A 202,674-nucleotide genomic window follows, 5' to 3' on the forward strand; every position below is an offset into this window, starting at 1 on the left:
AATCTGTGCTTGAAGGACTTTTAATGATCATAGATAGGGTTTTGTCTTCCCTTCGATTCTTCCTGACTCCTTAGACATACTGTCTGTCTTGGTAGGCAAAATGCCATTTTTATCTCTAGGCTTAAATTGTTTCACTGTTTTTAGCAACAATGGCAAGTTATAACTAACCAACAATGCTAGTCTGTCCAGTTCTGAACCTCCCACTGATCTCTGCTAGCAAGAGTGAGTCTGCTCTGCTTGTGAAGCATCAGAGAGCACAACACCTTGCTCCCAATATTCCACTTCAGGCAGTGGGGCTCATAGAAGCTGTTCCAAGTTTTCTTGGAATCTTATTTTTGAGATTTTTTTTGAAATAAAGGAACTGCCATAGTAGCTTATTATTAAGTCATTATTAAGCTATTAAATTAGCTTCAAAAAGCAATTTCCCTCTCACTTGAGTTTAAGTGGATTTTCTTGTCTTGCCAATTTGGTTTTAATAATGATACTTATCACGAATTTGTCACCTTTTATCCAAGAGTTTTTTCCCTCTGTAGCTATCCAAGCTTTTTGAGAGCATTTGTTGAAATGTGAAACTGAAATTCAAATTACTTCAATGTGTTTTATAGCCCCTATAAGTATTAATTATGTTTCTTAATAGTCTTTTTCAGTACTTAGGCATTTCACAGATTGGGAAAGAGATATTTCAAAAAGTGTGTCTTGTTTGTACCAGACACTTTGTTGAGGGATGAAAAAGTTTCTTTCCTCGTGGGAACTTAATTTTTATTGAAGTCATTAAAAACATTATTTTTTAATTAAAAAAGCTCCACCTAGACATTCTGCTTCTGAAATTCTGTCACCATGTCTCATGGGAATTCTCATTTGCCTGTTCTCCCACAGGGACTGGCTGCCCCTTGGTACCAGGAGACACTGTCATGATGCAATCCCAGTGCCCTTTCTGTCTATAAACACTGCTCATATCCACTAACAATTCCTCTTACTTCAGCCTCTTTCTCTACATGACTGAAGTTACACTGTCAAAATGCTCTGACATCTATTTCCATGGCAGCTGCCATGCTCTGGCTTTCTTATTTACATATTACTTGTAGACAAGCGTGGTGCAGCTGAACAAATACTTTCCAAGTTCAACTTCTCCCATCAGACTGGCAACATTTTCTTGCTGCAGACTGTGGTTTGTGGATTCAACATTGTTCTACAAACTGACTGTATTGATTCCAAGGAGAACTCGTTTCTCCCAGTAAATCTCGTGCTTTCCAACTGAAAGAATGCACAGACATTTTGGTCTCAGCAGGGAAATTCTCTTGCTTTCTAGGTTTTCATTTCCATGAAGAGCTGTGCCAGTAAATAAGGCTGTTCATTCACACTCAAGGAGTCTAGTAGCATGATTTCAAAGATCCTGCTGTTGTTTGGGTATTCTACATTATAAAGTAGCAAGTTTATTTTTTATTGAAAAGAAATGGTAGCAAGGATGTGAGAATATCACTAGCACGAAGATTTGGTTCTGTTTGTCTCAAAATGATAAATGTCAAATGAAACCTGCTGGATTGTGAGGAACCAGTTAGAGCTTTAGATTTAGTACCTCAGAAACTCCTGGGAGTACGAAGGAATACTGACTGTAGCACTGATATTAATTTGACAAGAACAATGCTATGCAGAATGTATTTATATCCACAGCTAAAGAGAAGTCAGATTTTAAAACAGCATATTGTAATTATTCCTTTTTAACCCTTTGTGTTCCCCATCCTTCTTCAATCCTAATGTCTCTTGCTGCCTACTTTCTCTTGGAAAAGCAGTGGCAGGCACAGGTTGAGGCATTTCAGAGCACTGGTTCTCTTGACCTGAGCTCAGAAGGGTTGAGCATTCAAGCCTTCCTTTGTACTTCTTGGGAGAAGCGGATCTTTAGAAAAGTGGTGCCTTACAAGAACTCATCAGCTGAACTCCTGCCAAAGTGAAGGGAAGGGAAAGTGAGATGTCACAAATCCGACTTTCATCTGCAATGTTTCAGCATAGAAACCACCCAACCTAGTGTGAGTTCACACCAGAGTCTTAAACCCAATGTGTCCACACCCCATCCAAGCACTCTAACCCTACACATGCAGCTCTCCAGTGAGTATCTGTCTTGCACCACAGGAATTCAGACAAATGTTCATTGTGGAAACATCCACAATTTTCACTGGAGCAGAGGGACTTAGATCAAATTAAAGTTGAATTTTTTTATTTAAAAGGAATTACAGAAATTCCATAACATTCCTTGGGAATCCCCCCTTTCCCTCCCACCCCATTCAACATGAATAATATTGAAGTCTGAGCTTCATCCTGTTGTGAAGAAGGAAAATGTTTCAGATTAGGAGAAAAGTCATGGATTTGGAGCCAGGGTAGAGGGACATTTGCCATCAGGTCAACATGGAATTCAGGTAGAAATTGCTTAAGTAAAAAGTTTAAGTGAACTTTTGGGAAAGCCAAGACCAGCAATCAGTGATCAGGGCAGCAGGAGCAGTACCACAGAGCTGGTATGTTTTCAAAATTCCTAATCATGTCTTTATCCAAATAGTTTTATGTGGAGCCCCCCAAAGACAGCTGTCCAGGAACATCAGATTTATGTCTCAGGGAGCATGACACAGTTTGGCACGAAAGCATCCATGGAGACATCATGAAGACTTAACCTGATGATCTCTATTTAGCTGTAACTTCCATGTCTCCAAGTGTCCCACTCCAGAAAGGAAATAACAATTTCCTTCATGTACTCATCATTCAGGAAGATGTGGGGACTTGAACCCAAGGACCCTGAGTCTCAGAACATCCTTCCCCCCCAGATAATGCAGTTCAAATGTGGTGCCAAAACAGGGAAGAAAGCAAAATTCCATCTTCTTCTTTAAAAAACAGGAAAAGTGGGCTTCCCTATGTCATAGTGTGTGTTCCTGGTCTTGTGGAGTGTGAATTAGTTTCTCTGTGTTGGCTTTAGTTTGCCTCTTCAGATTACAACTGGAAATCCTGGAAAGCTGACCTGAATCTATAGAGAAAGAAGTGATAAACATGTGGTTTTACTTTTCACAGATATAAGCAGTTTCACTGTTTCATGGGATCCTGCTATCCTGTCAGTGGAAAACGTGTGCTTTGACAGTCTGGATATGATTTATCTTCAAATGAGACTTGGCATGAATTTCCAAAACACTTTCAGTTTATGATAACACATTTTTTTATTTTACTTCCTTCCATTGTTACATAGCAAACATCACCTGATGAGTGGCTACTAAACTCATCAGTGGCCACAGCATTAAAGGTTTTCAAAAATAACTTTCACTATGCAGAAGTGACAAAAAAGTTTTACGAATTGTCCCATGTTTGAAATGTTACATGTGTTCATGATACAAACTGCAGTGAAACCACCAACTATGTATTGTTCCCTCTGGCCATGGAGTGCACATTTATCAGTGCGTTATCAGAAACCACCAAGTGCTCTTCCAGGTTCTTGCTTTGACAGCTGAAGAGTTTTAGGCAAGACAATAGTACAAGTTGAAGAATTCATTAATTCAGCTTTAATTAGAGAACATTACTATATTTTTAAGCCCCCAAACAACCAGCTATCTGCATTCTCACCGTTTTAATTGGCACAGGGATGATCCTGATGACCCAGAAGCTTCTGAGGACAGAGCAGTACACTGTTCTCAGACACAGAATCACAGAATCACAGAATGGTTTAGGTTGGAAGGGACCTTAAAAGATCATCTAGTTCCAATCCTCCTGCATGGGCAGGGACACCTCCCACTAGACCAGGTTGCTTAAAGCTCCATCCAGTCTTCCCTTGAAGACTTCCAGGGAGGGGGCATCCAAAAATACCCTGGGCAACCCGTGCCAGTGTCTCACCACCCTCACATGAAATATTTTATTCCTAATTCCTAACCTTAATCTTCCCTCTTCCCATTTAAAGCCATTGCCCCTTGTCCTATCACTACATGATCCTGGAAAAAGACCCTAGCCAGATTTATTCCAGGCCCCCTCAGGTATTGGAAGGCTGCTCTAAGGTCTCCCTGGAGCCTTCTCTTCTCCAGGCTGAACAACCCTAACTCTCTCCATCTGTCTTCACAGGAGAGGTGCTCCTGCCCTCTGATCATTTTCATGGCCCTCCTCTGGACTCTCTCCAACAGGCCTATGTCCTTCTTGTGTTGGTGGCTCCAGAACTGGACATGGTACTCCAGGTAGGGGGGGTCTACACTTCCCATTTGCTGTGTGGTGGTAGTTGCAGAAGAAAGTCCTCAGAAAACAAACACAACGAACAAGAAAAGAATATCAATGGATATGTCTAAATGGCTTCCTAATGAAAAGAAATTACATAATGCCTCATCCACCCTGAGTTCTTGGGTGCAAGGGAAATATTTTCCCACCTTTGCAGAGCTCACAACTTTTTTCATCTCACTTTTTTCAGCCAAGGATAAAAGAAACAAGACACAAGAAAATAAACTGTACAAGCAATCTGGAAGGCAGGCATTTTCTGTGCTAACATTGTAAACATCTTGACTGGAAGGGACTGCAGAACCAGAGTATGTCACTATGTCAGCAAAGGAAGCAAGTTTGGCAGCAGCCCCCTAACTCTGTGGAGGCTGATAATCATATTTGCTCTTGAAGAGGAAAAAACATACAGGATCATTAGGTCAAGTTGCCATATTTCTGCTAAAAGGAAGATTATAGAAATATTCCTGTTACAGCATTTCCACTGGACACCTCTGAAATAAGGAAACAAAATAGGTTTACAGTTAATAGATAAAAAGAGCTGAGAAAGCAAGAGCAGCTCTAACATCTGACTGTGATAAATTAGGAGAAATATAAAGGCCAATCCCTGAGTCCTATCTCAAGCAATATTCCTTTTGAAGCCATGGACACTGGTGTTTGGTAAAAATGGATAATTATAATGCCAGGTCCAATAGCACTTGTTATATTCTCTACTACATTAGATCTCTGACAAATATTTAATGGGATTAAATCTGTCTTCTGCTCTAGATTTATGTAGCACTGTGAGGGCATAAACTTTATTAAAGCTCCATGTAATAGATACTTGAATCCTGACTAGAAAATCTCATTTTAAAAGATCACACCAGTTTTACATTCTCTGTTTTATTCCCATTTGATCATCGTTTCCCCCCAAAATGATCTCATTTATTTAATATTTTTATTTGCTTCCCTTAGCTTCAGCCACTCCTAAGGTGCTCCTTTCAGCAGCTCCACACTCACATTCAAATCACATGCTTTACACAGATTTTTACAGAAACTCTTCAATGCCTAGCAAGGACCTGAAGTTCTCAAGAACTGTCACAACCCATAATGAGACTTGACATAATCAGTGCAAAAAAACTGTTTCTTACAGACTTATATTCATATAACATATAACTCCTCTTTCTGTGTATGAATTTCTCTCTGGGTAAGTGCTCAGACAGATTTTCCTATAAAAATCAGAAATAGGAAGGAAAGTTTATCTTCACTGGTAAAGTATTCATGTATAAAAATACACACATTTCCCTTCTCTGTATTTTGTTCTACAAGATGCATCTATTATGATTCTTGTCTAATTGCAACCAGGCAAGGCATCTTCTCTCCCTCAGGCCACTCTGTAACCAAATGTACTTTGCAGGGTACAATATGATTGCATGGCCTTTTGCAAACAGATGTTGACTTCTCTGCCCATGCTTCAAGCCAGAAAAACCCAAATGAGTTTGTATTCAGAAGCCAGATGTAAATATTCAACAGATGCTTTAGAACTTGGGGGCCAAACTCACAGTTGTGCACTATTTGAGCAAACATGCATGGTAAAAGCAGTGTTTAATTAGGCCATTTACTGACTCAAAACTGATCTGGACAGCCCACAGTTATGTAGATTTTTTTGCTACCAGCTGTGGCTGTAAATGAAATTAGTTTGGCACATATTAATATATGTTATTTAGGACCAGGTCAGGTGCTGCACTGTGAATTTGTTGTCTGTAAAGCACTAATAACTGCTTTCCCTTCTGAGCTAAGAGAGTGAAGTCTTTCTTTCACACAGCCCTCTCAGTCTTGTCACACTTCCCTGTAGATAAATCCTTGCTGGCACTCTTTTGGTGGATGGAACTTGTGCTGGACCTGTAGATGGTACAAAATTTGTAGAAAACTTCAGTGATTATACTGAAGCATGGCCACAGAGGAAAGCACCAGATATCACTACATAATTGCTGTAACAACATCAAGAGATGACTGTGATGGTGCCATCTTTTCCATGGCTCACAGCACCTTTCTTTCCTTTTTTCTTTTCTTTTCTTTTCTTTTCTTTTCTTTTCTTTTCTTTTCTTTTCTTTTCTTTTCTTTTCTTTTCTTTTCTTTTCTTTTCTTTTCTTTTCTTTTCTTTTCTTTTCTTTTTTCACTTTTCTTTTCTTTTCTTTTCTTTTCTTTTCTTTCCTTTCCTTTCCTTTCCTTTCCTTTCCTTTCCTTTCCTTTCCTTTCCTTTCCTTTCCTTTCCTTTCCTTTCCTTTCCTTTCCTTTCCTTTCCTTTCCTTTCCTTTCCTTTCCTTTCCTTTCCTTTCCTTTCCTTTCCTTTCCTTTCCTTTCCTTTCCTTTCCTTTCCTTTCCTTTCCTTTCCTTTCCTTTCCTTTTCTCCTTTCCTTTCCTTTCCTTTCCTTTCCTTTCCTTTCCTTTCCTTTCCTTTCCTTTCCTTTCCTTTCCTTTCCTTTCCTTTCCTTTCCTTTCCTTTCCTTTCCTTTCCTTTCCTTTCCTTTCCTTTCCTTTCCTTTCCTCCTTTCCTTTCCTTTCCTCCTTTCCTTTCTTTTCTTTTCTTTTCTTTTCTTTTCTTTTCTTTTCTTTTCTTTTCTTTTCTTTTCTTTTCTTTTCTTTTCTTTTCTTTTCTTTTCTTTTCTTTTCTTTTCTTTTCTTTTCTTTTCTTTCTTTCCTTTCCTTTCCTTTCCTTTCCTTTCCTTTCCTTTCCTTTCCTCTTTCCTTTCCTTTCCTTTCCTTTCCCTTCCTTTCCTTTCCTTTTTTAATTTAATTGCAGAGCATGAGCTTCCAACACACTGGGCTTCACAACATTTGTAGTAATGCTGTCAAACCACCCTCTAAACTATTTGATGAAGCACGAGAGCATTTTAACCTGTTGGCATTTGGTTCCCTCAGGCAGTGTTACTGCTGCCTGAAGCAGAGGTGTTACACCAGCTGAGAATCTTTGCCATGTGTGAGTTCTGGCATCTGCCTTGTAAATAGAAGTTTGCATTATGCATTGATGAATGAACTTGTGTGCGTTTAATTTAAATGGATGATCATAATTAAAATAAAATAAAATGAAATACCTGCTCTTACAGGAAATACCCATTATGTTAAATTACATTGCATAAAGCACACGAGATGAGTGGTGTCAGTGTGTATCGCTTCATAAAATTAGCATTTCCTGTCACAATGAGCCCTTGAAAACATCAACTGAACAAACATTTTGTTTAAGATTTACTGCTTTATTGAAATTCTAAGTAAGGCTGGTTAGGTGGAAATATTTTTTACCTTACTGTATCAAACTGCACAATGCAACAAATTCTTTTGCTGTGATTGTACATGCCAGTGGTGAGACAGACCCAATTACTCAGACATGTCACACATACAAAATGTAATGGCTTTCAGAACCAAGCATTTTTTCCCTACTAACACACAGAAACAGTCCATATCCCACACTGTTTCTAGCAGGTGGAAGAACTATTCTGCAGAAAGTCAAGGTTTCATGCTTTTAAAAAGGTGCTCTTATACAGATGGTTTGCAACTAGGGTTTGAAAGCTAATTTGAAATGCACTTGCAATTGCTATGGACAGAGCAATTCACCCACACAGCACATACTGAGGGTGGGGTTAGGTCAGCTTTTAAACTGTTTCTAGCAGAGCTGAGAAACTGCTTTGGCCTGTTGGTTGGAAGGCAGCTTATAAAGGCAGTCGCTGCCTACAGAGCAACAACTGCAGCCTGGAGTCAAGCAAAAAGACTGATGGTACATCGTTTTAATACTGAGATAAGTGTATCTTTGTCTTGAAGCAACTACTGGCATGACGAGGTCAGTGACTCTTTTGGGGATGAAAAGCTTCAGGGGCTGAAGTTACATGACCACAATGTCAGGTTAAGAACTCGCTCTGTTTCATGACAGTAAAGATCAGACAGTAAAGTTTTGTGAGGGTTTGAAGATTTTAAGATGCTGAAGATAAACAGAGGCAGCAGAAGGGAAAATAACTCAGATCCTTAGATTTTTAATCAGTTTTAAATGTGCACTGGAGGTACCTAAACAGTTGTGGTTGTTAAGCCTTCTGAATCAACAGTTCTGCTCAGTAGCTAAAATACTCCCAGGGAACTACTTCATTGTTAATTGATGCAGTGTCCCTCCTAACGGAAGACAAGAGCTGGGAACCAATAGCAAGTGTGAGTTCTTAGTGCTGGAAGGAGAGGGCTCCTCAGCTCCCTGCTCTCAGGCCTCAGGAGGGGGTTTGGGCAGCCAGGTTTGCTCAAGCTCTAGCCCAGGCTCTGTGGTGCAGGCAGCCTTGGGCTCTTGGCACGCTCACCAAAAACCTCCTGAGTGCTTCACTGGTTACTGCTAAAGAAACACAGGTTGGTTGTCTCTAACAAGCTCCAGAGCACAGTGTGTAGACACCAGAACCCTAACTGTGTGCTTGTGTCTGAATGGGAAATGCAGGAGGATGGTGCAGCCAGTGAACTCTTTCCCAGAGGACTGGGTCCTGCCTCCCTGAGCTGGCAGGACTTCAGATCTGCATCTCCTCATTCTTATTTGGGGAAAAACTCTCAAAACTTTCAAGTTTCTGGAGAAACCTTAGCGGACTATGCTAAAAATTCCTCATGTTGACCTAACACTTGTATCTTACTGTTTTCTCTGGCCTGAGGATTTCACCCCTTCCTGCTCCCATCCCTCAGCGTTGCTGCTGCTGCTCACTGTCCCTAGGCTTCTCATCAGTGCAGTGCAACGACAGCATTTCCTCTCTGCACTGCAGCTCTTTGACCTCCTTAGCTGTAATGCAAAGAAACTATTGCTTTAGCTCATTATTACTAAATTAGAAAACCAAAACAGTGGATAAATGGGAGAACTAGATTAAGAAATTGTTCCCTCCGGTTTTGTTGTGGGGTTTTTTTTGTTGTTGTTTTCATTTTTTCTTATATTCTTCATTTAACTTTTGAATCTAGAGTTCGTTTGGTGAAGTATTTTGTTGAATGCTACTGACTGTAGTTTTATTTTATTGCTATCCTGCATGGAAAACATGTTCATTACTTTGACAGCCAGGGAGACATTTTTGCAGCTATGCCATTACAAGCCCTCCCTCAGCTTCCTGGTCCATGATCCTGTTTTCCTTTCACAGCACAAGAGACTTCTCTACTAAGACTCATACCATATAAATACAGATAGCAATGGGAGTCTGTGGCTGTTTCCTCATCCTGTCAAAGTAATTAGTGCAACAGTGCTTTTCCATCTTTTTAATGCTTCACTTTCCAATCCTTGCCCCTTCAAGTATCATTTTGTTCAGTGGCCAAAGGGAAAAGGGTCCATGTGCCACTGGTGGCTCCTGGGTGGCAGATTCAGAGCTACGGGTGCACACAGCCAGTTTTGCCACCCCAAACCTGCTTCCATGCTACTCTCCTCAGCCTCGTGCCCCACATGAATGATTGCAGATGGTAAAGTGACATGGCTGGAGGAAGTGTGGCCTTAGGATTCGAGTGGGTGAAGCTGCAGGCAGGCACCAAGACTGTTAGAGCTTTGCAGGTGCAGCAGTGAGTGTGTGCTGGACTCCAGAGCCACATGCCTCCTCTCTGCACCCTCCTGGACCTGGACTACATTTTTAGCAGTCAGGTGGTGGCCTCTGGGCAGATGGTTTGCCAGCTTGGCTGCTCTCTAACAGTTTGCCCTGTCTGACTAAGGCAGCAGTGCCAAGTGGCAGTGAGTTGAGCTGGGAAGGCTGCTGGGTGTTTTCTGTACTGGTATTCTAGAAGACCTTCCTCAAAAACAACCCTGATATATGGTTTACTCATGTTCTTTTTGCTTGACAGTACCTGTTGACACTTACACATGTGAATGATTCAATAAACGTGCTCTCCTCCCTCTCACTTATCACTGCATTGAAATTGGACACTCTGCATATGAAAATTACAGGTTACTGTGAGCTGTGTTCAAAAGGGTGATTCACAGAACAGCATAACAGGCAATTGTTGCTGGCATCTAGTGATGACTTCATCCCTTGCTGTTGTTTCTGCAACAGAAAGAAGCTTTATCTAAAACAGGTTTCTGACCCTTCATATAGATTTTTTTTTATCCTTTACTTTATACTTGTCCATGATCAATCCTTTATTTTGTTGTTTTGAAACCTTAAAGGCATGAGGGTAAGAAACATTTTGGCACCTTTAGTTTTGCACCAAATGCTGGAGGTCACTTTTCACTTACATTCTTTGATGTCCTTGGGCCAGACATCAGGGCACTGAGCCCATTTTGCAGCCCATTTTGTCTGCTGTGGAAAGATAATATCACCTAGGAATGGGGTCAGCCACACAGCTAAGAGACAGTGTATAGAAGCTGCAGATTGTCCTAAGCAGTCAGCAACCAGAGAGGTGAACAGCACGGAGAGATCGATGGGGTGGGATGATTCTCTCTGTGGTGGCACAACAGCAGAAAAGGTTGTGCATGTTGAGTCAGCACTGGATGCAGATGGTTTAAAAGGACCAGGCACTTGGCTTTCACCCATACTCAGTGCAGGGGCAGAAAAATGATAGGCACACAGAGCTGGGTGCGACCACCGCTTTTCCTGAAAAATATGCTTAATGGTGATTCTTCAGACTGACATGTTTCCAACCAGAGTAGGGCTTTTTCAATTCAAAATCAGGTTATCTTCCTAGCGGGGCATTAGTGACCTGAATTTACACACTTTGCAGGGATTATACGTATGCATGTTTATGTATCAGCTGAGTTTTCACAGGCATTCAAGCAGCTCCTTCTGAGAACTGTAACCCAGCACCAAACACTGTTTCTTAGTCAGCAACTCTGCTTCCAGAACTGACATCCAGACACAAGGATAGAAAGCAAATCCACCTTATTATTCAGTTCTCTTCTCAAAAGGATTTCATAACAGATGTAACACTGCCACACAGCATATGTCTTCTCAAGTCTGAATATTTTCTTGCATCCTAAGGAAAGAACATAGAACCCGTGTTAAGATCCATATGGGTGATACTGGCCAAAATATACATCACTGCAGAAAACTGTATTTCCAGATATGCACATATTTAGAACAGAGGCCAAAGTACCAGGAGGAAAACCTTCCCATGAAAAGGGTGCCTTCGTTTACCCTGAGAGGATGAATCTCAAAGAGTTTTCAATAAATGTCACAGCACTAATAGTTCAAGCACAAAATCTATTAAAAGTCTTGGCTACAGAACCTAGAGGTTTGGGGTATCTGCAATAAGTCACGTATACCAAAATAGACTGTAGAGAGAAGTGAGGAGGTGCACTGCAGTGCTGTGTATCTCCCCTTTAGGACGGAAAAAATGAGTTTACCTAGAAGGAAGTGTTGAGAAATCCAGCAGCAAAAATTCCTGAATGGGGGTGGCTGAGCCACATGGACAGGAAGCAAAACGAGCTTAATGTTTGTGTATGTGGGGGTTTTGGGGTATTTTGAGTTGGGTTTTTTGGTTGTTGTTTTTTTTTTCCTTTTTTTTTAAGATGGAATCAGGAATTTTTACACTCTAATATCTGTACCAAGATGGCATCTTAGAATGACAATACTTATTTTGGTATGACAATCAGTCATGCACCAAGTGACATTGTCACTCCAGGTTGTCCTGTCTTTGTGGGGATTTTTCCAGCCTAGAGCAATCCAATAGTTATGACACAAACTCAGTAGCACGTGTCTCCTCATGGGAACTGCATGGTTAAATCCTTTTGCATTCGGAGGGAAATTTACCCCTTAATAACTCCACAAAACATTTTTTGCAAATTCAGTTTATTTCTGCCACCAGATGGCACTTGTAGCGGGTTTATGTTGAGAAAGGAACTGCATAAGCTCTCCAACACAAAGCATTAAAATCAATTTAAAGGCAGAACGTTGTTTACAAACAAGGATTTTGCAAAGCAAGGGGCTGCTTTCTTTGCCAGTTGGGTTCTGTAGGAACTGATAGGCAGTCTTTCATCAAGCAGCATACTCACTTTCCTCTTTTTAGAAGGAATTATATGTATGTGAAGACCTTGTTGAGAATTCTTCGTCATTTTGCACTAAAATGGTGGAAGACGAAGAGCAGTGTCAGAATCAGAGTTTTGCTGACCTTGAATTCACAATGTGATGCTCTCACTGCTCTGAAGTGGAATCTGGTTGATGAATAATGTCATCAGCACATTTCTGATTAAAAATAGAAAGGAAAATGAGAAATTAAAAAAAGGGAAGGAGAAGGGAAGGGAAAGATGGGGGGAAAAAAGGAAGGAAAAAGAAAAAAACAGGAAAAAAAAGAAGAAAAAAAATCCCTTGTCAGATTACAGCTGTGGTGGCAGCAAGAAGAAGGGCTTTGTCTACTTCCCTTTTTGAAGATATTACAAAGATAATCCCTTTGTGTCAGGCATTCTCTGAAATGATAACAAATAACAAAGCACAGGCCTGGATGGCTTCATAAGCTGTGCTTCTGTCTGGGGTGGGACCTCGCCTCAAGAAGAACATTTGTATTAGGTAAAAGCTCCACACGTACCCTTAGAGCATCCATGGCAGATGCAGTGGCAGAAGTTCTGGGAGTTGAAAGGGGGAAAAACCTAACAGACAATAATAGAACTGAAGCCAAAGAGTAATCAATTGAAACCTGCTTGCAGTTGTAGCTACACCTCTTTGAAATTTTCTTTTTCGTTCCCAAGGACTGAATTTATTTAATTCTACATCAGGAATTCCTGGAGATCTATTTTAAATGTCAGTTCATTGCTAGCACTAAACAAAGAAATGACACAACTGTGACTTTCTGAACAACCAGGTTTTGAAAAACCTGAGCTGGGAAGGGCATTTTTTGTAATGAGAAAGAGAAAGGTAGGTCTTCCCAGGCCATACATTAAAGTAACACAAGAACTATGCTCCTCTACAGATCTAAGTAATACAAATACAACTATATTTCCTTTATGTTGCTTTCAGGAAAATACCTTTTCCAGGTGGAAGGCAGACCCAAACATTTATAATGCAACTTTTCCTGTAGTAACTGAGCAACTCAATGAAGGAAGAGACTTTTAAGTGCCTGGATCACCGACAGGCAAAACAAAGCTCACAGTTAACAGTCCTGTCACAGTATTCCTCAAAGACAGGTTTCAAGATCACTCACCCCAAAGCATTTGATTAGTGCCACTTTTTGCACTTCAGTAAGGAGCTACTCACATGCATTAATTCGAGACACAGAGCACAGTCCTTGATTACTTGTGGCTGTGAAATATAAAGCTCAGGGCAATAAAAAGCTTTATACAGAGGTCAGGATTAGCTTCACTGTGTGGGAAATCAATCAGATCATCACATAATTTAAACTGTAGCTTCTCTACTAAGAAGGCAGCTGCACTTCCTAAGGTAGAAAGGCACTCAGTTGTCAATACAGATGAAAGTCTCCTGAACATAATGAGGCTCAAAACACTTAGGAAGAAAACTGACTTCATTCCTGTGCCCATTGCAGAAGAGTGGGGAAGACACTGAGAAAGCAAACACACTTCTCCTGTCCAAGTTCTCTGTTTGTGACTGAGCCCCAAAGAGTACACAAACACTGAGGCCCCCAAACATGAAAGGAAGGATCTACCACGTGTCAGATCCTACAAATTATGTGGGGGTTTGGACCTGGATTCGCTATTATTTTCTTCTTTCCTGTTACTTGGGTCTTCATAAACCTTTGCACCTATGTTAGCTGCCTTGGATTTTGTAAACAAACCTTTTCATTTGTGCACAGCTTTGCCTGACTTGAATGGAGGACAATTTCAAGGAGACTCCCTAAAACCCAGCCATTGCATTTCTGTGTATTCTTCTCACTGTGTGGCACCTCAGTAACTCTCCAGGGTCACTGAAGGAGGCACCTGCACTGTCCACACAAGCCTGGCAGCACCTGGCAGCTGAGGAGCCTGAGCACCAGAACTCACCTTTGGGTGATTGCTGCTCTTTAGGACATCTCATTAAACAAGTTACTTCAGAAAGTTCCTGAGCTCAGAAGAACCCACAGGAGTTCATTACAAGCTCCCAATTAGTCTATTCCATACTTTTAAAAGTCTAAGATCTCCATTCACATTGAGGACTGGAAATAAACTAAAATTGTGATTTGTACTAAGAACTTGTCTTGATACAGTGTTTCTCCTTCTGTTACAAGAGCCCAGCCAAGGGAAAACCTCTAAACATCTGATTAACACTTTGCTGGAGATCTCAGAGATTATTCAGATCAATATTATCCGCTGGGTAAAACTACTTATTTTGATCTTGACAAAGTAATATGCACAAAGCAGAGTTATGAAAAAACTGTATTGCATTTCCAGAATCTACATCTCCATCTCTTCTTTGTTCCTGCAGCACATTCCTTTGTTACTTTTCCTTTTGAATAGAATTCCAATTAATCTTTAGAGTGAATCAAGTCACTTTTGCCTTCAGACACTCATTGACAGGGTAAGTTCTGGAAGTTCCTTTGAAAAACTGTTCCCTCTGCCAGTCTGTAATCCCCCACATAAGTGTTCAGTGAACATTTTGCTGCCACAATATTTTGTCATTCCCTATGACAGATTTTCAGTCTGTGCTAGAGCCTCCTCTTGAGAGATGGTTCAGTTATGGAAAAAAAAAAAAAATCCCTTCTAAAAGCAGGCATATTGATATTTTTTTTTTAAATTTCAACCAGAAAGAACCCAGCTGGAAAAGCATCCAGGAATTGCTGCATTTTTCTCCTACAATGAGAGCAGGATCAATGCTTTTTAGGAGTACTGATCCAGGCAAAGCCTTGACTCTGATCGTTTGTACTCACTAGCACATGAGAGCCCTGTTTGGACAACCAGCTCCAAAGAGGCTGGGGATGCTCTGTGTTCATGTGAACCATTTTAATTGGGAGTTTTTAATCGAAACAGGAAACTTGCAACAAAAGCCACATGCTCCATAAGGACAACATACCCTCAAGACTGGAGTGCCCCAAGTATTCCCAACATTCTGTAGCCCTTGCTTGTGCAAGTCTAGGTTCCAAGTGGCAGAGCAGAAAAAAGGAAAGAATTTTTTTAAATGTCCTGTTGCCAGTATTTGGCAATTACGAAGGAGCTTTTTTCTTTTTATTTTTTTTCATGTTAGCTTTGACAGAAATAACTCCCTTATCTTTAAACCTTCATGGAGTTCAATAGAGCTCAAGCTCATTGCTCTAGGGCTTCTGGATGCAGTGGCAGCACAAATGCTCAGCAATGGAGGGAGGCTGTTGAGTTCCAAATACTAGTTTGAAGATCAAGTGATAAAGTCCTTTCCAAGGCTTCTAGGCTGGAACTGTAAATAACAGACTGCAACTAATGACACAGTCCAGCAGCAACCCATTTCCTCCCCTCCTATATACTTCTCAACAGTATGAAAGAGAAGGGATAAGAGGAGGTTGATCCCCTCTGACCTCAGCATTTTCTTTTCCAGTTTTTCATTTCCTGATTTTGAATCTTTACCTAAGACATCTTCAGGTTTATAACTGCTTGTTTGCACAAGAAGCAATTGAAATTGATTTGTCCATATTGTGATGTATTTTCTCATTTGTAAAAGGATAGAAGAGTTTCCAGTCTGAATCTGCAAATCTATTTTTAAGTATTGCTGCAAGTGAAAGAAATTAAATTTCCCTCAGCTGTTGTCAGTGGTAAAACTGGGGTGTGATTTTTACTCCTTGTTTACAAACGAAAGGTTATTTCTCCTTCTCTTCATATATATATATATGTGTGTGTCTATAAACACACACAGTCTTAGACAGTGATCTGTTGGTAGTTTATCCCTGGGAAAAAGTAAACAGTACAAAACCATGAATAACTGCAGACCAATAAAAGTGAAAATATGGTGAGTCAGAGCAAAGACAGACTCTTCTAATTGCTAATGTACAAATGAATCTTAATGACCACAGGATCAAAAAATTTACTCATTTGCTCAGTAGCATAAAACCAACTGAAAGGCAAATACAGTGTCTCATTTTCACCTTTTTACATGTTTTGCCACAGATCTCTAGGTCCTTTTTTCATTCAGGGTGAATGACATCCATTTTGCAGATACAAAGGTGGAAGGCTGTTGCCTGTTATGACAGAGCTAGGAGATGGATTTGTGATTAGTGGTTCTCAGTAGCAACCTAGAATTATTTGCTAGTGACCTGTTTGAGTTAATGGCTGCCTGAATTAACATTGCCCCTTTCTGCCTGCTAACATAAATAACATTTTACACTTAAATGTATGTTAGTCTTGATGGTGTAGCTGTCCTAGGGATGCTGTACAATTAGCAAAATCAGGTGAAATGGTCCAGATGGCCATGAACACTGGTCAGATCTACATAACAGCACACTCCAGTGAAGGGTGGTCTGGACTGGAAAGTCAAGCCTTCATGAGTTGGATGTTGTTGCTGTTCGTAAGAAATGAGTTTTGCTTCCTCCAAGTTTTGCTGATGACATTTGCTGATAAACCATACAAACAAAACCAGCATTATAGATGGCAATAACAGATTGAGCCTCTGTCAGAATCTTCATGTTCAGTCACGTAAGTGCTTCCTGATGGATCTGTACATTTTACTCTGAATCTTAGCTTTTTAAAACCATTTATGGGATAAAAGATTTCAAATGAGAGCACAGAATGGCTAGGAGGTATAGAAATGTTTGGTCACAAGAAATGGTGCTGAAACACTGAACTGGCTATTTTAGCATTTGATAGTTCTCCTTGCTTTCAGGCAATTTATGAAGTTGTAATTTTGGGAGGGTTTTATTTGTTTACTTTCCCCTTTTCAATATTCAGCTTCCTAATCTGGTGTCTAAGGTTTATTGCCCCTGCCAATATGTATGTGCTGTTTGTCTTTATCTGATGTGAATTATTTTCTTCTGGCATTTATCTGCTCTTGACTCTAGGTATTTGATATCGTAGCATATCTTTTTCTCCTTCAGTCTCAGTTCATTCTACAACTTAAAATATTAAAGAAAACTGTCCATCATTCCAGTTTGGATTTTACTTCAATCTCAGATATAATCTCAGTTATAAAATAGCCTGTTTAATTCACAGAGGAACAATTACAGCTGTACTCAAAAATTCACTATATGTATTGCTAAATTAGAATAAGTTTCATTTAGGCCCCTTTAAAAAAAAAAAAAATACCACTTTCACTGCAAAATTCTTTCTGGATTGAAATTGTCTTGTTTGGTTTCACTCTAAAAGATTAATTTGAGTAGAAAAATGAGTTGCATTTCTATTCCAGAGCTGTTCTTAAGCTCCGCTCTCAATATGAATGATCAGAAACAGGATTTCAAACAATCCTTTTTTGAGCTTGTTTGTTCTTATAACTGGTTGTGAAAACCCCTGTGGTCACCATAACCAGGAAGCTTAACTGGCTCAAGGTACATACCTTGTCTGTATACCCTCAGGAAAGGGAACACAGTCAGAAACCATGTCTGGCCACACATCAGAAGTCAAGCTGTAAGTCCCAATCTCTCCCAGCTTCACTGATGGCCAGAGCACAGCCAGGGCCAGGGCAGCCCCTGGCACAGACACTGAGCAGCCTGCATGCTTGCTTCCTGGGGCACAGCATTCCCCAGAGCCCTGGCACTGCTGATACCCAAGGGCCTTTGAAGGGGTTTGCAGCTCCTCTGCAGATCACCCCAGCTGCTGCATTTGCAAATGCTGCACAGGTCTTTGTTCCCCTTCCTCCCCCTCAGCCAGAACGCAGCATCTGTCCCACAGCCCAGCAGCAGCACACAGCCCTGCAGTGCCACTGCCACACTGGCATGTCACACTCTCCCCAAAAAACCCTCAGCCATCTCTTCAAGCAGCAAACACTCTCCTCTATAACCCCATCACTGATTTTCACTCTTTCTCCAAAGAGCAAAATATTCCTTGCTAATTTATCCCACACTTTTATATTAGAGTTGCTTCATAGCTTGCACTACCCGTGCCTTATTTTACATGTCACAGAGACAGACAAGGGCTCTGTCCCAAGGGTTTGCACAAGTAACATTCCCTATTATTGCTTACCAAAACAAGGTATATAGAGAGAATTCACAGCAACTAACAAAAATACAAAGACTCGTTAAAGACTTGGTCAAAGTTAGGTAATTAGATGGATTAGCTCTGGACCAAACTCTGCAAGCAAACATCCAGATTATGCTACAGAACCTGGAAAAGCCAATTTATCATTTCTTCCATAAATCAAAAGGCAGTTCATACTAACAGTAATGACTGGTACACTCAGAATTGGAACTTGTAAAATTAAAATAGAACTTTCTGCTGCCTTGTGTATATGCCTTAAAATACAGTCTGCAATATTGTCATACTTAGCTTGTGATCTTTCAAATAGTTTATAAGCTGGTCAGGGTAAAAACACAGCCTGATTGTTCAAGTGCCATAAGAGCTCTACAGGCACCACGTGGTGATGCAAGCAGAATAAAGTGCAGAAAACTCCAGGGTTGATCTTACAGCTGGTCAAGTATTCTCCCTTTTTAGAAGAGAGGCTGAAGTGGATAGAACAAGTCTCAACACATTCCATTTATCTAAAAAAAGTTACGTGGTATTATGATATTTTACAAGATATTTTTGCAAAAAAGAATCGTGGTGGGAAAAGGCAAAGGGAAGTTTCATGCTTCTAAGTAGAAATCAGATATACTGGTAAGAGAAATAAGATGTCAGGTTTTAAAAGTGGATTATACATGACCAGGAGATGGGAAAGAGCAAGCCAGAAACTCAACAGTTTCTAAAAGAGAGTCAGGGATCCCTCCCCTGGGCAGTACAGGGCCCACTGGGCCAATGGCTCAAGCCAGCAGTGTGCTTTCTGTTGCCTTCTTTCTCCAGGGAATCTCACCAGTGTGCAGCAAATGGGCTACCAAGAACATTGAATGTTCTGCTCTTAACTCATCGGATCCTCCACCATCAGCCTGCTGGAGATGAAGCAGCACTGCTGGTGCATGGTGAGTACACAGCTGGGAGATAGGGAACGTGCATGGCATGGAGTAGGGCATGGGAAAGAGGGTGTACACGCGTGTTAAGCATGTGGAGTAAGAGGTTGGTGCCTACATATAAACTCTAACAGCATAAACTCCTTAGTGTCTAAACACAACACAGCAAATCAAAGGAGAGAGGGAGAGAATGAAAGGAGGGGGAAAGTAAGAGAGAAGTGCAAGCAAGAAAGAAGTGGCTTCCAAGAGGAGTTTTTAAGAGAGAGATGGAGGGCTCATTGAGCACAAATTGAGCACAAATCACTGCATGACTTCCGGGTCCTTGTTTTTTAAATTACACTGACCTAATTAATTTACATGGAAAAAAAATGTATCAGAGGCTTTTTCTTGTTCTTATCTTACTTTAAAAAAATTACTTCATCTGTTTGGTCACCCGTGGCATTATTAGCCACACCAAACCCCTTCTGAAATAGTAACATTTTTAAGCTTCATGTTTAGGCAATAGTGCTACAAACTTAGAGCTGACACAACATCCAAGTTAGACAGGCACGTAGAAGTACCAGAGCCAGGTTTTTGGAACTGGACAGACAAACATGCCTGATCTCCATGGGGCAGCTCACAGCATATGGAGTCCAAGAAGGAAGAGAGTCTTCGAACCCTGTCCAGAATTTGCACCAGACATCAGAACAAATACCCCTGCCCTCACAAATGGTACTCTGCAGAGCACTGATTTGCCAGAAAATACACCAAGGCTTGAGACAGTCTAAAATTAAGGCCATCCTGTGTTTTTTTTTCTAAAGAGTCATGGGATGTATTGCTAATAATAAATTAGTAAAAGAATTCTACTTACTGAATGTGCAACATTTCCTTTCATATTTAAATCTTCTTGGCACGGTCCCAGGCAAGAATTAACCATGTGCTTCTTGGCTTATAAAAATGGACAGTCTGAGGTAAGATGCTAGCAAGAAATAAGAATGCTATTTTGGTAATTTTCATCTTTTAAAAGGTTAGGCTTGATGTCACTTAATTTTCTAACTGAGCAAATCTGAACAAGCTGGATCTGCTTTTACAATCTGCCTTACACAGAGATAGAGATTGAATGTATTATTGATTCCATGAATATGCTTATCTTCTAAGTTTACCTCTTCTTGTTAATTTATGGAGGGTGATGAAGCATCCAGGCCTTGGGAGGCTCACAGAAGCAATCCCCTCAGGCACTGAGTACTCCTTTCTGTTCCTAACTGTTGAGTGCCAGCCACATAAAAACCACACCAGTACCATAGGCTGGGAAGCCAGGTGCCAACCCCAGGCCATTACTGAGGGTTTGCTGTATTTTTCAGTCTTTATGGTTTCTTGGGAAAAGTGTTTCCAGTAGGTTTGACTTTCTCCATCATCTATGGGAAAGCACAAGCAGCCAAGCTTCTGACTGGAATGTCAAGTTCATAGTCTTGGTATCCTCTCAAAAATACCCTCCAAATCAGCCAGACAAAAAAAAATGAGAAAAAAAAAAGAGAGAAGCTAAGGTAACCCTTCCCAAGCTCTTACTCCTCTGATGGCTTATCTGACAAGACTGTGAGCCATTGAACAAGAACTGAGCATTTTCTTGAAATCTGCAAAAGAAAAAGTCATCACGCTTAAAATGCCTCTTGAGTAGTGTTGCTTAAACTCAGTAATATCCATCTAAAAAGGTGTCTTTCAAACAGATACTAGTTGTACTAACTGCTGCTGCTCCACTTCAGCTCTCCTTTCTGTAAAATGCTTAATAACCTTTTATTGTCTGCAGATACATTAACGAGTTTGGAGTGTCTAACTTGGCATTTTATTTTGCATATAAGAAGCAAGTTCACTTGCTTTATTTATAATTTAATGCCTGACAAACACCTGCCTGCCTCAAATACCACTGTGCAGGTTGCCTCAGTGAGACATTGTGATAAGCATTTATATCCACAAAGAGCAAACTGCTCTTCAGCAAATATGTTCTGAACAAATAGTATTTTGAAATACATACATAAATATTTTCAACAATTCTAATTAAAAATACTGATCAAGTTATTGTAAGAGAAGCTTGACCTCTTTAAAGAGCAGCTGAAGGCTTTTCTGTGAACTCGATTCCCACTAGGACTGGAAACCAGGCTTTCATGCTTCAGTCACTTTGATAGCCACAACAGCTCTTTGTTGCACCCACGTCCAGAGCAAAGTAACAGAGCTGCCAACAACTTATTTCTGCCTAAAATACATGACATGTGCCAGGTGGCTGAATCTCTGCATTTCTAGGCTTTCCCCTCCCCTCATGTCCCTGTCCTCCATACCGACAGTAAGAGGCAGAGGGGGAGAAGTTGGGTCACCCACCCTCTGCTCCAGAGCTCCCTCCCAAAAGCTCCCTCATGCCAAGGACAGAGCCCAGGGAGTCCAACCTCTCCAGCAGCCGTGGCTGCCTTGCTCCCACCTGGTCGCCCCGCTGCATCAGGCACACTCCAGAAGCAGGGCATCCCGGCAACTGCCAGGAAGAGCTGACCCCAGAAGAAAGGCTTTGTGCTTGCCCTGGCTGCTCTAAGAACATTTTACTAATTGGAAAGTTGAAAGGTGGAGAGAAGAGGTGGACGAATGAGAGCAAAATTAAGGAGACACCGAGAGGAAGGGAGGAGAAAAGCCTGTCTTCAGTTTCCTATCGTCTTCCTGCAATATCTCCCTCTATTTCCCTTTCCCATTCCCGGTCTCCTCAAGCATTCCCAACCCGCGTTCCCAGGGACGATACAGGAGCCAAACCTCAGCAACTTTTCCCGGCTCGATGCAGCCTTAACGGGAAGCAGCGTTTCGCCAAGGGAGGTTGGAAATGTCAGGGCTGCTGCCGGGCAAGGCGGGGAGGTCTGTGCTGGCCCCGCGAGCCTGACGCGGGGCAGACGGCTTGGGGACCCCGCACCTCCGAGGGAGCCGGCACCCCGCTGCCCTTCAGCGAGAAAGAACCGCTCCCCAGATGTGCCAGGGAAACGCTCTGCTCCCCTCCCAGGTCTGGCGGAGCGCTGCCCGCATGGCTGCCCTACCCGCACCGCCGGGCAGCCGCTCCCCGGGGCTCTCCCCGCACCTCCCCCGGGGGCTCTCCCCGCACCTCCCCCGGGGGCTCTCCCCGCACCTCCCCCGGGGGCTCTCCCCGCACCTCCCCCGGGGGCTCTCCCCGCACCGAGGGGACGGGCCGGGGGAGCCCCCCGCGCCCGCGGAAGGGCGGCCGGGGACCGCCGAGCCCCTCCACCGCCAGCCCCCGCAGGAGGGAGGCAGCCCCCGCCGCTGAAAGCGCATCCCCGGCAGCGGCAGCAGCCCGGGGCGGGCAGCGGGAGCAGGCAGGGCCGCGGGTGGGACCCCCACGCCCGCCTGCCCGGCCAGGGGCGAGCCCGGCGGCGGCTCCGGCGGGGCGGGACGGCGGGACCGTGCGGGACCGTGCGCCAGCGCGGAGCGGCCCCGGGCGGCTCCGGCTGTGTCCGGGGGGTGGGCACCCACCGTCCCCTCCAGCCCTGCCCTCCTCGCTCGGCAGCCAGAAGCCGAGCGGCAGCAATGGCGGCCCGGAGTAGGGGCGGCTGCGCGCAGCTCCTGCGCTGGCCTGGGCAGCCGCTGCTCTAGGAGGGGAAGAGCGGAGCTGGCAGGGGGGCTGGTTTCCGGCGGGTTATTTATTTCTTCCCTCTCGCTTAAGTTCCCAGCGGAGCGGGCTGGCCGGCACCTGCGCCCCCCACCTGCCTCCCGGAGGGCGAAAGGTGTTGGGGAGGCCATGGAGAGCCCCGCGGAGAACCCCAACAAAGCGGCGGAGTACCTGAAGGAGCTGAACAAGATTATTGAGACGCAGCAGGAGCTGCTGGAGAAGCAGAAGCGGAGGATAGACGAGCTAGAGCAGCAAGTGGCTAAGTTGTACCACGAAAATGCCTGCCTGCAGGACGAGCATCACCGGCACCTGGCCGCATGCAGGCTCCAGCAGAGCGTCCCCCCCGCCTACCCGGGGGTGCTGAGCGCCATCCAGGAAAACGCCAAGCACGAAAAGTAAGCGCTGCCCGGGTTCGTGCTGCCCGTTTTCGAGGAGGGTGTTTCTGTGGCGGGGCTTGCCTTCTCTTTCCTCTCCTGCCCTAGGTTTCCTACAGCCGCCCCGCGCTGGGAAGACGCGGAACTCCGGGCAGCCGGTGCCCGGGAGCTGGCTCTGCTCGGTGGGCAGCGCGCCGCGAAGGCGGGGACCCTGGCTGAGCAGCGCCGAGGGGGTGGTCTTAGGCTTTACGCCCCTAACCTGCCTGGGCGCTGGTGCCTCCTCCGGTTCTCCAGCCGGGATCCCGCGGAGAGCGGGTCCTGGGGAGTCCGGGCAGCGGCTGGGGGCTCCCCTGGGCAGGCTCCTCCGCCCTCCCCCTGTGCCGATGGCTTTTTCTGCGGCCCCCCCCTGCGCTCGGGGGATGCCCCGGGCCCGCCGCCCTCCCCGCAGAGCAGCAATAACGGGGTGCTGGGAGGAGCGGGACCAGCTCTGCCCTCCTCCCCGCCTTGGGTACCCGGGAAGCCGCTGGCCCCTCGGGGGGCGGTGGGGTGAGGTCCCCGCGGGGCGGTGGGTGCCCCTCGTGCCCGGGGACCCGCCGCGTTTCGGGGCCCCCGCAGCTCCCGCCGCTGTCGGGAGTGACCCGAGGAGGGGTCAGTAAACATTGGCCGCTGGCCACGGCGCGGGCTGGCCCGTGCCAGGCTGAGCTCGCCCATTTCGGACACGCGTTCGCTCCCAGCCTTTGCATCTATTTCCAGCCTCCGTAAATTCATCGTGGCCGTCTTTGCGGCGTAGGGAAAGCTGCTTCATTGCGCGCGATCCTTCAGCAGGAATTCAAGAACAGCAGTGGCTGGAGTCGTGGCGGGTACCCGACGTGTTTCTACTTAGGGAAAAGTATTTCAGACCTAGTTTTACTTGAGGGGCGTGGGAAAAGCATGCATCATATTAAGAGCCCGCTGTGTTGCTGTAATACAACGCTGTGTTGTTTGTGATCCGCTGCACTCAAGTCCCTGTTATTTGGGAATCGGTACCCAGCTGCCGGGGCGGGTTTCCTCTGCCGTCGAGCAGAGCCCGGCTCCGGGACCGCCCGCCCCGCCGGGCTGGGCCTCCCGGGCGTCCCTGCCCCGTCCCCGGGGAAGGCATCTCCGCTTTAGGGTCCTCCGGTTCCCGCCACCGCGGGAGTTACGGGGCGCTGCCCGTGTCCCGCCGCAGGGTTGGGCTCCCTGCCTGCTCCCTGCCTGCTCCCTGCCGGCTCCGCTGGTCGCTTGCGGTCTTCACCCCGTCTTCCTTCTTACAGCCCTCACTGAAGCAGGGGCGATGGCTGCGGGGAGGGCTGGCCCCGGAGGAGCTGCCTGGGATCCCTGGGTGGCTGCCTGTGTGCCCTCAGCAGGATGGGAAGGGTGGGAGAGGGTAGGAAGTGCTGCTGCTTTAGGGAGTCCTAGAATTGTGGTTCTCTGGAACAGTGTTCTCTTGTGGAGGTTGAAGGAGACCTGGCGGGGATAGTTGGTCACTCAGTGTCTCCATTGCCTGTTGCTGTTCCCAAACGCCTTGCACCTCTCTGGTGTAGCAGAGTGGAAAGGGAAGCAACTCTTCCTCCCCAGCTCCCTTCTTTCTTCACAGTGGGTTGTTTTTTGGTTGTTGGTTTTTTGGGTTTTTTTGATGATGATGCTCGGGTGTTGATTTTAAGGCTTTTTTCTAAACAGAGATGCCTCTATGAAAACTAAGCAAATAGCTCCTTAAACAGCCCAGAGAGCATACACTGTCATTTAGCAATAAACACAATGTGGATAAAAGAGGTATTTCCAGAAGGTGTGGAATATTTACACAAATCCTACCCTGTGCATCTATGTCCAGTACCTGAGGATTTTTTTGTGGCTGTGCTTCTAGTACAAGATGTCAACTCAGCTATCTTGTCCCATTTGTCTCTTGTAAACGACATTACTAAAAATTGTACAAATGGCTTGCCTTGTTTGATAATATTTCTCTTCTCCAGCCCAAGACTCATTTGCAGAGCCCTCTTTGGGCAGGCAGCTCTGGGGACTTGGAGGCTTTTAAGTCTCTTAAGTGGATTTGATGCTGGAATCAGAATTAATCTGGGATATTTATGGCAGAGTTGTATTGCTGTGAGGCATAGCCTGCAGGGCTTAGTGGGGAAGCAGGGAGACAACCCTCTTTGGGGGTCTGGTTCTGGGCTGGGTGCTTTGCTGCAGGTCTGTGGGGGAGGCAGATTTTCAGGGACACCTTCATCTGAGGAATACTGTTCCCCAAACCATGCTGTGTATGTCTGTCACCCCCCCCCTCTCTTTGAAGGAAGCAAGCCTGTTCCCTTCTCCATGAGACCCTGGTGGGTGGATCTCACCCATGGGCTCCTGGGCTGCCTGGGGTGGGGGCTGTGGCAGTAGCTGCCCAGGCTCTGGCTGCCTGAGGGCAGGGACAAGCCAGCCACAGGATCTGCTTTTCTCTGCATACAAAATATGGAGGAATTCTCCACCTTGGAAAATAGAAAACAACCTTGTTTTAAAGTCTTCTTCCAGTCCTGAAGATATCTTGGCTTTCTGCAGACCTAGCCTGCAGGTTCTGGGTGTCTGTGCCTTCCCATTCAGAAGCTCAATCTTGGCTTCCCCAGAACTACGTGTCCTGAGCACCCTGAGTGTTTGGCTGGGAAATAAGGATCCCTTGGTTGCTGAAGTTTGGTGCCAGGTGTCAGTGATGCTTGCTCATGGATCTCAGGTGCTAGGAGAGAGGCAGCCTGTGAGTTGGCATGTCCAGGTTGTCCCCTCCTGTCTTCCCCCTCCCAGAGGCAGCAGAACTGCTTTGTGCCCAAATACCAGCCCTGATCACTGCTCTGCCTTACCCTGCAGTACAAAGTTAACATGACTGGAATCCTTTTTAAAGGAAACCAGGCATCTCTTCATCAAATGCTTAAAGTTACCAGCACTTTTAGGAAGTCCTCTATAGTGCTTGAATAGTTGTGTCTAAATTGCTTGGACTCCTGTCCCCACAGGGGCTCAGCCTGAGTGGACATGGATCACTGACACTGATGTTAAGACAGCTGTTTCATATTACCAGATGGTGGTTAAATTGTGTGATACAAAAGGAAGCATGGAAATGTTATACAAGATAATATGCTTATGATTAGTTCTTATGTTAATTAAAGATTAAAAAAAACCCCAAACCCCAAACAAAAATTCACAAGTCTTTAAACTTTTCAGTTCTTACAATGTGTGAATACACAGCTGAAGGCTGCTTAAATACCTTGGAAAAGCTGGCATGTTTGTTGAAATTCTTTAACTTGATCTGCTGTGCAGTGAGGAACTGTTAATGAGCCCTGTAACAGACTTCTGAAAGGAAAAAGCCACCAGTCCAGTAAAGTCAAAATAACTTGGTTTGTGTCCTTCCAAAAAAGGACCAGAGCAGAAAGGAAGTTTTATTCGTGTTGGTTGCTGCCTGAGGGAGGGAAGAGCAGAGGGATGGATTAGCAGGTGCAGATGTGCTCCTTATCTTGTAAGGAGAATACACCAAAAAAGGTTTGGGTGCTGTTTCACTTAATGTTGTAGTAATTGCTGAGTGCAAATCAGCCTTAAAATCCCCAAGTGGAATAATTAGTTGATTACAAGGCTTTGTTAGATGTAATGAATCGGAGTGTTAAAGATAACAATAGGTATTTAACTCATTAAGTTGTATAAGACTAATTTTCAGTTGATCCATTTCATTTAATGTTTGAGAAAACAGCAAGAACTTTTAAAACTCAGCTCCTTGGTGTAAGGCAGGCACATCCACTTTGGTAATGCACATTTTAGTGTAAATACATTAAAACAAACATACTGGATCTTCTCAAATCTATACAAGTACAGTTTTTCCAGCTCTGAAAATTCAACACTGGCAGGTTACCAGCTTAGGGAGTGATATTTGTACTTAACCTAATCAAATTAAAAACTGTGCTGCTTTTCCACTGAGAAAGTGCCTGGTAAGAGTTTGAGTAGGAGGTAGAGAATGCTTGTCTGCAAAGACAGAGCAATCTTAGAGGGCTCTCATTTGCTACTCAGTCTAAACTCTGCACCTGGCCAGACTGATTTGTTTTTAAATTAATCTAGGACTGGCTTTGTTCTCCAGGGAAAAACAGAGCTTTAAGAAATCCTGGCTGTGTTTAGAAGAGACTCTTAGTCTCAGCTGAGGTGTACTGAGTGCCATCCAGTAAGTGGAAGTTGTTGCTCTGCTGATAGTCACATGTGAAAGCTGCTTTGTGGCCTACATAAAATGAGCTTGTGGCTTTGCATGTCACTGTTGGCACTGAATGCTCCTCTTGCACAGTCTCAGCAGGAAGCCAAAGATTGCATTAGTGTAGAGACCAGCCTGGCTGTTGTGGTTTTTTTTTCCCCCTCCAGTGATGTCCTTTACTGAGACAGACTGTTCATCTGACATAAATAATATTTCATTGCTTGTGCTGCACTTGAACAGCAGCTTATTTTTGTTTGCTTTGGTGCAGCAGAGGTATTCAGCATCTGTTAAAAGTACTCTCATGTTTGGGTGAGATTTTTCTTTCTCTGCCTTCTTGTCAGCAAGGATGTAGATGAAGTGCTTTTGTTAGGTCCTTTCTACATGATCTGTGTAGGAAAGTGGGATTTGTGAGGGACAGTCTTGCTGGAAGAAGTCTGCAGTAGAAGTGCAGTTATTACTAAAAGATGCACCTCTGCCTAGTGAGCTTATTTTGCTTATAAAGAACATCTTGACATGGCAAGCACAGTTTATGTGCAAAATGAGCACTGTCATATTCTGTCAGTCCTATAGCAGATGGGGATGGTGTGATTCTGAGGCTGGGCACGATGTAAACTGGCATCTTCAAGTAACTTAAACCAATTCTGCTCATTTTATTTTCAAAACGCAACTGGAACAGTATGACTGCTGAGCTATGAGAGTAAGGATTTGACCCTGAAGGAATTGCTTTTGAAGCACTGATTTCAGCATCATTAGTGTGATTTGTACATCAGCAGATGAGTGAGCATCTCTTGGAAGAGGCATTTGTTGCTCTGGCAGACTGTAGGAAATCAATAGTGGGAAGATGTGTAATAAGACATGAACTTGCTAACTGAACTCAACTAAATAACTTTGGCTCTCTGTTGAAATATTGGCAAATTCTTGTACTTAACATCTGCTAAATGGTAACATGTTAAGACAAATTAATTAAAAAATTGATTTGTACTGTATAACTAACAAAACAAGTATTTTAAAAGAGGGCTGCAAAAAACCACAGCGATGACAAAATAATATGCTGGTATCAAGAAAGGTCCTGGAAATCAGAGAAGGGAGAATAAATATGGTCCATGAAGATAACAGCAAAAATACATTCTGTTTTGGGAGAGGAGAACAAATGCTACAGAAAGCAACCCATCCTATGACATGATGAGTTTAAAGATGGTTTCAGACTTGGAATGAAGTAAAGCTGTCTGATTTAAAGCAGAGCAGACCTGAAGAGTTGTAAGTACTGGGTGGATCTGGAATCCTACTCCAGTGAAGCCTTTTATTCTGCTGACACAGAACACAAATTTTGAGCTTCCTAACTTTGGAGTTCTGTGTTCTGAACTTTAAGAACAAAGTACATTTTCAGCCTAGCTAGTGCTTTGATGTTACTCCTTATGAATTCATCGTCAAGGAAATTGAAATGCCCTTCCAACGATCTTCTTGTGGAAAATATTTGTCAGAGTTCATGGATCTGAGGTCCTGAGTGAGCAGATGAGAGCTGCTGTAATTACTGTGAGTCAAGTGTCTGTCTGAAGATCCCCCTTCCCTCTCCTCCAAAAACCTTCCTCCCAGACAAGCCTGTATCTGCTGCTCTATATGCACGATGTGCGTGGAGTTCCCCACCAGCACGTTGCTCGCTCCTCATTTCTCATGTCAGGCATGTCATGGAAGACCCAAGTCTCGCTCTGCTGATTATTACCAGCAAACACAGCTGTGAGTTCAGCGTGGTGGCCTGGGTGAAGAGGAGGTGCTCAAACTCAAGCAACTGTGTCCTTCTCCTGAGCAGTCAGTGAGTTTGGAGCAGTGTGCTGTTGTCGTAAGAAGGCAAGGGCTCTTGGGTGACAACTAAAAATTAGTGTAGTCACCAATGTAGTTATTCCTACTTGTCAACAAAGTACATTTTAACATTTAAAAATTATGTTAGAGAGATGGCACTGAACACAACTACATATAAGCATGGGGTCAGAGGGAGCAGGAACAGACCTCTTCCCAAATGTTCCCAGCACAGTGCTTTTGAGGAGCTTAGCTTCCTTTTGAGTGAGGGATGCCAAACTTTCTCCTTATCTGCTTAAAGTAGCAAACTTTTGGGAGAATATGAAGTATAGACATACAAATTTTGAATATGATTTGCAGTCTTGTTGGCCTGCCTCTTTGCATACGAAGACAACTCTTCATCAGTCCTTAGGGAAGGTGTTTTCTGACAAAAAATGAGTTGCAGCTTTTTTGAAAACCTGAAGCAAAATGCATCATGTTCAAAGAAATATCTGTAGGAAGAGCTTATTCAATGGCAGATCACAGAAGCCATGAGGAAAAAAGAACAAGGTATTTCAAGATGTTTTTTTACAGCATACAGATAGGGGGAGTAAATTATTAAAATTAAAATAGTAAATTATTAAATGCTTCCTGTGAGTGGCATCTCAAAAAGCTTGATTTTATTTTTTTTATACCCAGTAAAACCTTTATTCGCGTGCTGGTCAGTGATGATGAAGTGGAACTGCTGTGCTGGATCCAGGGTGGCAGCCCATGGCCTTTGGATGCAGAGTTTCCTTGCGGAGTGGCTGCAGGAGCACATGGTTCCTCTAGGACTGTCTGAGGGGTATGGGGCTGGTTGGGAACAGCCACAGTTGCTTCCTCTGCACTTTCAGTTTTGATCCTGTTTAATTTTGTGGACTTGTGTGTGCTACAGCTGTGCAGACCTGTCAAGCATCTCAATACACTGAATTTCCCTTGATTTTATGTCTTATTTTGAATTACAATCCCTGACATGGGAAAAGTTGCCTATAAGGTAGGCAACCAGATGAGTTAAGTGCTTGTTATTTAGAGCCTTGTTCTGTCTGAGGGCTCCTGCCTTCTGCATGCAGGTGGCAAGGAGGTCATCTCGTGCTGCTCGCCGAGGGGGTGTGTGGGAAGCTTCTTAACTAAGTGGATTTTGCAGGCCAGAAGTGCTTCCTAATATGTAGCCCACACTTGTGGTGTTCTAACTTGCTCTTATCGTTCCTACTCGTTCCCCCTCTATTATGTTAATGCCACCTTTCTGTGTTTTGCAGCCTGCGGGCTCTTCTTGCCAGCACTCCCAGCTTTCATCTCTACCTCGGTGGGCCTGTGAAGGAGGTTGTCATCATCTCATTCTGCCCCTATCCTTGCCTAGTTGTACTAGTTTTCTCAGCAGAATTGTTGAAATAGAAATCTGGACAATCCGAGCAGGCTGCTGACAGCAGGGCAGTGTGATCGGAAGGGACAGTAGATGCTTGGATGTTCTGCTGGATTTTAGGCTTTTGGGGGCTGTCTCTGATGAGGACTGCTTTTTCTTTCCACCCTCTTTGCTAGGGGCTCCTCTGCAGATTCTTTGCAGAATTTCTTTGCAATACTAGAATTCTCAGCTGCTGGAGCTTGCTGTGGTAGGGTGGAAGAAATGCTGGTTGGTGCTAGATACAAATCTGAATGAAGATTAGTTACCTTTTTACAGTGGGGTTGCAATTAAGGACACAAGCAGGACCAAAAAACTTTTGTCCCATCTCATGACCTGCTGTTTGCCTGTGGCAAAACTAACCACTGGTAATGGTTGCTCTTTTACAGATGGGCAAATGTTGAAGTTAACTGTCATCTCTTAATGGTTGCTCAGAGATTTGGGTGAAAAATGTGGGCATTGAATATCACACTTTTTGAAATCCTAGCTTTCTTCGTGGGTAGGTACCTACTTGTTGGGTTTCAATGATGTTGTTTGTAGAGTTAGGATAGGGAAAAACTAATACGGTTGCTGTGAACTGGCCAAAATATGTCCTGTAAAACAGGACAGGTTTGTGAGAAATGTGTCACGCCAGTGAGCAGCCCCACACGGATCCTGCAGCCAAGCAGTTCATTGACACTCTTGCCAGAACGGGTGACCTAAACAAGGAGGCACACCCAGAGTCAGGTGAATAAGGGTTTCTATTCCCTATTCCCAAAGCTCCCTCCCCTGTTTCCCCCCTGGCTGGGCACTCCAGGGTTTCCAGCCTCTCTGACGTTTCCTGCCCGTTCACACATTCCATTCTAGCAGGTACTTTTTACCTTTTAAGGTAACATTTTGACCTTTCTTGCCCCCTTGGCTGCCTTCCCAATTAACACCATCTATACCCACTGGTGCCATCCTGCCCCGAGGAGCAAGATAGAAGTGGCTTTGTTGGGTCTGATCTTGGCCATAAATCCTGCTCCATGTTCAGATCCCCCAGGTGGAGCCCAATTCAGTCCCTCAGTTTCTTGGGCCATAAACCACTCTTGGTGTCCTTGGAATGTGCAGACATCTCACTTATCTCAAGCAAACTATATATTCCTAACACTAGAGTATATATGTGTGTGTATATATATATATATATGAACCAAACCCGACACTGTGTTTCTAACACTAGAATGCAAAATCAACACTACATTTCATTTCTAACAGGTTTCACAAGAAAATCTGAAAGCCTGAGTCTTAGTTCTTCAGACAGCTCGGTATAGAAAGGTACTGATCCCAAACTCCATCCTTCTGGATGAGCCCCGTCTCAGGGACGTTTGCCCCCTCTGCCGGCTCCTTCTCAAACTGCTGACCGGTTTCCTGCGGCTCTGTATTTCTATATATCCCTACCTATAGAATTAGCTTTTGAACGGCAGCCTCTCTACTGCTTTTGCATCGTTTCCAAGCGTTAGAAGGACAGCTAAGAATGTGGCTGAAGATTTCTCGTGAGTTGAGTATTTTTTTATTCTAGTGTCTTGAAGTGCTGAGGTAAACTTTATCCTTTCAAACAGTACAATTAAAAATGGACTTGGAAAATGAACCACTCTGCTGTAGGGCATCTGTGTAGGCTGAGTGAGTCTAACTGCTGTGGTAGGTGAGAAAAATACTGCTATGGAGTAGCTCTCTGCAGCAGCTGATTGAAACATAATATACTTTATTTGCATGTTAATAAGATTTCTAGTCAGGCTTCCCTGACAAACATGAGTAGAGACAAAGATACACATATAGTACATCTTCTACTGCAGCACAGTAATTCAGATTTACTAAGTATAAGCAGCACTTTATCCTGAATAATTGAACAAATAAAGCAGAGGAAGGAAGGTGGGGAAACAGTCCTGTCCTTTATCAAAAGTTAAGATGCAGCTGGGAGCTGATGTTTGTCAGGGCTCCTCCATCTTTGCTGCATTTCTACTAGCTGAAACAACTGCAGCAGATGTGAACCACTCACAGTTAGGAGCTTTTTGATTACTCTTTTTGGGCATTGGAGCTATACAGTGAACAGACTGAGGTTTTGTTAACAAGCCAGGCTTGCCTAACGGTGAGCACTTTGCCCAGACTGTGGGCCCTGGTTGTGCTCATCTCTGCAAACTGATTTCTGCTGCAAGTCTGTTTTAATTGACAAATTGCACAGTCAAATGATACTTGATAATCATGCTAGAAGGGACAGGCTCTGAGTTGTGCAGGGTCTTGGCCTGGAAGACCTAGGAAGAACTTCAGGCTAATAAAGCTCCTCCCCTTCTCTCCAGAATGTGAACCCCTGTCTTGTGGGTATAGTTTTACAAGTATGTTTTCAAGGAAGAGAAGAACGTGACCATTTAATGTGGGTTTTTTTGTTTTTCTTAGCCCCTTCCACTGGAACAACAGCTTTCTCTACTGTGAAGATGGCTTATTAATTTGCAACTTAGTTTCTACAACTGTGCCTCTTTTTGCATTCTTTTTATTGAGTATATCTAGAATTTAGGTGTAAACGTGAGTAGCATAAGGTCCATGTGTGTTGAAATGACTGTTGGTCAAGGTGAGATAATGACCCACTTCTTGAACTTTGTACTACTGTGCATTTGCACTAGCACTTAAAACAATCCTTTCAGGATAATATCTGGAGTTTCTAAAATATAGTTTGATCTAGGCAGCCTCTGTTTGAAACGTGCTGTACTATTTTTGCTTCTTGGATGGAGTTGTGTAGCATTTCTAACAGTCATCAACAGGTTCTCCCAAAGTAATGTTGCTACAGTAAACAAATCCCTACCAAATTTCCAGGCTGCTGTTGTTGAACCAGTGGGCACCAAGCTGTGCAGTTGAAGAAATCTGAATTACTGGTGGACTGAGTTGTTTTAATATCCTTTCTGTTTATTGAGAATGGTTCTAAACCTACTGTTTGTGTCCCCCTCCTTCAATGTCTGTTACCTCTAGTTTTCAAGCAGTTGGAGTTTTGTGAAATAGATCTGTCATTTTGCTGGTTCATTTTTCTCTGCTGCCTTATGACCAAGTTCCAAGTCCTGGGAGGGCTTTGGTTTTCTCCTGTATTTTTCCTTTGGGGAGTACTGAACAGATGGATCTGAGCAGTGAGGGAGTTCTGCAATGGGGCTCTTAAGGGAGGCCCTGTCAAAAGGGGAGCCCAAGGGGCACCATCTGAAGGGCTCTGTGTTCACCTAGGTGTGTTACAGAGTGCCATGGGAGGGTCCAGGCTGTGTAAAAGCTCTTTCATGGGGTTAATTACACCTGACAATTAGTTTGGCCATCGCTCGATTAGTTAAAAGCTGAATTTGGGAACTGAACAGTGTCTGCTGCCTTTGTCTGATCCACTGGTGCCCTGAGGAGCCCCAAGTGCTGCCTTTCCTCAAAGGCTTGTCTGGCTCTTGTGTGCTCTCTAAAAGTTGGGAAAGCAGGAGGAGGAATCCAGCTTGGGTCTCCTGTGTAGTACAGAAGATTTTTTTTAGTCCTTAGGATTATTAGTTCAGTCAATTAACTGTTGAAATAGTCTTGAAAACTGCCAGCCAGCAAATTTCATCAGCCTTCAGTGAGTACTGTAAGGATTCCTGTGTAACAACACTGAGTTGTTTTGGAACTTGGCTTCTGCTACAGTGAAAATAGTCTTCAGGTCAGAGTTAGGCCAAGATGATTATTTGTCATGCCTAGGAAGCACTGTTGTGACCAAGGAAGGATCTCTTTGAAGTTCTGACTGCATTTAAATGTGGAGAGGAGGACTGATTATTAAGAAGTGACAAGACAAGGCACATTGGAGTGGTAACTTCTTTATGAAGGAGTGAAGGGAGAGTATCAGCCTGAATGCCTGCAATTCTTCTGTCCCAATGGTCTCCATCAGTCTCGGGGAGAAGCTGATGGGGAATCCTTGTCCTCTGCCAGGTGTGACCTGCTGCTTAGAAGCAACACTGAGGTGTGACAGTTCTTAGCATGGAGTGCAGTCCTGGATCAATAGACCTCTACCTCTAGTTGGGGCTGGTTGCAGATCAGCCGTGGGATACTTTAAAAAGATGAGGTGAACATGACATCTGTTCACTTGACTAGTCTAAATCACTCGTATTTCAGATATTCACTGCAGCAACACTTTGTTTTTCATTGCCTTTCCACAGATGTAATGGTTTCCTGCTCATGCTTGGGCAATATAAAATCTTCTGTTTGATTGTCTTCTGAGTTGTATTAATGATCCTGGCAATATAGCAAATGTCAAGGATGTGTAGGATATTCTAAACAAATTATTGTCTTCCAGTGTAGGTTCAGCCATGTCACATTCTGCAGTTTTGATCTCTTGGTATGGATTTTCTGAATTTAGAAACTTACACTTGATAAGGCTGAAGAATTTTTGACAAACGGAAGCAAGTAAAATCACTTCTGGTGTATTGTAATTTTGTAGCAGTACTCTTTCCACACAGACTCTTGAACCTTAAGGGCTTCTAGGAATGTCCTGCACTCAAGCCTATTGTAGAGGTGACTTATGTCTGTCTGTGATCACACTCTTTGGTACAGTGTTAGCAGCTAAACTGTGTAAGTCCTGCTTGTGCTGTCTGCCAATACCTGGAAGTAAAAGGTCTGAGTCTTTGGTGCTTGTGACTGTCTCAGGTTGTGTCCAGTTGCCATGCATGGTGTGTCCAGAGAAGGCTGCAAACAGGCTTGAATCTCCTGCCCTGCAGTGCAGCTGGGATGTAGTAATTGTGCTAAATTCAGGGGGGGACTTCTTAGCAATTCTGCTCACAATGGCTGCAGTGGAGGGATTGCAGAGAGCTGAGCTATCATTCTTCTTCAGTCTTGCTGCTTACCTTGCTACATTCACTTCCTTTCACCAATGATTTCCAAGTAGAAACTGGTTCAGATGACATTTGGCTTGATAGCATTTTGTTCCCCTAACAGTTTCCTTAGCAAGGCAGATGTGTGTTCCTCCAGAAATGAAATTCAAACATTGTTATTCAAATCCAAAACGCCTTGATACATTGTCACTTCAGATTTTTGGCCCGTCAGGATGCACTGGCACTAAGGACCCCAAGGTGCACGTGGGGTGTGTGCTGTATGTATGCACTGCATGTTAGACTGGGTTTCTTTATCTTTCCTATCTATTCTATCTGCCTTTAGGTGATACAGTGGTGTCCTTTGCTCATGAGTAGGTGGGACTATTTATGTTCAAGGTTCTCATGGTGACAGAAAAGCAAGAATTCACTGTGGTAGGAATATCCCTTTGAGTTTTAACTTGCTACTAGGACTTACAATTAAGGGTTCCTTCCTGTGGTGAATAGGTGTATTTTGACTTTTTTTCTTGTATTCCATCTGTATATACAGACCCATGGCAGAAGTGTTTGATTAATCCTGTTTTCAAGTTGGAGAAAGTGTGTATGCTTCAAAGAACATTTGTTTTCTTCCTACACAAGCCTTCTGCTTGACATGGTGGATGGTGATTCTTAAGCCCTAAGTGTAACTTTGTTAGTAAAATTGACTGCTAGAACCACTTTCAATGTTTGTCTTGATGTTTAAAATGATAAAAATGGCCAATATAGTCTTCTCTCTTAATTTGTGCCCTTGACTTAGGTAACTGTGTAGTGCCATGGAAGTCGTCAGGCTGTAGTTGCAGGGAAGTAAAATGGCAATGTCTGCCCCTTCCTGTTTCTGGCATATTTACCTTCATGAAAGAAATAGTTGGGAGGATTTCCTACTTCATATAGCACAGTTGTTTTTTGTGTTGGTGTCCCTGATATAGAGACCTGAAGAGTGAGGTATTTATATGCAGATGGGGCTGTGATCTGATGCAAATGCTCTAGCTAGATCAGAATAAGGCAAAATCTATATTCAGTTTTCGGGCTTGATTCTATTTTAAGCTTTTAATTGAGTCCACCACTTCTTGAGTGCTAGGTTGTCGTGTGTTGAGAGAATGACTTTGTCTTGAAGAAAAGGAGAAAACTAAGTTTTTTCTAGTTGGACTGAGGTTGTAACACTAGTGGGAGTGCAGAGCTGCCACTGCCTTTTGTGCTTCCGTTTGTGGGATCAGTGGCTGTGCTAACCAAGTGTTCAGAGATGTGAGTACTGGTGGGGGAAGGGAGGGGAGTTAGCACCACAGAATGATAATCTGGGTGCAAGAATTTAGCTGTGAACTTTTTCCCAGATGGGAAGAAAAGTTTCAAGGCTGTGATCCGAGATTCCTCTGAGACTGCAGGGGTAATTCAGGAGCTACTCCTTTCTTGCATTTCAAAGAGAATTCTAAAAGGGTAGTAAAAACTACCTCACAGTAGGTATGTGAGGCTTCTTAAATATAAGCAACTAGTGACCTTTGATTTAATTCCAGTGATGTGAAATTTGATGGGCCAGTGCTGGGCTCCAGATAAAACCTTCTCCACCGTATCTTTAGATGGAGCACACCTCCGGGTGCTTGCTCAGTATTTAATCAGAGGGTTATGTTATGCAGCTGAGAAAGGGGAGGCAAGGAAATAGCTGCTGCTCCTGCTCTCCCCAGTGGCTGATGATGTGGTCTGTAAATTTCCTGGTCTTTGCTGCTTAAAACAAGAATAGTTGGACTTGAGTCTGGGTTCTGTTAGGCAGCACAGGCTGCTTTAATCCTAAAAAGGTGATTTCCAAGATGAACTCTCCTCACAGCAGTATGATTAAAGGGGTTTCTGGTTGTGCACAAATGTTCAAGCAGCACAGTCTTCTGTAAAGTATTAACTTGGGTGGTAGATGAAATCTTATGCTAACGTGAAACATTTCATAATCGTTAGCTGTAGTCTGCAATTAAGTTGCACAGTACTCTGTGTTTTCCCCTTTGACACAGGCCTGGGACAGATGTATTTTTCTCTGAGTTGAGATTTAGATTGTATGAAGTCAGATAGCAGTCCAAATGTGTGTGAACATGATTTTTTTTTAGTTCAATTTGCTGTATTGAAATCTGATTTAGGCAGTAGACTGTGTAAGAGGCTAAATGACCGATATTTTCAGTGCTTCAGTTGGACCTCACACCTTAAAAGAAAACAGGAATCTTTATAAAAGGAGAAAAAAAGGTCATGTTTTTCAACCCCCTCTGCTCTCATTCTCTATACAGTGACAATTTCTTTTAAGATAGTGCAAATTTGCCTGTCTCAGAACTTATCACTGAGAGACTGGTGCTCAAAAACAGATATTAGGCTTTTATCTTCAAGGGTTTTATGTGCTGGGTAGTGACTTTCCCCACCTGTGTTTTTTCAACTGTTTTATAGCTTCCAACAGCAATCTTAGGTTGGACATTAGGAAAAGGTTCTTTCCTCTGAGGGTGGTGAGATGCTGGAACAGGTTGCCCAGAGAGGCTGTGAATGCCCCATCCCTGGCAGTGTTGAAGGGCAGGTTGGATGGGGCTTGGAGCAACCTGGGCTGGTGGGAGGTGTCCCTGCCCATGCAGGGGGTTGGATCTAGATGATCTTGAAGGTCCCTTCCAACCCAAACCCTTCTATGATTCTATTCTATGATCTTACCTCTGTCCACAGGTATCTGCAGGAGACTGCAGGTTGTCTGTCCTCCTGCCTGCTCCCTCCAGAAGAAAGTGTAATTTTACTTTTTTTTTTTTCTTTTAAAACACCACTGTGGAGTTCTGGTCCTTTTCTTCAGGGAGGTGCTTTCTAGTGATGAGCTTTAGTTATTGTCACATGAAATATCAGCAGAACTTGCTAACATTAGCCATGATCTTCACCTCTAGTTGCTCATGGAAACGTATTATTTCCTTGACCTGACCTGGAAGGGCTACATGCAATATTAGGGACTTGTCTGTGTATTTTATTCTAGAGGAAGGAAAAGTGTTTTGTTTACCGAGTGATTAGTGCATAATCTGGGTCTCCCACCTTAACTCTGTTGGTTTTTTAACTACCTTCTTGCTATGCAAACATGTTTAAAAATTAGATGTTTCCCAGACTTTGAAGAAAGGATCAGAAGTGGGTTTTTGTTAAGTGTGGCCTGGTATGACCCTCTTAAGCTGCTTCGTGAGTTATCTTGCTGTGAGGGAAGGGAATGATTAAATCTCTTTTAAACTAAATGAAGAGTTCTTTTTAGAGAATGTTATTTAATTGAGAATATACTTAGTTTATGATAACGCATTGGTATTGCCAACACATGTAACTAACTTTACAAAGGTAACTAATTTTGACAAAGGTCACTGGAGCTGTGTTTAATATTATGCCTTGTCCAAGCTTCATCATGCATTAAGCCAATGCATGCTCTTGTACTCTGGCTAAACAAATACATTGGGTAGAGGTGACTGTTTAGCAGCCCACTGTTGTAATGATAAATCTGAAATAAAACTGATGTGATATGCTTTGTAATGTTGGGGGTGACTTGAGGATCTGTAGGAGACTGGCCAGTAATCACAACTGCAGTGCAGGTTCTTTTATCTCTTTCCTCTGAGGACAGTCATGAACTCTAAGCTGCTTAAAGCTCAATAATTTTCAAACCCAGCCCTTGAAGTATATTGCTGGATTGTTTGGCTTATAATTGCATTTAGAATTCAGAAAACTCTGAGATTGTTCACTGGTGTTTTCATGGATCTGGTTGCCATGCTGAATGCAAAATGTGCAAGTTACTGGCTGTCCCTTTGCTTCATGAAAGGAACTAAAAAGCCCATTTAGAGACAAATAGCCAATTTGAAAATTACTGTGCTCCTTGGTAGCTGGAATGCCAACAAAATCCCTCAAATCTATGTCACCTGCTCAGCTGAGCACAGGAGTTTCACTTTTGTCCTGTTGGTGGAGAGTTGACTGGAGGAATTCCTCGTTACAGCAGAAGTGATTGCTAGCAGGGATTCCTTCACTATTATAGATCTGCTCCTTTTCCAAATAATTATATTATTTCAAGAAGTCTGCCCTAGTAATTGATGTCCAATACATTATTTTCACCAATTAAAATCCTTTATTTTAAGAGAGAGAAAGTAACAGGAAAGACTGAAGTGTGCTGCCTGTGGCTTTATGCCAACTCATCAGATGGTGGCTTTAGTTGAATTTGAACAGTCAGCAACAAGAACTTCTCTTTTCTTTAACTTAAGCAGGTTGCTTCTGTGTCCAAAGAGTAATGACAGTGTAGGGTAGCTTGATCTCCACATATTAGGTAGATTCCTGGGAGATGGAAAAACTTAAATCTCTAATTAGAAGTCTGACTTAATTGAAACAGAAAGCTAAGCTGCAATAAGTGGTAATGCCTGGGATGTGGTGATAATAGTGAAAATAAGCTGCAATGCCTTGAGGACTGGGAAGCTTGTGATGCTGTCAAAGCAGATAAGTTGTTCTCTTCTCCCTTGGCTAATTTTGTATTTAATATAAAGTGCAGAGGTACTATTGCTGTGCCCAACACACTTGAGAATGTAGTGAATGGTTGTTCTTTGAATTGAAAATCTTCCTTTCAAGTTGATAAATTCCATTGTTATTTGCCAGAGACAGATGAGTGAATTGAGCTTAAGTATCTTTGTGAAGGTGTGTGCAATGTCAGAGGTCCTGGCTCCTAGTCCAGACTAAGTGTATCTGAAAAGCAGCATCCTTCTCTGAAACTGGGGAACACAGCAGCAGGATGACCTTGTGTCAGTGTGGGCTGGGATCCTGGTTAGTGTACAGCAACTGGGCAGGGAGACTTCATGGAAAGGGTTTGAAACCAACAAAAGAGAAGGAGGTGAGATACAGGAGGACTAGAGCTAGAACAATCACTCAGATGTACCTTTGTTACAAGTTCTGATCCCAGAACAGGACTATCCAAGTAGATGCAGTGTTGAAGAGTTTCAGTGACTCTGCTAAAATAAAAAGCTCTAGTTGACTCAAGCATGCAAACAAAGGGACAGCAACCCCAGGGTCACTCCAAATGCACATGTGTCTGGCTCTTACACAGCTTGCATGCTAGAAAAGGGAAGCTGAAAAGAGGTAGGGGCTTTTACTGGGGATGGTTGTGTTTTATCACATTATCTAGCACTGTCTTTATCTAGACTCCCAGGTGTGGATTCTGTCCATATGAAGTATATGAACCCCTGCACACCAGATAGGGTTTCTTATGCTTGAGGACTTAATGAGTGCTGGTCTTGTTGTCTGGGTGACTGTGAAAAGGAAGAAAAAGCTTCCCCTTTCCAGCTGAGCATGGGGCCAGTTTTGGGGTTTGCTGCTTGATCCTTCCCAGTTCTACTGAGGCTATTCTTTAGTATGTTAGTGAGGAGGACTTTGTGTGTTTGATGCAGTCCTAGTAAACAGTTGACTGCTAATCAAGTCCTGTAACTGTGTTTGTAATATTCTTGTTGGAATGGGATGGAGTGGGCAAGCAAGCTGGCTTTTGTGATGCCAGTTACCTGCCACACGTGTGCCTGTATTTTACAAGAGGGATGAGTTAGGTACTCGTGTAGCAATTGAACATCTTCAGCTCATGTATATGGAGGAAAAAAGATGTTCTGATATTCCTCAGTGTGTAAAAAAAATCCACAAAACTGTCTGAAAATATCATGACCCCAAACAGTGCAGGTAGAAGACTAAATTATTGATCAGCTTAATTTATAATCTCCCCTGTGACTTCTATATTTAGACATCTAATGACTTTTTTATTTTGCATTTTTCTTTCCACTGGCCATTCTTTTTCTGTGTTTGAAAGGTGAAGGTTCCTTCTGTAGGTCCTGGTGTGTTTGAGACTTGCTGCCTCATTGAGGAGGAGAGCTCATTTTTCCTGTTCTGTTGTAGTTGAAAAGCAGTGCTTCTAGGAAGCTTGCTTCTGTGCTTCCCCTGCTTAGTTCTTCTAAAATACTACTGATACTCCCTCCTGGTTTTAACTTTGTGCATTTGCTGAGCTTTTCTACACTCTCAGCAGTTTGTCTGGGATCCACCTGTTATCTTGGCCTCACATGACAATTTCATGTGGGCTTGTTTCTTCTCACTTGGTGATGTGAGTTGTTTGGATTGATTTTTCAGACTTAACCCTAATATCTAATTCTTACATGTGCTACCCACAGAGCTGCAGATACTTTTATTTGGATATGGCCAGTAATCCACTGTTAAGCATCAAAGTCAGTGTTGAAGACTTCCTGTTGGTAAAACTGGATTATAAACATCAAAAGGTAGCTACACAGCACAAACTTATTAACTATTAATTGTGTTATTTTTGTGTACAGTAGTTGTTTTTGGATTTGCTCCTGTAGTAGCCCTGGGAAAAAGGCTGTGACTGAGGTGGCTGGTTTATCTTCTGCACTTGTGACAGTGTGATTCTTCATAATGGAGACTTGGAGCTGAATTTTTACCTGACTGCAGTAAGATTGAAAAACCTACCTGTGCTCACCAACTTGCTTTGATAGCAAGAAGAAAAAAAAAAATCATCTTTCCTCCATAAAAATAATGTGGCCAATATTAGACTGTAGAAAACTTCCTTTCTATTTACCTTCTAGCTTTTCTTAATAAAAAAAGCCCAACAACCCCAAAACACCCTCAAGCTCTCTCCAATTCCAGAGGTTTTCACGTGTGCTTTATTTTACCTTAGTCAACCAAACATGGCAAAACAGCCACAGATGCCCTTCTGTCCTTCACCATCCACCAGAATATTCGTGGTGGTTGCACAGCTGGACTAAGTACTAAATATAGCACAGCTATTATTGAAGGAAAAAACAAGGTTATCTGTGTTAAACACCTCTCCCTCCTCCCTATTTGCAGAGAACATTACTTTTCCCCATCTTATCACTCTGTGCACTTATTGCTAACGTAACCTATCTGCTTGCTGAGGAGAGAGCTCATCCACACAGATTGTTGGGTGGCTAAGAAGATGTTGAGAAATGAGTCTTAGTCTTTTTACTGCATCTTAAAATGACTCTAGGATGCCTCATTATTGTAATTCTTGATGTTTCTCACTATGCAGAAGAGAGAGATGTCGTTTCTATCCTGCCTTCATGTGCTATGAAATGTAGACTGACTTGATAGGCAGTGCTGGTGGAGCTGTTGCTAAGTATAGCAGCCATAGGGGGTGGAGAGAGACTGACTTTCCTGTCTGCTGTTTGAAATGGCAGTAATTTTTCCCTCCTTGAAAAGATATTTTTATAGAGCTTTACAAATAAGAGTGATGTGGCACGACTTGCAACTGGGAGTGCTGAAAAAGAGGCACAGAGAGATTTTATGTTAAGATCTGTATTTTTATTTTTTAAAATATTTTTTAATGTAATATCTACAGCACTTTGACTAAGCAATCTATAGTACCTTGTTTTTTTCAGTAGTTGTTACTGTTGCATGAAACATCCAAATACAGTTTCAACCTTAGAAAGCCCTTAAATTGTCCTTTTGTACAGTAGCCAGATCCTCTTTATGTGGGAGATTTCCTTCTGGCTTTTGGCTTGAAAGTATTTGAAGTCGAAGGCAGATTTTTTCTGCTTTCTTGGGGAGCACTCTTCTACAACTGGCATTTGTAATGATTTCAGGTACACCAGCACTATTCTAGTATGAATTCTTAGAATAGGGTGTTTTTTTTCGTGTATGTAATTTAATTTTTTTTACATGTGGTATGAAATGACAAGGGGACAGTCTTCTTAAGTTGAAGGTACTTACAGTTGTGGGGTGGGTAACCATGAAACAATGTCCTAGTTCAGAAGTGTTTTGCCACTATACAAAACTTCAAGCAGGTAATGAACTTTAAAAATTCACACCTACATGATGCAGAAGAAATCTTGGCACTGGAGTGGGAAAGGGCAGAAGGAATCATGACATAGCAGTAGAAAAGGGCACAGTAAGAGCTTAGCTGTTACTTGGACTTAATCATTAAAAGAACCCCACAAAGCCCGAGTTCCAAAGCAAAATGAATTGCTGTTGGATCTTTTGTTTATAAATTAAGTGAATGGATCAAGGAGAAGTGCTAACAAGTGTGGCAGTTTTACCCTGGGAGTCTCGGTAGCTTGTATTGCTGGCAAAGCACCAGGTTATTTATTACAGCTGTGGAGTCTATTTTGCTGATTGCTTGAGCTGCCAATGGAAGGGGATTACTGAGTAGCCAAGAGCAGCATCCAACAACAGGCTTATTTGACTTGCTGCTTTCTATGCTGTACACTCTTCACCATCATTTGTAAGTGTGTGTTGGAGATCTGGGCATCAGGTGGCAAGGGATTAAATCCTGAAGGCAGGTACATGCAGGTACAGGGACTGATACACTTTCAGATGGAGATTTGCCATTAACGTGTCAGGAGTGTTGGCAAAATTCAAGTGTCACAGAAGTAGGTGTAGAAAGCCTAGTTATAGAGCTGGTGCTTTCTACATAAACCATCTGGTGTTGGATCTTTGGCATTAATGAAAAGCTCGTTCTTTATGTAAGACAAGAAAAAAAAATAATCCTTCCAGAACAGTCAACCTAGAAAATGCAAGACTTCCCCCTCTTTCCTCTCTTCCTTCTCTGCAGAAAAAGAATTCAGAGAACCTAGCTACAGATACTATGTGAAATGCAATTAAAAGGTATCTGACTAAATGTCTTATCTTTCTTAGAAAACATTAACTGCTATTTTAACTCCAAAGTGATAAGTTACTAGTGTGTTCCTGTTCTCAACACAGCAAAATGTGTTTCAGGAAGAGGATCTGCAGATCAGACTGTCTGCCTGCAGCTCTTTAAGGAGTAGGCTGCCAGCCTTTACAGATTCTGAGAGCTGCAGGTCTTTCTTGCTTTGTGTCCACCTCAGTAAAAGCTCAGGGTGTTGAAAAAACAGCTGAATTTTAGGAGGGTATTGGCTTGTCTGAAAGTGCTTTTACTTCCTGGGCAGCTGGTATAGCAAGCTTAACCTTCCTGGTAATGGTCTGTCAGTACAAAGTGTAACTGAAGAGTCTAGAGATAAATATTTGTAAGTACTAGACTTTTTTTAACTGTAAATTGAAAGGATAGGCGTAGTAGGTAAGAAAATTTAAGACTTGTTTCTCAAATTAATTAGAAGTTCACATATTGAAGTATTGGGAGGGAAGCTGAGGCCAAAAATCATGATCATAAGAGACAAGCCTTGCAGAGCAAGGAGCAGCCTGCAGAGCAAGGCACTTGTAGCTCCATTATGGACACCTTCAGTGAAAGAAAATGGGTACAGAAGACTTTAGTGAACATCAGTGTTGTGTCTCAAAACTTTGGAGAAGGTGGAGTTCTTGCTCCTTACTGACATCCCTTTCCTAGGTTGTTATTTCAGAGTCTGCTGGGTGCTCCGTTGGCTCTGAGCAATGCGTGGAACTCCAGTCTCCCAAAGAGCGAGGGAGATAATTTAAACCTGCTGCAGAGGATTTAGCTTCTCAACTCAAAGATTCTTCAGCAGCAGGCTGAATTCACCTGTTCATGGAGCATGAACTTTCCTTTGTAGAAGTATAAGGTGAAACAGTACCTGAAAGATAAAGAATAACTTGCAATTTGGTCAGATTTAGTGGCTTTCCAAATGCAATTATGTTATTTTTATAATCTCCTGCTGAGTTTGGAGCTAGGTAGTAGTTATCTGAAGTCTTCAGAATCCCTAAGTACATATATATATATATTTTTTCTTCTCTTCCTGCTCACATGAGGGCTGGGAAACCAAACATACTTTAAAACAAGTATTGTCAATACTAGAGCAGTTTTCTGGTGTATTAATACACACTTTACAACTTCTAGAGCACTCTTTGTTTCCTGAGGATATGTCCTGTGTGTCTGCCTCCCAAGCCCATAGTTTGGAGTTTTTGTTGTAAGTTTATTGTGATTTTTCTTCTCTAGGGGGTAATCCTTTCTCCAGCACTTCCAGCTTACCCATCTCTAATATCTCAGCTTATTTGTTCCTTCTACTGATTGCAGTCAAATTAACAAGAATCTAGCCAAGCATGCATGGTTTGGGGCAAAAAGGAAATTATGTACATATGTACACATATAGAAGAATTAACAGTGACAGGCTGGCAAGTGAGAATTTGAAACTTTTATTTGCTTTAAGTAGAGAGAGCAGGGACAAGTTCCATCTTCCTGCCCCTTACCACTCTCAGTATGGAGCCCTCTTGTGTTTGGCTTCATTTTGCTTTAAGAGCAAGCAAAATAAGCTGCTTCCAAATGCTTTGATCGAATAAAGGATGAAGCTGTGAAGGTATTAGACAACTCTAATCTTTAGCTAACTGATGGCTTTAAATGCCAATAATTTGCCAATGTTCTTTCACTTTTGTTTTCTTTTGCTATGCCTTCATTCAAAACCTTAGGGCATGCAGCAGGCATGTGGGTTTTTTTAGCTGTTAGAAAGTGATCACCTTTCTTATGGAAATTTTGGGCTTGTTTCTAGACTCTCAGTTACTCTAATACAAGTACTGGGCCAAATAACATCTGCTTGTCAAGCCAAACAAAGTGAAGACATTTTGGTCTAATTTTTAATGTCTTCTGATAGTACTGGATGTGAACTGATGACTTGGTTTTGAAAGGTTACTAGTGCATTCTTTGTGTAATCTTTCCTTCATCTCTCTGACATTGTAATATGTTCCTGCATTCCATCAGGTTTGGTTGTGCTCCTAAAAGTGTTCCATCTTATAAAAGCCTGGTAGAGTAGATTATCACTGTGCAGAAATTTGATGTAGTGTCCTTGTTATTGTTTTTACTCATTTTTAAGATTATCCATTATATGGGTGACTTAGTCTGATATTTTGCAGTTGTTTTGATGCATGTAAGTAGCATAATCTTGCTGGAACACAACTATTAATAAAGATACAGAACTGTAGCAACTCTGTCAGTAACTGTAGAATAAATGTAGTAGTTTTTGTGGATGTTAACTTAGTTTTATTTGGAAGAGATTACAGTTAGTTTACCCCAGGAAACTTGAAATACAGTTTTGATATTAAACTAATGATTATTTTGTCATCTTCTGTGTGTTCAAGTAGATTATGAACTCATGCTTTTATGTGCCTTTTTATAGATAAGCTTCCTGTTCCCAGATCATGTGTTTCAGGGCCAGGCAGTGTAACATGTCTTGGTAAATCAGCTTAGCTGTAGTCCAGCTTGCACAACATAGAATGAGAATAGATTTCAAATTTAATAATGTTAAATGACATAAAATCCTGGCGAGCATCTAACCATTGTCCCTTGCACATGATTTTATTAGACTCGTAATTGATGTTTGAGGTAATTAGTAGGGTAGTGCGTGATTTGAATTTTCTGGATAGATCAACAAGCTGAACGTTAGCAGCATAAAATGGTGATTTGAGGGTTCAGAAGCATGATAAGGACATCTTGGAGCTCAGCAGTAACATGTTCTTAACACAAACCAGCAATGCATATTTTTGCTTGGAGGGGAATTTTAGGAGCAGTGTTGTGGTTTATTATTTTGTCACTTATAGCAAGGACTGCAGATGGGGAACGGGAGAGCTGTTTGTTAATAATACAGCAGACATTTATCTTTGATGTAGAAGAACATGTAGCTGTGTTAGAATCTCACAATAGGTGTTTAAGAATAATCCAGTATTAACACTTGGATATGAAATGTATTTAGGAACCCTCTTTTTCTTTGAAGCTGGGATGGTATTTGAATAATTTAATACACACTGATATAGATAATTGAGGGCTGTTCTGCCCTACTGGAGATGGTTTAATGTGGAGTAAAATGCTAAAAAGGTGTGGAGGACCTTGCAGCTCTTCTCCATTCGTTTTAAATTTGGGGGTAAAACTGCTTTTGGCTTTTAAGGAGCCGAGACTGTATGAGTTACCGTCTGTGAGTTCAGGTGTGGGTTGTTAGGAATAAATGCTTCTGTGCAGTTACTTTAACAGTTTGATTCTTAATAGTGTTCAGTTTCTTTCATCAAATTCAGTTGAAGCTTAGCATCAAGCAGGTCTAAGCTTTGCTAATCCTTCAAAAATGTGTTAACTTTAAGCACTCTAGTTAATGCAATCAGTGGGGCTGCAGGTAGCAAAGCACCTACGGATTCTGCTGAATTTTTCCAAGAAAAGCTGGTACTGTCCCTGTTCAGCTGGGTGCAGGGAGGTCTATGTGAAGACCCCTCTGCACCATTATTTTCCTTCCTGTGTAGAGCATTAGCATACATGAGGCATGCTGGTGTCACCCGAAGTGTGTGCTCTTGGGCCAAAGGGAAAAAGAATAAAGCCATTGTAAAGAGCTTCAAATATCTCCATTCTGTTCCAGATGAATCTCTTTCCAGCCTCTGGCTGAAACTTGGTTAGCTGTGGAGAGGAGCCAGCCTGTGGCCAGGAGGAAAGCCAAAGCCAGCTGTCAAGAGGAAAAGCTGGCAGCTGGGTGAAGTGTTTTAAAATAATTGTGTGGGAACCATTAGGTAAAAGCTCTTGCAGATATTTCTAGCTCTCCTTGTCACTTCAGTGTATCATTGGTTTGAAGAAGCAAAAAGAAAAATCTACAGTGTAGTCATATTGAAGTGTGGGAATTCAGACACCTTCCCAGGTATGGGTTAAAGATTGAGGCTGAGTATGGTGTAATGGTGTAAAAAGAAGGTAAAGTAGTGCTCTTATGTAGAGGGGGTAATCTCTCCAATCTCACACCTTTTAGTATTTGAACTCCCACCTGCTATAGTAATGTTTTGTAATGGTAGTTTTTCTTTAAAGAGATAATGATGTTTTTAGGCTGCCTTTTTGATACATTTTGCTCTGGCACAGGCTAGCCTTTAGTGCTCTGTGGGGAAAAGGATTGGCTTGCAGTAAAGTGCCAGAAGTGATAGACTGACCCATATTTTTATTTGCAAAGGAGAATATTTTGCTGAAGCCTTTGCCAAAAAACCTGACACTTCAGGGGCAGGAGTGTGAGGAAAGGGGCTCAGTAAAATCAATTTGTCTCTACTGATTTTTCTCACTGCAAGCTTCAGATGTAAACAAATAGTGCTTTTTAAATTTAGGCACAGTAGAGATGTTCTGCAGAAGCCTTGTTGTTAGTGCAGTTTATAGAAATCAGTAAATCTTTACCAGCAGCACAAGCAACTACAGCATTTATAAATGAAATATATAAATAAGTCCTTAATGTTACAGTGTTGAATATTCATTTTTATTTGCTGTGATGGAATTTTATGAGGTAAACAGCTACTGATCTTTATCAGATGCAAATGTTGAGTTTGTAACCTCTTTTCTTCCTGTCCCTTTCCTCAACACCCCTTCCCCACCCCTGGGATCTGAAGCACCCAGTAAAACTGACTAGGCTTTGGAGGAGACCTGGAGTGCCCTGGTGGTCAAGGATCTCCAAGCAGTTTATCAACTGGGCATTAGCCAGGTTACATAAATCAAGGTTTCTCAGCACTCCCAGATGAAGCGAAGTGATGAGCTACTTCTGTTATGTCACCACTGTGACCCATTTCTAATGTTCTCCATTTTGTTTACCAGCAAGACCCAAGACACCAAGTGTACAGTTATTTAAGGTTATTTGATTTAAACTTGTGCAAAACAGAGTGACTGCTTCACATCGGGTGCGAATAATTAAATTGCTATAACTCTGTTTCAAGTAAAACCAGGGCAATTTAAAATTGATGATTGTTGTTAAAAGTGAACTTAATGTGATGCTTTGGGCATTAATATTGTAATTACACTTGTGCTGGTTGGGTTTGGCAGGTTTTTGGTAGGAGGAAGGGGCCCAGGGATGGCTCTGGTAAGAAGCTGAGAAGCTGCCCCTGCTCCAAACAGCTGAGGAGCCTTTAGAGGGACAATAGATTCACCTCTGCCATTAGCATAGGAAAGAACTGAGGGAAGAGCTGAGCAGAGGGAGCACTTAGAGAAGAGCTGGGCTGGAGAGGCAGAGGGTGCTGGTGGTTGGTGAGGAGGAAGGGGCAGAAGGTGCCCGAGCAGCAGTTTCCCTGCAGCCCATGGCGGGATGGCAGCTGTGCCCCTGCACTCGTGGAGGAACGTGGTGGAACATGCCCTGGAGGTGCCAGGAGGGGGGAACTTGGCCGGTGGACTTGGATGTTGTGGCCAGTGGGCTGGGATTGCTGCCCGTGGGCTGGGATGGTGCAGCTGTGGAAGCCCCCGGGCAGGGGAGGTGCCTGTTCCCGAACATCCCGTGACTCTGCGGGCAGCGCTGGAGCAGCTCCGGGGCTGGTGGGAAGGGCTGATGGAGCAGAGGTTGGTGGAGGACTCTGCCATGGGAGGGACCCGTGGGGAAGCAGGGCAGGACTGTGAGGAATCTTCTTCCTGAGGAGGAAGGAGCAGCAGGAACCACCAGCCTGTGCAGTGACTCTAAACCCCATCCCCCTGTGCCTGGGGGGAAGATCCCTCCTTGCCTCTTGTCTTGACCCATGAGCTTCTAGTTGGGTTTGTCCTCCCCATCCCAGAGGGTGTGAGGGGGGATCTGAGTGAGGCCCTGGGGCTGGGTCTTTGTTGTCCTGTTGGGCCCAAACCACAACAATACTTTGAAGTGTGTGTGTGTGTGTGTACAAACCCATTCCTTTGTCACAGCGTTATGTCTGGTTGAAGTGTGATCTCCTTGGCTGGGGCTCTGTGTCTTGCACAGCCATGGGAGCTCTGCAGGGGCTGTTGAGAGGTGAGCACTGAGGGAGCCTGGAAAACACGGGGCTGGTAGGAGCCCTCCCAGCAGCAGGTTGACTGGATACCACATTTGCCCTCTTTTTCCAAGAACCTTAGGTGTTTTTTTTTGTGATGTGATTTTGTGTTGTGCGGTGGTTTGGGTTTGGTTTGGTTTGTTTTGTTGTGGAAGTAGAAGAACAGATAAATTGAAGAGGGAAAACTAAAAGCAGCGCTGGCAAACTTTCAGAAACAATTGCTTTCCTTGCATTGAACTTGATTCTCATTTCTGAGCTTGCAGAATAGCTGTGTCAGCTTTTGAATTGTCCTCACGAAAACAGTGGCTTTGGCTGTGTTTATAATCCTAACCTGTCCAAAATTTAGGAAACATTAGGAGGGGAGCCTTCTGAGTAAGATGACACAAGCTGTGGCCCTGGGTCTCTCTGGCAGTGGCTCTGGGACACCTGCCCTTGCCTCTGGGGCAGAGCTGTGTTTCGGCCTATTCTTTCCCACCCCTACCTACTAAAATAAATTAAAAAAACACAACACCATAACACAGCACACTCTCAATGTGAAGTTCTCTTTAATCTCATGCACGAATTGTTTTTATTTGTGAGCAATCCCTGTTAATACCAAATCAGCAGTGCTGTCTCCTTGCATCATTTCATGGTAGATCGTGGTATTTCCAGCAGATCCAAGTTTCCTGTTAAACCAAGCAAAATTAACTTCACAATATGGATTCTTAAGCTGATGTGGAGGAAGGAGAATTATTTTTGTGCTTTAAATTACTGTTATTTTTCTATATTGCCTGTATAATTATAACCTAACTCATTGTATAAACTAGGATTTGATTTCTAAACTTGTATTTGGATGCATTTGGAAGCAACTTGAATTTACTCAATGTAATCTAATTACATTAATACAGGTATAATTTAAATGGCTTGTGGAGACAAAATGGCACTTAAAATAACAGTAGGTGTGCAAAAACTCCATTAGACTGTCATAGTAGGAAAAAATATCCTCACTGAGGCCTCATGGATGAACAACTGGAAAAGCTCTGGGTCCAGAATGGGCTCATATCCCTTTCAGTTTTGATCCTGTGTGTTATTCTCTTAGGCAGTGGTTGATTTTCCTCATCTAGGTAGGACCCCATCACCATAGGAACAGAGCGCTCTTGGAATACTTTTCTGAAAGGAAGAGACGTTTTACAGCAATTTCTCCTCTGCCTTAGCATGTGGGAGAAATACCTTGACTTGTTTGTGTTTAATTGGGAGTGAATAAATGTCTGTGTGGCAGGAGACATGGAAAAAACAATTTGGAAGACAGCTAAAGATGAGTTTAGTGTTAATTTCTAAACATTGCTGGTTCAGTGGCTTGCTTGTATTCTTCTCAAGTGAATTTTGTGCCTCGGTTCAGTTGGTCTGAGGACTGTGTTCTGGATGACAGCTGAGCTGCTGCCATGCAGCTATAGTGTGTGTGCCTGGGGTTTCCTGCAGAAAGGCTGGGCTTCAACAGGCCTGTGGTGATGGTGGGATCCTTCCCTACCTCTGACTTCTGTTTCCTGTGAGAGAACAGAGGTTACCCTGCCAAATCCCAGAGCTTGTCTGAGAGATGTGAGCATGCCTACCCAGCCAGCCCACGTGTTGGGGTGAACCTCTCTTTTGTTCACTGTCACAGTAAAAGCAGTTGTGCCCCTCTCCCCAGATTACTGGTCCTGGGTGGCTGAGGAGACCCCAGTCTGCAAGCTCAACTTGGTGCTGTGCAGCACTTTTAAGAGGACAAGCTGTTGGGAGCAATCCCAACTAGTCCTTTATTCACATGCTCCTTCTAACTGAGCTATAGGAGGCCATGGGCAGCCTGGCTGCCTCTTCAGCATATGGATCTAGAACTTCAGCTTCATGTCCATTTTGACTCATCTATTGGATTGATAAGCAAGGACTCTAATTGTGGATGAGTTCTGCATGCCTGAGAGTTTTCAGTTCTGATGTCCTAGGTGGGTAAGGACAACTGTACCTAAAGATGCTGTATGTCTGGAATGATGTGCAGGGTTAGCTCCATTCCTCTTCAGCAGTACTTCCCAAAGTTCAGTGGGTTTTCTTGAAGCTGGAAGTGAAATGCATTTGTAGAATTATGGCTATGAAACTCATGGGAAATCAAGTATGTGTATATTTGTTTGGCACAAAAAAAGGAGTAGGTTAGCATCCTGTTTTAACTTCCATTTAGACGTGTACTCAGGGTTCACCTTCCCTCTCTGTCATCCTTTTCCTCCTGTGCTCCAGGATGCACAGGGCATGATATGCCAGTGGACTACCTGTCTCAGAATAGGCTTTTACTTAAAAATCCAGCCTGTTTATGTGGTATGTGAGGCTATCTGTTGTAGCATGTACTTTGTCTCCTTAAAACTAGAAGAACACTTAATTTGCTTCATCCCTACTTTGAGTAATCTTCATTTGCCAGCTGGAGGCAGCTCACTGCTACACCAGGTCATTTTGCAAATTCTCTGTAGGTGAGCACAAAATCATTTGTTCCTTTCACTGTATTTTTTATAAGGTTTGCCTGTATCTTTAGCCCTATACACTCTTTCTGCCTTTAGCCAGCCCCTTATACCACTTGTCCAGGTAGTTTTATTTGATGTATAAGCATCAGTGTCAAACTAAAGGATACATGCCTCTAAAGCAGTGCTCTTCATTGGGAGTGAAATTTAGGGGAGAAAAACTGCAAGATTTGTAATACAGAAGATGTCCACCTCAATTTGTAAGCTCTTGGGGAGAGTAGGATGCTCCTGGTGAGCTGGGCACTTGTCCACATTTATATTGGGGTAGGAATGTAAGCAATTAAGCAATCTTGCTTGTTAAAAATGTGATTTTGATTTTTTTTTCATAATAACCACATAGAATTCTTGCTGCAGCAGACTGGCCAGAGTGCCTGTGCTGGGGCTGAGGGGATGTATCTGTGTGAAAGAGCAGCTCAGAGCTGGATTAACTTCAAGCCTCTAAAAATAGCTTGCAAGCCATCAAAAGCAAAACGCTTTTCCCTCTAGTGAATCATGTATTCTGAAGGGAGGGCATATGAAAATTAATCTCTCCTTTCTTCTCTGTGGAGTCTTGCAGAAAAGTGGCTAAACAATAGAGCACAATGCTACTGTACACTTTGAATTGGTGGAATTTCAGCAGCATAATACATGACAAATGAGGTTTTAAGTCTGATTATATTAAAATGAAATACTACATGAAATTCTGCTGCTTCTAAATACTTTTTCCCCAGGCTTCTAAGGTTGCATTTGAGAGACAGTTATGTCCTTATGTTTCACCCTTTGGATGATTATGAATAGCTTGAATTAATTAATTATTTTTTTTCCCTGCAATCCTTCTATTAGACTTCAGCATTTGTGGTAACACCTCTTGTGTAGCTGGTCATTAGTGATCTCTGCTATTGATTAGGTGAAGTTCACTATCCTCTGGAGCTGAGAAGGCTCTTCTGAGTCTGGTCTTACTGACATGTAGTAGGAAGGACTGTTAATTTTATCTAATGCTGCTTATTGGATTTTTCTCTTTTTTTTTTTTTTAATTCCCAAATGTGATAAAGCAAGACTAGCTTTTTTTTGACATACCACAATTTTCAGCAGTACTACTTCTGTTGAGGGTTACCTGTGGAAAGACAATCTTGAGTTCTTTTTAGGCAGTGTTAGGTTTTGTGCTTTTGTCTGAAGAGTACTAATGGCACACAGGTAGTCAGTCCCTCTTTCTTATCCAAGTGTTGTTTACAGTCTCCTATTAGGTGATACTATAATCCATGAATGGGATTAACCTGCAATTTACACTTAAGTTCTGGTTTACCTACAAAGGATATAGAGAAATAAACTAGAGAAGCAAAGTGAGAGTAAACTGGGCTCTCAAAAATATAAATGTGCAGCTGTAGTCTGAATTCTGCTTTGCTGGCTTGAGGGACCAGTTCTTGTCAGACTACAGGAAGTGGAATTGCTGTCTAAGGCTGCTGGTAGTAGATGAAGAACAGCAGAGATGTTTGAGCATGTAAAGCACATGTAGTATTTACAGGAAGTGTAGTTCTGGAACATTTTTTAGACAAGGACAGTGTTTTGCTATGCTTATTTTTTACTTATATGAGGAAGTAAAAATTCTAATAACAATTTTTAAGGATTGACTGCAAAGCTTCATTAAGCATTGGTCAGAACCACTGTGTGGTGTCCCCAAAATTTTAGCACTTCACGTGTGTGTGTGTCTCATTAGCACCAAGCTTGGTTGTCGGTGCCAATTGAATCTGTCTGTGCCTTCAAAAGTGATGGGGATGGAAGAGGAATTCTCTTCTGTCTTAGCATAAGTGGATAGATTTGTTAAGCCAGCAATCTTGGTTTTGTATTGAATTTAATCCAATAAAGCCTTCTGTTCTAGACATGGAGTTTTTCTGGTTGATTTTTCTAAGGGCCTGCGTTTCTGTCTTGTCTATGCATGGTTCTCTGCCTCCTTGAAGTTTTAATTCTCTTTACTTGAGAGACATTGCAAGCAGAAGAGGATGCTACTACACTTTTTACCTATCTGAAGATGGAAAGATTAATGACTTAAAGCAAGGTTAAATGATACTTACATTTTTCAGCTTCACTTGCTGGTTGAAATTCATTGTTTCTGGTTTGTTGTTGTTGTTTGGTTGTTGTTGTTTGGTTGTGTTTTTTTAAGAGTAATACACTTCATGCATTGATGTTGCTGTGAAAAGCCTGTTGTTCCCATTCTTTTATAGAGGATATTTAACTTGAGGCAAATGGTTAAGCACTGCAGGTGACAGGGAAGGGTCTGTGCAGCATGTGGGAGGGATGAGCAGACGATCCAGAGTAAAATGCAAGAAGCTGTAAAACTAACTGCAACATCTGTGCATGTGTGGCTTTTAAACCTTCTGTTGAGAAGCTCTGTAAGGACCACTGAGTGCTGGGTCTGTCTTTGGAGGATGTTGATCGACTTGCTACGTTTTCTAGTCTTCCTCCTATAAGCTTTCAAAGCTTGAGTGTTGACCATTTCAAAACACATACATTTATTTCCTTTGACTTTCAAAATTTCAGTGTTTTCTTAGAACTTAATTTAAAAGCCCATTTTTTAATGCCACGAAGAAATCTGTTATCTATTGAAGCTGTGATTCATGTACTAGTCTTTTGCTGAAGAGCACCAGACATTATTCACTATTTCAATTCAAAGCTTGATTTTCCAAACTGCTGCTTTTTAGCAAATGCTGCTGCTTGTCAGTGTAAGAGCAGTTAGTGTCTGTAGAGGGAACTTACGCCTTATAATTATTCTCATCCCACTTGTGCACTGACTTTATTTTCCTAACCCTTTAGCTGACCTTGTCCATCTTGAAGAAATGTGTCAACAGAAGTGACACTGGGTAGCAAACTCAGTGACACTGCCATGTCAGAAGCAAGAAACCAACCAGTCATTGCTGATACTGAACCAACTGTTAGCTCCTGCCCTGGCTCTTTAAGGTAGTGTACACATTGTTGTGTACGAGTCACAAGGAGAACTTGTATATTGCAGTTGCACTGGATCATGGCAAATACCACTTTGAGCCAGTTTGGAGGCATGAGGCATGTAACCAAGGTCTGCAGTGTATTGGGATCCTGTGGGATCCTATCTGCATCTTCAACCTTTGGACTCTCAGCTGAGTGGCAGTTCCTGGTTCTTAGCCTACCCCTTTCTTGCTAAACTAAGGGAACCCTCACAGGAGGCTCCCTGAAGGCATCTGCATGGTTCCTCAGTCAGTTTAAACAGACACTGCCAGGTTTGGAACCATGTTTGGAGCTGCCCTGTCCTCATTAGGGGGACAGCTATTACACACTAAGTGAGCAGGGAGTCTATAATTAAAGACTTGACGTCATTTGAAGTGTCTGCTGAGCTGTTGACCAGTGTTCCCAGAGCAGCTTCTGTGGAGTCTTTGCTTCTGATGGTGTGTGTTCCCTCTGTGTATGGAGGCAGGTAAACAGAAGACATCTCTTGATCATCCTTTCTTGATAAAACAACAGTAACTTTGGAGGAAGGGGAGTAGGAAGGGAACCTAAGTTGGATGGGACTATTAAAGGCCATGTGGAGGTAGGAGGAAAATAGGTCTCTCTCTTAACCATGATCACTAACTCAAGACTAAATTTAACCATTGGTAAAAGTGAAATAGCAAGTCTTAAACAACTGCTTTTTGAATCATCCCTCTGGGGGCAGCCATCTGATGGCAATGACATATGGAGATAAATCCTACTTGATGTAATTGGTAATAATTTACACTAGACTAGTAAATGATATTATATAATTTATGTAGTAATTTTATAATTAGTATCAATTTGTGTAATTAATAAAAATGTTAGTATGAAATTGAGAGGGTAAAAATTAGATGCTTAATAACACATTGATAATAAGCACTGTAAATAAAATCCCACAGAATTATCCTCTAGGAATTGGTAGAATATGTCTGAAGTCTGACTATGGAAACACCCCACAGACAAGCTAGAAAATTGAGGTTTCCAGGTTTTCTTGGAAAGTCTTGTTCCTTGAGCCTCATTTGTTTACCTAGTTAAACATCACCAGTTTGAGGTATTTGGACTCTCTGGAATGACTTATTTGTTCTTGTTTTTATTGTGATGAATAAAGATGTGTAAAATTGAAAACAAATCAAACAAAACCCCAAACATATTTGAGGGATATGAGATGCATGCATGGATGCTCCGTTACTAAGCAATAGCAGGATCGTGGTAGTAATTTAACAAGTATCTATAAAATGTCTCAAACTCAGCAAGAGTTTTATATGTTTATGGTTGCAGAATCCAACTGTTAATACTTTGTGTACCATAGTCTGACTGAATAATTTTTTTTTTTTTAATAATTGAACAGTGACACCAAGAGCCACTGTGAACTGTTCTGTAAAAGCTGAGAATGCTGAATGAAATGGCCTTTGCCATAACTGTGTTCAGATTCCCAGACAGCAGAGTCGAAGACATGGAAAACAATGTAAAGGGAATTCAAATTATTGTTACACAAATTGTGAAGGAAATAATGAAACAGCAGTCCTTCCAAGGTATTTTAAGGAGGACTTTATATATAAAGACTTAGTTGAATGCTATATGTACATCTTAGTTGAGAAAGGGAAAAATCAAGTTAATGAGTCCAGAATATGTTATTTGTTTGTATTGTTTCAAGGTGTTTCAGTAAAACAGGTTGAAGTAGGAGTTCTCACTTGAAAGAAAGGCCATGATGTTCTGTGAATCTTGAATAAATAGAGAGAAGAAAGGTCAAACAAATGGACTGGAGAATTAAGTCTTTACTATGCATTATGATATTGATTAGCAGAACTATATTTTAGCCTGGAACTGTTTTGAGCCTCAGAACTAGCAAATAGATCCAATTTCCATGCATGCATGTGAATATCATTATCCCTCTTCAATGTGGGAATGTTCCTGTAGGAATTCTAGGGTTCCTCCCTACCCCAGCATGATGAAGTCCTGCAGAAGGGTGTTCCAGCAGGCAAAGTAGCCTTCCGGAGTGCCAGTAAGTGGAAAATACTTCACTAAAAATGTGTTTTTCTTTAGAGAATCTCAGTGTGTTCCTAATGGCTCCCCTGAGCCTCAGTCAGCTGCTGTAAGCTTAGATTGCAACCACAAAGTGGGATGAAGGAAATGGCAGCAGCTTGTCCAGGAAAGCAGCGTGCCAGTGGCAGCTCAGGGAATGTTTTGTTCTGTCCTGTGCCTTCTGTGGTTTGCAGTTAGTAACAGAGCCATAAAATGGTTGGGATTGGAAGGGACCTTAAAGATAATCCGGTCCCAACCCCCCTGCATGGGCAGGGACACCTCCAAGCCCCATCCAACCTGGCCTAGTCCTACCTGATGCTTTCAAAGACTGGTGGCCTTCAATGGGACTCTGCTAGACGGGCACAGATGTGAGTTCCCTTGGCCAGTGAGTGCCCTAGAATGGCTTTTTGAGTGTTTCCTTTGACTCCATGTTGAGTTGACCAGTATCATGCTATACAACAGGAGTTCTGTCATGCACACTTTCTGAAGGCTAAGTAGATATTAGGAGTCTGACTTCTGAAGTCTGTTTCTTTTTTGGCTTTTAGGGAGCATACCCCTTTATAGGTAGCAGCAAAATTTCTCTCCGTAGATCACAATCTAAGTATGTTCCAAGTTTTGTCACCAAGTATTTGGACATTTAGTGGTGTCACCTACTCAAAGTTACGCCAAACCAAACTTTGTTTTCCTAACTCGAAAATTGGACTGTTGGGGATTTTTGTAGCAAGTTTGGGGTTCTTAAAGGAATTTACCTAATGCTACTTGTTGCTAGAAGTAAAGGATGTAGTTTGGGGTTTTTAGAGTATTACTTAAAGTAGTTTATTTGGGCTCTGCGATGGGCTTCACAGGTGCCTTATGGCTGGCTGAATCTCTTAGCTATGACCTACTAGGAGTTCTGTTGTAGGACAGATACCTGAGTGTTCAGAGTGACAATCACTGTGATTGTGTGACCACTGGTTGTGGTCAGGACTTTTTTTTGTTAAATTCTAGCTAAAACAGGCACTGGGTGTCACAAAACTTCTGATATTTTAGTGCATAAATATATTGCCACTATTGCACTACAGATGAAAAGAAGGGGAGAGAGAAATGGTCTTAGCAGGGTAAGAGATGGGGACACTGGAAAGCTTTTTCTGAGAAACCTTTTTTCAGGCTATTCAGTGCCTGTGACCTTGGTCTGTCACTGCTGGGTAAATATTAATCTTTCTTTCAATACAGCAGCTTGTGTGCTGCATATGTGGGGTCTGAGGATTCTCAGGGCTGGTAATTTTCTTCAGCTCGATTTAAGCTCCACCAACTTGTTCATAATTAGTGTCTCTTGGAAACACAAAGGTGGTATTATCTGGGAGAGAAATTTACCTTCTGGCCCTGTGGCTGAAATCTGTCATGTTTGATATTGGGTGGAAAACTTTTAATCTCTTCTGTAACTTTTAGCAATAGCTGATTTTGATCCATATGTGATACTCTCTGAAAATAATTTCATAACTGGAGCAGATTTTTTGTAATTAAATCATTCCTGAAATACATTTCTCTTGAGTTTTTGCTCAGAGGAGATGCACATCTTGAATAGACAGATGTTATTTCAATATTTTTATTTTTACCTCAGACATGACTATTTGTTGCAAGTCTGTCTTGGATAGAACAAGTTATGAGCACATGTAGTGGATGGCTAGCTAAATGGCAGAGGGGCTCTTCTGATGTGACAGGAACAGCTTTAGTTCTTGTTCTTGATGTTAATTTACCTCTTTGCCTCTACAAATGACTGTCATTCAGAGGGCTGACTTGGTAAAGACCAAGTAATATGGTGATCATTCTTCTCCACAAGATCAGGGACTATGTTCTTTCTAGAGGTATTGATTTAGCTCTTGGTGCCCTGATCTGTTTTTTTCACAAGGATACTTTTTTCCTGGGTTTTAAAAAGGAGATTAAAGCATTGATTGGGGGTTTTGAAATTAATATCATAGTATTTGTTGTCTGCTTGAAAAATTAATTTACTGCTCATTTAAAGTAATACCTCTATCAGGGTAATTCACTGTTTTGATGGGAAAATAAGGGAATTTACTAATATTCTTCTTTCCTCACCCTTCTTGAGCAGAGAGAGACATGTTTGTTGTTCAGTTTTCTTGGAATAACAGAATAAATCACTGAAACTCAGCTTTGGACTGTAGAGGAATGTTTGGCTTTTTGACTTGGGGCCATTTAAAAATGGACCATGAAGACTTGGAGTAATTAACTATAATTTGAAAAAAACCTGGGAATTCAAAAGAGAATCTTTCTGTTTTGTTGTAAAAGCAGAACATACAACATACAGAAACTCAAAAGGTAAAATGGCACTACATCTTCCTCTCACTTCTGAGATAGATTGGTGTTTTACAGGAGCCAAGGGCTCCTGACACTGAGGGAAGCTGGATCAGGCCCTGTTCTGCATATTTCTGAAAGCTTGAATTTTGCATCCATCTTTCTGCCATCTCAGTTGTTGTTGCCTTCCCACAGATAAATCATTGCTGTGGTGACTAAGGTGTGGGAAGCTGCTTTCTATTTATAGCTGTGCTTGTTTAATGCGGCGTTTCAGCAGTGCACAGGGTGGTGAGTCCAGGTTTTCTGCTTCTGTTGTGATCGATCCTGCTCCTCATTAACTCTGCCATCTCATTCTGTGGGCCTTGAGAGCGCCTGCCAGCTGTGGGGACCATCTGCATTGGGCACCTGCTCATATTTTTCCTTTTAGTGCTACTAGAATAGGCTGAGCAGCTCAGTGGCTCTGCAATACTGACCAGAAATAATTAGCTTTGAGTATTGAAAACTGTTGAGAGGGGAAAAAAACCCCAGTTGATTCAATTTGACAATTTTCAGAAGAATCCCCAGCTGGTTTGGATTGGAAAGGACCTAAATACCATCCAGTTCAAACCCCTCTGCCTGGTCAGGGACACCTCCCACCACCCCAGGTTGCTCCAAGCCCCATCCAACCTGCCCTTCAACACTGCCAGGGATGGGGCAGCCACAGCTTCCCGGGGCAGCCACAGCTTCCCTGGGCAGCCTGAGCCTGGGTCTCACCACCCTCACAGTGAAGAATTTCTTCTTAATGTCTAACCTAAATCTCCCCTCTTCCAGAAAACTGCTCTCCTTTTGCTTACACTTTTGGGATTTATTCTGTTTCTGATGGATACTGGATCACAGCTAATGAGTGTTTTGTAACCCCACACAGCACAATAAACCTTATGGACCCTTGTGAGGTTTAGGAAGAGAATCTCTTCAGCAGTGACCTGAGCAAAGCTCTTGTGGGTGCTGTTATTGCATCTCGTTAACAGCACACCAGACAGTGGCCTGGCTGAGGAGGAAACATTTGGACTCCCAGTTGCTGCTTCCTTGCATGAACTGAATTCCTGATGCTGCCACAGCAGCTCCATCTGCAGAACTGGGCAGAGCAAGGTGACCCCTCTGAGTAGGTGGTGCTCCCTAGGGCCTGGAGCTTACCCCTCCTGGGGCTGGGTAAGGCTTGGCTCTTGCATCCTGTTCAGGCCTGTGTTTAGCTGCTAAGTAACTTGAACGTTAAATGGGGAGATTATGGTATTTATTTATTCCTCCTGAACATGTATCAGGCAGTCAGTGTGCTGTTCCAAATGTCTTGTGCTTATCTGCTGGGTCTTTGTGCAAGTCACTGTTTGTGTGAAGGTGTGTGGCTGCCAGTGCAGCTCTTGAGGCAAGGCTTCATCTTTCCTTTTTCCTGGGGACAAACTGGGTAACAAGTGTGAGAACTTGCATGTCTTTGCTGTACAAAGAAATGAGGTGTAATTTTTGGTGTTGCAGAGAAAGCATTTTGTAGAAACAATGGTTAGTGATAACCTAATCAAACTGCAGAGCTGGCATGCAAATCAGAATGTACCTTTGTATTAATAAGTACTAATTATGCAGGTAAGCAATGCAAGGCCTGTTTACTGCCCATGTTGTGTGAAATGTGCTTGCTGGAAAGCTGATTCCCTTAGCAGCTCAGAATGATTAATACTTGATCATAGGACAAGTACTGCTTTTGTAATCTGAATCGTTTGAAAAACAGAATGAGAAGTCTAGATGGGGTCAGTGGTTTCTATAGGCCTGTGCCTTGTATGTACTGATCACTTTCTGTGATAGCAATTAATGAAGTGTTTAAGTTATGGAAGACATTCATATTATTGACACTGATGTATGTATGAGCTGAATTTTTAATTGAGTAGATGTGCTGACTGTGGTAGTACTGCTGGAGGAATTAGATTTCAATTTCATGCTTTCAGTTTGTACTTAGAACTATATAGGTATTTTTAGAAACCTAAGATGATTTCCATACTCATTAAAAAATGTCCCTTTTAATACATACAACTAGTGTTTGTATACACATACTGCACTTACCTGCTTCCCCTTTCACTGCAGGCACACAAATCCTCTCTTCCATCAAACGCTGGAAAGAATGTGGGAGATGAAAATGCAAACAAGCAGCCAGAGGCAAAAGCTAACAAGATGGCCTGGCAAGTTTCTGGGCTGTTGTGGTGCTGTACAAACCCTCTGTCAGGAGATCAGAATGTGCAGTGTGTTGTGGCTGTTGGTCCATCTTCTCTGTTACTCACCAAATAAAGATCCCCCTTTTCTCTGGAGAGAAAACTTGTTTTATAGTTCTCTGCTGCTGGAGAAACATGAAAAAACAATAAAACCTGAATTATCTCTCAAAAAAAAAATCTCTTTTGGCATTTCAAGTGAAAATTGTTTAAGCTTCGAGCATAAATCTAAACTGATGTTTTATTTGAAGTGTTCTATGCTGTGATAAATAATTACTGTACTACTCCTTTATTGCTGGGTTTTGTTACGATATTGAGATAAAAGCAAACAGAACACTGGTCTGCTCTAAAAGTTGAGAGAGCATTACTCAGCTGTAGCAAAACTTTCTTAAGTACTTGCCAAAAATCTCCTCCAACCTTCAATTGCTCTAAATCTAGATGTCTGGAAGCTCTGAATTATATAGACAGGACACACAGATTACAAGTGAAAAATCACATGCGAATATGCTAATGCTGTGGAAATAATGACTCTGTGTGCAGGCTGTTTGAGTAAGAAATAGATCACCCTGAAGGTGCTGCATTTTATTTCTTAATCACATCAAGTGATAGAGGATTAAAAGACAAAATGGCCAGTGAAAGACTTTTTTCTTCTTTTTTTTTTTCCTCCCCAGCTGATGGATTTAGTTCTGTGCTACATTGTGACTCTATTCTAAGGTCTTTATCCCTGTTAATAAAGGTGGGTGATTAAATCAGGTTTGAGCAGTTAGATGTGGGAACATTTTGCTTACAATTTCAGGTAGAAATTTGCTGTTTGACTTTTTGTTGTGATTTTTGTGTCTAGATACGAGAAGTTGCTCTCTAGGTGTATATGCACATACACACAAGAAATGACATATAATCATTTTTGTGGAGTCATAGGACACAAGCATGGTCAGATTGGGTTTTAAGGCACAGTCACCTACTGAAAGTTTTGGGTGTGAGTGGTCCAAAATTGTGATTAAATTCATCTGAACCTCATGCTAAATGGATTCAGAAACACTGAGAGGAACTTGAAGAGTTCCTCTTCAAGCAGGAACAAGAGAGAACCCCTGTTACAGGTTAATGGCAAATTGGTAGCTGATAGGACCCTACTAGGAGCAGAGCAATTTCTGTCAGGTAGCAAGAAGTTCACTTCATCAGTGTAACTCTAGTTCTAGGCACACTAGACTAGAACTTAAATGAACATTGTGTAAACTGCAGTGTTACCCAGTGTGTCTGATCTGCTTCCAGTGAGTCAAACATGCTAGAAGATTGCAGCACTTGACACCAGGAAGTAAATCTAAGAGTTTCCAGTTGAGATGTGAATTTCTGTAAACTAAATCTGACTTTCAAGCTCAGTGTTCAAACCTCACCTGACCCACAAACAGCAAGAGGTGAAGCTAACCTGTTCTTACCAATAACTTTGTTTTAAAGGGGCAAATTGGTATTTGTACCAGTTTGAGTCCTCTTTCAAGTGGCTGATACAGCCCAATCTTGAGAAGACTAGAAGTTCTCTATTGTTCAGCTGCCCCACAGAAGGTGGTATGTGCATCCCCTCCATATTTCCTCTCTAGAACTGCCCCTGCTTGGTCACCAGCTACATGACCAGAAATGGAGAGGGGAAAAACCCAATAAACCAAACCAATGTTTTCATGAATGTATCTCTCGCTGATGTTAGTTGATGCCACTGACTTGAGAGTAAAACCAAAATAACTTGATTTACCTCAGGCTGTGCCAGTTCAACTATCATGCATGAAATGACTGTGCTGAACTACAGAGTGAAAAGCTTTTCTGCTTGTGCCTCTGAGGGCTGTTGCTGGGCCAGGGGGTACTAGGAGCTTCTAAGATCTCTGGGACATTAATGTCAATAATTTCTAATGGAAGAGATCATTACGTCAAAATACTTTTGTAACATAAATGGAACACTGCTCTTGCTTCCTCTTTGTAGGGGAAATCAGTGCTTCTATTTTTTTAACTTGTCATGAAACTAGGAATGCTTCCTGTTTTAATTTAGTATCTTGACTGGACTACTGTCAATAAAACTAATTGTTCATCTTCATGCTTTAAAAATACAGAAGTCTCTGCAGTGGCAGACATCTGGTTGTTTGGAATGAGTTAGTTTTACATCTGTCACCTAGCTCTAAGTTGTTGTTTTTTTTCCTGTGTTTTGCCAGTTAGACTAAGACTTGACTTTGATTGAACCTGACTTTTTTCTTGTGGGTGTGAAGGAAGCTACTGTAACTTATCAGTTTTATCACTTCTTTATCAGGTTTTTTTAACCAGTTATCCTGGGCTGGTAAGCCAGATGGGAACATGGTTGTACCATGTTCCACCTTCTAGGTCTGTAAAATGTAGCAGGTCTGGAGTATTATACAGCTAAAGAGAACTTCCTGAATTTTATGCTACCCAGAACATGCAGTGCATGGTTCTTTTACACTGTTTTGGAGAGAAACTCTTCAGGTATAAAGCCCCCAGCAGGAAAGGTCTTAGAATAATTCTGGAGAATGAAACTACAGGGAACATCCTTGGATGTTATTTGATATTAAAACATGTTTTTAATTAAAAGCACACAAACACAAAACAGCAACAAACTTATTCTGTGGACACAATAAGAAAAATGAATAAACTTTTTCAGACTTGACATCTTCCTGTTGCTTCAGTTGACATCTTGGCTAAAGGGATGTGATGAAGGACATGTTTACTTTCTTGGTGCTGCCATACAATCAATCTAGTGGTTCTGGGCAACTTCCTTCACCTCCTTTCCCCAAGAAACCCAGCTGCAAAAGGGACAATAACTACTTGCTGTAAGGGGTGGGAAGCACTTTGTTTTATAGATGAAGAGTTCTGGATCACAGAACTGCATAATGATCTCCATCACCAGTATCACTACTGACAGCAGTTGCAGTGTTAATTGGAGGTGAAGGAGGATTTTATACTGCACGGGATATTTTATGCTGCCCCATCCCTGGCAGTGTTGAAGGGCAGGTTGGATGGGGCTTGGAGCAACCTGATCTAGTGGGAGGTGTCCCTGCCCATGCAGGAAGATTGGAACTAGATGATGTTTAAGACCCCTTCCAACACAAACCATTCCATGATCCTATGAAAAATACATCCGTTGTCTGTGGTTCCTGTTCAGAGTGCCTGGCTCCTGCTCTCTACTAGAGCTGTTTGTTCTGGTTGGTATTTGAGTGAAGAACTTGGGAACGGGCTGTACACCAAAAGCTGCTGTACTAGAGGAGCTGGGCAGCCTGCAAGGTGCAGCCTTCACACCCTTCTCCAAACCTGTATCACGAGGCTGAGTCTCTTCTCCCTACAGATGGTCAGTTCTGCAGAGTGTTCCCTCCTGAGCTGAGCAGCTGAGGAACAGTTTACATTCTGTAGAGGCTGCACTTGTGGGCATAATGCTGCTGGAGCAGGTGTACACCCACTGAAGAGTGAGTTTCAAATGCAAAGATATACATGTTGTTTTCAAATATCAAAGGATTTTAGCCCTTCATGAAGACTAGTTCATTCTAAAAACAGCAATGCAATAGCATTTTGTGTGAAACCTGCCTTAAATGTCCAAAAATAAGGCCGTTTTCCTGATGTATAGTTTACACAATGCGATGGAAAATTTGGCTATTGTGTTTCAGTCTGTGACTCATCCTGGGAAATGGTTGAGACCTATAATAAATCCTACTGCAATGATTGTTCTCATAAGCTTGCTTTGAGCTGGAATTTCCCTAGTTTTTCCTAGTAGTTAAATTTTCTTTGCTGCTGGGAGAATAGAGTCTGATTCAGTGAGGTACTTACTTTAGCATCTGTCCTCATCTTCAGTCCCGTGGGACGTGGAGCTGGAAGGAATGCCTCTGGGTGGCTCTGGGCAGCACAGAGGGTAAATTGCCCTTCAAACAAGGGAGACCGTAGGGGGAAGAATGCTGGGCTTTGCTGTGGCTCTTTATCAAATCTGTGCTTAAGATGGAATTACTGAGGGCACTGAGTTTTGGTTTTGTTTTCTTCAGGTTTGCAAAATCGTACTTCAGTTATTTCACTTGAGTGAAAAGTTTATTATGAAATAGAGAAATACTTGTGTATTTGACATAAACTGCTGAAGTTCTGGCAGTGCTGTCACTGTTATTATTGCTTAAACATTTGTGCACTATTTTTCATCCCATAGACCTAAAAAGAGGTCTTGCTAAGCCATCTAAGAGAGGTGTGTGTGTGTGTGGGCAGGTTCTGATGTTCCTGTTCTTAATTTCTGTTTCAGCAGGGGAATTATCTAAACTCGGGCAAGAATTGTGGCTGGCTGCCTTGGGAAGCCTAATCACGTGGAACCTTCTTGTAAGGCTTGGGTAGCAGTGGGTTCAATTTGACTTGCTGAAATTTTTTACTGTGGAAAACCAAAACATACCATAGTACTCAGTGTGTTTTCCATTTGTGTTAGCTGAAGGTCAAAGCACGAGATCCTTAGGTATCTTAGTATTTTGAGCTGTAGCTGTTAAGCTAAAGGCCTGGAGGATTCCCTTTCCTGGGAGAAGTTGCCTTTTTCTTTCAAAGGTCTCATTTGGCAGCTCTGTTGAAGCTGCCTGTGCTGTTGTTTTGTTTGTTTGTTTTGGTATTTTCAATTTTTCAGGTTGTTTTTTAGATGAATAGTATGTTCTAAGATTTTGCAGCTTGAGAGATGTGTTCACCCTAAGGTAATCTTCAGTGTTAAAAACTGACTGTAAGTTGGTCAGAAACAACCTATGAGGTGGGTGCTGCTGGCCGTTTCATTGCCTTTAATATTCAATGTGGGGTTTTAGAAAAAGAGTTCAACAAGTTAAAAAAAAAATTTGATGTAGTCTTTGGAGAAATACAGCTTTTTCTGGCCACAAATCTGCATGCAGAAGAGGTTAGATTAGTGGCTTTTTTAGGTTTGTTTTGGTTTGAGTTTTTTGTTGCTTTTGTTTGTTGGGTTTTTTCCAATCCTGAGTCTATGCAAAGTGGTGATTTTTTGCAATGTCTTAATTTTTTATGCTACAGGGAAACACAGGTTAATATACGGGGAACAATGAGCCACTAGAAAAGGCTACAGAAAACAAAGATTGATCTGACAGTGAGGAGAGGGGCTTGTAATTTTCCAAGGAGAGCTGCTGCAAACAGAAGATGCTTTGGAAATTGCTGAAGCATTAGGCTTAGGCTGAAGCAGCAGAACTTAGTTTAAACAACTCTTGGAGTGCCCTGTTTGAGCCCTGGAGCAGTGTTACACCACTAGAATAGGGAAGTGTAATAAAATGTGTTTTTAACCTTTTCAAATAAAATTAGCACCCCTGATTTGGGAGGGGGTGTGTGTATATCCTGCCTCTCACTCTAGTCTTGAACTAAATTGTCTGTAAGAGTAATAAAATATTCTAAACACAATCAATAATTTTTACTTCTCCAGCAGGCAGCCTGTTCAGACTGTTTTCCCTCTAACATAGTGTTCGAATTGGCAGCTGTGTATGTCAGTATGAAGTGTATACACTACATCACTCAGCTGATGTATTAATTTTGCTGATCTTTAAAGCTTCATCCTCTCAAGGCTTCCATTCAGTTTCTTGCTCTTTGGCACCCAAAACCAGACTGTTGTGGTTGGCCTGTCTGCAGAAGCATCAAGTATAAATGCTCTTTTTAATGCTGTGAAATCAGACTGAGTTAATTGATGCAATGCAAGACAGTTTCTTTTCAGCAGCAGAAGCCTCTGGTACTTCTCAGCTCCTAGATGTGCAGTCCTGTCCCTTCACTGTGAAGGGTAAATAGGCCAGTGAGAGGTCACCTGTGAAGCAGGTGCCTGTTAAAGTCATTCCAAGATTTTTCTAATACACCCTTTCCTCTGCTGGACATGCAGAAGTGTCTTTAGGTCTGCATTGCTCATCAGTTTCATATGCTGATCTACTTGTTATATCTCTTCCATGAATTAGACATGGAGCAGGTTAGGGAGCATTAGGTGTATTTCAGGTATTAATTATTGCAGCAATAGCATTGTGAAGTACAAGGTTCTGATGTTAAAACTAGTCATTATTTGACACCAGTAGATAATACAAGTGGAGGCTTTACATGTGAATTTGGAGTGAATGCTCTTGAAAAACACAAACACTGTCTCATGCACCCCTAGGCTGCACCAGTTACTGCTCCAGTAGTAGCAGACTCTTTCTCAATGTTAGAGTCTCTTCCCAGCAATAAGATATTCTATGTTTTCTTTATAAGTGACGCATGAAAATGTTAGACCAAAGTATACAAAGCTCCCTTGTCACAGACAACATTTAAGATTATGTATCCCAGCATGGTTCTTAAAAGATATGTTTAAATATATATTAAAAATTTACAGTGTGTTGGAAATATTTTTTTTCAGTACACTGGGAATTCTTTAGGAAAAGTCCACTAAAAAAAAATATCTTTGAATCCAAATGGCCTGAAGATTTGTTACATTAAAACTTGTTCTAGAGAATTTTTTTTTTCACACACTAAAGTGTGTTAGGTTAACTTAAGCAAGTTAATTCTCTAAAAGCAACAGGTGTGTGAGCACCCAGTGGACTGCAGCAGGAAAGCCAGAGCAGTGCTGGATGTGGCAAAGACCTTGGATTCCCTGACAGCTCTTGACCCTGCCTGCAGCTGTCACCTCTGAAGGTGCCTGCCTGTGCTTGTAGCAGTGGTGGGAACACAGCGAGGGATCTTTGTTATTTTGAACCTGGGCTTGCTAAAGTATAGCAATATATTCTAGGTCAGTACAAAAGGAGAAGCATTTTGTGTATTTGGTGCTGCTCAGAGCCAGCTGTGTCAGAGGTGCTGAGCCCCTGCAGCTGCTGAGCCCCTCATGATTCAGGTTGTTTGCATATGTGGAATCAGACTTGGTGCCACTTCTGAGAACACAAGCATTCAACAGTGTTTTGGAAAACCTCACCCTAAGTCTTTCTCTGGCATTCCTGCAGAAGAGTTGTGTGCTTTTGCACTGAAAGCCTTCCCAGAGGGACTCAGGTGGCATCTTTACCAGGGTTATTCTAAATCCTTGTAACTAAGGTTCAGGCTGTACATGGACTTGGGACAAACCCAGGCTCTGACCTTTCCTGAACTTGTAAATTTGAGTTTGAATCCTTGTCTTTGGTCTGCTCATAGACAGGAATGACAGCTGAATGACAATACTTATTTCTTTCAGTGTAGCTTTGATAAAGAATAATGGAACATGAGGAAATTTGTATGAAACTATCAGTAATAAGGTTCTTGTCTGAGATGTCCCCTCTAAAGTAAGCTTCCTTCAAGACGCTAGTGGTAATATATTCAGATATATGCTGAGCTCTTGTTCAAGTGGTGATTTTAGCTGTAAGAGCCCAGAACAGGTTTCCTTTCCTCGTGAAGGAAAGGGCTTTAATTCACGTTCTGCTGCCAGAACTGATAGTCCTGCCACACAAGTCCCTTACATGTTGTTTTATTTCAACTGGATGTGTTTTGCTCTCTAAAATAATACTTGATTAGCACCTAAAATTATTTTACTGCCTGATTATTTTACTGAGCTAAATAATTTGAATAAATAACTATTTTTTTGTGTGTAAAAAGAACCATGTCAGTACAATTGAAACATGCATTTTTGGCAGAGATGAGCAGGATGCAGTGTCTCACAGAGCATATCTGAAGCATATGGATACCTGGCTGGTGTACAACATACCTGAGTGGCATAAGTTGTATTTTGCTCCATTAACTGTTTCCAGAACATAGAGAGATACATAGAAACTTGCAGAAGGGGTTTATAGATGTGATGATATCCTTTGGGCAGCCTGGGGAATACATTGAGCAAGAAATCTTTTGCAGAATTTCTCAAGCCTTTTGTGTCAGATTTCCAGTGAGCAGTTGGTAGAGTTATCCTCTGGTTTACTGCCTGGTCTGCTGCCATGGGAACTAAAACACATACAATGGAATGGTCATGATGGTTTGTCAACAGTGCATAGATTAGTCCCAAACTAGCCTTTAAAAAATGAGATTTAACTGGCTGGCTTCCAAATGTGGTTTCAAACTGCACAGTAGGTCTTGTATCTGCAGTTCCTGGGAGTGGAAGAAGTAAACCTGGTGAGCAAGGAGTAGGAATGAGTTTACAAGATAGTATTTGCTGTAGTGGTGGAGGGTGTCATTTCTGTAACAGGATAATGAGAATGAACAGATTTTTGCTGTTAGCATTACTCTTATACACATAGTTCAGCTTCTTTTAAAGTTACAGTGTGCTGCAGCAGAGTCAGCTTTTTGCATTGGTGAATGAAAAAGTGGTGCTTCAGTGTAACTTGTATAAAATCAGTGTATAGCAGATTTATTCTAATGTCTGCAAATGAGCAGCCTGCATGCTGGATTGAAAAAGGACAGTAGCTATAGTGGAGACAAACAATGTGGCAGTGACTGGTTAGTTCCTGGGTAGCTGAGTAGTTCCTGTAATTGAATGAAGTAATTCATGTAGGGAAGAAGAGTTACAGTAACATTTCTGCATGGCAAAAATTCAAATACTAAAAATAAGCAAGAGCTTTAGAAACTAACCTGCTGTGGCTTAACTGGGCATGTATGTAGGTTAAAATGTACTCACATTTCACATACTTTCTGGTCATTACTAATAACACTTTACAGTTGAAAAGACTAATACATTGATTTTTAGTTACCTTATAGTCCACAGAGAAGCCACAGCAGGGCTGTGACATAGAAGCACTTGACAGAACACCTGCTTCTTGGAACCATTCTCAAAACTAACCTTGTTGTGGGGAAAAAAGATTGTGTCCCAAAAGACTTCTGGACTTGTTCACATTTTTATCATACCAATTACAAAAGACATGTCCTGTGGAAATTAGGACTGATGCACGAGGAGCCAAATTAAATGTGAACCTGAAGAATATTCTGGTTTCCTTCTTATTCCCTTTTGAAAAAGCCAACTGGATGTAGAAACTGTTTCCACATTTTAAAGGCATTGCTCTCACCCTCCCAGCAATCAGTGCTGCTTTCATCTAGTGTAATTCTGAGAGCATGAAAATAGAGTTCTGAGCAGATGTGTGCTAGAGTTTGTGGCTGTCTGTAATACTTCCATAATGAGGTAATATGAAAGTGCTCCCCATAATTGTGGACTGAAACACTCAGCTTATTTTAATCAATCTGTAACTAATATTAATTCGTATTTATGTAATATTACAACTTGATTTGCAAATAACTTATTGCAAATGATAAAATAATTTTTAAATTCTTTAAATCAGTCTGCCACAGAAGTAAAATTGGACATTTTTTTTTAGCTTTTGTACATCTTTTTAGGGTATAGGATTGACAGAATTTTATCCCAAGCTACTGAGAAATTGTTTGGGTAGAAGAGCTTCCAGACTGAACTCTAGGAGGTTTTTGCAGGGCTATAAACGATGATTTTTGCATTATGACTTTCTGATTTAATGAAAACACCCCAATAGCATGTTTTAGAGCTGGGATATCTCTGTATGGAGAAGTTATTTTAGCCCTGAGATTTGAATGGATCATTGTCACTTTATGCATTTGCTCTTGGGATAATGGTATTGCCAAGCCAGTCCAAGGAAATGATTTGAAACTTCTAACACCAGTCAGAAAATACCATTTTCTGGAACTCACTGTGCCATCCAGAACACATAATGCTTGGAATAGACTCACTGGCCAAATCAAAAGATGTGCAAAAGAGGGAATAGCTGTGGGATTTTAACTTCTCCCCCAAAAATAGCCTCTTACCAAGAGTCCTGATCAAGTGCATTGTACTCCTGTATGAATTCTTGAATGCACTGGCCTGAAGAGGCACTGTAACTGAAGCACTGCAGGTCTTTTAGGCTTCAGAACAAGAATTTAGCATCAGCTCAGTGTAACTAGAGCTGGAAGTTTCCTTTATTAGAGGCATGTGTGTGGGATCTCACCTGATTTGTGGACTGTAGCAACAGCTGGGATGGCCACGTGTGTGAGATTGGTTTCCACTGAACCAAGTGATGTGTTTTGTTCTTATTCCTAGCATTAGAAACATTCCACATTTACAGAAACTGTTTGTCTTGCCATTAGAAAATGCTGCAGTAGCAATTGGGTGAAAAATTCAGAAGTGGTAAGTTAGGAATAAGATGTAGAAAGTATTTCCCTTACCAAATGATGGATTTTGATGCAAGTATCTTTACTGATTTTATCTTCTACCTAACGCCATAATTGGAGTTATCCTCCAAGTACTAATACATCTTCAGGGTTTTCACTTTGCAGCTTTATCTGCATAAAAGCACTATTGACTGAGTTATCTCTGGAAACATCTTGAGCAACAATCTTGTTTTTCCCCATCTCTTGGAAGTATCCTTTCTGAAACAGTATGGTTGAATCTTCAGTGTTGTCTGTGCAAGCTGATGGGATCCTGAGCTGGGATCCAGGCAGTTTGTCTGGCTCTGTCTTGACAGCAATCTCCTTACACTAATTTTCACAGAGAAAATACATTCAAGCTCAGTCAGATGTTTTGACAATAAAAATAGTATTTGTGACTTTTTATTTAGAAGTTGGAGAAATGCAAGACAGAAAATGACTTAACCCCTTCCATCCACACTCCTTGCAGTTCTACCCTAGTTTTGGACTTGCAGGCACCATGAAATCTGCATCCTCCTCTGTCTCTAGGCCATTCATCCTGTGCCTTTCTTTCCCCTGAATAGTCTGTAGTTTTTTTGGTATGGCAGCTGAACAGGAAATAAATATAAGAAGGTGTGATAAGAGGGATGTAATCCACTAGCTAGGTATTCATTTATTCATATTACTGCTTGCATGAATGCAAAAATGAATCTTTAAATACTGTGAATTGAAGTTCATCACTTAAAATACTGCAATATCTTCTCTTTTTAAATTGAATTCTGCACTATTACAACTACATGACAAATCGTGATTAATGCAATCCTCTTGCTGCTTTCTCTGCAGGGTAAAAGCAATTAAGAACTATTGCAAATATCAGAATTCAACAAGACCTTGGTATATGTTGAGATTCATTTGTGCACATTTAATTGAATGCAGAAATGATCAGCAAACATCAGTGTAATGACCTGTACTAACCTTGATATGGTTGACTAACAAAATTATGCCTTGTCACTAGTGGTGTGTGTTATTTTCATTGAGTTAGTTGCCTCTGAATAATCTTGCTCAGAAGATCTGAAGCAGCACCATTCTTAGCCATCACATGCAACTCAGAATTAACTTATCAGAAACAAACAGAAGTGCTTCTGGATGTTTGAAGAAGGATGTTTGAATGTCAGGAATGAAATCATCCAACTTAATAACTCCGTAGGTGTGCATCACAAGACTGTCTTTCATAAAGGGTACAGAAAATAAGCACTCAAACCATTGCATTCACATTCTGTGGAAGTGACAAAAAGTATGCATCATGTTTTTTCATCTGCCTGCAGGAATCTACCACATCCTTTCCTTTCTGTTTACTGTAAAAAATTGTAACAAGTGTGGAAGCAGGTGAAAAAAATCAGCCTGTGGATTCTTGGAACTGAATTTGAGTTGGAATGACTTGGGAGTTGTTTTCCAAGTGCTATATGGTAAAACTTTGTAAAGGGGGCAGAACAAAATAATGAAATCTATATTTTGAAGTCATTGAAACATATTTGAAAGCTACACAGTATCTTTCCATAAGCATCTGTTTAAGTATTCTCATCTCTTCGTACAAAGCTGAATCATAACCCCATTTTGATAACCACTTTCTCAAGGCTCTGTCAGTTAATTTAAACCCCATTCTAATAAATGCTTGTGAGTTTCTTCTGCTACTGAGGACTGACCTGGGTTGCTAAACCTGACCTGCAGGATGGTGCAGACCTGAATTTTTTCCTGTCATGAGATCTTACTGTAATACTTGCTGGTGAAAGCAGCAATAAGCAAAGAGCAAGACTCCCTTAAAGGGTTTATCTCAGGTGTGTGAATGGCCAATTAAAAAAACCCCACGATATTAAAATATGCTCTCAGCTGTGGTTCTTGGTACTAGTTTTCAGTGCTGGAGCTGCTGCTTCTGTAGCCTTCTATAGGTGATAGAGAACACGAGGAGGCAAGTGGCTTGGTTGCTTCTTGTATTCTCCGTGCCTCTTCAAATTACTGTCACTGCTTGAGAAACAGGATCAAAATATTGTAGTGCTTCCGTGTTTGTGTAACTTTTCTCAAGCAGTTAAAGGTAATGCTTGTGTGATTTTCTCCATTTATATTTACATTCAGTAAACTATAAAGCCAACATTGTTTTAGGCTGCTTGGTTGTGAGCAACCTGGTCTGGTGGGAGTTGTCCCTGCCTGTGTAGGGTCACTGGGACTAGATGATCTTTCAGGTCCCTTCCAACCCAAACCAGTCTGTGATTTGTGATCATCTTCCACGTTGTGCATACCCTTACTCACAGGCTCTTGCCACAGGGCTGAGCAGTGCTTACAGAGGATCTTGGACTTCCCAGAATTCTGGTGACCTGCTGAATAACCACACTGTGTGACCAGCATTGTAGAGGTGTTTTTCTGTAGGTAACTCCTTCTGCAAGACACAGCTAATATGTATAGAAGCAAAGACTTGCTATGTAGGAAAATACACTGGACTCTCCAGCTTTTGCTGTACATACTTCACCTATTTGCCTGGCATTAATGTCTCATTTGCCATACTGTCCCACATGTTCACTTCATTTTTCAAGATCTGTTTAGGACAGATCTAGATAAATTGGACGTATTGTTATTTCAGTTAATCTATGAGTAAAAGTGGTTGTGTCTCTGGTGCAGCCAGCTCGTCTAACTGCTCTGATCTCTAGTGCTCTTCAGGACTGAATGCTTTCAGGCTGTCAGCTTTCAAGTGACAGTTAAAGTGGAGGCAAAGCTTCCCACTCTGTGCACTATTGACATTTTTATACTATATTACTACTTTGGGCATAAAATTCTTACTGGAGTCTCCTCTTTGTGTGTCTTGGTCTGCATTACCTAAAAGTGATTTGAGAAATGGAATTTCTTTAATGACATTTAATATATTGCAATTTTAAAATTCTCTGTAAATTGAGTATTCTCTTAGAACTTGGAACTAATTATGTTCTGTAATTGCCTTTTAACCTTCCACTGACTACTAAGAGATAAGGTGAAAAGGTTCAACCCTTCCACATGGAAATCTCCATGCATAATGGCCCAGAGAGCAAAGTAATCCTTAGTAAGTGATAGAACAAGTAGTATGTTATACCACTTAAAAAATTTGTCATGTTAACTTGTTTGAACCAGATGAGTTAAATGTTGAGTTTTTAAATGATAATGTTCTTCCTCTTTGTGCCTCTAGTACATCTGACCTGTGGAAATGAGTGAAAATGAGTGAATGCATGAATCTCTACCTTAGAGATGCCTTAAATCTGCAGGGGTAGGACAGACCAGTTAGAGCTACAGACAGGTAAACCAAACTGACTGAGCTATTGAAGACAAAAATATGAGCTGTGCCTGACAGGGGAAAAAATAATTTGGGTCAAAGTTAATATCTATCATCTAATTAAATTTTGTCAAACCTTAATTACATTTTCTAAATAAAATTCATCATGTTCAAAGTCTGTATACTTGACATTTATAACATAAGCTCCTCTTAGCTCTTTCCAGGGCTTTCTATGTCCAGTGAAATATTAAGTAATGACAGGAACCTTCTTTGCTGTCTAAAGCTTTTCAGCCTGCAGAAGGAAACTGCCACACTAATGGAAGTAGGAAGACTTCCATTGTGCTGGAAAGAGGCCTGCATTTCCCATGGTCTCTCCACATCAAAAACAAAAGTCTGAAAATACATATCATTGCCATTGAGAGGTATGGAAAACTAATTATTTGGGACTGATAGGTAACTGAGATTACTGATATCACGGTTACGTATTATTGATAGGTAACATGTATTTTTAGGTACTAAAATAAGGCTTTTTTGCAGGAGTTTCTTTTCTTTGGAATTACTGCTAAAGATAGAACTTTCCCATTTAAAGTTTTAGGGTTGGTTACACTTCTTCCAGGAGTGTCTTTGACTGATGTGGCCAGTGTGAGCAGGACAGTGTTGTATGGTCAGGGCTCTTCTGATTTTTCCGTTCTAAAAACTTGTGTAGTATTGTAAACAAGTTGAAGAACTAGTAGATCTTGCTGTAGTGTGGAGCTTGAGCTAAGCTTGTTGTATAAAAGAAACAATTGGTCTAGTTCACATGATCTAATAGCAAAGCTCCTGTGGTAGCCAAGCTCTCATAATGAAGCCTACTTAAGAGGAGGGCTCAGAATCCTTAATACTTGCCTGATGTTCAGAGACAGGGAATTCATAAGACTATTCCTTCAATAATGACAGTTTATTTTGGGGGGTTTTCTTAAAGAATTTTAATAATTAGAAGTTTTGGTGACAACAGTGTGGAATAGGGTGATTTGTAGTTATGTTGCATTAATATGGGCTTTGGACAAACTCGCTGCTGAATTTGCAAGTGCATTTTTACTTTAACTATGTAGTTCACCCTGAGGATATTGAAACCCAAACTGTAGGCTGGATAAAAGTACCATATGGCTAATGAGGGGGGAAAAAAAAATTCAGTGTAACTTAATAGGCAAATGAGCACAATGCATAGGACATTCAGCCCTGTGAAGCTTGGTGCAAAGAGTTGTAATAAAAATAGCCCATGACAAATCGTATGGATTGCTGCTTTTTTCTCAGGCAGGATGACTTGACTGCTGGCTCACAGCTGCAGCCCAGCTCCTTCCTCAAAGCAACTGCTGCATGGCAGGATAAACATTGCAGTGGAGATATCTCTATCCCTTTTGCCTTCCCAGGGAGCATGTTGCAACACGTGCTGGAGGGTGTTTGTGGGAAGGGAAAACTCTCTGCAGTTGGAGGCACATTCACAGATAATTCTGACTGGAGGACCTGGTGTGGCACATGCAGCCATCCTGGTATTGAGTTCAAAAAACTGCTGCTGGGGGCTAGGAATGCAACTCTCTGAGCTTCAGCCTTCTCACCAGCAGTGAATAATGTTCACAAGGTGAAAGATGGTCCTAATAGGTGTTAATATGTACAGTCTGCCACTTAGTGTACCAAGTAACAAGAGCCAGATGTCCTCTAAATCCTGTGTCATGGGAATTATTCATAGCCTGGTTATTCACCCTGGTTTGGGTTGGAAGGGACCTTAAAGATCATCTAGATCCAACCCCCTTGCATGGGCAGGGACACCTCCCACCAGCCTAGTTTGCTCCAAGCCCCAGGCCAGGACTCTGGAACCATGCTCCAGAAGAGCTGGGAGATCAGTTTGGGAGCTTGTTGTGCCAGGTAGCAGTGATCCATCAAAATTATTTCAAAAACCAAAGTGACTATTCAGAGGGGGACAGTTGATTTATTGTTAAAGAAAAGGCATCTGAAATTTCAATATGTATGTAAAGAAGCCTCTGGAGTATCATCAATGTTTGATCTTGGAGCTTAGCTATTTCCATGAGTGGAATGTTATTGCTTTTGTAATGCCAGAGTACTATAGAAATGGGCTGGTGATGGATGAGCATCTGAAAGGATGCTCTTCCTCCAGTGCTATGCCTGTTGCATATCAACTTCTGTTGGTTTACAAATGTGAAGATATTTTATTTCTTACACACTGAGTGTTGACCCCCTAGGAGGCCAACCCTGGTTAAGTGATTAATGTGTCAGGTGCCAGACCAATATTACCATGATTTTATTTGCTTGTGCCAGAACCACTCATTGGGAATCATTTAAGTTTTGCTAGCAGCTTGAGCACAGTTAAAAATAAATTCATTTGTTTATAGACTTCTCGGACAACAGCCAAATGAAATCACATTATCATGTTTTGAACAGAAGGGACAAAGCCAAATAAAAGCAGTCTTTGAACTTGGCTAAAACTTGCTGTTGTATAGCTGAGAGTGGCTATACACCTGCTCTTTTCCCCCTCCCACCCCTTTGCTTCCTGTGAAAACTTGGTCACACCAGTGTGCTTTTACCTAAATGTGGTGTCTTAGTTTGCTGAGTAAACAGCAGGTCCTGTTTTGCATTAATGATGCACATTGCAGAGCAAAAAGAGACTATAAAGTGGAAGCAGTGGAACTGTTAAAGACAGTATTTTGGGACTGGAAATACAAGGCAGAGGCCTTGAATGTGTGTCCCCAAATCTAAGGAGCTGAGCATGATGTAGGCATGGGCTGGCTTTGGTGCAGTCAGCTGCTTAAGTAACATCCAGAGGTCACCTGGACTTCCCAGCAGTGGGGAGGAGGGAGAACCTTCATGTTATTTTGGCACAGCAAGCAAGGGCAAGAGGAGGTGAGGAAGGATAGTGAGGAGGACAGATGATACCTCTTCTGATGTCTTCAGTTGTGTAATATGAAGGTTTAAACATCCTGGAGCTGCAGAGCTCTGCAATGAACACTGCTTTTAAGAAGTGAAAATGCTGAGGTGGAATGTATTGGCAGTAGAAATAATACTGAGAGTGTCACTGTGGGGATAGTCTTACTGGCTGCATAAACTGAGCTTCTGTCCCCCTCTAAAGAACAGAGAGGAAAGATGCACAGTTACTGCAGGAGCAAGCAGTGACTGTGTCAGCTCCTCCATCCTGCCATCTGCTCACTGTGCCAAGGGAGCAAGTGGGACTGTGGGTCGTGGTCCTGCTGAATCTGGGGCCTCTGAGCTGAAGTGCTGTCATGGGTGCGTGGACCCGTGTCTCTGGGCTTTCACTTGGTAACTTACTGCTTAAAGAAGTCCTGCTGTCCCCAGGCTCTTTAAAAGGCTGCTGGGTTTGCTTTTGCTTTTGCTTTTTTTTTTTTTTTCTTTTTGTGGCGGTTACAAAATGTTTTTGAGCAGGAAGAGCCAACCTCAAAGATACAGAGCCCTGAACTCTTACTACAGGCAACTGATCTGCTTTCACTGAAGGTCGTGTGCTCCCAAAAGTCAGGATTGAAGTATCCTACTGTGAGCAATGGCACCTCATGTGATTTGGTTTTACAGTGCTGTAGGGTTTAAAAAGAAGACCAACCAAAAAATCCCCAAACCCCTAACAACCACCAAAAGCCTTCTAAAGACTCACTGGTTGTGTCTAGGTCAGTGTAAGCTCTTGGAAGAGGCTTTTTGCTACAGGAAAAATAAAAAATGTATCAATGTCAAGGGGCAATTGAAAATATTAAAGAGTGAACAGAGGGAAATGATGGAAAGCTGATAGGACAGGGGTTGCTCTGGGAGCTGAGTAACACTTCCAGGGGATAAAAAGGTATTTGAAGCAGTGCTTCTACAAGCTGAATGGATTAGTTGTTAAAGCACTCCCTGAAAGTTGTAATCATACTGAAGCTTGCATGTAAGGGGGGACTCAGTGTAAGAAGAAGGAAAAAAAAGGAAACAAAAAAGAAACAAAGCCACAAACCAATCTAAAAACCACTATGACAAAAAACCCCAACCAAGAACCAAAATAAAAAAAAACCCGAACAAAACAAACAAACAAAAAACACCCCCCCAAAAAAAGACTTGTAAGGCATTTTTCAGCAGATAGGAACTGGGACATGTTGCTTCATCTAGTGCCAAAATGATGTTTAGAAATCGTAACCTCAAGATTCTCTCAGGAAGGGCATTTTTCACTGAGGAGGGCTCAGTCAGTAACCACTGCAGGGTTAGGACAGATGGCATCTGACTAATAGCAAGAAAACCATTAACTGGAAGTACTGCCGGGATAATTGAAGTGGAAGCCTCCAGGCATCTAAAGAGAAGCCAAGAATCCAGTCTGTGGGATTGTCTGATAAGGCATTTGGAAATTTCTGCATGCAAAGACTGAACAGTTACAAATTACAGTGCTTCTAAGAAGGTGAGATCAAACAAGTTTAAGATAAATTCCATTCTTTATTACTTCTGTCTAATGATTTATAGCACTTGTCATCATCTTTTCAGGTTTTCTAGTTTAATCTTAATTGGAGAGAAGGTTTATATCAATGGCAACAAAACTTGGGGTTCAATGGTTTTACTCATGTGGCCACTGAAATCAGGTTGGCTTTAGGGACAAATTAATACAGTTGGTTCGTAAAGAATGACTGGGACTTAAACTTCTATAAAATATTATATGGAAAGTCAAACAGCTCCTGTTGTGAGTGGTGACTTGTCTCTTGTCAGTGGAAGTCTAATCGAGTCCATTGGGATAAAGCTGTATGTGTCCAGATGCTTCAGGTTGTCTCCACGTCTGGCATCACCCCAAATGCTGACACTGTAGGCTCTGAGGTTAATCCACAGGTTGAGTGTGTTTCACGTTTCTTACTGTCCTTGCATCTCAGTGTGAGATATGGCTGGTGCTCTAAAAACACCATTTTATATTTTGAAAAACATAACTTTGCCATTTTAGTGACATATCACTCAGACTTCCAATAACCTGCTTGTGGAACTTAATGTACAGATGTCTGTTCTGCAAGAAGACTTAAGATTAATTTAGATTGAAAATTTTATCTGTAAAGTACTTGCTTTGGTTTAAATTGCATAGAGAGGCTTCAGATGCTGGATTTTAATTTGTTGTTATTGTTGGATCAATGACTGAATTAATTCTTGGGACAGAAGGTTGACACCAATTGTGTCCCCAGAAGTTTTATTGTTTCTTCTTTTCCCTTATAGAATAAATGTAGTGAGATCTTGTCTGACATGAAAGATAAGGGCAGAGATGTAATGGCCTCCCAGGCCTGAGGATTGAGACATAAATTCTGTGTGTAGAAAATGGCTCATTCTTCTTGAAGGCTTCTTGGCTGCTCTAAATCTAACTGATCCACATCTGTATCTAAAATATATTTTGACAACAACCCTCTGCAGACAGATAATTTTATTTAGGATAATCCAAATACTTGATACAAATGAAAGATGGAGATTGATTTGATCATTGTCTAAATGTTTATAGCTGATGATTGCATGTTTAGAGGCTAAATTAATGATAAAGTGTTCTGCTGTAGATACCTTCCTATTCTGAAAAGCATTTGGCTGCTACTGGATGCAAGGAGCTTTATAAAGGAGTATTTCAGTGGAGCCATGGCTGTTGAAAAGCCATACTTGCATCTTCACTGTTCCTTTAAATACAAGATGAAAGGATGCACTCTTAGCTAAACTCCAATTTAAAAGAGATTTTTCTTTCTTTGTAAGGCCTTAGCTGTAGATGGAAAGGCAGTCAGAAATAATCCTGTCTAGTCGTTTGCCACTTACAATCACTCTTAAATTAAGCTAGAATAATGGCTTCTATAGATCTATTACTACACCACATGCTAATGCTTCTTGGTGCTACTTTTTAATTTTGCAGAAAAGTTTGTCTTCCACTTGCTCATAAAGCAAAAGCAGTCACAGGATTATTGAACTTGCTTAGAGATTTTTGATGTGCAGTTATAGATTAAGATTTACTATGCAGTTCTTCACTACTTCTGTGGTTAAGCAGCATTGTCACTTCCTCAGCTATTAAAAAAAAAATAATAATCTTACTCTGAGCTGTAAAGAAACACTTAAATGAGTTTTGATTGTGAAGTTACAGGTTCCTGAGCTGTGCCAGGAGTGAACAGTAAGTGGTTTGAAAAGTTTCAGCTGTAAGGGGAAAAAATGGAATTAGCTCACTTGTAAAATGCTTAATGTAGGAAGAATGAGATGTTTTTCAAGTAGAATTCAAGCAGATGCACCATTTCAAGTTCTTTAATATTACTTCCTTATAAGCAATTACAACAAACTTAACAGTAAGGGGGCCTGGACAAACCCCACTGGTAAAATGGTCTCAAGAGATCATAGACTCCAGATATTTTAACCAGTTATCTCTTCAGATCCAAGTCATCATTCTGATGCTGACTTTAAGAGCACCCCCTGCTTATATCAAAGCCAAATATTGACTTCCCTTCCATATGGCTCTCTGGCAGTGTTCTTGCTTAGATCATAAATTGGCTTCACTGCAGTTTCTAATTGCTTGATCTCGTGAGGTGGGTGTTGGTGCTGGGCTTCATGGGAAGCCAGTGGGAACTGCAGAGCCCTTTGAGCTCAGGGACACATTGCTCTGGACGCATTAATTTCATGAAACCCTCACTGCTACCTGCTGCAGGGAAGGATAATGGAAAAACTTTTCTAATCAAAGCTTCCCTGTGCTCTCCCTGTGTTCTGCTTGGCTGTATTTTCTATTCCAGGGATCATTTTCTGTCCTGCTCTGTAGTACTTATGAAGGGTTGTGTTTGGAAGGAGCTTGTCTGCCAGGAGCCTGACAGGCTGGAGGTGCTGCTGGTTCTGTGGCATATGCCAGGCTTCCCAGGGCACAGCACAGAGGCTGCTTTTTAATTTATCCTTCAGTCTAATTGCTTCCCCTTCCAGAGATAGACAGCAAACACTTTGAACAGAAACATAAAAACATTTCTCAGGTTCTTTGTGTTTAGACTCCTGCTCCTTCAGTATTAACGTGTTCCTTGAAAAGAATTGCACCTCTCTACTTTCCTGCATGGAGATTGACAATATTTCTCCCGTTAGGCAAAAGTGCCTAGATGTAGTTGCATCTGTATGCTGGGTTTTCTGGGGATATCCTGCTGTGCTCTGGGGCATGGTGCAGCCTCTGCATGTTCCTCACCGAGCGCACAGATGGGACCTGGATCCCTGCTGTAAAGCACACAGCATGGCCTGGGGAGGGGAGGCTGCTTGTGGTGAAAACCTGGGGCTTTCTTGTCCTGCCTGATGCTTCAAACTGTTTTCAGATACCAAGGGAAAAAGAGAATCTGGGGTACTAAAAAAAATGCATCCCAGGTCCTGGAGCTCAGTGCCACGGGGTGATGGCCGAGCCATGAAGTCGAGCTGATGTTTTCACCAGTCTCTCATCAGGGATTGCTGAGAGTTTAGAATAGGCCTTTCTCGAGTGGTAGTGGCTGTAGACAGTCCAGGAATAGATAGTGCAAAGGTGCCCAGAGAACTGCTGTGTGAGGCTGTTCTGGTTGGGTTTGGCAGGTTTTTGGTAGGAGGAAGGGCCCCAGGGATGGCTCCGGTAAGAAGCTGAGAAGCTGCCCCTGCTCCAAACAGCTGAGGAGCCTTTAGAGGGACAATAGATTCACCTCTGCCATTAGCATAGGAAAGAACTGAGGGAAGAGCTGAGCAGAGGGAGCACTTAGAGAAGAGCTGGGCTGGAGAGGCAGAGGGTGCTGGTGGTTGGTGAGGAAGAGGGGGCAGAAGGTGCCCGAGCAGCAGTTTCCCTGCAGCCCCTGGCGGGATGGCAGCTGTGCCCCTGCACTCGTGGAGGAACGTGGTGGAACATGCCCTGGAGGTGCCAGGAGGGGGGAACTTGGCCGGTGGACTTGGATGTTGTGGCCAGTGGGCTGGGATTGCTGCCCGTGGGCTGGGATGGTGCAGCTGTGGAAGCCCCCGGGCAGGGGAGGTGCCTGTTCCCGAACATCCCGTGACTCTGCGGGCAGCGCTGGAGCAGCTCCGGGGCTGGTGGGAAGGGCTGATGGAGCAGAGGTTGGTGGAGGACTCTGCCATGGGAGGGACCCGTGGGGAAGCAGGGCAGGACTGTGAGGAATCTTCTTCCTGAGGAGGAAGGAGCAGCAGGAACCACCAGCCTGTGCAGTGACTCTAAACCCCATCCCCCTGTGCCTGGGGGGAAGATCCCTCCTTGCCTCTTGTCTTGGCCCCTGAGCTTCTAGTTGGGTTTGTCCTCCCCATCCCAGGGTGTGTGGGGGGGACTAGGAGTGAGCAACCACAGGGCTGTTTCTTTCTTGTCATATTAGGCTCAAACCATGACAGAAGCCATGAGGAATAATGAAGCATAAAGATTTCTATACATTCAACTTAACATGAACCAGTGTTTAAATACATGCAATACTACCAAAGAATACTTTTTTCCTGTGTTTTAAAGTGACAAAGGTTGGTACCATCATTGCTCACATGGGATTTCTTGGAAGGCCATGTGTCCTGTGATGGGTTGGGTTTAGTGATGTCGACGAAAGGTGTCTCCTCACTTTGTCATTAGCAGCAATGTAATAATACAAGAAATAATGAACTGTATTGTAAAAAAGCTCCCCGTGTTCTAGAGGCAATACAAAGCTGCTGTACATCTAGTAATAATATCATGAATAGGATTTAAACTGACATTATGAAAGTGCCAATAAAAGTGCACTTGTGACCTTCTGAGATAGTTACATCAAATAACATGGGGGTATGAGCTCTTACTGATACTTCTGTTTTGTTCCTTTTCTGCAGCAAAACACCTGTCCTACTGTAGGTACTGGACTGGTGTAAGTATAAACCAGTGCAACTGATGGTTAGTAATCAGGGGTATAGCTCTGCAGCCTACTGGAATTCCAGGTTCATATCTCACGTGGAGAAGGAGGAGAACTCATCCTTACTGGAAACTATATCACCTATATTATAATAAACAAAGTACAGATTTCTGGTACTAGAAACTGGAGAAGGCATTTTGGAAAACTGCTTCTACCAAGTATTGAGTCTTGGTTAAGAGCAAGAAGAGAAAAGTGAAACAGCTAATCTGATTTTCATTTACCATGTTTGCTACAGAATATGGGAGAAGTGCACTCATTTTTATTTTCAGTTATGGACAATTAAAATTGTATGTTAAAAAATGCTTCAGGAGTACACACCTCTGGAACTCTCTCATCTTTCAGCTAGGAGCATCCTGTGGCTTAAGGACAAAGGCTTTTCCTAAGGCCCCTCCTGACCTTGCCGTGCCAGTGCTTTCCTGGGGGGTTCCATGGTGTGGTTTTTAACTGATGGCATTGGGAAGACATGCACATGCAGTTAACTTTCCAGTGGAAGAAATGGGCGTAGACCTAAGTGACCTAGGACAGCATCCCAGAGACCCTCTCCTGCCTGGTAGGTTGTGTGATCCTTACTGTCAAAGAGTGGATGGAACCAGACTTCAAACCTTCTACCAAAGTGAATGACTTGCATTTTACTCTAGTGCAGTTTTGTTCCATTACCCGTTTTATTTTCACTTAAAAGGATTTATCAGACATGCTTGCTAGGGGGGTAGCAGCATTAGTCTGAAGGATTTCAGGCAGCAATTGTGAAGACTATCTAAAATACTTGAGGGGTAGTGATACAGCTCTTAGTCCTGTAATTGAAAACAGCGAAGCATCTCATAAACATTGACCCTGTGCTATCTTTCAAAGTGACTGGGGTGCAGGAGTCTCAATTATAGACACCATCCAGTGTGACTGAGGTCATGGCTTGCCAGGCAGGTGTGGGCCAGGCAGGTTAGTTGGCAGCATCCCTAGAACTTCCAGAGGCACAAGCTGTTCAGGAGCTGGCGTGGCAGGGGCTGGTGGCCTCTTGTCAACAGGATATGCATCCAAAACAGTATCTCCTTCACACAGGCTATAGGACAGAGATGAATAAATGCTAATTCCTGTCGTTACACCAAGTCTGAGTCAGCTTTCAATTGGTGACTTGGGCTCCTGCTTTGGCATGACCAGTTTGGTTTCCTGGGCTCAGGGAAGTTGGAGTGTACAAGAATTGCTGGGTTAGCTTTATGTAGCTTCCCTAGCTGAACTCCCCAATGGACACAGTCCTCTTTGTAAGAGGTCCAGCTCTCCCCTCTCCCCTCATGTAAGCTCTCTGTGTGCTTCAAGGAGTTGCTGTGGTAGCCAGAGCCTTCAGAAATGAAGGATGCTGCAGACTAGGAACCTACTGCAGTTGGGCTGCAGTGCTGTATTGCCAAAGGTGTGCAGCAAAAACATCCCAAGGATTACTGGCCCCATCATTTCAGTGCAATTAAAGCAGCTGTGACATTAGTTGGCTGCTGGGCCTTTGCAGAACCAGATATTACTGCCTTACACATGTCCCTGGGTTAGTGTTACCCACGTGTTGCAGCAGCAGGCAGAAGAGGTTTGTGAGCTCATTACTCCATGGTTTCCTGCTGAGTAAACTGTTGGATCAAAGCAAGACTGGGCTGATGCACGTAGAGAGGGAGAGGGAGATGAGTAAGGTGGGCAGCTCCTTGCCTCTGGCTGAACCACACCATCTTGGGACAAGGCCTTTGAGGCTTTCTGGTCAGGTGGGAGAAAGTGGAGAGGAAAGACTTCAGTAGGAGCCACTGAAGTCCTGGTGCCAGTGGTACCAGAGCATTGCTGCTCATGATCAGCAGCAATCATGAAAAGCAGATCTACTTTTAGTGATGGTTTTTGGATGGGGCTAATGACTCTGTCCATCTCCTGGTCAATTCCTGTCAGCTTTAGGGTGGGAGAGATGGATGTGGAGATGCTGTAACAACTTCTGTCTCTTCGTATTAAGAGACTTCTCTGGCAAAATGTGTAGTCATTATTTGGGAGGTGAAGTAATGATGGCAGACAAAGATGTGGTGCCAGGTCTGAGGGCTAGTTGTTACATGCCAGTCGTTAGGTTTCCTGAATTATCTCTGGGTCAAATATGTTACATTCACTAAAATAAAAATTCACATCTTTCTGTTGGGTATTTGTTCTGGTTTGTGACAATGGAACACTTCTAGCAGTTTAAATTAAAAAAAAAACACATCAGTGACATGTGGGTCTCTTTCTGTTACTCCTTTTTTCAAGGAAAATGTTGTCATGTCTTTTCCTGTGTTCCATATGCAGATAAGTTAATAAGCATAGCTCTGAGGGATGAAATAGTGGAAAAAACCTTGCTTGGCATTGCAGTAGGGAAGCTCAGTTTACAGTGTTTTTTTCTTTCAATATCTTTGAGTGCACCTTTATTCTGACCTCATACATCTCTCTCTAAAGATTGCTCATTACTTGCAGCATCTTATCTCTTCCTAACCCTGATGTGCATCCTGTGTGACCTGTCAGATGTAACCTGCTGAAATAAACTTGTTTTGTAGGCAGTTGTTACAGATCCTGTCCAGTACAGTGCTGAATCAAAGGGCATAAATGGAAACTTCATTAGACTTTTTTGTTCTTGTCCATATAATATGAGACTATTGGGCCATTACTGTTCTCAAATAATACATGAAAACAGCAGTTTTCCTGCTGTGAAAGACAGGGGGTTTGTCTCAGGATTAAATCAAAAAGCAATGCAGTAATTGTACTTCTGTAATTGATCTGTTCTTCCTATTACTACAGTGATGGGCAGACCCAAGAGCATGTTTTTCACTGTGTGCTCATTCCTTCATTCTGTTGTGCATAATGATACAATCCTGCTGCAAGGGCTATAATCAGTGGTGAAATGAATCATTTTTCTCATCCTGAATCTTGTCTTGTTAAAATGCTACTAACTGGTCTTACTATACTTAATGTTTCATCACTTCTTTTAAAAGTCTTCACCCTGGTAGGATTTTTCTGACCCTGTCTAATATACCAAGTTCAGCAAGCTAACCCAAATTTGGGAAAGAAAACCTGTGTTCTGGGGCTGATCTAGCCCTGCTCAGGGCATGGCAGCCTCTGGGCTCAGGCAGCTTTTCCATACCCATACCACTCCACGTGCAGCAAGCAAAGTCACTCTCTTCAGACACCTACAATTAGGAGTGTTTCTTTACTTAACAGGGTATTGCACATCTGTTGTAGTCCACAGGGGCATGTAACATCATTCAGACACAGCAGACTGAAATAAAAATCCTAGGAAGCTCTAGCTCTGGAATTTTCCTACCTGGTTTTGAATAGCTGCTCAGAACAGGCACCCATAGAAACTTTATCCTGAAACATGCCAATGCCTACTCCTGATATAAGCAGTATTGTTTATAGGGCCATTAGTGAATTCTCCCTCAAGCTTTTTTCCTTGATAGTAATGTGTTCATCTGCATTACAAATGCTGGAAAATTTATTATGCTGCAAAAGAACAACCTGTAGCAGGTGCAGTTTTCTGTCTTCAGGCAAGTTCTGTGCTCAAAGGAAGGCTTAATCAAATGCATTGATTCTAGTATTGCTCTGTAAAGGGTTGGTTCAATCTTTTACTTTGTTAAAAATGCCATTAGAGTGCTCTTTAATATGTGCTTTACTCTATGCTTGTGCCTGTAGTAGGTCTCCTAATATAAAATTAGTTCTTGTGGCTTGCCAGAAGATGTATTTCAGATGGAGTATGATTACTCAGCATGGATGTTTGAGATGTGGTTATAAACCTTGGCTTTTACCCAGTTCTTTGTATTCTGATGGAAGTGAAATCTCTAAATAGGTAGGAGATCTGACTTGGCTTAATACCACATGGCTGAGTGTGGGGCTGGAAACTCTAGGAATATATGAAGTCCTCTCCACTTGTGGGCTTTCACAGTGGGGTTTCACTTCTGCTCTTGGCTGTAGTTCTACCCTGCCACATGAAGCAACATTTTTCATCCTGAGTAAGAGTTTTAAAACTGTTGTTTCTACAATCTCTGTCATCTGTTTTTGTGGAACATTGTCTTAGCTCTTCTCATTGCCCAAATAAAGTCTCTGCTAAGCTTGAAATTGTTGCAGGGGTAGTTGTGTACATCATCTGTGTAATACACCTTAATGATTATGAACAATATTTTGAACATGATTACTTCCATGAGTCAGATGAAATGCTGGTCCTGAAGCTGCTTATGGAAGCAGCTTTACATTGTGCTGCTTCACTTCTAAATATAGCTTTCAGTGTAAACAGCAAAAGAGAGGACAAGACTTTAATCTTTGTTGTTGTTACTCTAAGAGAGGGAATAATGGAGAGAATGGCAAGTTTCCTGCTGGAATGAGCCGAAGACTTGCTGGAATCCTTTGAGTGAGGAAAAGCTGTTCCCTGAACTGTGCCTCTGAAGTTCTGCTGCTGCTTTCAGACCCTCCTCTCACCTCCAGACTTGCTGACTGGGAACAGGAGTCTCTCACATTCCCCATCTCTTCTGTCTCCTGCTTTTCTCAGAAATTTCTTCACAACTGTGATATTGTTGTAAATGGCTTTCAGTTTTTAGGAGCTGACAACATCCCACCAAGAATGTTGTGTTGAAAAATTGCCAAGCAACTCAGCATTGGGAAGCCAAGATGGTTTTCTTGTCCTTTTCCTGCTTGGTGTATTTGTAGGAGGATGTTGGTGACTGTCTCTTGGTGTGCAAAGCAAAAGGCAGTAGAGCAGTGGAGTGATGGAGAGGTCTTCTGAAATCTGGTTCTCACGGATCTGGACTGATGGAGGGGGATGGCAGCACTTCATTGAAACTTAAACAAAAATAATGCAAGATTTTAATAGTCACTGATTTGCTGTCCCTTGCAAGCCTTAAGTACTGGGGTTTTATTGCCTTTGTGTTTGGTTTTTGGTTCAAGGTTTGTTACGATGGTACCTGTTCCTCCTCACCTCTGCTTGCAATGGAATTACAGTAAACACTGCTGTTAGCATAGTAATTTCTGCTTCTATTGACTATAGCAATCTTAAAGACAATGTGTTTTGCCATATTTCCTACTGAGAATGAAGTTCCTGGGGTCAGGAATAAGACAAACTTGTCCTTCCATGGGGTCTGCGGGTTGAAATTTAGTTGTACTCAGAATGAAGTGTTAGAAGCCAGCCAGAGATAAGAGAAGTCCTAGACAAAGCTGCATCACACTTAGCACATCACTGATGTAACTTAGATGCATAAATGGAATTTATTCCATTTAAAATAAAATACTGTAGCACAAAAGAAATTATATGTATTGTAGCCTTTTCTTTTTTTAAGCTGTATCTTAAATATTGTATATTGCCAGCAATTTTTGAATCTTGTTCCTTGTTTCAGCAGTGATGGTATCATTTCTTTTGCCTGGGTCAAAAGGAAAAAAACGATACAGAGCTTGGTACATGGTTACAGTGTAAGCAGAAACATTAAATATTGATCCAAAATCCTGGCTTTTAAAGAATGCTTGAAGAAAAACCTTGCTGTATTTCAAACTTCAAGTAGTGGTTTGCTTCAGCAGTGTGTTTATTCAGCCCTGTAACCAAGTGCTCATTCCCTGACTAAAACTGACCAGCTCTGAAAAACTCTTCCAAATTCACTGGAGTAAATCTTAGCCTTGAAAATGCATATTTGGCAGTTGCAGAATTTAGCAGCTTTTAACCTTTGGGGATCCTAAAAATAAAGAAGGACTGATGGTCGTCCTTCTCCCCTGGTTAGTGTTGCTGGGTGTAGCAGGATGCTCCCTCTCTGTGTGCCTGCCTCAGTTTCCCTTCATGCTTCAATTGCTTTGCCTCTCCATTTGTGCTCAGACATCTCTGCTGTCTCACCCCTTTGGGACAACGAGCTGTTGGCAGCAGCCTGGGAGCAGCAAAGAGCAGCTTGACAAGGCCTTTGCTTCCTGAGTCGATGGAGGGATGCTCTAGGATGGCTGGTTGCTGCTTCTAGTGACCCCAGCTGCTCTGGGCCCTCAGAGACATTTTCCCAGTTCAGATGATTTTGTTATTCTAGTCAAGAGGAAAGGCAGAAAATTAAGGTATTAAAAATCCAGTTGTCTCAGTTATGTTGAAAACTCGATAGTACAAGCAATTACTAGCAACATGTTTTTCAATTGTAAGGGTTATGTTCTGCAAGATGTAATTTGCTGAAAGCTGATTGTGGGAAGGTGTCAGTTAAACACTTGATTCATTAGTTTTTTCATTACTCTTGGGGAGTTCATTTTTTTTTCCCTTGTGTTCCTTCAGGGATAAGGTAATCATGCAGAAAAAGCTGCTTGAAAGTTACCTTTTGTCTAGCAGAATAGGTAAGTGTATCTAAAACCCTAATAACTTAAGGCAACGAGACAGGCTTTAAAAAATGAGGAGGGAAGTACAGGAGACTCATGAATTGGTGCTGTGTCAGCATTCAGTTTGATGCAGGGATTTAGCCCTGTGCCAGTCCCTTCCCCACCCCTGCTCTGCTTTGCCTTGTATGTGTTCAAAGCTATGTCTGAAGATGGATGTCAAGACCATTTGTGTCACCACGGCAGGGTGCCAGGGTGGAAATGCAGACCATTTAAATCCTGTGCACGTTTGTATGTTTGTTTTGCATCAAATAAAGTACAGAGCTGGAAGTAAAGCTGTTTCCTATCAGGTTCTGTCTTCATAAACAAGTACTGACAGTGTTATCTCATAAATTGATATATGAGAGCTCCTTTGGGTGTGAATTTGGGGGATTGTTTTTCCATTCTATGTTGGTTTATAAAATCTTTTTAATAAGTAGTAAAATACACCTTGTGGTAACAGATAATGATGCCAGTAAGAGCTTGGTGTGCTCTTTTATATGGGTAGGTAAGGCCTTGGGTACGTGATGCTGCAGGAAGTTGTTGTGGTGAGGGATACTGTTTAATGAAAATCATCATTCTCCCTGAAGTGAAGGGAATGATGATGCTTCATCACCTCAAGTAAAAAGGTAATTGTAGCAATTTCAGAAAAGGGATTTCTCAAACCCAGGTAGGCTCAAGAGCAAACCCAGAGAGCTCTGGTGTCTGCTGGGGGCTCCAGCTGGAGGGTCCACGGGGGACTGCACCTGCTGCCTCCCTCTCTCCAGGCACAACCTGAGTCACTTTGGTCTGGGCAGCAGGATTTTGCACTCTGCTGACTTCTCTTCTGTTTGGAAGCATTCTGTGGTGCGAGCTGTCAGGAACATCACCTGACATCCCAACTTGCAGGCACACCTGGCTGCCTCTGGAGCCCTGCTCAGTGCCCAACAGCACTGCCCTGGGGCACGGGGACAGGAGACTCAGGCATTTGTCCTTTCCTCTCAGCTGGTGCTTTTAAAATCTTCGAGATTGCTTTGAGCTTGAAGAAAGTTAAGATAATATTAGAGCACGTAATGAAGCGGGGGAATAAAACCTGTCAGTTTTGGGTACCTATTTCTACACTAGATTCTGACAATTAGATGTTAGTACTGTTTGCTTTCTAGCACTGGCCTTACAAAACTTTTCCTAGCCATAATTTTTTGCTGCCTCAAGCATAATAGCAGGTTGCCACTGGAAGTTATTGTAGTAAGATATAGGTTTGGGTTTCTTAAACCAAACTAGGGAAGATTCTTTTGTCCTAAAGAAAACCCCTGGTCTTTGATTTTGAGGAAGCAACTTTGGTGCCAGCTCATTGTCACTAAGTGCTCAAGTTCACAAGTTCATACTGGTCACCTTTTTGTTTGGGTCCCTGGTTAGATGATGACACAAAAAGGGTGTTCTGGGGCTGTTTTTCTCTGAAATCTGCTTTGCTTTGTACGTTTTGGTTCCTGTTTCTGTGGAGCCTTCTACTGTATTTAAGGTTTCTGTAACACTGAGGCTGGATTGTTTTGGAGTGGGGAAGGGAAAGAATTGGGCAAATGGTTGTGTGTTTTCTTCTGGATTTTGTTCATGAAATGCTGGGAGTGTTGTTTCTGTTTCTCTTCTGAGGAGGAAACCTTGTCAGTGTGAATGACATGAAATTTGCTTACCTAAAAATGTGGGAGGGAGGGGGGAGAGGCTTTGTTCCAATTTTGATTGATAAAATTCTTTCCTTGAGAAAAATATGCCCTTTAAAGAGCTTCTGTAACTTAATACAGTTTATCCCTGATTTTTGCAGAATTATGAAATTCAGACAAGTGTGGGGTTTAAAATATATAATATTACTTCTGTTTGCAAGCTCTAGCCCTTTGTGATTAGTGCCCAAAAAGCCTGGGGGTTACATTCCTAAACTGATTTGCTTATGACATTTTAAATGAAAGAGTGAAGCAAGGCTTAAAAAAAAAAGGTACAAGTTTATCTGCTTCTAGAATAATGTCAGAAGCTGGTGATTTTAACTTGCAAATATGGAACATAAATCTTTTGTTATTGCATGTTTATAGAAGGTCTTTAATGAGGGTTCAGAGAGTGTCAGCATGTATTTTAATACTGCAATTATTGATTTCAACAGTTAACTGTTTTTAAACTTAGTAGATTTATTCTAAAGCTGAGTAGACTGGTTTCTTTTTTTAGTTGTCTCACTAGAAGAGAAGGCACAAGGAACTTTAGGAAAACTGAGATGCAAATGGAGAGAATGCACAAAAAGATCTACTAATTTTAGATTATCTGGCTTATAAAAGTTACAACAGTAATTATGTCCTAATTATTTGTGTATTATTTTACAGGTCTGAAGGTGAAAACTCAAGAAGCCTCAGGTATGTGCACATGGTGTTCTTTCTGTCCTGATGTCTTTATTCTGAGAAAATACTTTGTTTTGAAAGCATAACTTTATTTAAAAGCATTAAGTAGAAACAGATGTTTTTTTAATGCTTTTTAAAATTGGTTCTACTTAGCATGCCATTTGCACTTTAAATGAAGGATCTTCTACCTTGGATAAGTTCAGTAATAGATAACATCACATATCCTGGACACTTCTACCTCCAGTATGTTTAAAGACTCATTTATTTGTTCTGAGAATTGCAAAAAATTATTTTTAGGTAGTTTCCAGCAAAGTGCATACCAAGTGGTCACTTGTGTTGGCAGAGCTGTGAGCTGCCTGCCAGTTTTTGTGGGCAGTGTTTGTGTTGGGGACAAATCCATGTGGTTGTTCAGCCTTCCTTTGTAGTCTCTTTACATGACAGTGAGACTCTTCATTGGCTCATTATTGCAATACTCATTATGCACTTGAAGACTCAGATAATTTAGAGAATTTAATATAATTGTCACTTATTTTACTTGCTCGTTTAGTATTTTATACTTGCTACCTCAAGGGTAGTTTTTCTGAAACCTGCCTCTTTGAAAATGTGGCTGCACGAGTCAAACTTGTCAAGCTTCTAAAAGTGCTCTAAAAGGGCCTGGAACTTTAAATGACACACAGGGATGTTTCACTTTCACTAGACAATTGCAATTAAGCAGATGTCTTGATTCTCAAGGAGTGTGGCCATTGATCAATGATAACAAGGACCAAAACACTGGCTGTGAGTTCACCATAATACCCTGCAACTTGTTTTGAGGATTGTCAGGACTTTGCAACTAAAGACCTTGTGTTTTATTTCTTTTAAAAATAAATACATTTTAAAATGGCATTGACCTGATCTCCAGGCTGTGCTGGGGTTGTTGGTGGCATGTTTTAATATACAGCTGCTATAGTTAAGATTGCAGTAAGGTGCCTGTGTTTCATTCCTTGAGTTTTTTAACTCCTAGGAGGGTTGCCAGTGTGCTGGCAAGCTGTGGAAGGACTGATGCTGATCAGCTGTTGCAAACTAAAAGTCAGCTCATGGGCATGTGTATTTACAGCACTATGACTGAGGTGACATTTCAGCCTATAATGGTCCTTCTTGGCTGGACCTGCTGAGCCTCCTGTGGGACTGGGTTGCTTAGGTGGGGAGGTGTATTGCTGCTGCAGTCTGGGGAGAGTTAAGCTCACCTGTTAGAGTCCCTGGTTTAGATCATTTAAGTAGTGTGTAGGCACAGCTGACAGCTAGTTACTTCCAGCTAGTTACTTAAGATCTGATTTGGGTGCTAGTGAAATGCTTAATGTTAATAGGACTCCAGCCCGTGCTCCTAGGATGGATCTTTAACCTGGGATGATTTAATTGCAGGGGTGGGTGTTTGGCTGGAGCAATGATGTTAATATGTCTTGCCAGATAATTTCCCCACCTGAAGGGAGGGGTCTGTTTGGAGCTGGTGTGTCAATAGGAACGGGCAATCCAGCATGGGGCATCTTTCTGCTCTGTGCAGGCTGCAGGGTGGGGATGGTGGAAATCAACACCATGTGTTCTCTGCAGAAACCTGCAGGCAATCAGCATGGGTCTTGGAGTGCTGATATAATCTTCTGTTTGGAGGCTGTTCACTGAATTAATTCTGTTATTCAGCATGAACTGGAGTTGCTCCAAGACAGTTCCAGACTTTTATGATAGCCTAAAATTAGGCTAACAGATGAATGCAGTAGCAGGCAGTGCAAGCAGGAGACAGAGCCATGCTCCTCCTGAAATGCTCCTTCAGTCAAACTCTTCCATCCTACCTCTTAAACTCTGTTTCTGCAGAGCAGAAGTGGAGTGTCACAGAAGACGGGCTTTTATGTTTCTCCCTGCCTAAAATCCTGGTCAGTTTTTGTCTTGGACAAAAGCTCACTTTGCTCTTATCTATGTCTAGATCGCTTTACATTGTGGTCAATTTGCTTCATGTTCTTTTCCTATATTTCTGGCAAATTAAGATGAAATGCAATCATCTCAAATGAAATGATGAGATCAGTCTAGGGGACAGTGCTTAAACTCCAAAGAGAGGAAATAATCATTCCTGCTCACAAAGTATCAGCAAAGTACCCCCAATCAATATGCTGAGCATCTTGTGCCAATGACTTCTGCCAGATTGTTCAGTTGAATTCATGGAATAAAGTCTAGCAAGGAGCTGCAAGCAGGTGAGAAGCCAGGAATAAAATGCACTGTCTCAGCATTATCTGGACAGATATTATCTTGAGTGAGATTAGTTAAGGGCTTATGCTTTTGGTTAATAAGCAAAAGTATCCGTCAGGACTGTAGTGTTGGAATGTCACTAGCATTATCACTCAAGATGAAAGGATAATTCTAAGTAACTTGAGATGCAACCATTTGGTTTTTACCTTCTTACTGCCAGCAGATTGTTTTGAAACCAGATGGGTGATAGTTTGGCATGTATTTCTCAGTCTCTAGAGACCTGGATGCTGAATTATCTCTGCCATGAGAAACCTGGATGACAGCTCAGTGGCTTGTTACACTAAAGCATGTCCAGTGCCATGTGGGTATGAGATAAGCCAGTGCAGTAATTCACTTTTCTCTCTGAATTTCTAGTAGGTGCTGAGAGAGAGAACAGATCAGTCTCTTGAATTCACTGTGGGTTGGAGCTGGTACATGGGCATGGCTGTGGAGAGCAGAGCAGGGCTGCTCCAAAGCAGGCTCATCCTGCCCTTTTCCTTCCCTGCATCCTGTCAAACCATTGTCATCCTGGCTAACCTTCTAAATTCTTCCAGGAGGGTCTTCCCAGCGGTTTTCTCTGAGCAGTAAAGAGAGAGATTAGGATTCAAGTAGGCAGGCAAATATCTATAACTTGGGTTGTTGTTTTTCTCTTTTGCTTGCTTTGTCCCTGGCTTCCTCCCACCCCAGACCTGTGGTCCACAGCTGGGGCCACCAGAGCCTGGTGCCAGCCTGGCCACTGGGCATGGGTCTGGGGAAGCCTGGGGTCAGCTTAGGCTGGAGCAGGTGAGCGAGTGCAGTCAGACACTGGCTGAGACTTGCTCAGGAAGAGCTGGCTCTTCTCATTCTGGAATGGAACATCCAGTACAAGTGATGCCCTAAAACTTTATACTGTTGCTCTCAGTTGCAAAAGTTATTTCCTTGGTGGATTTGTTTTCAGTAGCTTTACAGCTTGCCATAAGGATGAAGATTTATCCCAAAGATGTTTTGAAGTGCTCTGAAATGCAGTAAGTGCTGAATCTGACTCTGCAGAGACAAAAAAGCAATATGATCCTAGATATCATCCTGAAACAATTTAAAAATAATATTGATATTATTTTTCCTTGGCTTTCTCATTGTGACAAAAAATAACAAATTATCCTGTTGTTTGTGCGAGCCCTTAAAATTCTTTCTGCTTATGGTGTTGCTGTATTATGATAAACTTGCATTGGTTTCCTTTTGGTGAATGCCATGTGATTTTCAGGCCTAGGTATTTAAAAAATCTATTAAAATTGATAAATTGCTGTGAAGATTTTGCATTCCTGGGTGTATTGAGCACATGCATAGCATGAGCTATGAAGTTGTCAGTGTGATGGTCCTTTTTAATTAGCTGTCTTTGTTCACATATTTTCAGTAGAAAATGCAATTTGTTTCACAAGCAATTTTAATATTTAGTGGTATGACCTGACAGTTACAGATAAGAATGTATAAATGTAGTATAATCTATCACATCAAAGTTTGCAATAATAGGATGTCTCAAGGTTTAGTAAGGTTTAGTAAGGAGATGATGTTCCTCTTACCTCTACTCTGGACCTTGGGTCCTTGATGAACACAAGGGTGGAGGGTTTGAGGGGTGTGTCAGAGGGACTCAGGAGATCAGTAAGCATCTCTGACTAGCAAACCTCTCAGCCCTGCCCAGAAACACCACCTCTCTTCTGTTCCTCCTGTTCTCATTGCTCTTCTTATCAGAGATTAATAGTAGGACGAGTGGCTTGAAGACATGGAATTAAGTTTCCCCAGGTGTTCCTTTGTGGCCTTTCTGCCTGTAAAGTACGTGAGATGAAACACACTTGAGTTAAGCTGCCCATCACCACTGTTCATGATGCCCCCAGCACTTTAGGAGCTGTTGTTCCTTCCCAGCTGGCTGCTTTTTAGAGGAGAACTGAAGTACAAACCCGGGGTAAGCTGTAAGTAGCAATACTGCATGAAAGCATGGAGTTCTTGGGACTCTGAACTGAGGGGCCAAGGCTACTGCCAAAGAAGCGTGGTGTCCTGTGAATACTCACAGGATTGAAGAGATATGCAAAGGAAGAGGGAAGAGCTTGGAGAACAGTTAAAAAAAGGAAAAAAACAAGGGCAGTTGAAGTACTAGCTATGGAGAAAACAACAGCTAAATTATTTAGCTGAACCAGAAAACAAGTCTGAGATTGTAATTCTCAGTATGCAAATAGATGGAGGGCAGGGAAAGCTTTCTGTCTGTTGAGGATGATGCAAACAGATTCATTTCTTGTAAAGATGTACATTAGATTAAGTGGAAAAGTAATTGTCTAATTTACTTTAGAGCAGGAAGGAATTGTAGGGTATCAGCCTGCTTCTGGGCTGGGGGGGCTGTGAACTGACTTCTGCAAACTGGAGGCATCGAGCCAGAGGGAACAGCTAGCAGGGAGCAACATTGTGGTGCTCTCCTTCCTGTTTTACCTCAGTACATCTGTTGTGTGACTCAGCCTCCTCTCTGATAACCTGCAGAGTACAGGTTTGGGGATATTAAAGACAGACTTCTACAGCTGATTTTCCAGTTGAGATGTATTGCTTTGCAATCTGACTATAGGTAAGAAGGGCCTTTTCTGGCTTGTTTTAATGAGTCCATAAAGGCTTTTCTACAGTTCTTAACCACTCCTTAAATGTGTAAAATTACTATTTGATACTAATTAAAAAGAAAAAAATAATCCCCCAATAGTTTTCTATGTAAATGTCAGGCTGACCTTCTACAGTAGAGTGGAATATTATGAGTTTCTTGATGTTAATTTAAATCAGTTTTATTAATGCCAACAGATATAAAATGCATGGAAACATGTAGCTGAGATGGCTGTGGAGTTGCTAATGGCTTTAGAAGTACATAACTTTAGTATAAATTTCAGAATTCAAGGACAGCAATGCATTCATCAAGTTGTCCAAACTGTATCTGGGTCAGCCTTAATAGTTAACTCCACACATGTGGCATGAATAAAGGTATATTTTTCATAAAAATAAAACATCTACTTTTACAGAACAAGTGAGTGAAAATTAAAATAATAGTGAAATAAGATTGGGAGTACATAGTCCTATTTCTTAAAGATCTATTATCCTGTGCAATTTAGAATTGCATGGAAAGTGTGTGTAACAAATCTGTAACGCGTGTAACGTTTGTTTTTCCAGGAGCAGGGGGGGGCATTGACAGAACAGTCTCAGTACAGAGTGCTCAGAGCAGCACTCCATTCCTGCTCTCAGTTCTTGGTCATCTCCATGAATAATGAGCAACTCAACCTTTTTACCACACACCATCTGCTCTGTGTACATCCACTGAACAAGTGTTTTGGAATTGACTGACTTCACAGGGATAACTACTTTCCTTCATAGAATCACCAGCTGGGCTGGGTTGGAGGGGACCTTAAAGATCATCCAGTCCCAACCCCCTGCATGGGCAGGGACACCTCCCACCAGCCCAGGCTGCTCCAAGCCCCATCCAACCTGCCCTTCAACACTGCCAGGGATGGGGCAGCCACAGCTTCCCTGGGCAACCTGGGCCAGGCTCTCACCACCCTCACAGGAAAATAATTTCTTCCTAATATCTCATCTCAATCTCCCCTTTTACAATTTGAAACCATCTCTCCTTGTCCTGTCACTCCCTGTCCTTGTCAAAAGTCCCTCCCCAGCTTTCCTGGAAGGTGCTCTCAGGTCTCCCTGGAGCCTTCTCTTCTCCAGGCTGAACACCCCAACTCTCCCAGCCTGTCTCTTTGTGCTTCACTTTTGGACTGTGTGTTATTGTGAGTTAACTCCTCCTCTTAATCCAAGGCTACTAAGGAAGAGAATCTGCCACATCAGTCTTCTTGGAGAGATGACTGAACAGAGCAACACAGCATTGCCAGCTGGATCCTGTGCCTGGGCCCAAGTCCCAGGAGCTGTGTCCAGGCAGCAGAGCCTTGTGCTGAGATGAAAGGAGGGTGAGGGACCTGCCCCACTGGGGCAGCCACACAGCACTGAGCAGATCTTCTCAGTTCAGTCCCAGTGGCTTGCCCAGGAGACTTCAGCTGCATCCCTGCATTTCATTGTGCACTTTAGCCACACTTTGGGAACTTGATGATATTTGAAACAGCGGAATCTCAATTCTGGCTGTAGATAAAATGATACAAGTAGTGAAGGCTGAGAGATGCAAGCACTAGTGTATGTCTTCAGTAACACATTTCTTGAATAACAAGGTTCTTGAATTAGATTAAGCTGCTATTAATAGACAACTGTAATTGTTTTTTTCCAGCTATTGTAGGAGCTGATGTAAACAAATTAGCCCTGTATTATCTGTTTCTGAAATGCTGTGCCAACATTCCTGTTTATACACAACTAGAATATCTGCTCTGCCCTTTGACTGCAAGAGAAATACACACTTATAAGAATTAGTACCAGACTGGATTTATTTCCCCCCCCCATACTTTGTGTTTGGGTTATACCTTAGAAATTGTCTTAAATGATACAAGAAGGATTAGCAAGACTTACTAAAATTAATAATTGGCAGAATTGACAGTGCCAGGCAGGTTTCTCATAACTGTTTCTGTTGCTTTAGGGTTGCTTAGAACCTGCCTGTAAAAGGCTCTTCAGGCTTTTGTTAATAGCTACATTTTTTGACTAATTATAAATCTGGTAGGTAACTGAAAGACCTTCCTCAGATACATTGTGCCATCAGTGTTGTCTTGTACTGTTATCTGTGTGACCACTTAGAACTTAATTTGTGGTTTGGAAGGGAACTGGAATGAAAGGAAAAAAAAAAAATCAAAAAAAGCTTCTAAAAGCAATATATTCCACTGCCAAAGAGAGTGGATGCTTGAATTACAGTAAAATGGGTAAGCTCTCTGAATTACTCGTATGGAACACCATTCACCACTGGTGAAAGTTGTATTGAAATGAATGGATAGTAAAATTAACTGTGTTGTGTGACAGGAATGGGACAGGAATGCCATTAGGATGCAAAGGGAATGTAAAATACATTAGTGGTGAAAGGCTTCATGATTCAACAGGGAGATTTGCTCTCTTCTCTGTTGTTTCAGCAAGGCTTGTCTCTGAGACGTGGTAAACAGGCAACACCTTGTGTGTCAAGCAGAGTAATTCCCCTGGATGTTGCTCTGTCTCTGCACGGACACTAATGCCCATGAGGTGGGCTGGTGCTTGGTGGTGGTCTTGCCCCATCAGTCTTCTGAGCAATATCACTAGTTTCCTTCTCAAGGGCAATGGACAAATGAAGGTTTGGATGGTGGAAAGCATCTTGCCAAGCTTCTGGCTTGCTGGAAGAGCAGCTGGAAGAGCTTCATCAGCCAGGTTAGCAAGAGTTTTGCACCACTGCTCTCAGTGCACTAATATATCTGAGAGCACTGTGTGGCCTTCACCCTCTGCCCTGCTCCTCTAATATATCTGAATATATCTCCTCTAATAATATCTGAATATATCTCCTCTAATAATATCTGAATATATCTTTTGATATATCTGAAAGCACCATATGGCCTTCACCCTCTGCCCTGCTCCTCTTGGTATGCTGTGAGATGGATCTCATCAGAGATTTCAAGTGGCTTCAGAGAGCAGAACATGACCATGTGTGTGCTTTAGCTGACAGGGAGTTTATTATTTGAGCTCTGTAATACAGCTTTCACCACTTTTTCACTTGATGTTCTTTTTACCCTTAAGTGGAATGAACTCACAGTAGCGAAGCTTTTTCCTCAAGTGTAATTGCATTTGGTATAACAACAGAAGGTGGCAGTGGCAGGAGTGGCATTTCAGGCACTCGATTTTCAGGAAGGGGATTATGGAAATGGATTGTAAACTACAACTAGACTGTCAGGATATTCAGGTGATACTGAGTGCCTTAACTTTTTTAAGTACCCAATTTGAGGTGCTTTAAAACTTTTCTGATTTTCCAAAAAGGTTGAGTGTGTACCTCAACAATTGGTCTAAGTGTTTCAAATTACATCTCTGACTTGCCAAGCAGAATTACTAATGCATTTCCAAAAACCCTTGCCAGGCCATTATTAATAGTTAATCAGACTGACATTTTAGCACGGAGCAGCTAAAATGATAGAGGTTTTATCTAGTAAAATTTCAGGAACTGAACAGGGAGAAGCATACACATTATTGCTTAAACCTTTTATTGTTCCATCCTTCCAACATCCTATGTTGGCAGAAGAAAAACAAGAGAGTAATACTGTGGGGTTTGGAGGCTGTTTAGTCAAGAAGTGAGTTAATTGAGTTCTAGTTCTCAGGCAATGCAGCCAAAATCATGTTGTTGCCTCAAAGTATGTATAACTGCCTGCTAGTGCTAGCTAGCAGGAGGAAGATGGTTGAGGGGACCTCTAACCTGACAGTCTTCCAAAGAAGTCCATGTTTGTGTACTTCATGTGGTAAGCTTTTTATTTTTCTGGGTTGCTCTTCAGCATGTTGAAGAATTGTTAGGCATGTCACTATTTCATGACTCAAAAACTTCAGGTTCTGCAAATGATTCCAAGCATCCCACCCGTGACACCCTCTTCTTCTGTAGACAAAATGTTCTGCATGGACTAATCCAACTGCTTTTCTACCCCACAATATTGTTTCCATAGGCTCAAGTAACAAGGAAATCCAGTAGCACTGCACTGGTAGGTGAATTAAAGGGAAAGGGCTGAATTTCTTACAGTAGTTCTGTAAACACAGGCAGGTGTGTGTTTGCAATTTAATGACATTTTTTGCTTCAGCTAATGTATTCTACTAATGTTTTGACTTCTGAATTGCTGAGATTCTGATTATTCTGCTGAAAAGTGGAATCAAGTCTTGCTAAAAACCAGATACCATCCAGACAGACAAACTCCTGGATGCAAGCATTTTGTCTGAAGTGGTTTCTGCTGGAAATAGCCAGCTGTAATTTCTGTGAGTTTTGAAGTGCAGATTGTGCTCAACAGAGTTCTCCTGACAGGCCAGTGGCTGGTGAATTTGCAATCTTAAAAAGACAAAGCTTTGTTAAGTTATTTCACATTAATTCACTGCAGCTCATTTTTATACCCAATTCTTGAAGGAGTTTTTCACACACAGTCTCACTGGTTACTCTGTGAGATAAACCTTGTTTAATGAGCAAGTGTGCACAACTTAACTCAGTACATCGAGAACTTCTAGTGCCAGAGGATTTCTCTTTTGTGCTGATAAAATAGGTTGAATTTCCTTCATGATTTTGCCATTCTATGGTAATTCTGAGTTGCTTTTATTTTCTTTTAGAATTCCCATGAAAAGCTGGCTAAATCTAGGGTATAGACTATGAGTATAAAGAAGAAAAAAACATAGAATATCTGTGTGCTTCATAATGCTCTTCAAGAGCTTTGGTTAAAGTTGGTTCTGTAGCATCTGCTGAACAGCTTGTAATTACCTGCTTGAATTCTGGTTTCAATGCCCTGGCTCTAGTCAAGCCAAGCAGGGTATTCAAGCCAAGCCTGCAGTCAGGGTAGAATTCAGCACATTTACTCCCGTTCGGTGGGACAAGGAGAATCATCTCTAAATAAACTAGTGTTTTAGCAAGATTCTGCCCTGCAGCTTTTGCCAAATGAAGCTGCTTTCTGGCTTCTCTTTACATTTCCTTTTCAGAAGAGCTCAGAGCATGCTGTACCCTTGAGACACCGCTGCATTGCAGGCTGAGATGGACACTTATTCATTGCACATTCCACCAGATCTGAGGGATTTTATCTCTAGAAACCAGCACTGGGGCACACAGCACAACATCCCTGCTGCTGCAGCTCTTGCAGGAGCTCCAGAGGAGCATGGGGTCTGACCTGATGTTGGCTTATATTTAAATTAAACGAGTGGCAGTGGGTTGGTTGTTTTCTCAATGGAGACATGATTATTTTCAGATAACCTTGTGAGGACCAGAATAAAATCTGACTTCAGGAACAGAATTAACTGGCACACATTTCTGTCCAGAACACTGAAAACAGTCTACACTAACTATTGGAAATCCATGTGTGTGTACAAACTGATAGGATCATGAGTGGGAGGCAATGTGTTCTGGTAATGATTTGCCTCTGTGCACTGGTGAAAAAAATACCAGCTTTCTTCCATGGAATCTTTCTTTCAAAAGAATTAATATATTAGACACTTCTAGAGAGGATTTAAAGCCAGAGGAACCCTTGGTTTGGATGTAATGCAGCAACTTTTAGGTAGGAGTCTTCTAACTGACAACTTAAAACCAAATAAAAGAGAACTTCCATGGTTCTTCTTTCTGATCCCATTGCTTTGTGCAAGTAGTCATGGTTAGACTATTCAACTATTCTATCCAACTGGAAAATACATAGTGAAAAATAGCTGTGTAAAAATCCATTGGTAACTTCAAAGGTCCTTTTTTTTTGCTTTTTAAATCTGTGTTCTAGGAGGTTCTATGCCTCAGTGTAATTCAAGAATGATCCTTGAACTAGGACTTAATTTGGATTAGGATTTAGATATCTGGTTCCTCATCTGAGCTGGTTTTTTTATGCCTTTGGAAGTATTCCAGTAAGTGCAATTGTGAGTAAATGGAAGATGGAGCAAGCAAACCATGTATTGGAGAAACTGAGAACAGAATAGTATGTTAGTAAAAACATAAAGACAAAAAGAACATTTTAAGTTATCACAGTAAAGAAGAAAAGCAAATACCCTAAAATCTGCATTACAAATAATTGGAATCAAGGCTAAAGCTTCATTTGTGATGTATGTGCTTCCTAGGAACTTCTATAAGTAAGTTGGAGTGGTTGACAAGGTGTTTATGGGCCTAGGTGGTGATTGGTGGTGGTTGTTTCCTGCTCTGCTTTCTGAAGAAAGGGAAAAGTCAATTTTTGCTGTGATTTTATGTGACTCTCAATAGTTTTTTCCTTATTCAGAGAATTCTGAGGCTCCCGACTTGTGGTGGCAGTGCACTCCCCTTCAGAGGCATGGAAATACACCCCTCACAGCTCCCTGGTGTGGGTGTTGCTACACCACTTCTGCTCATGGAACTCAGATAGGACACGTGCTCCTACCAAGACTTTGCTGGTGTGATGTAGGTGGAGGAGTGGAAGGAGAACAGGAGGAACAGACGTCAGGGGAAATCAGGAAGTGCTGCTTGGGTGGCTAGTGCTTACAGCATCTTCCCATCCTTAAACCCCCAGGCAGGGACTCCTGCTTCCTTGGAAAATAGGAAACCATTCCTGACAGTTTGGTATAAACTCCTCAGGGCTACTTGACAGAAGACTTGGGGGGGCTCTATGCATCAGTGGAGAATTCCTTCCCTACAACAGCTAAAAACTGTATGTGAAATGTTATCCTACCTGGAATGGCTTCTGAATGATGAGTTTCCTGCAGAAAAGAGGAGGGCAGAAAAGAAGAGCAGTAGCAGTGATGTGCTCCCCTCTCCTTTTCAGGCCACTGAAGGCAGGTGTGTGAACTGCTGAACAAAAACTGCCTTAGGGAAGGGGAACTGCTGGGTGTAGCAGAATGATCCACCTCAGTGGGCCTGCCTCAGTTTCCCTTTGTGATTCAGTTGCTCTCAGTCTCAGTTTCACAGCCCATGGCCTGGAGTGGAAAGATTCCCATAGGAAAGGAAAGGGCTTAGCAAGCTCCCAGCTGGTAACAGCCTTGAAAGTACAAAGAGAAGGTCAAGCTGATGTAACACCAGCTGCTCTCTGGTGTTGAAGAACAGAGCCCAGCCCAGCCACAACTAGGCCGAAAATAGAGACAAAACAAGAACAAACAGATAAACAAAAGAGTTTGCTTGGTGAGAAAAGGGCCTTTGTGGGTTTTTCCGCTGTTTTCCTTTTATGAGAGATTTTGGAGGTACAGCTAAATAGTGAAATGACAGCAGTCAGTCACTTTATTCTATAAAAGCCTGATCCCATCTTAGATCAGAGAAACTCCTGGACACTTTCCTTAGGAGACTTCTGGACCTTCTCCCCTCCAGCAGGGATACCTGCTCGAGGGGTCACTCCTCAGAGGGTAAGGGGTGAGACAGGGGAAATGCAGCTGTAGCCATAAAGGGGGAGAGAGATTAACTCTCTGTATGACTTCATCAGCTGGCTTTAAACATTAAGAAAGCTTTCACTGTTAAGTTTTAGAACTTTAAGGCCTTAACATCCTTTAGATAATTACAACTCTTGTTTTATCACCTTGGTTAGGTATTATTCTAATTATTGTTTTAGATCCAGTATAAGACCTACTGATACATAAGTTGCTAACATTCAAATAGGTAACCTTTGTCAACTATTATTTGTGTATTTTATTGTTAAGATACCTCCTTCCATTATTGCTTTAACATCCTCTTTTGCTACCCCAATATCCCAACACTCATACGATCCGACTTGTGCCTTTTCAGTTCAAATGTTAAGACCTTGGTACTGTTTGCAATAAATCTTATTTTGTGCAGGTACATCTCATCTGTTGTCTCACCCTGTTTGGGACACTGAGCTTGGATGAATAGTGGAATGTGAGTGTAGACATCCATGTATTCCACATATGGAAGCAGAGGCCAAGGAGTCTTCTGTTTTTTTGTAAATCTATGACTTGTTTTTTTAGTTTATCTTCAGCCTCCTGTGGTCACCAATATCATACAGAGGTAGAGCATGAAAACAAGATAAATCACTAGGTTTTTGTATTGTATTGGTTTTTTGTGTGATAATTGTAGCAACCAAATTTTGTATCAAACTATTTCAAATTATACTTATGTTGTTCTAGCTTTTTTTGTAAATGAAGCCTTACATTTTGCCTTCATTTCAACACTGAACAGAAGGCAGTAAGAAAGCCTTCCATGCATGCTTTGTATAATTAAAGCAGAGTGAAGGCTATGAAGGCTTCTGTGACATCTTCAGTAGAAATTACTAGCTGAAAGCTTTAACCTTTTGTGCCCCTCTGCTTTGCCCTATTATTAGCTGTCTTCTGCTGAGAGGATAAGAGGAGAAAGTAATGCACTGTAACTTGTCTCCAGAACTGCTGCCCTCACTTGCTGAAATCCCATATTGATCCCACAGCCTTATCTGCTGAACAGATCTGTAAGTACCTGTCAGGTACCTGTCAGGTAGTCGTGCCTAATTTCTGCCATCTATTTGGCCTCATTAACTTTTTGTTGATTAAATCGAGCACATTACTTGGGATACCTCTGTAATTTATTTGTAATAGTTAACTCTATCAGGAGAATAAGATTCCTCGTCTGAATTTTAATGCAAGAAACAGTATCTGTCTACAAAATTAGAGATTGAAGCCAGAATCACTAGAACTCCACTAAATGCTAGATACACTTAAAGGACTTGCTTCTTGTTTTGGTCAAGTTTTATTCTAGCCTGTGTTGTGAATGGTGCAAAAGTGACAAGTCATATGCTCCAGAGTTGTGTTTTGAAGGGTTAAAAGAGTACAGTTAGAGATCTCTGGTTATCTTGGTTTTCAGTTTCTTCATGTACTTTTGTTTAATATGCAGTCAAACTTAATTTGATATTCAAAACTTTAGAAGTGGTAAAGACTGGAGCGTGTCACTCATGCTACAATGAACCTTGAACATAAATCATATTCTTCCTTTCTAAACACCCTAAACCAATCCTATGCATGAATTAAGATGACTTGCCACTCTTCAGCTCAGAGAATAAAAATGTCCTTTGTGCTCAAGCAAGTATCAAAAATCCAGCAAGAAGTCATTTCAGTCACTAACTTTCTAATAAGCCACTCAGCTTAGATGCATACATTGAGGCAGGTTTCTACTCAGCAATGAAGCTGAGTCTTCCAGCTTGCACATTGTCATTTAATATGTTCTCAGAATATACTGAGATAAGCTTGGCTTGCCTGAGATGTCACAGCTCTTTTTTCATAATCCCTTTCTGCTGCCTTTGGTTTTGCAATGAACTGCTTTGAAAAGCCCTGTGAGTAACCTCCTGACCAGTGCGCGTCTCTGCAAAAATGACAATGGACTTTCCAGAAACACAGATACAGAGAGTTGAATGAGATGACATGAGCAAGGTATTGGAGCATTGCTTTGATTGTCTATTGTAAAGGAGTATTTGACTTGGAAGGAGCGGGTCTGCTGTGACAATGAACTAGTCTGTTATTTGTAATCCTGTGGCGCTAAAATGTGCTGCGCTTCCTGCAGGTGTTGTGACTTAATTGGTGTTGTTCCTCTGCATACAGCAGGTGTAACGTAGTTCCTTAGAGAATGCTTTCCACAACGTCCTTCACAACTTAGGCATCCGATTCATTTAACAGCCTTCCTTGCAGACCTTGGAGAAATGCATAAGTTTATCTGGGAAAAGGTGTCATCAGCGAGTGATGTGCATGCTGAAGGGGAAGGGGGGAACACACTATTGTTTTGGGATGCTGAGGAGCACCTGCTCCAACACCACTCAAAATGACAGGATGAAGCAGCCTGCCTTTAAACTAACCTAGACCTGCTTTGTGAGATTAGTCTTTCTTTGAAACTCAAAGCCAAAGTAGTTTTTCCAAATCTGGATTCTTAAGAAATAGTTGGCTTCTGGTGGCTTTTTTAGACCTTCTTAGGAAGAAGTAGCATCACTCTCCTCTAAGGCTTGGCTTAGTAGACAGATCACATAAGAAGGAAGTTAGACCAAGAGCAGAGCTACTAAATGAACCAACAGTTGGTAGCTCCTGGTGTTCTGTTGTAGCTACCTACATTTTTAAGAAAAAAAATAATATCTGAGGAAGCTGAACAAACAAATCAAGGACACTCATTGTTAAATGATGGACTTTGGAAATATGACTGAGGAGTCCAGGAAACCATTGCCAGCTTTCTTCATTATTCTTGCATTCTGTTTGAAGAAATTGAGTGGTCTGCCTAAGTATTTTGGCTGAATGCAAAGATGACTGGGTTTAAAATTTCAAGGCTAAGTGATACACAGACTGGGACATTTCAGTAATTTCTAACTTCACTGCTTGGCTGAATTTCTGTATAAACCTTGTTCTGTGGAGTGGGAGCGAGTTTTCTTGCACGTGCTCATGAAGTGATTAAAAGGAGGAGATATGAAGGGGCTGTGCTGATGCTGTAAAGAGTACAGAACTTTTGCTGGATTATATTGTAAATTTAAAAAGTAGAGAGATCATTTAAGGGAGAGCAAAGGTAATAACCTGCTTCCTGGACGGCCATTACATTTTTACTCTTGTGTCTGCCAAGATGCCCAGGTTCTCACTAGCAGGTTTAGCAGAGCAGAGGGGTTCTGTGAAGCAGCCCTGTCCATGGAAACACTTGCTGTTTGTGTGCTGGATGGTGGGGACAGAGCAGTCTGCAGGGAGGGAGTTGCTCTTTGCTCAGTCCATTATTTAAACACCTGATTCTGTCTTGGATGTAGCTCCAGCCCTAACGTGATCAGAATCACTTCTGCCTCTTCCTGCCCTTGCTGTATAAGACCCTTACTTTGTGGCAATCCATCTCTTTCTCCAAAGACTGGGCATGTGTGAGGTAGTTCTTTCCAGTCTTGGCTTCAGAAGATGAGTCATTTCTCAATGCTTCGGGGTAGTGAATGTACCTGCTTGCTTGCAATATAATTCTTGCAGTGCCTAAATGTTATTAACGTGATGGATGTGCCATTTAAATCTGTTTCTTTAACTGCAGTCTTGTTGAGAAGAAATGGTGGGCAAATTTTTGGAAATCTGAGATTTCATAAGAAGAAAGGGGTGCTACTTGGACAGCATAAACCAAAATAGCTACATGTGCTCAGGATCTGCACTCTGTAGTGCTGCTTCATTAGTTTAAGGGGTTTGTGTAATCATGGCTTGTGTCCTTGTTCTGTCCTAGGATAATAGCTACAAATTTTCCTTTAAAATCGTAAAGTAAATCACAACAACATTAAGGTTTCCTCTGTAGAACACATGGTTTCTACTCCATGAAGACCAAACCCTTCTTGGGTCTTGTGGAACTACGTTCCAATAACAGAGATGTTCTAAGGCAACATAATATATGATGTTGGTCTAAGTTTGAAATAGTCACAATTTAAACTGAATTGAAAAAAAGGAATAATAACTTATGTATCTATGGATGCAGACCCAATATAGCCTGTGAGCAGCAGTCCTTTTCTGTAACTATTAAATATGTTATGTCTTAAGCACTTAAAGGACTCCAAGAAGTCTTTGAAAGTGCTCAAAATACTATCTAAATACATTTTATTCCATTTATCTTAATCACACCAAAAAGCATAACCTCTTAATTTCCTGTTCCAGCTCCACAGTAGATGTTAACATCTATGTGTTTCAGCTGGTGGAATTGTGTAGGCACAAAGAGTGGGGGCTTAAAATATTTTTCCTTTATATTTCAATTAATTTTGTAGTAAAAGCAGTGTGAACACGTGCTGAGCAAGCTTGGAAAGCTGAAGAAGCCAGAGGTCAAATTCAAGGATAACTCCTCACTTCAACCCACTGTGTCTAGATTTTGGGGCAATCTGGTTGATTATGGAAGGGACTTAGAGATTAATGCAAGAGGTGCAGTACTATCCTCCCAACCTTCCTCCTGGTGCATATCAGTTCTGGAATACATATGTGTTCTAGACCTGTGCTTGCAGTTCAGTGCTCATGAATCTTGAACACCTCTCTCAGGCCACGCTCAGTCAGTAGTTTATCTTACACTTTGCTAGGGGTGACCCCCAGTTCTAAATTACATTAGGCCATGGAAACCACAGCATAAAAACCAAAACACCCCACCCCCTTGTGTCATGTTGAGTGGTCTGAACTTCCTTGTTTGGAACAATAAGCAGGGGATGCTTCCACCCCTGCCCCACTGGTATGAAGAGCAGCTGGTTTGTCCTTCTTCTGCTAACACTGTACATCTTTGACCACTCCTGCCTAACCCAACCATTATCAGTCTGAGGCTTTTATGGAGGTCTTTCATGTGCTTCAGTAATGAGCATTTTAATTATCACTTTGAGGATGAAGATCCTGCTGCTGTTCTGTAGCCAAAATAGGGCAATACTGAAGGTTTAGGATTAGAAGAGAATAATAAAAGCTGATTTTTAATTTTTTGTCTGTGTGAGTGCTTAGCTAGTGGCAAAATTTCTACCTGCTCCCTGAAAGGAAGGTAGTAGGCAACAGATAATTAACAGTAGAGGAAGGATGGGAAGGTACACTCAGACTTTTATGCAAACAAATGAATTGTTAGTTCATTATTCAGAAAGGATGATGTGACTCTTAAAGCTTGTATGTTCTCAGTTCCAATGCAAGTGAAAAGTATTGACTAATAAAATGATACAAGCAGGGCAGTTTGCCCTGAACCAAACCTCCAAAGAGGGGTTTTAATTTCTGTTCTGGCTTCCACAAGTTTAAACCTTTTCTTATAGTTTCTCCTAACAATATTGAAAAGTAACATATAGGAAATCAGGGAATTTCTTCTTAAATTTCAGAACTAAGGAAATGGACAGTCTGCACTAATCTCCAGGGGCTATTTCTAAGTAAAGTCATTCTTCTCCCATAAATTCTCCAAGTGACATTAGATCTCTGCCTCGAGCATATTCCTGTTTTGCTGTGTGGTTGGAGTAGTAAATGAACTATCCTGCCTATATGATGGAGGGTACAGACAAACATCTGCCAAAGCTGCATGAATTCCATGCAGCTGTAAACAATTCTCATTAGAAAACATAAGCTTGTCTTTTATGCTCGTTTTGGGGGAAACTTAAGGTTACTAGTTTTCAAAATTAAAGAGTTGAGTTGTAGCTGTTACCTTGCCATTGCTTTGCAGCAGATGGAGCTTGCACACAGTGCCTTTCCACATTAAAACTTAATGTGCGCTTAAGTGACTCTGGAGTGAACTCTTGGTGAAAATCCAGATTGAAATTGGTATTTTGAAATATGGTGCAGAGTGGATTTGCTTTTCGGAAGCCCAGGAAATGGAGGCAGGAGCGTTTGAACAGTTACACTTTTTTATAAGAGAAAAATGTGTGTAGGCTTCCAGGATTAGACTGTTTCTTTAAGGTGGGATTGTACCACTTTATTCAGTGCTTTCTACTATAAACAATAGCTTTTCTCTTGGACTTTGTTCACTTGGTTGTCTTGCATGCAAACCCTTCTAAACGTGCTTATTGTCAGTCAGAGGAAAGAACTGACAGTAACTGTATAGCCAACCATCAAAAATATGGCAGTGAAACAACTAATATGCAGATCAAGCCGAATGCTTTTACCAGCTAGGTTTTCCTTGAGAGGAAATGTTTATAAGAGAAGTTGTAAAAATGGAAAGAACAAAACCCTAGATTAATATCCTGTGTCTGTATTTGTTGCAAAAAGGAAGAACTTGTAATATTGGTAATGGAGTCAGAATTATCTGCTTGGCATAGCAGGGGCTGTGGGGTTGGTTCATGTAGGTAGGTGGTTGGTTAAAAATGGCTTTCACCACCTTGAGGTAAGACAAGAAGGGGAAAGAAAAAAAAAAGGGGGTGGGAAGGAAGTGTTGTCTTGCATATCCAGAAGTGTGCCCTTCTGAAGTTCAGAGTATGGAATCAGACATGTCCTGGAAGGTAAAAAAGCAGCAGTAATACCCAGGGAGTGCTTCATAGGTTTCAAAACCAGAGATGCCAGTTTTTAAGTTTCATTTATCGTCTTTCAGCTTACCTGCAGCCAAGAGCACTGTCTCAGGGGAACTCTTTCTTTCCCTGGAGATGTCTGCATAGCTTGGTATCAGGGCACAGGAGTGCTTTGGGTTTGTTGGTTGGGGTTTTTTTCTTTGTTTTTTTTTTTGTTTGTTTGTTTGTTTGTTTTTTGTTGTTGTTGTTTTTGTTTGTTTTGGGGGTTGTGTGTTTTTGTTTTGTTTTTTGTTTTGGTTTTTTGTTGTTGTGTTGTGTTTTTTTAATATATATAAAGCTCCAAAAATGTAGTTGGAATTATGTCTTGCTCTCAAAACTAAAATATCTTGAGGATGCTTAACTTGTTATTGGCGATCAGGGATGAACTGACTGTGTGTGAAGGTTGGAGGTGATTTTTAGGACAGTGCTTTTGAAAGAAGAGGTGTTTGTAGTCCTCCCTGCCTCCTGCAAAGAAGAACTGTTTCAAAGCAACAGAATCACATGTAATCTGAACACATTTTCCCATATCCCCTGGGGTTTGGTAGGTAAGACAATGTCGTGTTGCAAATCTAGGGCAAAGAAGTGGTGGCAACGTAGTGTTGAAGACAGGGACACAAGCTGTTCCACACCTTCACTAGAACAGGAACAGGAGCAAGAATTCCTGTACTCTTTCCAATTTTTTTCTTCTTTGTCCCTGAACTTGTGGATGAATCCAAACAGGAAGCTCTTAATAAATTACTTGAAGATTGTTCTGCCGTGTGGTGCTAGAACTATCCCGTTCTACAGTCCTGTGCTGTGAAATCTTTGTGATTCATCTGAGATTTGATTGATGACTTAATCTAACCAAGTGCAGAAATTAAGGCCATAGTAAGCAGAAAAGCTGATTGGACAAAAGAAAAAAGACTGTGAATTATGAAGAAAAGGTGAACACTCATTATTTTTGTGTGTGTGTGTGTGCACTAAATGAATTCAAATCCAAAACTATGTATCCAAGTTAGGTATTTTGCTCTACTAGTATTTGGAAAGAAGATAATGCAGAATATTAACATTCTGTTACCTCTGTCTCTAATAACGAGAGATACCTTTACTTAAAATAAGGAATAAAAGTGTCCACGGTGAGAAGTTAGAAAAGTGTTTAGAAAAAAAGCAAACTTACAGAAAATTACAAACTTGGTGTTGATAGATCTTGGCCAACCAGATGGTATCGAGTAACTTCTACATCATCTTGCTCACACTGAATATGACAGAATTTTTACAAGGGCTTGTAGTGAAGAGGACAAGAGGGAATGGATTAAAACTGGCAGAGGGGAGATCTAGGTGAGACATTAGGAGGAAATTCTTCACTGTGAGGGTGGTGAGACCCTGGCCCAGGGTGCCCAGGGAAGCTGTGGCTGCCCCATCCCTGGCAGTGTTGAAGGGCAGGTTGGATGGGGCTTGGAGCAACCTGGGCTGGTGGGAGGTGTCCCTGCCCATGCAGGGGGTTGGATCTAGATGATCTTTAAGGTCCCTTCCAACCCAAACCAACCTATGATTCTATGAATAAATTGTGGTGAGCTGTTTTTAACTAAGCTTACCTAATTTCAACTAGGATTTCTTTACAAGGATTCCGGAGAGCTTTCCCTGTGCTTACAAAGGTGCTAGCCCAAAGGCACCACAGGTGTGAACTGGGAATGAGGAGAGCTCTGTGCTCACTTCAGGTGAGGAGGACACTGTTCCCGGAGCTGCGCCAGCTGGTGTGTGTCCCCATGGCAGCACAGCAGGTTTCTGTGCAGAGACTAACCCCTTCTGCCTGCCTGCCATCCCTTTCCCACAGCTTCCCCTCTCCAGTTTCTCACTGCTTCTCTTCCCTCCGCGTGCAGAGATGGCTTTTGGAACCCCAGGCCACCATGACTCTGGGTAAGGCTGTGCAGAGGGACAGCCACATCTGTGACCCAGCCTGGGGAACATCCGTGGCCCAAACATCACACGGGGGGCTGGAGGCCAGCCAAGTGTGAGGAGAGGGGGAGAGAAAGTGGCGCTGAACCTATTAGTCTTCTGGGAGGACCTGTGAGCTAACAAAGCTGTAGTTCAGCTCCAGCCTCCTCTTTCATTTTCTCCCACAGAGCTTGCTAGGAGCCTATTAATTGCAAACAGTAATTAAAAAGAAGCAACAGCAACTTCAAATAGCTATTTTCTGTACATATTAACGACAAATACCTTGAGATGAGAGAAGGCTTAGTGCATTTTAATATATTTATAATTAATAAATAATTTCCTTTGTAAGGTTAATGAGAGCAGGTAGATGCAAAAGATTAAAATCTGGTCTCTATTTAGGAATCTCTTTCTCAAGTGTGTCCCTCGATAGACTTGACCAAATAGTCTCAGAGGAGCTTTGCTGTGGATTTATGATGTTTAATGCATCTAGCAATCTAATAAAACCAGTCTGTCTCCAAATGTTCACTAGACTGTATCCAAAGTCACATCTGTATATCTGGCCTTTCCTCTCACTGTACGTGACTGTTGGTCTGCAGTGTCATAAATACTGAAAAACACCATGTAATTAAGAATCTTTTCTATTGGTAAGACTTGTCATTGAAATAAGGGCACGTATTCCACACAGAGCAAAATTCTGCTTTTGTAGACACTTTTGTCTGTTATGCTGACACTAAGTGGGTATTTTGATATGTCAAGTGACAAGATAAACACAACAGTTTGCTATTGCTGCTTTTTATAGTTTCATAATGGATGTTCTTCACTCTTCAAAAGGCACTATGCAGCAAAAATTCATTTATTGCAACTTCTTCATTTAGCCTAAACTGGCATATAAACAACTTCAAAAATGGTCTAACCCATTTAGAGGTTAAAAAAAAAAAACAAAAAAACCAGCCAGAATTTATTTCTTTGAAGTACCTTATTCCTCTATGTTCTTTTCCTGATTGCTTGTTAGATGTGCACGGAAGCAAAAATGAAGCATCTTCAGAATGTCTGCAGTGCCCTGCTCGGGTGGGCAGTGCCACATGGGGAGGCAGAGGCAGTGCTGGGTGTCTGTGCCTGCATTGCAACCCAGAGGTTGACCCTGCAGAACAGAGGCAGGGCAGTCATCTTAGGGACCCTACAAACTGTACCCTAGGATCATTGAATAAATCCCTGGAAGTCTGCAGTTTTAGCTGGGGAAATGGTTAAATACACTTCAAATGTAGATACTGTTGTCGTACAGAATTCTAATAGCTGCTTTTTAACATTTTCCATCCATCCCCTTCTTAGAATCCCAGAATGGTTTTTGTTGGAAGGGACCTTAAAGATCATCTAGATCCAACCCCCTGCATGGGCAGGGACACCTCCCACCAGCCCAGGTTGCTCCAAGCCCCATCCAACCTGCCCTTCAACACTGCCAGGGATGGGGCAGCCACAGCTTCCCTGGGCAACCTGAGCCTGGGTCTCACCACCCTCACAGTGAAGAATTTCCTCCTCATGTCTCACCTAAATCCTCCTTCTGACCATTAAAAGCCATCACCCCTCGTCCTATCACTCCCTGCCCCTCCTCAGCTTTACTGTAGTCTCTTCAGGCACTGGAAGGTGCTCTAAGGTCTCTCTGGAGCCTTCTCTTCTCCAGGTTGACATTTATTATCTCTTTGCAGTTCAAGCAGGCTGCTGTTCCTGTGATTAGTTGCAAGCTGTCATCCAGGTCTACAGCCTGAAAATTCTTCTTGACTGGGTCTCACTGCATTGGAAATCGTCTCTAATTTTTCTGATGGTTTGTTATTAAAAAAACTCCACCCCACCACCCAAGTTGTGTCAGAAGTCCAGCTTGTTCTGGGGAGAGAGCTTTAGTTAATTGGGTTTTGTTATGTTTTGCTCTTTGAGTTTCTTAACTTTAAAAATGCTTTTGGCTGCTTGAATGTGTGTGACTGTAGTTACCTTGGCTTGTTTGTTATGAAACGATTTTATAAAACAGCAGTGCTTCTGAGGTATGGCAGAATGAGTTATCCATATCAATTTTAAGCATTTTTTAAATTTTTGAGCTACAAGCTAGAGTACAACATAAGTCCACTTTCTTCTGTGACTTGTCTTGAGTGAACATGTGAATATTGCTGTGAGGATTTTAGAAACCTGTCTGAGGTCTGTGCCTCGAGTGGTACTGACAAAGACAAGATCTTTCCTGTCCCCTGCCTGATTTCCTTCTGCTCTGAACGCTGGGGATGGTTCTCGTCTCTCTTTCTCAAGCTATCAGTGTCACCTTTGTTTAGGGAGCAATGTCTCTGGGGTGCCTTCAGTGCCTGGTGCCTAGTGGGCACTGCAGAATGCTGCCATGATACATGGAGTGGCAGCTCAGCTCCACTTCCCTAGTCCTACTGGAATACCTGCAGCAGTTAATGCAGTCTCTCTCCATGTGCCAGTTCCCATTTTGAAAATGCTGCTTGAGAAGAGGTTCATCCCAGGTTATCAAGTGCCTGTGTTAAATGATTGAGATGTAATCATGGCTGTAAGAGTTCATTCTGATTTTGAACTACTGTCCTGTGTTGGTTATCTCCTTTTGCTGGGAATGGGCCGTCTAGGGCCCATAAACTAGAGCAAGGGAGAACTTTGGCAAGTTTTGTGCATGGACAGGGCCACCTCCCACCAGACCAGGTTGCTCCAAGCCCCATCCAACCTGCCCTTGAACACTTCCAGGGAGGGGCATCCACAGCTTCCCTGGGCACCCTGGGCCAGGGTCTCACCACCCTCACATTAAAGAGTTTCTTCCTGATCTCAAACTTAAATACCCCCTCTTCCAGCTTAAAGCCATTATCTGTTGTCCCATCCCTCCCTGCCCTTGTCCCAAGCCCCTCCCCAGCTTTCCTGGAGCCCCTTCAGGCACTGGAAGGTGCTCTAAGGTCTCCCTGGAGCCTTCTCTTCTCCAGGCTGAACACCCCAGCTCTCCCAGCCTGGCTCCAGAGCAGAGCTGCTCCAGCCCTCAGCTGATCATTGTGGCTTCCTCTGGACTCATTCCAGGAGCTCCATGTCACTTTGTTTTTTCCCTAAGGGGTGTGTTGTCTGAATGAAGGGGTTTCCCCTTCCCCCCCTCTATTTAAGGTTGTGGTATTTCTGCAAACTAGATGAATGAAATATGATTGCTCTAACCTTTTTAGTATCTGTTGGCATATTTGTGTCGCTGGCTGATGGCTTGTGCTGCAGCTTGCCACGCAATTGGTTTCTGCAAAGGAAGAAGTAGAAACATGCTCCCAAGAAATGGAACTGCAGATATTTTTAGAAAACCTACTGCTTGCAGGCCCTGATCAAATAACCATGTTCTTTCAGCACCTTCTGATGAATAATGAAATAATGCTGGCTCTCTGAACTGCAGAAAGAGGGACTTACCCAGGCCCTTGAATCTTGCATGTCTCTGCATCCTTTATTTTATTAAATTGTTGCTAATTAATAATAACAACATATGAAGCCAGCAGTCATGAGACACTGGAGATTTAGAACAAGTATTAACCAGAAACATCACAAAGTAAGCATTGCTGGCTGGCGAGCTATTTCCTGAAGCAAAAAGCTGCATTTAAGATATTTGTAAACAATTTTTACCATAGAGAGCTTGTCTGTTCTGATTTTTCCCTGTCTGAGAAATTCTTGTTGTGGAAGGGCTTTTTCAGGCCTTTGTGGGGTCTGTTTTGGAAAATCTGCATTATGATGTATCCTGCCAGGGGCTGTTTGGTTTCAATGTGGTGGGCTCTAGGAGCTCCAAGGTATCCTGGAGTGAATTTCCATTTCTCCTGGTTATGCTCCTTATTAAATTGCAGTTCTCTAGTGTAGGTATGTAGCAATGGTTTTATTTAGCAAGGCCTTGTTTGTGAATAATTTCTCCTCGTCTCAAAATCCCAAAGATCTCTGTATTAAGTCAGCAGGGCTACTCCTAGTTGGTGGTGCTGGCTTTGGGAGGGGAAAATGTATTTATGCCTGCCTTGATAAAACAAGTTAAACATAGTGTGAGTGCAAGCTCCTGCTTGTAAAAATAGTGTTCTGTTCCTTTGAAAAAATGCATCCTAAAAATGTCAAACCAGAACGTTTCCTACTTTGAGGTGCTGAATAGACAGTGGAAGGCACTGATACTGAAGTTGAAACATGTTAAATGAATTTTTAGTGTAATTTTGTATCAGTGCTGTGGTAGTTGTTAGCCATGACTGTTCCATTTTCTGAAAAGCCAGTAGGTTGGTTGTGCAGCCAGGGGAGGTGGGCTGGACTCCAGCAGGGAGCTGTGCCCAGGGGAAGGCATCTGGATGTGATCTTGGTCCTGCACCAACCAGAAGGACAAATGGTTTGGGAGCTTTAGGTACCTGCTGAATGGACTGAGTTACTTACAGAATTGTGGTGTATAAAATGAAATTATTACGTCAACTCATGGAAGTTAACCAGTCTGTCTTGAGTTCTTTCTTCTTGAAGATTCAACCAGTGTGAATATTGGTGCCTTTTTTTTGGAGCAACGTTTATTGTATTTTCACAGAATTACCAAGGCTGGAAAAGACCTTTAAGATCAAGTCCAGCCTATGACCTGACACCACCACATCAGCCAGACCATGGCACTAAGAGCCACATCAGGGATGGTGCCTCCACCACTTCCCTAGGCAGTCCATTCCATTTTTCTTTCCAAGAAATCATGTCCATGATACTGACGCGGAGTAATTTCTTGAAATGCACAGAAGTTACTCTGCTTTATGGAGAAAATACAATAGAAAGCTAATAGCCATACCCAACAGCTGGTAACTAGAACAAAAATTTAACATCTTAATGCTATCAGTTTAGTTATTAGTAAATTAATGCTATCAATGATGATTTGATTTACATCTGGAGATCCTGTTTTTGAAGTGAAGTAACAGCTATAATTCCACAGGAATAGCTGCTCTCTGAAAAGAATTTTAATAAACTAGATTAAGAAAATGCAAGTATGCTAGAAATTATGCAAGAAACCTAATATTTAACAGTCAGATGTCTTCAATGACCTTTCAGATTTCTGTGTGGCTTTTAAGTCATATTTTTAAGCAATGGAAATGATCTCCAGTGCAAACACGTCAGACATGGTTTGCATGAATCTTTCCACAATGTCCAACAGTACAAAATGTGGCCAATGCCTCTTCACTAAAGCACAGCCTCTTGGAGTAGGAATTTCTAGCACAGGCCCTGCTCTGTGGTGCCTGCTGCTTTCTACAGACCTGCTCAAAGTGTGCAGCAAACCTGGTATGAATTTACAGCAAGGCTTACTTCTCATGCAGACCTGCTGCATGCAAATGGGCTGCAGGTGACTGCCCCATGTCCTTGCAGGCATGGCAGGAGAACATTTCTACAGGTTTCTTTTCAGCATAGAGAAGCTCTCATGGCTTGGAAGAGCTGACTCAACTGTTTTAAAATCTAGGCATCTAACAGTCCTGGCTGTGATAAGGTATCTCCTGCAGGAAGGGACCTGTAATCTGCACATTTGAGGAACCTTTCTGGGAGTGCAGAGATACGAGGCAGCTGCATGGTTCCGTTTTTTAATACAGTGTGAAAGAGCCTCATAACACTGATGTACTTGAAGTGCATTTATCTGTAAAAACACTGTCATCATAAAAGTGAGCCAGATGTGATATCTATGCCTTTAGCTGGATTTGTGAGGCTAAAGTCCTATCTGCTGAGAGATGCCGAGAGATGATGGGGTAAGACTTGTTGCTCATTTTGGTAACAAGGGTGTAGGTAACTGAGAACACCTTCATAGCCTTCAGCCAAGGCCTGTAAATACAATGAGGCAAAAAGAGCTTGGTCTTCCAGAAGTAAAAAATAATATGTGAAATCTTGGATAGCTTTTTTGATTATTTTTTTTTTAATCACTTGCATAAATGAGATGTGGGATAGAAAGATGTAAAAAGTGGTATTAGGCCAAGCCTCTCCTCCTGCTTCATGTGTGCTGAAGGAGCCAGAGCTGAAGTGTTAGGTTTTATTTCCTTAGGCCTCTGAGAAATGAAAATCCAAGAATGTATTGAAATAATTGGAGGGATTTCAGGGCTGATTTGCTGGAGCAAGTGTGGAGTCTCACTGCGACTACTCCACAGACAGAGCTGAGGTGGCCCTTTTTATAGATGTCCCAAAAGCAAGTGTTGTGAAGAGCCTCTGCAAGTGGAATGGGGCTGGTGTACCCCCTCAAGGGTATGCAGAAGTGGCCCAAGCTTTTCTACTCTAAAAATATGTTATCAAAGCTGTCAGCTCTGCAGGAAGTCTGGGCTGTAGAACTGGCTGAATCCTGGCAAGTGTTGGAGCTGAAGGTGCAGATCTGAAAGGCAAAGGGCAGTGCTGAGTAGCTGGACAGTGTAGCAGGGGAACGGACGGTCCGGCGGCAGAAAACACCCACTTCACAGTTCTGCTGCACTAATTTAACACAAAAGGGAGAGTAAACTTAAAATTAAATGCTGACTAAATGTTTAGAAAGCATTATTTGATTTTGTAGCACATGTTTGTAATGGCAGGAGAGCACACTGAGGTGAAAACATGAAGGAATTAATTAAGATTAATGGAACAGACAGCAGAAGTACTGTTAGCCCTACCTGAACTGTAACTAGAAAAAGCAACCAAAACCCTGATGGCTAAAGCTGTATTTGGTGAGTGATCAGGGTGGCATAAGCAGATTCCTTGGAGAAGCTCAGTCCTGTGCTGAGCAGCATCCCTGCACAGAGCACCTCTGCCCAGCCCTGCCAAACTTCTCTCCTCCAGAAGCCCTACTATGTCGTACCAAGCACCTCAGTGCCTTGAAACATGAAGCTTTGAAGTGATTTTTCTGCTTGCTCTATAGAATGATTAGCTTTGCTTTTGTTTTTCGGCTTTTGCCTTGAATTCATGTTTTATTTGAGCACAGAGCAAAAATGGAGGAAAACCAAGTAGCTGAGCTTACTTTGCCAAGTTAATCCTGTGCAAAGCACTGGCCTAAGAGCGAGGAGTTGTGTGGTTCAGTCCCGGTGGCACCATTCAGTTGACATTAAGCTTTGTAAGAGATTTTTCATTGACTTGGTGGAAAGTAGATGAGGCTTTTAAATTATGCATAAGCAGTCTGCTGCCTGCCTTGGTGTGAGTGATTTTTCACCTAGTGAAGATAGGAGGAATGTTTCTAAGACTATTGCAGTGTGTAGCTAGACACAAATGGCTCCTGCTTTTGTTCAACTTTGCACACTTTATTCAGTCCATTAAAATTTGATATGCACAAAGTGCAGCCCTGATCTGAGATTTACACAGGGCTGAGGGCTGGGCACTCAATCACCATGGCCAGTGAAGAACACTTTCTGACAGCACTCCAGTAAAGACCTCTGCTGAAGTGGAAATTGTAGTTCAGTTGCACAGATCTCTGCTCCTGTCTTGTACTGGCTGACACTTGTACTGAATGCTCCACTCCTTCTGTAATACTTGAAGGTAAATAAGGCAAATGAGTGAGCTTTGGGGAGGGAGTTGGTCTCTTATGGTTTGTATCCAAGGCAGGCACCTTGGAGATGTGAGCAAGGCTTTCTTTCCCTGACCCCAGGCACCAGGAGCAGGCAGCTGCTCCGTGGGCTGAAGGGGAGGTCAGGACCTCTCTGCACATGCTGCTCCATCCCTTGCTGCAACCCCACTCTGAAAGGTCTCTCTTCTGCACAGGGTGGTCTCACTCCTTCTAAGGATAACACAACAGATCCTGAAACACATTTTGAGTTGCCCTGGGATTTATCCCTGGCTGTTGTGGTGACACCAAAGGCAGCGTTCCCCAGATGAAAGCCGTAGGAGTGAGGGCTGCTGGCCTGCAGCTCCAGAACTGTGGTAGGATTTTCTCACAGCAGGGCATGTCTCTGAGAAGAAGGAGCAGGGCGGAAGGAAGAATTTTTCTGACACGGTGCTAGTAGTAAAAGTAACCATTAACATGGTTTCTCTCAAATTTGGACTGTGCTTAACTAGCAGGAAACATGTAGATGTAGGAGCTGAATGGCAGTGTAGCCTACATGGTTTGAGATCCAGCAGTAAAAGTAGTAATAAAATATGTATTTTTTCAAATAAGCAGCATGATTTTAAAATATGTCAGCTATATGAAGCTGCAGAATGTCTGTAAAGAAACAGAAGCTGATTGCAGCCACTGTTGGGTTTGTACCCCTGCTGCTTTTACCACTGTTCCCTGCTCTGCTCCAAATGATGATTATAACATGCAGCTCTTGAAATTACACCATTTTGTTCTGTTAGTCATCATTTTTCATACTGAATACCATTCAAATATTTGCTCTCTTCAGCTGATACTTTCATCTGAAAAATTCAATTGTCTAGAAAACAGCCTAAGTACATATTTAAGGAAAACAGTCTATATTTATGCGTTAACATTTAAGCTGCTGCAGCTCTATTTCTTACGTTTAGATGTGTTAGGAGGAAAACAGGAACTAGCAGAAGAAAAAAAGCAACACTGAAATTTAACACGGTGGTGTTGAATTTTGGTACCAGTGCAATTTATTTCTTAAATGTATACTGAGATCTCTTCATGTACAATTTGTGGGTTAGGCACCATTTCAAATACACTGTTAGGGCTTCAGGCTTTTCCGTAACCACAGGGCTAAGTGGTGGCAAGGTGTGTTGTGATCTGCTGTGCATGGAACAGAATGTGGACCTTATAATGAGGCTTAACCCTTACTATAATGTAGATTTTAACGGCATAACTCTGAAAGCGATTCTTTGGAGAACTGTGTCACTTCCTGAGATGCAGCTTCAAGATGCTTCAGACTCCAGGGAGAGAGAAACTTTGCAAACAAATAATTTTAGAATCATAGAACAATGGAATGGTTTCAGTCGGAAGGGACCTTGAAGATCATCTAGATCCAAGCCCCCTGCAAAGGCAGGGACATGTCTCACTAGACCAGGTGAGACCAAGCCCCATCCAACCTGCCCTTGAACACTTCCAGTGAAGGAGCATCCACAACCTCCCTGGGCAACCTGTTCCAGTGTCTGACCACCCTAACAGTAAAGAATTTCTTCCTAATGTCTCACCTAAATCTCCCCTCTTCCAGTTTAAAACCATCACCCCTTGTCCTATCACTGCCCTCTCTGGTGAAAAACCCCTCCCCAGCTTTCCTGGAGCCCCTTCAGGCACTGGAAGGTGCTCTGAGGTCTCCCTGGAGCCTTCTTTTCTCCAGGCTGAACACTCCAACTCTCCCAGCCTGGCTCCAGAGCAGAGTTGCTCCAGCCCTTGGATTTTCCTGTATTGCATCCAGGAACAGGGAAAGGACAGAATTCAGTTGTACGGAGGAGCCCTGTGCTACCTTTAGAGCTGCTGCAAGATAAAGAACACCCCTCTTGTACAGCTAAGAACGTAACAGTTGTTAGTGAAGGAAGCTGTAAAAGCAGCTATGCACTAGAGGAAAACCAAGTTGAAGTTTTATTCAGGTGGTATTTATATGTGGACAGGGGGAGACCACATTTAGGGTTCAGTAAGACATGGGTTTTTTGGTTCTCTTGTACAAAGGTAGATTTTATTTCTGAGTAACTGGGTGTTAATGCATAAAAACAATGTTGCTATAACTACATAAAATGGGTAACACTTGGGAATCAATGTAGAAATTATGAAAAAATATATTTTTGTCTTCTACATTAAATATAACTGATCCTAGTCTTTGAAAATGCCATGTTGTTCTTCACGGAAGATGAGAAATGAAATTGACTATTGATTTTTTGCAACTGTGCCTTCTCAACTACCTGGATAGTTCTTGAATTAAATATAGAAATGTCTTTAATTCTTTTAAATTGTTCTGTGCTGCTACTCTTAGGTGTTAAGTAGTTCCTAGATTTCTTACGATGGTGAATAAATGGCCTTGATATTGAGGAGCAAAGTGTTACAAATCCCATGGTCATAAATCTTCCAGCTTAACAGAAAAGGAGCTGCAGTGCTCAATGCCATGAGGAGTCGAGCTCAGTGATTCTGAAGGATTTTGAGAAGCTCTGGGAGTGCATCATTTTAAGATTACAGATGTCTGGAGCTAGGTAGTCCTTTTGTACTACTGGCTTCCTTTAGCTCTCTTCCTTTAGCTCTCTGGGTACTATTGCCCAGATTTAATAACCTGAAATATTACTTTTGAAGCTGGCAAGCAGGGTGGACAAAAAACCTAGCCATTGAAACTCTCATGACTTGTTATGTCACATTATACATAAAACCTTAATATGGGGTAGGGTGATTGTAGGATGAAGAAAAACATTTAGACACCAAGCTCCTGCCAGATAGAAGAAGCATTTTTTACTCAGTTATTGACTGATTGCAAGTCTATTGAAGATGCTTCATTTCTATATAGATTTTTCTGCAGGGCAACTGTAGACATGTCTAGCTCTTGTCCAGCAACATGTCAGCTTATCTACCTACTTGTCACAATGGGATTAGCTTTGCAATAAACTGAAGTATTGCTAGGAGGGATTCCCATTCTTCCCAAAGGCAAAACAAACAAACAAAAAACCCTTAATCTTTTAAAGTTTGTTGCTGTTATGACATGTGGATTAAGAAAAAAAAAAAATATATATATAAAGCAAATTAGTTATATTTTCCTAAGCTTGTTTTTTGTTCCATATTCACACAGACTTGAAATATAAGAGAAGGGAAAGTTCAAGTTTTGCTTGTGAGAAATGATCTGGGTGGTGCTGGTGAAGACTGTGTTTCTCATGTCTGTCATTTTTTCTCCCAGCCACCTGATCACTGTGAGCCTGGTTTTGTAGATAGTCTATTGCTGCAGTAATAAACATTCCTCCCTCTCAATTCAGCATTCTGTAGTGCTGTGAAGTTTAATCCTTCCAGTGGAGAAATGGTTCTGTAACAAGCCAGGATATTTTTCTTAGTGAAAAGGGAGTGTTTTGTTCAGTCACTGTACCCTGGAGTGAGTATATTAAATAAAATTATGTTAATTGGTAATTTTGCCACTCAGATAGGGATGGATTCTGTGAAATTGCATGCACATTGTCATATATATCTAAATAAGGTGTTGGGCTTGAATGCCATGGCCAAATTAAATAGTTCTGCTTTCACTGGAACGATTCCTGAGCCCCTACAAACAGACTGTGGCCAACTACAGTAAAGCAACCTTGCAGTTCAGCTACAGCTGTTTTAGACGGATTTGCCTAAACCAGGGTTTGAGATTGCTGCCAGCTGAGTGAGATCTGTTTAGGTGTTCTGATAGTGCAAGAAGGAGGGTTCCCTGCACTGTGTGGGTCCTGTCTCAGGGGTGCTCCTGGCTGATTAGTCTGTGAGGCAGGGCTGCCCTTCCCTTCCCTCCGTGCTCTGAGGGGAAAAGGCACCTCATGTGAAGTCAGTGGTAAGCCTTGACTCCTTCTACCAACTTAGAAGCTGTAGATTACAAATTAAGTTGTACATTACAAATTTAGAGTTTGTAAATGGTAATAAGAGCTCATGTTTAAGGACAGCGGAGCCCTGCTTGTGTGTGAGCTGTTGATGAAAATCCTTAATTAAGCTTCTGGGACAAAAAGACTTCTGATGCTGTGGGATATAAATGAAGCCCTGGTGGGAAAGGGACTGAATAAGACAACATGTTTTCCACTGAGCCCTTCCCCCCTGCCAGCCTGCTGCTTCCCAGCGAGGGGATGTGCAGAGGGGAGAGCCCAGTGTTCTGCTCCTTGGCAGGGCCGTGGGGTTTCCTGGGGAAACTGGGATCAAGGTGTGGTATTTCACAGGGTGAAAAGGGGGTTGAATCAGCAGCGTTCTGTTGAACTAAATACTGCCAGGGGTAGGGTAGAGGTACCCTGGCACTGGCAAACTTCAGTGTAGCTGGGGCTTTTAGGGCTTTTGCAGCCACTTTCTTTTCTATGCCAAGATTGGATGAGGCTTGATTTGGGCACTGGATGCTGTCAGCACAGTGACTGCTGTCAATGGATGATTAAATCTCAAAACCTGCTGCCTTCTCAGTTAAAAGGGGCTTCATACTTCCCCTCTCCAGTTTTCTGTCAGAGGATGATGCACCTCTTTCACATTTTGACTGGATTAAAAACAGAAGACATGGCTCCCTTTCACAGGCTGCTTGTTCTTGTAAATGTCTCATTAGCACTTTCAGCTTGAGAATAAAATTGACTGCTGGAAATGCCTTGAAATTTTAATTGCCTTTGCTTTATTGGCAGAGAGCTACCTGGGCACCTTTAGAGCCTGTATTCTCTTCCAATCCTGTTAAAAGGCCTTTTTCTGAGGCGCCTCTTCAGCACTGATGCTTTTTAATAAAAGCTGCAAGCCTTTCAGTGGGCTGTCTTCCTTGCAGCTTGGCTTTCTAGTTGCAGTCCTCTCTCCAAACCAGAATGACTTTATTAAACCCATCAGGAGTCTTTACTGTTCCTGAGCTGGAAAAGCTTGGTCTGGTTTGGCTGAGCTGCTGTTCAAAACCAAGGCACAGCAGTGCTGCCCGTGCCTGGCCAGGGGACAGCCTGGCTGCCCTGCTCTCTGCTCAGACCTTGGGTAATTCTTCCCAAGCCTCACTCTCATACCAGTTGTACTAGGAATTTAGGGAATCCTGTCGGCAAAACTGGGCAGATTCTTCAGTTTCAAACATTAAAAATTCTGTGCTTGCAGGTGGGTCGGTGTGATGATGGGTTAAAGCTGATCCTTCTGTGGGCCTGAGCCATGGCTGTCACTGCCAGCCAGAGCCTGTGGGCTTGCTCCCTGCTGCTGTAGGAATGGGTTTGTGTTACTCTCTACTGAATGCTATGTGCCAACAAAATTTGAAATGATGTGGTGAATGACCTGACTCTGCTCACTGGGTGGAATGGTCAGAGGACTAAGTTGGATTTGCATCTGTTAACAGCTGCTCTGGGAAGTGCCAGCAGAAGCAAGCATGTGTGTTATTAGGTTGAAAAAGGATAGGGAGAAGGGACACAATAGTCACTCTGACCTGTACTTGCTGCTTTTAAAGGAAAAATTCGTGTTGCCTTATGAATAAAGGATAAATTAATCTAATTTAGTCTCTGAATTTCACTTATTGCATATCTTCCAGTACTTACAGGCTGAAGTAGCACTGGAGTGGAGATTCCTGCTCGATGAAGTTTTATAGCCTTAGTTTAAAACTGCAGGGTGCATACAAACTGCAAAACTTGGACTCAGTCTTCAAAAATACAAAAGCTTTTTTTTTTTTTTTTTAACTGTTTTCTTACTCCTGAGTGGTTAAATCCCAAGAGGCTGAAGATGTAGCTGGGGGTTAGATGGGCAGTGAGCTGAGCAGCCCCTAAGCCAGCGCTGTGTTTCCTCCTCTGGAGCCAAATGCCTTTGAGTCCTTGTTACTTTTTTGTGCTGTAAGCAAGTGTATGGTTTTAGAGATGGGAGATGAGATCAAGGATCAAACTTTATAATCAGCTTGTCCTTGCCAAATGGGAAAGGGCGTCACTCCCTTTCTTCAGTGACTGTAGCTGATAGGAGTTTGATAAGGCTTTTGGCTTTACAACTCTGCTCCTAAAAAAGGAGTGAGCTAGTTGGCAACAATGTGACTATTCTGTATTGATTTGGTTTTTTACCCCCTTTGATTTAAGGCAAAAAAAAAAAAAAAAAAAAGAAGACAGTTGAAGAAAATTAAATGGTGATACAAACTCCTTGTGCAAGTCTTGGTTATGGAAATGTTTCTGGTGCACTTTATGCAAAGGGACAACTAAATCACCTGGGCTTAAAGCTTCCAGGCCCTAGGGCTTCCTAAAAGGATGGACATGTGTTTCAGAGGAATGTTATTTGGTGGTATTTGTCGTAGGAGGCCCCTGCACTGTCAGTTGTTCAGCTGCTCTGTTTTAGCTCTTGTCAAGCTGCAATTTTTCCACAAGCTGCACTTGAATTAAGTCTGCATTGGTATAAGCAAAATCTCTGGCCAGAAAATACTGTTGGCCTCTTCTCAAACCACAAAATTAAAGAACGGCTTTACAGCAAACAGCATTTACTCTTAGTTTTTCTGTGGGGCTGTGAAATAGCCATTTTCTCGTGAGAGTACAGGCCAAGTTTCAATTTGTTGAATCCTTGGAGCTGGTAAAGAAAGGAGGACTCTTCAATGCGGACGAGAAGAGGAAGGAGCTGTTTCAGGTGCTCATATTGCACTTGAGTAAAGTTTGAGTAGTCCTATACTAATTCTGTGGCACCTTTCCTGTGTTGCCATATACTTCAGATTCTCATTGAAATTATAATTTTCCTTCATTAAAGCAAAACAGTGGATGCAAACTATGGAATGTAGCATGATCAGTAGACATTTAATGAAGAGAATGTCATGTACAGTTTTATAGCTCTCCTGAATTCATTAACATTTTAAAGTGTTTTTTTTCAGATTGGACTAAAATCTAAGTCTGGAAATGTGAGCTTGTTTACAGTTACCACCTACCTGCTAGATACCACTAAAAATTAATTCACTAATGGTTTAAAGTGCTTTGAGGAGTAATACTAAGTGCTAGGTGTTATTTGTCTAACTGCAAATCTGAGAATCATGTCCTTTGTGTAGGGAGGAATGATTAAGACCACCTTCTGTGTGTCTGATGGACTGCCAAACAAAACCTTACAGATTGTTTATCCTTCCCTACAGCCTGTGTTATAAGATGCTCTGAAAAATCCAGAATGCCTCCCAAATTCTTCGCTTTAACAAACCTTTTTGTATTTTACCTTTCCAAGGCCTGAATTATAAGACACAAAACGGGAAAGCTGAGTAAAACACATCACCCATGTTTTTTTCCCAAGAAATTAGCCTTTTTTCATTTGTCAATGACTGTTTTTTGGTTCTTGAGAAATTATGACTGATCCTCACATGGGTGCTGGTGAGTTTCCCTCATCCATGAGACAGCATTCCTACCACACAACTATTACCTTCCTTCCTACTTGCCAGGAAAGCATGGCTGCAGAAGGAAGGCACCAAAGTGTGTTCCAGAACTCTCCTATTTCTCAGATTTCTGAATAAGCTGCTGGAGGTTTGTGCACCCAGGATGTGCTCCTGGATGTGAATAATGCTGTGATGGTGGCAGAGGTTTCAGTTCATTAATTTACAGCTTTAGTAATGAAAGGGACAAGATCAAGAAAAGTCATTAGACTCCAAGCACGTACTTGTGGGGATCTTAATGGATTAAGTGTGCACAGAAAAAGCTCAGAAAACTGAATGCAGAAAGATTCATTCTGTCCTCATAGAAACAGAAGGGTTTGGGTTGGTAGGAACTTAAAGATCATCCAGTTCCAACCCCCTGCATGAGCAGGAACACCTCCCACCAGACCAGGTTGCTCCAAGCCCCATCCAACCTGCTCTTCAACACTCAGGAAAAGGAATGAAAAGTAGCACTGTGGGGCTTGGGACCTGGTGATGGGTATTGCTTCTCCTTCAGCTCTGTGCCCTGCTGGGCCCCAGGGCTGGTTGGTGTAGTCTGAGTCAGCAGCAGCTGTTACTAGTGATCCTGCTTCTCTGGTGGGGTTGGTCCTGGTGTAATCTTGATGTCAAACTACATCAGACACTTTAATGAAGCTTGCTCATATTCTTCACTGTTGATAATTCTTCACTGGACATAGTATGTGTAATATGTTCCTTTGCTAATATAACATTCTACCTAGATGCTGATAGCTAAGAAGCAGCCTCAAACCATTTCTTCCTCTGTTTTGTTCTGGTGTCACTGCTGTTCTGCTGTCTCAGGGCCTGCTGCTAGTCAGGCATGACAAAGTAATCACTTCTCTGAATTCTGACTTTAAAAGTGGAGGGTTTCATGTTGGAAGATTTGTTTCATTTTCACCCCTGTCATGCCTACACTGGTCATTGGTAGCAGCATGTTTAACTCTTTTCTTTTTCCATGTATAACTTATTCTTCCCCTTGCCATTCTTCTGAGGGCTTCTTATAAACAGATACTGATGTCTCTCATGACCCTGGGAGGATTTTTTTTTGTCATTTTGCTGTTGAAAGTTATCATAGAAATCAAGAATTACATTTTGTCTGCATCCCTAAGAATACATTCCTGTCTGTGCTGCCCTTCGTTGCTAAAGAACCATTCCTCAGGGTGACATAGAGGATCCAAGTGAGACAGAAAAGCCTGTAGAAAGATTGGGGGTAAGGGTTTAGAAGGGTGTATTGGTTTTGTATATAGTGAAAAGTTATTTCCACCCTTACAGGGTACAGAGTTGATACAAACCACTGGAAATTCTCCCTTGATTTTGAAGGAGTTGAACTGAATTCCTTTGTGGGTCTGTCCCTGGTGTGGTTTTCACATTGCAGCTTCAGCTCATTGGCTTGGGAACCTCACACTGCTGCAAGTCAAATGACCTTGATGTGATCTAGCACTGATGATTCTTTCTGAGCTCCTGGGTTTTCCATTTCTGGCATTACTCTACACGGAAAGAGAAGTGTATCAGTGCTGTGTGGTGGCTCAAGATCCCTGGCCCCCAGCTGGTGTCAGAGCCCAGTTTGGTGCTGACCACCATGGATACTCCTGAGCTTTTCTGCTGTAATTGCAAGTCCCCTAAAGCTGTGTGCTGTGTCATGCTGTGGGCTATTCTGGGCTCTGCAGTGGTCTGTGGTGGGAGCACTGGGCTCAATGGTCCCTTTGAAGCCCAGCTTCCTAATACTGCCTTTAACTCTGCCATTGTGCCAATGGCCACTTGGTACACTGCTCTCAGGGGTGTCTTTCAGCCCACACTCTCTCCTGTTGTTTTCAGGTGTTTTAATAGGGTCACTCTGTTTCTTTGCTGCAAGACATGGCTGCAGACATTTCTGCCTCTTTGCCAGGCAGTTTTAGCTTTAAAGGTCTGAAAATGGGTCAGCTCACAGTTGTAATAACTATCTAAAAGCTCTAGTATTACAACATGGTCACAATATTTACTTTTCAGCAATGCTGGCAAAATTACTAGTATTTTCTTGAAAATCAGGTGCATGATGTTTTATTGCAAAAATGTAATTTCTATGTGTGTTTAAGTAGCCTGGGGCACTGGAATCCTCTCCCCAGCTCCCTCTTGCCTGCTCTGTGGTCCTGCTGTGGGCCACGTGCCATGCCAGGGAGCTCCATGGTCCAAAATCCTGCAGCTGTCTTCAGGACTAGGGTGGATTTAGTGCAGTGGAGTAAGGCATTCCTTGTCCACATGCTCTACTTCATAAACCAGGCCTTAGAGGAGGTTCCAGTAAAATCCAAGATCCAGTGGACTGAAGTGGTCTGAGAATTTCCATCCAGAGAACCGAGAATATCCGTAAAATTGGTTTCTTGAAGACAACACAGGCATGCCTGACATGATCCCTCTGCTGTCAACTTCTCTGATAATAGCACCACAGTGTATGTGGCACTAAAAACCATCCCCATCTCAATGGAGGAGAGCTCAGGGGCTGCCTTTGTGATCTTTGGAGAGTGTGAAGCAAAGCTGAGATTGGTTCTGTTCAGGATGCCTGAGTTACTATCTGGGAAAAATGTGCCTGGCTCAAACCAGGACACTTCTGTAAACTCTCTCTTTCCTCACTAATTTTCTCTTCTAAACCCATATTTGATTTTTTAATTATTTTTTTTTTGCAAGAACTGTGCCAGATGGACAGAAAGTGTCCTCCTGCAGGTAATGATTAGGAGTGCAGGTTTTACTACATTCTGTGGTTTATACTATATATTGCAGTTATATCTAAAAAGCAGCATAAATTGAAATGCTTTTCTCATTTAAATTTTTGAAACTGTGGCCCAGCATCTTAGTTCTCCTTCAATTGACTTGCAGAATTAAGGCTGTAAAGAAGGAGAACTGGAGCATTGCTGGACAAATCTTGTTTGAAACAGACTATTTCAAATACAGCTGCTGACCTGATTCAGAAGGATCAGATCTGTCTTGATAGAGGCAAAAACATGGTCCTGATTCTTTTTATTACATCATCCATGTCTTTTTTTAGCCCTGAGCATCTCCTTCTTTCTCATGGCAAAATATGTTGTTAGTTCTCAGAAAAGACTTATGAGAGGGTGAATTCCCTTCAGTTCACAAGAAGAGGCTGCAAACAAGTTCAAAGAAAATGCCTTGCCTGGTGTTCTGAGAGGAAGGATTTTATCCAAGAAATAGCTAAATTGGAGGAGGAGGTTTCAGTGGTGGCACCTTGGAGATGAATGTTCAATTTCCACTTCAGTGAGGCCTCTCTGGACAACCTCCCATAAGAGGAAAGCTTATGCATACCCTGTTTTAAAGGCATATTAATCCAAGCATTTAGTAATGTGCAGGTGTTCCAATTTTGGTTACAATTTTAAAACAAAAAAAGGCAGGATTCTCATTAAAATACTGAAGGCAATATTCTCCTTATGCTGATACAGGAATACAATGTGTGTGAATTTGCCCGTGTATCTGCCTGTATAAAGAAGAAAAACAATCACCTTTTTTCTAGGTAGAATTCAGCAAATTTGTACATGTTTGAGCCTTAAAAATAATACATTAAGCAGAAATAATTAAGGCAAAGAAAATTAAGGTGGCTTTCAGCTGTCTGAGAAACAGGAGTATGTAAACAGCAACCTAATGTTGGAAGTAGAGGCAAGAAACACCAATCTGGGCTTTGATGTGGACATGACAGAGTAAAAATATATGTATTGGATCTCTTTAAAAAAATAAAAACAAACAAAAAAGTCCCAAAAAAATCCACAAAAAAACCCCCACAAAAGCCAAACCTTTATATAGGCTCTAAAAGACTGAAGAGTCTTTCAGGAATATTTCTGTAGCAGCCCTAATGCTTGAGTATTGATGCTGGAAGTTAAATATCTTAAGCTATTTCTGTTCATATATTCAGTAAGTAGCATTGGTGTCTTAGAGGATGTATTCTTATTTCTTATATATTGTTAAATTGTGTTATGATCATGAGGTGCATGTTAAAGTTTTATGTATCCTTTCTTTTTTAAAAAATCTGTAATGATTTTTAAATGGGCAGGACAGCATGCTCCACAGTAAAATACAGACTCTGAGAATGGTTTGTGGCATTTAGGTAAATATTTCAGCAAGTGTTCTGTGGCAGTGTTAAAAAAAAAAAGGGTAAAATAAATCAGCCTCTGAAAAATATGTGGATATTTTCACCTCTACATTTGAAATGTTCTCACTACATCATGGTTTGCTTGTATTAGGCTAATATCTTGCTCACTGGAGTGTGTTTTCTTTAGAAGCTAAATGAAATTGTTTAATACCAGAAAATTGCAATAATTGTATGCCCCTGTAAGCACTTGAAGATGGTTTCAGCCAAAATTTCAGCCAGATAAACTTATGGTCTGTTGCAGCATGAGGGCTCAGCCTGAGGTTACTGCAAGATGCAGAGCTGCAGCACCTTTCAAGCCTCACCAGGACTCAGGTAGCTGCATAGGTAAACATCAATACCAAATGGTGCTTTTTGCAGTTGAAACTTGTTGCTGTTTTTCAGTTGTCAAAATCTTACTCTTCTGACTTTTCAAATCCGAATTGGAACACAAACAATGATCAGAACACTAGGATTTCCAGTGGAAACCAGTATATCCCAGTAACAATCTCGTTATTGATAACATTTCTGGGCATACTCAGATCTAAAATAATCTCTTCTGCATAGAGTGGAAACTGTGACACTTCTAAATCTTGTTTGCATGGAAAAGTTGTGCAGATATTCCTGGGAATTGTATCTATACTGTATCTTTTGTGAGTGAGGCCAGTGAAGGCTTTTTGTAGTGGTGGTTGTCAAAGCCAAACCAAAGCAAAACCCACCCCCAGTGGAAAATTTACTAGCAATTTAGATTCATCATAGAGCTGTTGATAAAAAAGGTAAAAGGGAACAAACTTGTTACAGATAAGTCATGAATATCCCAATACATTGGATAGACACAGAAAAGTATTGTTGTGTTTCAATATGTGTGTCTGTGTTGATTATATTATGAAAGTTAATTGGAAGCAGAAGCTGCCTCAGAACCTGCTTTGCTCCCTCGTGTAACTTTTCCCCTTTTACTGTTTGGGTGGGTAGCTTGGCTAGCGAGGGTTTTCATTGCCTTTCTTTTATTTTCTGCAGCTCTTTTTAAACTATTCTAGTCTACAGAAGAATCAGCTTCTAGTTTTAATGATGAATGGAGATTTAATTCTGTCAGATGGTTTGGGTTTTCATTTACCAGAATTCTGTTTAATAATGATTGTTAGGTTGGAGATGTTTGTAAGCGGGACAAGTACCATGCACTAAGACTAAAGTTTTAATATAATTATGTTTTTACTGTTCTCTGTATTTCTTGGGCTCCTTTGCTGTTAAGATGCCCAATACCATCCTTCCCCTAGACTTGGGAACTCCAGCTGAACCAGAGGAATACATTCCAGCTGGGATCCTCCTGCTCCCCCTGAAAGCAGGAGCCTGCACTCTGCAGCCAGTAGCTCCCTTAGCATAGCAAGTGCTGTGAGTGGGCTGGTCTCCCTCTTCTCCCATTCCCTCAGACCCTGGTTATTTACGGTTGTGTATTTCAAGTCAGTGGAATTCTTCTCTGTTTGACTGTAATTTGAAGGTGCCTGAGGGTAGGAAATGTACCAGGGTGCTGAAACAGTGTCATGTTGGTCTGACACCAGCTGTAACACCTAATTTTCACAGTAATAAACCCAAGTAAAAGCACTGCCTACCATGCAAGCAGCAGAGAGCAGCTGTCATCACAGAAGGATTTAGAGAAAGACGCAGTTTTAAATACAAAGATCTGTTACTTGAATTAATTTATTATTTTTTTTGGCAGCTCCTTGAGATACGTTTAATTCATAAAGTATCTGAGGTATAGTTGGACAATAGCCATAAGACTAATAAAAACATCCCTCTGCAATTACTTACTGTCTAAAAGGCTCCCTAAAGAGGCAAAGAAAGCCTGTATTTTTCTTTTAGAATTAAAATTTTGTCTTGATATAAAAGCTAAATAAGAGGACAGCAAAGAATTTTTAGAGAACGTGATCTGATGCAGAATTGCCATTTCTAGTAGCTGATCCCTTGGAAGAACTTGAGCACGTTTTAATGACAAACAGATCATGCTCTTTCTGCAAAGCCAACCATTTCCATCCCACGTGTCAGGGCCAGGCTGTGTTGCCTGCAGTTCCAGCAATGATCTTGTTGATATTATCATCCCACAGGCTTTGCTTGACCCTAAGGCAGCGACGTGTATTTTTCCCTGTGCCAAATGTATTGAGGTTACTGACAAATGGGTAGGTACACAAGTGGTTTTGAAATGCCAAATTCTGTAATGCTGGAACATATCCCAGTTCTGGTTTACAAAGCAGCATGGATTTATTGGTGGTCAAAAAGAGGTGGAACTAAAATTAGAATTAATTAACATGGATGTTGCTCAATACTGAGCTTTGGCGTCAGAGGCTGGAGCTGTTACTGGGTGAAGTTACTCCTGGTGATGTTAACTGGACACATACCTCTGTGAAACGTGATCAAAGGCTGGTCACACACAGATTGCCAAGGGAAGAGAGTGTGACCTGTCACGTTCATTTACAAACCCAATTTCATAAAAGTGAGGAGGGAAATATGTAAGAAAACAGTGTGTAAAAATGTACGTGAAAAGAAAATGAAAGCTAAAAAACACTGCTCTAGTTATGTGGTGGGGCTTCCCTGAACAAAATAAGCCATCCCAGGAAGCTTGAATCTAGGCTTTCAAATCCAGACCATTTCATCTTTCCTAGCAACATTCCTCTGATGAAAACTCTTTTCCTACCATTAGACTAATTTTCAGCTGCTGGTCAGCCTGTGCTTTATCCCAGCCAGAAAGTAATGGGCTCCTGTTACTTCCAACACTGAGGTTTAGGCCCGTCCTGCCTAAGACTAATCTGGTTTGGGAAACTACTCATGAACTGTAACTTTCCAATAGAGAGATAAACTTGCAGAGCAGGAGGCATGAATCTGTTGTAGCTCATAATCTGATATAAAAGGCATACTCAAACAGAAGCATCACACTGATCTGTGTGTGTGTGTAAGTCATCTGTGCCATGGGATCCTTCCTGTGCAGAACATTGTCCTGCATTGACCTGGCCACAGTCTAATGGGCTAAGTGGTCGTGCCACCAGACCTTCTCCAAAAAAACATACAACCACCTTTGATTCTGCCACACATTTGCTTAGTATCTGAGCAGTTGCTTTATCCCAGGGTTTATAGCCTGGTGATCCAATGCTTTGAGAGTTTTCTGCTGATGGGAGGAGAGATCTGTCTGTGCAAAGAGCAGGAAATGTAATATCCAAACAGTCTTCTTTGTGCTGCCAGGACTCACAGGGCAGGGAGCAGAGCTGCAGCTGAAACTATAATACAAGATGCTGTAGAGCAAGTTCCCCAGGAACACTTCCAAGTGAGGGAGTAGGCTGTTCCACCTGGTCATCTGAAGAAAACTAAACAAAAAATGAAAGCTGCTGAGAGAGAGCAAAGTTAGTGTGTCGGTGACTTTCCAGTCTTGAACAACAGTGCTCTAGCAAATACAAGTCTGACCACATTCTGGATCTGAGCAGTGTCTCTGGGTTTGGGATGTGATGCTTCTGCTGTTAGGTTTTGCTCTCACTCATGCTTCAAGAGGGTACTGTTGGATTGAATTCTGCTCTCTTGTGATGAACCTTCACTGCTTCCCCTTCCTCATATCTGTTTGAGAATTGGGTGCTTCACCTTTAAAGATCTTTATCTTTATCTTTGTCTCTTGTCCCAGGTGTTCCTCAGCCTGGGCCTGAGGCTGGTACCAGCACTGCTGCACAGCACCCAGTGATGCTTTCCAGAAGGCATATCAGATCTTTGCTTCGCAAACCAAGGGACCTAAGCTGTAGTTTTGTTGTTGGTTGTTTTTTTTCCTTCCGTTTTTGAGTATCCAATTAAGAATTGTCTTAGTGTGGTCTGATTTTCGTGTAGTGGCAGTGCTGGTGACAGTGTGTGTAGTGGGTCAGATGTTGCAAGGAGGAAAAGGTCTGTGCTATTAACAATAGTCAAAGCTCTGCCATGGGGGTTTGGAGACCCCCTGGAGGTTATACACAGGTGAGACTGTGATCATTGGTAGCTGTGAAGGTGGCAAAGGGTCCTTCCATTTACCAGTATTCCCTGGGTTTACTGAAGTGTGTGTATCCTCCTCATGGTGTGTTCCTGGAAAGGCTGAGTTTAGACGAAACCTGCCACAATGACACATTGCTGAACATTTCCTCTTGACACAAAATTACTTCCCCTTCATTCATAGAAGCTTATTTTCCAGAGAATATTTCTATTCATCTCTTTTCCTCTTCTTAAGGCTGCTGTAGTCAGTGATTTTATTCTGAAGCTTGAATTAGTTCTGAGAGTAGCTCAGTAATAGTGTGATTCATATATTGAATATATAAAGGCTGGAAGCCTCTGCTACTGTGGGTAAGATGACAAATAGAAGTTATGGAAACTAAAAGGATCTGGCATGCTGTGAATTTTGCTTTAGTGTCATCAGTGTAATGCTTTAAACATGCAGTACTTTTTTGCATTACTGTTGATGCGATGGTGAACGTGGAGCTGCCAAAGATAACAGACTCTTTATAGCTACAGAGGAGCAACACAAAACCTGATCACAATCTGCATGACTGGTAGGTAGTCTGATGTTGCCTACCAGGCAGACTGGTTTGGGTTTGTACCCTACTGGGAGGCAGCATGAGACCCTGTTTGTTTCAACAGTGACATAAGGCTAAGCCAGCAGTGTGGCAGTGACCAGATTTCCCTCTCTGACCTGCTTTGCCTGCCCTAGATTTGGCAAAGTGGCTGAACCAAAGGTTCCAAATCAGCTGGCTAATCCCTTGCTGGCACCAGTGAACGTATCATTTGCATCTTGTGAATGTCACTCAGTGTGACAAAGCAGTGGTGGCAGCTGAGACCCATCCTGTGTGACCCATCCCAAGTAAAACTCTGCTTTCACTCTGAGCAAACATGGAATACTCTAAAATACATTTAATATATGTAAACATAACATTTTAGGAAATAATAATAGTTTTTAATTTTATAAAAAAGACGGGGAAAAGTCAGTCTAGTTTGACCTGGACCATCACTTAAAATTTCCTTGAATATTTCCAGATTTCTGAGTGTCTCTGTTAGTTTCTGAAGCCTTCTAGTAATTCAACCCCTGCTAAGCTGATATGCCTCTAATTTCTTGTCTGTAATGGAACAAGCACTTTTGACTTTTTTTCCCTCTTTAGAAACACATAATTCTGTTTTTCTTCTCTAATGCATGAACAGACACATGCTATTTTTATCTTGCTGGGGTGTTCTCACCATGGCTTCCCCCTTGCAGAGCTTTCCTTTCTTATTCATCTCCAAGCTTCATTTTTGTCTGTTCTGAAGACAGGATAAGGTATCATTCATCACTTAACACTTCTCCTGCCCTTTCCTGTCCTGACTGACATCTGACTATTTAACTGATTTTGCATAAAGTTTAGGCAAAGATGACTTCAGTTAAACTTGTCTTGGATCTGAAGATCAGTGTGACCTCATGATGTATGTGTTTGAGTGCAAATCAATGAAAAGTAAAACCAGACCACTGTTACCCTTTTTTTTTTTTTCTTCTTTCCTCAAGAATGCAGCTTTCTGAGCCATGTGGTTAATACTTTAAATGAGGAATAAACCTCATGTGCAAAATTGTGCATGTATTCAATAAATAAGGCTGTGGTCAAAAGTATCTACAACTTGTCAATGAACATAGGATTGCTTTGCTGTTTTCTGCAAAGCATTCACCATTAAAAACTGTTCTAAGCTGGAAATGGAAAGGTACTGGGGGAGATGGAGTGTTTGCATGTTTTCAGCCTTAAATGTTCTTAGGCTCTTCAGCAGTGGGCCATATTATAGTTTTGAAAACACCACCCTGGTCTTGTTCACCTGGCTGCAATTATCAGTGTCAACAAGACACTGCTAACAACACGATTGAAGTTCTAGTGCTTTCCAGTGATTATCTCCTGTTTCAAGTCTTCCTGCCATGTGCTCTTCAGTCAATTTTCAGTGTAACACCAAGATAAACATTAAGAATGTTGTTTCATCTGAGCATGTGAAAATGGAAGGAATTGTTGCACTGTTTCCAAGCACTTCTGAGGCCTCTGGAAGATCAGTTAATGGAAGAAAAAAAGAATTGACTGGAGGAAGTTATAGATCCCCTTAATGGAGAGCTGGTGGCATTGGTGAAAAGCAGAGAGGTTGGGTATTCCTAGGGAGGTAGGAAAGAGTTATGGGGGCAGGGAGACTTTTGTTCAGAAAAGGTAATTTGTACACTTCAGGGAGAGTTCATTACAGTTAAATTATTCAATTGCAACAGAGTTGGTTGAATAAACTGCTTTTAAAAGTGCACATAACACCTTTGTTTTACATGGAGTGTAAGTTCAACAGCATTAGTATTTACAGTGAATCTTGTAGCCTGAACGAAACTGGCTGACTTCTTCAAAATTAGAAAGAGGCAACTCACACCCCTTCAAAAGGAAAAGAAGTTATCTGGGCAAATGAAGTCACCTCATTTAGGGTCAATGCTCTGTGGTTGGAGCCAGTTTCACCTGCCTTCTGTTTTGGGGTGGTTGTAATGCTGGCTGGGTAGTACTGCTGCCTATATCTGGCTGTTAACTAATGGACAGCCTTGTTGACACTGATCAGTTCAGTGACTGAATGTTGTAGCTTAGAAGAGGAGCAAGTTTTTATTAAAATTTTTTGGAGTGGGAGAATTTAGAGTGAATCCATTATGGTAATCAGGAAGTCTTGATCAACATAAAAAAGTCACACTGAGTGCCATTATTTGTTTTCATTGCAAGATCTGTTTTGAAATGAAGAATCTTAGAAGTTGAGTTACCCTTGCTTGCTTTTCAGTTCCTTTTGTATTTTTAAGAGGAATTTTACTTTATAGGCTACAAGTGTCTGTCTAATCTGTTATTAATTATTTTTAAAGGTATCTAGACACAAGTTCTTTCTGAGCAGAAGTGTGCAGTGCTTTGGATGCTGACACAGGTCAGCTTTAATGTGTCCGAATTGTCACAGTGTGGAATATTGGACTCGGAGGCTTCCAGTCCACTTAAAGTTGACTTACTGTCCCCTCCAGCTCCACACCTGGGCAATGGTCTCCAATGCTGACAGGGCCCAAGCATTGCCTTCAAGCTCAGCACCCACCAGGTTTGCTCAGCTAATGCACAGTCATCCTGTGTTTGCTTTCCTGCAGTCACCCATTCCAGCCGCTGCTGGGCCTTCCATGGATGCTTTCCTCTGCCATGTATCAAGGTAGGATTAAGAGCTAAGGAAACATGCTAATTACTTAGTGGGATCAGCATCTTGCTAATGAGATGGGGTGCTGCAGTCAAACACTGGTCTGTAACAAATCTGCCTTCAGATAATTTGCTCAGAGCAGATTTTTGTCTCAGTGAACTAGATAGGTTTGACTTGGAACTGTCACGTTATTAACGGCATTAAGAGGGAGGGGCTCCCGTTGTGTTATCAGGCAAAACCCTCAGGGACAGGCTCCTAATCCAATGACGTACAACAATGAGCGGTATCCATGTGTGGCACGAGTCTTTCAAGAGTGTTTGTTTCATTTGGAGAGAGAGGCAAATCCACAGGTAGTGATCTGAAGGAGAGGGTGCAAATATTTCTGTTCGTACCTTGTTGTGCTGCCGTCAGGTGGAGGACGGGTCAAGAAATTATGGCTCCAGGCCTTGATCACAGCAATAGTTATTAAGGAATGAATCTGAGAAAATGTTTATCTCAAGCTAATTTTGAGAAATGGCTTGTAACTTCAAAACATAATTATAAGCTTCTCCATGGTTTGACAGAGACAGATGGGGATGGGGGGTCATTGTCCTCCGCACTTCCAAAAGATTGCTGGATTCCCAGTATACCTGGGTTATGGAAACTGGGCTAAAAGAAGAGGAGGAGGCCCACATGTTGCCAAAGTGTTAAGAGAGTTGTTACCCAACTAGCTCAGTAACATCCATTTCCAGAGAGAAGGCAGGAAAGAATCCTACTTATAAGCAATATTCCTGTAGAAAAGTCTAGTTGGTAACACTGCCTGAGAGAATGAAAATCCCAGCAATACAGGAAGACTTTGCTGAAGAAAAGCAGCATTAAATAGCTTAACACTTGGAATTTGGTACATATGGGTAGTGAGTTATACACCACAGAATGGTCTGTGCTGGTGATCTTCAGGTACTGGGGGTTTCTGTCCCATGAGGAAGCATATAATAAAGGAACATAGCAGTAAACTCGTGGCTCTTTCCTGAATCTGAATGACAGTGTCAATGCTTTCTTAAATGGTGGTGGTGGGGGGGTTCACATGGTAACAAATCATAGTCCTGGAGGCTAATAGTGCCTTTGGGTTTTATGCTTTGGAGTGCAGAGGTGCTGTTGTGATGGGACAGAGGGTTGCAGTATGGAACAAGTATCAGAGCTGTTTTAGTGGTTGCTTAGTATTTTTAGCAAAGAAAACAATTACAGCAAGTTTTCTTTCCAAACACCTGCCTTTTCAGGATTGATACCATTTTTGTGTAACACTTCCATGTGTAAAGGAATTTAAAGAAACATCCAGACTGTATGCTTTGCTTTTAGAGCTTCCTTCCAGCTTTAAGATAGCTGTGTGACTTAATATTTTGCAGAATGCTTGGTTCTCAGCTACCAAGTTATTTATTTCTGTGGCAATGGTCAACATTCTCATCAAAGGAGTGGGTAACCTCAGCTAATATAAGAAGGCAGCAGTATTTTCTAGTGGGTGTTCTCCCATGGGAATGTCCTTGCATTGAGGTGATAAGTCAGAAGAGGAGCTCCCCCAGATAACAGTGGCTTCTCCTTTACCACATGAAGACAAGCAAATGTGGGTTTTCTGGGCACAAAATGTTCCCTGAGAGAAGAAACACAAACTTGTGGAGCAAGGAGTGGGAAGCAAAATGAGCAGAGAACGTGACTTAGCAGACACGAGGTGTAGGGTTGGAAACAAAATATGAAGGGAAGTCAGCAAGGATTAAAGAACAACCCCAGTATTAATGAGGACTGAGAGGTAATTGCTGCCAAGAATACGATTTCTGCTGCACTCAGGAGGAGACAAGTACCCCATGAGTGATCAACCTGAAAGGTGGTGGTTGATAGGTGTATTAATGATGATGCCTGGAAGGGAAGACAATCATCCACACTGAGAATGGCAGCTTCCATCAAGCACGGAGGAAAAAGTAATAACAAGGTGTGTGCCATTTATTGGAGGAGTTGTCCCTTTAATTATCTTTTTGTACCCTGATATAGAAGAGTGCCAGTGCTTGATATTCTAATGCATGAAGCTTGTCCTAGAGGCTGCAGAAAACTAGTAGCAGAATTACTTGGGATTATCTCAATGTACGTGTGTTCAAGTTGCGTTGATGCATCACAACTGATATGTAATCTCATATGGAGAATTCATATATGGTGAAAGAGTCTCCCCCACCCTCCAGACTGCTGCTGAGGTGCAAGGTAAGAGAACCAAGGCCTGCAAGTCACAGCAGAGCAGAGCCACGAGTGGCTGGTAGTGTCCCCCAGCAGTGGTGGAACAGTTCCTCATGCTGTTGAGACCAGGGGTCTCACAGAAGAAGTCTCTTTTTAAAAACAAACCAACCTAAAACCCTCACAGAAACCAACTTACAGAAGCTGGGAAGTGGAAGCAAAGCAAAAGTGTTGCTGTGGGAGGGAATTGGCCTCTCCTTAAGACATAGGAGAGTTTCTGAATAATGTATTTTGCAAATAGAGTGCTCCTTCAAATTTGATATTTTATTTCTTGTTTATATTATTTATAATCTATTTTATTCATTTATTATCATTTTATTTATTCACATGCAAATGAAACTTGAGGCAGGTCATTAAGATGTTTAAGTGCTGTCGTACCAGTGCCAAGGTGTTTGAAAAACTCTTGGGTGTCTCACGGGGCTTTTGAGGATCAGCTCTGTAATGTATGAAAGGATGCTTCCTTTTCATTACTTAAGTGTGGTGTCCTTCTGTTCTGATTTTGCAAATCCTGCATATTGTAATATTTTAGTTAGATTTTTCAGCATTTATTTGTTGTGGTTTTTTTTAAAAAAAAAAGGTACCAAAGCTCTGTGTCCATCAGGAAGTGGATCAATAGGTAACTGTTCTCAACACAAGGTGAATTACACCTACTAAACCTACCTATTAGCCTAGAAAGTCTCACTACTGGGATTGAGGAATGGGTTGTGCAGGACTGAAAGTTTTGGGTAATTCATGTATGTCCTCATTAATACTGGAAACTCATAGCATGATCATTCATTCCATATGGAGAAACCTTTTGCAGGCTTCCCCAAGGAGCATACTTTTGTGTTCCTTTGTGTGTTTATCTGTGCACATACATAGATGTTTACAGTTATTTGTGAGAATTGTGGTGTGTTTTTTTTCCATGTAGGACTGCATACTCTGCTCTGCACAGCAGGGAACCCTGACATCTAGTGTCCTGGAGCCCTTTACCTGCTGTAGTGAGAGCTGGGGTGCCCGGATGACTGTCACACCTCTGCAGAGCTGAACGTGTTGATAGACTATTTGGGTATGAGATTGAGTCTCGTGTTACTCCTGAAAGCTGTTTCCTTGCTTTGTGTTTACAAATCTGCCCAAACATGCTTTAGAAACACCCAGAGTGGAGGTGAGCTGGCTTAGGGATGGCACGTAGCCAAGCAGCCTAATGCTGCTCAAAAAGTTGGTGCTTCCTCTTGTTCCTGTAGAATTCCAGTCCTATATCAAAGCATCAAAACATCACAAAGCATCCTCTCTCTTACCTGCATCGGATGCCTTTAGCAAAATTGCCTTTCTTGCAATGGAAAATTTCAATTTCTCATACATACTGGAGCTTCAAAGAGAGCACAAGAGAATGTGTCTAACCAGAACTGTATAGAAGTTTCCTTGAACTTTAAAAATGTTTGTAGGTACAGCTTAAAAATGGATGTTCATCATAATCAGTCATAGACTATATGAGAGTACATCTGCAGGTATGTCTCTGCATCCCATGGACAAACTCTTCCCAGAGATGGCCTGTTTGTTTTTAAAGTTTAGGAAATCATTATGTGTTTGATAATTGGGAATGTGGAACCTCCACATACTAGAAAAAAATACAGCTCTGTGGCTGTGCTTTGAAGCTGTGCCCTTCCTTCTCAGCATCAGGGCACCTTTTTTACATCCAGAGTTCCATGCTTTGGTCTCCCAGTAACGATGTTCTAGTTACAGTTTTTCATATTCAAGTAGGTAGTAGGCAGCCAGAATGTCCAGAGAATTATAAAGTACTTGTGTTTATCTTCATAAAAAGAATTCCAGTGGATTCATAGGTGTATTTGTATGACTAAGATCTGTTAATAAGAATTTAGTTCCTCCCCTGCTAGAACTGAAGAATCATTCTGGGTAATAGAAAAATAAGAGGAGGTGGGAGAATTCAGTTCAAAAGCAATTCAGTTTGCCTTTTTCCCCCCCTTCCCTGGGTCTGTTGATAGGTTTGGTTATTTCCAAATGCGAAGTGTCAATCTCATCAAGTTGTTTTTGCCCTGAGTAAAGATGGTTGCCTGGGGAAAGTCAGTGTATTCTGTTTCACATCTGTTTTGTAAGAGGTTGTTGGTTTACTTTCAGGATGGATAAAAAAGGCAGCATTGTTTGGCTGGTGGTGGGTGCTCCCTCACATAGGATCTGACCATAGCTGCCTGGTTTTCTCAGAGCTCAGTGCTGTGGGGTTTTCTTATACTTTGTGTGATTTTGTATTAAGCTGGAGGGGTGACCAGGGCAGGGGCACACACCTTTTAAGTGATCTCTGAACTGCAGCTGTGATCTCAATCTTAGCTGGGTTTCAAACCCTGCAGACTTCCCCAGCACTGTCATTTGTGTCTTCAACCATTAGACAGGGAATAAATGAGAAGAGGGTGGCAAGACACTGGAATAGGCTGCCCAGAAATGTTGTGGCTGCCCCATCCCTGGCAGTGTTGAAGGGCAGGTTGGATGGGGCTCTGAGCAGCCTGTTCTAGTGGGAGGTGTCCCTGCCCGTGCAGGGGGTTGGAACTGGATGATCTTTAAGGTCCCTTCCAACTCCAAAATTTCTGTGATTCTGAGTTGCCTTTAGAAAGGCAAAAATACTGCTCTAACACTGTCAGACTTGGTCCTATTTTGCACAGACACAAAATGCTCAAACTTCCAAAGATTTGTGTTTTCATTATATCTTTGAGGAGGAAATTAAGCCCAAGCTTTTTCTCTTCCTTCTGCATGTATATTTCCTCAATTTCCTGCCATACACCTAACTCTTCCCCCCATTTTGCTCTTGGTGGATTTATTCCAGTTTTCTTCATCATCTTTTAAGTCATAAACCCCAGTGGATTTTGCTTGATTCCTGATGCCTTTTTTATGCTGCTTAAACATTGTGTTATGGCAAATGCAACAGCTGATTGCACATTTTCCACATCTGTAATTTTTATGCCGATTGCCTATATAAAAAAGCTGCCATCTAGACTCCATAAAGATAAATGTTAAATTGAAAAGATGTTTGGATCTTAAAGTTTGATTGCAGTAACAAACGTAGAATGCAATGCAAACACTTGTGAAGCGAGCAAAAATTAGCACACATGAAAGGAATGTAATGTAAATAATTATAACATAAAATGAAATGTCCCTGGTGCTATTTTATTTTGTCTGGTTAGGGTGAGCTTTTCATAACCTCCAAGAAGAATTTAGATTTCAAAATCCATGTGGTTGCTTGCCAGATATTTGTACAACAACTATATTTAATATAGTCACATTTATACAAAGTAAATGCTGAGTTAGTTGCTGCATCATTTAGTGTAACAAATACAAGGTACAAGAGGTGAGTAATTAGCAGCTCAGTATATACTTTTCTTACTCATGGAAATGAGTAGATGCTAGAGGCAATGTGAATATTTCAAGTCAATCACCAGGTCCAGCAGCACATCTGGAGAGCTGAGACTGCACCAAGTTGTGCTCTTGTGTGTCTCAGTGCAGAGGGGTGGCCATACTCAGAAGGAGTTGGCAGGAAAGCAGCAAAATAAAAAAGCTTTTGCCTACATTGTAATTTTTTTTCTCAAAGGACCATGTCCAGCATGGCTTGGAAAAAGCTTAAAATTTGAAAAAAATATTGCAATATCAGCCATACTTCTCACACTGCTTTACAGTGCATGATATAAAACCATGAAGGTCAGCATTCCCACACCCCTGAAATCTTTTCCAAGCCATGTGTAATCACCTACACAAAGTGTATCTATTTGAAGGTTGAGTTACTTCTTGGAGACTTCACACTCCTTTTGAAAGGGTCTGTAGAAACAATGACTGTGTCTTCCTTACACTCTGATACTTATTCCTTCCATTGTGTATCTGTAAGATGAAATTCCGAGTTACTAGAGATGAATAAAAATACTACAGGCATCCTAATAGGATGGTAAGTGGTTTTGAGGCACTGCAGTGCAGCATTGGTGCTCGTGTTACAAGATGCTGTCAAGTAGGTTTCTTTTTGAGGTAAGCATGTTCTTTGTCTTTTGATGTCTAGTTGTGATGGGTGTTGAGCGAGGTCTAAAGTTCAGACTTCCAACAGCTGTACTCAACACAGTGGTGATGTTATCTATTTAATGAAATTAATTCTTCTTTACCTTTTTGTTTATGAAAATGTTGTTTCAGGAAGCTTTCTTTGTATTTGAGCCATGTCCAGAACACATCAGAGAGGTTTGCATTCACTCATGTGCACCATAGGCCAGTTCTTGTTCAGTTTGCTCTCAGCCTTTTATCTTCTTTCACAGAAACCCTGGTAGAGGAATATTCCTATTGTCTAACTTTGCATTTAAGTAAATACTTTAGCTTCATTGCTTTCATTTGGTTGATTTAAATACTTGAAGATACGTTCAGTTAAATTGAAGCAGTAAGCTTAGCTACTAAGATCTTGTAGGACTGGAGTTTAAGGCCATGGCACTAAGTGAAGCTATTCATTTTTATTAAAGAAAATGGTCTTATGTAAAACATCAGCTATAACAAGGAAGTAGTATCTTTTAGATCAGCAGGCAGCTTTGGCTGGCTGCCCTGAGTTGCTGTGCCTGTACTAAAAGGAAGGCTATTCTTCGTGGGTTTGGTTGCCAGTCTAGGCATCCATGTTCTGAGCCTCAAGCCCAGGCACAGAGGCACCTTGAAGCAGTTCACAGGCTTTGGTTCCGTTGCCCTTTTGTGCTGGACTTCACGTTTCCAGGTAATCCCTTCAGCTGTGCAAACAGCAGCTGAAGTGAGCTGTGCTGCTGTCTGGTTTTTGTGGCCCTGTGTCTGCTCAGGAGTCCTGCCCACACTCTGCCCCTCTCCTGCCTGTGCCCCAGGGCTGGCTGCTGGCAGGCAAGTCCTGTCATGTAATCCAGCTGTGTCTGGCTGATCTTGCAGTGCTGGGGGGACAAGGAGTTGCTGCAAATGTTTGCTTGAGTTGTGGTTATTTTCTGTCTGCGACCATGAAGAAGCTTATTTGACTTGTTGCATTGAAGGCCTGTGCATCCTGTTAGAGCTGGTAATGTGAAAGGCCACCCAGCACATCTGCAGGAATCCTGTTGGAGCTCAGTATCTCCAGTCAATAAGGTACATGGATCCACATGAGTCAATGGGGAAAAAAACCAGCAACCCAACCAGCCCCCGAAATGCAGAGCTAGGGTCTCAATAGCCTCACTTAGCCAAGGTGATGGGAAGGCTGCACCTTCAGTGCTGTTGCCACATTGGCTGAACACCTCAGGGACCTGATGGACCATCGTGGGTTCTGTGGGGCCATTACTGTGACATTACTGCCTGAGCCCTTACCTGCTTGTTGGACTGGGACATGGTACCCAGAGCTGTCCCTCTACAGCCTGTCACTGCCTGTGCAACACCTACACAGGCTTGTGTGCACACTTGTATTTATAAATGCCACATCCAGCTGTGATGTTACTGTTCAAGCTTTGTTTCTAAGAAGCTGTAGGGAGTTAAGAAAATCCTGGCATCGTGCAGCTTTATATTATGTGAACTCATACAAAAGGAAGGCTGTTCTCACCGTGCTGCTGTAGCTCTGCTGCAGCCTGGACCTGTGCGTTAGCTTCACATGCTGTAAGACACACAGACCTTGTGTGCCAGGCAGGAGGAGGTGAGTGCAAGCTGCTGCCTGCCTGAGTTCTGGACGTTGAATCCTGACCAGCCTCGCTGTGCAGGCTCTGCTGAAGGCAGCGTTCAGGGTAGGATCAGATCTCCCCCAGCCTCCTCGCTGCAGTCAGCAGAGCAATTGCAAGCGGCTGTTCATGTCGCTCCCTGGCAGTGCTGAGAGGCGGCTTAATTGGGACTTCGGGCTGTAGGAGGAACAGCACTTCGTTTTCCTTTACTTGGGTAGAAATGCTGATCAGTACAGGCACAAGAATATGGTAAGAACCCAGCAAAATCGCAGTATAACTTAAAACCTGACTTTTGACACTCATATTCATATGGCAGAAAAGTGGGAGCTCCTACTGCCTGAACTTCAGTGAATGCTCCTTGGAAATTTCAGTGAATAAGTGTGTTTGCTGGCATGTGGGACAGGGCTCCTGCCCACAGCTGCAGCATTCTGTAGGGAATATTGAGATTGGTCTTGGATTAACAGGCTGTTTCCAAAGGAAGGAAACAAGGTGTGGCTTGCTCAGATTGTTTCATATCCATTAAATGAAAGTAAGGATTAATCATGAAGTTAATTTCCCTGTTCTGTTAGTTGTTGTGTCAGCTCTTTCCTAAGCCTGGTTAGAGCTTATGAAGCATCTTGCCTGTGCCAGGACTATCTTAGAACTTAAAGCTTTCCCTGTGCCAATTCATACCTCTTTCTTTAATGCTGATGATGCTTTTCAGCTACAATAGCCTCTCCTCTATCCTGGGAAACAATTTTTTCAAGAAAAAGAGTGAAATATTTTTACTGTTGTAAATAAATGAATGATGATGAAGATGGATACTTCATATGTGTAGTTTAAATATTTGAAACACGAAGTTTTGCTGCGCTTTAGGACACAGTGGCTTTATTCAACAAGTTATTGCCTCAAGGAACTGAGGTTCATCACTCTTTATAACACTTTTTTCAGCCTTTGAAATGCACCAGAGGCACCACGGTGGTGGTTTATTGTGCTGTGAAGAGTGATCGATTTTTATCATTCACTTACAGCAATCGTGATGTCTCAAGGCAGCTTTCAGCACTGTTTATTGCAGTCACATCTTTGAGAATTTTGGTTTCTGATGCCTTTTTTTTTTTTTTTTAATAAACTCCCAACAAACCACCAACAAAAACACGAAACAACAACCCAACTCTAAACCAAACAAAATCCCCAAATAAACCATCCTGGCTGTCAAAATCAGGTAGTCTCCATGTCTGGACTGTTCTGCCCATAAGAAAACACAACATTAATGTTGATTTGCAGAGGTGAACCATGTACTGGCCCAACACCACAGGTCACATCAGTTGCTTCAGGTCATAACTGGGTCTGCTGCAATAGCTTCTTTTACTAAACGTTTAGCCAGTTTCCATTGGTTCTCACACTGCTTGTTCTGATTTAAAGGAGGAGTTTTTTCATTGGTTTTTGGGTTTCTTCATTTCAATCTGAGGCTTAGATTTACTGATGGAATTGATGGTATGAAGTTCATACTAATGGTATGAAAGTTTGAAAATATTTTCATCTTGAAACCTTAAAACACCCCCTACATTTCTAAATGTCTTCATAAAATGCTAGAGTAGATTTCCTTAATTGCCTCAGTATTTTTCTCATATCATTTTCAAGTGGAAGCTTCCAAATCGACTAAAAATTTTTCCAACCAAAGGTAATAAAAAAAGCATCAGTCGGATCTTACTGTTGCTAAAACAAATGTTTTCACTTGCTCCCTTCTGCCATGCTGCAAACGTCCCCGGGTGCCTGAAAAGGCCCAAGGTGCTCCTGAAAACTGGTGAGATGAATGAATGGGCCTAATTCAACTAGTTCATTTTCTGTTGGCTTTCCAGGCCTGTTCCACCTAACCAAGAGGAGCTTAGATGACTCCTTGCTCTGTTTTTAAAAGATGTGTTAAAGCAGCTACTGCTGATCATTCCCTGTTAGTATCTAGAGAAAAGGAAGAGCAGTTTACCTGTGCATTGGTGAGAGCCTCCAGCCATCAGAAGGGCACGATGAGGTGCTGGGATAGTGCCAGTGCTGACCTGCCATAACAGCACGCCCAGAACATTTGCATTGGGTCAATTAATAGTTGGATTTGGAAGCTCTTGGTAGATCATTTTCTGGTCATCTGGTTGGAAGAAACAGTGAAGTATTTCCTTGCTTGGGTGCATGTTGTCAGTTTGCCTCATGTAGTGGGAAGTTAAAATGTTGTTATTCTGGATAGCTCTAATACTGGCTGGAAATGAGCAAAATTAGACTGACTCATGCTCTCTGAGCTTCCTTTCAGAATATTTGCTTGTGATTTTCCTAATAGCACTACTATTTATTCCTGCTTGCATACAGTTTCTTTTGCTGTGTATCTGAGCAGAGGGAATGGAGTTTGAAATCTTTTCCAAAGCCAGACATTGCCCTCTTCTGGATACTGTGTGAATAATTACATTGTCAGAAGCCCCCAGCCCCCCTTGGAGCATCAGGGCCATCCCTCTGGCATGGTGAGCATCAGCCTTCGTAAATCTAATTCCATTACATCAAGTGACTGAGTCACTTCTAAGCTTCGATTAAATATGAAAAAGTGAATGGAAAATGCACAGTGAGAGAATAATTTTGGGGGTGACAAAATTATTTAATTCAAAGCATTGTCTTATCAAAGCTTCTACATGCAAGGGGCTCATCTGCTGATTCATCAGAAGGGTCATATATAATGGAGCAGTGCTTCATGTAACATTGTTTTGAGCATAAAACAATCTGTTCATTTGCCTCCTTTCAGCAGATGCTTCAAGTAAGAGAATAGTCAACTTATAAAAGGTTTAAGATACTTTAGAACATGAAACAAGTACACTATAAATAACCTTGAATTAATCAGATTGGGTTTTAAATCTTCATATTTGAACATTTTGCTGAATAACTAGCTTTCTTTTTTAGAATGACCTTTAACTTGTGGACTAATATTTGACTCAGACTGTGTTAAGAAGATCCGTTTCTGCAGGGAAAAAAATGTTGCTTTACTTAATAGCAGTGCTTAGAAGATGATGGAAATATTTCTCTGAACCATCTACTATTGAAACCTGCCAGGTTGTTTAACTTCTGAAGAGCATGGTCTTGATAGAGTAGTCTTCAATAATCAGCTGAAATAAATAACTGCTTTAACAGCATCTTTTTATACTGAAAAAAGGGGGGAAAAAACCCCAACACTTCAGCAATTCCTTCAGTCCTGAGAAACTGCATCTATTTTGGTCACTATCTCCAGTACCACTCACAGAAGTTTCTTCTGCTATATTGTAATTTTGCTGCTTTGCTTCATTTTGATTTGAAAATATCTGGCATTTTCAGACTTCTTGTTAAGTAGTGAAAAGTATGTACTTGTAAAAACCCCCAAGGGCACTTAGGTATATGAATTGATTCTGTTAGAACAAAATGCTTCCACATCTGATCCTATTCAAAGCAGCAGGAGGAATGAGGGTGGGAATCAAGTAGAAGAAACAAATAAAAACCCCCTCATAAGCACATTTCTGATTTTGTGACCACAAAAATTATCCACATTTCTTCTTTTCTCCTGGAAGCAGGCAGCACTGCAGGTATTGCAAGGCAGTTTCTGTACTGGGCATCTCTAAAGATACTCTTTAAAAAACAAACCCAAACACAAAACTGGATTCCACCATCTTCTTGTGCTTCAGTTTTACACATTGAGTGGGTCAGTATCTGGGGAGAATATTCTGCTGCTGTGACTGCTGATGCTTGGTACAAGTTTTTTTTCCTTCACTGATTAGCAGGAAAAGGTATGTTTAATTTTGCTTCTAGACAGTATGAACTATTATAATAGGAAAGCTTTTACGTGCATTTTATTTGTTGCAGAACTCTCTCCTTGCAACATCCATCTGCAGGGACTGCGCTTCTTGTAGCTGATCAACCAGTTGCAATTTCACACTAAATTTCTCTATATCTCTCAGTTCACCTCTTCTACTTGTTGTTGTTGTTATTATAATTATTTTATTTATAGCAACTCTTTCTGCAAATGGAATAATAGGTTTTCATGAACCTCTTCTAACGAGCATCACGTCATGAATGGATGCCCACTTCATTTTATGAGCTGAGTAAGTTAGTGCCAGTGAAAACTTTGACATCTTGCCCTTCAATCTTGTCTTCAGCTTGATGTGTTAAAATTATCTAATAAATTAGATCAGTGCTTAGGATGTAGACAGACAAGGATGTTTAGTGAATAATTTTTATTTAGAAGCAACTTTTAAAACTGCATGTGTTGTTTTATAACTTATGTGTGTTATTTTAATCCAGAAAGTGATCCTGAGTAAGTGGTGCAGGTTCCACTTCTTTTTCGTTTGGCAAAACCCCTTGGTAACACTATGCAGGGAAATACAGTGTCACTGTCAGTGTTACATCAGCCTGGGCTGTGGTAGTTCAGGATGGAAAGCTGTGAAGGAAGCATGAGCTTGTGTCTCAGGTTCATTTCTTATTCTTTTCTCTCTGTTTATAAACCCTGACCTTGTTTCTTGTGCACCTTTCCTGCCTCTGAGACATTAGGAGAGAGATTGATCCTAAAATGCGTATGGTGTTGAGTATATTCCCACAATAAGGTTTCTGTGCAGTAGCTGGGTGCCTGTGTGGTTGAAGAGTAATGAAAAACAATGAAAACTTAAGTTTTATCTGAAGGCACGTTTCTGAAGTCCTCTAAATAGACATTGAGTTATGGCCTTGAGGAAGGAGAACTACATACTTATTAATAAGAAGTGCTGAATAAGTTATATATTGAGTGTGGGTTCGGATGAGACTAGTGAAATCCTCATAGTGTCTCTGGTGTATGTCTGAGCTAGAATTTTGTGCACTGACTTCCCAACTAACGTTTCATCTCAAAAAGGCAGCTTTCATTAGTCAGTGACTCAAGCTTCTATAAATATGCCTTCAATAAGGCAGACTAGTGCCATATTGTATCAGTGTCTGAATAACAGGAGCGGGTGAGAACTGAGTCATTTCAGTGACTCATCTCACGTTAGAGAGACCTGGTGGTACACTCTACAGCATAACTTCTCCTTATAATTGTGTTTTGGAAGACAGCTTGTGTGAGAAGCGTTGCACTGATCAGAAAAGCAAAAGATACTTGGCCTTGTGCATAGCAGAGACCAGGTCTAAGCTAATTCTTCTCTTCAGTGGTGAGTAGCCTGTATTTCACAGCCATCTGGCCTTGCCCGAGGCAGTGAGCTTATTGATTCACCTGCTAAGGAACAAAATTAACATGGAAATTGATCATCATGAGAGGGGAAACTTTTGCTTCATTTGGCTACTGAAGTGCCTCTAATGCCACAATGAGTAGCCTGCCATACAATGCAAGAGCCAGCTTGCATGAAGGAGCCACCAGCAGTTGTGTTTTCCTACGTGGGCAATTCAGGTTGTTATAGCAAAGAGGTAGTTCCTGCCCTGATTGTGTACAAAGCTAAACTATTTCACTTTGAATCATTTTGCAATTTAGTGCAGACCTGCTCACTCATCGTATATTGAATGCACCTTAATTTATGGTATTGCCACATGGGGGTTGGTGGAATGTCAGCCTGGAGAAGAAAAGCAGCCTTCTGGTTTGCTCGTGTTACTGGCATGGAATAACAATAGCACTTGAGGCAGAGCTGAGATATGTTTTCTTACATGGACCAGCCTTCAGTTCAAATTAAAGACTACATTCTGAACTACCTACATTAATAACTTGTCATCCTTTTTTTTATTTTTAAAGCCTCTCTTGTAGCCAAGCCTCTAGCTTGTTACAGACTAGTAACAGAGTGTTCACCATACGTTGAGAAGGTAGAGACCAACCCAGCACGTCTGTGTGTGTTGTATTCTTCTTACTATGGATGACTCACTCTTGGCATTTAAGTTCCTTCATTTGCCAAAAGCATTCCTGTCTCAGCTAAAGCAGGTAGAACACACCAGCTGTGTCAAGTTTGATACCTGATGCCTTTATTTTTCCATGTGCCTTTCTCCCCAGACTAAGGAAGCTGCACCCTCCCCAAAGCAGCGTGTCTGTGCCTCACTACAACACTCAACTCACCCTTTGCACCTCAGAGATTGAAACCTGGTGTGACTTAGGGAGGAGGAACTGATGGGTTGGTGGGAGGTGGTTGTATGTTTAGTGCCAACCCCAGAGAGACCCATGAAAGATGGTACTGAAGTGGTATGGCTAGAGAATTAAGAAACTCTTTGTACTAAAACAGGACTTGAGACGTGAGGCATTGGATCATACAGCAAACATTCAAGAAAGCTTTTCTTGCCTAAAGGAGTAGAGTAATGGCTTGGTTTTAAGCATATAAGTAGATATTCAGCTGTTTGCTAAAAAAAATACTCGTTACCCTTAGCCCTTACCTGGGCTAAGAAGTTTTAAAGATTTCAGTTCATTTATCATGCCTAAACTGACCCCATTAGACTCGTGTGAGGAAACTTTCTGTGTTTACTTCTTATTTTAAGTTCGCCTCACAGTTCATGCAGCTCACCTCAGAGGAAGGGCATGCAGTGCTGATTCAAAAGAAAAATACACCTCTCAGTCTTTGCCCTTCCCTCTCAAGGCATGACCTTCATTCTGCTCACCTCTGCTGTAGCACACAGAACAAGGCTCTGTGCAGGATTTCTCAAGCTTGCTGAGCTGCCCCAGGAGCCTGCTGGTTTTGTTCTTTCCATGGATTTCTTTCAGCTGTCTTAGCAGGTGCTGATTTTGTCCTGTAGAAGCAGTCCACGTGGATCTTTGTAATCTTCTCCAAGACTAAAAGATTGAGACTCTTTTGTAGACCTTAAAGTTCTTTCAGTGGAACATTCACATACTGAACTGTCAGATCTCAGTTTGTGCCTGCACAAAGGCAGAGCAATATAGTATGCCACAGCTCCACATTGTTATCTGAAATATAATCCTAAATATGATGAACTCTTTATTTTTCCTTTTCCCATTAATTTTTAGGGGGCATCAGATGTAGCATTAAGAAAAAATACTGCTTTAATAATAGCTCAATAGTGAGGCTGAGGGGTCAGATGTCTAGCAAGTATTTGTATAGCTCATGGTAACATTAGCATTGTCAGAAGTCTGGTGTTGTTCTGCCAGATTTCCAGTTAGTGCTAGATGTGAATTTTTGGTTGCATTTTAAGTTAGCCTGAAATTAGTATTTTTCTGGAGCAAATGTGACAAGAAATGCCCCGTTTACCTTTTATGTAAAATGGAAGCCAATTAGCTTTGCTTCCAGCAAAGAAAACATTCTGATTTATTTATACTGAAAACATCTTTTAATATTTTTTTGAGAAGTACAAAAATACCCCATGCCACTGAGAGCTGCAAAACCTGAGTTAATAGGCATGCTTTTTTGAAATTCCTCTAGCAAATTTAACAGCCTCTGCAATTATGAAAACAGAACAGATTTACCTACTGTAACTTTGATCACAGCCTCCAGTACCATCTGTCATCCTTTTGACTAGTGAAGGTGGCATCTTGCCCTGCTCCTCATCACTGTTCTGTGTGGCCAGGGAAGCGATGAGAACCACCAGAGATGGTTGTGTCTGGAAGCTGCAACCTGCTTGGTAAAGTTCCTTCCATCATTTTTATTAATAGACCTTTTATCCCACTCCTATAAGGAATTATTCCATTCCCATTAGGCATTAAAGAATTGAGCGTGCCATGAGAAACAATTATTTCTTTATTTTTAATTTTTTTTGCCAGAAGAGCAAGTTTATGGGGCAAGACAGCTGCTCTTGCTATGGGCTGAAAATGTTCTTTAATTCATTTCTTACAAAAAAAGTAATCTTGATTGGGAGATGTTGTACTGCAGTACAGCAGAGTGGTAAAAGGTAAGGAGAAAGGAATCAGAAAGGATCCAAGGAATAGCTCCTGGACAAAGAATGGTTAATGGCACTGCCCTTCAGCCTGCAGGGTGGTGACTGGTGGGATGTGGGAAAGGAATGAAGGTCAATAGGATTGAGAGTTTTATAGAGAGAGTGAATAAGAGTAATCATTTGACCTCTCCTATAATCATAGCTACTGAGCAGAAAATGAAGGCTGATTAAGAAAAGCGAAGTGTTGGGTTTTTTTCCTGTAAAGCATCATAAAGCTCAGCAGTGCTCTAGCACAGAACCTGGCAGATACTGAGTCTGTACAGATTCAAAAGACACAGTCATGGAAGAAAAATTTACCTGGGTTTATTGACTGCTGTGGTTAGGGAGTCACTGAAATGTAAGTTCTGGGAAAGTGGGGAAGTATCAGAATATGATTGAATCACAGAATTCTTCAGTTTTAAGCGACTTTGGAGGTCATTTACTCCAACCTCCTGCTCAAAGCAGGGACAACACTCAGACCAGTTTGCTGCGAGTTTCACTAGTCAGATCTTGAAAACCCCCAAAGCTGAAGATTCTGTAACTGCTCTGGGGCTCTGTTCGAGTGCTTAGTTCTCCTCATAGAAGAGGTTTTGCCTTGTTTAGCCAGGACCTCCCCTGCTCCAGTTTGAAAGCAGTCTTGTTGCCCCACCTCAGCGCAGAGCTTGGCTCCCTCATCCTCGGCAACCTCCTCCCAGGTACTGCTGAGCTGGTGTTAGCTCTCCTGGGTCCTCTTGCCTCCAGGCTAAACAAACCCAATTTCCTTTCTTTTTATACCCCTCTCTTCACATCTGTTGGTCACCTCTGATAGGGGTGACCTACCTGGAGAAGCCAGGCCTTGCCAAGCACTGTGGTGGTAAAGCACACTTGGGATCTCCTCAGGAATCACTGTTGTGTGAACACCTTTATTCTTACAGCCCATGTCAGAAACAAAGATTAAGAATGCTGCATTTTAATTACACTTTTATTTTTTTTAAAGTTTTATTTTTCAAAACAATGCTAGATTGTAACATTAAATGCTGTTATGGCATTTTATGCTTGGATCTTCAAAATGCCAAACTGAAACGTGTCTCAGGGGTGTGGTTACTGTTAGAAGTGTTTGCTAACAATCCACAAAGGTTGCACTAATATATGACACATTTATTTCACAATGTGCTGTTCTACTTTCAGACATTTGCATAGGAGAGAGACTAATAATTTTAGACAAAGGTTGTAAAAAACTTAAGGAAAATACACAGTTATGGTGTGTATACTAAACTCAAAATAAGGTGAGTACTTTATATTTCTTTTTAGAAATCACTTAATGTAGTGTTGATAAATAAAAACTTTTCTAAGCTGCTTTTATTTTCTTGTGGGATAATTACCCACTGCACGTCCCTGGCTGTGCTTTGCATTCAGTGCCCAGCTCTCTGACAGCATCAGCACAAACTCAGACTTCTTAGAAATGGGTCTGTATGGTGGGGCTGACTTTAGCTCAAGGATTAAAGGCAGGTACTGCTGCAGGGTATTGAAGTCTCCTTCCTTTCCACTTTAAAGAGCATACAGTCTGTAAGGATGTATAGTCATAGATCCCAGGATCTTCAAAAACTGAAGACAAATTGGGGCAGGTGGTTGTTGGGTTTCTTTTTGTGGTTGGTTGTTGTTTGGTTGGTTTTTTTTATTCTTGCTGCACTGAATACTGTTAATATTAAAAATCTGTTCTCTGGTTAGGCAATATTTGTGTCTGCTCTAAGAGACCTTTATCACAGTGATGCTTCCTCCTGTCAGACTGCTGTGCAAACTGCTTGTGAGCGTGGATTCATCCTGTCAGGGAGCACAGCTTCATTCCCATATCTGCATAAACACTTTCAGCTCCACATGTCTTCCAGAGCTGGCTGAAACTCAGTCCTCAACAAATGAAACACATTGTGTAAAATCCCTTCACATAATCTATCCAGAGTCTAACTAAAACTTTACTGTTGAAATACTAACCTATTGCTGTAAAGACACCTTTTTTAAAATATACTGAGAAGTAGAGGGGGAAATAAAGCTGCATTGATGCGATGTAGCATGGCTAATATTCTACCTATAAAGAAAATAAAAATGGGGAGAAAAAAGTAATTCTTGGAATGTTTTCTGTGTGCTCTAACTAATTAGTAACTTTAAGGAGGGCAGCATCTCATTCTTACACTGTCTGTACTAATCGGGCAGGCACATGGAGGAGAAAACATACAGGATTTTTTCTGTGTTAACCATCCTGAGTTGTAGGATCAGGATTTCTGAAGTTGTTTCAAAGCGTTTCTTTGTGTAAAACAATAATAGAAAAATGTTGCATGATCTGACCTTGTTCCTTCAAACTTTCAAAGATGTTGCCCTAGGTTGAACTGCTCAACGTTTCAAATTTCAAAACTTGAAATGCCAAAGTCTGCTGAAGCTCTCCTGGGAAAATGACCCATTTCTGTGGATCTAACAACAGGCACTGGCAAGGAGCTGTCTTACTTGTTTGTGTTAGTCTGAAAGGTCATTTAAATTACTTAAATATCTGCTTTTAATATTTATAACCGGAGAGAGCTGCGCAGACTGAAGTATGGCTAAAAAAGATCATGCCACGTGTGGAGGTTTCTAGGATTCTACTAGTGGAGCTCCACTTCAGTGACACGTCTTCCCAAGGTCATCAGTGCCCAGCGTAGCTGCTGTGGAGCAGGCACGCTTAGCTGGTGGCCAGCTTCCAGCAGCCTCTGGGAGGAGAAGCTGGCTGGCTGCTCCCGCGCCCAGAGCAGCTGCTCCACCAGCCCGATGCCGCGAGCAGCGCTGGCCGAGGCCTCCGCGTCTGCTGCCAGGAAAGGAGCTGGCAAGTGGTACTCAAGGGGGACTTTTTGTGTCTACAAGTATGTATTCTGTAGTCCTTGTGAGCAACTGGATTTTCTGTGGGCAAACTCAAACACAGTGTTCTTTTATACCCTGAGCTTCACACATGCAAGTATTTCATTTGTTCAGGCTTTTGTGGAAGAGCCCTGAGATGATGGGTAAATAATTTTTCATTTTCTCTTCATTCAGCAAAGAAAATACTGTACCTCATCCCTGCCTGTAGACACATTAGGAGCATCAGAGAACCAGCACACACATGAAGGGGGGGAAAAAAAAAAAAAAAAAAAAATTGGACTATTCCAATTTGGGATTTTTTTATCTCTGAGTGTGTTTGGGTCACTCGGCACTTCAGAGAGCTGCGTGCTCTTCTATGAGCTAAGCTTGTTACAAACTGAAGAGCTGTGGTGGGAAACAAATCATGTTTCAAGGTAGTGTTGGGAGTTGTGGTTTACCTAGTTACTTTGTCCCAGTCATAATTTGCATTACAAAAACCAACAAAAGTTGGAAGACTGAGAAGGGCAGCAAAAGGAATCCTGTACCAGAGTGGTGTCGTAGTGAGGAAAAAATAGAACATTGAAACAGTCCAGTGTCCACAATTCTGTATAAACTGACCTGGCTTGCAGCCAAAAAGGTATTAGTGACTTTAAAATAATAAATAAACCCACAAAAAACAATTAGTGTGTACTACTGAAACTTCTGAGACCTGATGGCCTTTTGATTTGAACTCCTGTATCAAGTATTAGCATTAGTTCACTCCCTTTAGAAGCACTAAATTAGTTCTCTGACATGCAAGTTTAGGCATAAATGAAACAGAAAAGCAAATGCTGAGTGAGGAGGGAAAGGAGCTCATTGGATGTTGCTGGGGTGTGGGGTTGCCTCTTAGGCAAAAGGTGTTTTAATGAATGTTTCAAACCAGAGTACTATGGGTTTATTATTCAAGCCTCTGTACAGAGCATATTGTGAAGTATGTTAGTTGGATTGTTGTGTTAGTCTTGACTCATTTCAAATAACCTGGTCTCCAGGGGATGCAAGGAACAATAACATACTCTAAATATTGGTGCTTTCGAATATTTAGGGCACTACATGACACCCTAAAGTGTGTTTGTTTAAAAGTACCACTCTCTTAAACAGTCAAAATGTCCCTATCCTAAATGTGGCTAATTCTGCAGATGGAGCTGTGAAGCTGTGCACATTTCCAGTATCTCCATCCCTTGCTCTTATCTGCAGATAGCAGATGAGCAGAATATCATGGGTGCTTTTTCGTGGGCAGTTTCTCTAGAAGTTGGCTTGCCTGTTGCAATGTGCATCCAGTGTATTGATTGACAGGGCTTTTTCTCCTGAGAACTCCCCTTTGGATAATGCATTGCTCTCCTTCCATAAGGTATAACTTCAAGTGTAGGCTTGCAATGAACTGGTCTTTTCCTCCATTTCTTCAATGCCACGAGCTGCTGCAGCCCACTGAGATGTCACTGCAGGCACCTGGCAGGCAGGCTGGCATCTTCCTTGGCAACATCTGTGAGTCCTGGATTTACAGGTACTTCAGGACAGCCAGCTTGTCTTGTTCTTGACACTGTGCTCATGCAGCTACTTCCTGCTTGCTCAAGTTGGGACATCTATGTAGTAGTGCTATGGTAGTTTTAAAGTTGGTTTAAAAGGGGAGGGCAAAAAGAAACCAACCAAACCTCATGGTGCAGCTCTGCACATTCTCATTTTGCAAATTCCTCCAGTGGCATTCCCCAAATGCAGCTAGATTGCAATAGTTTTGCAGCCAGGTGCTCCCTAGCATTCCCAGGGAGTGGGATTCCCTGTGACTCCGGAACTCACCTGGGATTTGTTTCTTATCTCCTCAGGTTCTCCTCTGAGCTTGTTGTGAGTGTAAATCATCTTGTTGTTTTAACCTTGGTATCTCGCTGCTTCAGTCAGCAATGCATCCATGAAATAACCAGCTGGAGTTTTGTTTGTATTTACCCTGGGGAGAGAGGTGGCATTGGTGTCTTCATTAACATATTGGCATATTTATTGACATCAGTTGTCTTCAGTCTTGTCTGTTTAATTAATATGATTGAACCACTGAACATCTAGCTGATAATTCTGGGGCAAATATTCTAACTAATGTTGTAACTAAAACTGAGTCTAAGCCCCTTATTGTAAAATCTGCCATTTTAGTTGCCAAAATAATTAAATTACCATTAATGTACAATTTTTCCTCCATCCAAAATACGTATTAAGCTGGATTTTCATTAAAACAATCAAGGACAAAAAATGTAAAATGCCTTCACAGTAAATGAATGCTAAGAAATGATAATGGAATTCCAGCTTATTTGGGTGTAGAAAAGATGAAACGAATTATGGTAATGTCAGATTTTTTCTAAGGTCTGTTGAATAGCAGCTGAACAGAGTTTACAGCTAGGGATAAAATGGGTGATTAAAATGGACAAAGGGTGTAGGAAATACTTCTGAGCTGGTTTTATTTATTTGTAGCCCAATTGAATGCTTCTCTGAGAAGATGCCCTGGATTAGTTAATTATTGGTATTGCTTTGTATTTCTGAGTTAGGTCAGAAATATATATTAAAGCATAAAAGCATCTGCAGCATCCAGGGAATTGTGATATCCTGGTCTATAGACAGGCACAGTTTTGTTTTTTCTCAAACGATGTATTACATTGCCCATTAGTTTGCTAATGTTTGTAAAACATCTTGTGGTGACAGATATGGCTTTACTTAGAGACTAGAAGATGTGCAGGCATGAATTATGTTTTGTGCATTTTAATTAATTTGGCTGATACTAAGTTGCTATTGTATGTGTCTCATCCCCACATACTAAGAGGTGCATGCAGCAGATTTTTTCTTGGCTTTTGCATTTTCAGCTGCGTTGTCCAAAGGATGAAGGAATTTATCTGAATATCTGATATTGTGTTAAGTAGTTATTAAGGGAATAAATAGATGTCAGATTAAAACTAGCAAGTAAAAAATTAGCCCAATCTTAAAGAAACATGATGGCTTTCCAAATACCTATAATAGTGTGATTCACTAACAATATTATTTTATTAATGAGGACAGCAGCTGTGACCTGATATCCAGAAGCCCAGAAGGGTGACTCAGGCCAAAACACTGTACTTAGTCCTTGTCTGCAACTGTTTCTAGGCTGTGTTCCAGGTATTCCTGCTGCTGCTGCTGAGATTTTGTACATCTGAAGTAGCACAGTCTTGGGTATTTCCTGTGTGTTTTGATCTGTTGTTCAATCATACCCAAGTCTTTAGCTTTATACATGTAACTGTCTTCTATATTTGTTCTCCCTTAATGGCATATTTGAGATCTTTAAGTTTAGGACAGTTGGGGTATTGTCTGGGGTAAATATTTTCACAGTTACAGAGGAATATTCCAAGCATTTTGCAGGCTCTGAAATTTTCTTTAATAGTGAAGGGAGGAGAGAAAATCAGAAATTTAATCTCAAGTAAAATCTTGAAGTTTGCAGTTCTACAAAGAATGCTGCTTCTGATTATGAAAGCAATCGTTTTAGCTGGGATGCACAGCTGTGAAGAGACTGGGGATGTCTGGTACAGCTTTAAGTTGCTTCTTGTCTTGAGAATTCTCACTTGAGATAATAATTCTGTCTGATTATAGGCAAACAAGTAGAGTTTAAATCTGATATTTGCAAGATAATCTATTCTTCCTGAAGAATGAGCCAAGCCCTCCACTGATGTAGTAATTCTTGCAATGTTTCAAGAATATATATGACTTAAAAAACTGGATGAGGGAAGCACGAGAGAACTAGTGACATGTGGCTAAAGTTGTGCAATCATATGATCAGTATTTAAAAAAAATGTCACCAAGCCATTCTAATTCTGCACAGTTCAAACTGTGTTTTCAGCACTGAAAATAATATCCATCTATTATCTAAGTGCTGTTCTGGTCACATGGTCCAGAGGTTGTGGGGTGGTTTTGAGCTGTTCAAATAATTTTGCATGTAAAATGGAGTAAACCTAACATTAATTTCACATTCTGTGTTCTGGGAGTAATCAAGTCTGTAGGACAGTACAAAATGCTGCTTAATGGAATTTGTGTGGTTTTATTGTGCAGAATAATTTTTCTTCACTAATTTGTCACAAGTGTTTATCATGGCGTGGTGTTTAGTTATTGAAAATTATTACTCTAAAGCTTTGATTTTTCTGTCTGAGACCACGGAGTTTCTGGGAATTAAATGTCTAATTAATTAAAAGATGTGTTAAATAAAGATACCAAAATCAACCAACCAAAAAAACCCACAAAACCAGCAGTGCTACTTAGTGGCTTAAATGTCTGACACTCAGAGGGCTGTGCTGAAATGATAAGGTGGTGAATTTGTATTTCATGGTCCATGTGGATATTTGAAAACAGTTCTCTTCAGCTGTTAGGATAACTGAGAATTATTTAAAATAGCAATGTTACCTGAATAAGCTCACTTAAGGATATCTCCTATGCAGACTAAGGAAATTTGTACCTTCTGTTTGGGGTACATATATAGAATCATGGAATGGTGAAGGTTGGAAAGATCTTAAAGATCATCAGGTTCCAACCCCCCTGCCATGGGCAGGGACACCTCCCACCAGCCCAGGCTGCACAAGCCCCATCCAACCTGCCCTTCAACACCTCCAGGGATGGAGCAGCCACAGCTTCCCTGGGCAACCTGGGCCAGTGCCTTCCTACCCTCATGGTGAAGAATTTCTTCCTGATGTCTGACCTAAATCTCCCCACTGCCAGTCTAAAACCATTACCTCTCACTACACACTCTGGTAAAAATCCCCTCCCCAGCTTTCCTGGAGCCCCTGCAGGCACTGGAAGGTGCTCTAAGGTCTCCCTGGAGCCTTCTCTTCTCCAGGCTGAACACCCCAACTCTCCCAGCCTGGCTCCAGAGCAGAGCTGCTCCAGCCCTTGGATCACCTTTGAGGCCCTTCTCTGGCCTCTCTCCAACAGCTCCACGTCCTTCCTGTGCTGAGGGCTCCAGAGCTGTTTACAGCACTGCATTTGGACGCCCTGTACTGTACACAGTACTCTTACTTGGATATAAAAGCCGTAGCTGGGAGCAGCTTTGAGCACAGTGTTATCTATATTTGAATTTCTTTGTTACAAATTTTTGCTGAAGTGGTTGGACTGCATGAAAACTTGGAAGCCAATTCTAAACCAGATTGGATCTTTTGTCAACAGCACCATAGTAACATTTCTATAGATTTCACTTCTAAAATGAAATATTCTAATGAAAAACATATAGACAAAGAGTTATTTTAGTAGGACAGGTAGTCGGTGAGTTTTTACAAGCTTCTGTAGCTTTAAAATCTTTTGCTTTGTAGTCCAGGCATCATTGTTTGTTACAAGTGGATTGAGGCAGCACAGATGCTGTTAGCTGCAGGTCTTCTGAAATGTTCCTGGGTAATTGGTGTTCTGCAGATCCTGTGTCTCCTCTTGGTCCTTAGTAGATATCATTTTGTGTCACGAACAACCTTGGGCTGGAAATGCATTACTGGACTAACTTACAGAGTGAATAAAGTTTAGCTTCCGTAAGGATTGTGCTCTGCCCTGGGTATTTCAGGAGAAATAACTGTAACAAGCCTGTCACACCTCCTGTGAGGGATAAAGCAGCTCTGCCAGCAGGGTCTGCTGAGCCCCTTGCTCAGCAGGTGCTTCAAGTGGGGCCATAAGCAGCCACACATACACCAGCATCCCAAACTGCTGGCTGGTGTCAGCAGAGCACACGCCACCCTGGCCCTGCACAGGGCACCTACCCCCTCAACAGTTTCTGCTCTGATTTTGCAAAGAAAAGCTCATCTTGGCCAGCGTTGTATCTGAGGGGGAGAACATTACTGGTTCACCTGGCTTGTCCCAGGTGTGCTGCTTCTCCTGCACCTGATGGCATTTGCTGTGGGGAAATAAATGCAACCATGGAGCTGAAGCAGAAATGTATCACGTGCCTGTATGTGCAGAGGAAAAAAAAGGCTATTGACCATATTCACATACCTCTGCTTTTCTTTATGAGCAAACAAGCAAAATCCTTGGAAAGGTAAGCAGAAACAAAAGTGCAGTGACTGGCAGATAAAGTGTTGCTTGTCATCCATTGTGGGCATACTAAGTGCCCAGAGAACTTGATGTTTAAATACTTAAAATTATGCCCATTTGTTAACTGAAAGTTTGAGTTTCTTTAAAGAGAAGATGATCCTTTTTCCAGAGTCACATGCAGTGCAAGGGAGTTTGAATAGCTTGCACATCGAGTAAAAATGGCACAAAACAGATTCCAAAAAGGGGCCAGAAGATAAGGGTGTGGAGAGTTACTGGATGTGTGTCTGTAGTCAGATAAGGCAGTAATAGAGAGTTTTGTTAAAGTGATCAATTTAATACAAGGTGTCTTAAGTGGAGGTGTTCATAGTGTTGGGACTGACTGAAGGCTTGCAAAATTATTTTAATTTGGGTAGGATATAAATCTTATGTAGGTAGGTTTCCTTTTAACATAAGTTGTTTTGCATAGTGGGAGGAGTTATTGAGAGCCTTGTTTTAGCAGAGTTCTTGAGCCTAACTGACTTGACTTTGGGCTTAAGTTGCTTAGCAGAAACAAAGGATGCTTCTAATAGTAATATCAGTGTACAAACAGAAAAAATAATTTATCTTGAGCCATGGTACAGACGTTTTCTCACAATGCTGTTCAGCTGCCAGTTATGGTTAATACTCAGTTTTTCATCAGGAGAGCCACTAAATTAATTCAGCAGCTACTGGTGTTCAGCAGAGGCTTCATTTTGGTGAAGAGGAAGGACCTTCCAGAAAAGCTGATCACAGAAGAGAACCTGCTGGGGCTTAGGGCATGTTAATTTCTGAGAGAGGCAGAGGGGCTTTGGGGCAGAAGGGAGGAGTTTCTGTGAAACCTTAGGAACAAATTTTATTTCTAGAAGAAATAGACAGTGGAGAAATTAAGTAGTTATTGGAACTGAAGGGCTCACTCTGTAGGGCAGTAGAGGCAGATGCCAGTGCTGTGGGGAGGAGCAGGCTGCTCAGTCCTGCTCTTTAACCTGGAAATCCTTCAGGCTGCTTGGCATAAAGTATCTTTTACTTGTCCCTGAAACGGAGTGGCAAACACTAGCAGGGAATAATATTAGATTAAATGACTGCTTCTAACTAGATTAAGGGTAAATGGAGAGTAGGTAAGAGAAAACAGATACGTGCATCAGGTTCTGTATATTAAGCTCAGAACACAGCAGGGATAAAATTAGTATTGCAAAGGAAATCCACACAAGCAAATGTACATCAACCAAGCTGAAAATTAGAAGCAGGTCCCTGTTAAAGCTTTGGGACATCGTAATAAAATAAATAGCAGGGAAAATAATTCAGAAGCTTCAGAACAGAGCTACATACAATCATAAAAATATTTTAAAAATGAGATTGAACATGAAAATACTGTCCTGAAGCCTGAGAAATGTTTTGGCAGCCCTTTTACAAATGTTTATTTTTGCTTTGAGTGTTTTGTCACTGCAGGAGCAGCCACGAACATGAGCTAATGAGCGGAGGGGCAGCAGGCGCTTGCAGGGAAACAGAACCAAAAAATAGGCAGGATTTTCTTCATCCTTCCTGTGCCGAGACCCGCAGCAGCTCTGGCCTGGCAGGGCTGTGCCCTGTTCCCAGGGGATTCGTGCTGCCAGGAGCGCAGCTGCAATCACTGCTCGTTACCCCCCTGAGCCGCCTGCTCCTCGGGGCTGGAACTGGGCAGGCTCTGGCCCTTCCCCTCCCTCCTCATCCCCTCGTCCTCAGGTAGGGTTAGGGGTCCTGCCCTGGTGCTGAGCGGGGACACCAAGGGCTGGGGCTGTGCCTCTGGGCTCAGAAATGGTCCCATCTCAGGTGGCAAGAGTGAAGACGTGGGAGTTTTTGGCCAGTTACAGATTTCTTGACAGAGGTTCTAAGAGAATCCAAAAATAACTAATTAGTCTTAAAATTATAAACTCACTTTTTGGGCACTGATAGTGAGGCAAGTAGAAAAATGTCTTAAACTGTTTATTGAGAGAATTTATTTTTTTTTACAAAAATGAGGGCATCTTTGAAGCAAAGGGTGAGAGTAACCATTGTAAAGCAAACAAAGCTGATCATGATAATATCAAGAAACAGAGCTGCTCCTAATCACACTAGAGAGATCAAAAGGAGGTTTTAAAGGCTTTGTTCCAACAGTTAATGGTTTTCATGTCTGTGGGGTGCTTGTTTGATTATGTACTTGAGTGGACAGGTTGAGACCCCCTGTGAGGACAAGGTGAAGGACGTGGGCTTTAGCCCACGGGAATTCACTTGTCACTTCAACTGCAAGTCTTGTTTGCTCTGGTTTTCTAGAATGAGTAAATAAAGCATCTTAATCATGTGGAGACCCACATGTTAATTATAAACGTAAGAATACAATAATTAGGAACTAATGGCTTTGCCTAGTAGTGTGTCCCACAATATTCAAGGAAAACTCAGGCCTTCATTTAAAACAAACAGACCAGCAAGCAGTAGAATGTCATCTGGGATATGAACTGCAACTCATGGCATTTAAGTTGTGGTGATTGTGCAGAAGCTGTCCTGTATGACATTGTTTTATATTGCTTGAGTGATCTGTTCATTCCTTGCTCCAGTGGAAGGAACAGGAGTCTCTGCAGAGAAAAACGGATCCTGGAAACAGATAGTTCACTGGCTGTGCAAGTTATTGATGTTGTCAGGTTATTAATGTTGGTAGGATTTGGTGGAACTGAATGCTTATTGTGACAAGCTTCCTCTGATAAAGCCCATGGGAGTTCTTCCCAATCATTTCAGAGGGATCAGAGTCTTTGTATTTAATACTTTTAGATGGCAAACTCATTAGGATAAGGATTCGAGCACTGTATGTCTAGGTCTTCTCATGCACTAGCATCAAGTAACATACTCTAAGTATCTTGCTGAGTAGACTTCGCAGTGCTAGGGAAAACTGCAACCCTGGTGTTCCCAGTTCTGTCCTACTTAGTATATTTCTCTTAGAAAGGAAAGCCTTTCTTCTAAGTTCAAAGCTAAATAGCCTGTGCAGTTACTAATTTTTCACTTTGTGGTGTTCAGTCAGTTGTAAAGCATTTTAACTCATTCTGCTGTGATGTGAACGTGGGCAGACTTTATGCTGTGCTTACTCATCAGGCCAACTTCATACTGTTTTAGAGAGCTGAGGAAGAGAGTGAACTAAAGATATGGTGGGTCAAACAGCAGCTTGAGCACATGCTTAATGTAAACTATGGAAATTAGTCAGTTACCTTGAATAGAACAGGAAGGGCTCAGATGAGTTTAGAGCGAGATACTGTTTTTTTCAGTTAGTGTTATATCTGGAGAGATCAAAACAAAAACCAGTTTGAACCAAGCACATGAAAAACCACTACACACAGTAAAAGGTTCCTGAATATTATTATACAGGCCGCTCAGTCTCAGCTCTGTGCCCAGCAGGGTCATGGAGCGGATCCTCCTGGAAACTCTGCTAAGGCACATGGAAAATAAGGAGGTGACTGGTGACAGCCAACATGGCTTCACTCAGGGCAAATTGTGCCTGACCAATTTGGAGGCACAACAAAGCTACAGAGATGGTGGATGGTGGCAGAGCAACTCATGTCATCTACCTGGAATTGTGCAAGGCATCTGACACTGTCCCACATGACATCCTGGTCTGCAAACTGACAAGGCATGGATTTGACAGATGGACCACTCGGTGGAGAAGTCATTGGCTGGATGGCCCCACCCAGAGAGTTGTGGCCAGTGGTTCAGTGTCCAAGTGGAGGCAGGTGATGAGTGGTGTCCCTCAGGGGTCAGTATTGGGACCATGGCTGTTCAACATCTTTGTTGGAGACATGGACAGTGGGACTGAGTGTCTCCTCAGCAGTTTTGCTGATGATCCCAACCTGTGTGGTGTGGTTGATATCCAAGAGGGAAGGGATCCATCCAGAGGGACCTTGACAGGCTGGAGAGCTGGGCCAGTGCCAACCTCGTGAAGTTCAACAAGGCCAAGTGCAGGGTCCTGCATCTGGGCCAGCACAAGCCCAGGCACAAATCCAGGCTGGGGGGAGGATGGCTGGAGAGCAGCCCTGAGGAGAAGGACTTGGGGGTGGGAGGAGATGAGAAGCTGGACATCAGCCACCAGTGAGTGCTGGAGCCCAGAGGGGCAATGGTGTCCTGGGCTGCATCAAGAGAAGTGTGGCCAGCAGGGCCAGGGAGGGGATTTTGCCCCTCTGCTCTGATGAGACCCTACCTGCAGTGCTGTGTAAAGCTCTGATGCCCTCAGCACAAGAAAGATATGGACCTGTTGGAGAGGGTGCAGAGAAGGGCCACCAAGATGATCCAAGGGCTGGAGCAGCTCTGCTCTGGAGCCAGGCTGGGAGAGTTGGGGTGTTCAGCCTGGAGAAGAGAAGGCTCCAGGGAGACCTTAGAGCACCTTCCAGTGCCTGCAGGGGCTCCAGGAAAGCTGGGGAGGGACTTTTCACCAGAGAGAGCAGTGATAGGACAAGGGGTAATGGTTTTAAATGGAGAGAGGGGATTTAGGTGAGATATTAGGAAGAAATTCTTCACTTTAAGGATGGTGAGGGACTGGGATGGGTTGCCCATGGAGGCTGTTGATGCCCCAGCCCTGGAGGTCTGTAAGGCCAGGTTGGATGAGGTTTTGTGCAACCTGGTCTGGTGGTTCCCTGCTCATGGCAGGGGGGTTGGAACTTGGTGATCTTTAAGGTCCCTTCCAACCTTAATGATTCTATGATTATTCTATCTAAAATTAAAATTTCTCTGGCATTCATTACAGAATATGTATGAATAGCTGTTAGATTATTAATGCATCTTTCACAGAGGAAGAAACTGCTGCAGGCTGGGTTACTGCTTTTGGGTATGTTTGACACTAGAACTCTTGTAGACCTGAGTGAGGATGCAGTGGGCATCAGCTCTGAACTTGTGTGGTTACAGCTTTCAGCAGCTGAGAGCCTCCCTGGAGACATATTCCTCAAAACTGGACTTTTGAAAAAATAGCTTAAGTAGTCTAATAGATTAATTTACCAGACCAGAGTGTTTCCTTCTTGATCTGCCATGATTATCATCTAAAGAGCATCTTTCTGAGTACTTGTATAACTTATTCTTCACTTCTCATCCAACCTGTGCATTGGATTTAAAAACAGAAGATTTGAACCAAGCTGGCAAGACTGTGTAATCTCTGCCTCATATACTGGTGATTGTTGAGCTGCTTGATGTTACAATAGGTTGGAAAGTTGTTTTCTGGAACAGTTTTACTTTCTCAACAGGTATTTATCTGTGTGGTGTATTTATGGCTGTTAGAGAGTTTGGGCTCTACAATACACAAGCACCTTTTAAAACTCCACTGTTTCTTCAGTGCTCTGTATTCGATACCTGCTAAAAATGAGGCATTATTTGAATCTCTGTAAAGCTTCTCTGGAGCAAGAGAAGATAGCTTTATGCTAGTTGTAGTGCAAGAGAAGAACCACTTGTCTTAAATCTGTACTTCTCTGAATTGTCTTAATTTGTGGAAAAGATACTTAACTTGCAAAGAAGGCAGATACCAAGTGATCATGTTTGTGTCTGGCAGTGTTGTCTGTGTGTATTTCAAGGTGTGGATGCTTCAAATTCAACCTTCTTTCTGGAATGGGGTCTTCTTGCTGAGGTGCCTGATCCATGCCATGGGCCCGTGTGAGTTGGGGTTACAGGCTCAAGCTCACCAGGAAAATGATGTGATTTAGATAGACAAAACTATTTAGGAATTGCCACGTTAGGACAGATTCTGTAGAGTTCACTGTCTTTCTGCTGCATGCGGGGGTGCCGCATCACGTTTATGTTTAGATGTTGCTTTCTTAAAACAAATACTGGCTAAGTAACTGTTGATGCAGTATCCAAGCACTACAAGGCAATTATGTGGGGGAATGGAGAATTTTGGGGCTTTGCTCTAAGTTATAACTGATTTGACTTATGCTGGTATGGAAGGTTAAGCTGAATAGGTAAACCCAAGTGCACAGCTGCCATATAAAATTCTCATCTTGCTTTCCTGGGTAGCAGGAATTTGAGTGGCAGGTAAGTGGGGGTGAACAGGAGGTTGTGAAGTTCACTGTTCAGCTTTGGGCAGACAACTAATCAAAAGGGAGCACCTTAGGGTATTTTGACATGAAAGACAGTCATTTGCAAGTCAGTCCAGACCAAAGATGATAACTCCTACTTTACAATTTTTGTTTTGTTTTGTTTGTTTTACAAAGTGAGATTATTTAGCAGCATTTCTGACAATTTGTGCTTCGCTTTAGCCTGAGGAACTTCATAGGTAATGCTGTGATAAGCAGCATTTGGCTGACCACCTGCTCTCTCTTATTCTGGAAGTAATACAACTGGCCATGAAACAGCTATGAACTGATCACTTGACCATGGCAAATAAGCTGCCCTCATCAGTGTGTTCTGGTATATATTTAACTTAATAATGTGAGCAGATGGTCATTACATTGATTCAAGAAGCAAGGGAGGAAGCCTGGCTGTCTTGGTAATGTAAGGCCTGAATGCTGAGCACTGGAGTGGGGCAAGAAGCAGAGAAGGGGAGGGAAAAAGGGAAATTTTTGTGGTGTGGTTGTTTGTGTTGGAAGTTTTGTTGTTTGTTTGGTGGTTTGTTTGGTTTTGGTTTTGGTTGTTTTGTTTTTTGTTGGTTTTTTTTTCACAAAGGACCACTGCGGGCAGGAATAAAATAAAGGCAAGTTCATCAAGCCTGTACATATGGTCACTTCCCTGGAGACAGAGACTGTTAGTCCACAAGAATGAGGCTGCTGAAATATTTATACCACTGACAGTGCTAAAAAGGGGGGTGGAGGGAGATGGGAGAGCAGTAGTTTGTAGAGTTGTGAAACTTCTAGCTCTACTGTTGCTATTAATGATGACAAGTCTTTTGAGGAAACTTCAATAGGAAAATGTAACATTTAAGTAACAGGTCTTCAGGATTTTTTTTTTTGCAAAGAACAACTTTGTTTTAATTGTTTCTGCATTTAATAGGATATAACTGGAGATTTAGGCAAGAAGCTAATTCTGTATTACCTATTCAGCAACTATCTTTGTTGGCTGAACTGGGGAGCTCACAAATTCCCATCCTGGATCATCTCAAAGGAACAGCTTGATTGGTTATTAATTTTGTAATTTTCACATGAGAAATACTGTACACAGCTGAGCATTCTCTTGAGCAAGAATTTAATCTCCTACTAGGGTTCCTGTTTCTCCAAGCTGCTGATTAGCTTTGCTGTCTTATCAGTTTATGTCATAGTATGTGACTATAAATTGACTTTGCAGTGAGGAGGGAATACGCTTCGTCTTCACAGATGCTGCTGTTGCCATGGAGATAAAAGGACCAATGGCCTTTTCTTGGTTTGGACTGTACTACAGTGTTCATAGAGAGATGGTGCATTCGCAAATGCAACATTTGGTGCTTTAATGTTTCTGTCTAAATATCAAATGAGAAAGCATATTGGTTTTTATTGGTGATGAAGTTTAATAATAAATACAGATTTGGGACTTTTTCTGGAAGCAGAAAGCAAGCCTGCCAGGAATGTGAAAACAGTGTGGCTGGTTTATGCTTGCTGAACCTCCTCTCTGGGAAAAACCTTTTGGCTTTGCAAAATACAACCCTGTAGAGCATTTGGGTTTATCTGATGCGGTGTTTGATGCTGGTTACATCACCAGCTTACTTATCTCTGATGTTCTGCTGTGGCTGATCTTGAATGAGCATGCAAAAGCTGTGCATGTGATTTATTATTTTTTTTTCTTAAGAAAGAGCTTTTCTACCTCAGATTGCGTGAAAGAAAATATAAATACCAAATCCACAACACATTCAAGGATGGCTTGCAGAAGGTGTTATTTGTGAGTACCTTTTCCTTCTTCATCTGTCATCACGTCTCTGGTATCAGTGTTGAGGATTCCAGAAGTGGGAGTAGTGATCAGTTTATTGTTTGGTAGGTTTCTTTCCATGAACCATTTTTAGGGTGTTAACCTTTTAGGCAGATGAATGATCTGTATATTAGAAATGCACAGATGATGATTGGTTTTGTGTCTATGAGTATTAAAAAATTTAACCCTGTAAAGTGAATAAGCCTGTGTTTAGCTGTGGGGGGAAAAAACCAAATCACTTTGCATCCAGGAAGTAATGCAGGATGCTCGGAATTCTGTCTGTGATGGGTCAAGAATCTCCCATTTTGTTTGAAAGCTTTGTTGTATTGAAGTGTAAATTGTTTTTTTAATATATAAATACTAATACAAGGAAATGGGCTGCAGTGTTAAGCAGTATCATATCAGAAGGCAAAATGTCGCTGTGGTTTTGTTGTCGTTTCATGTGTGCTTGATCGAAACGTAAAGATAAGATGCATTCATTGCTTATCATTTACTTGAGCAGGTGCTCAAACATGATAGTCAGCACAGCAGAGTTTAATATTTCATTCATCTGATGCAGTGCAGCAGCTCTTTGCACGAGCTGTCATGTTTGGCAGCAGAGCTGTGTGCTTCTCCACTTGCAGCCAGAGGAGCGCTGAAGTTTGCACGCTGCTTGTGGTGTCGGCACAGGGTGTATATGGAAAGCACACCAGCTGCTTTTATTCCACTGAATTCTAGTGGTTCCACATGACCCTTGCTGTGGGCTTTCTCCTAAGCCATGCTGCAGTGTTGTTCCACCTCAAGGTATAACGAGAACAAACCAGAGATGAGTGTGCAGCTGAGCTCTGTCCTCTGCCACCCACCCTCACTGCCAGCAACCGTTCGCTTCGCATCCAGTGTTTTGAAATGGCTGTACCTGCTGTTTGCATTTCTGAACTCTGGTTCAAGATCCTCTGCCTTTAGGGTTCAATTTAGGTTTGCCGGAGGATCACGTTAAGCAGATGCAGTTGTCATCTGTAGCCTTTTGCAGCTCATTCAGCAGTGCCCGTGTGGGTCCTCATTTGAGAGGTTCTGCTCCCCGGTTTGGCAGCTTTGTCCACACGCAGGAACAGTAAGTTCAGCCATTCAAGAAGAAACTGCTCAAAGTGAATAGTGAAAAGGGTATTGAAATTTGTTCTTAAGTTTTCTTTAGCCTTTTGTTTTATAGGAGTTGAAAGAATGGTGAAGTTGAAATGCTTTGAAATAAAAATAAACTCGGGACTGTACATGGGAAGTTGAAATTCAAATAAAAAATGAACTTCAAAAGCAGGTTGTAACCTTCCAGGTATGTGTGGATCAGCTTGCAATGGAACTCCAAGTGTTTATACAAGGGATAAGTAGTAATGTTTGTGTTTGACTCCATTTTAACTTCAGTTCTGGGATTTGGGGATTTTGTAACTCTCAGCAGGGAACAGAATTTCTTACAGTGCTTATCTTGTAGTGTTAAAGAAGATTTGCTCTCTGTAGGCTACTTTCTTAAACAGTGATGTTGTACTCTTATTTATAGAACCATCTTGTACAATATTTTCCTCTATTACTGCTTACATGTTTGATATCTTTTACCTACCTCAGCACATTGCTGTAGAGACCAAGGTTGGAGCTATGAATTCTGTAATTCTGTGTTTTAACTCCTAATTAAGAAAGTTGATGCACCTGGGGGCTTTTTTAGAACTAACGCTCTAGAACGTTTATCTATAGAATCTTAATGTTCTTTAAACTGCTCTGTTCTGAATACTGAAAATATATGTTAAACAGGTGAATGTGGCAGCTCTTTAATGCATGAGTAAGCTTTGATATGAAAACAAATGCTGTACTTCTGTCAGTGTTCTAATAATACATAAGGACTTTTTCCCTTTAAAAATAAGATACATCTTTTTTACATCTAAAAAATAAGATTTGTTGTTATTCTAGAAGAAGCTAAACAGCAATGTCAAACTACTAGGGTTAGAAAAAGCATTTTTTCGGATGCTGCACCAAATAGAACATACATAATTGTAACATTGTTTTAAGTAATAGGATTTTTCTTGCTGTAAATGTCTTATGCTGCATCTGTGTCATTTCATTCTTTGTACATTACTATTTCCCCCCTTCCATGAGCTTTACATGCAATATGTGTAGATGTTACTATTTAGATTTGGTTTTACTATGATTGTTGCTTTGTGAAATTATAAATGTGGCTGTATTTTGTAATGTGAGTTGTAGTTTCTTGAGAAATTCCAGGACTTACTGCAATGATGTTGGAAATATAGAGAAGTGATTTAATCTAAAATGTCTTTTCCTTCTACCAGAGGCAGCTTCATGTCTCTTTGCTCTTCTTTATTTCTGGGTTTGTACTGTGTGGGGGTTTTTCCAACAGATTTTGAAAGGGAATAGTAAGCACAAATGGTACAAGAGCATTTTATGTGCATTGTAAATTATTGTACATCACCTTTCAGAATAGACGGTTTTGTAGTAAGGCTTAATCAAAAGGGAAATAAATGTTCCTAATTATGAGTGCCTACATATTTACAATCTTAATTAAACTCACCCTAATTACAGCTAACCCACTCCTGGAGGCTGCCTACAAGCTGTGCGTTGGCTGGGATGCAAAAGAATCACCCCTTGCCTGTTTGTGTAGGCTGGTATTTCATTTGCATGAAACAAAAAAAGTTTATATTCTTTATTTTAAAAATAATTCTCTATAATGTTAAAAAGCCTTGTGTTCTAGGATGGGACACAAATAACTGATGTTCCTTGTTTGGTATGCTGTGACAGTGCTGGGTTTATTCTCCCATGAGATGGCAATCATTTGAAGGCCCTTTGAATGGAGGAGAGGTTAGTGAAAGTGTCTCTGATCATTCTCTTGAGAAATCCAGCCGTGGATAGCTGAGTGGGAAATGCATAAAGGGTAGTAGTATTCAAAACAAGGACTTATCAGTTTGCATTCTTACTGCAACGTCTACAGATACTGATATTTAATGATTTTAATGACAGCCAGCTTCTGTATTCTTGAGCAGAATTCAGTGGTCTGTTCTCTAGTCTACGTGTGCTGACCTCTTAGAACTGCAAGTTTTATGGAGCATCCTTGATATCTAAGTGAAACTATCTCTGATTTTTATTACAGAAAAACCCTATCATGCTTTTCACTAGCTTGTATGGCTGCTGCATGGGAGGGGAGACGGAGGGAGATGCCAACATAGCAGGTCTAGAACAAATGGTTGTGCCACATTTTGTTATCGGGGTGGTTTTCTTGACTCTCAGACTACCATGCAAGGTAATGATACTGATGTTTGTTTGCCATGAGTTGTCCTGTTACCTTTCCGTGAGTTGGTGTCCAAGAGGCTGTGTACAGAAACCATCTTGTTGAAAGGAAATTACAGGAAAAAAGGTCTTCATTGTAGTCTTCTGTAGTGTGTGTGATGAGTAGGTGTGAACTGTCAGGTTTGTACATATGCAACCATAAAAGCAATAACAGCCTTTAATTTAGTATAGTTGCCATTTTAAAAAACTGTGTGGAGAAAATACTGTAATTTATAAGCACACTGGAAGAAACCTAGTATTTGCTGTATGCCACCACAGCCACCACTGCACATGAAGTGGGGTGAATCAGATGGAAAAAAAAGGGAAGTCTTTTCAGTGCTACTTCAAAAGCTAAAATCATGCTGTCCTGTGTATTTGGGGTGAAGATCTGAGTAGTGAAAGGAATATCTTTGATGTCAAAACAGTAGGCATTTGTCCTTGCAAATGTGAATGAGTCATCTGCTACATCAGCTCTTAGTGGACATGTCCACCCACAACTACAATCAACCCTGGATTATGAGGAGCTTATCTGAGTTGCCATGTAAAGCTATCTGCTGTTTTCTCTACTGGGGTGAGTTTCTAAACAGCAAGTTGTCTTCTGGGTTCAGTCACTGTGCTGATTCTGAAAGCCTTTCTAGTATATTAATATTAAACAAGTTAATAAGCAAACTGGAGTGAGTATCAGTCTGTATTGTGACTTTCATTGTTTACCACCTATTTGGAGGCCAGTTTGAGTATATTTCAGGTTTTATTTCTCATTACAGAAATGGTTAGATATATTAAAAGAGAACAGGAATGACTTCACTAGTTTTTAACTATAATCTTATCTATTCTCAGCTGCAGCCATAGCTCTGGATTGCAGCAGGAAAGAAAATGTTGAACTCCTAAATTAATGTTGTTCTTCATCAGGATAAAGTGCTGAGAAAAGGAAGTGTTCCTTTTGTTAGCTTTAGGCATGAATCCAGTCAAACACATCATTGTCTGGTACCTTGGATGACATTGCAGTGAAGAGGTTTATGTGGAGGATGAACTGGTCTGGCACTGGTGCTAATCTAAAGAAGGGGATGTGTTAAGTAGCACCAGGTGTAGAGTACCAGGCAGCAGAGGAGACTATGCTGCTATGAATTTGTCCTAGCATTTGCACATGCTCTTTTGAATATAGCACCTCATGGAAAAAAGTACCAGAAAAATAAGGAAGAATACTGGCAGATGGAGGTGAACAGATTGGCATTCCACATAAAGAAGGGGAGTAATGTGGCTGTAGAAAAATGCAGAGTTAGGATGAACAAGCACATTTAGACTCCTGTCATCAGCCACATCATTAAGTTTAGAGAAAGACCAGTCCTGTGCCAATACACTTGTACTGAGTATCCATGAGACAACAGCCTCTCAGTCTCTTCTGTTTGAAAGCTGATAATCTTGTTAGGAAGAAGTTCTAGAACACATTGAATAGTGCTGTCAACCTACATTCAGGTTTCCACCTGATTCAAATGAAGCAGAAGCAAAATAAAAAAGATCTGGATGTCGTACCTTGTAGTAAATACCATGTGCTGTTCAGAGTCAGGAGTACAAACTTTCTCCAGGCTGTCAACATTTGGCTGGATTGATGTGGTGCTTGCTACTCACCAGCCTACTAAGAGGATGTTTTGAAAACAGTAAGAGAGCAGCCTGTTAGAGGAAAAGTAATTCCAACTTAATGGCCTGATACTCTGTTCTCCCAGGTTGTTTTCAAACCACTACTGAGAAAATTGTCTGCTGACTTTGGGAGTCTTGTTGGTGATTGTAAGAGAAAAGTAAAAAGAAAGCGGTGGCTTTATGCCTTGTTCAGTAACCAGTTTCTTTGTACATCTAAGCAAGACTCGAGTACTGAAAGCATGATAATTTCTGTTCTCTGATGGGTATGAAAGTGTTTTTGAAGTGAGTGGTTCTTAATGGCAAATGTAGTGGAATTTATGCAGAAATGACAGGAACAGTTAAACCTACTTGGGGTCTGCATACTTACTTCTTAGCTGTTTTTTTCTCATGATGATGATGTCCTAAAAGAGATGTGATTTCAAGATGTGATTAGATTTGGTGTTGTTTTTACTGTGTGACTGGTCTGTTCTCAAAAGAACTTTCTTTAAAAACTGAGAAGTGGTTACCTGTCTGTGAGTACTTGGAGAGAGCTGGAAGTTACTTAGCCTGGAAGCAGGAAATTGCAGAGCTTCCATGTCCACTGTGGTGTTGCAGGGAGGTTTCAGAGGCTGAAATTACCAGAAGGAGCATTCAGTGGTTTATTGTCAGTGCTGTGTCAGTACTGAAGTAGCTGTGTTCTATTTACAATCTTAAATCAGCTTTTGAAGACCACAGAGAGATGTAGAAACTAAACTCAAAAGGGCCAATCATCTATGATACTGTGAGCGGGGGAAGTGATTACTTCTCCTCTGAATAATTTAAATATATTCTTCTGATGTCTTTAGGTGTTATGGCTGAGCAAATCAATTCTGTGTTCACAACTTGTGTTGAAGGCTGATTGAAAAATCTAGCTATAGACTTGGGAAAAAAAAAAACAACAACCAAACACCACCCACACATGACAAACAAACAAAAACATCAAAAAACCACCCCAAACCACAACCAAACCAACCAACAAAAACTCCTCACATTAAAAAGGTGTTTGAATCTTGAACTTTTTCTGCTGTGTTCCAGAGGAGTAAATGAATGGGAGTACTGGTTTAGCAGGTGGCTGAAGGCACAAAATGCCACTCTAGATTGTGCCAGCAGAAGGTGTATTTGCTTTGGGTGAAATTCATGTGCTGTGACTGAAGTTATAAAGCCTGAGCCTCGTCTTTTCTCTGGCAGATTAGGCATCAGTCAGTGGGAACGACAGAACCAAAACACTGGTCATGATATCCCTGAATTTTAAAATTTGGGCCAAACTCCAAACCTCATGTTTGCTTCTATAACTAGCAGGACAAAGAGCCAACCTTCAAACACCTTAAGAAATGGCTGAAACCTAACTTAATCTGTTGAGTTTACATCTTTGACATCTGAGATATTTCTGTTGGGACACAGGAGTACTATGTGGCAATTTAACTACACCTGCACTGAACACTCACCCTTTTGATCTACTCCATGCCCCCTCCTAAGACAGACAGAGTGCCAGTGTAGTTACTACTTGACTAAACCTTTGGCACTTATTTGCTCTCAGGGTGACTGCACTTTCACATTTCTACTCCACTTCAAAAAGAAGCTCAAAGCAGTTGAGCTCCTAAGCAATCTCGTGTGATAGGTGAGTCTTAACTGCAGATGAGCAAACTGAGATTATAGGGAGAACTTTCTTCTTCATTGTTTGGATTCGTTTGGAACCTAGGAAAATGGAGTAGGACAGATTATGGAGCCTTGTGGGCAGATTCTTTTTGGACTAGCCAGGAGCAAGCTCTGTTCAAAATCCTTTGGGCATAACTGAATTCAGAGGTCCTTTCACATATTTACTGGATTATTCTCTGAAGAAAGAAGTACATACTGATGAGAGCAGAAAGATCTGTATGGAAGAAGAGGCTGGTGGGAAGGGAATCAGGGACATCCTCCTACTAATTTCCTCCTTTTGCTTTTACTGAAGCAAACCAGGTACTGACAAAGCAGGAGGCAGCGGTTTCGTCAGTGCGATCGGTTTCCCCACCCGGCGTGAGACATGGTGCAATGCACGCTGCTGGTGTCCTGCCCTGCTTCTCTGCCTTGTCTGGAGCTGCTTGTGTGAACACGCTGTGTTTTCTCCTGGTCAGAATATACAGCTTTTGTGTGTTCTAACTGCTTTTGTCCTGGCCCATCAATATTTTCAGTAACTACCTTGTCCCTCTTTAGAATTGTTCTGGTCATCTTTCCAGGTGGTTTGAAGGTGCCACCAATTAGTAACTGTGCACCAGGAGGCATTAGCAGGGTATGTCCCACGATGGCAGGCTGCCTCCTGACTGAGCTGTGTTGCACTTCCCTTTCTAAAGCTCCAGTACTCTATCAGAGTTACCATCAGTTGGTATCTTTAAGCAGCAAATCCAGCTCATCTTGGCTGTGCAGTTGCTGACACACTGTTGGCAACAGAAATCAGAACAGGCTGACCTTGTGGTGGTTTTTTTTTTAAAAAAGGCTTAGTAACCGACTCCTTTCTGAACAAAGGCTGACTCTTTTGCTTAACCACTCTGTTTGATCTTATAAGAAAGTGACCTCACAGGATTCACTTTAAGCCTCAGGGGTGCAGATGAATCAAAATTGATTTTCTGAAACCTTTGTCAAGGTCCAAGTAGAAGATGGGGGAGGGGAGGCAGGTGCATGTAGGTACCCATACACACATTCTCTATTTAGTAGTCAGTTTGGATGCTTAAAAGGTAGATGAGAATTTTCAGTGTCATGGCTAATTCTTCCATGTGTGCACACTGTGAGAGCTAGGAATTTGTTGTATGATTTCCTGGAAGAATGCTGTGTCTTAAGAAATTTGATTAGATGGGTTTATCATGGAGTCCTTAGTGTGCAAAACCTTGTTTAATGTTTCCTGGCACTAACATAAAAAATGCTGAGAAGTGAACTATGTGTTGCTTAAAGATTTTCTAAGCTTTACTTCAGAGGCAGTACCTTGTCTTCTTTAGAAATTGAGTTGTAATGAAACAATACAAACACCATTATCTGGGGTGCAGACTCTATTTTTGTGTTGTAAAGCTTTTTTCGTTTTTCCCCGCTTTGAACAAATGGCAGCGGTGGAATCAGTACTGCACAATTCAGGATGCTGTTTAAAACTTGGCTGAAATTTAAGATTCTTTCAGATTTGTAAGTGCCATGTTGCAATGTGTTTATAACTGCTGGGCCTGAAGAAAGCTACGTCCATATTCATCGCATTACTGCTCCCCATGTTTAAGCACTCTGTGTGTAATTCCATTAGCAAGGAAACAGCTTGACTGGTGCAGAGTAACATGCAACTTCATTTCCATAGGAATTTTAACCTGCAGTGTTTAGCTTTTGCCTCTGGCAGGGCAAAAGCAAACTCTTAAATTGGCATTTCATCTTAATCTTGCAACAAAACTTGAATTCTTCACTGCAACAGTTCATCATTGTCATTCTTGATGTGTATTTTTAAGCCAGGGGACTATTTCCCTCTTTATTTCCTGGGATTCAGAATTGACAGCTGTACATCAAATTTCATTCAAAGTTCTCATGAGTTTCAAATATACCTCTCAGCACCTGCTTTTCCCTCAAAAGCCCCTTCCTAAACACTTGGTGTTTTGACTCTGTGTTTTTCCTTGTGTCGTAGGTCTTTACATACTCTGCACCAGTTTTGCTGTCCAGCTCCATTGTACCATTCCCAGCTAGCTGTCCCTGCCACACACTCAGAGTACAGGTAAGAGTAGATATGGTCCACCCACTTCTTATTTTTGAAGAGAGATCTAATGTTACGATTTGACATAGGAGAAGGCATAGTAGTTTGAGTATTAAAAGAAAAAAAGAATAGTATTAGAAAAACATATAATACCTTTTTAACATCTCAAAGGGTAGTTCTGTTCTCTTAGGCACTCTTGGATTGTACAATACAATGAGTTTCATGTGCTGTAAGTGGCACATCCCCCTAGACTTGGGTAGCTGGAAGCTGCTTGGAGGTTTAGTTCTCACATATCAAACATGTTGAAATGTTTTATGTAGGATATTGGTGTTCTGAGCAACACTTTTTTGTAACCCCTAAATATTTCATGGCAGTATGTGGGGTAAGCCAGGTATTGTGGCACTCTGAAGGTTAAAGGCATGGACCTGCAAAAGGCTCAGCATCACCTTTTGATTTCCAGGGAGGCAAGGGGGCATTAAACAGATGCAGACCCTCGATGCCAAGAAGAGTTTGCCCTGAATATATAAAAAATACAAGTTTTCCATCTCATAGAAGCATCAAAGGACAGCTAATCTAAATAATTAGAAATATGAAAACTGTTAATAAATTGTGCATGTCATTAAAAATGTATTTAATTTTTACTTTTGCTATTAATGATTAACTTAGTGATAATTGCCAGCTCATGAATAATATTAATATCAAAAACATTGGAAGCCTGATGATCCAATCACCTTGCACTTGTAATAAGGAAAGACAAAAACAATGAATCCTAAATCTGTAAATGCATACACATATTTCTGATTTGAATCTTCCATCTCTTAGTTATCTTGAACCATGCATGTTTGGATTCATCCTGTTGTTTTACATTGCAGCATTTGTTTATATGTTTGGGTTTTTTTCTCCCATCAGAGCTCTTAGTTTTATTTGGTGGCAGTGAATCCATAGTTGAGTTGTGAGACAGCTTTGTGTTCCTTCAGTGAGGAGCAGGGCCTGAACACTATTAGAATCCCCACTTGGTTTTAATGAGGGTTTTCTTTTTCCTTTGTCCTTAGTTTATAATGGTTTAAGGACTTGTTAGAAATCTTTCAATAGGGATTTTGATGGGAAAACTACTTGTTTCTTGAATGTTTCACTATCTTGCTCCAGTATCTTCAGAGTGCTAATGTTTAAAACAATGTAGAGATTTGGATAATGGCCAAACATGCTGTACACCTTCAGCTTCTGTTGAAGGATCAGGGTGTGGGAAGGAACTCATCACTGACCTTGTTTGCTCTCAAGGAAGTTTAGGTCTCACACTCTCCACCTGTGGGTACATAGCCATAACTCAGCTAGAATCAGTGGAGCTGTGGGGTCTCCCAGCAGGTCCTGGTCCAGTGGTGTTGCCCAGTCACCTAATGGTAACAAAGCAATCCATGGGTCATCACTGGCTGCCAGGAAACTTCGTGCTCTACATCTCACTCTCACCCCCTTTCCTGGCTAACCAGCCTAGGTCTACCAGCAGCACATGACCTCTGCTGACCTTCATTTTTGTTACGAGGGATTAGAGAAGGGAGTCCAGGGATTAGATGTGGCCTTGTTCTCCTCTTAACTCTTGCCCTTGGCTCAACACACAAGTTAGCAGGGTGGAAGAGGAGCTTTTGCAAAAGGTGCTGATGAGCCAGCAGAGTGGTCTGTGGTGGCAAAGGCAGCCACACACAGGGCTGTGTGAGCAGGAGCGGCCAGCAGGATGAGGGAGGCACTTCCTTCCCTTCTGTCACCACTTGTCAAACCTCCTCTGGAGTCTCGGGCATTTTGAAAGGCATCAGGGTGCTGGAGCAAGTCCAGCAAAGGGCCATCAAGGTGTCTGGGGGCCAGAGCACAGGAGAAGTGAGGAGAGGCTGAGAGAACAGGGGCTGTTCAGCCTGGAGAAGTCTTAGGGCTGGTGCTGTCTTCAACTCCTTAATAGGAAAGGGTGGAAAAGGTGGTGCCAGCCTCTGCTAGGACCAGATAGGACAAGAGGCAACAAAACCAGAATGCAGTAAGGAAAACTCCAAGTTGATACAAGGCAGGGGAGAGAGGGGAGTTTTACTGTGATCATGGTTAAAAACAGGCCCAGAGGCCAGGAGAGGAGGTGGTTATCTCCATCTTCAGCAATAGTTTGTTCAACTGGACACAGCCCTGAGCAACTTGATATAGTTAGCCCTGCCTTGAGCAGGGTACGGGACTATGGTAGCTCCAGGACTCCCTTCTAAAACAATTCACCCTCTGATCCAGAAGCACTCTGTGCTTGGGAAGGCAAAAAGAGCTTCAAGAGTGTTCTGTAGAGTTTAGTTTTAAATTGTACAGTGATGTTAGATCCATCCCAGGCAGCATCCTACACAGAAATGTGGTGGTGTGTTACAGCCAGGCTGTCTTCCTCATGTCAGGAGTTCATTTCTTTTACCCATAAGTTAAATTTCTGAAGCTGTTGTAGCCAAACTGAATTTTGCAAATAGGTACCACTGTATCTGTAAGCTCTTAGGTACAAATTATGCACCTGTTTGTGTAGTGACTGTACGTGGGAATCCTATTGCTGTGAATGAAAAGCTGGAACACTAGCAAGACTGGGCTTTAAAATTTCCACATACATTTAATAGTATTAAATTTAGCTTTTAGTCTTCCCATTTATCAACTTATAAATAGAAATCCTTAGAAAATAAACTAACACAAATGGATGCTTCACTCTAACTTTGTTTTTGAGGCTTTATTTAGAAAATACACAGAGGGATTAATTTTGTAGCCCAGAATTAAAAATGAAATTTGCTCTGAAAGAAGCAATTAATGAATGCACTACAGTGAAATCTGGAGCATCTCTGGTTTGCTGTTAGCTAATTGCTGGATGTTTTATTCACTCCAGCAGTTTTATTTCTAGTCAAGACGATATTTGGCATCTGTTTTGAATTGTTAATAGGGAAATAATGCATTTTTAATAACTGCAGCTATTGCAGTATTCCCTTGCTTGCTCGTTTTACAATGTTCAAAATAGACAGAAATAATAGAAGTTATGTGGCATTCCTCTATTAGAAGAAGAGTCTTAGGAAGCCTAATAGATAATGTACTTCCAGCTAGTTATTTGTCTGTGTTCCAGTCAGCCCATATGCCTCCTGTGTTTGCTCTTTTCAATTTATTTTTGTTTGGAAATTAAAAACAAAGCAAAATTACTGGAAAACCAGTAATGTCTGTAGCTTTGTTTCTTTGACTCCCCTTCCCTTCCTGCCTTCCAGAGTAGAGCTTTAAAAACAATGTGCTCCAGTTCTAAGCTACAGATTCCATTAAGTGCTCTGTATTTGTTAGTGATCATTTAAATACAGGTTTTAACGGCTAGTGTGAAGAACAAAGTGAAGGAGGTGGTGGTGGGTCCTGGAGAGGCTTCCAAAAGGGCCTGGATCCTTGCAGTCTTGTTACTTCAGCTGCTGAGCCTTGTCCTTGGTAAGGCCATTCTCTCAGTGGCCTTGCAGCTGCAGCTTGTGCAAAGCACAGCCCAGACACAGAAGGGCAGTCAGGGAAAGCAAATTTAATCGTATCTCCCTCTTGTTTGAGGAACTGTCTGTTCCCAGCATTTCTCTAAATTCATCTGTGTAAACAGCCTTCAGTCAGCAGCTCAGGGGGTGGGGGTGGGTGCTGCCTCCCTTCGAGCCACAGGCACACCCTGTGCCCCTGCCCACTTGGGAGTGTGTCACCTGAACCTCAGGTTGCCCAGGTGCTTACACTGCTCCTGCACCTACAGGCTTCATTTACAGTCTGAGGACAGTTCACCTGCCCACCCCTGGGGAAGGTTTCCTACTCTGCTGAAATGAGGGGGGAGGTTTTGTTTGGTTTTGCTATGTTTTTAGTAGCCTGTTGCCCTAATGCTGCTGTAGCTGGCAGCTCCTCAGGCTTCTGTGGGGAGTGTTAAAGCAGGCAGGGCTCCCCATAGGAAGGGAGAATGTAGGAGAGTGCCCATGCTTGGGAATATAGTGTCTCACTCATATCTGTGTTCTTTGTGTAGATGTGGGTAGGCTGATAGATAGAACTCTGGACAGGTTTGCTTACTGCTACTGTTGAAGCATCTTTTCATCTGATGTGTTTATTCATAATTATGATTTCCTTGTTCTGATTTGCATGAAATGTTGGCTGTCACTAATCTCTTTCTCCATCTTATTAACCTTCCATCCTTCTCATATTAAATTAGATGCCCTTATCATGTCCAAAGACCATTTTCAAACTCTTGAAGCTAGAGATTTTTCTTTTCTTTTTTCTTTTTTCCCCAGTGATACCTGTGAAAACAAAAAGATAATGCAAAGGATGTTATAGTACCAAAGAAATCCCATCATTTTCTTGCAGTCTCTACCTGCTTAATGTTTAATCAGCACCTCTGGGAGGTAAAAACATTATTCTGAAAATACTGTTCTTATGTGAAATTTTAATGTGGAATCTTTGTTTCACCAGGTAATGTTGGCTTTCATGCAACAAACCACTGTATGGAAGATGATAGAAGGATTGGTTGTGCTATTTCTTTTTGTCTGAGCCACTGGTAGGCATTGTAGCTATTTGTTACCATAACTGGTTAACACAGAGGCTTAATGTGCAATGATGTCTGGCTAAGAGATGCTTCTATATTGTGTTAGAGTGGTTTGGTTTTTCACAAGTTTTTTTTGAGAGCACTCTGGGAACTCTTGCAAATTAGGCCCAGTCAAGGAAAACTGGGAACTTTTTGCTTAGATTCCTGGAAGTGAAAAACATCTATTGAGTGATAAATTTGATTCTCAGTTTACTCTTTTGGCTGATGAGTCCTCTGCTGTTTCTCAGGCTTAAGCACACAGCCAATATTTCAATATGTCCTTCATACAGGTATCTATAAAGACATCCCACTCTGTGCAGAGATCCTCAGGCCTGTGGCAGTTGCCCATTCAATGGTCAGTCACAAGGGAAGCTGTAGCTGCAGCAGCTGCACTTCAGGAGCCTTTTACTATTCATATGACTACTTACTGCAGTTTTCTACCAAAAATAACGTTGGATGGAAGCAATAGCAATTGCCTAGCTATGTAGCTTAGCACCTTTAAGCACTGTTGCCTCTCTTTATAGTATGCAGAGATTTAAAAGCCTGACAATATTTTTCCCAGCTAAGCAAAGGAGAGAAAGCAGCATAGCTCAGGCCAGCCAGCACAGTCAACAAAGATGCCAGATGCAGATGAGCAAAGCAAACCAGATCCAGACTCTGACCAAGTCATACACTCTGTGCTAAGTCAGTCTGAGGTTCAGAGGATTATATAAGGCATCTGTGTTCCAACCCTATGGCAAAGCTGGCATAATTATAGTAATACTTGTACTTTTCCACTTGATGCCTATGTGATCTAGCAATGCAGAAACAGTGATTGTGTTTATGCACAGCAAACTGTTTGAAAACAATCAGGAGTTGGAAGAATATCCTTATCTTTACTATTTGTTTTTGGATTTTCTTGTGTTTTCTCCCTTCATTGTGTTCCTTTCCATCCTCCTCTTCAGCTTGTTATTTAGTTTAAAGGAAGTGACCACTCGTGGTTGTGTTACTGATAAAGAAGCGACCTCGTACAAGCTTCCTGCCAAGCCAGCATCCCTTCCTCCACCTGCCATACAGCACATTATAGCATTACAGATGTAGGTATTCCAAACTGCTGCTTTTGAGAGCCTTTGTGCCTTCTGCTTTGTAGCACCATTCATGATGCTGGCAAGTCTGCATGGAAACACGATTCTTCCTTCTACTTTAAAAGAGGGTGGGGGGAGAAGTAAAGAGCAGATCTGTGAATCATCAATATTTCTGTATGTAAATCACCAGCAGAAGGGGGATGCATTTGTGTTCTGCGTTTTCAGTATAATATGGGCAGTGAAAATGCCTGTGGAGAGTTTCTTTTAAACTCATTAAAAAGGAAGGAGCCATGGCCACGTTAGGCTGGGTATCTATATGACTACTTAATTTGATTTTTCTTATGGGGGAAGAACAGAAATGGCCCTTTCAAAACAGCTTTTGCCTCAGCTTTTAACTCTTTTAAGTGTTGGCCTGGGCTCATTTGGTTGTTCTTTATTGTGTTGAAAGTCCTGTCTGAGGTTGGAATGGGTTAATTGGATGGTACTTACAAACAAGTTAAGCTATTTGTGGATATTAAAACAAAACCAAACAAATCTCGAGCTTCATGTTCCTAATGCTGTTCCCTGTGATTCTGTTCCTCTGTCTTTTTTTTTTTCCTTTCTTACCCCCCTCTTCCTTGGCAGGGAAGATAATGTTCTGCACCAGTTCTGCTGTCCACCTTCGGGGTCTAGTAGTCCATCTTCAAGATAACAGAGAAGCTCGGGGTTGCTAACTGTGCAGTCAGTGCAACATCTGTATAGTCCATCTCTCCTCTCTTTCTGGTGTGTATGGGACCGACACTTGCATGGATACCCTAGGAATCTGATTCATGTCAAGTCTGAGTTGCTCAGAATGGCACAGCCATAGCGTTTTGCCACCGATGCTTGGTAATATCCTCTCTATGCTTTTCTACAGCTCTCTCCCTTCTGTCTAGTGTTGAAAACACAAGCAAACTGTAAACAAATACTTAAAATGCACAGTTTATTTTGAACTAAAATAAACAGTACCATAAGTCTTTAAGTGTACTGTGAGTTTTGTTACTGTATGTACATGGTCATGTGGCATGAAGGGTACAAACTAATGTCATTTCTTCTCCCCCAAATGTTGAGGATATGGGCTGGGAGGGGAGCTGTTTATTCTAGTCTGTATTAGGCAGTTTTTCCTGCTAACTGTCCTAGAAACTTGTTTCAAGGTTGGGCAAACACCAACGTGACGTTTTATGAACATTACAATGTAGAGGTTACCTGTTCTTCCTTTGCTCTTTGATTATTCTGAGGAACCAGCACACTCATGTTCTTAGAGCAGATATTCTAGCTATGAGTGATTATATTTCTGAGCTTCTTTCAGATTTGTCTTCTAATTTTGTTTGCGTGTGTTTGTGAAAGTCTTGTAGTAAATATTAGCAAAAGTGCAAAATCGTTACTCATGTACTTCTGTTACTAATCAATGAAAATATTTTTCTCTAAGCTGTGCACAAGGCTGTGATTAAAGGAACGAGCTTGTAATTGAACAGCCCTGTAACTGCAACCAGATGAATGTGAATGTGTCCATGAGTGTAGAGAAAAGAGTCCAAGTTACTATTGCCCAAAAGGCGCTTTGTTGATTACGTGTTTCCAGACACGTCTTGTGGCTCTATAATAACCAGAGCATTTCTGCTGGTTGGATCTCCCAAACTTAAACAGCCTAAGCAGATAAAGAAGAGGAATACCAGGAAACAGAATTGCTGTCAAGTGGCATTTACTAGCCTGAAGCTAGCAAGAAGGAAAAGCTGAATCGTGGGGGGGGGAAAGGCTTGTTATTGCTTTCTTATGTGAAATTATTAATCCAAACTGTCTGGAGCTCATGTGAAAGGCAAAGGTGTTTGGGTGTAGGTTGAAAATCTGATATTTATTTGTAGTTATATGTGGCTTTGAGGAAGGGATAAAAATGCAGTCATCAAGATCAAGAAGGGAAGAACTGTGAAGGTAGCATAAGGCTCTTTCTCATCCTGTGCAGTGTGCTTTTTTATGACACTGAAGGAATGTGTATGAAGAAGAGAATACAGATTATTTGCTTTTCAGTTAGATTTGATCTGATGTTTCTTAGCATTGTACCAATATTATCCTTCCTGTTAAATGTTTTCCTGTGCTTGCCTGAAGTATAGTTGTGAAGTGTCCAAGGCCTAAGGAAGAATTTGCTTGTGGGAGGCTAATCTGTCTTCATGATTTTGTAGCAGTTGGTCCTTTTTCCATCTGCAGACTGTGAACAATATATGGCTGCTTCTGTTATTTGCTATTGAATGTTCCTTAGTTTCATGTGTTTCTTAATCACTTGGCGTTACAATATATATGAAATACTTTCATTCCCACTGTCAAATTTGAACATTCTGTATGCAAAAATTGTGTAGTAGATTACTGCAGTTTGATATATCCCTGGGACAGCTCTGATGTTTACTGGACAGGATGGAACATGGAAATGTTTGAATGTTGTTGACAATTTTGCTCTTTTACTGCTTTTTTATTTTTACTGCTTTTCTCAGAGTTGCTTCCCAAAGATAGAAACAGTAGGAGTTTCTGATATTTTGATGTGCTTATCTCCCTCCTAACTGTAAACAGTAATTAACTCTCTCTACTCAGTGTACTAAACTGCAGCACTGTAATTATTCTCTTTCATAGGGTAGAATTTGTCCAATCTCTTAGTAAGTATGTTTTATATATTTGTGTAAAGAAAAACAAAGAAAACTAGTGGTTAAACATATAAATTAAACCCACCAAGTCAAGGCTGCAGCCCTCTTGCCCTGAAGAGACAGCACTTGATGATTCTGAATCTGGCTGCAGTTAATGATGCGTCTCAGGAGAAAATGAAGTCAAAGACTGAGCAGTGTTATTAGCTGTAGCAGGATGCCAGCATTGGATGCTTTCTATCCAGTGGTTTTCCAATTAAGTGTCATTCTAAGTTGCTGGCGTTTGAAACCATTGGAGTTGGTATCTGTAGTATCATCAAATCACAGCATTTACTCTACTCGGAGCAAATAGAGATGCTGACCTTCTCTGGTGCAGTGAAAGTCAGAAATGCAGCAGTAAATGTTTTCCTGTTTAAATAAATCATGGCTGGCTAAATAAAACATGCTGTGGATCTCAGGATTTAGCACTAGAGCCTAGTAGGGGTTCTCTTTTAGTTAACCAGAATTTAAAAGCAGCTGACCTAAATGCTGCACATTATTATAAAACAGAGAAAGGCACCACTGGGAATATTTCCTTTTTCTCCCGATTCCTAGGTCAATTTGCACTGCTTTTGTGAAGAATGAAGACTGTCTGATTGTGCATTCTAGTAGGAAAGGTGGAGTACAAATAGCATTTTTCGTATTTTTATAGACCATTATTTCTTCCTGCAAAGGACTGAAGAACAGCTGCTGCTTTGGGGGAATTCAGGGAAGGAATTTCTCCTTTTGGCACTTGCTCCTAGTAAGATCAGGTTATTTTGCTTTTCTTCTGCACTGTGGTGTTTTCCTTTGCAAACATATTCAGCTCTTACGTTATTTTGAGTGGTTTTGCCTAAAATAGGTGGGTGAGACTTCAGTTTTGCAGAACAACTACTGACTTGCTGTTATTTTCTGTGTGTGTATTATTGCCTCTCCCCAGCTGATGGTGGGAAGTCATTAAAATAGCTCAGAGCAGCGTGTGCTGGAATGGTATAGGTCTTTATGCACCACTAGATGGAGCAAAAACCAGTTCAACTGCAAAAAATCAGACTCATCTCCCGAAGCAGACTTAAAAATAACTCTTCACAAGGTGAAACACAATATTGTATAACATGAGGAAAAGAAATAATCCCCTGAAAAATGTAGTAGGGTGTAGATCTTAAGCATGACTGAAACCAAGCTTCAAATATTTTCCCTTTGCCTTTCCACCAGCTGTGGGATTAAATACAGATTGCCACAATTTCAAGCAACTCAAGATTCAAAACGTATTTGATTTATGTACATAGTTGGTGGCCAAGGAGGCTCCTCACGTGCGCAGGTGCTGCGGGCAGCAGGATGAGTCTGCTGATCAGGAGGCAGCAGCATTTGAGGTGACTTCTCAGAGGTCATTGTCAAGAGGTAGTGACTTGGCTGCTCAGTATGCACGTTCGGAAAACATTGCCTGAAAAGCCTCAATCCCCTCTGAAGCCTCCTGACTCACAGCTTAGAAGGGATGACATTCACGTTACATCATGTCTTGCCAAACTGACCGCTGAGAACGGCAGCACCTGCTGCACCTCAGGTGTGCGACCAGAGCAGCAGGTTCTCAGAAAACGTAAAGCCGAGAATATCAACACCGGCCTCTGTGAAAGTACTTACTGCCTTTACATCGTTGCCTGGATTGCGAGTGGTGGTAGAATTTGTCCTTTTTTTTTTTTACAGTAATCGAGTAGTTCCTGAGATGGTGTCTAGAGGGAGCTGCAAGGCAGAGCTCAGAGCTGTGTCCCTGACTCCATCATTACAGACATGGCCCGTCCAGTACAGGAAGCTATAGATGAAAACAAAGGAGGAAAGCATCTATCTTTACTTTCCCATGCTAGTAACACAGGAGATGGAGAAGTCTTTGATTATGTGGAATGACAAGATGCATGTGTTTCTGTATTTTATCGTTATTAACATACAGACGTTGCTTGCCTGGGGAGGTTGGCCTGCCTCTGCCTGTCTCAGGCTGTGTTCCAGGGAAGGTGCATGTGCTCACCAATGTATCTATTGGTATATAGATGTGGTATTTTCCAGCAGATCTCTGCTGGCCCTATAGGAAGGAGTAGAAGAAGGCAAGCTCACAGTGATACTTCTCTTAGGCCCCAGCAGATTTTCGCAAGAAACTAATCCATGAGTGATGTCTAGTAGGTTTTCAAATAAAGAAATAGATAATTACTATATTTTTTAAAAGCATGAAACAATTCCTAAACTACTAACAGATGTTTCTGTTGAAGCAGCAGAAATTTTAGTTTTACTGTTCTACTGTATAGTGAATTACTACTGAATTGGTTATAATAACCCAGCTAAGGGTACTACACTTATGTTTACAGGGCATTTGGCTTGAGGAACTTTTTCTCTCATATTCAGGTATGTTTCATATTTTCTTCTAACTTCACCAAATGTGGTGAGCAGTTGCTCAGTTCTGGGTGGGGAATCCAAGCAAGCACAGCTGCACGGAGGCTTTGACTCATCTGCAACAGCAATAGCTGGACGTGACTCAGCTGAACAGAAGCTTTTACTGCCCCCTTCCCCTTCTCTGCTGCTCGGCGAAGGAGACTGTATTCCTTTCTGAAAGGAGGCCGTGGTACCTGGCAGGTTTAGCTCAAGGGGCTGTGGTACCTGGCAGGATTACCTCAAGAGTCCTGGTAGGGAACTCAGGGCTTGTAGGGGCTGGTTCCTAGCTGTGATCAGGGATCACTAGTTCAGATGACCTGACAAAAATGGATAGATAAAGAGGAGACAGAACCTAATGGAGTCAAACCACAAGGAGAAACAACATCTGATGAGTTCAGTGAGAGTTTTTCCTGGCTATTTCTGGATCAAATTCAGCCTTCTGCTCTTTGCTACTAGTTGACCTTTAATGACTCAGTCCTGCTGCCATTCAGTGTCCACCCGGTAACAGATGTTCGGTTGCTGACCCTTTAAAGAGACTCTGGAGACCTTCTTGGGGGTGGGAGGAACTCAGAGCAAGTTATTTTTATTTTTCATAACTGAGTACTTAACGGGTCAGAAGGAAAGAGTGTTTATACGTGGCTTGGATTGCATAGTAAGTGCATAGCAGACATTTGGGTACCCATTAAAGGTGGCTTCTATCAAATGAAGAAGACAGTAAGGGTGGGAGGTTTCAAAGATCCTGCTTAGTATGGCCTTCTGTGTGCTCAGCTAATGTCTTTATCTGCAATTAATGTTTTACCTTGGTCATTTCTGTAAAATATGGCTGTTGCTGGTTTTCCTTTAGAGTTGGGGATGACACTTTAGAACATTTGGAAATAACTATCTGTATTTACTAAATTCCAAACAACCGAACACCATTTCTTTTTTAATTTCCATATTCAAGTGGGAAATTTGTACACAAGATACTTTTCATGAAAAATATGTCCCTTTCTAGTGTTTCAAGCAAGTGCTGTTGTTTCCACATCCATTGGAGTTATTTATTTTTGTTGATGTTACTTGTATGCTCTTTAGCCTTCAGTGATTTTTGGCTCACAGAACAAATGCATAAAATCAACCCAGTTTATGACCCATTAATGTAAGCATTTTTTCCTAAAGAAAATGTGTCATGTTTCATTCACCTCCACATTTTTTTTCTAGCCTCTCACTGGAGCATTGAACACCTGAAAATGAGATAGTATTGAAATCTGTCTTACTCTCATCCTTAATGAAATTAATCTTTATGGAGAATTTAACGAGTTGTAATTGATATTTTATGACAAGATTTTGCCAGAGGCTGGTGTAGTACAGGTAATGAATCTCAGTCAGGAAATGCTATTTAAATACTTTTATTTTGTAACCCCACAAGCAGTATTTTTAGTGGAGTGACATGTATTCTGACACTGGATAGAACGGGCAGCCAGCCCGCTGCTCAGTCTCTCAGATGTAGCAGATGTTTCTGACAAACAAGTTTGTTTGCTTGTTGGTCACGAGGTGTCTGATTAAAGCAATTTTGCTGGGCTTTGTTCTTTGTTAGTGGGTGAGCTCTCAGCTGGGCCCGCTGCTGTCAGCTGCCTGTGGAAGCCACCAGATTGCTGGTGGTGCCTCTAGGATTCAGCATGAAATTGAGGTGTTCTCCACATGTGTTTAGCTCTTCAGAAGCCTGCAAAAACAATGTCTTCTGGCTTACAGTCAGATTTTATTATTGAAGGTTTTTTTTAAAAAAAAAATCCTTTTTTTTGGGGGGAGCTCAATGAAAATATCTTTATTTTAGTGCTGCCACTACATACTGGGTTCCATGCAAGCCATGAACAGTAGTAGTTCTCCGCACAGATGGCTTGGTTAGAACTTCAAGACAAGACAATAGCCAGTGCATTTTAAAATGAAACTGAAAACAACTGAGTAATAGGCCTTGTCAACTCCTTTAAGACTTTCCATCAAAGACTTAAGGATGATCAAAGAGCCAGCAAGGGAGGCAAAGGTGTAGGTGTGTAAGGGGAGCAGCAGGAAGCCTGTCGCTTTATTACAGATGAGGTGAAATGAATCCTGAGCTTTTCTTTCATGTTTCATTAGGCATTTGTCTCAGCCACAAAGCTTAGTCCAGCTCAAGAAAGTCCACAAGTAACCTAGCCATTAACTGGAAGATTTGGGAGGCAGTTTTTATTAGTCTCCATGTAAGATGCTTTATCCACCAAAGGTTGGAGTGGTGAAAGATGCAGCTGCAGAGGCTAGGCCTGACGTGGTGCCTGCTCTAGCCAGATGTGCAAGTTTCTGCCAGTTGTTTGTTTCATTTAATTCTCTGGTACTGAAGAGTTAAATGGTATAATGGTCTTTGGGTAATAATTGAAGACTGGGGAACATTAGTTTAAAGCTTACTCTTTTTAGGTACTTTGACATTTTCCTTCCATGTTCTTTGTGTTTTGAGGGCTTTACTGTGTGTAGATATACATATAAGCACACACACGTGTAGGAGTTTCCCCAAGTATGGTTGGTGTCCAGCCATGTGCAGCTGCATCCAGATGCAGTCAGCACCTCTGGCACTGCAGAGCCTGGCTCCCTGCTTGGCTCTGGAGCTGGGCGAGTTCCCAGGGCTAGTTCCCAGGGTTACAAAGGCACCCTGGCCTGTGTTACTGTAAATACTGTTGGGAACTGAGAATAACTGTGGCAATCACCTGTGAACTCTGCTGTGATGTAAAGCAGGTAGTCGTCCTGTTGTGGCTTCAACTGGCTCCTTTTATTATGAAAAGTCAGGATAGTGAAAATTGTTAGTATTACAGTAAACTCTATTTTTATATATAGTGTACTATAGAAATGTATGCAGATGGATGCACGCAAATATATATATATTTTTAATCTGGTACTTACACACTGGTCTTTGCATAACATCCCAAACCTGGGCTTTCTAAATGTTGGGCGGGAGCCACCAGGACGTGGCCTGGGCAGGACCCTGAGCTCTGGTCCTGTGGCTGCCCCTGCTGGAACCAGCCCTGGTTCTGGGGAGGCTGGAGCTTGTGGGCTCCCTTCAGTGCCCCGGGCAGTGCCTGTCTCAGCTTCTCAGGTGGGCTGCAAAGTCAATGGGCCTCTGGATTTGCACAGCACATTTGGTAGATGTGAATTGCCAGTTAGCTGAAAAATCCTGTTTCCTTTCTGTGGGCCAAGCTGCTCTGTAGCTTCCCCATCCTGCTTCCAGTGTGACACTGCAACCCCTTCTTACTGTGCTGCCACAGACGTGCTGACATTGCTCTGCCTGGGCTTGTTTTCAGATGCTGTAGCAGTTTGCTAGTTGCATGTTATTTAACTTACATTTGTAAGCATTTTCATCCAGAAAATGATAGTTTAAAAAATAAATCTAACCCCATTTTCAGTACTGCAGGTTCATAGCCTACAGAAGGAGCAGAGTTCCTAAAACATTGGCTGTGCTTCTGTAGTGGTAAAAAGGGGTTTTTTATGTGTTTAAAAGAAGCATCATCAGCTCTGACAGACATGGTGCACTGCAGTTTAAATAATTGATTCTGCTTCTGTGGATATTTCTGTCAATTTTCTTTTTCAGAAATAATGAAATTAATATAATAGATGCAACTTCAGAGAGCAATAGGGAAGCACCACATTGACCACAGGTCTTTGCATCCACTCAACAGCCTGTGTAATGCTGTTACATTTCCTGGGAAACAAAGGGGCCATGCACATTGATCTGTAGTATCTTTCCTGTAGTCTGCTGCTTCCTGTTAAATGCTAGGTAATCAAAGAAAAACACGAGTGGTATGCAGAGAAATAATCATTGGTTCACTTACAGGGGATGTATTGAAGTATGTTGAAAGTCATTACGGATTCTGAAATTGTAATGCTGATGTTTCTGGACAGCTGCAGGAATGAGTAGCTTTGTGGTGGTAGATGATAAATGAGCTTCTGGCAGCACGGGCTGTGGCTCAGGCTGCCTGCAGATCTGCACAAGGGAACCAGGCTCCTCTTTAAGCCTTTTGTTTCTCTGTATGTATGTAAGCACTTGCAGTGTGCCAGCTACAGGGAGGTGCCTGCAGCGGGTGGTCATACAAGGGGCATACTTCAGCTGCAAACTGCTCTCACAGCACTCATCCTGAACTGGGGATTGAAAACCTGCCGATTTGAGGATGAGAAATGATTATTCTATAAAGCAATGTGAAAAGCAGAATAAAGTCTGTCACTGTACCACTTCTGTGGTGCAGCCCTGTACTGCTCCATGCCTACAGAGCTTACACTTTGAGCTGTCTGCAGTTATAATGTTCTTAAGTACACACGAAGGACATATACCCAGCAGAAATATTCTTCATATTTTAAAGGATGAAGTCCTAACTCCCTGCTCTTAGGATAAATTGCAATGGGGCTAATTTGGCGTGTTCATTTTTGTATTCAATTTGATGTAGGTTGTTGGATTTTTTACTTCACTGCATTGTCCTTGCACTGAGCTGTTGCTAGCTGTTGTAGGACAGTAGTAACACTATAGCTTGCAAAGGGACACGTGATATTTAAACACTTGTTTTAAGTTACATGTCCATTTTAGTTTTACTCAACAGCCTTTGTTTTCTGTGATTTTTCAGTCAAGTGATCTCAAATGCCAGGCAAGAATACTTGTAGGATTGAGGTGCCTGTGGTACCTGGGTGCACACTGGCATGGGGACTCGGGCAGAAAGTGCCCTTCTGTCTCTGAAGCTTCTGTGCTTTTTCCCTGTAAGTGATATGATTCTGCTTACACTGTGGGGAAGCAGTCACACAAAGGATAGCAGCCTAACTTGGTTAATTCACAGCAATCATGAAACCTTACCTATAGCGTTAGTGTTTCCAGATTTATGACTCTCATAAACATCACTTTATTTGCAGATGATACACCAGCAAAAAAAGGGAAAGGTAGCTGCTTCTGGCCACAGTAGACATATGTGAGAACTTCTAATGGAGAGTAAGTTTGTCCAGCCATATTGTTGGACAAGACATTTTTAAACACTTCAGTTCTCAGATTACATTAACATGCTGGACCTTTGCCCCACAGAAGATTAAACACAGTTCTGGAAACTTTAATGTCTTCAAATTGGATTATATACAATTGGCTGCTGCTATCAGCAACACACTTTCACTTCCTTCTTTGGAAAACCTCAATTCCCATGTTGCATATATGGGTTGGTTTTGTTTTCCTGGCTCTAAATTTGAGCTGCAAATAGTAGTGAAGCTTGTTAATAAACATCTGATCTTCATGTAACTCTGGGAATAAATGTAATTTAAATAATGGACTCTACCTCTGACAAACCCAAAACCACATCACTGCAATGTTTTAATATGAAATCAGTTCCTCTGGCAAGATACCACTGTGGAAAACAACACTGATTAGATGTTCAGAGGATAATAAATTCTAAACTCTTTGTTGTCATGAGGGTGATTTCTTGATAAAGAATTTTCCCTCCCCCTGCCCCCAGGGTTGAGGGCTGTGGGATTTGCAGCCCCTTTGGAAAGCCTGGTAAAAGGCTGGGGTGCCTAAATACAAGGCATATGGGATTGGTGTGAACTCTGTATCATAAGACATACTGGTCAAGAGTCTTTGAACAGCAGGGCTGTTAACATTTAGATGCTATTTACTGGAGTTAATCTACCTGCTGGGAGATTTTTAAGATTATTTTTTCAAAGAACATCTTTCACTGCACAGTGTGTTGCTACAGAACTGAAAATAGAGCACTTCTTGAAAAGGCAGCTTCTTCAAGTCTCCCCTTGTTACTCTTGCAGATTGCTCTAGGGGTACAGGCCCCAACTTTGTAAGCATAAATTGTGTTTTATTTAATAAAGCTTTGTTGTCTCTGCACAGAAATTAAGCTTTACTTCTGCACAGTCATCTCAAATTAATAAAGCTAACTGTGCTTCCTAGTCTGGCTCTTTCCTCATGGCTTTTAGGTTCATGTTGGGGTGGCTTTGCTTCCTAGATGTTGCTTTTCTTACAGATTTAAAGGCTCTTTGAGATACTGGGATTATATTTTGATTTGGAAAGGATGTTCTGAGTGTTTGGGCATGCTGCTGTGCTGAATGCTGCCTAAATTATGACAGAACCCTTGGATGCAAAGGGGAGCCTCCTGAAGGAAGGAAAAATGAAAGGAAGTTTGTGCATGTGCCTTGCACGCAGACCAACCTGAATTCAGCTAGGTTTCTAGTATGCCAAATAGAGAAGTGTTCAGTGTTCTCCTAAAGCCCTTGTTTTTCTGATCTCTTTTCATGTTTGAAGCAACCTTTTGGTCACTTTGCCATGTGGTGTCTGGAAGAGGTCTGAGAAAAAACTCTTTATCAGTTGGTTGGTTTTCTGAACGATCAGTTACCTGCTTAGATTTGCAGCCCGACTGTTAGAGGGGTGGGACAATGTTAGAGGGGTGGGACAATGTTAGAGGGGTGGGACAATGTTAGCAACCTGTGTGCTGGGGACAGGCTGTATGGGCTTGCCAGCTCACAGCTGTGCAACACCTCTAGACCCAGCAGAACTCTACTTGGGTATCTAATTTATCCAAGCCCCAAGTGAGGAAAACGTTTTATTTCTAAGAGCAGCATTAAACATGTATTTAAGTGCTTTCTTGTGTAAATGGTTCATAAAAATATTTGGAACACAGTGTATCAAGAGAGAAAAGTTTAGTGATATTCTTTGAAGTTCCTAGTCCTTCCTTCTGAATGCTGCCTTTTCATGGGTGAGCAGTGCCAGTCATGTCAGCAAAGCTATTAAATGGTATATCCAAAAGAAAGGTTTAATTTGAACTGTATTTTCAGCTTGTGTAAGTTTTTGTTCCTATGACTAATACCAACTGAATGATGTTTATTTCTGGCCTACTTACCCATGCAGCTCTGCAGAAACCTCTGGAGTTGGGCTGTTCTACTTTTAGCTCCATGGTTCAGACAGGCTACTGGGAGGCAGGTTTTCTGAATTGAATCCCCATGTGAATGTAGCTGCCAGGAGCACTCCAGGTTTCCTGAGAGCTTCTGCCTTAGTAGCACACCTCTTTTTAGACTGAAGCGTGTCCCCCAGAGCAGTGATCAGCAGCACAGTGCTGAGCTGGTGGACATGGTGGGTCAGAACAGCTCTGCTGCACCAGAGCAGCACAGCCAGGCCAGTACCTGTGGCAGTGACCCGTGCTGTGCCAGGGCAGGTGTGCAGGAGGGAGACAAGCATCCCTCTACACAGGGCTGCCTGCAGATCCTGAACACATCTTGCTTTGCTTGTGTTGCACTAATTAACGTGGGACACAGCTGCACGTCTGATAAATGATGCTCCAGCCAGAAAAGACATGATGACAGAGCTCGTAGCCACATGTCCATCAGACTGCTCCTCATTTCTAGGAGGAGCCCAGTCTCTTCATTAGTTTCTGGTCTGTGATATTCACATTAGAATTTCCCACAGCTTGCTTTGTCAAGGCCATTTGTTTGGGACATGAGGCAAAGGGCTGTGTAACAAAAGCAAGTGCTGAACTGCTACCCACTGGGTCCCTTTAGCTCTGGGGTTTTTTCAGGAATGTGTTCTCCCTGGTGGCTTGGCAGATCTCTGGGCAAAGCCAGGCTCCACTAATGAGGGGCAACTTGGGCTGAGATGATGTGCTGAGCAGAATTTACAAGTGGGAGGCTAAAATTTACATAAATGGTACTTTGTTACTTTTTTTCTGTTAGTTCTGTATTAAGTAACTTTCATGGTAGGGTGGGTGCTTTGGGACTTGCTCCCTGAGCAGTGCTGGAAGGGGAGCAGGCTGAGGCAGGTCTCTGGGTGTTGAGGCACTGCAGCAGCAGGAAGGAGGCCCAAGGCTGCGTGGTGCTCGATGATCAGGGCTTTCCCTGGAGCCAGAGCGGGCTGGGTGTCAAAGCCAGGCATCCTGGAATCCTGTCAGTGCTCCAAGAAGTGACTTTTACATCGAGTTTACGCAGAATTTGAAGGGATTATTTTGTTTGACAATCAATGTAATGGCTCAAATATAATTTCCAGGTTTGTTTCTGTGGGAGGCTGTTGGGTACAATAGTTCTGTTACCTATTTTTTTTTGCCTGTTATGTTTAGATGCTTTGGCCTTACCTACCAAATGGAGTCCTGAGGCTGGGGTCCAAAGTGCTCTGCAGTGCTAGGTTTCAGTCTATCCTCAAGCAAGGGTAAATACTTCTTTTTAATGAAGCTGCACTTTGGAATATAAATGAATTTGTTGGTCCTTCACTGAACTGAATGTGTGGAGTGTGACAGCATCAGCCTGTGCTGAACAGGATTCCCTTTCTTCTGGGGCTGCCAGTTCATACAAAGAAACTGTGACAAGCAGCAATTACTCACTGAGCAATATCTAGCACAGTGTCTTAAATATTTAATATATTATTCTGCATGCCTTCCCTCAGCATTGAAAAGATGCAGTACCTTGCTGTCTCCAGCACTGCGGGTTTGCCAGAGCTCTGAAGTGGCTCGAGTTGTCGTTTGCAGACAACATCTTTGTACTCGGGTGCTCCAAGTGAATTTCACTTCTCTAGCCAAAAGACTGTATTTTTAAACGATCTTTATTTGGGATCAAGCTGTGGATTTGCTTCGACTGCAATTATTTAATCTGCCACCATTGTGTATTTTCATGCCAGAAGAGCATCTTGGCTTTTCTCAAACTGGGATTTTTTTTTTTCTTGCTGTTTGCAGAAGGTCTGCTGTGATCCGTAGTTATTTGTAGCCCCTGTCAGCAATAGGGTGGGTAGTACTGTGCTCTGATTTATCCTCTGGTTAACAGATAATGAAGCAGTTGCAGCCATCTGCACAGATGGGAATGGACTGCTCCTATCCCAATTTAGCATTATTCAGGAGAACTGGGCCTGTAGGGCTGGAAGTTTCCCTCAGGGCCCTGCGGAGGGGAGGCAGCCGTGCTGAGCTAGAGGGTGGGGACTCAGAAGATAATCCACTCAGCCTATAAAGAACCTCCATAGAGCTGTGCTCTGTCTAGAGGTTTCACAAATACTCTGTAAAAGGCTTCTAGCACAGACATGGTGCTGGACTGCTAGAATTAGTACATTCTGTTTATCCAGCATATAGTTCCTGTGTGGCTCTGTTACACTGGTGCTTACTGCAATCACTTTGACATCTAATTGTCTTGATTATTTTTATTGTCGCTGTTCCATACAGGGTGAAAGAATAGTTTAAATCAAAGCGTCTGTTTGCGGTCCTGTCTCCCAGATCAGTAACACTCCTTGTCTATTATCACAGCTGAGGAAAGCAAGACTTCAGATTGTCAGTTCTTTAAAATATTAATTATCTTTTCTGTGTCCATATATTGTAAGGAACTCCATCTCATGCAGTTTCAGAAATTATCTTCACTAAGAGTGATTTTGTATTTATGAAAAACAGTTTCTTTCATCACAAAAAAAGCAAAATGTAACAGAACTTTTGTCATTTCTCCAGGTACCAAGAACCTCTTTGTGTCTCTCACTTAAATCTGCTAAAACATTTTGGAATATGATCTTCTAATACCCAATTTCTAGGAATCCTGTACCATCAGGTTGGCTCACTACACAACTTCCATGACTGATACATATACACGGTGTGAATAACAGGTGTTATAGCCCATGGCCTACTGAATAAGACAGCAAATGTCTGAGTCCTAGACCTGTGATTTCTTGGGAATATTTTTATTTTCTCCTGAATAACCTCCTGCAGGAGTGGGCTGTTTATCATTTCTGTGCTAGCTGGTGAAAGTAGGTGCCAGCTCTCCGTAAGTTTGTAATTCAGGAGCTGTGTGTAAGCATATTTTGTATCGTTCTTTTAGCCTTGAAAGAGGTTGTTCCTACCAACAATTACACCCATTCTTCCAGTTTCACGCTGACCATGTTAGTGCCAAATAATCCAGCTGGGTATAGCCCTGTGTGCCAGGTTTAGTTCCAGTTCATGCAGTGATTCCTCTGCCTTTTCTGTAAGATGTCAAGAATTTTCATGACGAAGAGATGTCATTGAAGTGACTCATCAGTGAAACTGGTGCAGATTTCCTCAGCTCCCTACCTAGAAGGCCCTTGCAAACTCCATGGAAACAAACTCGAGACACCAAACAACCTGCAGGGTGGTTTGGGGCACTTTTCCCTGATAATGCAGGGTAGTTCTGCAGTTTATTTTCTCCTGTTTAGTGGTGTATTAATCTTTTAGCTCAGTTTTCAGCCATGTTGTTGGGCATAGTTCTACAGTTAATAGTAGTTCATTGGGGTTTTTTTAATTCCTTGTGTATGTACAAAGTGGCAATTGTATGTATATAGACAATCCTATTATAGCTTTAATAGGCTATTTTCAATAACTTTAGCATTATATATTATATGGATTTATTTCTGGGCTACAAATGTCCTGAGTCAGTGCCTGTTAGGAATAAACAAACAGGATTGTTGGACCTTCCTGCTTGCTTTCTTTAGAGCAGTGCAATTTCTTTTTTCCTCTTCAGTTAACTTGTTCAAAAAAGAAGTAAACAAACCTTGCTTTGAAGTAACCTGAAACAGATACATTTTTATTTCTCCTGAAATAGACATTCCTGAAATTACTTTGGGTAGAATGTGATTGTTTTGTTTGCTGTAGCTTAAGGATGCTGTGCTCAGGATTTGGGTTATTTTCCTTTTAAATTTACTGTCCATCTTTAAGTGGTGTTTGGAAGGAAACCAAAAGATTGAAATGGGATTTTAGATGTAAAGAAAGAAGGGGAGTGCTGATGTTATGATACTAAAATGAGTCTGTAAATTCCATAAAAATTAACTAACTTTCTGTACCTCAAATCCAGATCCTTCAAACATTTCTCCTCTCTCTGTTGCCACTCTTCTTGGCCATTAAAATTTGTTTTTCATGCTGTCACTCTACTGCTGAGCTTTTCCACACCAGCAAGTTGTATCTGTGGGTGGTGCCCAGGTTCAAAGGCTGGGAAATTGCTTCTTCAGGGCTCATGAACCTTCTTGGTGTGTGCCTTGGTCTCTGCTTTGCTTCTCAGCAGTGACCTGGTGTGTCTGTCATCCAGGGAGGTTGCTTCCCTTTCACCTCATGTAGCTTTGCCTATGTTTGGCACTTTGCATATCTGA

At 41.8% G+C, this 202,674-nt stretch overlaps 1 protein-coding gene across 1 annotated transcript; it reads left to right on the forward strand.

Moving 5' to 3' along the window:
- Nucleotides 1-22,068: 22,068 nt before the first annotated feature.
- LOC127388211 (IQ motif and SEC7 domain-containing protein 3-like) lies at nucleotides 22,069-187,517 on the forward strand. Its single transcript, XM_051627480.1, has 5 exons — nucleotides 22,069-22,105; nucleotides 22,781-23,121; nucleotides 92,948-92,977; nucleotides 180,835-180,921; nucleotides 187,147-187,517. The coding sequence occupies exons 1-5, from the start codon at nucleotides 22,073-22,075 to the stop codon at nucleotides 187,211-187,213; spliced, it is 558 nt and encodes a 185-aa protein (XP_051483440.1). The 5' UTR covers nucleotides 22,069-22,072; the 3' UTR covers nucleotides 187,214-187,517.
- Nucleotides 187,518-202,674: the final 15,157 nt, after the last annotated feature.

This window comes from Apus apus, chromosome 9, assembly GCF_020740795.1.
Source record: "Apus apus isolate bApuApu2 chromosome 9, bApuApu2.pri.cur, whole genome shotgun sequence".
NCBI lineage: Eukaryota > Metazoa > Chordata > Aves > Apodiformes > Apodidae > Apus > Apus apus.

What these genes read in the sequence shown, in the direction of transcription:
- LOC127388211 (XM_051627480.1), top strand. Translation starts at nt 22,073, where the DNA reads ATGTGCCAGGGAAACGCTCTGCTCCCCTCCCAG. An exon ending in ACGCTCTGCTCCCCTCCCAG is followed by an intron (nt 22,106 to 22,780) that starts GTCTGGCGGAGC and finishes CTCTCGCTTAAG; the next exon opens with TTCCCAGCGGAGCGGGCTGG. An exon ending in GCCACACACTCAGAGTACAG is followed by an intron (nt 180,922 to 187,146) that starts GTAAGAGTAGAT and finishes CTTCCTTGGCAG; the next exon opens with GGAAGATAATGTTCTGCACC.